The 246,458-nt window shown below is 50.4% G+C and overlaps 10 protein-coding genes and 1 long non-coding RNA gene across 22 annotated transcripts; 6 read left to right on the forward strand and 5 right to left on the reverse strand.

Moving 5' to 3' along the window:
• Positions 1 to 1,047: 1,047 nt before the first annotated feature.
• On the reverse strand, positions 1,048 to 12,243 carry MYBPHL (myosin binding protein H like). The gene is made up of 9 exons (XM_036015017.1): positions 11,274 to 12,243; positions 6,217 to 6,305; positions 5,501 to 5,696; positions 5,132 to 5,271; positions 4,829 to 4,988; positions 4,593 to 4,729; positions 3,395 to 3,581; positions 2,253 to 2,299; positions 1,048 to 1,135 (listed from the first exon to the last, which is right to left on the reverse strand). Exons 1-8 carry the CDS (start codon positions 11,416 to 11,418, stop codon positions 2,289 to 2,291), a joined length of 1,065 nt encoding a protein of 354 aa, XP_035870910.1. The 5' UTR covers positions 11,419 to 12,243; the 3' UTR covers positions 1,048 to 1,135; positions 2,253 to 2,288.
• Positions 12,244 to 14,017: 1,774 nt separating this feature from the next.
• SORT1 (sortilin 1) lies at positions 14,018 to 73,441 on the reverse strand. Of its 4 annotated transcripts, none has more exons than XM_036015018.1 (21): positions 73,071 to 73,441; positions 53,960 to 54,019; positions 52,453 to 52,526; positions 45,063 to 45,165; positions 44,382 to 44,546; positions 41,434 to 41,507; positions 38,794 to 38,843; positions 37,770 to 37,897; positions 35,033 to 35,177; positions 34,039 to 34,194; positions 32,316 to 32,422; positions 29,567 to 29,669; positions 28,862 to 29,030; positions 28,087 to 28,277; positions 26,057 to 26,246; positions 22,272 to 22,388; positions 21,561 to 21,669; positions 20,662 to 20,760; positions 20,013 to 20,119; positions 18,756 to 18,879; positions 14,018 to 18,543 (listed from the first exon to the last, which is right to left on the reverse strand). In XM_036015018.1, exons 1-21 carry the CDS (start codon positions 73,377 to 73,379, stop codon positions 18,529 to 18,531), a joined length of 2,595 nt encoding a protein of 864 aa, XP_035870911.1. In that variant the 5' UTR covers positions 73,380 to 73,441; the 3' UTR covers positions 14,018 to 18,528. The 4 variants fall into 4 exon arrangements, with proteins under 4 accessions (XP_035870911.1, XP_028358887.1, XP_035870912.1 ...); XM_028503086.2 differs by having other exon boundaries at positions 37,770 to 37,900; positions 73,071 to 73,440; XM_036015019.1 differs by lacking the exon at positions 20,662 to 20,760 and having other exon boundaries at positions 73,071 to 73,440.
• LOC118498079 lies at positions 54,046 to 65,844 on the forward strand. The gene is made up of 2 exons (XR_004900606.1): positions 54,046 to 55,444; positions 64,371 to 65,844. It is a non-coding gene; the product is annotated as an uncharacterized LOC118498079 (long non-coding RNA).
• A 3,545-nt stretch (positions 73,442 to 76,986) lies between the features above and the next one.
• PSMA5 (proteasome 20S subunit alpha 5) lies at positions 76,987 to 93,711 on the reverse strand. The gene is made up of 9 exons (XM_028503139.2): positions 93,556 to 93,711; positions 89,591 to 89,657; positions 86,039 to 86,165; positions 83,795 to 83,862; positions 82,540 to 82,647; positions 82,331 to 82,389; positions 81,655 to 81,757; positions 80,548 to 80,634; positions 76,987 to 77,239 (listed from the first exon to the last, which is right to left on the reverse strand). The coding sequence occupies exons 1-9, from the start codon at positions 93,582 to 93,584 to the stop codon at positions 77,162 to 77,164; spliced, it is 726 nt and encodes a 241-aa protein (XP_028358940.1). The 5' UTR covers positions 93,585 to 93,711; the 3' UTR covers positions 76,987 to 77,161.
• A 17,269-nt stretch (positions 93,712 to 110,980) lies between these two features.
• On the forward strand, positions 110,981 to 122,785 carry SYPL2 (synaptophysin like 2). The gene is made up of 6 exons (XM_028503090.2): positions 110,981 to 111,121; positions 111,246 to 111,320; positions 118,678 to 118,802; positions 119,689 to 119,890; positions 120,746 to 120,937; positions 122,216 to 122,785. The coding sequence occupies exons 1-6, from the start codon at positions 111,068 to 111,070 to the stop codon at positions 122,369 to 122,371; spliced, it is 804 nt and encodes a 267-aa protein (XP_028358891.1). The 5' UTR covers positions 110,981 to 111,067; the 3' UTR covers positions 122,372 to 122,785.
• Positions 122,786 to 126,543: 3,758 nt separating this feature from the next.
• On the forward strand, positions 126,544 to 135,692 carry ATXN7L2 (ataxin 7 like 2). Of its 5 annotated transcripts, XM_036015515.1 has the most exons (13): positions 126,546 to 126,722; positions 127,418 to 127,484; positions 128,625 to 128,690; positions 129,051 to 129,155; positions 129,541 to 129,751; positions 130,045 to 130,331; positions 130,932 to 131,014; positions 131,366 to 131,631; positions 132,483 to 132,681; positions 132,829 to 132,950; positions 133,437 to 134,232; positions 134,561 to 134,625; positions 135,251 to 135,687. In XM_036015515.1, the coding sequence occupies exons 1-12, from the start codon at positions 126,660 to 126,662 to the stop codon at positions 134,615 to 134,617; spliced, it is 2,322 nt and encodes a 773-aa protein (XP_035871408.1). In that variant the 5' UTR covers positions 126,546 to 126,659; the 3' UTR covers positions 134,618 to 134,625; positions 135,251 to 135,687. The 5 variants fall into 5 exon arrangements, with proteins under 5 accessions (XP_035871410.1, XP_035871409.1, XP_035871408.1 ...); XM_036015514.1 differs by having other exon boundaries at positions 134,561 to 135,691; XM_028503114.2 differs by lacking the exon at positions 134,561 to 134,625 and having other exon boundaries at positions 126,548 to 126,722; positions 135,251 to 135,685.
• Positions 135,693 to 136,221: 529 nt separating this feature from the next.
• LOC114488865 (cytochrome b561 domain-containing protein 1) lies at positions 136,222 to 142,041 on the forward strand. Of its 4 annotated transcripts, none has more exons than XM_028502749.2 (3): positions 136,222 to 136,881; positions 137,382 to 137,419; positions 137,985 to 142,041. In XM_028502749.2, exons 1-3 carry the CDS (start codon positions 136,734 to 136,736, stop codon positions 138,486 to 138,488), a joined length of 690 nt encoding a protein of 229 aa, XP_028358550.1. In that variant the 5' UTR covers positions 136,222 to 136,733; the 3' UTR covers positions 138,489 to 142,041. The 4 variants fall into 4 exon arrangements, with proteins under 4 accessions (XP_028358550.1, XP_028358551.1, XP_035871412.1 ...); XM_028502750.2 differs by having other exon boundaries at positions 136,632 to 136,748; XM_036015519.1 differs by lacking the exon at positions 136,222 to 136,881 and adding an exon at positions 136,963 to 136,981.
• A 3,307-nt stretch (positions 142,042 to 145,348) lies between these two features.
• AMIGO1 (adhesion molecule with Ig like domain 1) lies at positions 145,349 to 150,694 on the reverse strand. Its single transcript, XM_028503074.2, has 2 exons — positions 150,402 to 150,694; positions 145,349 to 149,943 (listed from the first exon to the last, which is right to left on the reverse strand). Exon 2 carries the CDS (start codon positions 149,875 to 149,877, stop codon positions 148,417 to 148,419), a length of 1,461 nt encoding a protein of 486 aa, XP_028358875.1. The 5' UTR covers positions 149,878 to 149,943; positions 150,402 to 150,694; the 3' UTR covers positions 145,349 to 148,416.
• A 20,987-nt stretch (positions 150,695 to 171,681) lies between these two features.
• On the forward strand, positions 171,682 to 178,704 carry GPR61 (G protein-coupled receptor 61). Its single transcript, XM_028503176.2, has 3 exons — positions 171,682 to 171,793; positions 174,686 to 176,915; positions 177,566 to 178,704. Exon 2 carries the CDS (start codon positions 175,314 to 175,316, stop codon positions 176,667 to 176,669), a length of 1,356 nt encoding a protein of 451 aa, XP_028358977.1. The 5' UTR covers positions 171,682 to 171,793; positions 174,686 to 175,313; the 3' UTR covers positions 176,670 to 176,915; positions 177,566 to 178,704.
• A 2,009-nt stretch (positions 178,705 to 180,713) lies between these two features.
• Positions 180,714 to 218,601, forward strand: GNAI3 (G protein subunit alpha i3). 2 transcript variants are annotated; one of them, XM_028502896.2, is made up of 9 exons: positions 180,714 to 180,971; positions 198,601 to 198,643; positions 198,758 to 198,899; positions 202,936 to 203,093; positions 204,976 to 205,104; positions 208,720 to 208,849; positions 209,220 to 209,373; positions 215,446 to 215,658; positions 215,744 to 218,601. In XM_028502896.2, the coding sequence occupies exons 1-8, from the start codon at positions 180,854 to 180,856 to the stop codon at positions 215,634 to 215,636; spliced, it is 1,065 nt and encodes a 354-aa protein (XP_028358697.1). In that variant the 5' UTR covers positions 180,714 to 180,853; the 3' UTR covers positions 215,637 to 215,658; positions 215,744 to 218,601. The 2 variants fall into 2 exon arrangements, with proteins under 2 accessions (XP_028358697.1, XP_035871696.1); XM_036015803.1 differs by having other exon boundaries at positions 180,722 to 180,971; positions 215,446 to 215,655; positions 215,742 to 216,161.
• A 5,995-nt stretch (positions 218,602 to 224,596) lies between these two features.
• Positions 224,597 to 232,858, reverse strand: GNAT2 (G protein subunit alpha transducin 2). The gene is made up of 8 exons (XM_028502811.2): positions 232,527 to 232,858; positions 230,861 to 230,903; positions 230,410 to 230,551; positions 229,785 to 229,942; positions 227,785 to 227,913; positions 227,414 to 227,543; positions 226,063 to 226,216; positions 224,597 to 225,517 (listed from the first exon to the last, which is right to left on the reverse strand). The coding sequence occupies exons 1-8, from the start codon at positions 232,642 to 232,644 to the stop codon at positions 225,327 to 225,329; spliced, it is 1,065 nt and encodes a 354-aa protein (XP_028358612.1). The 5' UTR covers positions 232,645 to 232,858; the 3' UTR covers positions 224,597 to 225,326.
• Between the last annotated feature and the right edge of the window lie 13,600 nt (positions 232,859 to 246,458).

Below are 246,458 nucleotides of genomic sequence, written 5' to 3' on the forward strand. Positions count from 1 at the left end.
TAAAATGAATGTTCACAGAGACGAAGCTCTTAGTTCAACGACTGCTGCATAGAAGGCTGTTTTAGTTATATACAGGGTGGGGCAAAAGTAGATTTATAGTTGTTTGTATAGAAAATAATACTGTAATCAATAAATAATACAAGAATAAACTGTTTCACATACTGGGACGGACTACAGGTAAAGAGTCCCACGTGACTGCATGTGTCTAGAGCCTTGGTCCTGTCTGTCAGCTAGGCTGCCTGGTTGTCCTGTATGTGGCCTCTCACAATTTAGTTAATCTATCCTGAGATTCTTTGCGTGGGAGCCATCTTGTAAAAACAACAGAAACTAGTAGACTTCTTCAAGTCTAGAACTGTCCCAGCATCACCTCTGCTACATTCTTTTGATCAAAGCAGTTCGCATAGTGAGCCCAGATTCATGGGTAGGAGAAACAGGTACCAACCTTTGATAGGAAGATCATGCCCATCCTAGGATGGAAAGAATCGTTGCCATTCAATATCTTTTGCAGATTGCATCACAGAATGCCTTTACTATTTATTATTTGTTATAAGAAGTAAATATATATTTACTATATATTATTTGTTGTTACATGAATAAAAACAAATGTAAGCAAGGACACCTCACCTTAATTCTTTCCCTAGGGCTTAATAAGAACATGCTGCAATTTCTTTAGTGGCTCCAAACTCGCAAGTCTTAGCGCTCTGTCTCTGATCAGCGATGTATGTGTTTGTGTGTCCCTCTGTCTGTGACCCTGTGATGGATGTGCATCCTATGGTTACCCAGCTTGTGCTGGAAAGCCCAGAGAGGAAGAGGCAAGCTAGCTTCAGGATCTCTTTCAGCCCCTGGTACTGCACAGAGTTCAGCTCAGTTCTGTCGTGAACTGTCTAGGGACAAGGACAGGATTAGAAAGCTCTTTGGGGGAGAAAGTGGATACGGGAAGAGAGAGAGGACTCTGAAGGTTCTGAGATTCTGTACAGTCTGGCTAAAGATTCCAGCTTTCCAAATGGTTTTCCAAGATGGAAAGGCACAAACAGATGGATACTTATAACCAAGGAGCCACACATTTATTTAGATCGGTCCAAACCAGATGCTGTGCTGGAGCTCCTTAAGAACACAATCTCACCAGTCAGGTTTCCTGGAGGACAGAAAAGGGATAGTTTGTTATGGCCTTAACAGCCAACAGCCAGAGCATGTCCAGGGTGCCGAGGCAACCCCGTGCTATGCATTCCCTGCTTATCCTGCTTCATTGCCGCGCACTGGCTGGGAACGAGGTGAAAGGACAGCTAACACAAGGAAGGCTAGCACTGCCCCAGCATGACACCGATAGAGACAGGAGACTGAGGGGTGGCCAGAGAACTGTCTCTGTGAGCCAGCTGGTGGAGGGTGCGCTCCTGAGAAGTCTGTACTTTCGGTGCATCCCTTGGGGGTTTCATTTGCTATCCATCAATGATGGGCTTAAATAAATGGCTTCTGAGTTTGGATTCATTCACAATTTTTATCAGAAGCTGCAAGTCAGAGGAGATATTGGGAACCTGTTCTCTAATTGTCTCATGAGTTTCTTTTTCACCTCACTTGTCAGTTTGACACACATTTCTCCTGCCAATGATTTACAATCCTAAGGCACTGTCCAATCCTAAACAATGACCTGACTTGCCCTTTGCCAGTAATGTGCTGCTTGGAACCACATACCCGCATGTTCGATTATTATTGACATGTCATAATGACATGTAGGGGAAGGGATCCATAAACTTCAAAGTGAAAAAGAGGCAATGAATCTGTTTCTCACCATGCTTATAATGCTGAGGTAGAAACACTCAATTGACAAGAGCATCTTCCGCTCTCCTTTTCCATGCTGCCACCACATGGTGGTGGTGACCCTCGTCTGGCCTCCACTCCTGACTATTCCTTTGACATCTTTTCTTACAGCATCCAACCACCTCCCTCCCACAGAACCCCCGACAGTTAGGCAGGTGCCATCACTCTTCTTCAGAGATCATACATTTCTACCATGAACTTGAGAGTATAGATAGAGGATGTGACAAAAGTAGACTTCATCCATGTAAATTTCCTCCACAGGGATGACAGTATTAGCTTACCCCAAAATAAATTAATTAATTAAACTAAAATTTAAAAAATAAAATAAAGTTGTCATCAAGGAGTGCAGGGTTGAAAGGCTCAGGAATACACATCTAAGTCCTAACAACGCTATCCATAAACATGAAATATTTGGACACCCTGTTTCTCTTTCTTACCTTCCTCAAGGGTTGCCCGTGTCCTCTTCGGGGGCCTCAAAGAGGAGCTGCAAGAATTCAGACATTTGTAAATGTTAATATCTCGGAAATCTCTGGAAAACCTTCTTTTGGTGCCCTGGGAAGGGATATGCTTCTCTGGTTTTGGGGGAGTCCATAGCGCTAATGAGGAGTCTTTGCATAGGGAAGGACCAGACATGTGAGTGCCCACTCTGTGCTGACTCATTTGACACACAGTTAAGAGCACCTGCTGTGTTTCAGAAACTGGGCTCAGTGCTGGGGGGACACAGGCGAATAAAACTGTCCCTGCCTTCACAGTGCTCATAGTTTAATGGGGAAAGAGATCAGCATTTTGATTATTATAAAAACAATGTGTTGAGTGTAGTTGTAGAGATCTGAATAAGGTGACAATAATGGATAAATAAACTTTAAAAGAGGTGGAGAGATGTGCAATATTTTCTATTACTAAACCAGAGGGGACAGTCCTTTGGTTTGTTTAAAAGCCCATTAAACAACCACAGCTTTCCTGGACTGAGTCAGAAGATTGTATTGGTTTAAAAAAAAAAAAAAAAGCAACCTGGCCCTGGCTGGTGTGGCTCAGTGTATTGAGCACCGACCTGCAAACCAAAGGGTTGCCTGTTCGATTCCCAGTCAAGGCACATGCCTGGGGTGCGGGCCAGGTCCCCAGTGTGGGGTGTGCAAGAGGCAACCACACATTGATGTTTCACTCCCTCTCACCCTTTCTCCCTCCCTTGCCCTCTTTAAAAATAAGTAAATAAATAAATCTTTTTAAAATAGCGATCCAGGTAAGGACAAGGATACTTGGGCTCTTTCCATGTGGATATAGTGTCAGCTCCTCAATTAACCAACACTGGAAATCTTGGGTAATCCATTCACCTCCCTGTATATCAGGTTTCTCTTTGCAAACTGGAAACAGCAACTCTTCTTATATTGTAGAATTATGATGGAGAGAAATGAGATAGTGGATAATAAAAATGGCTCCTTGAATGCATCCTAGTGTTGACAGTGATGAAAGGGCCTGAAGGGAGAAGCAAACTAAGCCCTTTCCATCTAGGCTTTGTCTTTGCCCCAGCTTTTCCACCTGTGCAGACAGGAGATGCCTGCACCGTGAGTTCTGCCCTTACCTATCACATCCACACGGCAGTCCACGGATGCCTCCCCCAGGGGGTTAACTGCCTTGCAGGTGTAGATGCCCCCATCAAAGGGGCCAGGCTTGCGGATTTCCAGTGAGCAGATCCCCAGTTGAGTGAGGGCTCTGTACTTGGGGTTGCCTTGGATATCCATCTTATTCTTCAGCCAGGTAATCTTTGGCTGGAAAATAAATATGAGGGTATGGCAAGGGGTGGTAAGAATCAGTTGTTCTTTCTGTGCTTAGTCTCCGGGACACTTTGCCTACAAGGCTTGGGAATACACTGGCCAGAGGAGCAGGAGGAGTAAGGTGCTTTAGAAACAGATGGTACACGGATCTAGAAGAGATGCCCGCCTTCTGGATAGCTCCCTGTCCCTTATATTTGGGAAGGGGTTCCCCCACCAGTACCCGCAGCCTCCATGCTCCTTCTCTTGGTCGAAAAGAGCATCTGAAACCTTGCCATGTTTGTCAGGTGCTCCTGACTAGAAGAAAGGGCTAACTTCTGCTCTGTCTTGCTCACACAGTGCTTTGATGGGTTGGGAGCACTGGCAGTCAGATTTGTCTCTTTCTTTTTTGGGTGTATATTATTGAATCACTCATCTTCTATTCCTACTGTTGGCTTGGGATTTACTCCTATCCCCTCTGGTTAGAAAGTAATTTTTAGAGTGTACTTACTGATATTCCCTTTCTGAGGTGTTATTGCCACATAGTCTGGCCCAGGACTAACACACAAAAGGTACTTTGCAAAGGCTTTTACCATGTGTGGAGTGAACTGGTTGTAAATAGACAGAGAGCCTTGCTCAGAGTTGTGGCCACAGGCTCAACTTCGGGCAGCTCATGTGTGCAAAGCCCCGATCAGATGAGACGTAGTGGGTGAGTAAGGTGAAACCAACAGGACTCCATCACCCCTGCTAGCGAGACAACTTTGAAGCTCATGGCCAATTGCTAGCGGGTCAGAGAGCGATATCTTTATACATTAGGAACAAACGCAAAAAGGAATACTGGGAACATTATCCATATCTGCCTGCCTTGGACTCCAAGTGCCCTGGCTGTTCCTACATAACCAGCTGTGGAAGAGGCAGGTGATGATGAAGGGAACAAACGTTTTGGTTAGAAAGCTCTTTGACATAGCTAAGGTTAGAGCAAGATCAGGAAGCAGTGCAGCACAGCCACCCAGAGAACTCCCCGCTCACCTTGGGACAGGCCCGGACACAGCAGAAGAGCTGGGTGTCATAGCCGGTGACTGTAGTGCAGTTTGCCAGAGGCTGGGTGAACTTTGGGGCTTCAGAGAAATCTCGCTGGGCAAACCCCTTGGTCTTGTAAACAGTAGCTAAGGTGACCAAGAAGGGCTCTGATGTAGTGCCTGAGATCCCCATCCTCCTTCGATTCTTTATCCTTAACTTCCCAGCTCAGGGCCTCCATAACTTACCTGCTTTCTGGATGTGGGCAAGGTCGGCAGTGATGGGGGCTGTCTCACTGAGCCCACACTGGTTCTCGGCAAAGACTCGAAATGCATAGGAGTTGCCGACAATGAGGTTGGAGATGATGCAGTTGGTACGGTGATAACGCTCCCGCACTGTGAACCACAGCTTTGGGGTCCCAAGAAGATGCCATGCATGAGACACCTGTTTTGTGAACTCAGTCCACCTTAGCCCACCACATGGAGCTATCAGAGCCCCATTCCAGTTGGTGTTACACTTCCCTCTCTTCCTCCCTCCCAGCTGGGCCTCACCCCAGATTTTGTGTCAGCCTTCTGCACCGTGTATCCCAGGAGTGCCGTGTTGCCTGTGTCTTGGGGAGGTGTCCACTCCAGAGTAGCGCTGGAGCCCCAAACGTCCACCAACTTGACACTCTGAGGAGGGCCCGGCCTTTCTGAAAGGGCCAAGCGTGGCAGTGGGCATGGAATAAGTCGCATGCATGGAAGTCACTTCAGGAGTGCCCCTGTCCCTTCTCTGCTCAGTACCCCGCCCTTCACCACCTCTGTGCAGCATACTCGGTGTGGAGGAGTCGCCCTGGCTTCCCAGCTCTCTCTGTTGACTCCTCTGCAGCCTGGAGAGGGAGCCCCTGAGGACCACCCCAGCTCCTACTCCCCACACCCTACCGATAACCAAGATGTCAATGGTGGCAGTGGCCTCCAGGCCGCCCAACTGCACACTGAGCTTGTAGCATCCTGAGTCAGCACGTTGGGCTTCTCGGATAAAGAGGATGGAGTCCCGCTCCCCATTCCGGACGCTCACACGGTTGGCATCCAAGGCACAGCCGTTATGTGTCCAGGAGGCTTGAGGTTTGGGTTTGCCCTGAGAAATGGGGATAAAGCAGTAAGCAGCCTCAAGAAGCCTCTTGACCCTCCACCCCAGTTCCACATGGTAACTTGACTCTCAGCTGCAATGGCTTGAGTTAGAGATTGGTGGATTCTCCCAGGGGACTTCTGTCTTTCAGCAACAGCCTAAGGATCATGGGAAAGGGGGATGCTTTTGAGCCTCACACTCTCTGAGAGTTTAGGTCATGGACATGCAGGGCTGCTGGGACTAACAATAGCTGCCCAAAAGCCCAAGAACTCTCCCAGCTGAGAGCTCCCAGACCTCTCCTGGATGAAGGGCATGAATTAGCCTTACCTCATCACATGGGGCCCTTCCCAGCCCACCCTCAAGAGTGCAGGTGGAAAGGCTGTTTAGCCTTAGACTTCTGGTGACATGGCTTCCTCCATTCAAAGCCAGGACAACTGCCTCACTACTAACAGGGCTCTTAGTATCTGTTCCCAAACCAAACCCTATCCTGGTCCCAGCCTTGGACCTAATGTGGGGCTGGTATGGTCACCTGGAATGGAACTAGTAGGTTCACAGTGTCTCCAACCTTCCGGATGTAGGTCTGCCTCAGGGCCCGAGGTAGCCAGATCTTAGGGAGCTCTGAGTGATGGAAAGGGAGAGAATGGGTGGTGAGCCTCCTGTGGTGGGAGGAGTGGTGCTCAGAGGGAGTGGGTGCTGCATTCAGCGGTGCTTCATGGCAAGCGTCCCAGGCATTGCTCAGCAAATTCAGTTCTCTTGTAGGGAATGGGAAGATTGCTCCTGTCATTTGTAGGGATGAAGGATCCAGAGAGTGTTCAAGTTTTGGCAGTAAGAGCACTGGAGTGTGAGCCTGATGCTTCTTTTAATTTATAATGTTCAACTGCTGATTTTCCATCCACTAAGATTTCTTTTTCTGTTTGTGCACAGCCCAGTCCAATCTGTGTGGTTTGTCTTTCTGCCCGTTTGCTACATTTATCTTCAACAATACTCCTTTTGTCAAGGTCACTTTCAATGTTAATCCTAACCTCCAAGTGTCAGCCCCGCCCCTTCCCTTCCACAGGCAAAGTCAACAACCTGGGCATACTAGGACAGCACTGACATCATTGCAGAGGTCGCTGACCTCTGGGTCCCTTTCTCTGCTTGGCCGCCCTGCTCAGCGCCTGCATAGTGTTCTTCTATTTTGTGGAGGATCACTTTGTATGAGCAGAATCTGGGAAAGATTGGGCCCACTGCTTACTTCCACTTTCTTCCAGGCCTGCTCCAGTGAGAAGAGAGATTAGATTATGTTTATTGGCTCCCAGGATCAAGACTGGAGATGCTCAGGAAGTTGCTGAGTGTGAGGTTTGGAGGATGACCAGGTATAATGTTCCTCCTTGGCCTGAGGCTGCCTTGGCCAAGAAAGTTCAGACCTCCCACCTGGGTTCCCTTGGAGGCCTGGCTAAAACCGACACCATTTTCCAGCCTCCTCGGGCCTCCTGGCTTCTCCTTTCTCAGGGAGATACAGTCTCCCGCTGCTCTTGTCCTCAGTGGAGTGTGACAGTGCCTCAGTTCGCGCCAACTCCCCAGCTCCCCCTAACAGCTCATTCCTACCAGCTGGAAAAGCTCCACCCCAGTGTACTTCCGTGTCAAGCAGCACAACTGCTTGGTACTGGATTCCAAACGTTTTGATAAAATCCTTTTCCCAGTAAATACATTCCTGAGCATTCACCCCAACGTATGTTTACTTATAAATTGAACTGTTTAAATATGTACAATGCGTAAATATTACATGCAGAATGCAAACTTTTGAATGGTGAAATTTAAAATAAAATAGAGGTCCTGCTTTGTTCTTTCTATGCCTCAATTTGTAACCATCGTTTACAGACCCAGAACTTCACGCCCATAGTCCTCTCCCCGCCCCATTACCATCTCGAGACCACTTGGTCTTTGTAAACGGACACCAACACAAATATTCAGCGCACGCTGTCCATTTTATTTGTCTAGTTTCCTTTTCTGCTGTGTGCCTTCTGTTTTCACCTGGGTTGTGCTATCTTAGACTGCACCTCCCCTTGCCCCAACAGAAGCAGGAGCAAAGGGATACGGGACCTCGAGTGCTCTGAGTGCCCATTCTGCCTGTGCTGCCCCGGGCCTGCCAGCCTCAGTGGGAACGCAACAGCCACAGAGCCCAGGCAACTGAATGGCCCTGCTCTGCTTGCCCTCTGTTTGACTTTGATGGTTTGGGAGGGGGCCGGGCATGAAGAACAGAAGAAGTGTTTGTATGATGTGTTCCTCTCTTGGGGCCATCTTGGCAAGCCACCAAGGAGTTGAGAACGGGCGGATATGACTTAAGGATTTTCTGAAAAAAGAGGGTGGCAGTTGAAAAGGAGGGTCAAAACCTCATCTTGTTGGGCTTGGTTCCCCACTGTTGGTTGAGGAAATCACCACTCACACGTGCTGGAGAGCGGGCTGGGGAGAAGCCAGCTCTGCTGCGCCTTGCTCTGCCTACAGAATATCCGTTATGAAGGGCCTTGACGAGCACCCAGCACAAGGATCAGCCCTGCAGGCAGAGGCTCACAGAGAAACAGATTTGCTGAGGGCGTCATGGCTGTTTGGAAAGTTGTGCTAGCACCAGCACTCCTGCCTCCCCGTCTAGGGGTGCGTGTCTGGGGGACACATTCTGTGAGCGTGGGGGATCTGCCTGCTCACTTGTCCTCCAGTGTCCTCCTGGGACTGGGCGCCACAGGCCGGGCTCTGACTGTGATCTAGCCCCTGGAGGGAGGTGGCAAAGAAAGGGCACCCTCGAGACTTGAAAAGGCTGGGGAGAGGAAAGGAGCCCAGGCTGCCATGCCAGGAAGATGTGCCAACTGAGCCCTGCCCCGCTTAGACTTCAGGAAGGGAACAGCTTCTATAGATTGGTGTGCGTTCGCACAGATATTTGTTCCCACTCGGCGTTTCTTTTGTTTCTTAGAAAAATGCCGTGGAAAATGTTAGCATAGTTTCACTTGAACTACAGAGAAAAATTAAAGAAGTAGGTTTATGTGACACATAAGCTAAGATGGGGGAGTTAGGAGGAGGATGAGCAGAATGGCCCTGAGATCCAGAGGGGATCCCAACAGGGCAGAGCGAGAAGACAGGCTGGCAGCTGGGGTGGTCTCCTCCTCCTCCGAGGTCTGCTGTGCCAGTTCTCTGCTTATAAGGGGGATTCCCTGACACAATGATGAATGACACGGGACAAACTTAAGTTACTAGAATGTTCCAACTTAGGATTAGTAGGCGAGGATATGACTTTCAGCAGGCCCCCAGGCCCTGGTGGGAGGGCAGAGGACAGGTCTGAGGCTAAAGCAGCTGACAAAGTGTGGGAGGTAGCAGAAGAGTGTTTGACAGCTCCAGGTGCCTGGGCAGCAGCAAGCCCTTCCCAGCGTAACCCAGGTCTTGTCTGCCCAGCAAACAAGAGCAATCTGAGCCCCTGCTGAGAATGTTAATAGGAGGGCTCACTGGAGGCATCTTTTTTTACACCTCCATAGTCCAGCGAGGTGTTAATTGTACTGACCTTGGGGAAGCATGGCCAGGAGGATATGAACCAAAGACTAGAGCCCAAAAGCAGAACCTAGGATTTCTAAGACCAGGTGTGAGACAGCTACAGTTTGGTTTTCTCCCTTCGCAGAGTCTCGGGGAAAAAGGCATTCTGAAAAGTCCTCTGAGAGTCCTTGGCTCTGAGCTGTGTCTGTCAGTGCTGTATTTTTTTCAGGATATTATCTGATTCTTTCTTAGAAATTAGTAGAGAAGACATCCTAAAGTCCAAAGGTCTTGCCTCATCTTCATTAGAAAATTCTTCCTAGTTCTAACCTAACTTCATTCTGTTCAAGTTTATGCCCATTTCCATACTCTTTGCTCATGGGAAGAATCGTTCATATCCTCTCACAATTTCCTTTCCCATGGTTAAAGAACTTTACCCAGCAGTTCCCTAAGGGTTGTGTAGGTCCAATTGATGTTATTAATTATGGCCTGGAGAGTGAAGGAACAAGATGGACACATTTGAAGAATGAAGGGGGTGTGTGTGTGTGTGTAAGACTATTACTATAAGTGTGTGTGTGAGCGAATGGTTACCAGAAGTGGGCTAATACATGAGGTGAACTAGGGCTTTGAAACACAACCAGAGATTCCCAGGGATCCAAAACTACCACTATTTCTTAGAGAAACATTAGCAGGTGCTTAGGATATGGACTTGGAGTGTGATGGGAAAAGAGTGTGGTGACCTCAGGGGCACCTTGCGAGAAGGACAAGAGTGTCATCTCCTTGAAGACCATGAAACTAAGGTCAGAAAAAACAAAAGGACATAGACACAGATAGGCAACACTTCTCTGAGGAGACTCGTCACCCTCCCCTGCAGCAGTCTTCCCCTCCTGCTGGAGGCTTCGACCCTGGCTCACTGTCGCTCTCTCCAGCACTGCTCCTCAGGATTCCTGGCGATTTCAACAGCCATGCTTCCAATCCCCCCGGGCCATGCATCATGCCTGCCACTCCTCCAGGAATTCTGTGCTCCCCCCTTCACCCTCGCTCCCTGGTCCTTCTCTAGATCAGTAACTGCAACCCCTCTATAACCTGAATTTCAAGCATCTACTCTCTCGTCACCTCTGTGACCAAGATGGCTAATTGCCCACCCAAATTTTCATGATCTCTTCCATAGTATCATCATCTCTGAGAAGGCGCTGCCCCTTGCAACAGCAAGACTAGTAAGACTAGTTCTTGCCAGTGATGTGTGAGGAAAAATGATGAGAATCACCCCTGAGCCAAGGCTTTTAAGAAATGAATTCTCTCTTTCTCCTTCCACCTCTGGTCAGCTGAGCCAGGCGGACTGCCCAGATGAGTGCCCTGGGGGACTGCCCAGGGGGACTGCCCAGATGAGTGGCACAGAGCTGTGGACTACTGAGGCTTCTGCCAGGGGCAGCCGGGGATAGGAACCAGGGACTGGAAGGGACATGCACCACCTCCTAGCTTGCAAATGCCGCTTTGCTGAGAGGCTCACAGAGACCACCACAGAGAGGAGGCCAAATGCTTCTCCCAGGAGGGCTCTGCTTTCATGGAACTCAGGTTCAGAGAGACGAGGGTTTCCCATGGGAGACAGTGGTGGTGTTGGGGTGGGCCCTGGGCCCAAGGCTATGCCCAGGGAGAGACAGAGTGTCATGGACTGTTCGCTACTTAGCCTCCCAGTTGCTGTAAGCTTTCCATGCCCCTCTTCTAATCTAGAAGATGGCCACTGTCTCACCCCTCATTCCCTTTGTGACCGGCATCAGTATAGCAGGTCCTCCTAGTCCCTGTGACAGACATTTAAAGGTAAAATATATAAACATAATTTTTAGTCATCGTAAAGTGCCACAAATAACATTCACTGAATTCTCAGCTGAAAACCCAGCAAGGACCCTTGAGTTGCAAGTAAGAACCCACCAAGGAAAGGGGTGGGAGCTCCAGTCAATGCTCCTCCATCCTAAGGCCCGATCCTGTGAAGCCATGCAGCTCTGCACAAACCTAAGGAGGTGCTTTCAGGGTGTCGGGATAGCCCCCCAGCTCCCACCGCTTGGTCTCCCCACCCTCCCCAACCCGCACAGTCACCTTCTAGAGGGGCCAGGAGCTGGGGAATGGGGCTGCTGGCCCCCTGTCGAGGTGAAGTCTGGGGCTCTTCAGCATCCGTTGGGCTGGCTTCTTTCACCTTCAGCATGGATCCCAAGGCCACCTCCTGCACTGTGGCTGCCTCCATGCTGGGCCACCCAAGGCAGGGCTCCAGCAGCAGATTTTCACTGTTGTTGCTGAGGGAGGGGCTGAGCACCTGCTCTTCAGCCTCTCCAGGGGTCCCTGCCACAGGGTTCTCTAATTGGGCTGGCCTCTCCCTACCCAGCTACTCTCAGCAGAAGGGCTGAGGCAGGGGCTGGGGAAAGTGAGGGGATCAGACAGCAGCCCAGAATAGCCACAGGAGGAGGGCCGAGGTGGCCCTGTTATCTTGGCAGTGAGATGACACCCCTCACAGCACTAGGGAAGAGGAGTGAGCTTGAACTTCAAACAGCTCCTCCTGCTCCCCCACACACAGACCATCCAAATGGGACCTCTGATTCCTGGACTCCAGCTCATCCAACAGGGTGTTTAGGTCCAAAGAAAGGGGCTCTAAGGTTAGCTTATGGCACACCTTAAACTGCTCTTTCTCTTCTGCTCCCACATTCAATGACTTGTAAGGTCTCGTCTACTTGACCTTTAAAGGTGTGCCCCCATTCTCTCCACCTCCCCCTGGTGACAGTGGAAGGTAGAGTCTGCACTCGGGACCAGACTACCATGGCTCACGTTGGCCCTGTCACCAAACCAGCTGTGTGACTTGCAACACATCACAGTCTGTCTTAGGTCTGTTTCCTCATCTGAAAAAGAGATGATAATGACCGTAGAGTTGTTATGAGGATTAAAAGAGGTAATCTGTGTAAAATGCTTAGCAGAATGTAGCCGACTAAGTGCCTGATAAATGTAAGCTATTTTTAGGGCAGGCCACTGGCTCCTTTGAAAGCTCTGTCGCCTATGAGATGAAGTACAAATAAAGTGAGAGGCAGCAGTGGGGCGGGAGGAGAGCTAGGGGCATAAGGTCAGAGGAGTTGAGTGTGACTTTTGGCTACACTGCTCACTCATGAGCTAGGTGACCCTGAGCAAATCACTCCTCCGAACCTTAGGTCTTTGGTCTATGAAACAAGGGATAACTAGGCAATGGTTGAAAATGAGGATAAAATGATAAACATGTTGAAAAGTGGCCAACCCACAGTAGGTGTTGGTTACTAAAGGTCCTGTTGATTTCCAGGTTTACCAAACCATCATCCCACATGTGCTGTACGCTCCCTCCAAATTATCTCGTTTCCTATCATACTCATCTCCAGAAGCCAATGTCCCCTGTATATGTACCTTTATATTTCTATAGAGGCTTTATTTTTAGAGCAGATTTAGGTTCATGGCAAAGTTGAGGGGAAACTACTGAGCTCGCATGTACCCCTCCCCACCTGGTTCTTTTCTTATGGAAAAAAGTGAATGTGGTTGAATGAATAGGCTCCTTACTCACTTTCCCCTTTAGCCCTCAATTGCTGGGCAGAGTCAATAGGATATCAGTAGTTCTTTTTTGGGGTGTGGCACAGAAGCCCTCTTTGCAACTTGTAGAGTGGCTCAGGGCCAGGACAAACTGTAGACACACTTTGGGCCCAGGAACCTGTTTATCAGGAGCTAGGACAGACAAAGAGGGAGACTCTGGAACTTGACCTCCGGGACTCATTGGTGAGAGGCTGCACCTGTACCACGCCAGGACTAGTGTGAAAGCCTCCCTGACCTATTTCTCTGGCCTGACACAGCCAAGGTCCTTACGAGTACAGACAGTCCCTGCACCACAGGACTCCAAACACCCCTTATACCCAGGCTGTCGGTCTTAGCCCTTTGTTGCAGTGAAGGTGTACAAGAGTCAAATAAAAACCATAGACTCCTAGGGTCTGCCCATTAGAACAGCCTAATTTAATAGGTGTGGGTGAGAACTGGGAATCTGCATTTTCAAAGGCAACCTAGTGATTCTGGTGTAGGAAGTCTAAGAACACTATGTTAGATAAATTCCTGAAAAAAAACCATTGTAGATCCTCTCCTGGGGGAGGAACTCTTCCACCAGACAGCGGGCTCCTCAAGAACAAGGTCTTTGCCTTGTCATTTTCAGACCATGCTTCAAAGCAAGTATTCCACAGAAATGCACCCCAGAATGGCAGACTGAGGAGCGAGCTCAGCCTTAAAGGCTCCGGGGCATCAGCAGGAACCTCTCCTAAAAGAAATGTTTTGGAAGAGAGGAAAGCTGCAGCTCTCTGGAGGTCCTTAAATGAAGTGGATCAGGAAGGACTATGAGGAAGGGCAGCGAGAGAAATATAAGAGGGGCGAATGGGAATATACCAAAGTTAAACTTCAGTGTTGTTATTTGTCAAACCTGCTGTAAGGAACATATAATTCAGGAGAGTAATTGTGTGTTGCTGTGTCTAGAGGAAGCATATAGCAACTGAACCCTGAGAAGGTATGTGGAGTAGGTCAGTTAGACTTTCTGGGGAAAGCTGGTCTTTCCCCAGAAGAAATACCCATGGGAAGTGGATCTTTATAAGCATAATGAGAAAGAAAAAAGTGTGTAGTTTCCCCCATAAATGATCTAATACTTTTCATACTATAAATGCATACTCCTGGCTCTTTAATTGGCTTATTTGCTGGTTTGGTATAATTGCTAAAGCTAGAAAACTGGAAAAGGTATCATATTAACAAACTGTAGCTTAGTCATTTCAGTAGGTCAGGTAACAAAGTCCCAGTCTGTTTTATTTCTAACCCAAATATTGCAAATATACAGAAAATTACCAGTACAAAGTTAAACACATCCAGATTTATTTACACAATGCTAAAGAAATTTGAGTTTTATTTCCATTTTGTGGAATTTTATTATGGGCGGTCTGGCTTTGTTGTGTAACTGACGTGGGTCATTGAGACTTGATTAACCCACCTCACATGCAATTTCCTGTCCCAAGGGAACAGAAACTGTTTTTCTTTTTAAGCGCACATGCAGTAATGATCTTAATACTGCTTTACACTTGAGTAGGAAGGTGGCTGTCCCACAGCTTGGGAAAGAGGAAGAGAAGGTGCAGAACAGGAAGAGACTACATGCTCAGAAAGGGAACAAGAGACAAGAGAGGGTTGAACAACAGGCACATGGGGACCCTGAGCATTTCTGTGCACGAGGATAAGGAGGGTATGAGCAAAACCCTCTTCCCTAGACATCCAAACACAGGAGGTGGGCAGAATCATCAGGAAACATTCGTCACCTGACCACAGACTGAGGGCATGCAGAGGATGAGAACTGCAGTAAAGATTTGGAACATATCAATAAATCATTAGCATGTACACTATACAGTTTATACATGTATATATGTACATATGTATAAAGGTACAGATTAGTTTATGTTATTCTCTATAAACAAGAACACTTAAGAATGTACTGGTATGAAAAAATGCATACAGCAAGTTGAAGACAATTTCAAATTAATGTTCTGATTCTTGTTATAATGTGACGTAACCAGGAAATCGGTATGCCCCTGCTATTTCAATTATCCTCCATGAGGGCATGGCCTGGGCTCTGCTAGGGCAGGCGGTGCTCCCAGGGCTGCCTGAGCTGGGCAGACAGTGGCAGGTGGAACGGAGAGCCTGGCACCTGCTGAGTGCCAGTGCTGAAAGTCTGGCCCTCCCTATCACTCCCATCACGTGGCAAATCTTAAACTTTGGTTTTGTTCAAAAGATATTTAAGTCCTGCTTATTCTCCTGCTTGAGGAAAGATAGTATAGCAAAGTTGAAAAACTGAGTTCCTATTTGAGCAGTTCCAAGTATCCTGGCTTCACGTGGGCTGAGGGGACTGTGCCGACATCGAGCAGGATGAGTGCTAGCCACTGCGTATCGGGGCAGGGCGCCTTAGAGCTCTCCCAAAAGGAAAGCGGGAATCTCTGCCTGGATGACTTGCCTGGAAAATAAGGAAATGACAAAACCCAGGCCATCCCTCCCACCTGGGGTGGGTGCGGACAACCTGGCACTCCTCTCCGTATCCCAGTGTCATGACAAAGGCCGTGGGAAAAGCAGCAGGAACTGGAGGCAGCCAGCGCATTACTAATCTGTCAGGGACGCAAGGCCAGCTTGGGCATGTAGAGGTCCAGAGGCAAAGGTAAGAGTGAGACACACACACACCTATTCAGAGGCAGATGGCAAATTCTAAGTTTCAGTTATAGCCAATCTGCTGACTCTGAGCCCAGCCTAAAACTGTCAAACACTCTAAACATTTTTATTCTTCTAAGTGTGTTTCCTTTCAATTAGGTGTATGTATCCCTGGTCTCTGGTCTCACTGAAAACCAAAAGCCCCACTCAGGTCTAAGACATCTGTCCATAAAGCAAGAAAGATGGCAAATTCTCCACCTGGATTCAAGAGCTCAGCCCACTACTTGGGACAGTCTGATATGTCCAACCTATCTTATGATGCTAAATTCTATTGTGGAAACCACCAGAAATCATCTCTTCTGTTGCTATCAAGCATGGGACTTTACACAATTATATGCTATGCTTTTCTTTCAAAGTTAATGCTCCTAACCTAACATCAGAAGGATAAGATCTTTATTCTTTAGACGCAGTCATGGATTTAGGCTGTTTTACTCACTGGCTGAAGGCATGCACTTGAGTGAGCACGTTGATGTAGAATGTTAACTAGCCGATAAAGGGAATGAGCCAGCCTTGTTAGCAGTCCTCAAACCAACTAAACCAGCTTGCCAGCCATGGATGGAAAACAAGGAGAATGGAGAAGGGACTCATCAGTGGAAAGTCCATTCCTGTACTCTTGAACTGTGACCCTTGATGAGGTGAGGGGCAGCTTTTAAACACACATTCAAAGTTATTACTTTTGTTTTTAGCCATGAAAAGCAGGAGAATAACATTTTTACCAAGGCAACGAGGGGCACTAAACACCGCTCAGAAAGAAATTCCACTGACTCCTGCCCCGCAGAACAGCTGGTCCGTAAGGAAGGAGCCTTATTCTAGGTACGCAGCACTGCACACACAGAATGTTCAAGTGTTCTGAAGGCAGCCAGCCGGCATCGCTCATGACACACAGGGACCCTGGCAGTTTACTCAACTTTTGTATTCCTTCTCAGTCCATCTCCTAAAAATAGGCTCACAACCCCTACTTTTAAGAAAAAAATTTCACAGGAATGTGGTGAGGCTCCAATGACATTATGCAAGTGAAACTGCTCTGAAAATTGCTAATTTCTATAGAAACCCCAGGTATCATCATAAATAAAGAGCCCTACTCTTATATGGTTAGAGAAGAATTATTAACTTTCCTTGATCTTAAAGACTGAGAATCACATCTCAGCACTTCTACCCCGGTGAGCACGTGCTGGGAGAGAAGCTGTTGGAGACGTGGGGCTTTCCTGGGCATCCAGTTCACTTTGGGCAGGAGGTGAGGGTGTCCGGGGCAAAGGTGACATTTCATCCTTTGTGAGCTGATTTATCTTTGGAATTATTTTAAATTTAAAAACCATGCAAAATGAATGAGCTTTTCCTAAAAGACAAGTGCTCTCTGGCACTAACAAAAATTCTCTTCACAAAATCTACCCTCCCTAACATTATTTTCTAACTGAAGCTCCCTGACTCATTTAATTTTACTGCAGTTTCCAAGTCTCTAGAATTCTCAGTCCACTCCCTCCCCCATTTCCCTGCTGCTGTTATTCCATTCTGGTGAGGAGAGAACTTAGCCATCTGCTCACGCATTCAGACAAAAGTTCATTTGGCACATTTACTTTTTATGGACTTTCTGGCCATAAAATGGACTAGCAGCAAAATGGCAGTTGCCCGAGAAATGTCCCAATCATAATTATTGGGAGACACAGTGGCCAGCATAGTAGGCATGCTAAGACCAAAGACATACTGTATTATATTCCTGTGTAGCAAATATTCAAGCTGTATAAAACTAATTATTGCAGCTTTCCATGACTCTATAGCCACCCAAAAATCCACCTCGCTACATTCTATAATTGATTTAATTTGAAAAAATGTCAAATGGAAAACTCCCTTAAATTTAAATCATGAACTTAATGTATCACACAAAACATCACCTACACTGGAAGTCTTTTCAGTTTGTTCAGCCAGAAGTTTCATGCCAATAAACTGCTTGGCAACCTGGGGAAAAGGGGTGAGGAAGAGAGCCTGGTAATAACATTCTGATATTTTTAAAAAGCCTATAAACTGAAGACATGTCTAGTCCTCGCTGCCTGTACAACAGCCACCTAAGAGGAAGCAGATAAGCAGCCATTCAAATGATTCACCAATGAGCCAACACAGCAGGTAACGGGCACATGGAAGACAGTGTTCAGTCCTCAGGGGCTGCACTGGGCATGCCACCATCAGTTCTAGCAGAGATCACTTGGCCCGGGCAGATATCCAGGGTAAACCTGAACCCTGTCCTTGAGCAAGTCCACTGGCACGCACACAAAGCATGGCTTGAAAGATCTCGGAAGAAGGAAGAATTTCTCCTTTAATAGGTGCTAAATCTAGTCAATTCTCTGCTGCTCCCTTCCTCCTGCCCCCAGTCGAAAATGTTGCCCTATAACTTTTCCTGATTTAGTGCTTTGGAAGCCCATGGTTAAGTTAGTTGCCAATGGGCAATTAACAAGGGTATTGCCTAATTAAACAGGAAAAAGAAAAATCACTGTGATCTATGGTCCCTGAAAAGAAAACAAGGTGGGGATCTGTGTGAGCTGGTGTGCAGCAGTCTTGGAGCAGGGCTGTCCCCAGATGCAGAAAGGCTACCCAGGTCGTGCCAGTCACCGCAGCCTTTGTGTTCATCTCTGCAGCTGCTTCGTGTCACCAGCAGAGCCTAGGGACGGCACCGAGTACTTTGTGGGAGTTGATGGAGCTGGCAGTGCCTTGGGGCAGGTGCCATGCAAAACATGCAGGAGTGGAGTTAGTGAGCCGTTCCCTTCAAATTCCATTTCATTTCCCTTAGAAAACAAAAACAAAACCAAAAAAGCCCATACTTTTAAAAAAGACAACTTGAAATAAGAAGTTAAAGATTTAAAAATTGCCCCCCCTTCTCAGAGCCAACTGTAAGTGTTTAGGGTTCCGCCCCCACCCCACTCCCTTGCATTTCTTTAGTGGAGGTCCTTCTGGCTTTGACAGAAGCAGCAGAAATGGAGCTGGGTCCCTTGCAATGGGAAATTTATTTCCCCAAGTCGGAGCCACAAGGAGTGTAAGAGGTACTGCGTTTCCATCATCCATGCTCGGTCCCAGCTCCTTTGAGGAGCTATTCCAGGAGGTCCTGAAAAAACATAGACCATATTATTGAAGAGACTAAAAAACTCCTATTTTGAAAGCAGTAACCTTGTTTCTGGCTGACCGAATCTTATAGTCATTAAGTTCCTGCTTCTAGCTTATTACATCATTTACCTCAGTCATATCTTGACCATGCACAGGAAAAGAATCACTCTTTTTTGTACTCCTCGACCACCCCCCAAAAAGAAATAGTCTCACCTCATCTGAGTCATCATGATAACCGCTTTTATTAGTGCGGGAGGCTGTGTCCAAAGCATCCACGCCATCCACACCATTGGCCTCGGCATGCTGCTGTAGCACAGAGTACCGATGCACCAGGAACCTATGTGCAGAAACCTCTGTTAACCCCAGGCTGGTGAGGAGGGGTGTATTTCTTACAGGACTGTGGATTTTTCCAGTTTTATACACTCACGGAAGGACTGGCACATACAGGAAGCACAGCTCATAGTTGGCATATGGAAAATATAAGATTTGAGAAGATTTGGGCCTGTTGTTTCAAGAATATCACTTCTTTTGCTAAGGGCAGGCTCAACCATTTGCCCTTGGCTGACTTTCTCGTTTGAATGCAGCACCTCTGTTGCAGACCGCCCTTCCTGGTTTCAGAAACTGTAACCCCTGGTGGCTAAGGCTGAGTAAAGGACCTTGGAACCATAAGCCACTTAGGAGACAAAGCTTATCTTCCTTGTCGGGGCACAGCCTCTGCCCCCCTTTCACCTCACCCTACTTGGCCCCAGGAGGGATGACTGGTTAGCCAATGGCAGGTAACATTCCTCAAAGGAGAGACGACCTAAGACAGGCATGGTTGCAAAGGGGCCCCTCAGGGAAGGACTTGGGGGGAGGGAAGGCTATAGAAAAAGGGAGTGATGGACCCTTGCCCCTAGGCTTTGACGTAGCCTGAGCCCTCATTCTGTCTACCAGAAGTCTCCTAATCTCTTGCCTGCCTTACTTCCCCTGCCTGATTTAAGCCTGAAACAATGCTGGAGGTAGGTGTGGCCCTGTGCTGGAAAGGGCAGGTTCCCTAGGGTAATCAAGCCTAAGAAAGAATGCATAAAGTCTTATGAAACCTACTTTGCTAATACCCTCAGTTTAAATGGTAAGGGTCCAAGCATGAAGTGAGTTTGTTCCCCAAAGTTTTATGGCCCTTTAACTATCTGACCCTGACTCAGAATAAGCCCTCAGAGTTCTCTGAATGTTATCTATTGTTTAATCATTTCTGCTGACAATGACTGATGAACTTTATGTATACACCCTGTACTCCTATACAAATTAAAGCCAATAAAAGTCTGTCAATGCAAGTGTCGGGGCATTTTCCCCTTAAGAGAGTGGCCATGCCGTCCCTTTCCCTCCACAGGACTTGGGTGGTTCATGTGAATTTGTCTCATCTCATCTGCAATGCTGTGGACACTGCTGGCCAGTGTCCACATCACATCTCTGATGGACTTCCATGTTCCTTACCTTCCCCCACAGACGTATTTCTTCACAATCAGCACTCCTGCCACGATTGTGATCAACATCAATCCCACAGTGGCCAGGATAATTGGGACAGAATTTGACTTGGATTTCTTGATAAATTAAAACACAAACAAAAAGTTACAGGCGTGTGTGTTCTAAGACTGAGTTCAAAGAAGCAGCCGATTCCCCTCATTCCTCTGAGTGATCTGCAGTCTCTAGGCATTTCATGATGCTACTCTTCCAACCCCCAAAATGAGCCATTTCAGGAGGATGAACCAGGAGAATGTCACAGCTGGCAGGGGGTCAGCAGAACTTCAGCCGCCTTGAAGCAGTCAGAATGGTACAAATGCAGTGGCTTCAATGTCAAAGTTACAATGGAAGCCTTAGCAACTTCTCAGATTGGATGGTAATTGTGACTGTTCCCCGCTACCACTGTTTATAAGTCTTAGAGCTTTTAAGGGTGGAGCAGGAAAGGGAGATGTTGGGAGCAGTGGGCTGAATGAACCTAGAACAGGGCCGTCAGCTGGCAAGAAGCCCTGCCAATGCTATTTCAGGCAGGCCATCATATGACACCAAGATTTATCTTTTTACTTAGTTTTTGATATGTTTTTACAAATAAGCCTTTCGATATCATTGTTTGAGTGTGACCTACCTGCTTCTGGGTGGGAGAGAGGGAGTGTGTGTTTTCAGTGTTTCCAAGAGGAGACGGAGCTGGATTCTGGGACAAGTTGTGTCCCTGTGGGCGGGAGTCCTGTGCAATCACACACACAAACACTCTGAGGACAGCCACCAGGAGTGCAGGGCAGGGGTGCAGAGGAGGAACTAGACCCCTCCTCTGGTACACAAGTACACACACCCATACATCTTCTCCCTCTGCCGCCTTCACCCTGCCCCTTGTCAGGCCCTCATCCCTCAGACGTTACAGAGGAGGGGACTACTGCAGGTTGTCCCTCTCTCGTTTCACAGCCTGGGAAACTTGGGCCCACAGTTTACTGCCCCAGGTCACACTGCTGGTCCAGTGCTTCTTTATTCAGGTTTCTTCTTTACCACGTCCCCAAATCCCAGTCAGTACTACAGACCTGTCAGGTCCTGCATAACTTGCTTCTAAATCAAAACCAGTCATTATTACCATAGTTCAGTTTTTCATTGTGAACACACTTGGTATGACTTGGCACAGAGATCCAGCCTACCCATGGTCCAGTACTCTTCTCTTCTGCACGTGCAAAACTCCAGCCCTTTACAGCCAAACTTCTTGAGTCTTTCCTAAATGACCCTAAGCCTCAGAAATTTCCTCAACACTATGCTTCTAAGACTTGGAACAACTTTACAAATACTATTTTTTCCCCAACAAAATAAGGTCTCAGTAGATGAACTTATCATAGGGTCATGTGACCCTTCCTTCATCCTGACAGTTTCCTGTGCAAAGGAAAGCCTGACAGGAGTCATCTGGCCACTTTGTGTTCAGTAATAAAATTCCTGATGGTGTAACTGACTATTCCTGGCAGAACACAAAACCCCACTTGGGCCTAAACCACATCTACTTTAACATACCTGCATTTCTGGATTCAAAAAGTTGCTTGTGCATTTCTTTTTCAAGTCTTTCACTTCACGAACTGGATTCACTCCGCCTTGGCATTTGTCTCCTGGAATTTTCCGGTACCTGAAAGGCAGAGAAAATTTAACAGAATACAGGAATGTATTACTGGATTCTTGCCTATTTCCTGAAAACAAGATTTGAAAAACTACAGAAAAGCTTCTTGTCCTTACGCCATCTTTCATGCATGCAGGGAGATCCACAGGGATGTTTGGGGTGCGTTGTTTTGTGTTTTCAGGCCCTGAACAGACCAAGCACCCCTGGCCTTGCGGCAGGGACATGCCTCCTTTCTGCCTCAAGAGACTGTGCCAAAGAACTGTGACTCAGGGAGCACACTGACTCATAGTTCAGAAATGGGAGGGGGCAGTATTTAGTAGGGGGAGGAGGCAATGAGGTTCTTCTGGAGCCGCTCTAATATGATGCTATTTAAATTTAAATAAATTAATTCAATTCTTTTGTCATACTTGTGTCAATAGCTACACAGGGCTTGTGGCTGCCATACTGGACACAGAAGATTATAGAACATTTCCATCATCACAAAAAGTTCTACTAGACAGTATTTTTCTAGAGTGCACTAGAACATTGCTCATATCTCTGTGTGGATAAAAGCAGCTTTTCACTCCAAACATGGGCGATTCACTTGTCAAAAAGGAGAAAAGCCATCTCACCCATTTGTTGTCAGGTGCTCTTCTTTGCCATACAGACAAAACTCTAGGTCATGGCCCTTCAGCTCTGGCTGTTCCACGCACTTGGAGTCGTTTTCTGGACGGAAGTAGCCAAAATCACTGCAAGAGTCATCAAATAAAGTATCTTTTAAAGTTGATGAAAGACAGGAAGGTTTTGAAGTGGGACAGTGGATGACTAATATTCCAGTCCTGGGTTGCCGGAAAGCAGCTCAGGAAAGCCTGTGGCATCTATAAAGAAGGTCCACTTAGGAGAACAGACATGGGAAGGGCTTAACTGGGGGGAAAGAGCTACGGATCTGGCCTGGTGGACTTAGGACTGGTAGTTGGGAGCACCAAGGCTGGGAGCCTCGCACAGATAGCTCATGCTCCAGGAAGCCTGCATGGGGTGGGGAACTCATGCAACTAAGATGGAGAAACTGTGTATCAGCCACAGATCTAAATTAGTACTTCTTTTATTTACCTCCAAATAACTCATTATTATGCTATTTGGAGGTATACCATGAGGTATTTGGAAGCCTTTCCTGCCTTCCCCATAGATGACCCCCTCAGCTTCTTAAATGGTCCTTGCCATCAATGTGAATGCCCTGTCCTGCCCTCCATTCTGTGCCATCTCTCCAAGGCACTACCCATCTGTTCTCCTTCCCATTGTCCCCAAGGAAAGAGCACTGCCTCCTCTCTGAGCGGACTCCCAGCACGGGCATTCTTGGCCCACCCTTCCTGATGCCCTGCGGCCCTGCTTCATTGACAGTGTAAGAGGGACCATCCCACTCACCCAGTGCCTTCTCCTTAGCCTTCGTGTGTCCTCTTCCTTTGCCCTACTCTGCCTTATTGGCCAAATTTCTTAAAAGACTACACTTTACTTGTTCTATTTTATCCATTTACTTTTAATTCTGTGCATTTTAGCTTCATCCCATCTGCATCCTTGACAATGAATGTCTGAGTCTCTTCCTACCCCAAGGGCTCACTAATCATCCAATCCAGTGAAGTCTTCTCTAACCTTTCACCTTGACCACCTGACACAGCTCCGCGCTCCTGCCCACCTCCACACCGCAAAACTGTACTTGTCCATTTCTCTGGTCACTGATGGCTCTTCTCTCTTCCTAATCCACAGATGTTTTCCAAGGTTCGAGGACTCATTTTTTTTTTTAATTTTGTATCTGCTCTCCCTTTGTGAACTTAACTGTTGTTGCAAGAAAAACGTTCAGGTTTTACTTTTCTTGAGCTCTAATCCTTGAGTTCCAAATACCTGCTGGACATCAGCATCTAAATCTGCTGGCAGAACCTCAAATAAATAAAACATTCCAAACACACCCTGTTCCGTCCTTCATGCCAGCCTTTCCTATCACTTCCTTACATTTGTCAATGACACTACCTTCCTTCCCTCATCTAAGTCGAAAGTTCAGCCTGAGCATCCTCATCTGGACCCTACCTTCTTCTCTATCGTGAATACAGTGACTTCCCCTCATAACCTATCTTACAGCATGCCCTTCCTGATCACACCCACACCCGTCTACTGGCTTTAATGACTTGCGTCTTCCCAGGTGCACAGGGTCAAATCCTACTACTCGTAGGGCTCAGCTCAAATGCCACCTCCCCAGCAAAGCCTTCTTTGACCCACCTCATTCACCTCTAGCTAGAATGATCTCTTCCTTCTCTAAACCCCTGAAGCACTTACTGCCTGCTGTTTCACAACATAATTATGTGCATCTTACCCGGAGAGTCCATAACAAACCTTCCATTCTCACTTTGCAAGTATTTCGTGAATATCTGGGGAATATATAGATATTGCTTGTACTTGAGGGTTTTTCTGACAAATATTTACAGAAGAGAGTAGGGGAAACAAAAGATGTAGAAGACACCACTCCTCCCAGAGCAGGGGGAAAACTTGTGGTAAAAATTTCAGGTATTCAATCCAAAACCCCATGCACAAAGTGCACATTCCTTAAGCACATGGGGTAGAGTATGGGCTCCGGAGCTCAACTGCCAGTTCCCATGCCAGCACTACCACTTTCTGGATGGGTGACTATGGACAAGTTAGTCATAACCTCTCTGCACTTTCACTTCCTCCTCCCTTTGTGAAATGGAAATGACAACAGTACCCATCTCACAGGGCTGCTGAGGCTCTGTATATACTGCTCAGGCCAGTGCCCAGTACAGTTAGTGCTCTGGAAATGCCAGTGGCTGTCACTGCTACAACATGATGATCAAATATGATATGCCCTCAAAAGTCTATAGAGTTTAGTGGTGTAAGCGAACACAGTGATTAAGACACAGTAAGCGCTGTGATAGGGTTCTGTGGGAGCCTAGATAAGGGAGAGCTGGGGAAGGCTTCAAAGAGGTGGTATCTGAACTCAGCACTAAAGGCTAAGGAGGAATCCACCAGGTTTGGGGATCAAAGAGGGAATGTGGAGAGATTTTCTAGGCAGGTGAAGTGGCATGTACAAGGGCTCGGAGCTCAGGAGAAGCACAGCATGTCTGGACAACAGGAGAAGCTCCGTAAGGAAGAGCCAGCCTACATGCAGTCGAGGATGGAGGCAGCCCTTAAGAGTTTTAGTGTCAACAGGCTCTGGCCCTGCGTAACAAACCAAAGTGATCGGAGGGGTATTCTCCCTCTGATCTGTGTGGAAAAAGAAAAGAGGACCCCTGGCCATCCCACAGCAGATATGAGCCACACAGGAGGGCTCACATGGGGTCAGACTCGGGTTTGCTCAGTCCCATGTTCTCTGTCACCTGTGGTTGGGGAGTATGACATGGGAGGACATGACTGCTCTCTGCCTGCCTTCTTTTCCAAACCTTTTACTTCCTGTCATTATGTTTTGCAGGTAATGAGTTCCATAAGATTACTCCATTACCTTGCTTAGGCTACTTAGGGGCTCCCTTGCCCTTGTATTATCAACTAAACCCATGCCAACCACGTAAGCCTGAATGGTCCTGTACTCTGGGAGTTCACCCTGATGGCTTCGAAACCTTGATGGAACATGGGGACCATAAATATATTGCTGTCACCTCCTGTTTCAGGCAAGAATCACACTCTCTCTGCCTTTAGTCTTGCGTATGACCCAAACCTGGTTCCTTCCCTGCTAACTCAGGCTGTCGGCTATTTGCTCCAGTCCAATGCCCTCTTAGCTCCTGTGCCACTTTCTTTGTTTTGTTTTTTTTTTTATAATTTTTTAAAAGATTTTATTTATTTATTTTTTTTTTAGAGAGGGAAGGGAGGGAGAGAGAGAGAGGCGGGGGGGAGAGAGAGAGAGACAGAGAGAGAGAGAGAGAGAGAGAGAGAGAGAGAGAGAGAGAAACATCAATGTGCGGTTGCTGGGGATCATGGCCTGCAACCCAGGAATGTACTCTGGCTGGGAATCGAACCTGGGACACTTTGGTTCCCAGCCCGTGCTCAATCCACTGAGCTACGCCAGCCAGGGCCTTTCTTTGGGGTTTTTATCCTATCACCACCTCTCTCTATTTTATAATTCTATTCCTCCTTATTTACCTCTCTCCTTCCTACCATTGCCAAGTCAGGATTTCTAGGGGATGCTGCTGGTTCTGCCCAGTAATTACTGTCCGGTGTGATAATATTATCTGTCCAATGATTAACAACTTTGGTGCCCTTTTTCTTTGCCTCAGTTTCCTGAATGAGAAGCAGCAGTTCTCCACTCTTGGGGAAGAAGGGAACTACAAGGGTTGAAACATTGTTCAGTCCTATAAGACAACCGTGTCTCACGGCCTCTGGCACGGGAAAGGGGCTGACAGGGAACTGAGGGTGCTGATACCAGAGGAAGTCTTCCAGGGAGCAGGGACAGATGGACGGCTGCTTGGTCACCACATAGTCCCGGCCATTCTGACAGATGGATGACTTGTGCAGCCGTAGGAACTGTTCTTTATAGCCTAAAATGCAGCCATCTCCAAAATCTCCAGGGTCTGTGGAGTGGGCCAGCCAAATGGTATAGTCCTTCTCTTCACCTAAAGGAAAGACAGGTTGTTCGGGAGACTGCATTGCACAGAACCCACCCACAGGAGGCCGCTGCCTGGCAGCAGGAAGAACAAGGAGAGGAAAAGTGGGGATTTCTGACTCGACCCATTGCTTCACTTTGGAAGTGCAAACCAAAGTTACATTAGTTGGAGCCTACCAGTGGCTAGCATTTCCTCATGCCAAAGGAGGATGATTTGCATCTCACCACTCATGTGAGTACTAGGAAAACCGTCATTTGTTTCAAGCCAGGAAGCGGGACAGAGGATCTCTAGGGCTCCTTCCAAACTGAGAGGCTGCTGACTTGCACGTCTTGTGCACCTGTGCGCTTGGCCGACAGGAGCTGCCTGAGGTCAGCAACCAGATGTGTTCCTTTAGGGCAGGACACCGATGAGCCAAACGCATGGGTCAGTTTGCTTCAAACAGAAGGGAAAACATTCTCTGTCCAGACTTTTAACTCTAGTCAACTGGGTGTCAATGACAACTGTTGGTGATGGTTAACCAGGCTTAGTATCATCCACTCCTGGAAAAATGACTCGAAGGCTATAGTCTAAAGACTGTGGATTAGGTTTTTATCCTTCAGGAAATGAAGACCAGCACAAAACCTGGTTGAGAGCTGGTGTTTACTGCATCTTTTTGTGACAGACTTTGGGGATTACTGCAGAGCTGCCTGCTGAAGGGAAAACTCGTAAGCCAGCTCCTTTCCAGCCTACTTAATGAATTTAGATAATGATGACTCTGCAGTATTAAATCATAGTTAAATAGTTTTTAGAAAAGTAAGATCCAAGTGACAGCTTCCTCCAGGAGTCACTGAATTAACATTCTGAGGAAATAGACCCATAATACAGTCTAATTAATAGGTCCAAAATTCAACCAGTGTCTTGACTCAAGTCTTTTTATCTTACGATGCCAACAAGTAACTACAGGCTACAGGTTACAGGGTAGTCACCTTTTCTCCAGTTTTTCCTTTCTCCTCCACATTTTTCAGTACAATGTCAGCATCTTTGGTACTGGGGCTAGGGTGTGCTTGTGATTCTTTAGAATACCCTGCAATTAACCTTTTAACTCCTTTTCTGAAGCCCTTCACTGGGCCTTTTGCATGTCTTCTAGTTCGAAGTCACAGAACTCTGAAGGTCCGTGTGGGCTCCATGCCTGCCCAGTAGCCTTTCTAGAGCCTTACCTGTGACCAGCGTTCAAGCCAAAACTCTTGGCATGAAAACTCTCCTTCAACATTTTAATAAGTGACACAATCAATTAGATGCCTTTGCAACACACTTTCCTCTAAAGTTTCCTCTTTATAGTTCTGCTGTAACCAGGGGTCAAAAACCCTGAAATGTTATAAAATAATTTTAGATAAACACAAGCATGCATTATCCTTATAAGCAGAAAAAGGTCTCAAAAAGTGTTCCAGAGATCTAACAGTGCAGAGCTGAACTGAAACTTACTTAAGGATGAGTGTAAGATATACACCAGATTTTGAAGACTTAGGAGAAAAAGAACATAAAATATTGCACTGATCAATTTTAATACTGCTTGCATGTTGAAATGATAATATTTTGGATATACTGAGTAATTATATTATTATAATTACTTTCACCTCTTTTACTTTTATAATGTTGCTGAAAGAATAACTTAAGTAACATTTGTGGCCCTCATTTCATTTCTCTTGGACAGTGCCTGTCCAAATTCCAAAGCCTGATTACTCACAGGGAACATCCTTCCATTCTCTTTCACATGCATGTTCTTCCAGTGAAAACAAATTCAACTGAATTGGTTATTTAGAAAAAATGGGCTTATAAGTTCCTGGTAGAAAAGGTCAAAGGAGATACTCACAGTTTCTTTCCAGAATATCTTTAAAATCGATGGTATAGGAAACCCACTGGCGAGTCAGGAAAGATTCTGTGAAACCCCAGATGCTGACATTCATGGACCTCGCTCCAGGTTCCGAAGCGAGGCCGGTAAAGTAGATGGGATCCTTGGTGAACGTGTAGGTTTGCCAGCACTGCCCCTCGTCTGTGGAGAACCTGAAACCGCCATCAGAGAAAGACCATGACAGAGGGTCACCATTTACAGGAACATCAGGAAACCACTCTGCTGTTAGGTCCCAAATCAGAGGAGAACCTTCATATTTAGGTGATGGCTTACTATTAAATCAGTTTTTAATGCCTGTGGTTAACAGGGTAGGAAAAGGGATTCATTCAGAGAGTGTGGGGGAAAAAATGCCTTTATAAAAATTCTTTCAAAGGAAAGAGAAAGTAGTGACCCATGTAAGAATGGGCTTCCACTTCAACATACAGAAATTATTTTACATGAACTTTTATTTAAGGAGTCATTTCCCATCCAGAACGCTCAAACGTTGCCATAATATTCTTGTGGAGACAAGGAAGAATATTTTTAAAAATGACACAAAGTGTTAAGTAGAGGGAGTCAGAAGAAGCAGCAAGCCATTTAATCTGAGTTGCTCTAACCCCTTTAAGAACTTTTCTACAGTTCTGCAGAATGCACAAATTTAAATCAGGGCCTGTAACTTCCCCCCCAGCAAACCCGGAAACACTTCCCACAGGTGCCCTCTAGCAGATAGTGTGGGGGCAGCTGAGCTCATGCATACTTAATCACATTGATAGGACGGTTGCTGTGCTCAATGGCCGCAATGATGCCTCCGGAGTCCAGGATGGTGTAGTAGTGGGGTCCTTCCAGCATCTTTGCCCAGGAGTAACCCCCGTCATCTGAGATGTACACATCTGGAACCATCACTGAGATGGCATCCCCCACACTACCTGCAACACAATCCACCGTCTCCTCAGCACAGATCAGCAAATAAACAGGGGACATAATGCGAAGAGGCTAGTTTTGAGTGAATTTACTCTGATTTTTTCCCATCATGCTTCTTATGATAGAAAAAAGGTTGCTGAAAATTTGGGATCAGTCTCCGATGGAGGTCCATGAAAAACCCAAAGTACTATTATCATGTAAGAAATTCTACAAAGGCCCTGGCTGGTGTGGCTCAGTGGATTGAGCACTGGCCTGTGAACCAAAGGGTCACCGGTTCAATTCCCAGTCAGGGCACGTGCCTGGGTTGTGGGCCAGGTTCCCCCATGTGGGGTGTGTGAGAGGCAACCAAACATTGATGTTTCTCTCCCTCTCTTTCTCCTTCCCTTCCCTTCTGTCTAAAAATAAATAAAATATTTTTTTAAAAAGGAAATTCTACTAAGGATGGGAAAAGCTATGGTGATTTTTTTTATAGCATGAATAAAGCCTGAGTTTCAGTGTGTCAGCCACTTCTTCCCGAGGAGGGGAGGGCAGGGCTACTTACCATGGGCGATGACTATGCCCACAGCATTGGGTTCTGAGAGGGGGGGCATTGGGACATTTAGTTTCTGGGAGATGCTGTAGGAAGCGTGAATATGGAGGCTGCACTGTGAAAAGAAACCAAAACTTAGATTAAAACCAAAGATGTAATTTTTTACTCATCTCCTAGAGCCTTCTAATAAACCTAACCCAGACCTCAGTGGGATACTCTTTTAAAAAAAGATTATGATAAATCACACACAGCATAAAAATTACCATCTTAACCATTTTTAAGTGAATAGTTCAGTAAAGTACATTCACACTGTTGTGTAACCATCACCACTATCCTTCTCTGGAACTTCTTCATCCATTAAGCAACGACTCTGTATCCATTAAGCAACGACTGCCTATTCCTCCCTCCCCTCAGCCGCTGGCAATCACCATTCTGCTTTCAGTCTCTGTGAATTTGACTATTGTAGGTACCTCGTATAAGTGGAACCACAGCGCATTTGTCTTTTTGTGACTGGCTTATTTCACTTAGCATAATGTCCTTAAGGTTCATCCACGTTGTAGCATGTGTTAGAATTTCCTGCCTTTTTAAGGCTGAATAATGTTCCATTGCATGTATAGACCACATTGTGCTTATCCATCTGTCCACAAACACCTAGATGGTATCTACCTTTTGTCTGTCAGGAGTAATGCTTCTAAGAACATGGGTGTGCAAATATCTCTTTGAGACCCTCTGTTCAACTCTTTTGGATATATACCCAGAGGTGGAATTGCTGGATCTGTGATAGTTCTATGTTTAATTTTTTGAGGAATCTCCATTCTGTTTTCTATAGTGGCTATATCACATTTCGTTCCCACCAACAGTGCACAAGGGTTTCAATTTCTCCACATACTTGCCATGCTTGTTATTTATTTATTTTTATAGTAACTGTCCTAATGGGTGTGAGGTGGTCTCTTGCTGTGGTCTGGATTTGCATTTCCCTAATAATTACTAATGTTAGTATCTTTTCATGTGCTTATGGCCATCTATATATTTTCTTTAGAGAAATGTCTGTTCAAGTTCTTTGCTCATTTTTAGTTTGGTCTATTTGATTTTTTGTTTTTGAGTTATAGAGTCGGGAGATTCTTGATTTTGAAATGCATTAGTATATTTGGGAACAATTATGCAATTACTTTCTCATGTGTAATCTTAGCTTGTTCTATTCCTGCATTACACCAAAGCCTCTGGTCAATATCTGAAGTATGATTCCACAAAAACCTGGCGAACACCTGGCATATTTCAGACGCTGTACAAGATGTGGTGTTGATCAGAAATAAGACCCAGTCCTATCTTTAAGAAATATTTCTCTGAAGCTATTTGAGGTATAAAGCAGAATGCAAGTTAGTGCTTTCAAAGGGGTTCAAATTAGTTAAAATGTTAATTTTATGTCATGTATATTTTACTGCAAAATAAGAGTTTCAAGCAAACTATGAATGATTAGTCCTGACTGAAGATGGATGGGCAGTGAGGGTGGTCGGGATTTCCATGAAGCTTAATGAATCGGGGTGGGGGAGACAGGCCCAGCTGCCCCAGGAACAATGCGAGCAAGGCCACAGAGGCAGGGGCACCTGTGGGGTGGTGACAGAGCAGCGGAGGATGACAACAAGGGGTATGTCAGTGACAAAACGGACTATGACATGGATAAAGCAGGAGAGAGCCTGATGGGAGGAGAGGATCTTTAAGTCACGGGATCAAAGACTTTATTATTCACAGGCGAAGGGAAGCCAGAAGTGCTGGGGAGGGAGAGGCACGGGGAGTGTGCGGGAAGCAAGACAAGCAAAGAGGCCATGGCACTGCCCAGGCTTCAGGTAAGGAGGGCAAGCACAGGGCAAGGGCATGGCAGGGGACGGGAAAAGGGAGAAGGGAGAGGGACTCTATTGCATTGATGAGTATGGGGAAGGGAGGGAGAGCGTTGGGGGTGTGGTAGATACAGTTAAGCTCACACTGTGTGAGGCTCTTAAACCAAGGCAGAAAACCCAGCCTGGAACAGCAGACTACACATTAGCCACAGTATTCAGAGGAGAGCTCAGAACGACCAACACTATCATTTTTGGAAGAAAACTCTCTTTGTGTTCCCCTAAGCACCTCTCAAAGTCTGAAAGAGCCAGACACAAAGCTTGTTTTACTTTTCTTTCTTTCTTGCCTGTCAAGACCTGTCACTCCTAGAATCTGGGATCTCCTGGAGCAACGCCTTTGTATTTCCTGTTCTCGGTCTTTCCTCAGAGGGTCAGTTCCTGCTGCCACAGGCACTGCCGGGCCACCACCCACCAGCTGTGTGGCGCCCAGGCAGAGGGGAAGACAAGGCCAAGTTCTCTTCTCTTGCTTCTGGCCAGCATGGCTTTGCACTGCTCATCAACGGCTGGTCTGTGGATTTTGTAGAATTCCTAATGTCTCATAGCTGCCACACTGACTCCTTACTAATCACTGGCCCATCTGTCCATTCTGTTCCCACTCAGCAGTTTCGTAAAACACAAACTGTTAGCCCTCAGTTTTGTTTTTCTTTGAAAGTCAAATAATCCACTTGTGGATTATTTGTGGCCTTTCCTCACAGTTCCTAGTTCCTACATTTTAAGTTATTTCATTACTCTCATTTCCAAACCACCCACCTTTACCTGTGGACCCTAATCAAGTATGAAACTTCACTATTCCAAAGCCAGGGACAATAAGAGCAGAACAGAGTGGCTGCTTTGCTCCAAATACATATGACATTTGGAATAAAACAAACCTCATTCTTATTTTTTGCTGTGGCATCACATTCACTGTTCTCAGGCTTCCTCAGGTGCTTCCACCTTCCTCCTTGGTCAAAAGTGATCATAGTCTGGATAGAATTATCTGGATGGGAAGAGAGAATGATTATTAAGCCTGATGCACCAGAAGCACCCTGCTAAGTTTGGTTTCTCATTGCAGAATTCTCTCCTCATTGAGACTCTGTAAGTCCATTATAACCCTGTAATAAGCTCATAATACCCAATATGATGGCTCAGTGTTGGTAACTCAGTAGCAACCTAAATACGATATTTGAAGAAGGCTTCCTACCTGAACAGGACCCAATGGATTCCAGACATCATCTAGACTGACATTCTTGAGAAAAGATACCTTTTATCTCCTTACCAACATGAACAGGCTGATGTCCCTTCTCCTTGCTTGTCCTTGCCTTGAAAGTAAGCTCCATGATGGAAAGGCATCTCAATGTTACTTGTCTTTACAGACAAGGCCATGATACTGCATTTCTTTTAGGCAATCTCAAGATTTGAATGTATGTACATAAGTCTGAATGAATAATTCCTGTTTTTTTGTTTCTCCACTACCCCATATCCTATCCTTCTTACATCTTTTCCTTTTTCTCCCCATGTCTCTTCCTTATTCTGTTTTCCATGATATAAACTGTTGCGGGTTTAAATTCAGAGATAATATGCTTTAAGTTTTCTAAGGAAAATTAGTAACCAAATCAAGACAAATTCACTTATTCCATAAATATTTTTGTGTGCCCACTATGTGAAAACTATTGTAAGCCTTTGGGAATATAACAGTGAACAAAACTAAAAAATAAAAACCTTCATGAAATATACATTCTAGTAGGGTGAGACAGACACACACCAGATGCTGTAAACAGGTAAATCATATAGAATATTAGAAAGGAAGTGCTATGGGAAAAGCTTGCACAGCTGGAGGGGGACTGACACTGTGCGTGTGAGTGGGGGAGGGCAGACTGAGACTGAAAACAGGACAGTCAAGGCAGGCCTCGTTCAGAAAGTAAACGTGAGCAAAGACTGGAAGGAGGAAGTGGTCAGCCTTGCAGATACCTGGGCAAACAGAACGGTGAGTGCAAATCGCTAAACCACAGGCGTGTGAGCCTGGTGGGTGTAAGGAGCGGTTGAGAGCTGGAGTGACTAGAGTAGAGTGAGCAAGGGAGAGGTGGGGGAGGAAAAGGGGAGGAGAGGTCGGGGAGGAAATAGGGGGCTGACATCACTTGACCTTGTAGACCACTGTGAGGTCTTTACAAAAATAGACACCCCCGCCTCCTATCAAAAAAATAAATACATAAATAAACAAAATTTTAAGAGTCTCTGTACTTTAATGTGTTTATTTGTGTAAGTGGACTGCAGAACCACTAGGCAGAGTAGCTCAGCTGCCTACAGCTATGTCCTTGACAAGGAGAAAAGCCAAAGGAGGTTCAAATTTGGGCTCATTCCCGTAGGTGGGAACCTCCCAATACGGAAGACTTATTTTATAAACTAAATAACACTGAACCCCCCCAAATACTTCTTGCTTTGCTCTTTCTTAGTTCTATTCACCATAACTTATTTAAAGCGGAGAGCCAGAATTTACACAGGTAGTGTGGCTGCTGGCCAGGTAAGCAATGTTACTGCGGGGACAGGACAGTCTGTCCCCTCACAAGCCTCAACTCCCAACATGTTAAGCTGAAGGACAGTTGAGCCAAGAGTCACCTTCAGAGAGTACACTTGTTATGTAGACCCCACGGAGGGAGGTCACGTTGGTGAAGTCCGTCTCGCCGCCTGTGGTAGTATAGAGATGTCGGTCCAAGGACTTGGAATAGACAATGCCTCGATCGTCTGAGGTAAAGATTGTGCCAAACCCGGTATCTAAAACAGGCAAACGGAAACACTGTCTTGGGAGGAAACAGGCAACAACAGTCTAACTGTACACATGACTGAATGCACATTAGCCAACTGTCTGTCTTCGTGATGCAGACACAGACTTGAGATTCAATCAAGGTTCAATGCTCAAGATCTTCACGTACCTCTTTAATTCTAGTACTCATCTTACTTACTGCCTGCAATGTGGTCGATGCTGAGTTTGTTGCATGAATTAAACAGATGCTGCAGAAAAGCTCTTACCAGATATATTTTGGTGGCAGAAGCACTGTATTTAGATTCATATCTTACATATCTCTAAATGTTTATACTCTGGAACAATGTTCTCAAACTATCTGTGATGAAGATCAACTTTAAATTTTCATTATGTCATAAACCAATGTTTTTGTAAAATATAAACTAATAACTACAGAAATGAAATACAAAATACAAAATGTATTTATCAACTCTTTTATAGTTAGATTCAACAGATATAAAGTTACTTTGTTAAATGGCTACTTTATGAGTGTCTAAATGCTTGCTCTCACTTCCTATACTTATTTGGTAACAGAGTGTACAAATCAGTACGGCCCTCTGAGCATTCTTTGAGCGGCACTGCTATAGAGCACTCGGATGCCTTGGGTATGCACACAAACCATACGATGGCAAAACAAGTGGCCTTTTTAACGCAGGTTACCTATTCTAAGACAGAATATTCAGTAGGACACTGATAAATTCCTAGGGGTAGGAGGAAAAATTGGCATGTAAGAAGAAAAGCTACTATAAAAGCAGGGCTTGAGGCTTAAATCTCTATGAATTTAAGAGTGGGCCACTACAGAGTTCTCACCTCCAGGCTCATCTACGTGCATGAACACCATGTCATCATTAGCTGCGAGAATAGAGTAGAATTGTTCTTGCCCCACGGAGGGGAGCTGGGCCATGCTCCACGTGTCCCCTTGATCAGTTGACACGTGAATCCTTCTTGTTGTATCCTGGAACAAATGCCAACATTTATCTTTTTAATTTTTGGCCAAAGCACCATATGGAGGGGTATAATAGGTACATTGAGTACAACTGTTATAAATGAAAGATCCCAGTACTATCAAGGCAATATCTAAGCTCCAGCAAAGTTCAAGTCAGTGGGACAACCCATTCTATCATAAGCAAGGCTATCTTAGCCTCCTCTTTGGCTTCATTATTCCGGTGTGGCCTGTAAGATATCCTCCCAACCTCTGACATTCCAATTTCTTTCAATAGAGCCAGGGGTATGATGGGACATTCATTTGCTTGGCTTTATAGCCATTCACATATGCTTGTCCAGATAATTCTTCAATGACTGTTGCATAAATGTTTGGCTGCTTTGAGATACTCCTAGCATAATCCAAAGAAGCAGATAACTAAGGGTCTAGAGGAAGGAAACCCATGCTTGGGAGATCACGAGGAAGTCAAGGTGTGTTGCATCTCTTTAAGGAAGGCTCTCTGAACAGCCATAATGAGGGGAGCATGCACAGGCTGGGAAGAAGCCAAGGAGTATCAGAAATTAATAAAAGGAGGATGAGCAGGCGTTGGTTATTAATAGGAGTCTATTAAGGATGCAATTATTATCTACTTTCTGATAAATAGTTTATAATAGCTACTAGACACAGTTAGCCAGGGCACGAGGCTGACTCGCAGGGCCTCCTTATAGTAAATACTCCTTAAAATTCAGTGACAAGTACATTTAATTTATTTTTCTAAAACTTTAACCTAGATGTTCACCTTGAATCTTACTCTCATTGTTATAGGTAGAAGTTAAGAGTTGAAAAGCACATAGCGGGATTTTAATTTTGTAGACAGTAGCAGGACAGTATAGGAGGCTACCTCTGAAATCAGACATTCTGATTTCCACCAGGGTTGCACCTCAGGGTGACCCTAGACAAGTGACTCAGTTTCCTCATACAGAAATAGAAGTAGCAGTGTTAGCTTATAGGGTTGTTGGGAGGATTATTACGAAATTGCTCGAGAGCATTAGTGTGGTTACTGTGCCTGCTTCCCCATCTCCAATTCTCTCTGAACCTACTCTAATCAGTCTTTTAACCTCAGTACTGCAATGAAACTGCTTCCTTCAAGCTCACTGACAACCTCCACTTCGCCAGCCCCAGTGGATAATTCTCAGCACTCACCGAACTCAACATCCCAGTTGGATTTAGCACAGCTGATCTCTTCATCCTTCTCAAAACACTTTTTTCACTTGGCTTTCATGATCTCACACTGTGTTGTTTCCCCTGCTTCACCGGTCCCCCTCCCTCCCAGTCGTCTTTGCTGGGTTCCCCATCTCTTTCCAGCCTCTCAGTGTCCGGTGCTTCAGGACATGCTCAGTCCTCCCATCTCTTCTCTACCCATTCAACTCCAGAAGGGATAAGCTTGGCTCTAAATACCATATAATTCTGGGACAGTCATATACCCACATACTTACTTGACATTTCCACTTACTAGATATCTACTAGGCATCTCATATCCACAACTGAATTCTTGATCTTCCTCCCCCGAACTTGCTTCTCCTACAGTCTTTGCCATCTCAGTAAACGGCACCACCATTCACCCAGTTGCTTGGGCCAAAAGACTCTACAGTTATCTTCAGTTCCTCTCATTCTCCCCCAATCCACATCTAATCCTACTGGCAATACATTTAAAAATATATCCACCATCTTCCCACTCCCTCATCCACCTCTCACACTACTCTAACAGCCTCCCAACTGCGCTTGCTGCCCCCCTTCCTGCCCTGCACACTCCTCTTTGTCCAAGACAAGCCAGATCATACTGTTCCTCTGCTCACAACCCGCTCACAGACTCCCAACACAGTGAGAATAACAGCCAAGGTCTTAATCACAACCTATAAAAGCCCTGTATAATCTGGCCGCTGACTCCCCTTCTTTACATTGGCCTTCTCTGTGTTCCAGCCACACTGCCCTTCTCACTTCTCTTTGATATTTCAAGCATGCTCCGGCCCGAGGTCTTTGCACTTACTGTTTCCTCAGCCTAGATGTCCATTACCTGCGCTCTGGCCCCAGTCAGGTCTCAGAGGGCAAGTCCAACCCACCCCACCGAAAACGGCCCTCTTCCCATTCCTGCCTCTTTCTGTTTCCTTACTCCGCTTTAGATTTTCTTGTAGCTTTAATCATTACTGGTGTTACATCATATTTAGTATCTATCTCCCTTACTTAACCATCAGCTCTGAGAACAGGACATTTTTCTGTTTTGTTCTATGCTAGGTACTCAATTAATGTTACCTATTTCTATTATGATTATTGGATAATGAACAAATGGATCACTTTTTTCAGATATCCATGTCGGAGTAAAACCCTAACGTGGGACATACGTATGCCAAAACAGACGCTAGAGTTCATGTGGTAATGACAGGATGAAGCACAGAATACCCACAAAGAGCCAATCAGCCTCTATTAAAAGGATCACCTCCAAATCTTACAATGATATTAAACATTGCAAAAAGGCAGGAAACACTGTTAGTACAAATAGTAAAAGGGATCTATGTGAGGCATATTTACAGAAATATTAGAACTCAAAGAGAAGAAGCAAACACTCACCTTATTAGCCATCACAGAGGCAAAAAGGAAACGTCCCCCAAGACCAAATGAATAGATTTTCACACCAATGGTTTTGAAGCTTTTCCCCAAGTCTGAAGTTCTCCATAATTCCAGCGCCCCGAGGTCAGCTTCTTAAACAAGACGAAATAGTAATTAAAATTTCACTTACTGGTAAGCCTTTTGTTCAAACAACTGTTTTAGAATTGTTCTTAATTTTATAGCTACAGGATTTTTAATCCTATGCATATTAACCAAGTGAGGACATAAACTGATGTGGTATTAGACATAGGGAATTCACATTTGGTGGTTTTTTTTTTACATTAGAGTTTGTTTTTGGGTTTCATTTTTTATACATGTGAGGTTTTACATTGGACAGAAAGATAACAGTTTACTTAATTCCAATAGAGTGTTGCAGAGAAACATCACAGCTACAGCGTCTTGTTTACTTGCTTCATGACATAATTTGAAAAGATCTTATTCTAAGTTGCTTGTTTGAGTTTTGGTTTTCTTGTTGATCATTCAACATCCCTACTTGAATTTAGCTCCATAGAGTAGGGCCTTGGGTCTCCTGTTCTCTTAGATAGTGTTTAGTATACTTCTGCTGGTGCTCAAATGAACGAACAAGTGAATCTGTTGAATGACCAAATGAAAAAGTATGCTTTCTGCTTTGAAACTGTGCCACTGACTGGAAAGCTAATGGCTTCCACGGACACAAACACAATCCATGCTCTTTTGCAGACACCACTATGCATTTCAACTTGTTATTGTTTGTAGCTCAATATTTACTTTATGTAAATACACTGCTGAAATCAAGTATAGTGTCTCTGTATAGCCTACTTTTTATTTGATCTAGGCATAGTACAGTAATTTGGTTGTACATTCAAGATTTTAAAAATCATCAACAGCTATTTTAACTATTAAAACTACAGAAGAATAGAAGAGTCTTTGATGTTTCTACCTCCTACAACCCAGAATACTCTACCATGAATGGACAGGACACTCCCTGGGACTAAAACATACTTACTGCAGGAGCCATTCACATAGGTAGTAAAGAAGATGGTGTTTCCTGATCCCCTACAATGAGGCAAAGACAAGGAAAAGACATGGTTCAAGACTAACGGACTATGTCAACCTTCGTCACAGAGCTCCAAGCAAGCCTAATCAGCCTCACCCACGTGTCCTCGCCCAAAGAGCCTGCTTGGACGCTGACGCTGCACACCGCTGCTTCTCTCACAGTCTCCGGCAGCGTCCCCAGCACAGCCTGGCCCCAGGCACCCGCCACAGTCCACTACACTCCTTGTGTCAGCTCTTCCAGCGGGTCAAGATGGGCTACTCAGTCTCCAAATGCTTCTTGCATTTGCTCACTGCCTCCTTCTTAAAATGCTTTTCTCTCATGGAACCAAATCTTACCCTCACAATCTTCAGGTTCCAGCTTAAAATCTAGCTCTTCCATAAAGCCTTCCCTGTCACTCCAACTAGAAGTCTTCCTTGCTGCAAACTTCTAGAGTAGTGGTTCTCAACCAGGGCAATTTTGTTCCCCAAGGGACATTTCTGGTTGTCACACTGGGGGAAGGGAAGTTGTTACTAGTATCTAGTGGAAAAAGGCCAGAAATGCTGCTAAACATCCTACAATGCACAGGACCCCCCACAAGAAAGCACAGTCTGGTCCAAAATGTCACTAGTGCTGAGGTGGAGAAACCCTGCTGGCGAGCACTGTACCATATCAGCCATTTGGCACTCCTTTGTCTCCCATGTAGGTATTTTAATCGGATAAGGTCTGCCCTCTCTCTTCTACACACTCTTGGGGTCTAAGTTTAGGGCTGGTACTAAGTTTTCTGCTTTGTTGTTTCCCCTCAGAACCTAGTTCAATGCTTTGCATGAGCTAAATAATTGAGTTCTTTCATCTCAAATAGACAACTGGGTCAGGGGTTGAATTATTTAAATTCTGACTTGGAAAGGAAAGCTCGATTCAGACCCTGATAGTACTTATAGGTTAGCACCAACAAAAAGGCTGGCTCTGAGCATGTCCCTTCAGAGCTTTGGGATGTCAGCTCCCACAAATCCAGTATCTAAAAGGTGAGTAAAGTTATCAGCAACCAGGCATCTTATTTTTAGACACTAATCAAAGAAACAAGTTACAAAAGTAAAAAATCTTGTAGAGAATATAAAATAAAATATTATTTAAAAGTAACTTTTTAGTTTTAAAGATGACTTTTCTATTTGTTTCTTTTCTTTTACTGAGGTATAATTGACAAATTAAATTGTAAGATATTTAAAGTGTACATTGTGGTGATACTTCCATAAAGATGGCTTTTAAAGATCAAAATTACTATAGTCTTACTTGACCAACACCTATATATTTTAGGTCCATCAGGAATGAAACAGTTTGTTAACTTAGCTACATTAAAAACTACTTCCTTCCTGAAAAGACCATGTAAGGTACAAACACATTTCATTAGGGCCCATAAAATGAAAGCAGACATGGCATGTGTACCAGAGTGGTGCTGTAAAACCTCATTTAACCAGCCTTTTCTAGAAAGGCCCACTTTACTTAAGCAACTTTTAAATAAATATTTTAGTTAGGTTTGGTAGTTGTATTTGGCAATGTCTATCGTACAGATTTCCCTGACTCCCTAAGTAGAGGACATTAAGTATTAAACTCTTCCTTGGGGTTATGGGTCAGATCGTGAACATCACCCATATGGAACTATAACACAGTGTTCCCGCTCAAGTGAGTTACTGAGGTGTGCGTGCACTCTTGATCTAGCACCAGGTATTCCATCCTGTTGTGTGCCCTCGGTTTCTGCCCACTCTGCCAGTTCTCCTGGCAGGTGCTTGATGTTAGCACCCACACACCCCACTTCTGGCACAATCTGCTATTTAGCTGGGAAACCGGAGTAACAAATTTGCTGAAATTAGTCAAAGAGAAAGAACAGAGAGGCTCTAAACAAGGGTCTGAGCCTACTCAGAATTTTGGAGGTATGAAGACTCTTAATTCAATTCTTGTTCAACCATCCTCAATTCCTCAAACAAATCTGTTCATAAATAGAATGAAAAAGACAAAGCCCAGAGAGGTTAAGCCACGGACTAGCCGCAGAGCTGGGTTAGAACACAGGTGACTGGACTCCCTAGTAAGAGCCCCTCCACTATATCTTTGAGCAGGCACCCAGTGGGGGGTGTCCCCCAAGAGAGCAAGTGTGTTTTGCTGCCTGGCCAGTGTGACCCTGGAGGTCTGGAAGCTCTTTGGGCTTTCTTCCTGATTCCTTGCTACATGACACCTAACAGAAATGGATCTTGAGATTAGGGAGTGTAAATCTAGGCACATAGAAGTATAAAAGTCCCCAAATCAAAGCTGTATTTTATGCTATTCCAACTAATATCACCATTTATGCAGAATAAACCTTTTGTAGGCAGCAGCTACTCAGTCACAAGCCTTGTTTTCTACTTTCTATTCTAATGTTTAGTGAGACTAAGTCTTCTTTCCTGGCAGAATTAGAAGCTCTTCCAAGTTAAGGTCTGTGTCATACCCCTGTCTCGTATCCCTTGTGGTACCCCGAAGAGGACTTAGTACATAGCAAGTGCTCACTATTTATTCATGTGACTTTTGGCAGTACCATCAGGAAAGGTTTAGGGCTCTGTGCAGATGGAGTCTTCAGTTACTCACCATTTGGCCAAGCATACTGCCTTGTGGATTTCTTCCCATTTTCCCCCAAAATTCTTGGACACCCACAGGCCATTCTGAAAGATTATAAATGACTTATTAAAATTCCAGCTTTATCCTGTGCAGCTGCTTGTATGACCTTTAATAATTCATATCTAATCATTCAGAACAGTAGACACACACTGAAGTTTCATCAGAGCTGCCTGAGCTCCAGAGACACACACATGGTTTACAGGGTCCCCCTCAGCGTCCTGGAAGTTCTGTGTAACAAATGCTTATGAAGTGCCTACTATGTGCCAGGCACTATACCAGATGTTACGCTGGGGATACAAAGATGAATAAGACACACTCTCTGCTCTCAAGGAGCTCGCAGCTAACAAGGGGCCCAGATAACAAGGTGTGATATACTGTGGTAGTGTTACGGGAACACAGTCTCTGGGTGAGAGTAGGGAAAAGAGGGACATTACATAAGAGAAGGTTGGTGAAGATGACAGTTGAACTAAGTCTTAAATGATGGGCAGTGTAACCAAAAGGAGGCAAATGGGGAGATGAGATGTTAGGACACAAAGATAGACCAATGCCCGCAAAGGCAGAGAGGTGATAAATACGGCTGTGTGTGCAGGAAACCCAAAGCCCTCAGATACTGCAGGAGCACACAATTCATGGTGAGGGAAGGGGCAGCTAATGCAGGGAGAGAGGGGAGATGGAATTCTTGGATGACAATGGGAAAGATGGATTGCAGAGGGTCCAAACTAGAAGCAGCAAAAGCAGTGAATAACTGCCCCATTTCATTCATTAAGAGTTAGTGAGGCTGTCCAGAATAGGTTCAGGAAGAATTTAGAAGTTAGGTTCAGCAGAACTGGACTTTTCCTACATGGCAGGATGGAATGTGTATGTGTAAGGCACAGCTGATCACTCTGGGATTCTGGCTGAGGGTTGAGAGGCACTGTGGAATCTTTAGCCAGTACAAGGATTAAGAGAAGAGTGTGTTTGTGAGAAGAGCAGAAGTAAGCTGGTTTAAGTTGAATCTGAGGTGCCTGTGGGACATCCAGCTAGAGATAGCCAGGGGGCAGCAAGGCCAGATCGGGTGCCCCAGGAGGAAGCCAGAACCAGAGCCAGGGACTGGAGAATCTTACACATGACAGTGGTGGTTAAAGTGCTATGAGTGTCAGAGACTGCTCAGAGTGCAATGGGCAGTAGTGATTTCAGGGTAGGCTGAAAGGGGTTGAGGGAAGAGACCAAGAAGGAATGGTTAGAAGATAGGAAAGAACTAAAGGGAACGGTGTCACTCCTTTAAGCCAAGCAAGCAGAGTTCCCAAAAGGAAGGAATGGCCAAAACTTTCAAATGTGGCAGAGACAGTAAGAGAAGGACTGACCGTGTCGGTTCCACGGAGCCCAGGTTCGGTGGAAGTGGGACAGAGATGTCCTTGTACAGCTGGAATTAAACGGAGGGTCTAGGCAGGATTTCCCTGCAGTGCTCCCCCGCCTACCGTTCTTTTTCTTTAAATTTTCCTCCTCTGGTGATGTTCACCTCCCAGCATTTCTAAGTTACCTAATTCTGTTTTTAAGTAGGAAAGGGTCTGATGTCACCTATTTCTACTTTAGTACACACTGGCCCACATCTTTTCCACCCTGATTATTTGTACTTCACACTTACCCTTAATTGGAAGAAATTTCAGGTATAAAAGCAGATCGTGCCCACTCTTCTGAAGATAGCCTCTTTTACTAATAACCTTAAGATACCTGGTAATGGTGAGGGGGTGGTCAAAGGATAGATGAATGGTTCTGTCCCTTCCTAAGAGGTCTCTCTGCTCCCTGAAGGGCTTGCAGCTTAAGCTGCTAAAAGTCAATTTCCAGGAATTCTTTCTTGAAGATCTGGAGCCTACCCAGCAGGCTAGTTTCTTTCCTCTGGCCTCCTCTGGCTAAGCTGAACTCTGACCTTCCTTAAGTCTTCAGCCTTACCTCTGCTCAAAGATCTGCCTACAGAGGCCCAGACCCAGGCCTGTCTTCCAGTGCCCTCCTCTTTCCCTTTGACACCCCTTTGCTCGGCCGGCCTTGTCCACATTTGATAATCCTGTTTCTGTCTGCAGAACAGTCATCGCAGCGATGCGCTCGAATTTTACTGGGCAAGCTCAGCTGGGGAGCTTGGTAAAAACACTAGCCACCTTGCAACCAAAAGTCACTGATCCACTACATCGAGAGCAGGCCGAGGAATCTGCATCTTACCCCAGCCTCCGGGGTTTCTATCTGATATTGTTGGTCAGTAGACCACACTCTAAGAAATAAGATGAGAGAGAGCCATATAAACATAAAGTGTAACTGATTATCATGGTCTAGCAACTCAGCCACTCTGGCCCTTAGCATCCACGATGAAGGAGACTGGTCCTCAGGAAAGGACAGCCGGGCACATGCCTCAGGGAACTGTGAGAAGGAGGGTGGAGGGACAAGGTTTCTGGGGAGAGTTACAGGAGTGTGGCAGGGGTGCAGGGATTTAAAACTGTGACTATTTACTACATGAGTGTCGAAGACAAATCTATATGCTTGATATACTATGCAGCGAACAAAAAAGAAAAATTATAAAGATGTGGTTTGGCCACAGGAAAGGAACAATAACAACGGGACTGTGGTGAGCTATGCTTGTCCCTTATAGAACAAGAATGGTTACATTAAACTGTTTTCTAGTTCATTTGTCCCATAACACATGTCCATTCAATTAAAAAAAAATGTAACAACAACTAGACATCATTCATATCTGGAAACAGATAGCACATGGAAATCGTGCCTGTTACCCAATAGAAAAAAAGCAAAAAATGCATACTTCATGACATAAGAAGTCACCAGAAAGCAATCCAATACTGTATAAAAGTATCACCTACAGGGTCCTTTTAACACGGTATATTCTGAGAGGATAAAAATGCAAAAAATAAGACAAGTTATTTAACTAGACTTACTTCGGTGCTGAGGGCTAAAAGATAATCAGAATTCTGAGGGCTATACATCATCTGAGTCAGAGGATGAAACGGGAGATTGGTCTGAATAAAGTTCTTCGCGAAGTCTGACGATCTGAAGATTCTTCCTCCGTGACTTCCTCCAGACACCTCTGCTGTTAAAATCACCTGATTTGAAGGAAGACAGTTCAGATTCAGGGTATGACACTATCAAAGCACAGGAAGTCTTAAACCACTTCCACGAGACATCAGTTAATAAAATTTTAGCTCCAAAAGTAAGAAAAAATATAAAAACGGATTAGTTGGTGTGCCCCACTCCTCAAGCATTAGTCTTAATCAAACAATATTATCCTGAATTGAGGTAATGCATCGTACCTATGAGTCTGAGCCTGGTCAGTCTGAGATCAGCCAGGTTCCCAAAGACTAAAATGTTTGTCTTAAGGAGTGCACCCTGTAATGCTAACCAGCTGCCACTCGAAGAGTTTGGGTGCGTATTGGACAGGGGCCAAAAAAGAACCCATGTGCTGAAGCCCATTCTTTTGTAATCAGTATTAAATTATGTTTAATTTAAAATACAATAACAGTAAATTAAATATGTGTATCATTGGATCATTCCAATGTTAATATCTGAGAGCCCACATGTGGTATCAAGCACAGCTCTACATATGCATGAATGAGTCTCACCTTTCCAGAGTTCTCAGGACCAATAGCCATGCCAAATTCAGTCCGAATGAAGGTGTTATTGATGAGATTTGTGATATCCTTAAAGTTCTTTCCATAGTCCTCACTGGGAGGAAGAAAAATAAAGATATTTAGAATGCAGTGGCCGTGAACACTGTTGGGTCCCTACCTGGCTTCCACCCCCTTCACTGACTTGACTGAGGCACTCACCCTCCCTGCCCGGTGGGTCACAAGTCTCAGGGAACCGGACTATCCCTAGCTCCAGTGGTGGACTTGGTAAGTCTGAAGGAAATCCACCCCCTTGCAACTGCCGGGGTCAGGAATGGGGGAGTGACCCCAACTGACCCCAACTGACAGCTCTTGGGTTGTTAGAGGTTTTCCTAGAAGTTCATTCCAACAGTATCTTTGAGAGGTATTCAAGTCCATGTTTAGATTTTGAAAAATACACGCACAAAAATCAGTAGCTATCTAACTCTGACGAGGTTAACACTATGTGCCAGTCTCTTAAAAAGTGATACAGGAAAAAAGTGGCACACAATGCTAAGTCTTAATATTCATTATATTTAAATGTCTATCAGTGAAGACCACTGTGTACTGTGAGTTAGTTGCCAGTAATAAATGTAATGTGCAGTGGTCTTCCTGGACAGAATATGACATAAAAGATGGTGCAATTTGGTAGCAGCCTCGACACATAATCACAGAAGCAGAGAACATGACAAATGCAAAGGACTGAAGGGAACATCTTGTCCAACTCCCTCCTTTCACAGATGAGGAGGTTCCAGGGAAGCAATTTATCAACCAGTTAATTAAGAGCAAAACTGAAACTATAATTCAGTTCTCTTAACTCTTAGCCCTAAACTACAGACAACTTTTCATTGTTTGTGAGTAGTTTTCCCCTTAAAAACTGTAGTCTTCTTTTATGCCAGGGCTTGTGGCCTGGCAGGAACAACCAGCTAAGAGAAAACTGGAGACACAGGAGGGAAGTATCCGGGAGTGTTTGTTTAGGTCCCTGACAGTCTGCTAAAGCAAATGACACATGACTTCGAGTTGTCTGAATGACTTCCCATGTAAGCAAGGACACACAGAAAATCCCTAGATAAATAAAAGGGGGATCAGGCACCATCCTGCATTGCCCCCCACCCCCTTTTGCCTTTGAAGTACAAGAAGAGTTCTTATCTTCTTGACATCAGGCCAGGAGATGTGCATAAACAATTCCCCACTCTACAAGTGCGCGTGCCTTCAGCAGCTCAGACAACCTTCAAAGGGGCTGGCAGCAGCTAGACTGCGGCCAGCTTACACATCACCCCTCCTTACGATATCTCCCAGAGAACCGCCACAAACCTGTTGACAAGTCTGCTGGCTTTTTAAGAACTTGGCACAACAAGCACATCCCTGTCCTTCAGAAAAAGCAAGCAACATGAGAGAAACAAAAAATCATCAGCCACAACACTCCAGCACTGTAGCCAGTTAAACAAATGGAGCATAATTCATCAACCTGCTGCCACTGAAGTGGGCATGTGCCGAGGCCACACTGGGCTCAGGGACAAAGGGGTGGGGGGCAAAAATAGGTTCACCGTGAGGAGTATGTGAAACACAGGCTTTATTCTTGTATCTACTTTTGCCCACCCCTGTGTTTTAATGTAACATGTTATTTAAAAGTAGTTTTATTTTCTATCATCATATATATCAGCATACATCATATATCCTGAAAAGGAAATCAATGAAACACCTTGAAAAATAAATTTACTTTTCAAAATCCAGATGATAATGGAGTAATAAGCAGCCGTTCAAATGAAAAGTTAACAAAACCCTGTGAAACCACTTCTTTTAGAAACAAGTCTTTTAAATAACAATTCTATATATCAACCCCAATATCTAATATCAAAAATAAATGATCATTTCTGTATATGTCTGTGGTATAAACATGCATAAGAATATGAGCATGTTAATAACTCAAGAAAGTAGTGGCAGAATACAAATATTTTTGGAATAGAGTCTAATACCCCCAAAGAACAAGAAAAATCTAGAAATTATTCAATGGAAAAAAAGAAGCAGTCATCACATGGACTTCTGGTAAGCTGAAGCACTCACAAGGGAGTTTTCCCAGAAGACTCACATATTGATACTCAACCCAAATGTGAATAGGCTAGAATGATGCCCTTGTTTTGGAGCACTTTGTATTTACTATATATAGGAACTCGTGACACCAGGCATTTGACCTGCAGACATTTATGAGAAGGAATAGTAAAAGAGTCCTACAATATCTCAGAGACTCTTACATATTACTTTTCTCAAAAAATTCAGTGAGTGCAGATATCCTTGTTCGGTTGGCTTTCAAGCCTTTAGTTCATTTTTGCCATGATTAAGTGGCTATGAACTGCAACATAAAAACAACAGGGATGACAACTAACTTTTAAAAAGAATTATAGTTCCATAGTTTTCCACTGGGAAAGCTTATACAGTTGATTCTCATTATTCCTGGACTCTGTATTTGTGAGTATGCCTACTCACTAAAATTTACTTGTAACCCCCAAATCAACACTGGTGGCACTTTCTCAGTCATCTGCATATGTGCAGAGGGTAGAGAAAAGTCTGAGTCACCCAGTGCGCATGTTCCCAGCTGAGGCCCAACAAGGGACACTCTGCCTTCTCACTTCAGCTCACTGTAAGTAAGCATCTTCTTCACAGTCTGTTTAGCACCTCACATTTTGCATTTTCTTGCCTTGTGTTGGTGGTCTTGCTGTTTAAAATGCCCCTCAAGCACAGTGCTGGAGTGCCCTTTAGAGCTCCCAAGAACAAGGCTTTGTGATGTGCCTCACGGAGAAAACCTGTGAGTTAGAGAAGCTTCTTTCAGACATGAGTTGCTTGTGAGCTCAATGTTAATGAATCAACAATATATACTAAATAAGGTAACTTTAATTAGAAACAAGTCTTGTATTGATTGGTTGAGGAAAATGAATGTTGTGATCAGAGGTTTACTACAAGAACCTATCCCAGAATCTCCCCTAGGAGCAATGGTTCAGTAGTCACTAATTCAGAATTCATGGGGGGTATGGAGAACGTAACTAGCACAAAGAATGACAATGGAAGGTATTGAGATTTCCAGTTAAAAGATCAGTAGGGAGAATGTAGCTTATTAAAATGTGCCAAAGGAATCACAGACCTGAAATCACTGACAGGCAAAATTTGAATTTATAGGTAAACTGAACTCCCAATTATACTTCAGTCTCTTTTTTTTACCCTAACTGTCTAAAGCAGTGAAAACTGAACCCAGCATATCATTAAAAAGGCTGTCACACAAGATGCCTTAGAGGAGCTGGTTTACTGTACTTTGCTTCAATATCTGTTGTATATTTTTAAGTTATCCTTTTTTTTAACCTCAAATAGCACACTAAAAAACTTACATCGACTATGGAATACACTTTGATTTAAAAATCTCAGAGATTCTCTTGTTAATTTCCAAAATTTGAACAAGTCTCATTAGGAAGTAAAAATCACAAATAAAATGGCCCAGTGGTTTTGTGGTAATCAGGCAGAGAATTCTGGTGTAGAATAATGCTTACACGAGCTTTACTAAGCTGATCTTACAGTGAAAAATTAGACTCGGGAGGCTAGAAAACAAAAAGGTACAAAACATCTTTCAGTTTCTAAAAATCAAGCTATCATTGTAACTATGGCTAGTTTATTTTCTTTTTTAACTTTGTATCTGCAAGTGAGAGCAAATGTACTTTATAATCTATTATACAAATTAATATTCCTTAACAGAGAATCAAAACTTTTACCATTCAAAAATGACTCCTTTAAATTGAAGATATTAACATATTATTCATTTTTACCTCACCAATAATGCCTAGGGACTTTATCATTTCCCAAACCTTTCAATTATTCTTTTTTACAACCTAAAGACCAAAGTTTACTAACTTGGCACAGGTAACAGAGACTACTTCCTTTTCCTCCTGTGAGCCTCGGAGCTGCACAGCTCGGGGCAGCTGGCATGTGATTAGCTGCCTTTATTTGAATCCCAAATAAACCTCTGACCTTGTAAGATTTAGTGGAGAGAAATAATCCAATAAATGGTATAATTATTAAAGTTGTAAAAACCAAGAGTCTTCAAAATGGATTCGACAGGCTTTTATTTTATTTCTCTCTTGGGCAACCTCAACATAGTCATTTCGATCACACTGCCCCCTCCCTTTCCCATTTCTGGAGGAAGATGTGCCTCTTTGGCTGGTGTGTTCAACAACACGAGTCACGTCAGGCCAGGCCAGGCCAGGCCAGGCCAGCCCAGATGGAGGGGCAACGAGGCACGTTTAGAGTTTCCACCTAAACTCTGCAGACTTTTCACTCCACAGCAGGGAGGAAATAATTCATATTCAAAATGACCTCAGTAAAAGCAAACAACAATCACAAAACTGCTGTGCACCAATGCAGAAAAAGCACTTTAGTTGTTAACCTGATGCTACACCAGACACAAATAGGACTGCTCTGTTCTAGTAAAGTGTATGTTAGGGGTTTCTCACAGACTAGACAGATACAGGATGAAAAGGGCTGAGTCAGACGGTGGTAGCCATTTAAAAACAGTGATACTGTTTGGGTTTTGTTTGGGACAGCCTTAACGTAAGCACAATATTGAAAAGCAAAAGGATGGGGAAAAGGTTGTGAAAACACATTTCACTGGCTGGAACCTGTCGGATCCAGTTCTAACCACACAAACAGCAATGTGGAGAATTCAGAAGGCAAGCAAAAAAGTGGCTGGAGCAACAAGTATAGAAGATATTTCAACCTGAAGAAGGAGCTTAGTAAATAGCCTTCAAAACACACAGGGGTCAACAGGAAAAGAGGTTTTCATTTCCTACTAGAAAATGAACTGGTCCTGGCCAGCTAGCTCAGTTGGTTAGTCTCATCCCAATACACCAAGGTTGCAGGTTCAATCCTCAGTCAGGGCACATATTGTACAAGAAGCTGCCAATGAATGCATAAATAAATGGAACAACAAAGCAATGTTTCTCTCTCTCAAATCAATAAAATTTTTAAAAACGAACTGGAAATTAGCATCCTCTAACACATATATGTGTGATATTTATCATAGCAGAGTTAGTAACAGTGAAAAATTAGCTGCAACCTAAACGTCCAAGAGAATAATGATTTAGTAAATTCCATCAATCTAACAAAAATGATGGGTTAGTAGCAGAGAAGGTATGAAAAATATCATGGTATGAGCAACAATCAGAATAAATATGGGTCGCAAGGCCAGGTGTCAGTGACACTTGCATGTTGGCAAGGCAGGGGTGTACATGCATCTCTAGAAACCATAGAGGCACCTGGAGGCAGACAATCACTTTTTGCCAACTGGCATAAAAGGCTTTCAATTCATTTTAACAACTGGCACAGCAGTGCTAGTACAGCCTGGCTACATGCCCTCGTTGGCTGCTGGTGGGGCAGCAGCCAACCCCACCAAGTTCTTATTCCATGCCAGGCTCTGCGAAGCATAACACACAACTGCTCTAAGGTGGCCATTGTTATCATCCTTCTTTTATAGAGGACAAAAAGACTCAAGGAGGTTAAATGACTTGCTCAAGTTCATTCTGCTTGCAAATTCTAGTACTGAGATTCAATCCCAGGCCTATTTGCCAACAAAACCAGGCAACTTTGCACCATACCATACTGCTTCCTGAAACTATGTAGTCATATTGAGGAAGAAAACCAAGATAATAAACCGTAAATAAATTAAGATTATATTTGATGGTAGGATGAAATTTTTCTTTCCTTTACAATTTCCAAATGTTTTATAATATACTGCTTTTATTATGAAAGATAAATTAAGAAAACTATTATAAGGACAATTTTTATGACAGAAACTTTTCTTAAACACTGGAGTTATAAAGTTACAATTTTTAATGCATTTTCCTCCCCAAATAGGATACTTTCCATCTGTCCAAAATGGTTCCATTACTATTCTAATTGAATAAACAAAATCAACTATAAGTTACAGCAATTTCTAGCACTAGGATTTTTTTTAAAAGATTTTATTTACTTTTAGAGAGAAGGGAGAGGACTGAGAAAGAGAGGGAGAGAAACATGTGAGAGATACACTGATCAGTTGCTTCTCACACGCTCCCAACTGGGGACCTGACCCACATCCCAAGCATATGCCCGGACTGGGAATCGAACCAGTGACCTTTTGATTTGCAGGCTGACACTCAAACCACTAAGCCACACAAGCCAGGGCTCTAGCATTAGGATTCTAGGATTCTATAACGCATTGGCAATCCTTATCAAACAAATAAGAACATTATCAGTCTAAAAATTATAGAGAAGACTAGGTACTCAATCATTCAGTTAGTACGAACTGCCTGCCTGCTCATTTGGCTTATGCCAGAGAACCCCAAGCTAGTCAAGAATGTTGGCTTCCTTGACTTCCTACAGTGATTTCAAGGTGGCGATTCCTTCTTAGCCTATGTTTAAGCCAACATCACTGTCAAAGGGCAGAGAACACTGGCTCCAGACTCAGGATTAGAGTCTGGAGCCAGATCACACCTGTTGGCAAAGGTGTCCTTCATCTCAGAGAGCCAACACAGAAGCATTCCCACCTGGGCCCCTGAGAAAGCACAATGGCTACTGGGAGATCCTTCGGCCCTGAGGGTGGTTTCTGTGTCATCTGCTGGGAAGCCATATATTTTTTAGGTCCCTGGGGGGGAAATGAGACAAGCACAAATGACTGAGAAGACAATCAGCAACTTCTGAGAGTTAGCTGATCTTGCATCTTACATTAAGGAAAAGAAGCTGTTATTTAACCAAGCTATACCCTTGAGAAGACAAATCTAAAATTTTGTAAATGTCCCAGGATGGGTTCCAAAACATACAATACTACCATCATCACCAGTGTGAACGCTACAAGGTACTTTGGCAGGTCTGACCTGAGAACCTCCTTCTAACCTGGAAATAATCTGTTTGAGGCTCAAAATGCTGGACAAGTAATTTACTTGGAAGGCACAGTGAGGACTGTAACTTTAGGGATACAAAAACCATTTGGTGCTTATAATAAACACTTATAGAGCTCAATAAAGACTATTGAACTCTACGCCACCTTCCCATAAATATCCCTTTAAATGAATAAATACACTCCCCTATAGATTCCCCATCTTCCTTTATCGTGTTGCCATTCAGTCATGTCAACCCAATCTTCTTGGAACTAAATTCTTTTTCCTACTTCTTCATCTTCTTAAGTAAATATTAGAAAGTGTGCTGAATGTGACAGTTTGGTGGAACTTTAAGATGGCTAGAAGATCTTTTAAATCAACTGTTAAGGCTCCATCGTGTCTAGAAAAGTGGAGAACTTACATTCACAATGTGTCACTCAGTCAATGCCCCAACCATATGTTATACATCTCACCTTCGATATAGCTTGGACTGTCCGAAAGTCATAATTACCAGTGGTACGTGGAAGGTAGTCAAGACCAGAATGATCTGGAGAGAGACAAAAGCACGCAGTCAAAAAGAAAGATAGTCCAATCACATGCTTGCCTGTGTGTGGTGGGATTAAATCAACTTCTGAAAGACTGGCAATAGCCCTGCTGTGCAGCAGCCTGTCCTGTCATACATCAGAAAACCAGGAAGTTACTGGCTTGTGATAATTCAAGGTCTCAACTCATTCGGTTGAGATGGTTCTATATTGCCTGCACTTGAAGCAGTGAGGCAGAGCTAATCAACTACACAGTATAACAAAGGAAGGACTTAACTGTTTCATACCATACTATCGTAAGGTACTCCCAGGCAAGGATCAGCTCTCTTGCCACGTACAGAGGCTAGCACAGTGTGGGCGCTCTAGTAAAGGTCACTGTGTCACATATATCCCTCCTTTTCTCCTTCTCCCTGCTCTTAGTTCTCCATGAGGTTAGTTTCTTAAATAATATTTTTAGATAAAAATGTGCATAAGTAAAAGATTCTGATAGATTAGTACAAGGAGGAGTTTAAAACAGCCATATAACAAGAAATCTTGGAGATACCAACTATCTTAAATGGATAAGTCATGGAAACTAGAGCACAACTCAAATTTTAGAGGAAACTGAGACATGCTTAAAGAAATTCAACCAGAAGTTTAGAAATTTACTACGATAATAAATTTATAACTTGCTTTTCAGAGCCAAATTCTATTTCTTTGGGCTCCTGACAGAGCCATTGTGTGCCTCAATGCTCTGATACAGACATTACTGGGATACCAGAGGGGATGAGCAGTAGCCTCGCCCTCGTTTAGATGGTGTAACAACAGAGCCAGCCAGCACCAAGCCCTGATTCAAGACCTGGGGCTGACACATCCTCAGTGTACCCTCCCCCTTGGGGATGGGCTACGTACTCAGAGAGGTTAAGGAGCTGACTGATGCTCCTTCCACTCCCCCAGTCCTGGCAGCACCTCCTTTGTGGCCGGCAGGGGAAGGGACAACAGCTGGAGCTGAACAGCTATAAGCCAACGGGCCCCACAGCCTTCCACGCTAACTAGGGGGAAGGACACGGGAAAAATGTAGTTTGGAGGCAAAATGCCAGCATGTACAATGTGCATTTTTGGCTTCTACACAGGGGTTTTCCCAAGTGTTGTGAGGCTCACTTCTCAGCATAGAGCACTCTTTTCCCTCTCTCTTCTTGTTGCTCATCTTGATGCCAGGCAGCCACCAAGGACTCAGGGTGTCTATCTTCCCGTTAGGGAAGAAAGTAGCCACAAAATGTTTCCCTGTTCTAAAGCAAAACTAAACCAACCCATTTCTTGAAAGTCTGTTCTGGAAACATGTATTTCTGTGACTGAGGCTGCAGACCATTTCAAAAAGTAACAGTATTTAGCGCTCAAACTCCCCCCAAATTGACATGTTCTTGCTGAGTTGAATTCACAGCCTCAGAATATTACTTACCCCAGTGCTATCTCCAACCCAAGACAAGGAGACTGAGCCACTGAGATCATCAAACACATGCTATAGGAAAAGAAAAAAGAAATTCATTTAGAAAGGGCATATTTCCTTCAACCTCTGACTTCCTTAAATAATTCAGAACACTAGTACTTTCAAAGTAATTAACTTCATCACTGTAAACGGATATGGAGTCCCAGAAAACAGTTTGGAGGATGGGACTTAACTACTTTACCTGAATCACAGATAACTCGGAAATTTTCTTCTCTCTCATACAAAGTAAGCCAAGCAGATGAGTTTTCTTCACTGTACCAGATGGGGAGATGGGACAATCTCATTGCTTTCTCCAAAAGAACCAAATATCAATATATAGAAAGTATTCTCAGGATGCTTTAAAACAGGGGATCACAGCCCACACTGATGGATATAACTGTAACTCAATCAGCATAATTTAAAATGTTCTAGGCAGCCATCACAGTAATAGCTGAATAGTTAATAACTAGATCCCTTTGCTTCCAGGCCAACTCACTCAAAAATGACAAGGGACAGAAGCGAGAGCAAATGCCCTTGTTTCACCTTGTATAACAGCAGCAGTAACGATGATGATGAGGATGATGATAACAGGACAACCTTAACAGAGCTGTGGTGACAGTGAGGAGACAGTGAACAAGAAAGCTAGTGACCTGGAGTCAAAATATGGTCAGCACACTGAAATGTAGTTTTAATAATCATTGTAGGTGCTTTTGGGTTTTGGTTTTCAAATACTTCTTCTATTTGTAAAATAATATACATCCGTTATAGAAAATGTAGACAATAATAGGGACATATAGTGAAGAAAATACAAGTCTTTCATAATCCTATCACAGAGAGATGTTCAAGGTTAACATTATATTTATAATCTTCTATTTGCTACTGTTTTTTAACTGATAAAGAAATAATTCCAAAAAGACCATAATGGCACTTGGTAAAAATTTCCGGCCATACAGAAATGTATATAGAGAACATGAAGATCCTTCCTCTTTGTCTGCCACATGCCCCACCATCCCAAGCCCCACTCCCCAGAGAGATCGACAGTTTAGTATATATTTCTACTAAATATTGACAATTATGCTTTTCTCTTATGAAGGATTATGTCCTCTTAAGATTTTTTAAATCTTAAGCATTCACTGCCTTTCCAACCACAAGCTGAGAAGCAGAGGATATAACTTTATACTTTTTGGTGTTTCCTGTGCCTACCACGATACTCTGCACACTCAATAAGCATTTGTTGAAAATGGTTATACATCCTTCCCAAGCCACAAACTCAGTCTCAAAATAGAACATGTCTATAAATGGTGGGTTGCCAGCCTCTGGGTCACTCAAGCCGCCAATCCCAGCAGAGACATCTGTAGAAACAGAACTCAAAACACTGTTTTGCTTATCTTCTAAGTTTCTTCTGTGGTCTTCCTGAATGGGCCTCTGCATTCACCTATGCAACTGCCCCTCTGGACTGTCAGTACTCCTGAGGCCAGCAGCACCTCTCATACAATCTCTGTAAATTGGACAATCAGTGCCACACAGAGGACTTGCTCACGAAATGTTAGTTAACTCTCCAACACTCGGGCAGAGCTTCTCACAGCCTCTGCAGGACAGAAAGGCTATTCACACACGCAAACTGGCCAAGCATCGCAAAAAGAAGGGCTGCTGGAGACATCTGGAACCAGAAGTTTAAAAACCGACACAGCAATGTTCTTATAAGACATTTTGCACAGAGCAAGACGGCGTGTTCTCTTGAGTAAGGGTAGTGTCTGAAAGTGCATCAATGAGCTCCTTGAAGAGAAGCACAAATATCCAGAGCTGCCACAAGCACCAGACAGACCGTGAGGGCTGACAGTCGCCTAAACATAGGCTATCTTTCCAAGGAAGGCTCTGGGCACAGCAGCTGGCTAGGATAAAAGGAAAAGTCCACCACCAGAATTCTGCTATCTGGATCAGGCTGCAGTACAGTCCGTCTTGAGCCCATCAGAACCCACACCTTTCGTTTTGAGACCCAGTGAATGCACAATGACATTACTCACGTTTTCCTACTGCCCAGCCACAGAAGGGGAAGATTATTAGACGTCACTAGCAACCCGCAGCTTCACCTCAACAACACAAAGAATAGCTGACCTCACCCATCATTCAAAGAGTTCCTCTGGGAGTGTAGCCCAGATTTATTAACTCTAATTGTGGTCTTCTGCTACCCTAACCTTCGCTCTCTTCCCTTCCCAACAGCCAATTAAATTTCACTTTTGAAAATACACAAACTCTTTGAAAAAAAACTCATCCATTTACATACAGCAAATGCAGCTAATTTTTTATATTTTGGTATTTAACATTCTTATACTGATGGAAGTAAAAGAAACAATGGAGTCAGACTTAACAACAGACCAAAGCTCAGGTGGGAAGAAAAAGTCATATGGAGAAGAGACGAATTCAGGAGAGCCGGGGCCAAGAGCATAGACACAATTCTCCCCCTTCACTGCGAGGGTTACGGATGCCCAGGGAAGGGTGAACAATCCAGGTCATGGTTAGGAGACAGAAGTCACAAGTGTCAGAAAAGGGCCATCAGTTCTAATGCTTAATCGTTCATCGTATTTGACATAATGTACCTGTCACTCTGCATTGTGGTGGCACCTTAGATATTTCAAAATATGAACTACTTTTATTTATAGCAATAAGAACATTGTCTGCCTCCCTGACTACACCTGAAGCCCATCTGGTGCAGGAACCAGCCTATTCGTGTTAGTGAAAATATGTAACGTAGCACATGAAAGGCAATAAATACTCTGCATTCTCTTGAAGTATTACCCTTGAAGCTCTGAAAGAGGGATAATAAAGTGAAAAGATAAGGCCAGACCCACTTACTTTCCTAGTAACAGAAATGAGTATAAAATATAATAAATCGGTTCTGAGAGGCCTCTGCTTCTCGCCAAGATAGAGCAACAGGGACCAGCTTGATCTTCCCACTGAAACAACTGAAAAAAAAAAAAATGCAAACTACATAAAACTATAGCTTTCAAGATGTTGGATTTCAGGCAACGAAGGGCAGTAATTCCTGAGAGACAGGAAACAAACGAAGGCCTACACCTGCCCTCGTCATTGCCCAAAGAGACGCTCCCGGGCCCAGCGCTGCTCCGGGGCCCAGCGCCGGGCAGGGGGACCCCTGCAGAGCCCAGGTGCCTCCTTCAGTCGAAGAGACGAAGCGGGTGGCCTGGCTAGGACACCTAGGCCACCATCAACTCTAGTTCCCAGCAACTCCATCCATAGAGTCCAAGTCGGCAGAGATGCCATGCGTCCCTCCCAGTGATCAGAGGCACTGGCCAGGAGCAGAGCAACGGAAGAGACATTCAGACACGGGACTGGGAAGAAGTAAAGGTCTGCACACAGGAGCGTACATAAGCACCAGCAAGACGGAGGTGGAAGGCAGTTGTTCAGCGAGAACAAACATGAAGACAGGCAAGGATTTTGAAAAATTTCAAAGGGTAATACAAATAAAATATGTTAATGTTGCCAACTAGTAAAGAGTATACAGTAAATGCTATTAAGTACTTGTTAAGTAAAAATTTCAAATCAGGATAAACAAAGTTAAGGTGAGAATCAAAGGAAAATAAAAACAGAAAAGGAAATATATGTGTGAAGAAAAGTACTCCTGCTGGGAATATGCAAAGAAAGCTGGGGCCACAGGATCGCTCACTCAAACAGGCATGGTTTCCATTGGTACCAGGAGTGTCCGATCTGTGGCCTGCGGGCCGCATGCAGCCGGGGATGGCTATGAATGCAGCCCAAGAGAAAATCATACATTTACTTAAAACCTTTTTTTTGCTTATCAGTTGTCATTAGTGTTTGTGTTTTTAATGTGTGGCCCAAGACAACTCTTCTTCTAGTGTGGCCCAGAGATGCCAAAAGGTTGGACACCCCTGGAGCTGAATATAATCAACCAGTAAGTTATGGTTCAGTTGTTCTAATCAAGGCAAAGTAAGATGAAATATGAGCAGAGGACAAAGCCTGTGAGTACAAAAACTGAAAGGCAGAATAATCTCTTTAAGAAGAGAAAACCCCAAACCTCCAACACAATACTACCAATGAATACTCTACAATATTAAAATATAGAACATACAAAAATATGATAAAATACTGAACACATAAAAACATTTAGGAGTCAAGTCCAGCCAACAGAAGGCAGAGTGAATGTCTACCTCAAGCACTATTAATACAAGATTATGTTATGAGTAGCTGTCTGTGTACATGACAACTGAAATGGAGAAGGTGGGGTTTGAAGCATGTTTTATTCCTGGGGAGCAAGAGCTGTGTTGCTCTAACGTAGTACTCATGAGAGGTAGATTATTTAGCATAAAAAGAACATGATTTGGCCACTATATATTGCCAAGTAGCCAGCCAAGTACATGGTCTAGAAGTGGGTCAAAATGAAGGGAAACCATGTAAATATGCTGTTTGTGTGATTAACAAGCCAAAAGCCAGTATCCAGAGGGGCCATATGGCAATTCAATTACTTAATCACATCCTAGGGTAGGAAGCTCAGAAACCAGGAAGTTTAAGACTAACTACGTAAAATGTCACTTGATCTATCAGGAGCAGATGAGCATAGAACCTGCCACATCTCGGGGCAGACTGATTAATCCCCTCGCACAGTTACTGGCACAGGAACAGACAAGCCAGAACAATGGAACAAAGTGAAGTCCAAGACTGAGTGAGGTCTCTTTTAGTGTATGATGGTGATTCTTAACCTTTTTCATCTCTTAGCACACATAAACTAATTTCTAAAATTCTGCAGCACACCAAAAAATATATTAATTTTTTTGTCAATCTGACCCCCCCAAAATTTGGTGTAATTTTGATTCATTTACACCAGAAGGCTGCTGTTGTGTTGACAGCTGTCATTTCTTTATAGACCATCTAAGGGAAAAGAGATCAGTGCCCCTGACTAAACGTCAGGCACTGCATGTTCCAAACACTGGAGGCGTACCAGTGTGCCGCAGCACACCAGCTGAAAACCGCTGGTGTGTGATAAAGCTAGCATTGCAAATCAGTGGTGAGAGAGTTGGGAAACACTGCCATTGGGGGGGCGGGGGAGCTGATTCTTAACTCCCTTCTCACCCTGGTTCCCAAATAAATTCCACTTTGGACAAAGATTTAAAAAGTTAAATCATAAAAATCCTAGAAATACGTGTGAAGATTTTTCTAATCTTAGAAAGAGAAGGCCAGTTAAAAAAAAAATACAAAAACCAGAACCCATAATGCACATAATAAAGGGATTACTTTGACTATATAAAAAAAATTAATGGCAAAATACCAAAGAGAAAGTGGGAAAAATAGCAAAAATTATTTGCAACACAACAAAGGGTTAATTTAGAGTGTTTTCAAATCAACAAGAAAAAAAAACAAAACCCTCAAAAGAAAATAGGGAGTGACACAAACTAGCAATTCACAAAAGGACATAGAAATGGCCAATAACATGTGAAAAGCTATTTAATCTCATAATCAAAAGAAAATCAAAGAAAAATAATGTGATGATATTTTCCACCTTTTGGGAAAGTGTGATAAAACGTAGCAATCTGTCCAGTGAGGGGCAGCAACCTGCGTACACTGTGGGTGAGAACGTATAAACTGCTACAGCTTTTCTGGCGAGCTATTTGGTGATGTGAATCAGAATTGAAAATGCCCATACCACGTGACCCAGCAGTGCCACTCAGGAATGGACCCTAAAGGGATAATCACACGCCTCTGCAAAAGATATTATACACCTGGACGTTCACTGCAGCTAACAACTACCGAGCACTTCCACAGGCCATCTGCTGTCCTAAGCATCTCATGCACATCATCGGATAATCCACAGAGGGACCCCATGAGATATTACTATATCTGTGCACTCTAGATGAAGAATTGCAACTCTGTTAAATAAATTATGTTATGTAACAAAACATTACCAGATGCTTCTGAAAATCTTTTAGGTATTTATTGACATTAAAAGATATTCATAGCCTGCTGAGTAAAAGGTAGGTTACAGAATAACATGTAAAATCCTGTGTGTGCATGTTTATGCTAAAAAAGATACCTGGAAGGATGTTCTTCAAAATATTAACAGCAGCTCTAAGTGGCAGGATTTATGGTGAGGCTTTTTTCTATATTATAGTTTTTCTGTATTGACTGAATTATTCCCTACCCCACTTGCAGTTAGCAGGAATCATTTTTTAAAAATAAAACTATATAGTTTATTTTTACTTTGGAAAAAAAAGGATATATGGAAGGGTGGCATGAGAAGTACTCATAGACCGTGTCGGTTTGCTCTTCTGTCACTCTGGCTAAGGGATGTAACAGCAGGTTACAGGCTGGGGCAGAGAACCCCGCCCCTCTCAGCCACACAACATGGGGGTCTGGATTTACAGGGGACATCCTAATATCATTATTCACGGATACACTACCCTTTCCAGAGCCACATTCAGAGTCTTCTGTTCATCACCTGTTGAACAGTGACTGCCAGTGTCCCCAATGGTGGCCATTTAGTGCCCCCAGCAGGGGAGCTCTGGGCAGCAGGGAGTCACTGGCTGGCATTTATAACCAAACTGGTTTTTGGGGACTCATTACATTAGATGTAGGGGGACAGTTTGTACTGCCTCCTCTGAAATATGTCCACCTTGACAGCTACTGACTATAAGACTCATCCACGCATTTTCTGCCTCTCATTTTAAAGCCTGAGGGCCACACATTTTAGGGACCATGAACTAACACAGGTGGCCATTTCTGTGGTCACGTAGCTAGCCCCTAAAACCCAACATTCTTCATGGAAATGATTTTGTCTTCATATCTAATTAAACCAGAAGCCTAATTAAATTACTGTTACTATAGCTTGGAGAACTTGAAGTTGGTCCCAAGAGTCACTGTAGCTTGGAAAAAAACTCAGTAATGAGAAACTTCTGCCTATCTTTAGTTACACACCTGATCGAAAGTAAAATACTGGAAGAACTGCCAGGGGCACACGCGGGCGGGGTCGGTTTCACGCAGCAGACCCCAGTTTAAAAGGCACATGCAGCACAGCCAAAGAAACCATCAACAAAATGAAAAGGGAACCCAGTGAATGGGAGACCATACTGCCAAGGACACATCTGACAAGGGGTTAATTATCCAAAATATATAAAGAACGTCTACAACTCAACACCAAAAAATAATCCAATTAAAAAAAAAATGGGCAAAGGAACTAAGCAGGAACTTCTCCGAAGACAATACACAGATGGCCAATAGACGTAAGAGAAGATACTCAGTGTCAGTAATCATTGGAGAAATACAAATTAAAATCACACTGAGCTATCATCTCACGCCTCTCCTGTCAGAATGGCTATTATCAATAAATCAACAAACAACAAATGTTGGAGAGATTGTGGAGAAAAGGGATCCCTCGTGCACTGTTACTGGGTATGTGGACTGGTGCAGCCACTGTGGCAAACAGTATGGAGTTTCCTCAGAAAATTAAAAAAGGAACTGTCTTATGACCCAGTGATTCTGGGAATATACCCTAAAAAACCCAAAACACTAATTTGAAAGAATATACATACTCCTATGTTCATTGAAGCATTGTTTACAATAGCCAAGATATGGAAACAGCCCAAGTGCCCATCGGTGGATGAGTGGATATAAAGGCTGTGGTAAGCAACACAATGGAATACTACTTGACCGTAAAATAGAAGGAACTCTTACCTTTTACGATAGCATGGATGGACTTGGAGAATATTATGCTAAGTGAAATAAGCCAGTCATAGAAAGACAAATACCATATGATCTTGTTTGTATGTGGAATCTAATGAACAAAATAATGTAACAAACAAAATAGAAACAGAAGCACAGATACACAGAACAGACTGACAGCTGTCAGAGGGGTGGGGGTTTGGGGGCCTGAGTGAAAAAAGGTGAAGGATCATGGACATGGACAACAGTGTGGAGACTGTGGGGGCTGGGGTGTGAGGGGGATAAATGGTAATGGAAAAAATACAATAAAATGATTTAAAAAAAGAAAGGAGCTGAAGGGATTAAGCAAACGTAATGTATAAAACACATAGACACAGACAATAGTAAGGTGACTGCCAGCGGAAAGGGGGTGGGAGGGAGGTAGACGAGGGCCAAGCGGGATAAATGGGGACGGAAAGGGATTCGAGGTGATGTGCACACAGTGCAGTGTGCAGATGATGTTTTGCTGAGTGGCACACTTGAAACCTGTATGGCTTTGTTCACCAACGTCACCCCAAAAAACTCAGTAAAGAAAATAAAACCACATGCAGATGACCCAACCATCTTGCCATCAGGAACAAGCTCTCTGGCGAGTAAACAAGGGCGTGAATCCAGTGACAGCATCCTTCGCACACACTCCTGCTTTCAACAAACAAATGGGCAGGGTGCCTACCATGTGCTGGGCCCTACTTAGGCCCTGGGGAAACAGCAGTGATCATACATGTTCTGGGCTCATCGAGCTTTAAATATGCTTACGGAAGTCTAAAAATTAGGTTAAATGTGCTAGACATTTAATCTACACAAGACAGCCTGTCCCAGTGAAAATAAAGCTAGTTGTTATAACTACCAATAACTAACTAGCCAGTTAGTTAATTAAAGCCTGTGTAATAATTAATTGGTTGGGGAAGTAGGCACAAGTCATTCTCTCTCTTGGGAATCCATTTCCCCAGTAGTAAAACTGAATTACTGGAATAATAAAAATCAAATGAAATAACATCCAAAGGCAAGGCACTGGTGATCCCACAAAGAATGGGAATTTAAGATTTAGGCTCCCCAACCCAAACAGGGAGCACGGGGGGAGGGGGGACATAAGAGGGCCTGGGCGATGCTCTTGCAGGCAGAAGAAAGTCTTACCAGAATACCCTTCTGTTAAGTATGGCACTGCTAGGGCCATAAAAACATGAGCCAAAAATAAGATCACAAATGTTCCAGTTCTCAGGGAGACTATTCTTAGAAATGAAAAGGCTAAACATAAACTCTTATACAAGTTTTCAAACCTATTCAATTATTCAGACTTGTCTGCAAGGCAGGATGATACAGAGGCAAGAGCTGGGCTAGTAGTCCACCTGAATTTTTTTCTGGCTGTGCCTAAGGCCTTGTGAACTTGAGCAGCTCAACCTGACCTCGCCACCAAGGCAAGGGGAGGCTGGAATGACATTTCTAGTCACTGTAAGCTTTAAAATTCTATGACTTATCATCAACTTAACCTCTCAGTTTGCTTTTCCACTGCTCTGTCTTCATTAAAAGAAGAAAAGCAGGCAAGCAAACAAACAAACCCCAGCTCCCTGCTGGACAATACGCTAGTGTCAAAAGCAGAAGGCAGCTGCAACCTCCATCATCTGAGAAACCTCAGCAACCTGCACACCCACTGAGGGGCGGGAGGGAGACCTCTGATGCCACCACCCATGCATTAAGAATCTATGCACTTGACCTCTAAGAGAAACTTGCAAACCATCACCCTGAATCAATTTGTTAAGGTTGTTACAATTGCATAAATTTAGTAATCTGCTTTCTTAGCTTACAGAAACAGCTAATCAAATCTGGGGACAGCGTATATAGAGACAGGGGTAGCAACAAAAGGAACAGGATATTGCAAAGGGACCATATCATTTTTGCAACTACAACAACAACAAGTAAACTTCACCAAGAAGACAGTGGCATGAGGCTTATAAACCTGGGCTGCTGGAAATAGGAGAAAATAGCCCTACAGATCTCAAATGCCGTTGAGGGCATTAGTGCCATCAGTGTGAGAGGTGGTAGGTATCTCATAATGTAATCTTGATGATCAGGGTCATATGGTTGACTAAGAAGGCAGAGAAGTATTTTAGAGAAATTTCCATTAAAACAACAAAACCTTTGGCATTTAAAAGGGCAGGCTTAGTTTTTTAAACATTCACTTTCATAGAATAATTCATTCATTTTGAATCATGGCCAATAAATGAGCTAAATTGCAAAACTGTTAGCATTTAATCTATACATCTTAGTTCCATTTCAGAGAAAAGGAAGTGATGAAAGGCTGCACCCCAGTCGCCAGCTGACTGAACCACAAAGGCTCACTGCTCACCCACCTGGCTGGGGACTAACCCCTCACTCCCGCCACCGCCAGGCTGGCTTCTTCCAGATCTCTGGGCACACACCAGAGATCTCTAGCCCCAGACCATTGAACGTGCTGTTCTCTCTGCCTGGGATACTCCTACAGGCAAAAGTTCTATTCATCTTCAAGTAGCAGTTTAAATAATTTCTCAGCAAGGCCTTCCTAATGTCCCAGACTTTAAAAAAAAAAACCTCCCTCAATTATTCTCTTGTAGTTACTTTTTTTCTTCTTGGTATTTATCATATTGATAATTACATATTTGTGTAATGTCTATTTTCTCTCCAGGGATCTTGTCTGCTGTGTTCCACATCAGTTACCAGGACCAGAAGCCAGTACAATGCCCACCATGTGGTAGGTGCTCAGTAACCAAGTGTTGAATTAAAGACTAATAATAATAGTATTGAACCTTTCCTGGGCACTTATGATATGTAAGGCACCACCGCTACTTTAGAGATGAAGAAGCAGGCTCTGAGAGGCTGAGGAATTTGCCCCGAGTCGTACAGCTGGTAAGTAGCAGAGCAAAGATTAGACTCATGTCTGTCTGACCCCAGGCTGGGTACCCTTTCTCCTGCACTGTGTGAGGCGGGAGTGGGGAAGGACTCCTAGAACAAGCATGGTCTGTACCTTTAAGGAGTTTATAATGTGTGGAATAAACGTTTAGTAAATGAAAGTGAATACAAGACAGAATACCATAGTAAATGCTGGATTACATGGCATAGTTAAATGTTGTAGGAGAGAAGGGGAAAACAAACCAGCTAGAGGTTGTTTGGACAGGAGGAACGTCCTCAGAACAAAATGGAGAAGCAACCCAGCACCTGGTGAACAAAAGGGACTGGCGACCAGGTCCCAAGGCACCTGGAACGGAGGATTAACACAGGCCAGGAAGTGGTGAAATAATAAAGAGATGAGCACACAATAAAAATAATTGGGTTAACATTCTGGTGCTCTATGCTACTACCAAGCACAGTTCTTGAGATGTACCTACCACATCTCATTAATATTCCTTACAACTTCACAGAGGTCAGCGAGGGCAAAGCTAGCTGCGCACTCAGTTAATGAGTGAGGGCGGAATCAGCAAGGTGCTATTTCAGAGCTCTCAATGCAAAGCCACCATCACGAACTCCAATAAACTAAAGCTTAAAGAAGAAGAGAAATAGTTATTAACCTTATAAGTAGTCCTATTTTTTGTAATTGTTAAGTTCTTTAAAAGTACAAGTAAAATAACTTTACATACTTGAAACTATCATATCCAGAGGACCAGGTACCTGATGGTGTGGGAGTAGTGCTTTCTCCAGCTCCCAGAGCTTCAAGAAAGACACTCGGGTAGATCAGCTCTCCCCTTTACTGCACCCCCTTTTCTTAACCCTGAGTCAAAGACACAAGTAGTATGTAGCTCTTAATCCATATTTGGTTCCTATGAATGTCCGTAACAATTCTCTAGGAACATTATAACTGATAAAAAACTTTAAGCACATACACAAATTTCTGAGCATCTAACTGGTAATGCATAGGAAGCTTTATGGAGATCCCCGTTGCACGATACCCTCGGCAACAGATGAACACACACGACGTCCCACACTGTCTCATTTAATCTTCACACTGACCCCAGGAGACAGGTATTAGTATACCCATTTTATCAATGAAAAAACTAAGGTTCACTGGGATTAATCTCTCCATTGTCACCACCTATGTGTGAATGCAGCCCCGGTCTGAGACCATCTTCCCTCCTCACTACTGCCTCCAAGAACTATCATTGTATCAACAAGCTAAAATTTTAATGTAATCATGAAGATTAAAAAAAGAACACATACGTTTCCTACATTACTGCCAATCTTGACTCACCCTCATTCCTGCCACCCCCGCCCAAGCCTGTCACCCAACCCTGCCAAGTGATAAAACCAAATCCATTTATTCTCATCGGTGCCCTTTCGTGCACATGTTCCTCTGGAGCTGGTGTTTACCAGGGTGATCTGGCTGACGGTTGGGTCCCGCGGACGCAGTAACAGATCAGTAGGCTTATTAAGAAATGACATCAATTAAAGGTATGTGGTACTTCAAGGTTTTTGGAACGTTTCAACATTTCATGATAGTGCACCGTTTCACGTGATGGGGACCCGAGGCTCAGGAAGGCTGCTTGACTCTGCGGCAGGTACTATGACCTTTAAGGAGCAGAGGACTCACAAGTACGTGAGTTACACTGGGGGTCGGTAGTCCTGCCTCTCCCCGAAGCGAACGCACTGAGTTAAAACACACCTACGGCACCCTTCCCAGCAGAGGAGTGCCGTGTCGGGACCTGTGCTCTCCCCCCCAGCTCTTGGCACATAAGCAAGTCACTTAGCGTCATCGGTAAAAGAGATCTGACCAGCTAATAATCAGCCTATCAATCTATGATTCAAACTGTTGTGCACATTGTCAGCAAGAGTTCCAACTTACTCTTGCTCACGGATGTGCAGAAAAGAAAGTCTGTTGATGGGCTTCACTGTCTTATTGCTCCTTCAATAAAATCCAGGAGCCCAGGAGTGTTCCTGGGAACCCTTGGCACTTGGAGCATAAAAGATGGTCCACCCCGCCTCTCTCCTGCTGCCCTGTTGGACACACTCCTTCAGGACTACAGCGATGGTCACTCTGGAAAGAAACTCTCTTTGGCTTCCCCAGCTCCACCTTTGGTTTCTTTGGCTCTAGCCTCATGTCTGGCACTATCTGTTAAAACATTTTCCCCCGTAAGTCTTAATACCAAACTCCCCACCTGTACCCCCTTTTCTTTTCACCCCCCACAAACAGCTACCTTTTTATTTAACCTCTGTATATGTCTTCCTGAAGCCTTAGTCATACTCATCCACCACCTCTTCCCAACAGAAACTTTCCATCGACCTTGCCCGAGCATGTCTCGGGTTTCCTTCCCTGTATGCCTTTACCGATCTCCCTGAGAATCGCCTCCACCCATGGATCCTCCCTTTGCCCACGGCCCTCCCAGACCACCACACGGTAGTGGCCATGCCTTCTTCACAAAGTCTTCCAAACTCTCAGCGGGCAGTCCCGGACACCCGAATCCTTCGGGCGGCATCAGTGCGAGATCCTACGTTTCACTGTGCAAACCTGGACTCCACTGTATGTCGTTCACTGTATGTAGTTCAGTAGCTGCTTCAATGAATGACACCTACTTTATTTATTTATGTATTCATTTATTTTAATCCTCACCCAAGGATGTTTACTGATTTGAGAGAGAGAGAAAAAAAACATCAATTGGTTGCCTCCTGTATGGGGCCCTGACTGGGGATTGAACCTGCAACCTTCGGGTATGTGGGACACACTCTGACCAACTGAGCCACCTGGCTAGGGCAAATGATATCTACTTTAAATGAGTGAAAATGCTTTACATTTAACAAAAACATTTTGATAAAACTTCTCATTTGCCTCTCCAAATAATCCTAAAACTGCTTCTCTAGTTTAAAAAACAAAAGCAGTGAAGACCCACGATCACAAAGCTGTGAGGCAGCAGAGCTGGGACTCCCCCTGGTCTCTGAGATCGTCCCCTGTGGGTTCTGTGTACAATGTGTCTGTGGTGCAAGTCCTTTCGATAAACAGCGGGTGCCAGGTAAACATTTGATGTGAACTATCTTGTCAGGAAAGTACTAATATTAATTAAAACTTTCCTTCCCTGTTCAATTTCTCGTGGTCCTTCAAGGTCATCTTACTGTTGAACCAGACTTGGCTCAAGTACAATATTAGCACTTAGTTTTTTAGAACATACAGGAAGAACAAAGCTCTTAACAAAAGCAAATATAAGAGAGATAGTGCTCATAAGACCTAGAAGGAAAAGAATCTATATTTTCTTCTGGTGAAAATAAATCAAACCAGTGAATCACACATACATTCTAACTAGCACAGGGCTGAGCAAACCAATGGTAAGCTGACCCTCTACTTTCAAACACACAAGCAGCCAGGACCACACACACAAACACACACACACCCCATTTGGACAGAATACTTGTGGGAAAGGAGGGAAAAAAACAAATTTACTGCTATATATCTATTGGTTTGTTGTAGTGTTTTTTTGGACTATCCAAACTAGTAGCTTTGATTAGCATTAGATTTTTCAGCTGACAAGAAACAACAAAGAATTACCCTAAAAACAAAAGAGTCAAATGTCTTTCATAATGATACATATATAAAAAATACTCTTGCTATCTCTAAGAACACTCTTATTTCACTGAAGCAAGCTCTGGAGGTGGTAACAAATTACCCCCAGATGTGAAATCCAGGCTATGGTCAAGTTCAACTGGCAAGCAGGACAGCCCCAATTTGCTTCTAAATTTGGAATCAACCAATAAACATTTGTGATCAAAACCTCTGGCCTCCTCTTCTTTCTTATGAATCACAGAATTATTTTAGACATTTTAAATCTAGTCTAAAACTGCCCATGTTGTCGATGAAGAACTGAGGGCCAGATACTGAAATGCAAAACAGAAAATAAATTACATTCACAGAAAACTTTCTCAGCAAAACACCACAGGCTCTGAATTGAAGGTTTTGTTTTTACTATGGTTTCCTGAGGCTGGGGTTGAAGGTAGAGAGGGGAAAACAGCCCTAAACCAAACCAAACAAAACCAGCATTCACCCAACAACCTCCACAGGTCTGAAGGGTCTGTCGCCAAGCGTCTTTCAGCCCAGCTAGCTCCAAGCCACACAGCACTAACGCCACTTTGGTCGTGGCCACCGTTGTGACGACAATAAGAAACCTGCCTAGAACCGACTGAAACTGAGCAGCGTGTTCCTTAAGCCCCATTAGTCCTCACAACCACCACCTACATACAGATCCGTGAGGCCGGGGGCAGCAGAACAAGTTTTCACCAACTTTTTCTCAAAAAAGTGAAATATGCAATAGAAACACCAGTTACAAAGGAACAGAAAAGGAACTGAAAATTTCTAGAAATTTACAAATGCAGTATCTATTTCATAATATTTTTGGAGCCACTGTCACACAGCCCTTTGTGAGAAAAGCTGTATTTTTAATTACATGCCAAAGTTGATCATTTTAGTCTACCTTACTATTAGCTTCTAATCATATAAACCATCCAAGTGTCATCTCTCCGGCTGCTAAACTCAGTTCACTTTCTGTAAAGACAGAACTTGCAGGGTAGGGTGGGTAGGAGGGGAGGGAGAAGAGGAAACATTACCCTCTGGCTCTGACCACGACAGCTCAGTGTTAAGCACTGCCCTTTGTGTGAGGATCACCCAAGGGGAACGGGACACCTAGGGCAAAGCTGGGGGGCACAGTGTCTGCAGTCACCCACTGAGAATCCAAAGCTTGTTGGCAAGAGCTGACTGGAAACCGGCAGAGCAGAGAAGGAGCTGTAAATATAACCTCTGTGAACCTGACTTGAAAGATCAGATCAAAACGGCAGGATGGAGAGCCTAGTATTATTTTTATCATTACAAAAAGAAAAAAGGCATTAATGATTGGCCAGAAGAATAAGTCTTCTTCCAATTATTTCCACAGGCAGGAGAGTCAGTTTTCTAATAAAAAATCACTATGCACAGAACCAAATATTTGAGTCGGCAGAGAAGTCGCCCAATTGTTACATTGCTTTCCCTTTGAGCCATTTGTCCCATTTGGCTAGCTCTCACCCCAACCAAACCTCAGATGAAGACCAACCTTTGCCCAGATAAATATACTTCACCAAATCTGCTGATATTTCCAGCTGAAGTCCCCAGTGCATTTTAATATCCCGTCTGGTCAAAAGTCTGAGCACTCTACTGCCAAGGAGTAGGACCAACCAGGACCAAGAAAGAGATCCTACAGAATTCCTACTCCTTGACCCCAAAATAAATAAATGAAACAGGACTCAAGAAAAGATGAACTAGAGGGTGAGGCTAAGGGTGGGAGCACTGGGGAAGGTGATGTGAAGAAAGGCTGAACACTGGAATGAGTGAAGCAGTTAGAAAGTTCCGAGGAGCTACAGGCACTGACCTTCGGATTCCCAGGTGTGACAAAGACCCACAACAGGCCCAAGGGGCAGCCCCCTGAAGCCTCCTCTTTGCCCTGCCAGCCCCAGCAATCACAAACACATCCTTGTTGGACTGACACCCATTCCACAAGGCGCTCTGTGGAACTTGTTTATTTAAGAAGCCAGATGCTTTGATGTTGGAGTACAAGTTGGGAAATAATGACTGTAAAGAAGTAGTGACAGGAGCAGAGAGAGGACAGAGAATGAGCTACAGTTCCTGGCTTTATTAATCATAACTTTTAAAAGTCACAAGGACATTGTCAAATTCTCTGAACAGAGGAAATGAGAGGTAAGGAAATTATGTCAGCCACCAGTGTAACTCCAGCCAAGGCATTTCATCTGTTTCTTGAAGACAGTTTCATGCCTAATCTCAAAGGGGTGCTTACAGGAAAAATGTTTTGAAGCAATCCAACTTAGCAACCAACATTAATAAACTCTTCTACACTCGCTCAATTTCTCTCATGTACAAAGGTTTATGTGGCACCAACACTCCAAACACTTAAAGGAAAAAATCAGCTAAAAGTGTAGCATGACAACAGTTTAGGGTTAAAGGCAAAAGACAGGTTATTTATCGAGTGTAAGAAAAGAGCTTTTATAAATACACATGCACACTTGTTGGATTTCATGAGTGAAGAAGCCTCAGTTATATAGATCACTAGGGCACAGGTCTCCTAGAACCAGAGGAATAAAAAAGCAGCACATTTTAGTTCTACTTCTGCTTTCTTAAGAAGCTTAATTAAACACCAGTATATTCTCACAAGCCAAAAAAGCCACAGAAATGGGTCCAGGAGACTCGCTAAAACCTTCTGAAGCTTTTCATTCTCTGGCCTGAGTATCTTTTCTTTGGGTCTTGCCCCTCTGGAGGGTAGTCACATCCATTGAATTAATGGAGCTTGACACTAACAACAAGTTATAACAAGTAAAGAGAACCAAGAACTTCTAATTTTTCTTGGGAAGTGAATTCTGTCATCTTGAAAAACAACTCTGACACTTTCCCAGCTGTACAGAACTATTCAACATCTCTAATAAAACGTGGTTCTGGCATGCTAATATTTTTACTTTACTCTGTTTATAAAGGGCCCTAAAATACTACATCTCTTCAGTACAGTTCAGGGTGATTTATTATGACTGTTACAAATACAGAATTGAAAAGCAGAACAGACTACTACATGACAATTCCTGGTGAAGGAGGTGGAACTCGAAGAACCGCTTCGCTCGCCCACTGCAAGGTGAAGATCATTCACAGCGGCTCCACTTTTACCACACATGCACATTCCAATGGGGATGGGATCATTGAAGAAGAGACTGAATGATCAACAAATGCAAAAGTAGCCATTTAAAATTAAGGCAATTGGAAGGAGATTTTTTAAAAAGCTAAAAAAAAAAAAAAGCTACAGAAAAATCACTGGAAATAGTAGCTAAAAAAAAAATTAAAAGAAACAGATTTCTTCATATGCCAGACTTCAAAGAATAAGGTTCCAGATCTGCTGTTGATTTGGCCTAAGAACCCCCCAAGCCAGTTTTATCAACTTTTTGCTAGAGAAATCACAGCATTACCAATGACATCAATTCAAACTAACCAGAGAGGACCTGCAGTAAAGGAATGAATCCAAAAGTAGCAGCAGATCCTGTCAACCAGGAAGAGAAGAATCTGACATATGGGATAAGAATGCTGTGTCCAGCTGGCTCCGGGAAGGAAGTGGGCCCGTTATAAAGTACACATCTGTGTTGTAAAAGCAACTCCACTGCCAGGTGGGAGTCTACATGATTTGTCCCCCTTCATCAAACGGGTAGATTTTCCAGTATTCATTCCATCCTACCTGCACCCAACCTGTCCCACCGTCAGCACTAGCTTGGCCACCTTTCTGCAGCTGCTGCTTGGACTGCATTAAGCTGACTTATCCCTGACTACTTCCGCTTTCACTGAAACCGCCTTAGGTCCCCATTGGAGAATTCTGCACAGGTAACAAGTGTAGTCCAGGCAAAGGGAGACAGTTCAAGGGGAAACTGAGATTCGGCTGATATGAATGTGGCTATACAAAGACAAGTGCATTAACCACTCATTTCTGACCCCATGTGCACCTCTCTTTGCAAGAGAAAGGGATATGTAACAGAGAGAATATATCAAATAGAAAATACCTTATGCAAATGTGGGTAGCGACAATTAACTTATTTCTAGGGGGAAAAAATGAGGAAGATGCCCAAGTTGCAGTGGAACAAGGAGCCAGGGCATTCCTAACAATTGGCTTTGTCAATCCACTGGGGCGCAAGGGTTGATCTGCTTGTCTCTCTAGGGAGAGGACTGCCTCGATTTAAAAAGTTTTCCACCAGAACCTAGCTCAAAGCCGAAGTCTGCAACGTTTTTCTTAGCCGCTGGAAGCCTTGTTACAAGGCATACACTTCCTGGTCAGAGTCCAATGCCACCATAGAAGGTCAAATTGAAGGCGTTTTAAAGAGAGATGACATATATACTGTCGTCCCCTTTCCAAGCTTGTTCTTTTACCTGTGCAAACACACTCAGTAACCTAACAACTGCTGTGAGATTTCTGCACACCCCCTGCCCTCCTTGCAAGTACTGACTCAGAGGGCACACCTTGGCTTCTGCGCAGCCCAACTTCTGCAAGCACTTCAGAGATCACCATTCCTCCACCTTCCCGGGGAGGCACAGCGCTACTGGGTCCTGACTAATTTATACACACAGAAAACGACACTCAGGAGGTTTTGACAACTTGAAAAAAAAAAGAATGCCGTGAAAGGCTCAACCGGCCTCTCCTGTGACGAAACACAGCCGCGCGAGCCTCGGCGTCCCGGGGCCCCTCCCGGGCCGGACCCCACCCGCTCTCCCGCCGCAGCTTCGGGGCGGCGGCCCGGTGGGGTGCGAGCGGCGAGTAGCTGGGGTCCCCTCCGCGGAGACACCAGGCGTGGGTGGGGCGGCACCTCGCACTCCCGGTGGTGCTCAGGCCTGGCGCCCGCTCACCTGGTGCGTGTTGTTGACCAGCCTTGCGACGAAGTCCGGGACCCGGCCGCAGTCTTCGTCCTGGCCGGGCGCGCTGCGGCGCCAACGGCCGCGGAGAAAAGGGCCCCCGGGCGCGGCGGCGCGCAGCCCCCAGCTCACCCCGATGGGGCCGGCCCAGCGCGACAGCGGCGCAGCGGGCGGCGGCGGCGCGTCCAGCCGGTCCTGGCAGAACGCGGCCCGCGGCAGCAGCTGGAGAACGAAGAAGAGGAGAAGGCCGAGGCCGTGGGGCCAGCGCGAGACACAGTCCGCAGCTGCTCTGGGACGCTCCATCGCCACCGAATGCCGACGCCGCCGACACCTGCCGCCCGGCGCCCGCCCACCCCCGCCGGCGCCGCGCCACACCCCCGAGCCCGAGTGGCGCTCCTTGGATACGCGCAGCCGGGCCTCTCCGCCCCATAGGCCAGCCGCCTGTCCTTCTTCCCCGGCGCGCTCCTCATTGGCTCGCGTCGCCTCTGGCTTTCGGGGGTCTTGGATTCGGATGCCAAGATACGGGAATGATTGGCTGGAACACGGTAAAGACCGCTGAGGTCATCCCCGCCTCGCCCGCGTCTCTAGGGCCGGACTTCCAGAGTTGATAGGACCTTCCCCGCCACCCGCGGAACTCCTAACTCAGTGATGCTGCTCCCCTTGCGACTCCCTCGGGCACCCTCAAGTTGGGCTGGGTTAGTCGCCTCCTCTCCCCCAGAGACACCCCCAAAATTCTTTGGGTTGTGGCAGCTCCGGGAAAATCTCCCCAGGGAATCCCTGAGCTAGCTTAGCTGGAAAACGGGGCTTGGTCATGAACCGGTGCTTCAGGTTTTAAGCCCAGCGCACTGGGGCGCCCATTGTCTACTGAAGCAGCCGCCTTGCTGCCAGGAAGATGAATGCGAATTGTGTGGGCTAAAGCCTACGGAGAAGATAGAATCAGGGCGTTTGTGAGTCATGCAAGCTTTAAGTTCCTCCACCACGTACGGCCTCACTCACCTTCCTCTTCTGCAAGGAGTTAGGCGAAAGGTAGGGTTGCTTATTGGTTTTCCTGGAGGCAGAAAGTAGTTTAAGCATTAGGGGCAGGGCAGGTCCAAGTGGACAAGAAGATTGCCCAATGCCTACTTAAGACAGGATCATTTCAGATGCATATTTATTATTTCTGCCAAAGTGCAGTGTTCATTTGCATAAGGTTGGTTTTTCAGTGTTTGTCTCCAAAATTAGCACCCCGCCCACAAAAACGTAAAACAAAACCCTATGCTGTTCCCTGTACCGTAGGAACTGCACACATAACTTCTAGAACATGCAGCCCAGGTAAAAACCAGTTCCGGATCTTAACCTTAATTGATTCTGTCCCTTCAGAATGCTAGTTGTTTAGTACAAAAGGCAGCAAATACAAAGAAGCAAAGTATACAAAACGTTACCCCCAGATAAAGAAAATTACTAACTAATACTTTTAACTATAAACTGGAGGTAAACCCAAATGAAAATCTATTCATCATAGAGCAAAATGGTGCACTGCACCCACCCCAATGTTTACAGCAAAATCCTTCTAGTCACGTTAATTTGCAAACAAAATGACTTACAAATTTACACTCTCCCCCCAGAACATTCATAGTAAGACGAGAGAAATGGAAAACATTTCTGAGTGGCATCAGAGCAAGATGAGAAAATCCCTTTATCTTCCAGGTTCTCAGTTACTGAAATAACAAGGTAAATCTTGAAAGCTGGTGAACAATGTGTTCCTTTCCATCAACAACCATGTGTCAGATTATTTTTTAAAATACAGATTATTTTTTAATCTATGCCAACTATGGACATCACAAGACAGTCAGTTCCAGTAGCATGTGATTAGCTGGGGGGGAGAGGTGGGGCTATACAGGAATATTTCTTTGTTTAGTGACACAAAGATGAAAGGTCTATTGTCTTACAGTCTGAAAAGATTTAAAAAAACAACTCAACAGTGCCATCTCCTGGAGAAATTACTAAATACTCTTATACTTTTTAAGTCAATATTAAAACTGTTGCAATTATCTGTAAGGTTTCCTTTAGTTTTAGTTATCATCATATACCTACAGAATGCATTGTTCCTCCCTCAAACATTATCAGCTGCTGGGGACGTGGTACCTTGTATATGGCACCAAGAAAATGACTATTTTGAGATGCAGGCACTAAATACAAAAATGATACTGTCAGATCTCCTTTGTGAAACACTGCACATAAAATCTTACCCGACTCGCGGGACTAAAATTTGTAAACCTGTATTACTAAAAACCATTATTTTCCCCCAAACTTTGTAGCAGAAAGAGGAATAGAAAGCAGTCACATATCAGAAAACCATTCCTCTTTCCTAGTAAGATCATTTCTCTGGTTCTTTTAAAATTGGACCCAAGAAACCTTGTAGAAAATTTTAAAATTCTACAAAAAGAGAAAAAAAAAAACCCACCAAAGTTCTATCTCTTTCAAGAATGCTACAATCCTACTCTTTCAAGAATTCTGAACTTACAATTGTAGGAGGCATAAAGTTTACTGTTTCAGCAGTTGTCCGTGGTGCAAATACACTGTCCAGGCAGTGCGAGCTGAGGCGAAAAGACAAGCTAAGTGCTGTTCCCAGTGGTTTTCCCTAACATGTGATCACACTCACCTCTCTCTAAAGCAGCGTGTTGTGTCCATGTCCACACGAACCTACTGAGTTAAAGGGACCAGTGTTTATTGCCTTGTTTCTCTGCACTGGAAGCTTTGTGGACCCACAGGCCAGATCTAGTATTTTCATAGGTCTACCCCCAATGCCTAATGCACCACGTGGCATATGACCAACCTGTTAAGTTTGAATAAATGTAAGTTGAGACAGGATTTTTCAAAGGCATTTTCTATTAAGATTCGATAAAAGCTGAACATGAGTGAAACTAATCTGATGATCATTTTACATTTCATAACAGGGTTAACATCATTAGAATAGTCTCCTGAACATTGGTGACAATATACTCTAGCTCCCTTACTTTCCTTACATGTGTGTCTAGGGAAAAACTCATTTCTTCCAAATATTTTCCATCGTACGTTTCCAAATGTACATAAACACAAGTTGCTTTTTGCTGGAATACAGTATGAGTTTAATAGTGCAAGTTCATTTCAAATCTCAATGAGAATTCCCTATTACTGAGTAGGTATATAGGCTGCAAGGCACCTGGTGGTGTAAAATCAAGAGCTGATGATTTAAAACCAGAAAATCTGAGTTCAGTTCCCAACAGCTTAATTTTCTGTCTATAGTCACATAGCTTTGGATTCTTCATTTGTTAAGTATAATAATATCAACTTCATGTGGCCATTTCTGTGGCTCCAATAAATTGCTTCTTTAAATCTTAACCAATCTCATGACAGTGACCTAATGGGGGAAGTTCGTAGTGCATTCCAAGTATAACGTAAACTACTTCTGAATTATACCATTCTCTCTTCTTGATTTGTAATTGATTGCCAGTGAAGCCAAGATCAGGAATTCAATTCTTTTATAGCCCTTAACTTCATTATAAAGAAATCTCTTTCCCAGGTGTCTGTTAGGATACCAGAACCTGTACAACATTGTAGCTGGCTTACTCCACCCCACCAGTGTTTGTGGAGGAACTCAAAACATGTTATTTTGATGGTCAATTAGTAGCATCTCCTTCATATAAGGAAAGCAGCAAAAATACCTCTTTACTCAAGATTAACTACAGGACTAAAATGTGTTTACAGTGGTATCAGTATCTTAAACGACTGGGAAGAGCTGGTTTAGTTTTGAGTTCATTGCCAGCCACGGGGGAGCGCCACCGAGACCACCTCAGAACAGGTGTTCTGAAAGGTACGGATATGAACACCACTCTTGTTTTTGGCCCCTAACAGAAGCATTGCGAACAAAAGAATCATTAGAAGAGAATACTCTATTAACAAATATTTTAAGTTTTTCTTTATTTCAGAACTGCCTTTATGTACAGACATCATTAAAAAATGCACATACACTGGAGATTTTCCAAGGAATAGGAGCTGGAAATACAAGTTAAGGGCAATCAGGAGAACTGAAATGGTCCCAGAGAAGCTCTGAGGATCACACTTCCTTAAATGTCCTTGATAACCTCTTCAAGTTCTTCCTTTGTGAACATGTGGAAATTCTGGCCGGGCTGGACGGTGGCTAGCTGGAAAGAAAACAGCGAAGGGTTAATCAGCTGGGCTCAGTCCGCCTGCTGCTGGGAAAGAGAAGCTGCGTTAGCAATGATGCAGCTGGTCGGTAGGAACCAAGGGATCTGCTGTCCCAGGGATATCCTTTCCGGCAACAGCTTCTGAAAATAGTTCTGACTCCAAAATAAACATTCTTATTGACCAAATTTTCTATTTTGAGGTTAACCACACATCTTAGTTAACCAAATGCCTGGCGTCACTGTCACTTCATGAAGTTACTGCAACAGGGATCAAAAGCAGCAGCAAATTCCATGGGGTCAGTATGTTCTTCTGTTAGAGGTTCCTTTAGAAATATATTAAAAGCATATTTACACACTTGCAAGTTGAGCTTGTGTGTGACAGCAGGTGCCCTGGCCACTCTGTACCTCAATTTTCATAGGTAAAAGGGGATAATGACAGCACCTAATTCACTGAGTAATTATGACAATTAAATGTGGTACTATGTGTAAAGTGCTTAAGGACAGTGCCTAGAGTACAAGTGGCAGACACAAGGCCCACAGCCCGCCTCCACCTTGTTTTATCTCACCCAGCACCTTGTTTTTACTTGTTGGTAGCACTGACCTCCTTGACCCCAGTTAAGGAGTAGTTACATTTATACAGTCCTAAAATTACATTTGGCCCCTTGAAGGCAACCACGAGACCCCCGTGGGGGCCTGATGTGGCCCCCCAGTGAAAGTGAGTTTGAAACCTCTGGCCTAGAACATTATAATAAGCACCAAAAAACTGTTAACTATCATTAAGTATTATTTTCTTTAAAATTGTCCATATGGCAACTTAACAAAATTATTTTTTTAAGGACTGGCAATGAAAAAATTCTATGAACACTTGTCAGGAAATCAGTTTTGACAAAAGTTATCCATAATACGCAGGCTGAGAACCAAAGTGTCCCAGGTTCAATTCCCAGCCAGGGTACATGCCTAGGTTGCAGGCTATAACCCCCAGCAACCGCACATTGATGTTTCTCTCTCTTTCTCTCTCTCTATCTCCCTCCCTTCCCTCTCTAAAAATAAATAAATAAAATCTTAAAAAAAAAAAGTTATCCATAATAACCAGCAGTCCAGATTATAACCTATTTAAGCAATGCAAGATTAGGGTCAGAAGATGGTCAGTTTCAAATTTACTAAAACTACCAAGTTTTCCACCATCTCTGCTGACAACATAGTGCCTATTCTGGGGCAACACTGAGGAACAGGTGCCACTTCTCCTTTGCTCATAGAGCTGTTGAACTTCATTTGTTTTACGTGTTATTTCCTCACTCTTTTTTTTAACTTAAGATTAAACATACTAGGCCGTTTGTTAGTAATATTCATTACTGATATTTAACATAATTTGGAAACTTCCAGGATAAGCATAATCCAGTTCCATGTTTATTATTCCCTGCCTCATGTACACATAACATTGAGAAAAAGACTACAATCTTAAAACTCCTGAAGATCTGTTCTCTCAAAGCCTGCAGTCCCCACCAGATCCTCCTGAAAGATCTGATTATGTGAAATGTGAGAGTCCCAAATATATCTGCAAAATATGTGTTAAAACAATTCACTCCTGTCCATATAGACCATGAGTTCTATTCCAGGGACGTTAAAATACAGAAATGTTACTACTGCTCTCTAATGATGAAACACAGAAGGTCAATAAACCAGAGAAGAGTGAGGGCCCACAGAATTTCTTGTCAAATCACTCACGGCTCACAGGCTGGTCCTCCCTAATCATTACAGGGGCTAACAGACTAGCTGAACAGAACAGGCCCACAGGACCAGGCTGCAAACCAATATAGGATTCAACCAAGGGCTGCCATCAGGAAGATAGTCATCATGGCATGAGTAAACAGGTCCCCTCACATTTGCATAATGATACATTTATTTACATAATGAATGGGAAAGATTTTTCCTATTTATCTCACTTTACTTTTGAAAAAAACCTCTGTGAGACTTTTTCAATGTGTTTGTGATTCCAGCCTCAGCTAGGTTTTTTTTTTTTTAAAGATTTTATTTATTTATTTTGAGAGAGAAGGGGGAAGGGGAGAGGGAGGGAAACATCAATGTGTGGTTGCCTCTTGCACGCCCCCTACTGGGGACTTGGCCTGCAACCCAGGCATGTGCCCTGACTAGGAATTGATCCAGCAACTCTTTGGTTCACAGGCCCATGCTCAGACCACTGAGCCACAGCAGCCAGGGCACCAGCTAGTATTTCAATGTGGCCCAGCAATGCTTTTACTCATGCCTGTCCATCTGGCTTGTCCAAACACTTCCCATTCTCTTAATTTCACTGTTGCATCCACCCAGCACCCTCAGCAGATGATCTAATAACATATGGACCTCTCTGCCAATTCACCTCCGAACCTACCTTATCTTCACTCATTGCCGCCTCCTTTTCTCCCATCTGCTCTGAGCCTCCTAAGCAAGGGCACCTAGAGCCTGGTTCGTGCCTCTCCAGTGTCACCTCTTGCCAGCTCCCTAACTTCCATGTCACACCCTAGCGTTCACACAAAAGCCCTGAAGTTCCCGTATATGCATGCTTTTACTTCATGTCTTTGGGCCTTTGCACAAGGCTGTTCCCTCTTCCTGGAATAACCTTCCCGTCCTCTCTCTGGACATCACCTCTTTCAGCAAGCTTTCCCAAGGCCCCAGTGCACGCTCTGTGCTCTTGTGGCAGTGCACTCTTACTGCTGCTGGAGAAGTGTCACCCCAAGCTGTCGTTAGCGTTCGTCCCCTACACCACACAGTAAACAACCTGAATGGGACCTGGATTTTCTATGTCTGCATTCCTGGCATCTGTCGTGGCTCGTGGCATACAATGGGTGTTCAATACACATAATAGGAAAGAATTCTACTCTTAGGAACCAACTTGTTCATTGGTGCCATGCCTTCCCTCTTCTAGAACTTTCCCATCACTATTTAACCTCTGCTTTTATATCTTCTAACATTTTTCTATCAACTAGTTTCTTCTCAGTCCATACAGTATTTTCAAGTCTTTCCCCATTCTTAAAAATACAAAGTCCTTTCTTTAATGTCGCCTTCTGCTGCTGACATGTCTTGAGGAAGCAGCAGGCCCTTGTGTGGCCCATGTCCTCACCTCCCCTCCCCTCTTTCACTCACCGAACTCTGGCTTCTGCCATCACCACCTTACCAAAGTTCCCTATTCAAAAGACATCAATACCTTCTTAAGAACGGGCATACAAAAGCGTGATTTTTTTGCGATCCATTCAATCTTCAGTAACAGGAGCTAAGAAATTCGAATAAAAGCCAGTAAACCAGAAAAATACCTCTATGTTCGTTGCATTCAGCTTCTCTTCCATCACTTGTTTGAGGATGATGAGTGAAGACTTGATGGCTTCTTTCAGAGTCATCGACTGGAAACAGAGGGTGAGGAGAGCGGCCATTACTTGTACCCAACCTCTCCTCCCTTCAGAGATTCCCCCGCACCTCCCTGAAGAAGTGACTTAGCAACTATTAATAGAGCGTACATCTGAGTAAGTACAGCGCATTACAAGTACTAGAATTCCAGTAAATGATAAACAAGGAGAATACATTTATTCAGAGAAAAAAGTCTTATTTTAAAGCAGAACAAAGTTACCAGCTTTTAATGGTAAGTGGTCTCCGAAGAAGGGTAAAGGGCTATCCTCTTGATATCTTCTTTTAATTTAGAAGCAAGACAGTGTTGGTAATATCCTATGAGTAATAATTCCTAAATGATCTAAGAAGGTGGCCCAATGGCTTAGAAAATCGATTCCTTTTTGTTTTGTACTTCACTCCCCGAGACGTCAAGTCAGTACTGTTAGGGGCTGAGGCGAGCAGGGGTCTCTGGAGAACACACCTGAACGATGTGTGCGTCAGCCTTCAGCCACAGCGCGTTTCCCAGACCGGGCCTTCCTGCCCCACAAAGAGGAAGAGTGCCAAGGCCCACGCGTTCCCCGAGGCAGACTAGAAAGTGTAAGCTGCCGTGGAGAGCTGTGAAGATCAAGGATGAACAAGCTGTGGTATATCTATGCCACAGCGCTCCACAGCAATGAGGAGAAACTACTGCTGTGGGCAAAAACAGGAGTAGATCAAAACCAGTATGTCGAATGAAAAAGGCAGACGTGAGAATAGAAATAGTATGATTCCATTTATAAAAAGTGCAAGAATCGACAAAACTAATCGGTGGTGGTCCACGTGGCTGCAAGGGAGAGACATGGACCGGAGAGGAGACAAGCATCTCGGGGAGTGGGGGGAGCAGTCTCCACCTTGGGTGGTGCAGGCACAACTCTCAGAATCTGTCCATCTTATTGTTTGTAAGCTGTATCATGATTTTAAAACTAACGAAAGTGGGAATGTTTATCAGCACAGATGTAGTATAGGTATACATACCACAAGTGGGAACGCTTAATTACCTTGTGGTAAACTTCTTGTAAGGAGCTCTGGGCACCCTCTGAAGCGGAGCCAATTGCTCGAGCATCACACTGTACAAAGGTCCCAGAGGGGTCCATGTGGAACCTGTAAACCCCCCCAAAAGAAGAGGATTACAACGCTTAAGAGTGGTGGTATTTTAGGTGACAAACACCTCACTAAACACATAAATGCTTGGCCTATGGTCAGGAAACTCCACCAAAATATGGAGGCACAAATGCAAAGGATGTTCTATGCCTGGAGGAAGCTGATCTTTTAAAAAGTGTTTAAGCAAACTAAAAGCTTCCCCAGGAATTGAGAAGAGAGTTACAGTACAGTCTGTATGAACACGGCACTGGGGTGTGCCTGTCCCAAACACGTTTGCGGGCAGGGATCAGAGCAACGCTCCAACGCCAAGCTCTCAAACACATCCCCTGACTACGAGAACCAAGTTCCTCCTGCTTCTTCCCAGAATCAGCCCTGGTTCCACAGGGGAGTTCTTCAGAGGATCCCCAAATGTGACTTCATATAAACAACAAAGAACCGCTGAACTTCAGAGTTAGAAGCTCTTTGCCTTTTACAACACTAATCTCAGTTGATTTAAACTACCAGTTTCCAACCCAAACTAAAATAATTCTCCGAAAAAGGAAGCAGAAAAAAATAGAACAAAATGGTTCTTACAGCTGAGGTCCTTTCTCATCAACTCCTCCAAATAACAGTGCTACTCCAAAGGGACGAGACTAGAACCAAAAACAAGAGGCATTAAGATAACTGGCTTTGGGGTGGGGGGGGGGGGTGGCCGGAGAAGGCAGCTGGGAAAGCTAAGTTTAGAGGATAAACGACCTCGGTCCCACAGAACAGCCAGGAAACTCGACATAAGCCCCACTCACCATGGCACCTGGATCTGCATCTTCTTCTCCAAACTGCAGAGCCAGATTGGACACCGCCTGGGTCACACTCTCCACCGTCATCGTCTCATTGTAGGTGAACCAGTGGTTCTGGAAGAGGAGCCAAGCATGGTCTACCTTCCAAAGAGAAGGGCCTGCCAACAGCCCCACCAGCACACTGCACACGCCCCGGACCTTGAACTGTGCTTGGAAGCAAAGCCTCAAGTTCCAGGGTGACTTCCTTAACATTAAACTCGAATGCTCGGGGCTACATGGGAGGAGAAATGCTCCGAGATGGACTGTTACCAAAGGGCCCTAAGCAACGCTGGACCGGAGGGCTGCTCCCTCGAGAACAGTTACTGCCTCACAGCACCCAGTTCAGTCTTTTCACTACAGGAATGCGAAGAGCTGGGTGCCAGTTTCCCTCAAGATCCTACCTTACCTACCGTTCTGTTGGTATTCGAATTAAATGACTTATTCTCACATAAGTACTGACAGCAAATAAGTGCAAAAAATTTTACCCATCACACACACACACACACATATATATATTTTTTTACTAGTCTTGCTCTCCAGGCAGCAGGTGCTCAGTAAAAAAAAAAAAAAAAAAAAAATTCAAGCCCTGGCTGGCATAGCTCAGTGGATTGAGCCTGGGCTGTGAACCAAAGCATGGCAGGTTTGATTCCCAGTCAGGGCACATGACTGGGTTGCAGGCCATGACCCCAGCAACTGCACATTGATGTTTCTCTCTCTCTCTCTCTCTCTCCCCCTCCCTTCCCTCTCTAAAAATAAATAAAATCTTAAAAAAAATTTTTCAAAAAAAATTCAGTACTCCTGACCAGCATTTGTCAACTGGTACCTGTCATTCCTCACCGCAGGAGAGCTGTTGTCTGTAAGCCCAGCAGCCAAGGCGGCTGGGGGGAGGATGTCCTTCAGCTCTGTTTACCTCCCGCTATGTGCTCCCACAGAAAGTCAGGGAACAGAGCACGCTTGCGTATAGAAGGCAGATCAAAAAGGAGCAAGAGACTGTCAGCGCTATTTACGAGGGCTTCCTTAAAGCTGCCATGGTTGGGTGGCTAGCCTCCAAGCCTTCAAAACTTGTAACTAATTGTTGTAACTAGTTGTAACTAGTGATTCTACCCAAATCACTCCCAGAAGCTCCGCACAGATAACCTGTAATGCAGCCCACACAGCTGCAGCAGCACTAAACAAGGAACCCAAGCACCCTGGCAGAAAGGAGAGATGAGGCTAATCTTACCTGTGTCTCCACTCTGGCTTTATCAATTAGAGTCTTAGCATCAGCAATTAGCCCACTCATGGCACAACCTGTAATGTAAAAGTAACATATGACCCAGCAGCCCAATCCTTGTAGAACCCTTTCATCCACTCAGGAAATACTGAAATTCTGCAGTGGAACCAGGGTGCCATTCAGCAATCCCACACCAATATACCCCAGAGATCAGATGGGAAATTATCTGCACTGAACTCCAAGTATAATTTAGTACAAATGAATAAAAAACCATCTGCAATGACAAAGAAGTCCAGCTACTAAGACAGAAGAGAGAAACGGCTGATCAAACATGAATTTCCACATATTTCACCCTTTAGCATCCCTTTAGCACTCTTTGTAGGCCGTGACGTACCTGCAAACTAAGCAAACACCAACGCCCCAACAGGAGAAATAAGGAAAAAAATTACCCTCTTACTGTGAGTTTTGATGGAAGACCCCAGAATAAAATCAAAAGCCTTTTCATTTCCCTGACCAAACACAAACCAACTAACATATTAGTGGGCAAGTCTGCCTGATGGTCCAAGGTAGTAAATTTGTGGCTGTTCCTTTACACGCCGGGACTCGAACCCAAGTCTGCAGCCCACCTGTCACTGCCACGTCTTGGACCTACAAATCACACCAGATGACTCCCTCACTGTAGCCACTTGGACATACCACAGACTCGATTCCAGTTACTTCCCTTCTAGACTCTCTCTTCCTCCTTGGCCCCCACAACCAACCACATCCCAAATTCTGTCAAACTCCATCTGATTAACAAGGCTGTTGTTAGTCCTCACCTCTCCACTGTCTGGCCCCAGCCCTAGGTAAAGTCCTCATTTCTCTCTGTTTGGATTAAAAGCAATTTCTTACCCCGTCTCCCTACCTCCAGTCTTGGCCCCTTTCACTCTACCTTCAACATGGTTATCAGAATGCTCTTTCTAAAACCCAAATCTGTTATTACCTCAATGCTTAACACACTGCCCATCAACGCAAAAGGACCGAGTTTAGGCTCTTCCCTGGACTCCTTTCTCGCCACAGCCCGTCCACCTCTCGGTCCTATCAGACTGCTGTGCCAGCGTATTTTATATTTTACACAGCAAGGCTCTGCTCCTTTCCATTCCCTCTGATCAGACTGCTCTGCTGTTACAGCGAGACATTGTTCACTTGGTAAAACTTCCTTCCTCATCTTGTAGAATTCAACTCAGCGCAAGCATCACCTTTATGGAATCCTTTTCTGAAAGCCCCACTACCACGGGCCTCAGGCAAAACTAATTATTTCCTCCTCTGTACCCCAGCTGAGCACACGCAGCAGCCATTCTCAATATCGACGTCGCTGAATTGCACTTGTGTGCATGTCCACCTCCACGATTAGACTGTATGCTTCCAGGAGACAAGGATGATGTCTCATTCCTCCCTGTACCCCTGGGGACTAGCACAGTGTCTGGCACATAGTAGGCTCTCAATCTGTTGAATGAAGTAACACTGACCTACCTCCAAAAGACAGGTGACTTGACATAAAGTCGACACAATGTTCTAACATTAAAGGACTAAATCTCAGTTTCTATATCTATGAAAAGAGGGAATATTAAGCTCCCAGAGTTACCATGGCATTTGGTTCGGATGCCTTCAAGCAATTATTTTACCGATGTTTCGTAATTAGATGATCAGATAGGCTAAGAAAATCTGGACAGCCAACTAAAATGCCATGCAGCAAATAAGCAGAACTACTCACTACAAAGATGCTAAAGCTAAGGCAGGGAAATTATAACAGAGACAAAACAAAGGCGGGGGGAATAGGGGGAGACAGGGAGTAAAAAGATAGATCTGAAGATCTGAAGATCCTTAAGAACTACTCTTTTTCGGTGAACTCCTGTAGCTTCCCACACCACCCTCTGCTTCACCAGAACCCTCAGCTCCCAGTGGCCTCCTACTGGGCTAATGTTCTGCATCAGTGCAGACCCAGCCATCACAGGGAGCTAGCCTTTGACTCAACCTTTACACGTTTCAACAATCACCACACTTACAGAGTCCAAACCTGAGGGAGAAGGGAACTTCAGGAAGTAAACGAGCCCTGCAGCTGCTTCCTACGTCTCTCTTACGCACGCTGGCCTACTGTCTGGAAATCGACAGCCAACAGGGGCTAAGACGTTCAACCCAAGAACCTCCCTTGGAACATCAAAGACTAGTTAGCCCAGGCCTGATCCTACAGAGCAGCTTCTCCCGACTCCTCACCTATGTGAGCATCGATCTCTACAATCTTCTCAATGCTGCTTGGCTCCATGAGTGGGGAGGTAATCCTCTTCTCCACAGCGAGGCACACCCCCTCCGACGTCTGGATTCCAATGGCTGTAGAACCAAGCTGAAGAGAAACATGTTATGGTTATCACGTGCAGGTCAAAGGACAGTCACACACACTCCCAGGAACTTTTCTGTGTGTCTTCACAAGACAGACGCCCCAATCAGCCACAGCCAGCACACGGAGAGAATACGGAGCACCCTGCTCCTGTTGATGGCAAGAGCACTGATTTACAGAATTTTGAAGTTCAATAAGATCTCAAAAGTATCTGAAAACAATCAACTTTAATGCTAATGTTTTGGAGAGGGGCAGATTCTGAAGTTCTAAACATACTGGGCAAGGAAATAATAAAACTCTAGTTTTTTCTAGACCTGGTTTCTTTTCACTTCTGCTATCTTATCTGTTCCGAAAGGTGATATTCCTCAAATCTATGTAGCTCCAGAAAAATAACTTACTTAAAAAAAAAAAAAGGAAAGCCCTGGCTGGTGTGGCTCAGTGGAGTGAGCGCCAGCCTGTGAACCAGAGGGTCACTGGTTCGATTCCCAGTCAGGGCACATGCCTGGGCTGTGGGCCAGGTCCCTGGTGGGGGGCATGCCAGAGGCAACCACACATTGATATTTCTCTCCCTCTCTTTCTCCCTCCCTTTCCCTCTATAAAAATAAATAAATAAAATCTTTTAAAAAAATAAAAAATAAGAGAAAAGAAAAACCATCAACAAGGTAAGAATACTAAGTTTTTGAGGTCACTAGCAGTCCACAATGTGGCTTAATTTTATCTCCCCATCCCCATCACCTACCGCTCTGTCTCAGTTTCCTTGTCTGCAAAATGAGGATAACAATAATAATGCTTACACCCAGAAGCATTTTAATACAATACATTTAATGTATTTAATCAATACATTAAAATGGTTAAAATGATGCCTAGTACATAATAAATGAGCAACAAATGTTAGTTATTCTAGTTTGCATAGCTTACTTCTACCACCTCCTACTCAGTCTCCTGTCTTTAATTTCTCTCTCCCAATGTATCTTTCATGTTATGGCCTGACAGACCCAACAAAAGGCTACTTTCATTACACTACTTCTCTGAAGAACTAGTATCTCCCTATATTGCTTGTAACACCAAATCCAAATAAGCTTCCCAAGTTCTCAAAACCTAATTCCCCTTTTCTCTTCCAACCTTAGTACTCATTATTCCCCAACAAAATCCCTCAGGCACAGCCCAACCCATCTTCCCATGCTGTATTTTCTGCTGCCCTTGCCCCTCTGCTCACGCCGCCTCCCCGCCTGTCCAAGCCCACCCATCATTCATAAAGCCTTCCAAGACCCTGTGCTCTCGCCTCTGAGTTACCACCATCTTAGTTAGCTCTACAAAGCAATGGCTGCCACTGTGAGGACCAGACTCTTGAAGCCTGTTACTGCCAAGGATTCCAAAGAATTCCATGCATCATATGCATAACAACATGTCAGCATGAGATAGGCTCTACAATACATCAAAATCAAGATAATGTTGTTTTGTACGCTTGCATTTATGCCCAGGTATTTCTAGATTACAATTTTGCCTAAACACTACCCGCTTCCCCTTGGTGCAGCCCGGGGAGAAGGAGAAGGGAAAAGAAGGAACATATGAACTCTCTGTAGCGTTTCTTTAATAAAACTCATTAGAAGAGCAGCCAACGTCCAGATGCTCAGTGTAATACAGTAATTCTGACACGGACACAGACTTTCACTCCGGCCCCTAGAAACCGACTCTGAAGGCATCCCCCCCACCTCTGCTGGCTACATCTCACCCATGCCATCCGTACAGTACGTCCAAGGGGTCATTTCTACTGTCAGCCATTTTTAGTCATCTCTCCAGCTGCTTTCATACTACTGAATCCTTACCGCTATCAAATCGCTTTCTCATTGGTCACTCATAAGTTGCCAGGGCAACAGCCAGATTATGTAAACACCAAAGAGCCTGAATTTTCACAAAGGTTAAATTGCATCCATTAAGAGCCACATCACTATCTAGGGCTAGGGAGATCAGATACCACCTCATTATCTCTAAGCAATCTAGAAATTACTAGCAGTAAGAGGCTTAAAGGAGAACCCCAAAACTGAGCACTACTCTTGGCTCGCATACATGGGAGGAACTTAGCTGGGGCTCAAAATGAATGCCACAGCTTGGAATTCTGGTAGCCTCTTCATAGTAATGTATGGTTTCTTTCTTTCCTTTTTTTTTTTTTAAGATTTTATTTATTTATTTTTAGAGAGGGAAGGGAGGGAGAAAGAGAGAGAGAAACATCAATGTGTGGTTGCTGGGGCCCGTGGCCTGCAACCCAGGCATGTGCCCTGACTGGGAATCAAACCTGCGACACTTTGGTTCGCAGCCCACACTCAATCCACTGAGCTACGCCAGCCAGGGCTGTAATGTATGGTTTCAATACAGGGCAAAGATGACCGGAAGTAAAAACAGGCACTCAAAGCTGGCCCATCAATTTCCGGCCCACTATCTATCACAGCGCTTCCTCCTTCACTTCTATGTCCCCAGCCAATCGAAATCTCTTTTCCTCCTTTCCGGATTCTCTTGCAACTGTTTCTGCCCATGCACTCTTTCCAGAAGAGGTAGCTTAGAAAGAAACACAACAGCTCTCTTCAGTCATCTGAGGAGCTGTCCCTTGGAAGAGGTTTAAACATCGTGTGTGGTTCAAGAGGAGAACTAGAACCAAATAAAGGACACTTCAGGAAGTTTGACTTTTGATTCAATACAAGGATAAACTTCTAAATCATTATGAACTATTTCCACACAGGATGATTTACATAACGAGAAAACACTCTGTCACCGGAACTATACAAATAGAGGCTGTCTGGGGATGTAGCGCAGACTGAGGCACAGGGAGACAGGCTGGACTGGGTTGGTGATTCTCAGCTCTCGCTGGACATCAGCGTCATCCCTGGGGGAGTTCTCAAAAATACCGGCGCCTGGGCCTTACCCTAGACGACCTAAGCCAGAGTTCAGATCACCCGTTACCCAACAAATATAGTTCCTACATGAGAGCTTTAGCCTACTTTCTAGTTTTTTTAAATACTCATTTTGAACTATTCGATTCTGTTACTAAATTACAGAACACATCTCTTAATCAAATACAAATTCACAACCTCACTAAGAATACCGGCGAGCAGTTGAAGGGTTTGTTAAAAATATCTCCCAGGTACTAACTCTGAACTTCTGTACCCCGCCCCCTTTATAGTCAAGAAGATTATGAACACATCCAATCCACTGAGACAAAGCCACTTATATAATTATGAAGCAGTTATCGATTCAAAAAGTTTTAAAACAGACTTTAGGAATGGGACTGAAATTGCTACTAAAATGGCTAATAGTGGTTGGTTAAAGGGAGGTAAAGAACAGTTTCTAAAGGATAGAGAAAACACTTTTACTCTGGTCCACCAGCAAAGCTTTCAGTTGTCATGAAATTTCAAAAACTACGCCACTTGATACTATACCTTGATAGCCTCAATGGCATATTCCACTTGGAACAATCTTCCTTCAGGAGAAAACGTATTTACACCCCTATAATAAAAAAAAAGGTATAAAAAATTGTCAGAAAAAACAAGCATAGAGACACTGACCTCAAGTTCCTAGACGCCCAGCTGGAACGGCCCCAGGATGTGTGTCATTCCACACCCACCACAACCTGCAGCTTGTGTGTGTGTGTGTGTGTGTGTGTGTGTGTGTGTCCATTACTGCTTTTCAAGGGATGGAAGCGGTGCAGGGAACACTTCTGCACCACTCCCAGAAAGTCTCAAACTGACCCAAAGAGAAGAGGTGACTTTCTGCCTCAATGCCGAATCAATCTGGAATTCCTTTGGTAAATTCATGCCCCCAAACTATCAGGCAATTCCCAAGAAAACGTGCATTTATCCTTATCATCTTTCCATTGCATTTGATGTTAATATCTTACTTTTTAGTAAAAGTCAGTCACAGGTTTGCTCTACTTATTTTCATGAATTAGTACTGTTACCTGAACAACAGATCGAGATCTGTGCAATCCCTACAGCCTAAGCCAGTTCATTCACTCAGTATATATTTATACCAACTACCTGGCAGACTGCTTTTCTCTCTGAACACCTCCCCACCCCTCCTCACGCCAGCCTGTTGGGAATTCCCGTGGAGAAGAAGCACCAATAACGGTCTTAGCTAGAAAAACTTTCAGCACACAATGGATACTTAAAAAATACTGGAACAAATGAATGGAAACAGTTATGATTCTTGGTTTGTGGAGTCTGGATTTTGAGAGATATAATACGATATAGCATAACGTTTTCAAATTTGTTTTATCAAAAACTCTTCTTTTGCCCTGGCTGACGTAGCTCAGTGGATTGAGTGCGGGCTGCGAACCAAAGTGTCGCAGGTTCGATTCCCAGTCAGGGCACATGTCTGGGTTGCAGGCCATGACCCCCAGCAACTGCACATTGATGTTTCTCTCTCTCTCTCTTTCTCCTTCCCTTCCCTCTCTAAAACAAATAAAGAAAATCTTTGAAAAAAATTCACCAATTCTGATAAGATTTAAAAAAAAACAAAACTCTTCTTTTAAAAGAGTTGTATATAAATCCCCAAAATACAAAACAAATAATACAAGTTGACATTTACTACATAACTACTATACGTCTGGTACTATTATAAACCTTTAAATGATTTAACTCAATCCTCTAAACAATCCTACGAAGTAGTATTCTAAGGTAGATACTATTTTCCAGATGAGGAAGTTAACGGACTAGGAGGCAAGTGCTTTGCCCAAAGGCACGCAGCATGTGAGAGGCTGAGCTGGAATTCGAGTTTAAGCAACAGGACTACAGAGCCCAAGCTTCAACTGTTCCACCAGACCACCCGCGGGAGTCACCGGGGCTAAATCAGGGGTGAAAGGAGGGTCCCGCCACCCTGGCCACCCGTGGGCCCCAGAGGTAGCATCCCTGAGGGCATTTAAAAGGAAGTTTAGGACTCTAAGGAAGATTTTTTTTTTTAAATCACTGGAGAAAAGTCCAAAGACAGAAGACCTGGGATTAAGTTCTAGTTCTGCCACTTACTCGCTTTAACTCCTTCAAATGGAAAAACAAAAAAACAGACCCCATCCTGCCTCTGCCACGAGACCATCAGTACTGAACTGCACAGAGCGAGCAGGAACGTTGTCAAGTGTGCAGTACTCCTCCAGTGCAGGATTTTCACTCCAGTTCAGGAACTTCATCCCAGTGACGCATTACTATGTCCTCCGTAACACGGGGTTCTGCTCTTGGCCCTCTTAAACTTGACTGTTTCCAGAGTTACTTCATCTATGCCAAGTACCACCTCCTACTTCCAAACCACTATCACCAACCTGACCTCTCTTCCCGTGTTCATCTGGATGCCCCCTGAGCACCTCCTTGGGTGTCCCCGCAACACCGAACATTCGACATTCTCCAGTCTGAAGTCTCTCTTCAAATCCAGCCGTTCTCGCAAAATCACCTCCTCCTGACATTCCCATTTCAGTTTTATTTTAAAACGCCTCCCATCTCCCTGTTCCCCAAGCCAGAAATTCTGAATATGCTAATCCATTCCTCCCTATCTTCTCCCATATTAACCATATGCCAAGTCATATCAATGTACATCAAATTCCTCCTACACGGTCACTCAACACTCTCTTCCATTCTCAATGCCCTCATTACCTTGCACCCGACTAGTGCAATAGCCTTCTAACTGGGATTGACTCACTTTTCCCCCTAAGCCAGTCCATTAATCTCTGTAACAATTATGACTGTGTAACTCCTTAAAACAAAAGCTACGACACCCAGTTACCTATAGAATAAGACCCACACTCCTTAGCTTCATGGTGAAAACCACTCAATATCTAGGACCATCCTATTTTTCTCTATCTCCCACTATTCCCACACATTATCATGTGCCAGACAGACTGGAATTTCCCAAATATGCACTGTGCTTTCTGATGCTCTTGTTCGTACATTCTACAATCTCTGCCTCAAAACTCCTGACTTATCCATATTTGTCCATATTGGTCAAAACCTTGCTTTCTCAAGACTCAGTTTAAATATCAACTCCTTTGTGAAGTTTTCCATGACCCCCTAACACTGAATGTAATTCATCAAAACTCCCAGTGTTGGATTTCTCTAATGACATGAATGTAAATCTGATTCATCCTGTAGTTACTTTTTTCAACAGTTCGACAGTCTCCTGTATGGGGCAAGGATCTTGATTTTATTCGCTGCTCTACGGCCAGCAACTAGAACAGCGCCTTACACACAGCACATGCTCAAGTACAATACATCAGCTAAAATTTAAATGAAAAAGGACTGTACTCTAGGACCTTCCCGGGAAGACACAAGAAATGAGTGACACAAAGCAAAATAAAGATGTTAAGTAAAACCTCAATGCTCTCGAAGTTAAACACTGACTAAGTCACTTCACAGGACAGTAGGAAGAGCTGTCAGTTTTAAAATTTCACATACTACGTGTATGAGTCAGTAGAAGCATGAAGTTGTAGTTTCAGGCGACAGAACTTCTGAGAAAGTGTATGAGTACCTGGCAAGAAAGGCAGCTTCTCCAGCCACCTAGGACAAAGAAAACATCTGCCTTTCTTGGGGGGGGGGCGGGGAGGCTGTTTAAACTTAACTGATCAAAACAGAAACTGAAAGTAAAAATGTCTGTAGCATATGTGCAATTTCATACTGCTTAATATTTCCAGGCCCTGAGAAGCATTTTTAAAGTAAATATAATAGTCTCAATTTTGATATAGAACAGATCTGGCTTGCCTTCACTTCTTTAAAAAGTCAGAGAAGCCTAGGGCTAGTGGAATCGGCACTATGAGAAAACCAGTGTAAATACCAGTTCCTATAAAGTCAGATTCCAGACACTGTATCTGGGCACCGCCGAGATTGCCTTCGCGCTTTTGCGGAAACCGTACGTCCCAGCATGCCCTACTACATCTCCAAGGAAAGGCTGCTCTATGCCCACCACTAAGAAATGGAAAACGAGGTTCTTTTCCTACAAGAAAAGGGGAGTTGACAGTATCAAACTCACTAAATATTCTCTAGTTGCTTTTTCTTCCAGGCAGCACGTTTACAGTTTTTATAAAGGTGGCAAGAAAAGATGAACGGGGTAGGGGGGGTGACCTCTGGCCTCCTCCGGGTTAAAGGTCGGAGAACCGCCCCTCAGCCTGCTTCCCCCAAGCACAAAGCAGGGCTTCTCGCTTCCGCACCGAGCTAGGACCCAGCAGTGACTCAGCGGTAGGACAAGGACGGCCGATAGGCACAAGTATACCCTGGGGAATCACAGCGGGCGGTTGGGTGGGCAAGAGATCCCCAAGCTAGACTAGCCCGGGTTCCTGGAGCGCCCCATGACACGGCAGAACCCAGGCCAAAGCTGGGCCCCTGGCCTGCCCACCCATGACCCCAACCCCATTTTCGCTTGCCGGACATACCTGTCGTACTCAGACCGGGTGAGGAACATGGCGAGGGCAGGAGAAGGCGGCAGCGATTACGCGCGGATTTTGAGAGCCAACACGAGTGCACCGGCACGCAACTCCCCACACGGCCACAGAACCCAGGCCCCACTCCCAACCGCGCGTGCGCCCGCGACCCCTACAGCCCGCCCTCCTGTGCCTGCCTCGTATTGGTTGTACATAGTTCCCGCTGAAATGATTGGGCCAAGGAGCTTCCCTGCTAGGTTTTGGTTGGTCCGGGGAGGGCGGGACTCGGGTCGTATTTCCGCTTTGAAGCGCAAGTGGTTGCTAGGAGCGCTCGAAACGGCGGGCGTGCCGTGCAAGATGTTTTAGGGAAAGTGTGAGAGTTGGGCACCCTGAATCCTGAGTTGATGGATTCCTCGCCTGCTCCTGTAATCCTCGCCAGAGCACATTGGCCCCATTTTCTCCAAATTCTTCACCCGTCCTTTGATTTCCCGCTTCTGCGGCCTTCCGCGAGGTGCTGGGTGAAGGGGGCTGCAGGACTGGACGTGGGCAGTGATGGGGTGCACCGTGAGCGCGTCATTTCGGTTCAGCCTCCTCTACCGTGGCTGTTGAGAAAAGTAGTGGGTTGTAGTCTGTCCCGAAGTCTTCAGGTTTCCTTGTGGTGAAGGTAATTTTACCAGCATTTCCTGACCTCTGTCTACGCGCCCCTACCCCCACCCCTGCCCGCGCAGGTTTTAGACCAGGTGTCTCAGCTCCGGAGCCAGAATTCAGATTGTTCACTGCTTTTTCTGTTATTCGTGAAGAAGTGGCTGACGGTGCCTTTTTTTAATGCTGCTCTCTTCCCTTCCCTTCCCTAAGGGTAGGAGAGCAACTTCACAGCTTCGTAGAAAGACCGTAAATGAATTTGTTCAAAAAGATAATCAGCTAAGAAGTCATTTAATGGGCGATATAACTGAAAGGGAAATGCCAGGGGTCCATTTCCGGTTAATATACCATTGATCAGGACTTTAACCTCTCCACGCTTGAATCGCTCACGTAAAGTTCATACTTGGCCCTAGATTAGGTTTCTAAATGACCAAGGCGTTTCAATGGTTGGGGAAATTTAGAAATACACCTTTTGGGTGTAGATATCTATTTTTCCCCATCATTTATTCCCTGCCTTCATGAATTCAATAGGAATTTCATTTTGTGGTCCCTAGCCTATCAGAGAGGTTTGACACGTTAATAAAACAGGAGCAATTCCAGGTAGCACAGGTCAGGGAGGTTAGAATTCTGAGAGTGTCCTTTATGTTTCTGGTCAGCTAATCTGACCTATCGGAAAACGTTAGTTCCTGATAATAGGACAAGCTCTCTGCTTGCTCTTTCGAAGAGGGGGTGGAGGGATTATTGTTTAATGGGGCCAAAATCTCAGTATGGGAATGATGAAAAAGTTCTGGAGGTGGATTGTGGTGGTGGTTGCACAACAGTGCTAACATACTTAATGCCACTGAACTGTGCACCTAAAAACGGTTAAAATGGTAAGTAGTATGTGTATTTTACTGCAATAAAAATCAATAAGGGAAAGTAATTGACATGTGAGTTCTTTGAGGACCACTGCTGTGTCTTACTCAGCCTAGCACCTGGTGTATAGTGGGCATATTTGTTGAGTAAATAAACATTTATTGATTGCTATAAACATACTAGCCACTTAGAGATTAATATATGTGTCACTTGAAGAATTAGAGTAAGTAGAAAATTCAGTATTTCAAATTGCCACTCTGAAAAATTGCTATAAAACTACTTTCTTTTTTTAAATTTTTTTGTAGTTTTGTATATTTTGTAAAATGGAAGTTTATTGGTTATAATCTCTTTAGGTAAAATACTGAGAGACGAGGACTGCTTCTTGAAGAAATGCAGATCGTTTGGACATTAATGAAAGTTCTGTAGTCTTCTACAGAAAGAGAGCTCTCAGATATTTTGGTCCTTCTTTGCATGTTTTTGTCACAAAAAGGAAATGGATCCCCTAATTGAAAGCTGCCAAAATCACTTAGAGATGAATCACAAAGATCTAAACTATATTACAATAAAACGTGAAACTTTACCATCTATTGATTAGAAGCCTCTCTATTCTACTGCAAATAAATGAAATAGTTTCTATCTAGCTCAGTGAATATTGGAAATATTCAAAATTGTTAGCAAATATCATATATGCTCACTGTGCGTCAGATGGCAGAAAATATGGGGAGAATTTTATAAGTGATTTCAAATCCATCTAATCTATGCCCCTTTGCTCTGCCTAAATATTGTGCCCCCTAAGTCCAACCATCCACATTCATCTCTAGCAGCCACAATTTGTTATTTACATAAAAAGATACTTTAGTTTTGTCTGCTATACCTTGTGTGTGACTTTTGTACTTTACATTTTGTAAGAATATTTTAAATAAGCAAAAATTTTAGCCAAGGTTATTGAGAGGTTTAACTAGCCTGGATTCTTGCAAGCCCCTCAAAAAATGTGTTGAAGTTCTAACCCCCCAGTACCTCAAAATATGACCTTCTTTGGAAATAGGGTGGTTGTGAGTGTAGTCAGGGTGGCATCACATTGGAGTAAGGTGGGCCCCTATGTCAATATAACTGGAGTCCTTACAAGCAGACACCGTGTGAAGACAGAGATACACAGAGACAATGCCATATAAAGATGAAAACAGATCAGGTTGATGCCAGAGATTGCCACCAGACCAGCAGAAGCTAGGGAAGAAGGATGGAACCGGTTTTTCTTCACAGCCCTCAGAAGGAACTAACCCTGCTCATGCCTCGACTTGTAGCCCCCAGAACTGTGAGACAGTATCTGTTGTTTAAATCACCAGATTTGTGGTACCTTGTTCGGGCAGCCTGAGAAACTCATAGGGGCACATAAATGGAGGGCCACAGTGGCAGAGGTGGAGGCTATGTATGGGCCCAAAGGCATGGACCCCAACTTTTCAAGGCTGATCTAGCTACTGATGCCTAAACGTCCCAACCTTTCAGCAACAGAGACAAATGCTGAGTGTGCAGCACAGCACTGTTACGGAGACCAACTGGCTGTCGGTAGCCAGTTGACTACATTGGGTTCTTTCTACCCCCAGATCTTCACCCAGTGTTACTATCTTGGGACTTACGAAATGCCTAGAATGCTGCATAACATAGCATTCGACCAGGCACCTGCTTCATGGTAAAAGCAGTGTGGGAGTGGGAGTGGCGCCATGACCATGGCATCCACTAGCCATATCACACCATCTGGAAAAAGCCAACCTCATAGAGAGCTAGAGCCACTTTCTAAAGGCACAGATGAAGTGCCTGTCAGAGGCAACAATGAAAAAGTTGGATGCTGTTATTGAGAATGCGTCATTCTCGTTAAAAATCAGGGCTGTGTGACCTCAGGAGGAAAAATACATGAGTCCACTTACCAAGGAGTGGATGCAGGAAAAACTCCACTTACCTTACTACCAGTGAGGATTTTGTGCTCCCTATACCCGCAAATCTGGGATCTCTAGGGCCAGAGGTACTGTTCCCCAAAGGGATCCCACCCCTGCTAAGAGACACGGCAAGCATCCCATTGAAGTAGAAGCTATGACTGCTGCTGGGACACTTCGGACTCATTTCAGGGGCCAGTAGGCAAAAAGATGAGTCACCATCATGACAAGGATAATTGACCCTGATCAGCAGAAAGTAGCGCTGCTTTTTACAGAATCCATGTGGTCCACTTGGGCATCTCCTGATATCCGCTTGCCCTGCTGTAAATGCGAGTACCTGCAGCAACCCTAGCCTAAGAACATGACAGTTACCAGAAGCTGAGACCCCTCATGAATAAAGGTTGAGATCACACCACCACCTGCTAAGGTGGTAACTGAGGGTGAGGGATTCAGAGTGGATACTGGACAAAGGAGAGGAGGAATATCAGTTGTGGCCTCCAGACCAACTGCTGTAGTTCCTTCCTCTTAACCTTCCTCATGTAAATTTCTCTTCAGGAAGAAAGGCCCTTGGGAACCACACAAGGCTTCTCCCCAAACCTGCATGAAGAAGTAGGCAAAGGGGTGAACTGTGGTGGTTCTGAAAATGGGCCATTGGACTTCCTGCTGTGCAAAGCATAGTTGCTGATGTCCCAGCTACTGACCTGGGTCCACTAAAGTATTCACAACTGAGGCCACGCTTCCCACTGCCTGTGCCTAGCTAATGACCGAGCATGGTGGTGTAATAATGCAGCCGTATTCCTTCAAGACTTGGGGCTCCTTTAGTGGACCAGTGTGGCAAGAGGACTAACTACCCACAGGATTCAGAGCTCAGGGAAATTTAGAAAAGAAACAGTAAATTTATGCAATGAAAGTAAAAGAAAGGAAATAGATAAAACCAGAAATCAATTAAATGAAAAGTAGATATACAAGAGAGAAAATTTACAAAGCCAAAACTACTAATCTCCAAAAAGATTCAAAAAATTGATCAACTCCTAGCAAGGCTAATAAAGAAGGAATGTAGGAAAATACATTACCAATATCAGTAATAAAAAAGGGAACATCACTACAGGTCCAATAGACATGAAAATTATAAGAGGTTATTATAAACAACATTGTAACAATACATTTGACAATTCAGATGAAACGGAAAATTTTACTGAAAAGGAAACTTACCGATACTGAAACAATAACAGGAAATTCTGTATTTTATATTTTAAAGGAATCAAATTCATTATTTAAAATCTTCCTAAAAAGAAAGCTCCAGATGGCTTTGATAGTGAATTCTTTCCAACATGTATACTTTTTTTTTAGAAAGGCATAAAAGGCATATTCACACTTTCTGATGCTTATATATTACACACTCTATTTGTGGATTACCAACGTCTCCCTACTGCATGCATCATTCATTTAGCACCTACTATGCATTATGTTAAGAGTTGTAGATAAAAAGATGAATAGCCCTGGCTGGGCAATCAGCTGTACACCAAAAGGTCGCAGGTTCAATCCCCACTCAGGGCACATACCTAAGTTGTGGGTTCAATCCCCAGTTGGTCAGGGCACATGCTGCAGGCAACTGATTGATAATTCATTCTCTCTCTCTTTCTCTCTTCCTTCCTCTAGCTCTAAAAAAATTAATAAACATATCCTTGGGTGAGGCTTTTAAAAAAATTTTTTTAAAGATGAATAGTTTTTGGCAGAAAGAGCTTTCAGATTGGTGGAAGAAGCAGACATAATGTAAATGCAGTGGAATAAGAGCTAATAAAGATTTGTATAAAGTCCTATGAGAGATAGGTTTGAATGTAGGAAAAGGAAGGCTTCCCGGGTGTGTGAGGTGCAGCTAGGTGCATATGCTATGTGCAGAAAAATAACTGGATAATAGAAGACATTCCTTCTCAGTCTTCCGTACTGAAATCTTCTGCCATGTTCTCTTGAAATTTATGATACCTCAGCATTTCGTCCTTGGCTTCTGATTTTCATTCTCCCCAAACAATTTCATCCACCCCACATTTGTCCTTTTCATTTATGTTAACCATTCCAGAATCTGCCCACCTCTCTCTTGAGCTCTTGGCCTAAATAATCAAATTGCTAGAGAACTCACAAAGGAGGGAGAGCTTGAGGAAGTATCTCTAACAACTGGAGATTGAGTTCACTCACATGGCCAATAATCCCATCAACCATAACTACCTAATGAGATCCCGGTAAAATCTCTGACCGCTGAGACTCAGAGGAGTCCCTGGTTGGCGAACACAGTGGGCTGAGAAGGTCGCATGCCCTGACCCACAGGGAGAAGCCATGGAATCCCTATCCAAGACCCTCCCAGATCCCACTCTGTTTATCTCTTCATTTAACTGGCCCTGATTTGTATCATTTAAAACTGTAATGGGAGGACTTCTGGTCAGGATGGAGGCATAGGTAGACACTTTTCACCTCCTCGTGCAAAAGTAATTCCAACTAAATCTCACCCAAACAGATAACACCCAAAACTGCTAGAAAATTGGACTGTATGGAAGTCCAACAACCAGGGATTTAAAGAAGCCACAATTCATCCAGATGAGTAGGAGGGGTGGAGATGCGGAGACAGGTGGAGAGTCAAGGTGTGGCGTGGAGAGGCAGCAGTGGCAGTGGAACGGGCACGAGTGGTCCCACATTCACGTGTGGTAGATACAAATCAGGAGGGACACCTTGGGAGTGAGTGACCCCAGCTCCAGGCCAGACCACAAAGCCCAGGGTTCCAATGTCGGGAAGATAAATCCCCATAACTTCTGGCTATAAAAACCAGTCAGGTTTGGGGTGGTGGAAGAAACTGCTGGGTTTTTAGGAAACTCTGTTTAAAGAGCCTGCACAGTCCTAAAAAGTTTGCAAACCCACCCACTCTGAGATTCAACACCAGGGCAACAGCTGGAGGGCACCAGTCACATATGGGGAGTGAGTGAAGTGACTATAAGTGGTGCGAGTGCCAGGCAAACCTACAGAAGTGAGACAGTGGCACAGTCCCCTCTCCAAGCCCACACCCCACACAGAGCCACAGGGATGGTTGCCCCACCCTGGCAATTACCTAAGGCTCTGCCCCACACCATTTACAGGTGCCCTTTCAACAATAGGCCATGCTACTAAGACGAAGAGTCAAAGCAGCTCTACCTAATACACAGAAACAAACACAGGAAGGCTGCCAAATTGAGGAGACAAAGAAATGTGGTCCAAACAAAAGAAGAGAACAAAACTCCAGAAAAAAGTTAAACAGACATAGCCAACCTATCAGATGCAGAGTTCAGAACACTGGTGATAAGGATGATTAGAGATCTCATTGAGTGCAGCACACACATAAGGGAAGAAATGAAGGTTACGTTAAGTGAAATAAGAAAAATCCACAGGAAATCAACAGTGAAGGGAAGGAAGCTGGGATTCAAATCAATGATTTGGAGCCTAAGGAAGAAATAAATATTCAACTAGAACAGAAAAAAAGAAACAAGAATTAAAACAAACAAACAAGGTTAATATAAGAAGACTCTGGGACATCTCCAAATGTGCCAACATCCAGAATCATAGGGATGCCAGAAAAAGAGGAAGAGCATGAAATTGAAAACTTATTTGAAAAAATAATGAAACAAAACTTCTCTAATTTGGTAAAGGAAATAGATATATAAGTCCAGGAAGCATAGAGAGTCCCAAACAAGTTGGACCCAAGGAGGAACACACCAAGACACATCATCATTAAAATGTCAAAGGTTAAGTACCAAGAGAGATCTTAAAAGCAGCAAGAGAAAAGCAGAAAGTTACCTTCAAAGGAATACCCATAAGACTATCAGCTGATTTCTCAAAAGAAACTTTGCAGGCAAGGAGGGACTGGCAAGAAGTATTCAAAAAGATGAAAATCAAGGACCTACAATCTAAATTACTCTATCCAGCAAAGCTATTATTTAGAATGGAAGGGCAGATAAAGTATTTCCCAGACAAGGCAAAGCTAAAGGAGTTCATCATCACCAGCCATTATTTTTTATAAGTTTTTAAAAAATATTTTATTTATTTATTTTTAGAGAGGGAAGGAAGGGAGATAGAGAGAGAGAGAGAAACATCAATGTGCGGTTGCTGGGGGTCATGGCCTGCAACCCAGGCATGTGCCCTGACTGGGAATTGAACCTGTGACACTTTGGTTCACAGCCCGCACTCAATCCACTGAGCTACACCAGCCAGGGCATCACCAGCCATTATTACATGAAATGCTAAAGGGACTTATTTAGGAAAAAGAAGAAGATAAAACTAAGAACATTAAAAAGGCAACAAAGATACAACTATGAACAACTGAATCTAAGAGCAAACAAACAAACTAAGCAAATAGCCAGAATGGGAACAGAGTCATAGGTATGGAGATCATTTGGAGGGTTATCAGTTGGGAGGGGGAAGGGAGAGAATGGGAGAAAAGATACAGGGATTAAGAAGCAAAATGGTAGGTACAAAATAGACAGGGAAATGTTAAGAATAGTATAGATCATGGAGAAGCTAAAGAACTTATATGCATGACCCATGGACATAAATTAAGGGGGCAGGGGGGACATTGCTGGAGAGAAGGGGTATACCAGGCAGAAGGGGGCAAAGGGAGAAAATTTGGGACAACTGTAATAACCTAATCAATAAAATATACATAAAAAACTGTGATGGTAAGTGTAGCATTGTTTTCTAGTTCTGTGAGTCATTCTTGTTAATTATTGAACCCAAGGGGATCATGGGAATCCCTGAATTTTCATCAGTTGGTCAGAAGTGTGAATGGCCTGGGGGCCCTTAAATTATGGCTGCTGCCCGCAATAAGGGCAGTCTTGCTAAGGACCCTGCCCTTTAACTCTGTGGAGATTGACACTAAATGCAGGTGGTTAGTATCAGAACTATACTGCCATTGAGGTTGTCATGAGAATAACAGGTAACAGAGAGTTCTACTCAAATTAACTTTAAAAAGTAAAGGGAATTTGCACTGGCTGGTGTGGCTCAGTGGATTGAGCACCAGCCTGTGAACCACAGGGTCACCAGTTTGATTCCCAGTCAGGACATATGCCTGGGTTGCGGGCCAGTTCCCCAGTATGGGGTACATGAGAGGCAACCATACATGGATGTTTCTGTCCCTCTCTTTCTCTCTCCCTTCCCCTCTCTCTAAAAATAAATAAATAAATAAAATCTTTAAAAATAAAAAAGCGAAGGGAATTTATTGGTACACATTACCAAAAAGTCCACTAGTGCAGTTTCAGGCATGGCTTGATCCAGCAACTCAACTAATGTGACCAGGAACTGGCTTTTCTCTTTCAATTTTTCTTGGGACTGGCTTCATTCTTAGCAAACTCTCTTCCTGGTGCAAGATGGCTGCTAGTAGTTCCCAAGATTATGTGCTTGTGGATGTACATCCAATAAAAGAGAGAGAGAAGTATTGATTCTTATTCATTCAAGTGGGTGTCCAAGAATTGAATATGATTGCCCTGAATTGGGGTCCTATGCCTGTCCCTGAATGAATTACCATGACCAGAGGTATTGCCGTAAGTCAATCAGAGCCTATCTCGAAAACCAGAAGTGAGATTTACCTTACCCAAACCGTGTGGCCACGAATGGCTTGCCTCCAGCAAAATCTGAGTTCTGTTGCTGGAAGAATGGGGAAATGAGCACTGTGGAAACAACCAGTAATGAAACAGCGTTCAGTTGGCAGGATCGAATTGACTCCTCATTTTGACAATTAGCTGCATTCTGGAAAGCAGTCCCAGATTCCTGTAGTTCTTAACTGCTACACCTGAGTTATTCTGTCTGTACTCCATGTGGCTTAAGTGTCCTGGGAGGTTCTTTTTGATACCCAATGATTTGCTGGTGTGATTCTGAATGAGAGAAATGCAGCTTGTCAGCTTATGGCACAATCCGTCTTCTCCAGAGATCATTTATGGGACAATTTAATTACTCAGAAAATAAAATCTGAAGAAATGACCACACTTAAAGAGCTGACAGAGGAAAATGATTCTTCAAAAGACAGTCTCTATGCTCTCGGCTCTGCAGAACCACTCAAAACTGCCTAAATAGCTTCACAAAGTGTATGTACCTGGGTTCATGGACTTTGGGGGAAACTTTCTTGGATCCTCATTTAGGGCCCATTTGCCATAATTCTAGATGCAGTTCTAACAGGTTTGGTTGTCTGATGGAGCGAACGCCCGTCATCTCTGCTTGTTCGCTGTGTCTTTCTGTAGGCAAAAGCTCCCAGGTTTTCCTTCAGGGACACGAGTTCTCTCTCAGTTTTGTGTTTCTGGTAGGACTGGTGCCACCCACAAGGTCCAAGACCTGGCCAACTAGTCCCTCGGCCACACTGATCCGTTCTGAATTGGGAATGTGGCCCAATCTGGGCCATGGAAGACCTTACCCAGAACTCTGCCTGCAACTCTCCTGGGGTTCCTAGGTGGTCCCGGGGAAGGCGAGGCTGGTGTGGGCTGGGGGGGGGGGGGGGGGGGGGAGAATACAGCTAGAAAGAGAAACTGATGCAGAGGAGAGCGGAGCAGAGAGGGAGAGAAAGAGCCCAGTTCTGATGTTATCATTCGGGCCCCTAGAACCAGTTATGACTAAAACTCTTGGACCTTTCAGTTACAGGAAGTGATAAATTACCTTTTTTTGTGTAAGCCTGTTTGAGTCGGGCAACGACTGCACTGAAAGAGTCCTAACTAATTCATCTGGTTTTCTGATCAAGCAAATTAGAAGCAACAAAAGAAGAGGGATTTTGCTTGGAGGCATGTGAGTTAGTCTCACTGATTCTTCTAAGTGCTGTAAATTCTGACCACGTAAGGAAGTAAACGCTAGGATTTTGGTATTTGGTGCTGATACCAAAGGAAGGTAAAGGAAAACTATAAAATCTCTCTCTCTCCCTCCCCCCCCCCCCCTCTCTCTCTCTCTCTCTGCCTCAAGAACACACACACATTTTAAGAAAAGGGGTAGGGCCTCATCACGACACCGTATCTTACAATACAGGGCAATGTTTGATAGCCCTGATGACACTCCCTACCTTATAAATGCCCTCCTTGGTCTATCCCACTTTAAACTGTCTTTGATTCCTCTTTCAGTGAGTAGTTACAATACTAGAGCAAAATTATATTATCAATGTTTCTGTTTCAATTTCCTACAAAGCCAAAATATTGAATTTTATTTTTCACATGTTCAGAATTTATAAAGTTTTTTTTAAATTAATAAAGAAGCTAAATATATAACTTAACACATTTTAAAACAAATATTACAAGCACCTTAGAAAGTGTCCCTCTGGCCCTCACAGGCTCTGCATCCTCCTGCAACTTCACTCCTTTCCCCCACCCCCACCCCTACTTACGCCTCTGATGGGACTGGTCCGGAAGAGCTGCAAGACGGTCCTGCCCAGTCAAGCTCCTCACGGAGTTTTCAGGACTGCTGCCTCGGAGTGAAAGTGATTTCTCTCCTGTGAGCCTGAGAGACACGAGAGACACGGCCCTGGCTGGGTCTGACTCCTCCCCATCCCCCTATGGGAGATTTCCTACTTCAAAGGCTCCTCCTGCGGAGTGTAGCTGAGTGTAGTGGAGGGTGGAGGAGTTTGCAAGAGGCAGGAGCTGCTGGAGCGGGGTGGTGAAGAGGGGATGGGAGGGCTCGTGGTGCTAGTGATGGGGGGGGGGGGGGGGCAGGACAAGGAAGCACGGTTTGAAGACAGCTAAATGAAGCTGCTGCCCAGTGTCTAAGATAACGAACGGTCTTACACCTGAGTTTCAGTGCTTGAAAACAGAAGGGTAGCCCTGGCTGGTGTGCTCAGTGGGTTGATTGCCATCCAGTGACCTGAAAGGTCACCGGTTCAACTCCCACTGGTTCGATTCCAGGTCAGGGCACATGCCTGGGTTGGGGGCCAGGCCCCCGGTTGGTTGGGGCATGTGAGAGGTGACCGACAGAGGTTATCTCTCACGCTGATGTTTCTCCTCTTTCTCCCTCCCTTCTCCTCTCTCTCAGGATAAATGAATAAAATCTTTTTAAAAAGTAGGGTGTAGGGGAACGCTGGGCCACAGAAATAGTGATGCCGTCATGACCCCTCTTCCCCGACCCGCAGTCAGAGTAGCCTCTACATCTCGTTAGTTCAGAGACCTGTCCTTCGGCCCAGAGATTCTGCTTTCTGAAACATTCTCCGCCCAAACCTCGGAAGGCCCTGGTTCAGTTGTAGGAAGGAAAGCCGTAGGCGCACATCACTGGTACACACGGCTGCCAGAGTCCCGTTCCTAAGGCGCAGCCCGGATCAGGGAGTCACTGGTACTTACTGCACGTTTGCTGCGTGCCAGGCGGCGGGCTCTACGCACATCATCTTCTTTAACCTGCGCAACAGCCCTTTGTAGTAGGTGCTATCATTAACCCCATCCTGGAGGTAAGAAAATCTTAGAAAATCTAAGTCTCTCGAAGAGGAAGCATAGCTCTGGAAGGGCGGAACGGGGTGTGGAACTCAGATCTGCCGGACTGTGGGCTGGGATCCTCGACCAACCGCTGCTCTGTATTAGCTCCTCTGCTCAGATCTGGGAGGGGCAATAGAAATGCCCGAGGGCTTAGCACTCGGGGCCCTAGCCCCCGGCTGCCATTCTAACTGTGTTTTCTACTACTTCCCTTCATACATCTGATTTTTCGGGGCAAATAGAAGTATTAGCTAATCGTCAATACCTCTCACTAGTTCACACTTCTCTGCCTTAGTTTATGTAAGAATACGCTCTCTGTGTCACTAGTTGCAGAAAAAAAAAAATAGAAACCTTTAAAGCACTGCTGCACACAATGTCACGATTTTCATTTTTCATTGCCGTGGCAGCCATTGATTTTTACCCTCATATGTATGTTTCTCTTAAACTTTTCTTCTGAAGCATGTGTGAAGATTAAGTGGTTTTTAAGTGCATTAGGCCTTTACAAATTGCTTATAAATCCCAGTCCAACAGAATTGGGATTCCAGAGAGTAGAAGCCATTTTATCAAAAGTTCAAGAAGTCTTTAGTATCTCCCAATATTATCTAAAACAAATGAACACAAATCCATTAGGATAGAAATTTGGTAAGTGGTTAATTTCCTTTAGTAGGGAGCCTCTACTCCTAACAGGCAGACTTGTCTTAAAATGGAATATCTGCTATGAAGTAACTTTATGGGTTAAAAAATGCTGAGGGTGCCCTGGCTGGTGTGGCTTAGTGGGTTGAGCGCAGGCCTGCAAACCAAAGTGTTACCAGTTCGATTCCCAGTCAGGGCACATCCCTGGGTTGCAGGCCAGGTCCCCAGTAGCGAGTGCATGAGTGGCAACCACACATTGATGTTTCTCTTCCTTTCTTTCTTCCTCCCGTCTTCTATCTAAAAAAATAAACTTGCTCTGACTGGGAATTGAACCTGTGACACTTCGCTTTGCAGGCTGGCACTCAATCCACTGAGCCACAGCAACCAGGGCAGAGATGACCTTTTACATACAATATCAAAGGCATGACCTACAGGAGAAAAATAATTGATAAATTGGACTTCATTCAAATTAAAAATTTCTGAATGAGAAGACAAGCCAAAGACTGGGAGAAAATGTTTGCAAATCACATATCCAGAAAGGAGTTGCATTCAGAATATGTAAAGAATTCTCAGAACTCAATTGTAAGAAACAAACAACCCAATTTAAAAATGGGCAAAAGACTTGAACAGGCACTTCACCAAAGAAGATACCCAGGCGGTACACAAGCTCATTGAAAGATGTTCTACATAATTAGCTATTAGGGAAATACTAATTAAAACCACAGTAAAATCTAAAGTAAGGACCTACAACCAAGATTGCTCTATCCAGCAAAGCAATCATTTAGAATCGAAGGGCAGATAAAGAGCTTCCCAGACAAGAAAAAGCTACAGGAGGTCATCACCATTAAACCAGTATTACATGAAATGTCAAAGGCTCTTCTTTAAGAAGAAGAAAAAAAAGACAAAAAATATGAACAAGAAAATGACAATAAGTACATATCTATCAACAATGTAAAAAGCAAAACAAACAAGTAGAACAGAAGCAGACTCACAGGTACAGAGAACAGGCTGACGGTTGCTAGAAGGGAAGCGGCGGGGGGGACTGGGTGAAAAAGGTGAAGGAATAAGGTGGTCACAGGACAGTCACGGAGATGTACAGTGTGGCTCCGGGGATATAGTCAGCAGTATTCTAATAACTGTGTATGATGTCAGATGGGTACGAGATTTATACATAATGTTTCATCGCTGGGGTGTACACCTCAAACTAATATAATATTATATGTCATCTGTAATTGAAAAACAAAAACTGGTATAAAAAACCCATAGTGAGACACCTTTTAGAACACCAGAAACAAAACAACAATGAAGAAAACTAATGCCAAGTGCTGGAGAAGACGCAAAACAACATTGTTGGTGGAAAAGCTACACTTGAAAACTGTTTGGTAGTTTCACATCAAATTAAATACACATGTATTTACTCATAACCTAGAAATTCCTCTTCTAGGCATTTGCCCTAGAAATAAATGCATATGTTCACTCAAAAACCTGTACAAGAATGTTTATAGTGGCTCCATTCATAACAGCAAAAGGAAAAAAACAACCTAAATGTGCTTTGGCAGGTGGCTAGATAAACTGTGATGGATCAGACTTCATAATATGATGGACTGCTACTCAGCAACGAAAAGGAACAAACTGCTAAGTGCAGCAGCATGGACGAACCCCAAAATCATTATGCCAAGTGAAAGAAGTCAGCTGCAAAAGAGTAGGTAGCGTATAATTCCACTTATTTGCAATTCTAAAAAAGGCAAAACTAATTTATAGCGACAGCAGGTCAATGGCTGTCTGCAGACTGGCAGGTGGGAGCTCTTAGGAATGATTGGGAAGCACTGCATCCTGATTGTGGGGTTGGTGACATTTATCAAGGCTCAAAGTTGAAATGTTCTCATCTGCCCTGGCTGGTGTAGCTCAGTGGATTGAGCACGGGCTGCCAACCAAGGGGTCACCGGTTCGATTCCCAGTCAAGGCACATGCCTGGGTTTTGGGCCAGGTCCCCAGTAGGGGACATGTGAAAGGCAACCACACATTGAGGTTCCACTCCCTCTCTTTAAAAAAAAAAAGAAAGAAAGAAATGTTCTCGTCTTATGACACAGCCAGCTCACTTTTAAGTATAGAGTGATGTTTTCAAACTGCTGATGGAGACCCAGTGTTCATGAGTGATTAAATCCACCTAGTGTCTGCTTAGAAGGGAATTTACCCTGTAACTAATGAAGCTTAAGCTTCAGAACCCCTCGCTCACAACACTTCTTCTAAGGCCTGGTTACCAATTTAGTATTCTTTTTCTAAAGGAGGACCCCAGATTCTATAAATGTTAGGCCACACAAAACCCGGATGGGCCTCTGAATGGCCAGAATTTTTTTTAAAGATTTTATTTATTTATTTTTAGAGAGGGAAGGGAGGGAGTGGGGGAGGGAGAGAGATAGAGAGATAGAGAGAGAGAGAGAGAGAGAGAGAGAGAGGGAGAGGGAGAGAGAGAAACATCAATGTGTGGTTGCTGGGGGTCATGGCCTGCAACCCAGGCAATGTGCCCTGACTGGGAATCGAACCTGCGACACTTTGGTTCACAGCCCGTGCTCAATCCACTGAGCTACTCCAGCCAGGGCTGAATGGCCAGAATTTTTTAAAAAAATGAAATGGAGTAGAAAATATGAGAATGTTTTGTGAAACTTTTGTTTCCGTTTATACAGAGGTGGGCAAAAGGAGGGTTACAGGTGTAATACAAATAAATAATCCAATAATCGGTAATAATACAAGAGTTAAATTCTGTTTCTCACTGCTCACAACTGTAAATCTACTTTTGCCCACTCCATATAATGAGCCATAAAAATGTCTTCCTTACCAGGGTTTGCGTTTAAGGAAAGAAAAAGGAAAAGAAATTTGGAAAATCGGTGCCGCATAGCAGCCTATGCGCATGCGCACCGGAGGAGGCATGCCCCTTCAGGGAACCGCTGTGTGCAAGGGGAAATGTTCGGGAAAGCCTGCATGTTCATCAGTACGAGCATTAGTAAGTACACTATGGGTCGTGTACACTGTGGAAGGCCATGGAGCTAAAGTAACTGAACTAAGGGTATGCGCGTCAGGCTAGATAGCTCTCATAAACGCAACATTAACTTAAAAAGGAAGTTAAAGAAGGTTACCTACAGCATAGCATTTAGATCAAGTTCAAAACAATGAGTAAAACAGCACTATGCCTGGTGAATTTCTATTTTTATTGTTTCTAGGTGTAGTTATACACATGTATATAGTAAAAGCATTAAAATACACATGTGGCTGATAAAAAACAAATTCAGGAGAGGGTGGTAGTTGCTTCTGGGGAGGACGAAGAGGGGGAGAAGGATACGAAGGACTTTAATTTTATATGCAATTTTTGTTTCACTTAGAAAGAATGGATTTGAGACAAGGCAGAGTGTTAATGAGGCTGATGGGTGGGTGTGTGGATTTTTGCTCTATTGTTCTGGCTCTTTTTTGATGGTGTGAACGTTGCACAAACACATTGCCGTAGACACGGGTGATAAGCACTATTTCCTATTTCTGTAGTGTGGGCATTTACGCTTAATCTTCGCGATGACCTTCCGCAGTAAGTAAGACAGAAATCACTCCCCCTATTCCATGGAAAGGAACCTAAAACTGCAGAACGTTTTACTAAAACACTGGACTGGGGACTCGCTTGTTCCTTCCTGAGCCGACATTCGCCTGGCAATCTGGAGCAGTGTCCTTCAAGTCCCGGCGAGTGGATCCCAGCCACCCCCTGCCACCCCAGCCTCGGGAGGCACTTCCTCAGTGCGGGAATGAGTTGATCAATAAGAGCTAAAGGTTTGTTCAGAAAACGGTCCTCCCGAAGCCCCAGCGGACACCTCCAAGAACGGCCGTGAGCAGGTGGGCAGGAGGCGCGGGCGGCTCTCTCCTCCCCGCACCGCCCACGGGCTCATTCGATGACCTTGGACAGATCACTTAACCTGTCACTGCGGACATTCACCATCCGGTCGCCGGAACGTGTAAAAGCGTTGACCCCTCGCGGGGGCTCCCATCGAGCGCGGTGTCTGCGAGTTCGGGGCCCGGCGCAGGGCGGCCGCGACGCAACGGCGTCACCTTCTCAGCGCGCGTTACCTCCTCCGAGACCCCAGTCCCCAGGCTGGACTTTGACTCCCGTTTAAGTCGTGAAGGCGACTTTAAAGGAGACGGAGTTTGTGCTTTTAAAAGATTAACAACTTCTAAATCGTGATATACGAAAGCCTTCTGTTGTTAAAAAAAAAAAAAAAAAAAAAAAAGATTGCAGCAACGCTCACCTGCACAGAATAAAAAACGAGCTGTTTCTGTTCTAGCGCCCCTCCGGTCTGTGCGAGCTGTCCCAGAGTGTGGGAGCGAGCGGTTTGCTGTGAGCCGTGAGGTGGGGAACCTCAGAGATTTAGATTTCAGCGCTGATAACGCCCCGTGAAAGTCCTTTCCGTTCTGAGCGTTGCGCGGGGGAAGAAGGGGAACACAGCTCCAAATCCAGGGAGATCGGGGAAGATGAGCTGGGACCCGCTGCGCCCCAGGGCTCCAGGTTCGTCCGACTTTGGCAGCGGGTCGGAGCGGCCGAGTGTGTCTCCCTTGGGTCTGACCCTGGAGGTCTGTGGCCAAGAACTCGAGCCCCCGCGGGGCCGAACTCCCCGCAGAGGCCACAGGTCCCTTTAAGGAGCCCTGCGGGCTGAGAAAGGGGCGCGGGGGGCGGGAGGAGGGTTCCGCAGCGCGCGCCACGTGACCAGGAGGCCAAGTTCGCTGGCGAGTTTGACAGAAGTTTGAATCGGACTCGGGGGCTTTCTGCAGCCGCAGGGCCAGCGCGGCGGCCGCGACCTCGGCGAGTGCCAGCCCCAGCGGCCCCGCGACCCTCCCACCCCGCCCGGACCGCGGGCCACCGCCGGCCGCTTGCGCTCCGCCGCTGCTCGCGTCCCCCGCCGCGGGCCAGCAGCCCCCCGCCCGACCGCCGCCCCCCGCAGCCTCCGGGCGTGGGAGTGGAGCCCCCGCGCCGCGGCCCAGCCCCGCTGCGCCAGCATGTCCTCGACGGAGAGCCCGAGTCGCCCAGCGGACAAGTCGCCGCGCCAGCAGGTACACCCCGCGCGCCCCTCTGCACCTGGATGTCGGGACTTTTGTTCCTCCCCATCTGGGGGGTGCGGGGAGATTGCCCGGGGAACCCCACCGCCCTGACCCCTGGCCCTCCCCGCCTCCGCAGGTGGACCGCCTGCTCGTGGGGCTGCGCTGGCGGCGGCTGGAGGAGCCGCTGGGTTTCATCAAAGTTCTCCAGTGGGTGAGTCGCTGCCCTGGCCGCCGGCTATTTCGGGAGCCTGGACTGTGACGCTGACCCGAAGCAATGTGGCCAGAGTGGGGGGGGGGGGAGCAGGGAGGTCCCGCGGCCGGCAGCCCGCAGAAGGGTGGGGGGCGGCGACAGGTGGGCGGGGGAGGGGCGGGCGGGGGTTGTGTCTGCAGCTCTCGGCCGCAGGAGGGTGGGAAGCGAGGCACGCCGAGTCCGGGATTCGGTCCTTCTATGTGCAAGGAGCCTTTGCCCGAGGCGCTCACATTTCACCCGGGCGAGAGGTCCCGGGTGTAACCTTTCCAGAACTCTGATCCTGCACATACCACTCCTCCGAGGCGGGAGGGGGAGGACGCCGGGGAGATGAGGAGCGCGCGGAGGGCGGAGAAGGGAAGGAGGCAGGGCTGGAAACCATCCCGCACCCAAACCCACCAGGCCCTGGCTGACCCTGCAGGTGCACGGCGTGGGGCGGGGGCTGGGCGGGAAGGGCCCCAGCGGCCAGTTTCCCTGTTGAGGTCACTGGGGTAATCTGGTTCCTGTAACTGAGTGAAGTGGTGGATGAATGAATGCATGAATGAATGAATGAATGAATGAAGTTCATGGCTCCAGGAATAAATAAAAGGAAAAATAGGACAGAGTAAAAATCACAGTGTGGCCAGAATGTGGCTTGTAGAATAATGTGGACTATTTTGCTGGGGAGCCAGGGACCTGGGTTCCACGCTGGGGCCTGCCTTCTTTGGCCATGTGACCTTGGGCGAGTCACTTCTCTGGACTTCAGTTTCCAACATCAGTAAAATGTCGGTCAGAACCGCCCCAGGGCCCCCTTCTGCTCCGAAAGCGCTGGCATGCTGAAACAGCACCCTCCGTTAGCCTGAGCCTGTGACCTTGAAGAAACCACCTGCCCAGGGCCTCAGTTTCCCCTGCGATGGTCCAGGGGAAATACAATCCCCCTGCTTCACCGGCCCTTGGGGACGTTGGCCGCCCACTGTCCTTCCCGGTGCCCGAGGCCTCCTGGGTGTGCGCGGGGAATGCGGACAGGTGCAGCCACTCTCAGGCCGGGAAGCCTTGGGAGCATTTAGTGTACCCTCACAGAGGAGATTTGGGTTAGGCTCTCCGCACACCAACTGGTGTGTGAATAACGTATTAATGTGCTTTCAGCACAGAATTCGGCTAGAGAGCGCGTTACCCTTCATACCGAGGAGGATTGAGTTCTAAAGGGTTTTTAACTCCCTGGAGACAGGAGTTCGCCCCGCGTCACCCATTCCTAAGTCATCGTCTGGATGAGAGTCAGGGAACCTGGGGTTCGGGGGTGATGGTGCATCTGGGGTTATCCCTGGGCGTCTGAGACGCCGCCTGGGGCTGCGGGCCAGCCTGGGGAGCTTCCAAGAGCAAACTCTGGGGCCCATTCGGGACTTTCCACTCCCCCTGCCGCTGCCCCAAGAGCAGCTGGACAGACTGCTGACTGAGGTCTTTTGCCCACTCCCATTCTCCTGTGCTGGCCCCACCGCCCGAGCACCGGAGGGGGCCATACAAGGAGGCTCTTAAGGCTCCATGGGACTGCCCTCCAGAACCAGGGAGCCATTATGAGCAATCCGAAGGAGCAGAGCTTGAAATGTAAGAGTAGCATTTTATCATTAAACTAGACAAATGGATCTAGGGGACATTTGAGAAAGGCTGTCAAGGGACGAAGGTCACAGTGAGGTCACTGGACCATGGAATCATCTTCCAAGGCAGGGATTCTGCAAAGCTCCCTTCTCCAACAATTCTATCCTTTCCCAGCGCCTCTCCCACCCCTGCCCCCAGTCCTGGCACTGTTTCTGTACAGGCTGCGTGAAGCAATGACTAGGAGAACAACCCGGTCTCCTCCCAGATCCAGCCCTGGTCCCGAAGCGCTGACCCATCTTGGTGACCCTTTTACAGTCCCTAACCATTGAGAGAGAGAAGATGCCTTTCTCTCATGATGCTAAGTCCCAGGCCCAGGGCTGGCCTTTGAACTCAGTGTTCACTCAAAGGACGGCACCGTGAGGCGACTTGATTTGCCTTGACGGCCACCCTCAGAGCACGAGTGTCCCTCGTCCTGAGTCCCTGCAGACCAGCTAGCGTACACGTGCCTGGGACCCAGCACCAGAAGTGGCCATGAAAGTGTCCTTTGGGACTTCACTCCTTTCCTGCGTGGAGGGATCAATTGCTCCTGACTAGAAAAGGGAAAAAAAAAACCCACAGACCCACAAATTGAAAACTTTCATGGTCATTATTACCAAGAGCAAAGGCTTTACTGTACCTAAAGGTGAGAAGGAAGGAACGTTGTTCTATCAGTCAGGAGTTTGGCTTGGCATGACTTTAAAATTTAAAAAATGAACTAATCTCTCCTCAATTCCAATTCTGGTCTCGCTAAGTTGATACTAAGCTAGTGAAATAACATGGGCATAGACCAGTTGTTGGAGAATGAGGGGGTTTTTGTGTGTTTTTTAAGAAAAAATTTTTAAAAGGTTCACTTTTTTAAAAAATCCTCACCCAAGGACATGTCTATTTATGAGAGAGAGAAAGAGAGAGAGAGAGAGAGAGAGGGAGAAGGCGAGAGAGGGGAATTGAACCCACAACGTTGGTATACAGGATGATGCTCCAACCAACGAACGGAGCCACTCAGCCAGGGAAAAAGAGGCAGACTTTGAGGTTGGATGGGCCTTGATTTAATTCCAGTCTCCTCTGCTTTTGAGCCGTGGAGCCCACAGTAAGTGCTGAGACTTTACGGGCCTCAGTCTCTTGCCTGTGAGTGAGGGTAAGGTCTCTGTGGGCCCCCTGGGAGGACTGCAGGAGGCGGTATCTGCAAAGCGCCCAAGCATCCAGGAAGACCATGGCGAGCCCATCAGTCTAGGGCTCATTCCATAAGCATTGGTTCCCTTCCCTCCGGTTCCTGAACCGTCCCTGTCCCCTCCCTTTGCCCCTCATGCAGACTGTCAGCTAGACTTGTCCTTTGGTGAGATTATTCAAATGTCACTGCCAAAGTCTCACTTCAAGGGCAAGGTACAAAAGAATCTCCTGGATTACTGAGTCACTGTTCCCATAAGAAGTCATATTATCATTAACTGGGCATGCCTCAGATCCACCATTCACCTTTGAGGTGCCAAAGTCACTTATTCAGCTCTGGGGTCTCTCATCAAAATCAGCTATTTCAGTAAGTGTGGGGAGCCCTGACCAGTGTGGCTCAGTGGGTTGGGTGTCATCCCAAACACTGAAAGGTTGCTGGTTCAATTCTAGGTCAGGGCACATGCCTAGGTTTTGAGCCAGGTCCCTGGTTGGAGACGTGCAGGAGGCAACCGATCCATGTTTCTCTTGTACATCAATGTTTCTCTCCTTCTCTTTCTCCCCCTCTTCCCCTCTCTCTAATAATACATTTTAAAAATCTTTAAAAAAATGAGTGTGGGGAAAGTGGAAGCAGCCCCCCGGAGTCCCTGAAACCGATGAAATGAGGGTGGGAGGAGGACTGGGGGGGGAGGGGAACTTGTCTTCCTTGTCAGAACACCGACGTTGAGGGGGGTGCTCGTGTTCTCAGGACCCACACGGGACTCTCCCCAGCCAGCAGGTCAGCACCGATGTGCAGCTCCATCCTTACATGGGCGGGCGAGATCATTCTGGCATCCTTCCGAAAGAGATGCAGAGGCAGGAAGAGGAGGGGGTGGCGGGCGGTGTCTGGCCATCGCTGTCCCCAGCAATGCAGGGCCAACCGGAGGAAGGCCGGTCGGCACCAGAACTCCAGAGGTCCACCCCCTTGTCCATCTCTCCTTGGTTCCTGCTCTTTGTGACCAGATGGCTCAACTCCGAGCCTCGTGCTTGGTGATGGGGGGGGGGGTTCAGTCCTCTCCCGCTCTCCCCTGTGGTTCCGTGACCTGGTGCAGTGGAGAAGAAAGAAAACACGTGCGGAAAGGTGGAAGGGGTGTCTCTGCTCCTGCTCCCCAGGTCGGAGTGACACCCTCCTGCCATGCAATCCCCCCTGCCTATGGGAGACAGATTTTTTCCAGCCTTTGTAGCTCTGCGACGCAGGGTTTTTGTTTGCCTGTTTGAACATGACACTCTCCTTTCTCGCTGTAAATAGGCAGCGTCTTATTGTGAAGACAACTTGCAAACAGGCAGCATCTTATTCATCTTTATGTCTCGGGCACCTGGCACAAAGTAGATGCTCAGTGACTCTTTGTCAATAAATGAATGAACGCAGCAGAGAGAGCACTGGACGCGGGTCAGGATATGCAAATTCTAAGCCCGGCTCTCGCATTGATTGAATGTGACCTTGGGAAAGTCACTTAATCTTCTGGGACTTCAGTGTCCACCTCCAAGAAACGAGACTGTGGCGCTCAATAATCTCCGAGATCCTTTCTGCTCCATGGCTCTCTGTGGACCCGTGAGAGCCTCCTCCGAGTTGTCCCGTCCTCCACTCACACAGCAAAGCGCCTGCCACACAGCTGACTGCGGCGTCAGACTGAATCTTGCATTATGCTTAATAATGGGTTGCTTAAGGGGGTTAGAGATTCCTGACTTTCAAAGAATCAGAACAGGAGAAAATACAGTTCAGACGAAACTCATTATGAGTATATGTGCCCATAAAAAAATCATAATGCAGGGTTCAGGGTGGTCACAACCTCCAGGTGGCCACCTAGACATGGCAGAACTCTCGGTGACCATGGAAGAGTTCTATAATGCATCATCCACTATGGCACATGCTAGTCCCGTGTGGCTAGTGAGCATTTGAAATGTGGCTAATGTGCCTGAGCAAGTGAATGTTAAATTGCATTTAATTTTCATGTATATTTCCATAGGGCTAGTGGCCATTCTTGTGGACTACGAGCTCCGTGAAGACAGAGATTTTTATGCTCTTTTGTTCACTGCTAAGCATTAGTGGCTGGAGCAATTCCTGGCACATAGTAGATGCTCAATAAATATCATCCTTCCAAAGATGCCAGGAGCGTCTGTCCAGGGAACGTGGGTGAAGCGAAGCTTTCAGAACGGCCCATTCCATTGCCCCCAGTTAGGAGTACCCACATTCTCAAGGAACCTATACGGGGCCTTTCACTGGCTAACCGCCTACGGGTAAAAATACATCCAGCCATGCGGCCCCTCCTAGAACGTAACGCCCTAATTGTGTCTGGTTGGCCATCAGAAGCCAAGAGGAATCAGAGAACCACAGAGCGGACAAAAGACTAGAGACAGCCCCTGAGACAAGGCCCACTGTGACCCCAGTGAGGCGACTCGGAGTGTGCAAAAGGCGATGGCACCGAGGTGCTGGGTGGCGTCCCCACAGCTCTGTCGGGACGATGAGCACCACCAGGCTCCAAGCACCCTCCGTAGTGTCAGGCGGGTGAGGAAGTTCCTCCGGCATGGGAGACAGGTCACACCATCTCCTTCTCTGCGTGTTTTAAAAAACGGAGACAATTCTCACTTGTCTGGACTAAACCTCCTAGAAAGAGAGAGGTGCCCATTATGACCTTTAAAGGGGGTCAGTGGCTCCATCACGGACAGGATGTGCCAGGCCAGGTGGTGCAGGGCGGGGCCATGGCACTGGGCATCAGCCTGGGATGGGCTCGGCTGCTGGCAAGCACGGCCAAGAGCACCCTGACGGCCTTCCCCTCAGCAAGTGAGGGGCTGTGGCCTTGAAAGGCCCCCATGTGACCTCCCCAAACCCCTCATTTTACAGGTGAGGACACGGAGACTCGGAGAGCAGAGCGAGTCACCCAGCTAATTGGGTGACAAGGCCAGGTTTCTAGACTCCTAGTCCGGGTCTCTTCTCACTGCATGACACGAGCAGGCGTGAGCCAAATAGTGTGCGCATCCCTGGCTCCACCTCCGGCTGCAGGATGGGGGCACGGGTCAGCTGTCTTCTAGGTGCTCAATGTCCAAGACACCAAGTCCCGGAGACACACGGAACACGGACAGTGCACAGAGCCCGAGCCCGGCCCCACGAGAATGGCTGCATCGCGAGCAAGTCCGGGAACCAGGGCCTGAGCCGAGACATGGGAGAAGAAGAGAGTCCAATGTCTTACCTCCCTTTCTAACCCGAGCTTGTCTCCCCAGAAGCAAACTCGAAAATCATAGGCTGAGGGCATTTCATTTCACTCGAGACGGGAGGTTTAGTAGAAGGAGAGAGGAAGACAATTCATGTGACCTGAAACGCCTCCCTTAGCTCTCCCAGAGAAATGGCAGCTCCAGCAGATCACAAAAGGAGCAAGCAGCCCCGGGGGAGAGTGGAGGCTGGCGAGGCAAGCGGAGGGTGCTGCTGCCTGGGCTGCAGCCGGGCCCTGGGCACCGGCCCAGCCGGCTCTGCTGGGGGAGGAGCCATCGGAAGGCAGTGCCGCAGGAGGGCAGCAGGGGCCCTGCTCTCCTGGCCCCTCTGAAGGCTTGGCAGAGGGTGTCCCCTTCGGCTCCGTCCCCTCCACTGGGGCAGGCAGCCACAGGAAATCAGCTACAAGGTAATGACAGGATCCAATGGTGGCATCGAAAGAGACACGGGGAGGACTCCAAGTGTGCCCGATCCAGGCTGGTGCAGGGGAATCTATTGCCAGGGTGCCTCTCCCTTGGGGAGGAAATTCAAGGCCAGCTTTGAGCTAGAAGGTTCCGAAAGCCTAAGTCACTCCGTGCTAGTCATCATCTTAAGGAGGCTCCCTGTGGCCCCCAGGGCCACATCCAGACACCAGTCAAAGTCGGCCTTATCCATGTGGCCACCCGGTCCCATGCCCTGTACAGTGACCCCAGGTCCCCAAGGCTGGACGACCGAGGGGAGCCCCGGGGTCTCTGCCCTGGAGGGACTTGATTCAAGAGACCCCGACACCACCCCCACCCCTGTGCTCATCTGTACTACTGAGAGTCAGAGGGTAGTTGTGAGGGGTCCCACCTTGGCCAGGTGAGGCCTCTGACTCTCAAAGTGTAACCGGAAAAGACACCGGTGTTCGGGCTGCCTGTCAGTACCAAATCCAATAAGCAATGACAGTGATTGAATCTTTTATAGGCACTTTATTCAGATGGCCGGTGATCCGAGATGGGTTCATACCCTAACAAACCATCTCACTCTTTCTTTCCCAGCCAGATCTTTTATAAGGGGGTTGGGGGAGGGCAAACAAGGTGTCAGCGAAAGCCTTTGAAATTCAACAGTTGCCTCCAAGGGGGAAGGGTAGTGGCTTGCTTCTTCCTGGTACAGAGGTCTCCAAGAGGTCATCTGCTTACTCTTAGGCGCCAAGATAGGCCTTATCTGTAGTTACTGAAACAAAAACTTAACATACACATTACTTGCTAGATTTATGACTATTTGCCTTAAGCTAAATTTTCCCAAGTCTTAAGCCCCTATCAAAAGGGCTTCGCTCTCCCTCAGCTCTTCGCCATTTTCGCCTTTGGGTGCTGCGGCTCCTACAGCGGGGAGACGGGAGCGATGGTTCACTGCAACAACGAGGCCAAGGACGTGAGCGCCATCATCGTCCTGTTCGGCTACCCCTTCAGGTGAGCAGCCGGGCCCCTCCAGCCTCGCTCCGAACCTGGGTCCTTCCTGCTCTGCAGGAGTTTCAGACTCTCTGACCAGAGGAAAATGTGAGGGAAGTCAGATAGACCCTTGTGGCAATAATGATGCAGTTAGCAGCAGGTGACAACAGCCTCACAGAAAGAACTCGTGCAGTTCGAAATGGAGGGTCATGGGAGTCTGGACACGCTGGGCAGGTCCCGCTGACCCTCATCGGCCTCCTCCTTGCCTAGGAGGTGAGGACCTTGTCAGTGCTTGGATCCCCGAGAGCTGAGGTGGGTGCTCACCAGGCACCATAGTACAAGGAGGTGCACCGTGCCCAGGAGTAGAAAACAGTCTTTTCTGGGAGCGGAGGGAGAGGGGACCCCAAGTGTTCAGAGGACAGTGGGGACAGGGCTCGCCTTTTCAGAAATTTCTAGCAGCCGCAGCCGAGTGAGGTGGTCTTTTTATACATTGGGAGGTTTGTTTTCCTCTCTGTTTTGTCCACAGTGGTCTCTCTGGGGCCTCAGGAGGGCATGGAGCCCCGGGGCCTGTGTATGTGGTGGGGCTGAGAGGAGCTTGGCTTCTGGGGGCTGGGCTACCAGGAATGGATGGGCTCTATATGTTGTGCTTGCAGCCTAAAGGGCCCTGGGGATACTTGGAGACCCTTGGTCACCAGACCTGGGCAGGCGGATGAGTGGGGGTGGGGGGGTGCCTGAGCGGGAGGCAGGGTTCGAGGGGTCTTCCCAGGGACGCTCCTGTCCTGGCTGTAAGGCCCACCCCCTCTGGCCCTGGAAGAGTAGGGGGTGGGTGCGAGAGCACAGGCTACCCCCACCCCCACCCCCACCCCCGCCAGGGCCGCCCCCAGCTCAGCAGCCCCCACCCCCGCAGGTTGAACCGGGTCCCGTACGAAATGCCCCTCTGTGACGACGACTCCACCTCCAAGACCATGCACCTCATGGGGGACTTCTCCGCCCCCGCCGAGTTCTTCGTGACCCTGGGCATCTTCTCCTTCTTCTACACCATGGCCGCGCTGGTGTTCTACCTGCGCTTCCACAGCCTCTACGCGGAGAACAAGCGCTTCCCGCTGGCGGTGAGTGGGCGCTAGCCGCAGCCGGCGGGGCGGGAGCCAGCGCGGTGGCGGCTTTCCCGGTCCCGCCGCCTGCCCGCCTGCCGGCTCTTGGCCGTGGTCCCCTTGGGAAACCGCGGACCCACAGCCCCTGCGGCCGGTGGGAGGCCCCAGCCTCAGGCCTCTGCTCCGCCAGCCTCCCACCGCCTGGCCTCCTCGGGGGACGGCAACAGCTTCGAGAGGCGGGCTCCCGGGCCAGCCCGCGTGGGTTCAAATCTCGGCGCTGTCCCTTACTGGCTGTGTGCTTTTGGAAAAGCTATTGACTCTCTCGAAACCGCCATTTCCTCAACTATAACGTGGGAATAAAATAGTACCTATTATTAACATTATTCCCCCTCCGCTTCCTCCCCATCCCGGGCGTGCGAGGTGGAGGGGTGTCCGCGGGGACCCCCTTTGCCTCCGGTTGTAGCCGAGAGGTGGTCGATCAAAGGAAAGGCTAGTTTGTCCAGGCACTACGCTGTGCACCCGAAACTGCTGTAGTCAACTGTAACCGGAAAATACGTTTAAAAAAAGAAAACTGTTTTCAAATTTTTTAAGGAAAGGCAGGGAGGGGAGTACGGGTAGTCCAGGCCACTTGGGTACTGGGGTGACACTGACCAGCAGATGCCCTGGCGCCTTGCTAGCTGACCTCGGCTGTGAGGGGGCTGTGAGGGCGTGGGCGGGGGCTCGCTGGGACGGGACGGCCCCCTGAGGCTCCAGCTGGAACCCGGAGAGGCGGCTGTCCGGGGCCCCCCAGGACCCCAGCGCAGTACAGCAAGAGGAAGAGAAGTGGGGGACCCTGGGGTGCGATTGTGTTTCCTGTCCCTCTGCTCCTCCCAGGACTTCTGCGTGACCGTCTCCTTCACCTTCTTCTGGCTGGTAGCTGCGGCTGCCTGGGGCAAGGGCCTGACCGACGTCAAGGGCGCCACGCGGCCGTCCAGCCTGACCGCCGCCATGCCCGTGTGCCACGGCGAGGACGCGGTGTGCAGCGCCGGGGCCACGCCCTCCATGGGGCTGGTCAACCTCTCCGTGGTGAGACCTGCGGCCACCAGAGGGTGTGGGGCAGGGAGGCGGTACTACCCCAGCTGCCCAGTTTTGTCCCAGCAGCAGGTTCTGAGGAGAACCGAGAGGGTGACCCCACGGCCGGTGTTCCCTACCCCCCAGAGCAGCGCCCCCCTCTGCCTGATGCTGGCTGCTGTCTCTGGGAAGTCATTTTGGGATAGGGGCCCCCCCGAGGGCCACGCAGCCTCCTGCCCCTTCCTCCTGCTGCACCCTGCCTTCCCATTTCCCTGCTCTTCTCCGCACCCCCACTCCCCCTGCCTTTTCGCCGTGTGTGGGAAGGCGGAGCCCAGGGCCGTGGCCGCGTGCAGATCCAGGCGGATCAGGAAGGGTCTCATTGTCACGGGGGCTCCGGGCTGGAGAAAGGCTGTGGGCAGCGGTGGGTCCAGCGCGTGTGCACATCCCAGCTGTCACGGTGTGGACACATTTTCATATCAGCCGGGAGATAACTGAGGCCTCGGGCTCCTCAAAGGTCCCCTGTCATGCCAGCCACCAACCCTACCCTGAAAATGGCCCGAACCTCCCCGAGGCCCAGCAACTGAAAGGTTCAATGTCTGGCACACCAGGGGGCCTCCTAGACCTCGCTGGAGCCCTGCCGATAGGTTTCACACCTCCCCCAACGTTTCATTGTAAAAACGTTCACACACGCAGCAGAATTTTACAATGAACACCCACGTACTCATCCCCTAGGCTGTGCCATGTCTATCCGCCTCTCCCCATCTGTCAATCCTTCTTATTTTTAATGCATTTCAGAGTTAATTGCAGGCATCAGTACCCTTCCCCCTAAATACTTCCTGCTGATAGGTTTTTAAATGTTTTGAATAAATATGTGAGTAGAACCCTGGCCGGGTCCCTCCCTGGCGGGGTCCCTGGCCCTGGGGAAGGAGCACCTTGGACAGCTCTGGCCACACCCACCCCGCAGAGGGCTCTGGGAACGCGGCCCCACCCCGGCACAGCGCCGCCACGGCCCTTGCTTCTTGCTGCGCTTTGCACGCGGCTCCACCTCGGGGGCCGGAGTCCCCCTGCGCCCATGCCTCAGCTCGGTGCGTCTGTGCACACAGTTAGACACTTCCATCAGAGGACTGCCTCCTCGTGGGCGATGGCTCTGAACTCTGTCTCAAAATCCAGCGTCCTGTCTTTCAGGTTTTGCAGCCCTCCGCCCGCTCCCCGTGTGCCCCCACCCCAGGTACTCCCCTCCCTGTTCCCACGAGGCCCCTTCCTCTTCTCACAAACTACCCGATGTCCTTGCAGCTCTTCGGCTTTATCAACTTCTTCCTGTGGGCCGGGAACTGTTGGTTTGTGTTCAAGGAGACCCCGTGGCACGGGCAGGCCCAGGCCCAGGCCCAGGCCCAGGCCGCCGCCGGCCAGGAGAGCGCGGCTGAGCAGGGAGCCGTGGAGAAGCAGTAAGCAGCCCTGGCCCGGCTGCTCCGGAACAGGACTGCACCTCTTAACCACCTCCGGCTTCCAGGACCGCCCCCTTCTTCCTCCCCCACCTCCCCTCCCCCACCATTCTGGCCTTGGAGCTTTGGGAAGTCCTCGTCAACGACGGATGGATGGGCAGGCAGCAGCTGTCGGAAACCTGGGCAGCCCTCCCAGTGGCTTCCTGTCCCTCTTCTTGCTGGAGCCCCGGATGGGATGGCAGGAACTCAGGGCTTCTTGCTCACTGCCTGGACCCGGGCATCTTACTCGGGGCGCAGGGTGCCTCCCAGCCCCTGCTGCTGTCGAGGGTTGGAGGCAGGAGACCGCAGCCCTGAGACTGGTTCCTAGCAGCCACTTCATCAGCCTGTCAATAAAAGTGGGGGGAGGGCAAACTGGCTGGCAGCCGTCTCCCTGGTCCCTTGCATGGAGGGCCCACCAGCGGGTTAGTGAGCCCCCTTCCATGGGCACCATGTAGGCCCTGTGCCGGCGCTGATCTCCAGAGAGTCCTGGCATGGTGTGCTTCCCACTCTCTCCTCCGGCCTCTGCTTGCCCACGGAGTCCACCATGCGTGAACTGGGAGGCTCACGAGCCCGGGAAACAGCCTTCAGAGGGCCCCGAGGAGGCCTTAAACTTGGCGGGGAGCAGATACATTACCACTGCATTGAAGTTCAAGAAACCAAAGGCAGGAAGCTTGCAGGGGAGTGGGCTTCTTCTGTTCCCTCAGTCCTCCCCCCCCCCCCCGACCCCCAGGCTGGGGCACTTCCCACCAGCACTCAAAACTCATGCCGCCAGCCGTAAACTCCTTACCTCCTCCCTGGCCTCCTTCCTAGGCTTGGTCTCGCAGGGGTCTTGGAGCATCCCCATCTCAGACCTCCCCCAACCTCTCTGTCCATCTCCGTCCACACTTTCCCCCAGCCCCTTGGGTCTGAGGCATTTGAGATCCTTCTCCAAGTCTAGCTAGGCCTTCCTTTCATTCCTGGGGGCCAGAAAGGGCCTTGGGAAGGGCCCAAAGGACCATCATGAGGCTAAGTTGCCCCAGAGCCCTAGGACATGGATGGATGGGCCCGTTTCTTTCTCATTCTCTGCCCGCCCCTACGACTCCTTCTCTGGCCCCCCTTTCACACTTCCCCTTCTCACCTTTACGAAAGGACATGCCTGTCCCTTTGCCTGCCATTCCCCCTGCTGCCTCATCTCTCCCAGGCTCTTTCCCCCACCTGTCCGGGGAAGGCCGGTGCTCTTGGTGCTTCTTCACGTCGGGACCCAGTTCTGTGTGTCTTTGTTGTGTCTCCTCTTTCTGGTCCCTCCTTCAGTCCCTCCCTGGACCCCAGGGCCTAGGACTCAGTGCGGACTACCCAGCCCCTACCCAGCCCGCCTCTGCCATAGGGTTGCCCAGGGCGGGTGGAGAAGGTTGGATCCAGCCATCTTCCAGCAGGGTGCCAGCCCCTCCTCAGGACTGAGTCAACCCCTCCCACCCCCTTGCCTCCCTAAATGTCATTCGCAGGAACGTGTGTCCGGGGCACCCAGGAGTCAGGACCTTGGCCTTTGGGCCAGTCGTTTCTTCTTCGGGTCAGAGTCCCCCTGCCTGACAGGGGGAGTGAGAGGTTCACATCCTCATGTGCTCCAGAGTCCTTCGGTGCAAGATTTAGGTGTTTCTTCTTCTTCTTCTTCTTTTGATTTGGGGGGAGGGATTTGAGGAGGGAAGAGAGGAGTTGGGGATGAGAGTGTTTCTAAGTCTGAAACTCTCTCTGTCCTGAGCTGTCCCCATGGTTACTCACATACAAGGGGGGACAGTTTTGCCTCCAGAGATACAGAGAACAAAGGGGTGACTTCATTTTTCTTCAAGCCGGCCCCTGTAGGGGCCTGTGAGCAACTTCTACTGGAACTTTGTTTGGATTCTGTGTACGTATTTATACTTTATTTGCAATGTGGTGGATAAAGTGTTCTCATTTAGGGGCCGACGTTAGCAGCCGGCCCATCACTGGGGAAGGGGAGCGGGGGTCTGCCCTCCTGCCGAGGACACCTAGCCCCAGACTTTCCCTGGAGCAGAGAAGGCTCTTTCTCCTTCAGAGGCTGGCTTGTTCTCAGCCAGAAGAGCCTGGATGTAGGCAATGGCCTCTCTCTCCCTGAGAGGAAAGGCTACTTCAGTTCATTACCCCCAGAGGGCGGGGCGAGGCCAAGTGCCCAAGGACAGGGCTGTCCTCATAGGATTCAGGCTGGGCTGGCAGCACCACTTTGCCTAGTGGGGACAGAGGTAGAAGAACGTGTCTGGTTTCTCCAGCTGCTGCAGGAGGCCCACAGGCAGGGCCCTTTGCCCTAGTAAACTCTGACGCCCCCTCCCCCCCACCGGGTTGCCTACTTAGGACCTTTCCTGAACATGAGTTCCCTCCACCATCACGGTCACAGGTCTCCTCCCTCCGGGACCGCAGATCAGGGGTGGGGGGAGAATGCTGCATGTCGTTTCTGGTGCTTGTTATCACACGTTGGAATAAACAGTGCTTCCAGCATTCGCCATGAAGGAGCCAAGACTGGAGCCCCTCTGGGGGTCTTTTTCCTCTTCCTCCCCTCGTTTAAGTTCTTGGATGAACATCTGCGTTTCCACCGAAAGATCATTCGACCCCTCTCGACTCCGCACCCCAAGCAGCAAAGTCCGAAGGCTGAGCAGTTGTTCCCGGCTGGCCCCAGTCCGGTAACATCGCTTTTGGTGACATCAATTAGTCTAAAGTAAGGGAGACTCGTTAGCAAATTTAGAGCAAACTCAAAAGGTGAGAGAGAGAGCGGCTCCCACAAAGCTGTTTACATTCGTTCTCCTGCCATCTGTGACCCGGACAGGCTTCCTGTCCTTCCCGAGGGGGCCATGTGCTCACCCGCGTAGCTGTAAAGGTTCTTGCTGAACAAACTTGCACCTCTCTCCCCCCTTCTGACCGTCACGTGGTATGTTTACATTCCCTAGAAAAACACGCCTGGGCACAACATGACATTCAATGTCACCAGGTCCCTGGATCCCCTAGGTTCTCAGGTCAAGAATCCCTGTCCTCAGAGATCATCCTCGAAGGGGAAGGGAGAAGAAATCCGAGGTTTTGTAAGCACAGACTTGGATCGGTTTGCCCCCGACTGGGTTCCTCCTCGGGTGCAGGAATGAGTATGAGGTGACATGTGAGGGGCTGAGGAGGGAAAAGAGGACTAGGATTTCTCTTCTGATGTGATGGGGAGGAGTGGGCTTTTGTCTCTCGATCGTGTGAGGGTGGGAAGAAATGTTATCAGCTGAGAAGAGGAAAGAGGTGGATGATTAAGGTGTTTTCCAGGCCTTAGCAAGGAAAATGACAGATCTGATGAGAAATCTCCCCGTGCCGAAGCTCTGGTAGCACCCCTTGGAGCAGAGAAAATATTCATTAGGAAAAGAAGCCAAAGTGATGGATGGAGTCTGGGTCCAGCCGGGGTTTGGGAAGAGGCAGAACAGGGGATCGATCGCAGTGCTCAGGAGGAGAGAGACGATCAGCAGAGATGCTGCAAACCCAGTTCCGGGGCTGGCCCTGGCTCGCAGATAGCCTTGTGTCATCCTGACAGGTGTCTCGCTCAGCTCAGCTAGGTCCTCCCAAACACGGACAACGCCACTCCAACCCTGTGCTTGCTCTTCATCAGGGCAGCGTGGGGTTCCCGCAGAGGAGGCACAACACGGGAGGCGAGGACCCTCCCCCATTCCAACCCCTGTGTCCTTCAATAGATCCTACAGACTCCCTCCCCTTGCCCTTCTGATTCACCGCGCCCACCTCCTCGCACCTACCCTATTCCATCTCCGGGGGACCAAAGTCGCTCCGTAGCCGCCAGCCCTGCAAGGGGCGCCAGCCGGTTGGCGGAGGCACGACTCAGAGGGGCTGGGGCGGCGAACTTGATAGAGTGGGCTGGGAGCAGAAAGAATGTGTGCACAAGGGTTAGGAGAGGGAGTTCTGGGGCTTTGGTCTCTTTTTCCCCCCCGCAATTGTGCATTTCGGAGGGGCTCTCACTGTAAGATCGGTAGGCAACAGCACCTCCTCCAAGACTACATTTCCCAGAAGGCTATGAGGGAGGGAGGGTGAGGGACAAGAGACCTGTGCTGCGCTTGTGCAAAGGGTGAGCTGGAAAGGTGGGAGGGAGAGGCGAGGCGTGCCCGCGGCGGGGCTGGGGGAGGGGGCCGCGCGGCGGCGGCGCCGGGGCGGGCGCGCGTCCGCGGCGGTGATGGCGGTGCGTGAACGCGCGGCGGCAGCAATGGCCGCTCTGGAGCGGCGGCTGCCGAGTCTCGATGACTTCGCGGGACAGAGCTGGAGCTCGTGGGTGGAACGGGCCGACCTACCCGCGGCCGATGGTGAGTGAAGCTCCCCTAGAGTCCGGGGACCCCATCACTGTCTCCCCTCCCCCACTCCGGGTCCCCTCCAGCAGAGGGGAGCTGCCGACAGGAGCCGCCGTCCGGCTCCCCGGCCCCCCAAACAAAGGACCCGCCGGGTCCTAGTGCCCGCCCGCTCCCCTCCTTCGCGCCTCCGGGTCCTAGCGCCGGCTCACCGCCCGCAGCCCACCCTACCCACCTCTGCCTCTGCCGGTGCCCAATACCTGTCCCCACATGTACTTGCTTTTATCTTCCTCTTTGCTTGCTGTCTTCCAGCTTCCGCCCCTCCTAAACCTGCCTCGGGCTTTCCCCATCCGCCACAGTCCTCTCCACGTGTTTCCCACGCACCCCACTTCTGTGCCCTCCTCCCAGCCCCCCTTGTTCCTTCGCCTTATGCCCCACACCTTCTGCTCCTTTTCGGCTTTTGCCTGCTGGCTGCGGTGCTGCTGGACCCCAGCCTCCTCCGCGTTAGTTCGTCGGTCTGTCCTTCCATCCATCCTCCCTTCCTGCCTTCCTTCTGTCCATCATCCATACCTCCAACCCACCGTCCTTTCCCGGGCCTCTTGCCCTGCCTCTTGGCTCTCTCCCCTGAACCCCACCTTCTCCAGGCCCCCCGAGTGCCTTTGGTGATCAGGCTGACAGCCCCCTTCTCCTGATCTTTGTCTCCTGGGCCCCAGGGGGCACCTGGCCTCGTCGTGGCCTTTGGGTTGACAGCAAGCATCACGCCCCTGAAGAAGTTTGCAAGTAAGAAGAGGTGGAGGAGGAGGACGGCTCCCTGCGGTCTCTTGATGACACTTGTTCTCCTCTGAGACATCCGACTCCCAGCTCGGTTCTGTCCATCACTGCGTTTTAACTGACTTGAGATGGGAGCTGCCCCTTGTCTCTTGCATGCCAAACCCACCACTCCTCCCGTCTGGAGATTATATAAGACTGTCAGCAGTCTTCTCAGCCCAGAAAGGGGCAAATCTGTTAGTGGGCAGCTGAAGCAGATCTAAGTGGGAGCCCAGGCCACCCCATGCTGGGTGGGCAAGGATGGGGCCATTGTCAGGGTCTGGGTGCATTGAGAACCGGAAATGGAATCAGACGGGTTTGGTGACTCAGAATTGATTTTTTTTCCAAGGGACAGGGAGGGGGCATAGAGGAGGGAGGGGAGGGGAGTAAGGTAGGGGGATGGGGAAGGAGCTGTTTTGCACAGCTGTGGTGTTTTGGTCATCCACCGAGACACTGAGAGGAACAAGGGCAACCCTTGCCCAAAACCCCCCTAAAGAGCGCAGGGGCTTGTATCACTGACCAAGGGGACTTTGAAGATGCCAGAGAGCCCCAACCCCTCAGTTTCTCTGCTCTGTGGCTGTCATACCAATGTAGGACCCGAGAAGCTGGGTATAACTTTGACAATGCCGCGGTAACCCAGGTGGAGCAAAATTGAGTTCATGGGGATGCGGACTTGGGAGAGGTTCCGTCTGGGATACCGCTGAGTAGCAGAAGGGACCCATGTGAGGAATCTCAAGAAGGGACTCTGGGATCTCTAGTAAAATATGTTAAGAACTGTTTCCCATTTGACTGAGGAAGCAGGCCAGAAAAGCTGTTTACCTGCCATCATTCAACTAGCCGGCAGTGGAACCCTGAACCTCACCTTGGCATCAGGGGTCTGTGAGAAAGGTGACCGGATCCCTCCCAATGGGACTAGCTCCTTCCAGAGGCAACAGATGGAGGAAGAAGGGCCCTGGAGAAGGATTCACTGAACACTCTCCGAGTGGTCCTGAGCATCAGGAGCTCGGGGAGTGTGGGCTTCCTACTGCCTGGCTGCGGACTGCAGGCGCTGGTGGGTGGGAGACGGGCCTTCTGGGCAGGGGGTGCCCCTCCTGAGCCGCCTCTCTCCTCCAGGGGCCGAGCTGGAGGAGACTAACAAAAGCACGAAGAAGCTGGATGCCATGACCCTCATTAAAGAAGGTGAGCGTCGGTACCCACCAGGGCTGGGGCCAGGGCAGTCCGGACCCCTTCCACTCTGCCACCACATCCCAGGAGGTGGCCGCTTGACCGGACAGGTCTGAATCCATTCATTCGCCTGGCTGCTGTGACCTGTTGTAGAAGACCCTAATCGCAGGGAGTTGATGCCCACTCACCTGAAAGCCCCAGTTTTCAGGGACTGGTCAGGTTGAACTCTGGAAGTTGGGCGCCTCCAAGCATAAAGCCTGTCACGTCAGCAGGGAAGGGAAGCGGTCCCCTCCGTGGCGGGGTGGGAGTGCTGGCCGATCTCCCAGCGGGACCCTGGGGCGCCCAGCCCCAGTGATCAGGGCTTCTTCATTGCAGACATGTCCATCTTCGGGCACTGCCCTGCCCATGACGACTTCTACTTGGTTGTATGTAACCACTGCAGCCAAGTGGTGAAGCCTCAAGCTTTCCAGAAGCACTGCGGTGAGGGGAGCCCTAAGGAGGAGACGGAGGGGGCAGGGGGCGGCGGAGCTCGGAACTTGGCCATCTGGGAGGTCAAGTGTGTGATGAAGGAAGGCCTGGGGGATAGGAAAGTCCTGGGGGTGGATGGTGGTTTCGGAGAATTGTGGCAGGTTGGGGTGACCGTGTGAGCACACTTCCAGCAGTTCTGGTGGAGTGGAGGAGCTAAGAGGCTCAGGAAGCTGGGTCCTAGAATTCTGAGTCTTGAAAGCTCAGATTCCGAGGGGAAGGAGGCACATTTGAAATCTCCACCAGATTCTCTGTGGTGAGTCTGCGCACAGGGTTAGCTGGTTGGGAAGGAGGCAGTTGGTCACTCACCTGGATTACTCTCTCCACCTCCTGGTGACAGAAAGAAGACACGGGCCCCTCAGCAAGCTTTACGCCCGGGCCCCACCCCCACCTCCAGCCCCTGCCAGCTCTCAGAAATGCCATGTAGTGAATGGGCAGGGCCCAGCTTGTAGGGCCCCAGGTTCCACCAAAACCTCCTCCAGGGAGAAGGGCCAGGGGTCCCGGAGCCGTGGCCACCAACCTCCTGAGAAGACCCAGAAGGACAACCTCTGGTAAGGAGAGGCTGGAGACTCCCGAGAGCGGCCCTGACCCCGGCCCAGGGAGGGGTTGACAGGTGGAGGCAGCCAAGGGGCGATGGGCGCTGCCCACAGCAGGAGGCGGCCAGCTCCCTCTGCAGCCCCCTTCCGTGCACCCCAGGGAGTACGGGGTCCCCGTCCCCCACGTTCTGCACTCCTGCTGGAGCCCGCCCAAGCTCCACGGCTGGGAAGGAGATGGCCCTGGGCTACAGCCCAGGCCCCAGGCCCCGCCTCCCTGCCCCCAGTCCACGCCCTCTCTCCATGTGTAGCCTTTTCGTGCCTGTGGTGAATCTGGAGAAGATGTCCAGTCTCCCGAAGCCCGATGGACACGGAATCAGGGTGGCCCCGCCCTCTGCTTTCCTCAGCCAGCCAGGCAGCCTCGCCAAGGACGCCCCTGGAAAACCCCCCGTGGCGCCCCCTTCTAAAGAACTTCCTGGCAGAGAGAACATCAAGACAACCCCCAGCGAGGGCCCCAGTCACCGGGCCGAAGGCAGCCCCCCTGAGAAGGAGCCTGGTGGGGCCAGGCTGCCCCCCAAAACCCACCGGAAGATGGCTCGTGAGTAGCTGTGGTCTTGGGGGTCAGGAAGGTAGAGTGGGGACTCTTCACTCTGTCCCCGCACCTGATGCAGAGGAGGGCAGGAAGGAGGGGGCCTGGCCGTCACTGTTTGCCAGGGTACAGGAGCCCCAGGTCACCCCTTGACGTGGACACTTTTGGCCTGCCTGCTCTCTGGGGACTCCGGCCTAGGTCTCCTGATCAAGGCTGGGGGAGCCTGTGCCCAAGCAGGTGAAATCGGCCCTCCTCACCTGGGCCGGTGACCTGCATCTTCTCTCACCAACGCCCGGGGCACGAGCCCCTCCCCCAGCTGGTTTCCCTGGCCTCCTGGATGCCTGGGGCTGCGTCTGTGTTTTGATATGTGCTGCCCTGTTTTGGGCTTGGAGCCCCCAGAAGGAGGGCCTGGGCTGGGAATGGGGACAGGGATGGTTCTTGTGCCCAGCAAAGAGCCGCTGATGCCCAGAGACGTTTCTCCGGAAGGGGGGGCCTGCAGCCTCAGACTGGGGGGGGGCGGGGTGGGGTGGGGGGCGGCCCTTCCCCTCAGGCCCAGCTCTCCTTCCCTGGAAATGGCCTGGGGGCTCACGGGGACCACTTTCCCGATAGGGAAGGAGTGCGACCTCAACAGGCAGTGTGGGGTGATAAACCCAGAGACCAAGAAGATCTGCACCCGCCTTCTGACGTGCAAGGTAACCCCTCCCCCACCGCACAGCGACGGGGGACAGCACGGACATGGGCCCTGGGCCGGGAGAGGAACTGAGATGGTCTCCACCATCTAGCTCCAGGGGTGGGGTGAAGCCCGGACCAGGGGAGGGGAGGCTGCCCACAGGGGCCCAGGGTGGGGGCAGTAGGCAGGGCGTCCCGGCGTCCCAAAGGAGGGTTCTGGCCTGCGGGGGAGTGAAACGAAGACACGCAGACACACCCGCAAACACACTCACACCCCCTCTCTCTCCGCTTGCCCAGGCCAGAGCACACCGCTGCCCCTCACCCCTGCTCAGCTCACACCCCCCTCCCCACCCCTCCATCCTGCTGTGTTCCAGATCCACTCGGTGCACCAGCGCCGGGAGGTCCAGGGCCGGGCTAAGGACTTCGACGTGCTCGTGGCAGAGCTGAAGGCCAACTCCCGTAAAGGGGAGTCCCCCAAGGAGAAGAGCCCAGGGCGCAAGGAGCCAGCCCTTGAGCGCCCCACCCAGGAGCCCCTCTCCTCAGCCCCTGGGGCGGCAGCAGCGGCGGCAGCGGCGGCCGCTCCCAGCAGCACCTTCTCTGCTCGTGCCAAGCAGACCTACTCATACTGTGCACTGCCCAGGTACGTCCAGGGTCCAGCCCCGTCTCGCTCGGGGGCACTTGGCCCCCTGCCATCAGGGACCCCTGGAGACAGGCCCAGGAAGTGCACTGTGAGATGCTGTTCACTCTACCCAGAGAGTCGGGGGAGACCTGGGGCCCCAGTGGGGGCGGAAGTAGGTGACTCCCTGCTTCTAACGGAGCACGCCACGGTGCCCCGGCCTCTGTAGTGTGCCAGTCCCAACACCCAGGGTGAAGGCGTTTTCCCAGCTGCTCCAGACAGGCCGAAACTCGGAACTGGGGAGCCAAAAGGGTCAGGGAGCCCAAAGGCTCAGGGTCCTGGGCGAGGCGTCCTATTGTGTATTGATTCACTGGCCCCTTCGGGTGCAGAGGCTGCACCAGTCCCTGGTCCCTGGGGAGAGCCCGCCTTGCCGGAGGAGACTCACACGCATCTCTGCCGGTCACTCAAGGGGCAGACCTGAGGCACGGGCTCGGCTGCCGGGCAGGCTCACGGGGATATTCGATGCCAGAAGGGGGTTGAGAGGCGTGACTGGGCGGACCAGAGTTGGTGCAGTTAAATTCAGAAGACTTCCTGGAGGAGGCGAATGTGGAGCAGACTGCCCGCCCCCCCCCCCCAACGGCAGGGCCTGGGCAGTGCAGGGGCTGCAGAGCGACTCCCTGGGGAGCTGTGGCCCCTGATCTTTCTGGTTCTTACACCGTGAGCTCCGCTGTTCCCTCCCTTCCTGTCCTCCCTTCCTCTTTGTCTGCTGGCCCAGCAGGGCGTCTGCTGGCTTTTTGAGCCTGGCGGTGCAGGGACAGCCCCACCCTGGCCCACTCCCCGTCACACCGCCCTCACATCCCCTTTGGCCCTTCCAGGTCCCGGGCCTCCTCTGAGAGTGAGTTGGATGATGCAGGCCCCTGTGGTGGTGATGGGGACCCAGGCCTGTTCCCCTTCCCCCTGCCCCGGGGTGGGGCCCAGGCCTCCAGCGAGGAGAGTGAGGAGGAGGGGACATCTGATGACCTCCACCTCCCCCCTGACTGCCATTATGCGTCCCGGCCCCCCAGGCCACAGGCGGTAAGGACCTGGGGAGGTGGGGACCCGGGGTGGGGGAGCGGCCCAGCCCTCCCTCCCTCCCCGCCACATGGTGGGGTCAGATCCTGCGTGTGGGTGCCCTCCCTGTATCTCAGGCCCTCCGACCATGTACCTCCCTTCTGTCTCCAGTTCTGCACCTTCGGGAGCCGGCTGGTGAGTCCAGGGTGCTACGTGTTCAGCCGCCGGCTGGACCGGTTCTGCTCGGCGCTGAGCTCCATGCTGGAGAGGCACCTCAGCTCCCACATGTGGAAGTGAGTCTCTCGGGCGCAGAGCTTCCCTCCCCAGGCCCCAGGCGTACTCGGGCCTCAGAAGCCCCAGTGCTTCACACATACCCATAGATGTGGCTTGGCTGCTTGCCAGCAAGACCCCTGCCAGAAGGAAGAGGAGGTGGGGAAACTTGGCGGCCCGGTGCCAGGCTAAGGCCGGGCAGGATTGGTGGTCTGGGAGCGACTCCCCGCTCTTATCCATCACCTCCAGTACCTTTTGGGTGACTGGCAGTAGGGGATGTCCAGACATTTAAAAGGAGATTATTAAATGGGTCTCTATGCTAGTTCATTCCTGCTAGCAGTCTCTCCCTGTACCTTCTCCTAATGCTCACTTCCAGTGTCTCCCAGCAGATGGCAGCACTGCCGGGGCTCTGGGCCGTTTCTAGGTGGGGCAGAGTCACTGGTGCGCGCGTTGGTGGAGAGGCTCTCTTGTTTGTTTGACATAACAGCGACGCCCTCTTTTTGCTGCAGGAAGATCCCACCGGCCGCTGAGCCTCCGTCCCACCTTGCCAGCTCCCCGCTCTCTGCTCCCCTGAGCCCTCCCTCTACGGGCAGCTGCCCTCGCCTTCCAGGCCCACCCCCCAGACCTGCCTGCCCAGCCTCTGTGCCCCCCACCAAGGACAGCCTTGTCCCCAGCTACCCCGCGGGCTCCCCCAGTGTGGCGGCTGCCTGCAGCCAGGCAGAGTGTACGGGCGGGAGCCAGGCCATCACCTCTCCTCTGCCCGCCAACACGCCCTCCCCGTCCTTCAGCAAGCTCCCGCCTTCGAAGGCCAGCAAGTCGGCCAAAGGCAAGGCTGGGGCCGAGGTGGAGGCCCCCTCCCGCAAGCGGAAGCTATCACCTGGCCCTGCTGGTTTCAAACGGACCTGCATCTTGGAGCCCACGGGAAAAGGCAAGCCCTCTGGCTGCCGGGGCCTCTCTGCCAAGACGAAAACGGCTCTGGGCATGGGGCTTAATGGGACAGTTGGGCCCCGAGTGAAGCGGGCAGGGCCCCTGGACTGCCGGGGCTCCCCTCATCAGCCTCCCACAGCGGTCAAGGCTGCTCAGCTGGACAGCCGGGGAGCGGCTGGACACCCAGCCAAGGCCCTGCCAACCAACTGCCTCTCGGAGGAGGAGGTAGCCAAGAAGCGGAAAAACCTGGCCACGTACTGCCGGCCGGTGAAGGCCAAGCACTGCCCGGCCAGCGCCCCAGCCGACGGGGCCTGCCCCGTGCGCCGCAAGAAGCCGGGTCCGGCCCTGGCCTTTGAGGAGAAGTGTTCTGCACTGAAGGTACCCGCCCAGCTCCCCAGAGAGAGCGGGCAGACAAGGGTCAGGATGGCCGAGGGTGGGGTGTCCTCTGGGAAGCCGACACAGGCAGGGTGCTGAGTCAACGTTTGTGCAGAGAGGGGAGAAGGGGGAGGCTGAGAGAGTTCCTGGGCCATCTTTAGGGAGAGGGGTTCAGCTCTTCGCAAGGTGACACGGGCTTTTGCTTGTCGGGCCTTCTGCTCTCTCCAGCCCTCCCCCTTGGTGGGGGGGAGATACTGCTTCTGCTGCCCCTCCCCCACCTTTGCTCTAATCAAAGGGCCACTTTCTGAATTGGCTGTGGCCCTCACTCCAGGAACTGGAGCTACCTCTGTCCCCTGAAGGAAAGGAAGTTGGACTTCATGAACTCTGAGAAGAAAGGTTTGGGCCGTGGGGTTGAGCGAGGGTCCCTGAGCTGTGGCCTGGCATGCTGTGCAGCAGGGCGGGGGGGCCGGTCTTGCTCATTGGCTTTGCCCCTGGGCATCGGGGCATGGAAGGGCAGGGACCCACCTCAAGGCGCACAAATGCGTGCATGCCCACCTTGCACAGGTCCCCACTTCCAGGTGTGTGGGTGCCAGGCAAGTTCTCCAGGGTTTCTGGTGAAGCCAGCAGCCAGATTTGGGGGCCTCTGTTGATGTCAGCCTGGAGCAGTAGGCTAGGCACTATCTGTGAGGTCTCAGCCCAGAGGCTGTTACTGGGGGGTGGGCAGGGGGGATGCACCCCTGGATCAGGCCTGGGCCAGAGACCTACCTGCACCTCTGGCGCCCATAGGAGAGCAGCGGGCGTGACCGCTGCCTGGGACCTGAGCGTGAGTGTGCACACATGTGCATGAGTGCTCACCAGGCTGCCCCTGCGGGGCCGGCTTTCATCTGCCCCCTTGCTCAGCTTTGCTCACCAGGCTGGCAGGGTGAAATCAAGCCTCAGCTCTTGGGGTCCACACAGGTCACTAGGGAGGCGGACTGGCCCCCCAGCCTGACCCTGTCTCTTGCCTCTTGTCTTCCTGCAGTCAAAAGCCCATTAACGAGAAAGTGCCTGCCCACTTCGATGGAGCCGCCAGCACCTCCTCCCCTCCAGATCCAGGCCCCAGGCTGCTGCCGCTTTTTATAACTTTATATTATTTTTTTAAGAAAAAATCTTTAAAATACCTCAAGACTGTCTCCCTGTTCTGTTGCTGCTAAGGAAATATAAAAACAGAAACATAGAAAAAGAAGGAAGGAAGGAAGGAAGGAAAAACATGTAACAAAATGAGTGTCCTTACTGTCCCCAACCATACCCCAGGAGATGGAGATGATAGGCAGCCTGACTCCAGGTCCCTTTCTTTGTCCCTTGAAACACTGTGGAAATGGCTGGTATTTGCATAACTGGAGAGTCGTTTTTCCAGACAGAGTGATGAGGCATGGCTGTTGGTGAGCAGTGCTTCCCCAGCATCTTGACTCCAGAGCAGACTCCAGTCCCTGTGGGAAGGGAGCTTCACCGGGAGGGAGCCTTGCCCCTGGTTCTGTTCTTGGATGTTTGCCCAGAGGGTCTGTGGGAGTCAGCCTGTGGCCCTTTTATGGTCTCTCGGCAACCCCGGGCCTCCATCACAGCTCTGAATTGTTGCTTCGTTTCTTCAGCTGCTCCTGCCGCTTCTCCACCACCGCAGGGAATTGAATTGAGTTGGTAACTATTCTCAGAATGTCCCTGCCTGTTTTGGTCTGTCCCTTCCCTGGCCTGAGGGTTTGCCATGAAGGAAGGGGTATAGCCTCTCCTCACTAGGCCTCCTTGAGCTGAACCACACCGTTTTTGGAGTCAGGAAGGGTCTGATCCCTTTCAGAGCTCCCTGGGTGTGGAGGCTCTGCTCCCTTCGGATCAATCGCCTGGCTCCCCAGGGCTGAGCAGATGGTGTGGAGGCAGCAGGGGCTGGGAGTGCCCTCGTTCTTCCGTTTATCGCACTGGGGACAACTGTGCAGACAGAGGATCAGTCTGTTGGTCTTCAAACCTGATTCACTTAGTCGCAGCACTGGTTTTTCCCTTGTCCTTTCCTTTTCATCTCCTTGCTTTAAGTCAAGGAGGAGGAGTCTTCTTCCCTTGGAAAGGGATGGTAGGAGAGAATGGGCAGCCAAGGAAATCCAGTGTCCTGGAAAACTGCTGAAAACACGGGTTCCACAGCCTTGGTTCAGTGTAGCAAGTTTGTGACTTGGGGTTTGGGTGAAATCAGTTGCCATAAATGTGATTTCTACAGGCTGCATGACACACAAACCCTTGTAGAAAAGATACTATGAGGTTGGCTTAGGAAACACAATGGGCCAGGAGCTGTCCAGTGCCCCACGTCTTCGGGGCTCTCCCGGGCAACCCGCCCCCCCCCAACCCCCAGAGGGCGCTGTGGGCACAGCCGCCGCACCGCCGGGCGCCCGGGGGCGGAGCCTGTCCCGCCGCCGAGGCTCCCGGGCGATCGCAAACCCGGAAGACGCGCTCTGGCAGCCGGGCGTGAGCGCCGGCCGGGTCAGGCCATGCAGACCCTGGAGGTGGGTCTGGTTCCCGCTCCAGCGAGGGAGCCCAGACTGACCCGCTGGCTGCGGAGAGGCAGTGTTATCTTGGCGCACCTGGTAGCTTTGGGCTTCACCATCTTTCTGACTTTGCTGTCCCGGCCGGGAACCAGTGAGTGTGCAAGGCAGGGCGGGGCCAGGGAAGGGGGCGGAGCCGAGGTGCTGGAGGGGCAGCGCTGGGGAGCGCCGGGAGACTTGGAGTGGGGGCCCTGGTAGGGGAGTGGCGGACCGTTGATGGGTAGTAAGGGTGTGGTGGGGCGGGGCTCTGGGTGCTGAGGAGGCGAGGCCGACGACCAAACTGAAGTCACTAGTTCACTCTGAGCAAAGCCCCTCGTGGAGGATGGAGGATACAGGGAGGGAGGCCGAGGTCCCCCCTGGGACTGGGCTACCAGCTGCGCGGTGCCCAGTGGCGAACCCAGGCCGAGCTGCTGTGGGTTTCTCCTCGTGGTCGCTTACCGTGGAGCCCCTTGGCTGCTCCCCTTTGCCCTGAGGGATAGGGCCGGGGATGGCACACTGACCTGTCCCCTGCCCCTAGATTCTTTGGGCTCCAGCCAGCCTCAGGGGCAGAAACAATGGCGCCCAGGCCGTCAGTCTGTTCTCTTTGATCCTTAGGTCTTTTCTCCTGGCACCCTGTATTCATGGCCTTGGCGGTGAGTTTGGGCTTCTTTATGCAGCTGATTTGTTTGGCTATGTCCCCAGGGAAGCACCCAGGCTTCGGAGGGCTCAGCCTTGCTAAGGCTCATAGAAGTGGGGGAGGTAGGCAGGGCTCCAACTTTCCCAACAACCTTGGAGATTGAGAAACACAGAGGGCTGGACTGTGTCAGGTAGTTGATGGGGGTGGGAGGGCATGGTCCGTATTTCTCCACTAGGACCTGAATGGAGGAAGTGGAAGGGGTGGTGTTCAGTCGCTCCTCCCCCAAAGTTCAGGAGCAAGCTTTCAACATTTGCTGATGCCATTGGCCAAGAAATGGGAGACCTCACCTGGGCTGGGGGGAGGGGCACACAGACTTGGCTGTCAGCTGGAGTGACAGAGACTTTCCCTCAAGTGGCGGTTCCCATCTGTGCCCAGCAACATGGACCCGTGAGAGAGGAGGTCCTGGTGGGAGTTCTTCAGCCCCCCCTTTGCCCTCCGTGTTGTGAGGATGTCCGAGGGCACCTCCTCCTCAGGCCTCCCAGGCGGGCCCCAGGCTCACTGGCCCTCTCCTGTGTTCACAGTTCTGCTTGTGCATGGCCGAGGCCATCCTGCTCTTCTCGCCCGAGCACTCCCTGTTCTTCTTCTGCTCCCGAAAGGCCCGGATCGGACTCCACTGGGTGGGGCAGACCCTAGCCATCCTCTGTGCCGCCCTGGGCCTGGGCTTCATCATCGCCAGCAAGACGCGCAGTGAGCTGCCCCACCTGGTGTCCTGGCACAGCTGGGTAGGGGTTCTGACGCTGCTGGCCACGGGGGGCCAGGCACTGTACGGGCTCTGCCTCCTCTTTCCCCGGGCGGCCGGGGTCTCGAGGGTGGCTCGCCTCAAGCTCTACCATCTGACCTGTGGACTGGTGGTTTACCTGATGGCTACGGTGACGGTGCTCCTGGCCATGTACTCGGTGTGGTTCCAGGCCCAGATCAAGGGTGGGTCCTGGTACCTGTGCCTGGCCCTGCCCCTCTACCCGGCGCTGGTGATCATGCACCAGATCTCCAGCTCCTACCTGCCAAGGAAGAAAATGGAGATGTGAGTCCCTCCGAACTCTGAGTCTAGATGGTGCGCTTGCCTTGGACGTCAGTGGTTCCTTTGGTGACCTTCAAGGGCTCCACTTCCGAAGGGGTAGGGTCTCTGTGCTTCGCCGGGCCGAGGGGGTGCGGAAGCGCCCTGCCGACGGAGGACTCAGGGGCCCGAAGCGGGGAAGTGGACTGAGTGCAGGTGGGGCGCTTGATCCCGAAGCCTCCACGCCGATGGGGCCCAGAAGGGTTGGGTGCTGGTGGCGACGGTGGTGGTGTGGTTGTTTCTCGGTTGCTTGCCTGATGGAGAGTGGGTTCCTGTCACTTATGAATGGCAGCGGTGGCACTTTGGGTGACTTTTAAGAAAGCGGCATGGGGTAGCGGACAGAGCCCCTGGGTCTTGGTTACGGGTTTTGGGCCTCGTAGGCTCTATCGTGCGACCTCAGGCAGGTCACGTGTCTCAGGACCTCAGTGTCTTCGTCTGTGTGATGGGTGTTTCCCAATGAGCACCAACAGTCAGCGTGTCGGCTGATGTCACAGGACACTCCTCCGGCTCCGGACCGCGGGCTGGGCGGCTCAGAAGGCTCGGGAGTAATCCTTACTTTCCCGGCCCCTTCCCACTCCGGCCTGCCAGGAGCCTGTGTTGGTCTGGCCCCAGACCAGGGCATAAGGGGCCCCGCACTGAGGAGAACAGTAAGGGAGGGGCCCGGGTGAGGCTCCCTGGACTCTCAGGCAGTAAAGGCACTGAAATCACTTTAAAGCTTTGGGTGAGCGGAAGGGTGCTGGCTCACCCGGGGCGCTGGCTCCTGGCTGGGCTGCCCGGCCCGGCTGCGGTCTTCCTCAGCCCACCTCAGCTCCCCCGACATCCACGCTGAGCGGCACGACAGTCCTGGGCAGCACACGTTTTGCCTTCCTGGGCTCCGGCTCCTGCCTGAGCACACACACAGCTTCGTGGAGCTGTTAGAACGGGAGAAGAGCCCAGCTGGCTGGCAGGGCTCTTCTGACCTGGGGAAGATCTCCCTCCCTTCCTTGTCACCTAAGCTTTCCTCTTGGGTTGCCACTCTTCAGCCCAGCAGGAGGGGCTGAGTTTGGTGCCAGCTGGGCCCTCTTCCCTGCAGAGACCTCCCCTCGTTCCAAACCGAAGCAGCTCCCCAGACAGCCCTCTGCGATGAGGGCCGGATGCCAGGCAGGTTCACTGCTCCGGCTCAGCTGGGGAGACGGGACCCCGCAGGTCTGGAGGGCTGAAGGTGGCCGAACCAGGAGAACTGGTATCGAGGCAGGAGGTGGCAGCTCACGGGCCTCTGGAGGCTGGGGCTCCAGCTCCCAGGACCAGCGGGAAGAGTTCCTAAGTGGCAGCATTTTGGATGTCCAGGTCCTTGGAACATTCCAGATGTCCTCCCTGAGTGGCTCAGAGGCAAGATGTTGGTAGGGTTCCACAGTGCAGGCAGGAGACTCTACAAGGACAGAGGTGCCCCCCTGGGTGCACTCACTGGGCTCCTCCTGGATCAGGTGGCATCTCCCAGGAGCTCTTTTGACCCTGAGCGTAGGGAGAGGGCCCTGCTGTGGAGGTGGTGATTAACTCTTTCATTGTCCCCGTCCCCGTCCCCCCCAAACTACCAGTGTGGTCTGAGCTTGGGGGAGAGGGTTACTGGGGCTGATGGAGCAGTCTCATCCCGGCAGGCACTTTGATCAGGGACCCCATGTCCTCTTCCCCCAGGCACAGCGGGTGCGGGGAGCCTTACCCCGTCTGCAGTCTGCAGCCGGGAGAGGGCGGGGCAGCCGGCGCCTGCCTGAGGTATTGCCTCCTCCCAGGTGGTTGGGGGGCTGGTGGGCGGCGGGCAGGCGGGCTGACAGCCAGCAGTTTGCGTGGGCTGTGCCAGCTGATGTCTGTCCCCAGCCCTGGGAGGAAGGGGGAAGTCATTTGTATTCTGCAGGAGGAAGGGGCCCAGCTGTCCCGTCTCCGACCAGGAGGCTGGGAGGGCAGAGGAGGGCGCCGGCGGCCTGTGTAGCCAGTCTGATTGCAGTACAGGGAGCGGGTCCACAGGAGGGGCCCTTCTTCCTTGCAGGCCAGATAGTGGGGGGACTCCCTTCCCCTCCCCTCTGCATTTCTCCCTCCTTCACCACCTGCCCTCACATCCTGGGGCGGCAGCTGGACGGCCATTAGCCCTCCCTGCCAGGGCCCTCGTGCTCCAGCTGGGATGTGGTGGCTGCCGGCTGCACGGGCCTCCTCCCCTCGCTGTCTCCCCCGCCTCCCGCACCTCCCCGTCTGGGCAGCTCAGGGGTGAGGCGGAGGCCTCTGGAGAGAAGCAAATGGCTGCCCTTTGGCCCTTGTCCCCTGACTAAGGAAAGCTGCTAGTCGTCAGCCTGTTTTGCCTTTTTTTTTAAAAAAGCCAGGGTGCTCAAGTAAAAAAAAAAAAAAAGCATGTTATTTGCACAAATTTGCATATCAGGCTAAGTCCTGCTTCCAAATATGATTATATTCAAACTCAACCTTGAGGACATGAGAAATGGAGAAGGTTTTTGTATCCAGATCCGGATGGTAATAGGATTACTGTTCTGGGTTCAGATGCCCCCAGCCCCCACCTTTTCCAGGACCACCACTACCCTTGAGCCCCACATTGAGGGGGGGCGGGGGTGGGGGTGGGAGGCTGTTGAATGGCAGGTGCCCGAGTCTGGAGAAGTCTTCCAGCCGCACCCTCTGGGCTCCTAGTGCATCAGAGCGAGGCTGGAAGGTCGTGCCGGCCTGGGCCTCCTCTGTCCCCGCCCTCTTGCAGGGTGGACTACCCCACCCCGCTCTCTGACACTGGCCTGCCCCCCCTTTCTCATGGTCCCCACCCTGCCACCCCCGTCTGTGCACGGCTGCCCTGGGTCTTGTTTTTAAACCTCACTGTGGGCGATCCAGGCATCCTCCCGGAGCCAGCTGGCTGGCGTGCCCAGGTCTGTTCAGAGTTAATAATAATCATTAGCTGAGCAGAGCTGGCTGCCCGTGCAGCTCCAGACCTCCACGCACTGGCAGGCTGAGTCAGCCAGCCCGCGCCTTCCCCTTCCCGGGCTGCCGAGTGTCGCCCAATGCGGGGCACTGTGGGGGGCAGGAGGGGTCAGGAGGCTCACCTCCCAGCCCTGGCTCGAGGCTTCCTCCCCCGGGAGTGGGCCGCCGGCGCCCCTCACTTGAGCGACCAAGGCGTTTTCGCCTGATGAAGGGCAAAGGTCGAGGCGTAGGGAGCACAGTGTGCGCCCCGCTGACACTGGCAGTTAGGGGCAGTGCCGGCTGTTGATCCTGACCCTCTGGTCCTCCTGCCCTTCCTTCTGTTTACCTGACCTCCAGGGAACACTCCCTCCTGGTCCTGACCCCTGACCTCAGCCTTTCTGGTGGCCCCCGCAGGCTTTGGGAGTCTGACTTGGGAACGGGCAAACCTGGCGTCAGGGTTCACTCCCGCGTGGTGTGGCCCTGAGCTAGTCACTCACCTGGAGACCCACCTCCCAGGGAGGTTGTGAGGGTGAGGGTGAGGGGCACGCATGGGAGCCGCCGACACTTGGGGAAGCTCAGAGCATTAAACACATGCAAACAGGTGGCATTTCTGTGTGCTGGTCCTTCTTCTCCCCGCCCGGCTCAGGCTCTGCTGCTCTGAGAGGGGCCGGAAGCAGTGCCGGGTGGTGACACTCAGGGGCCCGGGTCTCGGAGGGGCCGTGACACTGGCCGCCATCAGAGAACATGGACACACGTCTTCCTTCTCCACGCGAGGCCAGCCCCCGCCACTCCTGCCGGGAACGCCGCCCCGCCTGTGGCTCTCAGAAGCTCGCCCGAAGTGCCGCCTGCCTAGTCATGGCGCTGACAGCAGACCTGGGAGTCAGCTGTCTCCTGGGTCCAGCCTGGAGTTCCTGGGGCTGGCTGGTCTCTCTCCTGCCCACTTCGGCTTTTCGGGGGCGGGGGGAGCAGACAAGCCAGAGTGGGAGCAGGGAGCAAGAGTCATGGACACAGCACCGCCTCCCACCGACCCTCCCACCCCAGGCCAGGTGGAGCACTGCCCACCTCGGGCCCTCTCGCCAGGTGCTGGAGACACAGCTGCGAGGTGCGGCCCAGCTGTGCCCAGGTTTCCCTTTCCTTGTTCCGGAGTCCTGCAGAAGGGTCACAGGGCCCTCCTCTTCAAAGCACTGCATTGGAATTAAACACACACACACACACACACACACACACACTTCACCCCAGAAAGCAGTTCTGTTTAAAGTTTAAGTTCGGGGAAGGATACTTTCCATTCCACGGGTCTGAGAGCAGCCAGCAGCCGGCCTGGAGTGGACACAGAGGCAGGAATGGCAGCCACACACAGGCCTGCGGGCTCGCTTGTTCATCCGAGTTGTTTTTTCTGCCCCGGGACCCCGGAATGGAGCAGCAGTGCGGTGCTGCAGGGGTCACCTCGTGCTCTCCCCAGCCCAGCTGACAGGCGGCGCGGGGGGGCGCCCTGGGCCGCCCCAGGGGTGGACTGCAGCTGCCAAACATTCACCTCTGTAAGACGACCTTCCCCTGCCCAGCCACCTGGAGGCGGGGCCAGTCACCACCACGCTGGGGGTGAGAGTCGCAGTTTTCAGTCCATTTGCGGTCGTCAGAACTTCCCAGGTGACTTTTTAAACCGCCGTTGAAAGCAGATCAAGTGGCACTTCAGGCTGTTCTCTGGGACCAGAGGATTCAGCCCTTTGTCTCTCTGAGCACTCGTGAGGGCCCCAGGACCCCCCTCTGAGGCAGACTCCCGGGTGTATCACGGTGCTCCCTAAGGATGCCCAGGGCTGGGCGAGGCCCGTCTGCTCATACCCGCAGCACAAGCCAGGCCCGGCCAGTGAGGGAGCGGGGGTCAGGTGGGAGAAAAGCAGCACCAAGTGAGGCCCAGAGACGATGCTCCACGACCTGCGTGCATGTCTGTGCGCCCCCACACACGAGTGGGAGCCATGTATCCTCCCACCCCCACTCCGGGCTCACTGACTCGGACCTTCCCCAGGCCGGCGCTGCAGCGCACCTGGAACTGCCCCTGCGGGGCTCCGGGTCCCAGCTCTCCGACCCTGGGTCCTCTCTGGCACGGGTCCACGTCCTCTGGTTCTGGGACGGTAACCATATAGACCAGGGAGCCCCAGGGCGGGTCTAAGTGTCTTTATCACCGATATTTCCCACCCGGCCGTGGACCAGCCTGATGGAGGGGGCTGGACGTGGTGGCTGTGTCCGCCTGCCGCTCTCAGTCCCCGGAGAGGGTGCGCCCGGCAGGCTTGCCGGCTCACCGCAGCCAGGCCGGAAAGCCCAATGTCCCGCCGCACAGGACGGAGCCCTTTCTGCAGCGTGGGCGGGGACAGTGAGGCTTTGCCCGCGGTTTCCTGGGAGACCGGGTGAGCCCCGGGAGAACTACAACTGCAGCAAGGACTTGAGAGATCAGAGGAAGGGAGGCGAGGCTGTCACGTTAGCCTCACCCTCTCCCCTGGGGTGCCACTCAGGAGGAGCTAGGGAAAGTGCTGCGAGACATGGCGGGCAGAGCTGCGCCTCTTGGCCAGAAGCTAGTGGCTGGGGAGGAGGGAGGACATGCAGCCGGGGACTTCCTTAGGATGACAGAGAAAGCAGAATCAAAACTTTGCAGGCTCAGAGACAGGGCTGGGCACAGGCCAGGAGAGGGTGGAGGACCCCAGTCGTCTGCCCTAGACCTGCGCGCTGCCAACTTCATCCTCGTGGCGGAACTCAGCCACAGCAAAGATGGCTCCGAAGAGAGGAAAAATACTTACACTACTTAAACATGCAGTCCGGGGCGGGGCTGGGGCGGTTAGCACCAACACCGGTCCTTGCGGGGGCCGCCCAGGTCGATGTCCCCACCCCCGTCCCACACAGAGGAGCGCTGCCCTCTGGTCAGACTTTATCAGTGGGAGAAATTAGATCATTATTCAAATTTAGCTTTTCTTTTTTCCTTACACCATTTCCCCTTCCCTTATGGAGTCTACCGTGACAGTCCCCTTCCCGAAGCAGCAAGAGAGAAGACAAAGAATGTGCACGTTCAGAGGTCAGGAGAATCCAGTCCGGTTTCTGGGGGGCTGCGTCTGCACCAGCAGAGTGGGGGAAGCCTTTCTCTGTTCTGTGCCGCACCACACGCGCACTAACCGCCAGGGGTTATCAACCTGCCCGTCGGGTGAACAGGCTTGGACAGCCTAGAAGGTCACCATTCACGATGTGGAAGTATACGGGTAATAAAATGTGAAAGCGAGCTGCCCTCCACCACTTCTTTGAGCCCAGCCCAGGCATTTTCCCATAGTTCCCTTCGTAGGCGTGTTCCAGACTCCGAACGGAACTCGGCGGGAGGCGCGCCTCCTCCCCGGGGCGCGGGCGGCCTTCGCTGTCTGCAGGCTCCCGCCCGCAGCACTCAACTCTCGCGCTCGGGCGCTGCTCGCATCCCCTCCGAGGACTCGTCCAAACTCTGGTCTGCGGGCCCCCACCAGCCGCTGCCTGGCTCGGCGTGGTCTGTGAGCTGGTGAGAGTTTTTACACTTCCAGTGGTTGAGGCAACTCAAAAGACGTGTTAAAATTATATGAACTCCAGATCTCGGTGTCCATAAATAAAGTCTGGACCGGAGCCACCCTCCTTCATTGAGCTCCCGTGGTGACTTCCTGCTGCCGCAGGCACAGCCGAGGGGCTGTCACGGAGACGGTGGCCCACAGAGCCCAACATACTGTCCCTCTCTGTCCAGAAGAAGTTTGCTGACCCCTGGCCTGTCTCAATGCCTGGATGTGGGTGTGTGGGTGTTTGGGTGCCTTTCTAGCAGCACTTAAAGATTTTCTCCCTCCATAGGCTGCACCCTCTGCGGTGCAGCGAACCCCGCCCACAGGCTGAAAAGAGAAACAAACCAGCCACACACTGTGCCAGAACAAGAGACTCAAGCCAGGTTTAATGGTGGTCGTCTAGTTTTCAGAGCCCACAGGCTCCAGGATTCGCCAGCCGGGGTCTGCACGGGGAGGGACGGGCCCCGGGCACGGGGGAGCCAGCCTGCTCCGCCAGCAGGGCCACAAGGGAGTGCAGAGGTAAGATCACACGGAACACGGGCCCCTCGGCTCTGTCGTCCCCAAGCTGGGGTGCGCCTTCTCCTGGCCCCTTCCCAGGAGCCCCATAAATGCAGGCCAAGGAAAAGGTCACAAACAATCACGTAGACTGTTGAGCCCTGTCATCTTGTCTCCAGGGACACCTGCTTCCCGGGACACATGTCTGGTTCATGGGTGTGGGGAGGGGGAGCGGCGGGGGTGGCTGCTCAGCTTGTTCTTAGAGCCACACTGGCCGGTTTCCTACACGGGGTTCTAGGGAGCCCCCGTGTGCCGAGTGCTTGGTGCCCCAGGAGAAAGCGCCCTTTGGGTTTCATCCACTGAAACCACGGAAGAGGCTGGTTCATTCAGCCTTCATGTCGCAGGGGCCGAGCCAGTGGACAGAGCAAAGGACTGACAGCCTCAGGGCCTTTTCCTGTTCCCCAGCTTGGGCACGAGAGGGAGAAAAGGGCCCTCCTCGTCCTCAGGCCTCAGCTGGACCGCCCCAGCCGGCCGGCTCCATTTGACACTCCAACTTGCAGAGCCCTGGATGGCTCCTCGAGGGGACACTCCAGCACGGAGGCGAGATGTCCCCGGGCTCCCTGTGAAGGGAGCAGGGAGTCCCCGTTTCCCCCCACCCACTGGCCTCTGGAACTTAACCAGACGACTTCTCCCTCCTGCCCCAGTCCTACCGGGCAGTTCACAGAGGAAGAGCCGCTGACAGCTGCCGGGTCCCCCGCCAGCTCCTCTGGGTCCTTCCTCGACCTAGCTGCACGTTTACGTCTCGTCTACTGTCTTTAACCCAAGGAAGGCTTCCTAGGGTCTGAAGAACTGTCTAGCTCCTCCTCACCCATCTCCCGAGGTCGTCAACGTGTGGTTCTCCTAACTCCAGGCCTTGCGGAGAACTCCTGTGAGCCGTGGAGACGTGGGTGAAACTTCCGAGACCTCAGAATGAATTCAAAGGACAAGAGTTTATTTGGGGCGCCTGGCGTGATCACTGTCTCCTACAGGGAGAGAAAATGTGCGCATCACGTCGTGCACACAGGTGGAGACCTTCTGAAATGCACCTCAGGGGGACTGAGGGGTCACTGTCCTGGTGGGGGCCAAGGTGCCGAGGGCATGCATACCTAGAAGCGTGCACACCTATGAGCATGCAGGTACTTGAGGGAAATGCTGCACCTCTCCACAAAACCGGGTACTGAGAAAGGATGGACAGCAGCCTTGACCTCCAGGAGCAGGTGGGGAAGAAGCTCTGGTCCCCTTCCCTGCGGAGGGAGTCAGGCCCTCCTAGTGGCCGCTCTTGCTGCCCACGGGGAAACGACACCCGTTGGGACCTAAGGAGCAGGTCAGAACACCAGGATACCTGGAGAACTCCCGCTGGACAGGGAGCCTGGTGGGCGGGAGGGAACAGAGCCAAAACGACCCACATCAGAGAACCTTCCCCCGCTCTGCCTTGCTCGTGCCCGTGATGAGGCTCAGACCAGCCGTCCCAGGGCTTACACCCCCCAGTCAGAGCGAGAGGTTCCAGCGGGTGGCCGCCTCTGGGCCCTAAGTGTTCTGTAACCCTGGGTGGGGCGGGGCATCAGCCTGTTTGGAAGTTCCTCTGGCACAGACCTCTGGCTAACAGCGCTGCGGGGGGCAGAGCTGCCCTTCTGAAGGTTCGGTGCCACTCGCTGTCCCTGTTACAAGACTGCCTGGAACCTTGTAAGACACAGAACTTGAAGCCACACTCCAAACTGTGGCGCTGGACAGAGACCACGCAGTTCCAACCCCTCAGGTGACCGCATCCCGTGCTTTGGCTTGGTAGCAGGGGTGAGAGATACCTCCGTGAGGAGCAAGGAAGCTTTGCCAGCACAGAGGAGACACCGACCTCTGCGTCCCCAAGCCTCGTCTAGCCTGGCCGGGGCCAGACCTTCCAGGACTGCCCCCCACGGAGCAGCAGCCGGGGAAAGCTCAGGACCCCACCTGAACTTGACAAGGAGGCTGAAGGAAGAGATGGCAAACCCAGAGAGTCAGGTGGGGCCTGCCAGGTGCTACCTAAGCGAGGCCGATGCACCCTCCTTGTGCTTGTGTGAAGCGGCCCCCACCCCAGCCTGACACCCAGGTGCGGGCACCAAATCCTACCCCAGTTTCCCCAACCGGGAACCGAGCCAGAGTGCAGGTCACCCCTCTCCTCGGGGTTCATGCCTTGCCTGCGCCTCAGGCCCCTCCTCGCCTCCGGCCCCAGGACAGAGCACCCACACCACACCTCACACGGCTGCCCTCTCCGACGGGCGGCGGGCCGGGCACCTCGGGAAGCATAGAGGCATCCGGAAATCTCGCAGCAGCCCAGGGCAGGGCTATTGCTGAGGGCTATTGCTGAGACCTCAGGAGGTCTCAGCCTTTCTTCCTGACTCATTTTCCCAGAGGCTCCCATTTCCTCACTGTGCAGTGTGACCTCCCCGCCAGGAGGTCCCCCTGGAAGCCCCCCAACCCGCCCAACATCACAGGTGTGTGTGTGTGTGTGTGGGAGGGGGCAGAAATAGAAAAAAAGGGATTTCCCCCCCAAATGACTTTCTCTTAAGGATCTAGGGATGATCTTGAAAAAGTTTAGGGACTCTGCTCTTGCCCCCACCCCTTCCTCATTCGCACGCAGCTGGGACTCACCCCCACCCCTCCACCTCGCTGACAGACAAGCGCAGGGGCTTGGGGCAGGGGTGCAGCATCTGCCTGGGGAGTGACACGCCCCTGTTTGAAACTCGCGGCAGCCACACCCCGGCTGGGGTCTCACTTTCTTTTGTGCCCGTGACCAGTTCTCTCGAGGTCCGGGGGAAGCCACTCCCTGGGGCAGCCAGCCCTCTCCTCCATCCCCTCCAGTCCTTCAGGGGTGTGTCACCTCTCCTGGGGCAGAACATCCCCACCCACCCGCCCTGCTCACACCACAATGGGCGTGTCAGAGAACACCGAGCTGACCGACTCCGGATCCGACATCCTCCGCTGGCCCTTGCCCGCCGCCTCAGGCACTGGCAGGGTGTTGCCTGGCTTGAGCTTGCCATTTTGGCCCTGCCCGGGCCCAGCAGGTTCCAGGAAGGCCACCCGCCGGTCAAAACCATCATCCTTGTCCCCACCGGCCATGGGATCGTGGTTGGGCGTGGTACTCAGCATGGACGAGCTGAGGCTGTCTCCTTGGTGGCTGGAAGGCTTCTCGACACCCCGGCACCAGCAGCGACAGGGGGTGAGGTACAGGTATATGAGGACCAGGACCACGCTGAGGATGCAGCCCACGAGGGTGGTGTAGGCCGTGTTGAGGGTGTCGTGGTGTCCGTACGAGGTGAAATTGTACACCTTCAGCTCCACCGACAGGGTCTCATTGAAAGCCTCCCCCGAGGCGTAGCAGGTGTACACACCCCCGTCCTCCACCTGCACGCGCCGGAAGTGCAGGCTGCCGTTCTCGAACACCGTCACCGTGCTGTTGGCCACGGCGTCCAGCACCCGCTCGTTGCTGGGCGTCAGCCACACCTTCGTCATGCCCTGCTGCCGGGTGTCACAATGGATGGTCACGGCGTCGCCCAGGTGGGCCACCGAGGCGTGCTCCTTGTACTCGCTGCAGTTGAGACTGAAGACGCTGTGCAGCTTCTTGGCGCTCACGCAGTGCAGGTCCTCCTGGAAGTCCACGACGGGGCTCAGCTGCCGGTGCTGCCAGTGCGAGAAGAGCTGGTAGAGCTCACAGGAGCAGTGCAGGGGGTTGTTGTGCAGGTACAGCCCGTTCTTGACCCACGCGGGCAGCTTCTGCAGGTCGGACAGCGGCAGCATCTTCAGCTTGTTGGAGGAGAGGTCCAGCAGCGTCAGCTTGGGGAGCCTGACCAGCTCCAGCGGGAAGCGGGAGATCTGGTTCTGGCTCAGGTAGAGTTTCTGCAGCTGGGCCACGTCTTCGAAGGCCGAGCGGTCCACGGCCATGATGTGGTTGTTGTAAAGCAGCAGTACCTCCAGGAACTGCAGCTCGCTGAACAGGGACTCGTCCAGTGTCCGCAGCTGGTTGGAGGACAGGTCCAGGTATCTCAGGTTGGGCACCGGGGAAAAGGCCTCCAAGGAGATGAAGTTCAGGTGGTTGTGGCTCAGCAGCAGGGAGTGCAGGTGGGGCAGGCGCGTGGGGGTCCACTCGGCCCGCAGGCGGCTCAGGTTGTTGTGGCTGAGGTCTAACAGGGCTGTGTAGCTGGGCAAGGCGTGGGGCACGTGGGGCAGCTGCTGCTTGGAGCAGCTGAGGATGTTGCTGGCGCACAGGCAGGCGGTGGGACAGCTAACCAGGGCCCGGCCAGCTCTGGCCACCTCGCAGAGGAGCAGGAACCAGGACAGCAGCGGGAGCCACGGGCCTCGCAGGTCGCGCGGGGGTTGCATAGTGTCACTGGGGAGGGCGAGGAAGGCCACCAGGAAGATCTGGGAGCAAGGTCACCCAGGCATGTTCTGGTGGGGTAAAGAAGGGTCACGTTACTGCAGGCTTGAGAGAGAGAAGATGGGTTTATGGGAACCAGGACTAACAGAGGGAAGGACCGGCTCTCCCTCTTCCTTTCACCTTCCTACTCACCACCCCCCAAACCGCCCCCCCCCACGCCGCGCGCCCCACGCGCCGACAGCGGGCACTGTGCAGGCAGTGGGCTCAAATGCTGGGACAGAGGAGGAGGTGGACCCAGGGCCTGTTGGGCTGGGGTCACCGGAGTGCACGACGGGGACAGGCCCGGGGTGTCAGACATTGTTGGTTTCACAGAGGTTGCCTGGGCCGGTTTGGAGGCGGGGTCTGCAGGGCCTTTGGGAGGCGATGAGGGAAGGTCAACAGGGGGCCGGCAGCGTCGGGACGCCCCAGCGGGGTTGAGGGTCCCCGGGCCTGTCGGGACGGGCCTCCCCAGGGACTGCTGGCACTGCACCTGCTCGGCGAGGACGTGTCTCAGCCCATGGCGGGTCCGGGCGCTCGGTCGCGGCCTCCCCAGGCGGCGCCTCACCGGCTGGCCTGTCGCGGCGTCCGCCTTACGCAGGGGCCCGCGCGCAGCAACATCGCCTCCTGCGGACTCGCCGGGCTCCGCTGCGCCCCTTCCCGGGCCCCACCGCCTGTGCCGCTGCGCTCGCGGGAGCCCACCGACCACGGCCGCCGCCTCCGGGTCCGCGGGTCCGGCGCGCGGAGCTGTGCGGGGAGCAGAAGGCGCCGCGATCCGAGCACAGGGAGCGGCGTGGGGGCAGCGAGCACCGCGCGTGCCCGGCGCCGCCGCCGGAGCCTCGGGGCGCGTGCGCGCGCGGGGGCGGGGCGCACGTGCGTGTGTTTGTGTCGGAGCCGGACGGGTGGCCGCGCGCAGGCCAGTCGCTCTCGGAACGTATCGGGGACCGGGATCTACCGGGTGACGTAAACTGTCAGGAAGGGCACTCTGGCCCCTTCACTCCTCTATTACTTCCTTCACCTCCCTCCACCCCCTTCCTTCCTTCCCTCGCTCCCCTCTGACGCCCGGAAAGGCTTTCAGGAAAAGTAGCTCTAACTGGATTCGCTGCAGCTGACTCCTGGGCAAGGAGTGTCTCACGTCTTTTAATTTTACAAATTAAAGAAATCTAGCGCAATGTTGGCGGGAAGTTCATTAGGTTCCCTTTCCCCTCTCTCCAGGGCTACGAAGTCTCCAAAATTTGGAAAAAGGTCTGGGGGAAGGGCCCCCCACCCCCGCCAGCCTTGATGCATGCATCCCACCACCGTTGGGGCATCAGTGAAGGGTGCAGCTCCACAGCCTGCAAGTCACATAGATGGGCAGGGGTGGGGGGTACGGAGGGGTACAGGGAAGTCTCGGGTGCATGCGCAGACCGCAGGATCCCACTCCTCAGACACCCCATTCAGCAATTCCCGCTCCACTCCTGACACACACGCACGCACGCAGGGGCTGCGTACAAACCTGGGTCAGGCCTCCATTCCTGGAAACTTCAAAACCCTCCCCAGTCCCGGGATCATTCGTCCCTTGGGCCTCTGCTTCTGGAACGACATTCCAGTGTGGCTTCTCTGTCACAGAATCCTCAAGGTGAAGGGCTGGGGGTCTTCTCTAGGGCGGCCCTTGAAACACCAAGAAGCTGCTCACAGTATGTGTTCTTGGGGGCTAGGGACTGGGCAAGGGCCATGTAAGAAGAGCCTAGCCTCTAGGGGTGCCCAACCTCTCGGCGTCTCTGCGCCACCCTGGAAGAAGAGTTGTCTTGGGCCACACGTTAAATACATGTGACATGTAATCACACACACACAAAAATCTCATAATGTTTTAAGTAAATGTACGATTTTGTGTTGTGCTGCATTCATAGCCATCCCGGGCTGCAGGTGGCCCATGGGCTGCTGGTTGGACACCCCCAGGCCCTAGACCGTGTTTAAAACTTTAGCTCTTGGGATGGTAGGCACTGAAGAAGAAATCACCTTTTTATTCTTTCTAGTCTCTTACAACAGCAAGAGCAAGGCTGAAATGAATGTCTCCATACATTAGCCTGCTAAGAGTTTTTAAAAGAATTTATATCTGTCCTATGTTTTATCATGAACTTAAGTGAACGTCGTATCTCTTCAAGGGGTATCCACATGAAAACCTTACACAGAGCAGGAAAAGGTCTTTGTCCTGTTCATTCCAGGCATCTGTATTAAGGTAGGGAGGGGCTCAGGGAGTGGGAAATACTAAAATGACCTTGTGTGCATTCTCTGTGGCTGCATAACAGATCACCCCAAAACTCGGTGGTTTCATACAACGATACACATTCATCGTCTTTCACAGACAGTTTCTGCGGGTCTGAGATTCAGCAGCGCTTTGGCAGGCAGTCTGGGCTTGGGGGTCTCTTAGGCAGTTGCGCTCATATGTAGGAGGGAGCTGCGGTTATCGGAGGGCTTGGCTGGGGCGGGAGAGCGAGCTTCCTGGAGGCCCCGGTCCCTGACTCAGGTGTGTGGCTGCCTGTTGGCAGGAAGCCTGGGCTCCTTCTCATCCGGTCTCTCCGCAGGGCTGCTTAAGTGGCCCTTGGCTGGGTGGCTCAGCTGGTGAGAGCATCGTCACGACCCGCCAGGGTCGCACATTTGATCCCAGCCAGGGCACACCCAAGAATCCACCGGTGAATTCATAAATAAGGGGAACAGCACACCCATGGCCTCTGTCCCCCACCCCGGGAAGGAGAGTACACAGGAGTGCATACCAGGAGGGGAGGATCACTGGGGCTGCCTGTCATCTCTGACATCACATCTATTGTTTAATTCTGAAAACTTTCAACCATACCCAAAAGCAGAGAAAAGAATACAACGAGCTCACGTAGAACCATCATCCCCAGTCAGTCGTCATGGAAATTCCATCATTTTAGTGTGTAACGCATCTGTGAGAGAGACACGCCCTTCCCACCTCACCCCCGGCCCCCTGACTTCCCCGAGATGCAGTGTCCAGCCTCTGTCTTTGTTCCCTTTCCCCTCTCCGCCGTGTCGAAGGGGTGGAGGAGCAACAGACCCCAAGAAAGAAGAGGACCCCTGAGGCTGGACCCCAGCCTCACGTGTGGGTGCCTGTGGTTTGGAGTGGTCGCCATGGATACTGTCCTCAGTCAATCCTTTTCTTCCTTCCAGCTCGTTCGGAAGTTTTCAAGTTTTCAAGTGCAAACAGGTCACCTGAGGGCTCTGAATCAGCAGCTGCAGGGCGGGGCCTGAGACCCGGCATTTCTAACAAGCTCGGCACAGGGTGATGGAGACACTGCGGATTGGTCCACCGGCCACGCTTTGCACAGCCAGGGGGTCTCGAGCTGCGCTGCCCAGGTTGGTGGCCACTAGCTCCCTGTGGCTATTTAAATGCATCAGAATTAAATAACATTTATCAATCACTTCTTCAGTTTCCCTAGCCTCGTTTCAGACGTTCAATAGCCACATGTGACTAGCTTTCTAGTGACATAATCATGGAAAGTTCCGTCTGACGGCGGTGTGTAGAAAACTGACTCACGATAACTTTCCCACAGCTGCCTTCGAGACCAGAACCACCATGTATTAATCCACAGCGGAAGGAGAACCTCATCAGGGTAAACAGTAACCGGTTATTTATTGTGGGCATTTATTTCCTCTTGCTGGAATAGATCAGCCCAGCCTTCCTAAATGCCATGCGGAAGGCCATTTGGTTAGCTCGGCATCTGAGCAAAAGAGGCTGGCTGTGTCTACCAGGTTATGAGGCTGGGTGAATTGCTTTGCTCAATCTCAGAAGTATTTTTTTTTTCTCAGTAGCCAGTGCTGGGCAACACGGTCAGCACTGAAGAGTGGAGGAAGACACCCTAAGAAGAAGCTACCCTCTGACTCCTCTTTAAAGGCTCCAGGTGGCTGGGCGCCTTCTGGAGCACAATGCAGACCAACCTGCTGGGCACACCGAGGTGTCCATTTCTTTCCCGCCGTGTTTATGTCCTTATGGAACTTTTTATCTACTATTTTGTCTGCTATGCGTCCACTTCCTCGTTGGACTCCGAGCTTCTTGAGAGCAGTGACTCGCCCTCATTCTGGCTCTTAACAGGCATTCCAACTATGTTTGTTGAGTTAACTAATTGCATTAAGTTAGCATATTTACCATATGTTAATCACAATGCCTGGTGTAGGAGGAAGGGTGGCACCTAGGGCTCGGGCTGGGCAGAGTCACAGCTGCACACTGGCGGTGTGACTGTGGGTATTTCACCAAATGCACAAATATGCTGCCAGGTCTCATTCTGTTAAACGGCAACAAGACCAGCACCTGAGCTGCACAGGATTATTTGGGGGAACAAAGGAGCTAACAGTCAGGAACGTGCTTTATCACGTACAAGGACAACCTCTTAGTTTTCGTGTTCCCACTGGCGTCCGGAGAGCGGGCCTTGATATCCGAGTGCGCACAGGTGACTTTGCACAATCGTCACCGTGTTCCCGAGTTCTGGGGTGCTGCCCGTTGGGAAGATCCATTCAATGTAAATTTATTTACAAATGTTAAATATAACTTGAATTTTTTAAAACATTTAAAATACTTAGAAACATTCTTGCATTTTGTGGAGAACCCCCGTGGCATTATGAACATAATTCAGCACAGCTTTTGCAGTCCTCGGGGTACCTCCTAAAAGTGGGGGCTCCAACAGGAAGCCATTTCTGGGATGGGCCGCCGTGAAGAGGTATTTATCGCCCAAAGCGCTGACGTTCCAGCCCTGACCGCTGGGCGGAGCCCTTCCTGTAGCAGCGTCGTTTTTGGTTTGTCCCCGGAGGTGCACAGCCTGGAAGGTTCCGGCTGCCATTCCCCTTCCCCATCTTCCTAAACTGTCACTCATGTCACCGACCTTCTTCACATTCGACCGGCCCTTTGGCACGCTCACCCTTTAGTCACCCTCCAGGAGGCAAGTCCTTCCTCTTCGGAGACACCTGACCTCTGACGCCCTGTCGGCTACTTCTCGCCCTTTGTGCCTCAGCCCCGCGCGCTGGAGCTGCTGCGGGGGGCACACGGTGCGGGTGTTACCTGGGGCAGGAGCCGGGTCGCTGCAGGTGGGGGGCTGCCGTGGTGTCCCGGGCTCTCCAGCCTGGTCCCGAGACTCGGAAGGCACCTTGTTTCTCCCACAGCTCACGTTCACGGTGGGGGCGTTCTGCCTCCACGGAGGCGATCATTCCTGGTGGCTAAATCACGAGCACTTTCTCGACTTTCGACACCCACGTGTGGTCATCTCAGAACAGCGCTGCCCTGAGTCATTGGAGAGTCGCGCCTTTGAAATGCTGCCGGCAAATAAATTCACGGTTCACAGTTTTCCTTCAGCCTTCCGGGGTGGGGACCCACCGCCGCCAGCCTGCGGCCCACCAGACAGCCCGGGGGCGGGGCGGGGGGGGGGGAAGGCTTCCGTTCCAAGGCTGCGGAGTGACTGTGACTCCCGGGAGCCCCTGCAGCCTGGGCCTGCGTCCCCAGGACGTCCTCTAGAGCCAGCTCAGTGTGTCCTCCGTAAGTCCGACAGTAGTTTCTCTCCCTGTGCGTGCAGCCCTCTCCTCTGAAGGCTTTACACCTAAGATGAGACCCTAACTAATGTGAGACTTCTCAGCCAATTCATATCCTGTGAACCCTTGACGAGCTCGAATTCTGTTTGGAAAGTTCATATTCCTGTTCAGGAGGCCAGTTCTTTTAGGATGGGGGAAGGATTCTAGTTAAACCAAATGCTAAGATCACAGTTAAGGATTTGTTCCCCTGATCTAAGGCCCTTTGATGAACCCTTGGAGTCCTTACCTGTTCATTGACGTCTGAAGTTTCTGCTCTTAGTTGATTCTCAGGCTAATGGTAACATTCTTGAGGCTGGCCTGGCCCTTCCCATGATGACCTAGGGTTAGATTGCCAGTGCGGGAAGGGACCTTAGCAGTCAAGTGCACAAGCTGGTTCCCGGCAGAGCTGAGCTAACCTGGAGAGGGGGTGTAGCTCGTGATTAAGTGCGTAGTCTCTGGAGTCAGGCTAGTTGGGATCAAATCCTGGTTGTGCCCTGGCTGGTGTGGTTCAGTGGATTGAGCACCAGCCTGCGAACCGAAAGGTCACCAGATCGATTCCCAGTCAGGGCACAGGCCTGGGTTGCGGGCCAGGTCCCCAGTTAGCGGTGTGTGAGAGGTGACCGATTGGTGTTTCTCCCTCACATCAGTGTTTCTCTCCCTCTCTTTCTCCCTCCCTCCCCACTCTCTAAAAATAAATAAATAAAAGCTTTAAAAAGCCCTGATCGCGCCACTCCCTTGGTGACTTGAATCAGTTCCTTTACCTGTAAAACGTGCATAATAAGAACACCTGTGCCATGAAGACGTAAAAGTGTCTCAGACACCTGTGCCTGAGAACTTCCCCCTTCCCTGCAGAAAGGCACTATGTGGATTCCATTCGACTGAACATCTACCCTCTGCCTGTTCAGGGGCCTCTGCAGGCGGGATGCCCTTTGTGACCCAACGGAAAGGGCACTCACTGGACCGAGTGTCAAGAACGCTGGATTCTGGCTCCCCGCCCCCCACCGTCATCAACCAGCTAAACGACTGTGGATGATGAGTCACTCTCGGCTGTGCTTTACTCACATACACAATGGAAGCTCGGATGCCCGCCCTATTAAAAGCATAAGACCCGGAGCCCCAACCCCCTGAGTCAGAATTTTCACAGGAGGAGTCTGAGGTGTTGTGGCCATCAGGTAGGGCTCACCTGTGTGGGCCTCAGCCCGCCCGCCTGAGGCTCTCAAAGGGGCTTGTCTCAAAAGGGGGTGTCGAGGCTCCCCCCAGGCTGGCTTAGAACCCCTGGAAATGGGAGCTTGGGCATCTGCACTGCAGGGGAGGACCGCCATTGCAGCCTGACATTGGAGGACCGCCGTTACGGGGTCTCCTGAGGATTCAACGGGAATGTGCGTGAATGTAAGAGACGGCTTAGCAATGAGGGCATTTTCCTTTGGGTGGAATTCATAATAACCACTTCTGCAGGGCCGCCGCCGCCGCCGCCCAGAGGTTTATTGTAGTTGGGGAGTTGCGTTGTTAGCGGAGCCACTGTGGGCTCCATGCTTCCAGGACTAGGAGAATCGAAACTGCGGTTTAAAAGGGCAGGAAGAGGCTTGCCTCCTCAAAGTTATCCACCTTATGCAGGTAAAACTAGGGTGTTTACTGCCCCCCAAAAGAGGCTTGAGTCAAGTTGCTACCATCCAGGACAGAGCACCCTTCAGAGCAAAATTCCTCTGCAGCCCTTCCCTTCAGCCTCCCGTGGGCCCCACCCAAAGACGGTAACTTCAGAATCAAACCCCGTTCATCATCCGTGGTTGGGGCAGCAGAGTTAGTTTTGCTCAGGGTACCTGGTGACAGCTCAGGAAGGGCGTTCATTAGGAAATAACAAGGAGAGATGCCCAAGAGTAAGCGTCCTGAGGCCTCCTGGTCGGTCTGGGACACATCTTCACGAGCACCAGGGAGTAAGCACGTGAAGCGGACTCTAAAGGGGGTAACACAGCCTCCTCGGAGGACCTGATGCGTCCCCTCCCCATGAGCGCCGGGCTGCACACACGCACCGTTTCACACACACCTCCCGGGGGCCGGAGCTCGTAAGGCTTCTCCTGGAGTCTGAGATCAGGGGCCTCTGTTCTGCCGGGCTCCTGCAGGGGAGAAGCTCCTACTGGGTAGAGAAGTAGAAGCAGCCTCCCATCCCACGCACGGCAGCATCTCCTGACATTTGAACTGCCCAGTCTTGGCTCTCTCTCATCTCGGCGCAACGAGCTCACCGTCACAGGAAGCATTCGGCCACATGCCGGATGCCCCTTCAGTGGTTTGTTCCTGCATTCTATCACCGCCCCCCCCCCCCCGCCCATTCACATGGAACAAGAACTTCCGTGAATGTTTAGGAGTGACATATAAAGACAGGCACATAGGAAACTGCCTCTGTTCTCAGGTGCCATGGTTTGGTGACAGAAACCGACACACAGATGGCCACAATGCATGGTGACAGGTGACATAAGGGCCCATGTGTAAAGGCCTTAGGAGGCTGGAGAAGAAACGAGAAGAGAAGGGAAGGAGAGAGAGAAGAGAAGAGGAGAACCCTTGTGGAGGAGTCCTATGTTGGGCTAGAGGTTGACCAGATGCCCCTTAAGGCCTCTTCCAGCTTTGTTATCCTGTGCAGTGTGGAGGCTCGGGAGGGCTTTGGCCACGCCACTCCGAACGGAGGAACAATCCGTGCCACAACACCCAATGTTCTCACTATGCAAACACGCTCCAGGACAAATCCTCCCGCTGCCCTCACGCCCTGACTTCCAGCCAAGTGGCAGCCTCTTCGTTTCTTGTCTATAGAAATTCTGGAACGGCTGCTCATCTTAAAGTGCTCTCTCTCTTGCGCAGCTATCAAGGCACAGACCTGAGCCCTTCCCAGGGACTGCTGTGTGAGCCAAGCATCCTCTGTTCACTACTCAGGCCGGAGAGGCGGGGCCCGCCAGGAGGGATGCTGGCGAGGGTGGGGAAGGGGCACACCTGGGGCCCCCTCTCAGACCTAGAGCCCCTCCCGTGCTGGTCCCGACGACCCTGAGGTCTGGAAGCACTTCCTCCCCTCCCGCTCCCCTCTTTTCTGCTCCTGCTTCCACAGCCAGCACGCCGCCCTCTCTCCCGCCCACCAAGGTCACCCACCACTCCGCAGGCTTTGATAAATGTCATCTTTTTGTGAAAGTCGCCTTGGAAAAAGGCAATTTGACTGCAGTGAGGCAGAACAGGGCGCTGAACAGCAGCTGCCCTTTGTGGACCCGAGTCCCACCCCGAGAACAAAGCGAAGAGGAGTGTGGAACCGCCCGGGGCTCCGGTGATCCTGCCACCGCTCCCCAGGGATCTGTGCGCACCACAGGAGCCCCCAGCGCCTCGGTCCTGCGGTCGGCCGGCCCCTTCCTCCCTCTTTCCCTCTCCCAGCCCTTTGTCTTCTGCTGCTTGTTTCCTGGCTGGTAGCTAAAGGTCCCCGAGAACCCCCACAGCTCTGGGGGCGGGAGCCCTCTCCACGGTGGGCTGCTGATTAGTGCAGGGAATAAATAACAGCAGGCTAATTATCTCCTGATTGCGGCTTGCCTCCCTAACAAGGCCGGGCTGGAGTGGGGATGCTGCAGCTGATCCTGTTCCAGGCCTGATCTGGGTTTGGGGAAATTTCCGCGCCTCTCCCGTCTGGAGACACTTCCTCACGGAGGTGTGCTCACTCCCGCTTCACCTTGGAATTCGGAGACTCGCCCCAGACAGACTGTTTGTGTCGGAGCCTAGCCGGTGATGGGAGCGGGCTTCTTGAAGAAGCAGGGAGAGGCTTTCATGGAGGCTTGGGGGTTGGCCAAGGTCACGGAGAGATGGGTCCTGGGAGACCACACTCTCCAGCACTCAGCATCCTAATTACCTCTGCCACTCTCGCTTCTTGAGCGGAGTGGTTCCCATCAGACTCACAAGCGGAGGAGAAAAGTGCAGAGCACCGGTATCAGATTCGACGGCTCGGGGTTCTCGTGCTGCCTCCGTGACCGCCTCCGTGACCTTGGTCATGCTCCTCAATCACCCTGGCCCTCGATTCCCTCTCTATGAAACGAGCGTCAGGCATTTCTCCATGAAATGAAGGTTAGGCAAACCGTGGGCTTCGAGTCTGCAGGAATCCTGACGAAAACTCAGAACCTGAATCTCTCATTGGGGAACAACAGCCAAGCCCAAGTTCAGGGGCAAAGTAACTGGACTCGACTCTTCGAAAATACCAAGACCACAAAAGACACGGAAAGATGGGTAGACTGTTCCAGATAGAAGGAGACTAGAAAGACGACACAGCTGAATGCCGCCCGTGGCCCTAGGCCTGTCAGCCATGTCACCGGGATAATCAGTAACATGCGAAGGGGGTGTCTGGATGAGACAGGATTTTGGGTCAAAGCCACCCTCTGCACTGCGATGTTGTACGGCGGGGGAGTGAGAGAGTGCCCCCGTTTTTAGGAAGTACACGGTGGGGTGTTAAGAGCGAAGGGGGCATCGTCCCTGAATGGGTCGGAAACTCTGCATGGACGTACGTATGGGGGAGGCAGCGAGGGGACCCCCAAAGAGGCAAGTGTGTTTAAAAGTGGCCCCCAAAACATGCCGAGGAATTCGGCAAGAAGTAGACAGGAGTTCTTTGTACCCTTCTTGCAACTTTTCTGTAAACTTGAAATCACTGCAAAATAAAAAGTTTAAAAAGATCACGGAATGTACAGCACACAGGACATCCGGGCCTTTGGACTGAGGGGGGAGGTGCGTGGCGAGAGCTGGCAGTTACCGAGAGGCGCGAAGCAGGAAAGGGTCCCAGACAGCTGACGGGGTTGGGGAGAAATGACCCAGATTGGGTCTCGACCTTGGCACCTGCCAGTGGCCTGATCTGGCAGAAGTCCCTTCCCCTCTCTGAGCCTCTGATAATACAACGCGTGTCAAGAGAGCGCCATGAGGCTTAAGTAATAATGCGTGTGACAGCTCTCTGTAAGTCATAGAACATGACCCTGAATATACATTGTTGGTGGTGTCTTCTTCCTGCCGGAAAACGACAGTTAATGAATGTAAAACCCTCTCTTCGGGCCTGGCCTTCTTTCAGGTCTTTATCCAGCTGCCACCGCGGCGCTGTTACTCTCAGAGAGGTTATCCCCGTTGTGGACTGAGAGGTGACGGGGACCCGCACGCAGGAAGGGGGAGAGTGGATGGCAAAGCCACCGGCGATAGCCACGGGGCTATCTGTGTGTCTGTGTCCGTGTGTGCACACGTGTGTGCATACACACGCATCCTGGAAGCCTCGCTGTTAGGCGCCTCGTCTGTGAGCAGAGAGAAAGGCCCCGCGGGACGAATAGATGACGTCATACACCCCACCGCCACGTGCTGGCGGAGCCCAGGTAGCCCCTTCTGGAAGGAAAGCCCCTGGGCCTCTGTCACTCCTGGCACAAGTACGTGTGTGCACGGTGCTGTGACACAAACCGTCCTCTGGCAACTTAGGCGTCAGAGTCCTGACGCCACACGGTGCAGACGAGCCGAGGGTCGGCAGGGCGGGGTGGTGAGAACCCTCCCGGCTCCTCCGCGCGCTTTCCGGAGCCTCTCGCCGCCTTCGCCCCACACGAGCCTTAAGGCCACAGCATCTGAACAGCCTTGCGGTCGGAGAGACCAGGACTCGCCCCAGCCACAGGGCTAGCAAATGACACTGCGGGGGCCTCAAGCCAGGACAGGGACAACACTCCGCGGGCAAAAGGTTCGCCATTGGCACGGCTCTCATCCCTTTCCTGCCTGGAGGGGCGCTGCTTCCTGCGCCCTTGGCCTCTCCGAGCTCCTCTGCCACAGGGGTCTTCCCCGCCGGCGCCCTCCACAAGCACCCTGTCTGGGCTTTCTCTCCTGGCTACCCCCTTTCCCCTCCCATTCCGCCTGGAACCACAGGGGTTCAGCGTCTTAGCCCCTGCTGCTCGCGGCTATTCTGGAGCCAAGAGAGGAAAATGAGGGTGATGCTGCCCTACCAATGGCCCCGGGAAGCTGGCCGCAGGAAATCAATTACGTGCCTCTCTGATTCCCAGGCCAGCTGCTGCGTGTGGACATTCCTCTCTTCGCAGTGCCAGCGAAAGGAACAACACTTAACTCCTTCTAATTGCCCCATTGCTGTGCGTGCAGCCAGAGGAAGTTCCGGCCACACCGGGCCCCCACCAGCTCCCTCTGCCCTAAGCGCCTCTCACACCCAGACAGACAGATGGGCTCATAGCAGAGCTGCCTGGTTTCGGATCCATCCCCTTGGGAAGCAGCTTCTCCTGACCTGATGCAGGCTCACTACTGGGAGAAGGGCGACCCTGGGCTCCTGGCTGGGCAGCTCAGTTGGTTAGAGCATTGTCCTGAGGCGCCAAGGTTCTGGGTTCGATGCCCAGTCAGGGCACAGACCAGAATCAACCAATGAATGCATAACTAATTGGAACAACAAAAATCTCTCTCTCTCTCTCAAATCAACCAATAATATTACGGTGTGACCAGTGTGCATGCTGCCTGGCCCAGGTCCTCTCTCTGTTCTGGCAACCCTGAGAAAGACGGCACACTCCGGGCTTGTTCGGGATTGGGGTGTTAGGTTTCTTGGGGTCTGCCGGATGGGTCAAGGGTGAGCCACTGGACCTCAGTCAGTGGCTTTTGAACTTAGGGCCCAGTCCCTGTGGCAGAACAGAACTGATACTGACCACCCGGGAGCTGGCAGACCTGGTTGCCCACACGCCTCCAGCAGCGGGGTGTCCGTGGGCCAATCCCATCTCCTCCTGGGGACAGTTTCCTCATGTGCGACGTGAGGGGTCAGCTCTGAGGCCCCTCTGGCCTCCGTGGGCTTCTGGGGGTGTCGCTCTGCCGGCTCACCAGGCTGGCGTCCGGCCCGGAAGGAGGTCAGGTTTGGGGAGTTAGGCCTTTGGGCTCCTGTGCTCTGGTCTCTGCTGATTCTGGAAGCAGAGACCACTGTGCCCAGCCTGGCCTGTGCTCAGCAGGGTAGGTGGTGCTGGGGAGGGGTGGGGGCAGGATGGAGGGGAGCCCCGCAGACCCCACAGTGCTACTGGGGAGCCAAGCCTGCACCAGGGGCCTGAAGCCCTGTGCCCAAGAGAGCATGGACTGTATTAGCACTCAGTGAGGGACAGAGAGAATTAAAACGAAGCACTTGACCTTGACGGGCAGGCAGCCCTGGGAATTAGAACTTGCTTTCTCCCTCTGCAAAATGGGGGGCATGGCTCGGGGTGCCCAGGAGGTCTCCTCCAGCCTTGATGCCTCCGACTCTGTGAGTGAAGAGCCAGTCCTCTCCGTAATGCCCTGGCAGCGGGCTCCCTGGGAGAGGAGCGGATAGCTTCTCCCGCGCCGCCGGCTGACCTGCTTCCTGGGCCAGGGAAGGCAGAAATGGCGTGGGAAGTACCATCTCTTCCCTTCCTCCTCCCCCAGCAGCCATGCCCCAGGGGTCAGAGCATCCCCTACCACCTCCCCACCCACAGGAAACCAAACCCAGCCGAGCCCAGGGACGCAGAGCGGCGGGCCCCAGGCCAGCAGAGCCAGCTGCCTTGCGTGTCGTCTTGCTGCGGGGTGGGGAGGAGCTGGACTTTTACGGTCTCATCTGAGACCAGTGCCGGTAACCTGAACCTCTTTGCTGTCCTTGTCATTCCCAGAGAGACAGAAGACTCCAGGGGGGCCTGGCCCAGTCGGGGTCAGCCCGTATGCCAGGAGTCAGGGTCTGGCTGCCCAGGCTCCAGGCTGGAAGGAGCTGAGCTTTCGTGTGTGAACCCCGAGGGGGTCGGTGCAGGGCAGCCCGGGGGAGAAGCACAGCCCACGGTGCCAGAGCCGCCAAGCCGCCTCCCCCCAGACAGACGGGCGTGGATCCTGTGCACGCCCCTCCCTCGCTCCACTTCACAGCGCAGCTAATGGCCTGGAAAAAACTGGCCAGCTGTTCCTCAGCTGTGACAACGAGCTCAGGGCCGATCGATGCCCCTTCCGGTCTCTAATGAGGCCTGGGAGCTGGCTGGGCTGAGCGCGCGTCCTGTTTCCTCAGGGCACTGCTTCCACTCAGTCCCCAGCTGCTGTCTGCTGGCAGCCACCTGGGCCCAGGCATCTGTGCCCGGGAGGAGGGGCAGGGCCACAGGGCGGCCCCGGGGAGCCTTCTGAGGCAGGGGCTCTGTCTCTGGCAGCAGAAGCGGGGGCTCCATAACCATCTCACATGGGGGTGGGCAGGCTGGTGGGAAGCACCTGGCCTGCATGGGAAGCTCTGCACCCCCAGCTTGCTGCTGCACCCCTCTCTCTGCCTGGGTCTATCATTCTGTGCCATGGCCCCCAGTCCCGACCCTCTAACCCCCTGCCCCCGAGGCCCTGCCCAGGACCCTCCCCCTCACCAGACCTGGATGGCCCAGCCCCAGGCTGCAGGAAAGAGGCTGGTAGCAAGTCTGGCTCCCAGCCCAGCCTCCCTCTGCTATTTATACCCTCGGTCCAGGAGGGATGGATCAGGTTCTCCCTGTACTCGCTGCAGAGGAGGAAGCGAGGGTGGCGAGAGAGATGGGAAGGGAAAGGGTACACTAAGGCAGAGAGACAGTGGGGCGGGGAAGCAGGGCCCAGGGGGCTAGGAGGCTGCGACCCCCCGGAGGGCTCTGAGAACAGGATAGGTGAGCGGGTGAGAAAGAGCAAAGGAGGGAGGAGACAGAAAAAGTGAGAATCAGGGCCACCCAAGAAGAAAGAGGAGATGGGAGACAAGGGCCAGGGCACACCCTGTGCCGGGTGGGGTCAGGCCCTGGGTGCCTGACCAGATGCCCGTCAGGGAAGCTGAGGTGCCGGCAGACGGTGCTCAGGGCCTGGTGTGAAATTACAGGAGTTGGGAGAGAGTGCCTGGGGTGGAAGGGCACCGGAGGGCAGCCCGTGGGGAGGGGAGAGGGGCGTGGTGGAGTCCCTCGCCGCCTGGAAGGCAGGACAGGGATGCTGGCTCTGCTTGCGGGGGGTGAGGGTGTGGGCAGGGAGCTGGAAGTGGCAACCGGGCAAAGGGGGCAGCAGAAGAGCCGGGGGCCGTTGGGGCTCTGGAGAGGAAAGGCCTGAGGGAGGGGATCTGGGCTTTTTGCAGCCTCTGATTTAGGGCGGCCCAGCCTGGCCCTGTGGCTTTTTGGGGAGCCTGGGCCTGGAGGAGACATTCTGCCACCAGCCTCCCTCCTCTCCTCCTACCATTCATGAAGTCGCACACAGGCCGATCAGATGGAGCCCCTAGGAGGGGTCTTTCTGGGGTCACATCTCCTTCACCCTCTAGTTGTGCAGCCCGGGGCCAGTCACTTCCCCTCTCTGGGCCTGTTCCCCTGGAATGTACATATCTGACCTCCTATGACCCTTGCAGCTCTGTTATTCTGGTTCCATTTCGAGGTTCAGAAGTGGAGGGTGATGCCCAGTGGGGATTTGTACATGACACCCCCCTTCCCTTCCCTGCCCTAGCCCTGAGCACTAGGAATGGCCCCACGGAGGTCCTGGACCAGAGAAGCTGACAGGTCCAAAACCTCCCAGCCCTGAGGGCCCCTTGCCCGTGCTCAGGCTGGATTTCGTCCTGACTGTGACTCCCAGAGGAACGACCTGGTTTGTGGAGAGCCGGGTGCCCACTGCTGCTTCCTGCACTCACGCCCCCTCCCCATACCCTGGCCTGAATCTCTCAAGCCGGCAGGTTCCCGGAGAAAGGAGCCACTCCAGCAGCTGCTGACTCAGGCTCAAAATCAAGGCTGCAGAGGACCTTAGAGAGGGTCTGCAGACCAAGGCCAAGGCCAAGTCCGTCTTTGAAGCTGGGTCTGCGAGAAGCTGGGAGAAGCGCCCCAGGTGCCCTGCTCACTTAGATGGGTGTGGCCTCTGAACTCGGCTCAGCCCTCGCCCGCCTGTCTCTTCATCACCACCTCCTAGGGGCAGGACTGATTTTCTCCTGGGAGCCTTGACACCCTTGCCTGGCCTTCCCAGCAGAGACTGTGGGAGGTCAAAAGGTGAAACGTTGAGGCCCAGGGGGCAGCAAGTCCCCCAGGAGGGACAACACCTGGGGGGTTGGAAGGGAGAAGGATCTCCCCGAGACTGCAGTTGACTCTCTGCAGCTCTTTGGCCAACACTGCCCTCTTGTGGCCGGTGGCTGTCAGAGCAACCTATGGGCCCCGAAATGGAGCGGATGGTTGGTTCCTCTTTCTCGCCCTGGCCCTCACCATCCAGGGACTCGGGCCCCAGGGCAGGACTTGTTTAGACCCTCCAGGGCTGTCCTTCCAGGCTCTGTGAGAGACCAAGCCTTCATTCACCATTCCCCAACACAGTCCTCAGGTTCATGGGCAAGGGCTCCCCAGCCTCCTCGGGACCACTCACAAGCCACATCATCCTTGAGGGGCCCTGGATCTGGGGATCTGGCTCTCCCTGAGACACAAGGGACATGAGAGTTGAATGGGAGGGGTCCCGTTTTTAGGTGGGTCAGGAGTGCAGGGAGAGGACTTGGGGGGGAAGGAGAATATCTGGGAAGGGGGCCACCAGGCCCAGATCCCTGTGCCTGGCGGTGTCCAGGCTGCAGAAGGAGGGGCCAGGCTGCCCCATGGCTCAGTGGGGCAGGCAGGGCTGAGGTCACTTTGGGGGGACTGTCCCAGAGACGTAGAACAGGGGTCCTCCTGAGAGTCAGAGAGTGGGTGCTGCTGGTTGGGAAGCCCAGCCCCGCTTTGCTCACAGGCCAGAGCGAGGACCCGGCAGGAGCTGGTGTCCCGTGTGCAGCTGGGCTGTCCAGGGTGCTGTGTCCAGCAGGTGGGGCTGGCCACTTCCTACGACACCATGAACTCACAGAGCAGAACTTCCAGGCCCTTGGATCACTGCCCTGCCTTGTCCTGTCTCCACAACATGGACGTGCAGACCACTCTGGGGGGCTTGAACCGGTGCTCTGAGGGCCCCCCCCAGAGGCCCTCCTCTGAGGGCCCTTCCTGGGAAGTGCAAGTAGCCTTCGGTCCCTACGCCCCTTCATCACCGGCCTCCCCTTTCCTCGGAGTCCCTCTGACGTGTGTTCAAGGGCCTGCCTCCTCGATGACCCACACGTTTCCCTCTCCTCCCTCGGGGCCTGAAGGACACGGAAAACGCCCAGCCTCAGGCTGACCCCCTCACTCTGGAACTGGGGGGTTCAGTAAGGACTTGTCAGCTGACTCCCCAAAAGACAGGGGGGGCACATCGGTGGCCCTGCATTTCCCTGCTCGAAACGCTTCACTGGGCTGACCCTTCAGTCTGGCTTCCCCGGCCTTCCACAGCCCAGCCGGTCTGCCCCTCTGTTCTCGAGTCTTCCCTGCACCCAGGTTATTTTTCAGCCAAACTCGGCAGCTCACAGTGCCCTGATATTCTGTGCACTTGCCCGTCTCCCTGTGTTTGCGAGGCCTGCTCCTTCCATCTAGACTACTCCTTCAAACCCCCACCTAAAACCGTACCCTTCCTTGAAGACCCAGGATGCTTCCTTCCTTCATGAAGCCTTCCCAGATTTGCCGATGGAGTGGGTTCACTTCTTCCTTTGACTCTCCACAGCACTCTGACCCTCCTTAGAAGACCATAACCCACTCTGTCTCCATTCTAGATTGTAAGCACCGAAAGGGCAAGGTTTGTATTTGTTTCATCTATGTATCCCTCTCTCTCATTCCCTATACAGAGCTTTGCATGTAGTAGCTGCTCAATAAACATATCTCGACCCGACTGACCCGCAGCCTGCAGTGCGGGCTGCTGGGTGCTGCAGGGGTGGGAAGGGGTGTTCCGCAGCTGCAGGAGACTGGAGGAGTGTGCTCAGAAGCAGACGGCAAGGACCTGCTCGGGGAGGTGCGCAGGTAGTCTGACTCGGTCTCCTCAGAACCTTCCCAGAAGGTGGAGCATTTTGCTGAGGAGAGCAGGCAGCTGGGAGGGCCTGGGAGAGGTGGGGGGTCAAAGAAGCACACCAGGCACTGGGGGATGACAGGTTTGGACTGCTGGGGGACTTCAGTGCCAGGTGTGACGGACCCTGACTGTCTGCATCCCTAGTGAAAGGCAAAAGGGTGTAGGAATCCGGAGGCTTGGACCCTGGTCACATCTCCTTCACCCTCCAGCTGTGCAGCCCGGGGCCAGTCACTTCCCCTCTCTGGGCCTGTTCCCCTGGAATGTACATACCTGACCTCCTATGACCCGTGCAGCTCTGCCATTCTGACTCCATTTCGAGGTTCAGAAGTGGAGGGGTGATGCCCAGTGGGGATTTGTACACGACACCCCCCTGCCCTGCCCCAGCCCTGAGCACTGGGAACGGCCCCCCGGAGGTCCTGGACCAGAGAAGGTGACAGGTCCGAAGCCGAGAAAGAGCCGCGTGGCCTGAGTAAGCTGGGGTCTGGCTCAGAGAACGAGGAGGGGGTGGCAGAGGGAGCAGCACCTCCAGTTCGGAGCAGGCAAAACGCCCAGTTTTCAGGCTCCAGGGGAGGGCTTTTGGGGACCCTTTTTCTTTCACTGTGCTTCCTTGTCCTATTCCTTGTCCCATCCCCAGACTCAGTCCATACAGCTCTGGGATTGGGTCCCAGCTGCTCAGCTGTGTGGCTCTGAGAAAGTCACTTAACCTCTCTGAACCTCAGTTTCCACATCTGTAAATGGAGTTACTGAAACGAACTCAGAAGACTGTCATAAAACCACTCGTGTGAAAGTGCCGGGTACCATGCTTACTGCTGGGATCTCCCTTCTCCATCAGAAGGAGGACAGTTGGGACAGATGCCTGGCAAGCCACAGGGCAAATGGTCCACGGTGCACTGGGGGCGGGGCGGGGCGTTCAGCAGGGCAGGCGATGGGGGAGGTCGGATGGGAAGATGGACAGAGGGTATTGTCCAAGCAGCTCCTGACCGCCAGTGAGGAAGGGCCACTCCGCCCCGCCTGCAGACCCATCCATCCACTGCGGGGTTCTCAAGGACTCCCGAGCTGTCTGGGCATCTTCTCTGGGGGTCCTGCACCGAGCCCCAGCTGGTGGACAGGGGCCGGCAGCCTGGGGAGGGCTCCTTGGCCTCAGCGGGCCGGGCCTGCGGCTGCACAGTGGGTGTCCCTGCCGCTCTTCTGAGCCTGGTTCATCCGAGGCCCCCAGTTTCTAATCTGGGTGGGAAGGGTTTATTTTTGGGTCCCTGTAACCTAGCAATGGGCTCACATGACCAGTGGCAGCTGCAGGCTGAATATACCGTTGGATCCGGGCTCCTGGCAGGGGGTGCCGGCCAGACTGTGGGGGAATAAAGGGAAAGGAAAGGCGCTCACCTCTGCTTTCCTCCTCTCCCCCCTCAGTCCCTTAGCCTGCCCCCCCTCAGATGGTGGGCAGCAAGGTGGGGGCCTGGGGAGCAGGCTCAGGGGCCCTGGACAGCTGGGCGCAGGGCTGCGTGGGGGAGATCCCAGCTGTGAGCCCGCTGTCCATGGGGGAGTGTTGGGGTCCATGAAGGTGGAGGTGGGTGCAGGGTGGACCAGATGTTGGGGTCCTGGGGGGCGAGGCCCGGCTGGGGAGTAAGGGCTTGAACAGACAGTCTACGATGTGGGATCCCGGGGGCACCCCTGGTCGCTGCTGGAATCCCAGCATCCAGCGTCCTCCCTCTCGTCGCTGTTAAATTGTTAATATTCCTGGGAGAGAGCGCGCAGCAAGCTGCGCGGTGCGCACGGGGGCATCTGCCTCTTTCCCGAGAGCAGGTTCCGACAGAGGCGGAGAGCAGAGGAGGGGGGCGGGGCCGCGGGGAGGGGGCCGTGGGCACCGGGAGAGCGTTCGGCACAGAGTTACTGAATACATGGGTGTGTGAGCGAACGGCGAGCTGGGTCCACTTCACGGTCTCATCTGAGGGGACAGGAAAGAGTGGGGTACTGCGGGTGGGGACAGAGGTGCTGGTGGGCAGGGGTGGGCAGGGTGTGGAGAAATCAGCTCTCAGCACCAAGGGCTCCAGCACCGACCGAGGAGGGGGCGCCACTGCCCAGGACCTGTAGGGGGAGCCCGCTCCCGGGAATGAATCCCAGGCCTCGGATCTCTGACGGGGTGCAGGGCAGCACCCCTGGTTCCCCGCCTTGGTCTCTCCCACCTCCTCCCTTGTGCTACGCGCTGAAAGGAAGTAAAAGGAAGGACCGGCAGGGTGGGGCGGGGGCATGTGATATCCACGGCTATCCGAACCCCGACTGAGATCATTTAATGAGATACAGCAGAAGAAGTGCCTCCCCAGATGGGGTCCTCCATAACTGGTATCGTCACCATCATCATCACCTTCATCATCTTCATCATTATCGTAATCACCAGCATGGGCATCACCTGCCCCCCAGGCCAGGATGCACAGTTTTTCCTCCCTGAACCCCCACTCGGGTAGGGGCCTGGGGACCCGGAGACTGGCCACCAGGGTGACCACTCGCTCCGCCAGGGCTGTGTTTGTATTTCGGGCTCCCAATGCCTATGAGATTAGGTGGGGAATAAAGGCTTCTGCCCATTTTATAGATAGAAAAACCAAGGCGCAAATGGCCAGCCCACAGGCCAGACCTTACCACCAACCAATAGAGGAGAGCTCGATTAGAATAGAGCGGAGGTTTTGTGCCCAACCCGCCCGGTGCTCCTCCTCTAATCCTGTCCTGAGGGGCCTGAGTCCACTCTCGTTCTCTGGGGCCCTTGGAAGGGGCGTGTCCATCTGGGCGGGGCCCCTGCAGGGCGGCTGGTGCTGGTCAGAGGGTCTGATTGACAGCAAGACGATCCTGCCACCAACAGGGCAGCACAGGATGGGAGGGGAACCCCTTCGCTGTCTACAGGGTTTAATCTGACCTTTTGATTTGACCTCCCTGTGCTCGGTACAGCCAGCTTTGTCGGGGGCTGTCCCCCGGGATACAGCGGCCAGGTCAGCGCAGCCCAGAGACTCCTGTCGGCCCCCAGAGCGGCCGTGGGCACACGGGGGAGGAGCAGCTGCTCTGGCTTCAGGCAGACCCACCCGGGGTCACGTTCTGGCCCTGGCACTCGTCGCCGTGTGACCTGGGGGAGGTCACGTACGCTGGGGCACCTGTCTCCTCACCTGGAAAAGGAGGCGAGTGGTGGCTGGCTCCCAGCACTGGTGTGAGGGTTGAGGGCAGCGTGGAAAGGGCTCGAGAAAGGGCAGCCGGGGGTCGAGGAGCTGGCTGCGTGGGCCTGGGGTGGACGCGGGCTCTGCTGTTGGCCCAGGGCCTGGGGCAGCCACCTCGCCCCATCTGGAGTTCCCTGAGCATCGCTCCCATGGCCCTTGGGTTGGGCCTGGTAAGTAGTCCCAGCGTTCCCTTTCTTCCGTTCTGGAGACAGAAGGGTTCCCGGGTGGGCACGTCTCAGGGCTCAGCCGAGGGTGGCTTTGGGAAGCCTCTCCCCTCCCTACAGGGCCTCAGAAGCATGGACGCCTTGGCCGTGGGGTGCCTCTCGGCTCTGCGATGTCAGGCTCCTGTCCTGGGGGTCAGCCCTGAGCCTCGGGGTGTGGGCTGTTTTCTTCGTGGCCAGTGGGAGGCCATGTCCCTTCCTCTCCTCTCCCCTCCCAGCGCTCATCACAGAACCCTCCGACCCTGCCCAGCCCGGCGACCACCGGGGGCTTCCCGAGAACCTCCCTCTGCCTTCAGGGAGCGGGGGTGTTGGATCCCCCCCTCACTCCCATCAACTCTCACAGCTCCCCACAGAGCACACACACAGGCTAAGAAAACAACAATAGTGTGCTTCTGAGGGGCAAGGGCAGGGCTCGGACAGGGCCTTTAGCGACCTTCGAACCTGACCACCACTCTGAAACCTGCCCTCCATACGCATGCGCTGGCACCCAAGGGAGCCAGACCTGGGCCTGCCCCTGGAGCCTTGGCCCCTGCCAGGCCGGCCCAGGCTCTGTCTGCACTGACTGGCTTGCTACAAAGCACCTTGGTTCTGAGGTCGCCCGGAACCATGCAAACCCAGAGCTGTCAGGAGCGTCAGGGATCAGCTATCCTGTGTGCCTTTGAACGGGTAAGAAGCGCAGGCCAGACACAGGAAGTGACTTGCCCAAGGTCACAAAACAAGAAAACGCCAGCGCTGGGCCTTAGACCTGGGCTGTCTGATGCCAGCGCTCGTTTTCTTCATCTGGGTGACTGGGAGGGTCTCCCCTGCCTTCCATCATGTGGCCCCACTTGGCTGCCTGAGGAAGGTGGGAAGGGCAGGGCCTGCTCTGGGTGCCTCGCCTGGGGGGCCTGCAGAGGTGAGGTGGGGGGGCCTGCAGTGGCTCTGAGGGGCTGGGTGGGAAGTGGGAGGCCGTTAGGACCCAGAAGCTCTCCGAGCATCCCGCTCTGCCGGCTGCCTCTCGTGCTTGCTGCAGTGGCTTCAGCAGCCTCAGAGAAGAAGCATCAGCCGGGAGGAGCTATCACATGGGGACCTGGAGCTGCTCGGCAAAGGTAGGAGTTGCCGACTAGGCCAGGAACAGGGGCTCGTGCTGGGGCCGGGGCTGGGGGCTGAGGTGCCCTCCGAAAGGGCGGTGTCCTGGGGACCAGCCCACCCTACCTCATGCCAGGGACGGCTCCCAGGTGTCCCGAAGGCAGCCTTGGGGTGTGGGCATCTCCGAAGCCTAGGGATGGGGGGTTGATCTGCCAACGGGAGTACCCACGTTCCGCAGGCAGGCAGGGTTCTCTGTCTATCTCGTTCCCTGTCAGAGCGATGGGTCCCCCGCCTCCTGGGAATGGGTCCCTGGGCATCCAGGCCGATGGGCCACTGTGTGTCCTGGGCGGGGGCCACTGCTGGGGAGAAGCGTTGCAGAGCCCGGAACCCTCCCCGGGCTTAGGAGGGGCAGGCGCCTGTCTGACGGAAGGCTGGGCTGGGGCCCGGGGACGGCAGCTCTGTGACCGGGAGACAGGTGCATGGGAAGCCTATGGGAGCCTCCGTGGCCTTGGGCTGGGCACTGACGTGCATCCTGCCCCCAGAGATGAGGGCGTCTGTAACTTGACCGTGTCCCTGCCGGAGGCCCAGACCCCGGCCCAGGGGTGGCGAAACCTCCTCCAGGTACTCAGAGGTCTTGAGGTGAGGGTAGGGGGGCGGGTGGGAAGAAAGCAGCGGACCAGAGCGTCTGAGAAGGCGTGATGATGTGAGCTGGGGGAGGCCTGAGGCCCCGGGGCCTCCCTCGGACACCAAGCCGGGCTGGAGGGTGAGGGCGTGCCAGGGGCAGGCCTGCCAGTGCAGGGGCTGGGGGAGAAACTGGGATCCTGGAACTGAGGAGTCAGCGTGGAGACCGTGGCGAGACGGAGGGAGCCGTGGAGAAGAGAAATGTCTGAGGCTTTCCCATCTGCGGCCGTCACAGCTGCCCAGCACCTGCCTGCCTGCCCCCTCCGGGTGGCAGCCCTGTCTCGGCCTGGGACCCTGCCCGCCCTGCCGGCAGACTCTCCGTGTCCCCGCAGACCCGATGGGCCTCGGCTCCTTGGGCCCCCAGGGCCTCTCCCAGGGCCAGGGGCCCGCGAAGGCAGGACACGGACGGGGAGGGGCAAGGGTGCCTCTCCTGGCGTCCCTGTTGGCACCCCCCCCCCACCCCGGGGAAGACTGTCTTAGGAGAAGCTGCGGCCCCCACTTCAGGGACATCTCACCGCCGTCCCTGCAGCCTCGGGGTCTGTGGGGCCATTTTGGCTGTGTGATGAGCTTCCCGCCATCCCTGGGGAGCGGCCTGTCTCCGGGCAGTGGTCCGAAGTTAGGGCCGCCTCCCCCGGGAGCCCAGGCCGCCCTTCCCGGGAGGGAAGCCGGCCCGCAGCCGGCTGGCGGAGTGTTCTCGGAGCGAGCGCCGGTGGGCGGCGGCGGCTCCACGGGCGCATCGAGTTTGACTCAGTCCACCGCCTGGCCCCGAGCGCCCACTGCCGCGCTGGAAGCTACATTAGGGCGAGGTTGGCGGTGAGGCCCCCGAGCTAGGGTGATTTTGGCTGTGACTGCCGAGGGGGGCTGGGACCCCTCTGCCCCACGTGGTCCTCTTTACTGCAGTCAGAGAAATGGTGGGTTTTCAAACCGAGCGAGCCCCCATGTCAGACACCCTGGAGCCCAGGAGCTCACCGGGTCCTCGAATGTTATGGTAGGTGGGAATCTTGGAGGTGATCCAGCGCACCCCTCCCTTTTCACAGATGAGGAAACCGGGACCCTGGTGACTTGGCTATAGAAAGTCCATCCAAGGCAGCACGTCCCCAGCTTGCCTCTCAGTTGCACACCTTAGCGCCGTGTGCTGAGGGGCTCTGGATGGCAGGAATGGTACCTGGAGATGAACTAAATTGAAAATTACATCGGGCAACTCGTTTCCACTGTAAGCAAACTCAGCGTGGGTAACGAGGCCCAGGAAACAGATCTGACCTGTCATTGGATCCGGAGCCCGGAGGGACGCTGACACCCCAGACTCCCCCCCCCCCCCCCCCCAGTTTCTCCCCGTCTCCTCCCCGCTTCACGCTCACCCACATTCATGATCACGGGCGTCTGCCCACTCTCACGCCCACCCCGCTGTGCACGCATGCCTGCTCCTCCTCCCTGTTCCGTGGTGTGGGAATTGTCCCAGAACAAGGGGGCTTTGGGCCAGGGGTCTTCTGGTGGTCACCTCCAGTGACCAGAGATCTGTGGCCCTGGGTGGGGTGGGGGGGAGAGGTTAGGAACGGCTCCCCTCCCACCTGCAGGGACACAGGACCCTGGAGAAGTTAGTGAGTGGGTGGACAAGGGCAGCTTTCTAGTGACTTCTGCCCGTCCAGCTTGGGCAGCAGTGGAGGCTGCAGCTGGGATGCTTTGTTTGGCTGTCCCTTCTCAACACCGCCCCCCCCCCCAAGTGTCAGCTCTTTGTCTCGAGGGCGGAGTCGTCAGAGCAGACCGAAGCACAGTCTGTCCCCTCCTGAAGGGACCTCTTCCCAGTGGTGGCCCCAGAGCAGCGAGAGACACTTTCAGAGATGGTTCAACAACTACTCACTGAATGTCGAGAACACATCCCAGCCGCTGTCTGGGGCACCCCTGAACTCGGCAAGGCACGTGGGCTGCCGTGCCGGCCCTGGAGCCGGGCTGCCTGGGGGGGTACCCCAACATCGCGTCTTACTAGCCCTGTGACCTTTGGTAAATTACTCACCCCCTCTAGGCCTCCGTTTCAGCGAATGCGAAACGGGAATAAGAATCACACCCGCCTGTCAGGGTTGCGTGCGCACTGAAATGAGTTAGTGCGCAGAGTGCTTAGAACAGGGCCTGGCGCGGCATCATGTCGCTGCTTATGATTCGTGTTCTTGTTCGTGAGTCTCCCAGGATCCCGGGAACACGGTTGTGAAGCAGGTATCATTCCCTCCATTTTGCAGATGCCTGTATGAGGACACCGGAGTTCCGAAGGGTCCCCCAGTGAGAGTGCGTAGCCCCAGCCCTGGGACTGACTGGAAGCCAGGCCTCGCGCTCTTCCTCAACAGCGCCCCCCTCCGGGGGAGACAAGAAGTCAGGAAATTCACACCAAAACTTTCCAACGGGGGCCTCGTCTGGAGCTCAGCTGGATGGACCCTGGGAGAGGAGAGCAGAGGATTCAGACGCGCTGAGCCACCGCCCTCCAAAGGGGCGACGGGTGGGGCCCTGGAGGAGAGGACGCGGTGAGGAAGGAGCCCGAGGCCAGCGGGCAGGTGGGGTGGGGAGCGTCCGAGGCTCCTACGTCTCTCGCCACGTCTGTCTCCGACGTCGCCACGGTCACCAGGGCCCACCCCGAGCCACCTCCCCTCAGAGAGATGCGCTCCTGAGCCCTCGGTTTCCGGCCGGGCGCTGCGGACCAGCGACCCAGCCTCCAAGGCTGCCCACAAGAGCCCGCCCGTGGGACTCCGGCGGGAGGCGCCCGCCCCCCAGCACCGGGAAGCCTGGGCCTGGGCTGGCCACCCCAGGATCACCGGACTAGGATGGGGGATGGGCCTGTGACGGGAGGTGCCCTGGGCGTCCTCTTCCGGCCCCATGGAGTCCTCGCCCGTCCCCCAGCCGTCAGGGAACTCTTCCGCGCTGGGGAGGGCCCCTCACACCCCCGGCCCGTCCACTGCCAGTGGGGTCCCCGAGGCGGAGCTGCGGGACGTGGCTTCGGAATCCGTGGCCCTCTTCTTCATGCTCCTGCTGGACCTGACCGCCGTGGCCGGCAACGCCGCCGTGATGGCCGTCATCGCCAAGACACCCGCGCTCCGGAAATTTGTCTTTGTCTTCCACCTCTGCCTGGTGGACCTGCTGGCCGCCCTGACCCTCATGCCCCTGGCCATGCTCTCCAGCTCCGCCCTCTTTGACCATGACCTCTTTGGAGAGGTCGCCTGCCGCCTCTACTTGTTCCTGAGCGTCTGCTTCGTCAGCCTGGCCATTCTCTCGGTGTCCGCCATCAACGTGGAGCGCTATTACTACGTGGTCCACCCCATGCGCTACGAGGTGCGCATGACGCTGGGGCTGGTGACCTCCGTGCTGGTGGGCGTGTGGGTGAAGGCCTTGGCCGTGGCTTCCGTGCCCGTGCTGGGAAGGGTCTCCCGGGAGGAGGGAGCTCCCAGCATGCCCCCAGGTTGCTCACTCCAATGGAGCCGCAGTGCCTACTGCCAGCTTTTCGTGGTGGTCTTTGCCGTCCTCTACTTCCTGTTGCCCCTGCTCCTCATCCTGGTGGTCTACTGCAGCATGTTCCGCGTGGCCCGCGTGGCTGCCATGCAGCACGGGCCGCTGCCCACGTGGATGGAGACGCCCCGGCAGCGCTCCGAGTCTCTCAGCAGCCGCTCCACCATGGTCACCAGCTCGGGGGCCCACCAGACCACCCCGCACCGGACGTTTGGGGGCGGGAAGGCGGCCGTGGTCCTCCTGGCCGTGGGGGGACAGTTCCTGCTCTGTTGGTTGCCCTACTTTTCTTTCCACCTCTACGTGGCCCTGAGCGCTCAGCCCATCTCGACCAGGCAGGTGGAGAACGTGGTGACGTGGATCGGCTACTTCTGCTTCACCTCCAACCCTTTCTTCTACGGCTGCCTCAATAGGCAGATCCGGGGGGAGCTCAGCAAGCAGTTTGTCTGCTTCTTCAAGCAGGCCCCGGAGGAGGAGCTGAGGCTGCCCAGCCGGGAGGGCTCCATCGAGGAGAACTTCCTGCAGTTCCTTCAGGGGACTGGCTGTTCCACCGAGTCCTGGGCTTCCCGGCCCCTCCCCAGCCCCAAGCAGGAGCCGGCCGCCGTGGACTTCCGAATCCCGGGCCAGATAGCGGAGGAGACCTCGGAGCTGCTGGAGCAGCAGCTCACCAGCGACATCATCACGTCCGACAGCTACCTCCGTCCTGCCCCCTCACCCCGACCCGAGTCGTGACGGGCTGCTGGACGCCCGGAGGGAGCGGGGCTGGGGGCCAGTCAGCACCGCACGGAGCACCTTGTGGGCCGCCTTTCCCCAGCGAGCCGGGGCTGGGGCTGGGGTCTGTGCACACTTAGAGCTTTCTGGGTCAGGAACAGAGCCAACAGGATGGACATGTGGCCAGAGCCTTGGACATGGCTGTGACCCTTGACTCCTGGGGGAGGGAGCCTGGCGAGATGGTGACGAGAGGAAAGGGTCACGAAGGTGAGAAGATCGATGTCTCTGAACCAGGGAACTTCCCACGCCCCTGGAGGCAGGGGACTCCCTAGCATAGGGGTCGGAGGGTATAGGGCCGCAGGCCGGGCTTGGCGTTACTCTGGGGACCCTTCAGGATATTTGGTTTTCAGTGTCACTGTCCAGGGCAGTGTCTTCTTGTCTCCTTGTTTGGTTTAAAAAGAACTCTTACAGCCAAGTGTTTCGATTTGAGTAAAATAGAGCTTTTTCTAGTTTGAGACCTGCGGTTTCCTTAAAGTGAGAGGACCAGCCGGAGATGGTCCTTCCTGAGTCTGGCCAGAAGCAACGGGAATAGCACGCGGGGTGCACAGAGGAGGAGACGGGAAAGGGGGCTGCAGCCGCTGCTCCCCCCTCCAGGGACAGCCCTTCCGCTGTGTTGCTCTGCCTCTGGCCCGCGCACGCGCACACGGGCCATCCGGTGGCCTGGGGGTTCTCTCAGCAGAGGCCAGAATGAGACAGGGGGGCTCTTTCTCTTTGCCTTTTAGGATGAAGAAGTGGAAAGATTGGGGGTTGGATGGCGGAGGGTGGGTGTCAGCATTTGAAGTGCTAGGGTGGCTGGAGGCAGAGAGGCCGGGCAATTGCTCTCACCAACCACACTGTAAATCTTTTTTGTTTTCTAGGGCCGGCCTCCCCGATTTCTCTCACGGCGGTGACCCACCTCCAGCCCCCCAGACAACCCGGTGCAGAGACTAAGGTTGGGAACGGGTCGGGAGGGGTTTCCATGGTCCATTGAACAAACTAACGCCTCCCTACTCCCAGGCATCACTCTCAAAATTAGCTTCAGTGACAAAAAGACTTAAATCTCTCTCCTACCTGCAGCCCTGGGGTGGAGACGGGCCACAGGAGTGGGGCTCAGCGCCCACCGATCGACGCTGGAGGGACTGTGTTGGGTGGTGTCGGGGGCGATGTTTTCAAGGGAGGGGGGGACTGCACCTTGGACGGCGTGTCCACCCGGGACTACTCGTCCATCCAGCTCCCTCAGCTGAGGCGGGTAGCAGTGCAAGGTTGAGGCAGAACCGAGAGGGTGGCACACTCTGCATTTGAACAAATCCCTGGCTCACTGAGCATCAGAGGGGAGGATGGCCTGCTGGGAGTGGGACAGTTTCCCCTTGGAACAGCCAATAAATAATTTTTATTATAAAAGTGATATCGATACCAACATCGACTCCTTCAGTTCAATTCAGTGCACCAGTCGAATACCCGATATTCTCAGGGCCCCACGTGGAGGACGGGCAGCCACTGTCTGCAAGGAGTTCATGGTCTGATCTGACCCAGGACCTTGTATTTTTGCAGAGCAGTTACACGCGGGAAAGCAATAGAGAGAGCAGTGTGAAAAATACACCACAGAGGACGTTCCTGGTTCTAATTTCTGAGAGCTCCGTCTGTTGCAGCCATGGAGGTTTCCTGCAGATCGTGGGAAATGTGCGGGTTGTAAAAGAAACTCCAGATGAAAAAAAAAAAAAAGTTATTCAGTGAAACTGCTCTCCCCCTTTTAGATCCAGGAAAATTTCCAGGTTTTTGTCTTCCTGCCACTAGACTCACTCTAGTAAGGGGCAGCACCTATTACATTGAGGAAATTCCTTAGATACTGTATACACCCAGGGCAGTCTTCTGTGATTGCCAAACATGTTCTCCCCTCGCTTCCCTTTTAAGATAAAATAACGGTGGAATTTCATTCATAGATAGGGGAAAAAAACTTCCAAACGCCACCGATCTGCCTGTAGTCCCCAAGCATTGCCGGTAGGTGGCAGTGCGAGTCCAGTGGAAATAGGAAAGGCACCCGTTCGGGGTGGGGGTGGGGAGGGGGAGGCGTTCAGTGTTGGCAGCCATTTTGTTCATTTATTTTGCCTTTTCCTTTGCCTTTGCCTTAGAACCCTTCCTAGACATCAAAGAGGAAACTTTAAGCACAAGGGTGACTCTAATTCAGGCTGAAATTTCCTGGCACTGGGAGCTCACTGGCATTTATTACCGAATTGGACATAGGCTGGTTCATTTGCCATGCATTTTTCCCTGAGTGGATCATGTAGGAAATACACATTTCTCTTCTATTCATGCTAAGAACTTTCCCAACAGTCCTGCCGTGATCGGCGTCCAGCCGTTTTCTAGTCACCAGGATCGGTTGGTCGAGTTCGATTCGTAGTCCTTGGCTGTGAAAGTTGTTCCTTTCTGAAGAGTCGGCAGGTTGAGACGACCGCGGGTCGGCTACTCTCTCCCGCCCCCTGGTGTCGGGGTGACTCTCGATCCTGCAGGAAAACCGTCTGCCGCGGGCGGCGTGATGCGTGATAGGACGGGGGTGGATCTGGGGCTCAGACAGAGCTACCGACTCAGTATGTAAACTTGGGGAAAATGTTCATTTCTCTGAGCCCGTTTCCTCGTCCGTAAAAAACCGGGGTGACATTACCTGCCTCGCCAGGTGCTCGTGAAAGCACCTAGCCATACCTGGCAAATAGGCACTCAATAAATATTGGTTTCCTTTCCTTTTTTCTTGCCCCCCCCCCCCGTAACTATTGCTTATGGGAAAGCAGTCCTTCTTATTCTGACAGCCACTGAGGAATGAACGGGAGGAGTCTTTTTAAACGTTGAAAAACTGGTATTAAGTCGTGGGGGTTGCGGCCGTTTAAGGTGGCTCTTTACGAAACCTTCCTAATTGTGGAACCATTGCCATACAGACCTTTCTGTTGGAAGCTTATACTGTATTCTATCAGGGAAATCATTTTTAATCACAGGGAAAGGTCTTGGGGGCCGCAAGAGTTCCCCTCCCTGGACTGTACGGTGACGAGGATCTGCGGGGCTATTAGGAGGAAACGTAATGTAGAGTCAACTCCACAGTGGTCTCCAGGATTATGAATCAAAAAGGCTATCAGTCTCAGGCTTTCCTGGGGGGGGGGGGTACTAATTTTCAAGTGATACTAGAACTGAAAGGCAAATTTGAGTAGAACTTCTCTTTTTGTGTGGAACCGCAACAGGAAATTTTAGGAGATTCATAGGTTGCACTGGTTTGTTTTGGGGGTTGACTCATCTTGATGGAAGTCCTAAGCCCCGAACACAGAACGACCCGTGAGCGCTAAAACTGGCTTCTAGTGGGAAAGGCAGCACGGAAATTTTATGTTGGAACTACACGCTTACCTTTCAGGTAGTATCTGCCAGCAATTTCAAGTGGCCCTTGGCCAACAACATAGCAACGGGGCAACTGTCAAGCCCACAGAAATTTGCGCGTCACGGCGCAAGGACCAGCGACGGGGTCAGCGATGGCAGAAAGGGATCGCTAATGTCCTAGCCACGGTGGGTCTTACAGACCACAGATGTGAAGCGTGGCCGGGACCCAGGCTCTGGTTTGTTGCCATGCCATGGACATAGCTCAGTAGACCCCGGCAAGTAATGCGTCCTACACTTGGGCGGGGACCCCGGGTTTCGCCCGTGTGAAAGTCCCAACAGAAATTCCCGTGCCGTTTGTGCGCTTTTATTGGGAATCCCCGCACCAACCCTCATCCAAAGGCGGGCTGCGCGACTCTGGGAGGGCGCCAAGAACGGACGAAGCCAGTCCCCGGTTTTTCTACATTTATCCAAATAACAGCCCCAAACATGAAATAGGGCCAGTGCCGAACAGTCCTAATGCGAGCTCCTGAGTAGCACCTGAATAGTCCGCAAACCCCCGCCAGGACACACTGTCCCCCTCCCCGTACTTCCGCTTCCGGATGCACCCTCACTCCCCCAACTAGAAAAGTTCCAGCGGTGGAGGCCGCGGGGCGTTGCCGGAAGTGTCGCAAACGCCGGATATCCGGCTTCTCCGGGCGCTCCAGGACCTGAGAGGGCCGCCGCCCAGCAGTAGACGTCGTCTCCGCCAGCCGTCCCGCAGTCCCCGCGGTGTTTGAGTGAGCCCGGGCCCGGTCGCTTCTCCCGCCGCCGCCATGGGCTGCACGTTGAGCGCCGAAGACAAGGCGGCGGTGGAGCGGAGTAAGATGATCGACCGCAACTTGCGCGAGGACGGGGAGAAAGCGGCTAAAGAAGTGAAGCTGCTGCTCCTCGGTGAGGGCCTGGGGGCGGGGCTGCGGGCCCCTTCGGGAGGGCCTAGGCACTTGGGGGTCTTGGGCGGGGGGGTCGGCCGGGGCTGGCGGAAAGGATCCCCGGAGGGGTGGAGGGCGTGACGGGCTTGGGGTGGGGAGGCTCCGGAGGACGTGCTGAGGGGGTGGGGTTTTCAGGTTGTAGGAATTAGGCTGGAGAGGGTGTGACTCCGTGCCGGAATTTGCTTTTAGCGCAGAGAGTTTGGGAGTGTGGGGAAATAGGACATTGAGACGGTGTTAGGTATATGGGGAAAGCTCACAAAAGAAGGGAAGGATATTAGGGAAGGCTTTGCAAGGGGTTGGAGTGTGTTGGTAGCCAGGAGGCTGGGGTAGGTAGAGTGTGCAGGGTTTGTCCTAGGGCTTTTGCGAGACTGGAGCATGGTGATGCTTTAGGACGGGGTAGAGCTGGGTGGCGTGAGTGATTGATATAAACACGGGGGTTGGGCCAGAGTAGTCACAGAAGGGTCCGGTCGTTTGTTGGAGAGTGGGCATGTTGAACTGTTGGGAAGGTGGCAGAACGCTGGCTTGTCCAGAAACGTGAAGGGGTGTGGTGGAGCTCAGGGGAAGGAAGAGAGCTTGCTTATTCAGGCTGTCTATCCTTTTCCACCTCCTTCTGTCGTTTTTATTTTCTTAAGGTTTTTATAACCCCGCCCCTTGTTTTTGTAAAGGGGAGATGGTGTGACCCGAGGAAGTTTAAGGACTGTCTTGTTTGAGGTTTGTGGCAAAAGGCGTAGTGCACAATACATTACACGTTGGTCGTTGCTGAACAGCTGTTGGGGGTGATGCGCGGTGGGAATGGAGGTATCTTAGGCTCAAGTGCGGAGCTGGGGGCACTTACTGTAAAGACCGGGGCAGAAGTCTGGCCCTGGTGACCTGGCTTGTCTTTTCAGTCTCTGCAAACTGAAAACACCTGCTTCTGGAATTACTGTTTCTTTTAACCCACGTTTGATTTAACTGGCTTTTAAGTACAGTCAGATGTATTTTACTCAGCGTGATTAGTTTTAAGATGTTTGAGAGGTTGGCTTCCAGAGGTGCAGTAAGTCTGTGAAGTACCCTAGCATCAGCTTACCAGTAAATCAAGCCCCATTTTTTTCACTATACACATTTTCCAGGGATCTGTTGGAGAAAAATACCTATGAATAATGGTTTCTGTAAGCAGAACTCTCCTTTTTGAAACAATCAATTATTGGGGAAAAGTTGCTTTAGGAGAGGTGCTCTACTGTAACCTAATTTTGTAACTTCAGGATGTCCTGGGTGCCCATGCTACTCTCTGGGTCCTTTTTTTTTTTTTTTTTTTTAAATATATAGAGAGGGGGAGGGAGGGAGAGAGGGAGAGAGAAACAAGAGTGTATGGTTGCCTTTCTCCAGCCCCTCACTGGGGACGTGGCCCACACCCCAGGCATGTGGTCTGACTGGGAATGGAAGTGGCAACCCTTTGGTTCGAAGGCTGGCACCAGCCAGGCCCATGCTACTGTTTCCATATTAACCTGTTTGGGTTTGTAGATTGCAGAAGCCAGGGTAGCAGCTCTTAGATGTAGGGGGAAAGTTACACATTAGAGCTGGAGCCTTCAGTTTGAATACCTAGTCTTTCAGAAAGCATGAATTCAAGTTGTAGTTCTAGACAGCCGCTCTCTACATAACCAGCATCACTTGTGAATGAGCATCGTCCCTGCACATAGTAGGTGCTCTTTACTGTTCATGTTGGACATGGCTCTGTGGAGCCTTTCAGGTGTTTCATACAAACCGCTCCTCAAGGCATGAGCATTGTCTGTGTTGATGGATTGTCTCTGAAATGTGCCGCCTCTTCTGTGGGTGCTTTGATTCCCCCGTTGCCCATCGGAGATGCCCTCAGGACGCGAGCCTGTGTGATACAGATGTGAACTTGGGGGGGTTTCTTCCAAGCGGCAGGGCTTGGCAGAGGCTGAACGTGAGCAATCAGAATTTGTCTAAGTGTCTGCAGAAATCTTTACTCAGGACCTTATAAATAGTGCATTTAATTAAAAACAAAATGAAGCACATGATGACTTGGGGAACTTCAAAAGCAGTAAGTAAAAATCCAAGTACTAAAGCATTTCCTTTAAATTTTTTATCAGTTTTATTGACTTAAGTCAGACTAAAAAAATATTCTTGAGTAAGTTTAATCAACAAATTCAAATAGGTTACAGATACGAATGCTCTCGCTTGAGCCGTATCATAACGCATACATGAAGTTCAGGTTTTCTTCTTTGCTATTTCTCTAAGCAGCATGCACCCATCATAGTATACAAAGAGTTTTCTTTTTGCTGTAGAGCACCTCCTTTGATGTACATGTAAGTTATTTTTACTTTGTCGCTGTGAAGCTACAGAACACAGTCTAAGTTGAGATTTGTTTACTTGCCCTTGTCTCTCTGGGCACATAATAGATGTTCACTAAATATCACTGTATTTTCTTCTTTGCAGGGATGTAGTTCAGCGTAGTGATGAACAGCACAGCCTCTGACATCAGACTGCTTCAAATTCCAGTTCCCATTTACCGCCTGTATCTTTAGGAAGGTTATTTATGCAGTTTCTCTCTGCCTCGGTTTTCTCCTTTTTGAAGTGGGGAGAATAGGGGTACTTCATGGGATTGCTGTGAGGGTTAAATATGACAGTAATGTGAAGTAGAACACAGCTGTTGTTGTTGTTATTGTATCAAACACATGTTGTAGATCACAGGTTCTGTGGAATTGGATTGAGAAACTAATGGGGCCGAGTTAGTTCAGGAAGACTTCAGTGTTACAAACCTTTGATTACCTGTGGTTTGAATTTCCTTTAGATCTGTTATTGGGAGGATCTTGATATGCCAGTTTAGTGTTCAATCATGATAGAAAGTCAAAATTATATTTTGCAAAGTCTCCTAACCAGGGTGCAGTGCATAGGATGGCATACAAGTGTGCTATTTGCAATTTTTTTGAATAGTTGAAATTTTAAATCATTTTCATAATTTTTCATTACAACAGCTGATATTTTTCTTATGATTCCCTCTGTAAACTTTCTGGATTTCATATTGAAATATTTCATTTGGAAGATTTGTACCAATTAATACTTAATATCATCTGTACTATTCTGCTTTATTTTCCATGTCATGATTTTATAATATATAGAAAATATATGTCGTTTTTCACCAAGCCATCCAGCTTATCAGGCCTCACAAATACCATCATTTTCAGTGTGTGCCGTGATGGGGTGCGGTTGGGAAGCACTGGTGTGATACACAAGAGCACGGCTTCTGGAATCATGTGAAACCCAATTCAATTCCTGTCTCCGTTCATCGACTGAGAGACCCAGAGCATGTAACCTAACCATATGAGGCTTAATTTTCACATGTGGAAAGTGGGAATGATGATGCCTGTTTCATAGTATGAAATGAGATGACACATATAAAATGCTTAGTTTAGTAAATGGTGACTTCTGTGATCATGATGTTGGGAAGCTTATTTTAGCAACTTTTTTCAACGTGTTTAAAACAGTTTTGAAATTTGAATAGTGTTTCAGGCAGATATTTGATTATTTTTCAAATATTAGCATACCCTTTTTACATATCTTCAAGGAATTTTAAGAAATACCAATCTTTTGCAGTAATGGAATTAAATATCACCACTTAGTTTTGCAAGTTATCACATGATCTATTTCTGTGCTATCTCCAGATTTCCATTTCTTGATAGTTGCCCTTAGCAGATCTTGAGAAAACATTATTCAAAGTGAGACCAAAGCTCTGTCCCTAGGATTTTGCCAGCAGTGGCATGGCAAAAACTAGGTTGCATGCGGAGAATTGGAATCATCTCATTCATTTAAACCTTGTACTATATACAATCAGTGATTCACATTTAAATATCTGCATATCACTGGCTGAACATGCTTATTGGAAATAAGGCAGTCCTGCGATAAATCCCGTATGAAGTTACGTCCTCAGAGGGTGGCATTCTTGACCACACTCGCCTTGATCTGGCGCAAGATCCACAGACAGTTGTTAAGTTTCTCTCTAACAACTTGCATCTTGCGGCTGCATCTTGCGTCTGCGGGGGCGGGGGACTGGAAGAACTCCTTACTCCCTGTGTCCCCTTTAAATGCGTTTGTCATCCTGCAGTCTGACAGTGTGGCCCCCCTCAGGAACTGTAAGACTGTGATCTTCCCGAGTGGGCTGCCTCCGTCGTGACGACGTGGGGAGCAGGGTGCTTCTAGTCGTACGGACTAGATTCCTTTATGGCATGTGGAACCTTTACATCAGGGCTGCATCTGCGTTTCTTTAAAAATAACTTTTCACCTATTCAACTTAGTTGCCCTGTTCCAGAAAAGTCTTTTAGTGTTGTGGCAGGTGTGTGCAGTGAAAGCGGTTCCTCTCTGAGTTCTGGAAGGCGCTGAAACCTGAAGACCTGCGCTTTCTCTGAGCTGCCTCGTCCCGAGTTTCTAGGAAAGGAAAAGGGAAGTGGACGGGTCTTGGCAGGTGCTCACTCTACCTTCCCCAACCCTCTTTTTCCTTTCTGGTTTTCCCCACACCATTCAGCAGCAGCAGCAGCAGCAGCCTGGGGGTTGTGTGCCCCTTAGGGCTTCAGAAGATACACGGCCTTTTAAAACTCATGAGCCGAATTTGTGGTGTGTGCATTTTTCTGGGGAAAGGAGTCCTAGATTTCATTAGGCTCTTCCTCTGCAACACTACCTACCGTCCACTCTTTAAGGCCCTCATTTGGACCAGGAAAGTCAGTGGCTGTGCAGAAATGGGATGTTCAAAATGCAAAAGAAAAAACCTAGACACTGTCAAGAGTCTTCAGTTCCTCTTTTAGAGGACAGTTTTTCCTCCAGGTGGCCCGTCTTTCTCCCACTTCCCCAGTGAATCAATGAACTGCTGGCTGCCACTCGCCTCAGGCCAGTAGGTCCTGTGTAGAACTTACCTGCCCACGTCTCTCCCCCACACCCACCCGGCAGGTGGGTCTTCCCGTGCTGGCGTCATCCTCAAAATCATCTGGGTGAAAAGGGAGCTCGTTTTTTAACTCTTCTCTTGCTCTCATCCGTATAGTCAGGCAATTGCCAAGTCCTGTGACTCAGTGTTACCAGATTTTTGGAGTTCATAGACTGTTAAAATAAATTCTTTGTTGTTGTTGACTGACTTAGGATTCTAACATTTTCTTTTTCTTAGTAAATGCGTTTTTTAAATATCCCCAAGTACCATCTGTTAGTATTACTATTTAGCTCTCTTCCTCTGTGAAACCTTTTCGGTGCTCTGAATTGGCTGCGATCTGTCCCTCTCTTTGAAACCTCATAGTATTTTTTATGCCTCTTGGTCTGTCCGCCTTATATTACGGTTATCTGTGTACTTGGCTGCCCCTGGCGACATGGTCCTTGAGGGCTGGGAGAACTGGGCGTTTCTCGCCTTCACACCTGCTGCGGGCCCTCGTGTAACGTGAAGACTTTTTTCCTGTGAGGAACAGAAACTCATTCATACTTGTTCCGGTCAAGGAGGAGTTTGTTGAAAGGACACAGTGGGCAACTAATAGGCATCAGACATCCAAGGACAGATCAGATCAGAGGTGAAGGAGAGCCAGGCCTCACGGGCGTGGACCGTGATGCGCGCCCCTGTCCCCATTCCTCCTAGAGCAGGATGGTGTCTTGCTCCGCTTTGCTGGTAAGTCACCTCTTCGGCTTTCTCTGCTCACTTACCACTTCTTTGCCTCCACCCCCCCTCCTCCAGTTTTCAGCTTTGGCTCACTCTGACACCTCTGGCTCACACCCTGCCTGACCTGGTAGTTCAAGTGCTTCTTGTCTTCTGACTCAGGTTCCCGGGGTGCCCATTCCAGGTTCCTGGGAAGGATATCACATTGGCCCAGCTGGGTCAGGTGTCCGCCACTATCTTGTCAGCTGTGGTGGGAACGTGGCAGGGTTGATGGGGTGTTATAAGTTCCGTAAGGCTGATTCTCTCAAGGACTGGATGGGTCAAATTCTCTATTAAAAAGGCATGCATAAAAAGTTAAAGATTAATAGATGATAACCCTACCATCTAGTAGATACTCATTAAATATTAGTTGAACTTAATGGAATGAGATGGAAATATTGAAGAACTAAACATATTTCTGTTTTAGTTTTTTATTAATTCACAAGAACATGCCTGCTAATTCTCAATATTAAGTTGTCATTTTGTATGGTTGGGAGATGTAATTAAATTCAATTTGAGGAAGGGTGCAGGATTTTAAACTTCCATTATCAACACATCCAACTCAAAATAGTTAATGTCACCTGAATTTAATTACTTTCAACTTTAATTTAGGAATTAATTTTTAATGCATATAATCAGCACAGCGCCTGTGCTTCATCGTCCTGCTTGTTCCTGGCTGTTTTTCCCCCTACTATTTTTATGAGCACCGGAACACTGTCCAGGGCTAATAGGGAAGAGGTAAGACAGACTTCTGTTCCTTGTTAATAATCTTGCTCAGAGGGTTTTTTTTAGGGAGTGGGTGAAAACATTGGCCAAGCAGGTTGCTCATAGACTCACGCTGCTGTGCTCTGTCTTCCTAGGTTTAGTTCATTTAATTAGGGGTTGGGGCTCGTCGGGAAGTGGGAAGGAGAGATGCTTTAAATACTCCGGAGCTAAAATGTTAGCCATAGAAACAAAAAGCAGAAATGTGGGTCTTGTAAGAAATGTCTAGAGCAGTGGGCACTAAATTTGCTCAGATTACTGAAGTACGTTTCATTTTTTCAACAGAATACAGCAGGCTACCACTAATAAAATCCATCCCTTTGGTCTGGTAACTCAGTTCATAAATAGGCGGTACCAAAGAGCAAAGAGCCTGAAAATCGGGAGATCAGCCCTAATCTCCCAGCTTCATTTTCGTTGTCCTGCCTAATGAGGTCTGCTCTCAGGGGTCCTTGGTGGAATTAGCATCATCAATCAGATGGACTATTATGAAGAGGGCTGTTTTTGCATTGTTAGTGCTCTTATTCTTGCGTTTGATTGAACTTAGTTCAACATAATAAAGCTGTTCAGGAAGATAATTAAACACTCAGGTTAAAAGCCTAAAAGACATAAATTATATAAAATGCCTATGTTGTAAATGTTCAAGAGAGTATAAAGAAAAGAAATTGCTCTAGTATTTGATTTCAACCTCCAGTTTTTTTAACTTAGTTTTTGGTTTATTTCTTTTTCATTGTTTAGTAAGTTAGAGTTATCTTTAAGCCTTTATCTATCCAGGCTATCCCGTTACCTTCTTAGCAATCATCTGTATCATTTCTGTAATTCAAGCTGCTTGAACTAAATAACATTGTGTTAGGATCATTGTTTAATTGTTCTAGTTTTGATACAATGCTCAATGTAAATGAAATATCCTGTTTTCCATGTTTTGATACTAAGTTGTAACAGCAGTGAATATGTCTGATACAAACTATGCAATGAAGGATACCAAAAAGACCAAATTTGTTTGACTTGGACCTGAAAAATGACCTATTGATCTTACAGACAAATTTCAGGAGAATATAGATTTTAGATGTGAATTTCCTCTGATTTCCCACTTAGACTCAGAGGAGACCTAAGAGATTAAGAGACTGTTAAGGATTAGCTGAGATAGTGAGTTCATTGTTTGCTGCCAGGGACCTCTTTTTGTTACCAGGTCCGCTCAAAGGAGCTCATGTTTTTAATGTTCACACAAGTCTTAGTGTTTTAATGTTAGCATTTCACATCTCAGAACTGCTTAACTTAGAAGTAGATAGCGTCCTACATAGAGTCAGGCATGTTTCACCAAGATCAAAACGTACACTCTGTTTGTACATTCAAGTTGTGCCTGTATCTCTCCTCTCCTTTGTTCCTGTGGCCTGAGGGTGACAGCCCTTGTCACGCTGGTGGTGCAGGGACCTTGGAAATCAGACTCCTTTCAAGGCAGCAAGGTGGCTTGGTTCTTGTTGTCTTGTAATCAGTCTTCCTGTAATGGTTGGGTTTTAAAATTAAAATAGTTTTCCATTCAATTCTAAAAACTTCTTATGGTAATGTTACACTGTATGTGGCTTTCTGTTTTAGTCATGTGTTGATATCCCTAGTTTTGTTTTGTTTTTTTCTTATTAGATGGATAGTGTTATATGGAAGTGGATTTTGCCTAGGACCTTAGAAATTACATTTTACAAATTACTGTAAGTTACAGAGGGCTTGTTCTAGAGTTCGTACTTTTAACAGCGCATGTCCCTCTCTGTTTCCTGAAGGCGGAAGGTGGGAATCATTAACTTCAAAACGGGGCTCTGGGGTGCTGGTGTGATTACTGCCGTGGTTCACGTAGTGTGGTTCCAATGTCGGTGATGGGACCGTGCGGCCTTGACCTCTGTGGGGGCCACTTCGGTGCTGAGCTGTGTATTGCAGGAAATAACGCACTGAACTACTTCGGTTTAATGATGGAAATCTTTTTCACCATTTTGCAGCATTAATAAATCCTCACATATTTTAGTTCGTTTCAGGTTGTTAAAAAATAATTTCCTTTCTTCCTCTACTTCTAAGGAAAGAAGTATATTTGTTATTCTTTATTTTTGCTATTATGGCTGTAATTGAAATGTACACCCATGTCCTCACCGGTATCTGTAGTTCTTTTATGTTTCGGGACTACTTTAAAAAGGTTTTTAAATAAACTTTATTTTGGAATAATGTTAGACTTATAGAAAAGCCACAAAGGTAGCACAGAGTTCCTGTATGCGCTTCACCTGGTTTCTTTTCATGTTGACATCTCACATAGCAACGGTCCGTTTGTCAACACTGAACTTCACACTTTATTGGGATTTCAACAGTTTTCCCACCAATGTTCTTTTCCTGCTCCAGGATCCGGTTCAGGACCCTGCACTGCATTTAGTCAAGGCCACTCTCAGTTGAGCTTTTTGGCTTTCAGTGTCGCACTGTTCAAAGGAGGCTCGCTTGTTAAGCTACTTATGATTAAGTTCTCTGATCATCTTATACCTGCACAGGTACTTTCCTCGCCTGCAGATAAAAAATAACTGAGGAATAGAACTCTTAAGCAATTTGAGCTGTGGGGACACACAAGTAAACAGTGATAATATACATGGAATGTGGTTACAGAAGGAGGAGCCCAGCTCTGGCAGGAGGAGGAGAAAGACACATCAGCAAAGTCCTCCCAGCGGAGGCGACACTGGAGACGGGCCCTGAAGAATAAATAGGAACTCTCAGGGCAGAGAGTGGAGAGGAGAGCGTCCAGACAGAAGGATGGTAGTGTGTGCAAAGGCTCAGGAATGCCAGTGAGCAAGTAGACTTGCTTAGGAGGGAGGCTGGCATCAGAGTGGGGAAGATGGGCCGGAAAGGTGTGCAGGGGACCAGAGGAATGTTAGTCTGAGTGTTTCACATTCCCGTCTCACCAGACAGTCGTGAGGCAGGGCCAGTAGGAAACTTCGTACCTTTGCTGACGTGGTTTTCAGTGACATCCTGTGGACTTAGCGTGTGATTTCGTGTCAGTGTGAAAATGGCTTTGTATTGATCTGCCTTCAAAGCAGTGGAAGGAGACTGGGTGGCCAGGAGCCAGGGTGGGAGCCCCGAGGCAGCCAGGGCCCGCCGCCGCCCCCCGCCCCCCCCCCCCCCCCCCCCCCCCGTGCTCTCTTTAGAGGCCGCCAGAGTGAGGAGGAAACCCCACTTGCCCCTTTCACTTGGCCAGGTGCGCAAAGAGAGCAGCTGATCTTCAGCAGCGCTCAGGTTACCTTGTCCACATTCTCAAGTGATAGCGATCGTTCGGAGGAGAGCTGCTCCGCCGGCCACTCCCCGCCCCCAATCAGGCTGACCTCTTCCTCCGGTGGTCTGTGGGTGCTGGACTGGCTGTCAGCGTCCTGCTTTACAGTTTGGGGGGTGGGGGGGGGGGCGATCCCGTAAGCCATTGCCCACCCAGTTAACGAAGGAGAGATCGCTCCAGAAGGTAGATATTCTGAAATTCTGTCTCATATATTGATGGAGTTTTATTAAAAATTTCTTAGATGCACTTGAAGCCTTTTTGGTGATTCCTTCCTAGACAAACCTTTTCAGGGAAGAGACCATTTTTTCTGTGCCACTTGCAACTCACTGCCATCTTTTACCCTTAGGATACTCATTCACTTATTCATTTCCTGAAGAGACATTCGGTGAGAACTCACTGTGCTTCCTGCACTCTTTTCAGTGCTGGGGTACGGGGTGGAGGACAGACTCCCAGCAGTGTCTCAGAAGTGGGTGGTGGGTGCAAGGAGCTGGGACAAGCCTAGAGTGAGGTTTACAGGGGAAGAGGGAGACTAGGACGAGGCTCATGAGCGAGTCCGAATTATCGTCGGGTATGGTTGTGGGGTGAGAGGCGAGGGCACAGCCAGGAGTGGGTGTGGGGCTGAGGGCAGATAGCAGAGGAATGGAAGTCTTCTGTTTCTGTTAACTGCCCACGTTGAAAATTCCACCCATTGCAGCTGGCATTTGCAAAATGGGATTGGGTAACCACTGACTCTCATGGAAACGCAGGCCATTCATCCTGCCCTCGGTGACGATGCGCCTGCCTGCCCTAGATTGTGGTCTAGATGGGGGTGAGGGGGCGGACACACAAAAAGAAGGCACTGCTTCGTGCTTTCAAAGAGTGTGCTCGCGAGGGTACAACTGCCGGAGTTCTAAACAAGTACAACACAAGTAATCACAGCAGTTCGACCACATACGGTGTGCTGGTGTCGGGCCCCAGCCTGCAGGGTCAGGTTGGGCCTGGTCAGAGTGCCCTTGAGCGAGAAGTACCAACTGCACCCGTGTGGGAAGGTTTTCAGGTGGCACCAAAAAGAGTTACATTGCCCTTTTAATCAAAACCAGGAAAACCAAGTAGCAGCTTATGAAAAATGAGGAGTCAGTTTATAAGCTGGGAAGACAGTCAAATAATAGTTTTTTAGAGTAACCAGAGCTGGCTTAGAGATAAAATACGGTGAGTGACTGGGAAGGACAGTGTGGAACTCAGTTTTGGAAACCACCCTCAGGGACAGCGGCTGGAAGGCCGTGAAAAATCCGGCTGGCCGGGGGAGGGGGCGGTGATGCTCAGGGGGAGGGGAGGGGCCTCTGCACGGACCGAAGTGCGGACCCAGTCGGGGTTCGGGGGATGTTCGTTTCTGTGCAGAGGCTGGGCATGCGTAGAGGGCCAGTGGGCTGGGTGGAAAAAAGTCATTCTGGTATTTTGGGCTGAAGAAATTGGCTAACTTCACATGAAAAATGGTTTCTAGCTTTGCCCCAGAGACCATAAATTCCTGAGCTTATCTGTGCTTGAAGCCTCTGCCTGACACGTCCCGAAGACGTCTGTGGAAGGGGTGGGATTGAGTTTTTATGCTCCGGGACATCTTTCTCATCTGTGATTCTGCTAACCTTTTTTTTTTTTATTATTGAATTAGGAAGTGACCTGTTTTTGTATTAATAATGGCACCTTGAAAAGCATTTTGACTGAAATGTCATTTTCACCCTAATCTGAATTTTTACTCTGGTAGCTGCTTACGCCTGTCAGCGGGAGGGAGTCCGCTGGAGTGTGGTCCTGTGGTTGGAGCCAGCGTGGGCTGCGCTCCCCTGATCTTCAGTGGTGGGCGCCGACTTCTCTGTAAACGAGCAGCAGCCTAACCCGGACACTCCGCCAGCCCGGGGTTGTGTGATCACAGAGCCGAGCATGACGAGAGCAGGCGTGCCCTCAGACAGCCCTCGTGTCCTTGTGGCTGCGCTGATTCTTTCTAGTCCTTGTCCCTTCTTGACCAGAGCACTTGATTGGAGGACATTCGAGTTGCCGAGTTGTGGCTGTATTGGGAATGGCTGGGTTAATAGGAGGGTGTGAATCCGTGGTTTGGTTTCAAGCCTGTGTGTGTCCGAATTAGAGAATCGGTCTGCCCTTGGCCGGACAGTATTTGTAGTCATAGTGTTAGAGGGCAGCCGGGGAGCACCTTTGGCCAGAGCCCTTGCCATTTCCTACAGGAGGAGACAGGCCTTGTGACCCAGGGTGACCAAGGTCCCACAGTTAGTCACGGCAGAGTTTAGGCTAAAGTCTACTCTTCCACAGAGTTTATGATGACATGGCATCACTTACTAAAAGGAAAAAAACCCTTTTTAAGTGCCTTAGTTGTACATGAAAGGTGAGGATACATTAGAAGGAAAAGTCAAACTTATTTGCTGGCCGAGTTTTCTGCCTGCTGCGGGACAGAAGTGTCACCTGTTTTAGTTGCATATCCCCAGGTGTCTGATCATGGGGGCCTGGAGAGAGGCCGGGAGAGGGCAGGGGGCGCCCACAAACTGTACCCTGTCAGGACTTCACTGTGCAGAGCTCCAGCCAGGGGGGAAACGCTCCAGTTACAACCCCGGGCTTTTAGAAGCCCCAAGATTTCTCCACAGGAACAAGTGTCTAAAAGGAAGAGGAGATGCTTCAGGTGCCACTGGAGTCACTCTCCACTGACACACGAGGCCGTGGTACAGGAGGCGGCTCGAGGAGAAGCCGGAGACGTGCAGATGGGAGAGAAGCGGGGGAGAGGAGGCGGGAGGCGGGCGTGTCTGGAGTTGAAAGTATATTTAAGGAAGAGAGTTTTTTTGTTCCTCAGGGTGGGGCGGAGAAGATGACTCATGCTTTGACGCAGTTTGCTGTAGTTTTGAGGTTGTAAGCTGCTGTCGAAGACTGTGAATCCACATTCCTTCTAGGTCTGATAGTTGGGAACCAGCTGCTCCTGGGATTTTGGGTCACCTGGGTACTCCCGTATCAAGGAGCTTTCACTAAATAACATTCTCTGGGCCCTAACATCACCTGGCAGTATTCGGACGGTGAAAACAGCATTACTAGTAGCTGGTTAGTGTTGTTGGATACCTACTGCGTGTCGGATGCTGTTCTCGCCGTCTGCAGGTGGACCCCGGAGGCGCAGAAGTGTCAAGGAGCAGAGTGTGCTCGCGCACCTTCCGTGGACCGGCTTTGAGCTTTGGTCACAGTGAAGGAGAACATAAGAAAAGGCACCAGGTGACGCTGGTTTTGAGGAGCAGCCATTGCTCAGGATTAATTTTTAAAACCAGCCTGTGTGCGAGCTGAACGTCTTTACTTATGTGGTGGTGACTCATTCAGGTTAGCGACCCACTGGCCTTTTGAAAACATCTTACAGAGAAGTCACCACCACCTCTCATCTCCCTCCCCCAGAATGCAGCGTGTGTCGTGGGGAGAGATGGGGGGCAGCACGCGTAGTCTGGCGCCTGCTCTCAGCGAGCGCCTTAGCAGCCAGCACACCTTCGAGCGTGCTGAGGCAGACACAGCGGCTCCGGAATACAGCTGTTCTCTCTGACGGTGTCGGTCACCGTGCCAGCCTGCCGCCCTACCGTACACGCGCTTCTTGTTCTGTTGGATGGCTTCTAAGACGGTTTTCGAAATTAGTTCCACCCCTTTATTCTCTGAAGATTGCCTTGCTTCTTGAATTGGGAGCAAGACTGTCTAACTTAGCTGCTTCTGCCCTTTTTCTCTCAAATATCTCTGCAGCTTTACCGCGTATCCTCTCTTCCTGTCGATGCCGGACGACCTTGAGCTGTATGTGGTTTTACGGATAAATCTTCTAAGTCAAACTGACCTGTTCCCTCCTGTCTCTCTTGAACCTGTCGGACTCCCCTCGCTCACACACCTGCCCTTCCCAGGCCCACCTCTGTCTGCGAGCCGCCCTCGGTCTGCTCTCCGAGCCCCAGGTTCTGTCTCTGTCCGTGTGTCGGTCCCACTCTCTGTGTCCTTATGGCCACTGGCCTGGTAGACCGACGAGGGGCAGATGAGTCTCCCCTGACACTTGTGGTGAATTCTGAGGGATGCAGGTAAACAACACAGGTAAAAGGAGACGTTCCAGGTGCCACACACACAGGGAGGGAAGGAGGTGAGGCGTGGGGAGCCGTGGGGAACCCGAGAGTGATGTGTTAGTGGAGGGACTTGCTCCCGGAGCTGCAGCGCTCAGAGGACTGGGGTAAAAATGAAGCGTTCAGACCTGATGAGGACGGGGTGTCGAAAATGTTAGGGTTTGGAAGTGACGAGGAGGGAAGGGCGGCGGCGAGAAGTGCAGCGGCGGCGGCGGCATGCGGTAGGTGCGGCGTCGGGGTCAGACGTGTGAGCAGCAGAAAGGATTAATTTGAGAAACGCACAAGGGGAGGGGAGATTGTGTTACAGCATCACGTAAGGGGAGAAGAGCGAGAGGGTTCCAGGTGACTCTTAGATTTCGTGCTCGCAAGAAAGGGGAGGGAGGTGGCGGCTTTTCACGGCGGTCTGGGAGCCGAGTGGGTCCAGCACCGTTGGTATAAAATGATTCCGTCTTCGCTCGTGTGAAATGCCGGGCGCACCACCGAAGCAAACCCTGCTCGGTGCTGCGGTCAGGAAGGGGCGCCTTCTCTGAGAGACGGGACTGGGTGTCCAATAAAAGCTTGGGTGAAGAAGTGTGTGAACATACAGTGCCGTAATGAAGGGGAAGGGCAGACTGACATGTGATCAGGGAGCTTTGGGAAGACAGGGTAGAGCAACGTGTTTGCATATGTGTTTTTTAATCAGCATCTTCATAGGGTAGAACTTAATGAGGTGGATGGAAATGGACTCTGAGATTGAGCTATTGATTGTTTCATTCAAAATAATCCAACATAAGTGGTAGGAAGGCTGTTTTTAATAATGAATGGTGCAGATTACTACATTAATCTCTACTTTTCCTCGTTAATTTAGTTGCCATTGCTAACATGGAATAATTTAGTAATTCCATTTTAAACTATTTAAAATACAAGTGGTATACTTTTGTATTTTCTTCCCTAGAGTCAAAGTTGCATCATTAGGGGGTTTGGATGGTTGGTTGGTTTTGGTTTTAGATCTGCATGGGGGAAATCTCTTCTCGCCAACAGTGTCATCAGCAAGTTCTCTGCGCTGTTTTAGTGCGAGCCCTGGTTCTTGGTTAGTGCTGAGAACAGAGATAAAGTCATAGGGAAGTGTCCCTTCTGAATCTGTAAAAATGTAGACGTCTATAGATGTCTAGAATTTTTAAGTTATTTGATCTTTATTTTAACATTTTTGGTCGATAGAATTGAGAAATATTTAGTAAAGAATCATGCATACTAAGCATTTAGTCATTTATCTGTTCATCCATGTTCATTTGCAGGCCGGTTTATGTGAGGCCCAGTTTTAGGCCCTGGGAGTACAGGGCTGCATAGACCTTCATGGAGCTTATATTTTAGTGGAGGAGACGGTAAATGAACAAATCTGTAATACGAACAAGTGACAAGTGCTTGGGGAAAATATAACAGTGAGGGGAGAGAGGGTGACGGGGTGGGGTTTTAGGTCGATTAGTCAGGGAGGGCTGTTCTGGAGGAAAAAGAACATTCTGTAAAAACTGGCTCCAGGCAGAGGGAATAGTGCAGCAGGGACCATGAGTCAGGCTCAGGCTCACCGAGAACCAGTTTGGTGCGTTGGAGGAGGAGCAGGAGAGCTGGTCTGACGGGCGGAGAGAGCAAACGGGGAGGGACCGGGAGTCCAGGGTGAAGAGGCGGGCAGGCTGCGGAGTGCGGTGTGATGTGATCGGAGGCCGCGGGAGAACTGGGGAGGATTGGGGGGTGGAGCAGCGACAGGATCTGATTTACGTTTTACAGACTTCAAGCACTGGCACATTTAGGAAGGTTTTGCAGCAATAGCCTGTGGTTTCCATTGTGCTTATGGTGACCCATGTGGTGTGAGAAGAAATGTTAGAACCATATATTTATTTATTTAAAAAAGTGAACGGTGCTGATATTTAACATACACATTGGTACTGGCGTGCACATTTCATCTGTTCATTAGTTACTGGGACCCCGAGGCAAGGTGGAGCAGGAGGGGGAGCGGTCACTCAGTGGTGAGTGTTTTAAGTTTGAGAGGTCCAGCACAAGTCTAAGGAGGTAGGCATGTGTCCGCCCCATGCTTTAGCTGTCTGAGGCCAGGATCAGAGGTCCGCATGTGGAAGTCACCAGTGCAGGGGCAGAGTGCAGCAGCTCTAGAGCCAGACTGTGTGCATGCAGGTTTGTGGCTCTGCCACTTACCATGATTGTGGGCAAGTTAACTCGACATCCTCAGCTTTATTTGTCTCATCTGTAAACTGGGGATGATAATAACTACCGCACAGGGTCAGTGTTGAGGATTAATTGGATTAATGCAGACAAAGTGTTTATAACAGGGTCTGGCATTTGGTAGTCACTAGGTGTTAACTAGCATTATCAGTTTGTGAATGGTGTTTAAAACCAGGAGACTAGATGGGGTGACCTAGAGAATGAATGGACATTGAGAAAAGGGCTGAGGAAGTCATACAGCCTTTAGAATTCAGAGCCAGAAGGGGGGAGACCGAGAAATAGGGGTAGGGCTCCAACCAGGAGAACGCGGCTCTAGGAGCCTCCAGTGAAGGAGGTGTGTCAGGGGGAGAAGTCATCACCTCGGACAGACTCTGTGAGAGATTGAGAAAGAGGAGGGCTGAGGCTTGACCATTGGCTTTGTGAAGATGGAAACTGTTGGAGACCTTGAAAGGGGTTTCAGCTGAGTGGCTGGGTGTGAACACCTGCCTGGGGCCGGTTGCGTAGAAAGTCGGAGGCGCAGAATTGGGGGACATGAGTGTAGAGGACTCGGGGTTTGCTGTAGAGAGGAGGAGATGGTGGAGTGGTAGCTGGAGGAAGGAGTGCGGGGTCAGGGAAGGCGGGAGTGGGGGGTGCATGAGCTGGCTGGGAGATGGAGGACAGCACAGCGAGTGTGTACACTGATGAGAGTGACCAGTGGGAAGAGAAAACGCGATGCTGTCTGCGTGACGGAGGGTGAGTGTAGCAGCCAAGATCTTGCGTGGGTAAAACCAGGTGGATGGACGAGGGCGTGGTTGAAGACGTCAGTCTTAGACGTTGGCAGAGACACTTCATCCATTGATGAAGGCAGAGAATGTTCTCGGAGGTACAGATGGAATGAATGGTGGGCTTGGTTATGGGAAAATGAAGAGGTTTTTTTTAAATGCTTTAATTTTTCCAATAACAGAGCAGGGTCATCAGCCTATAGTCGGAAGTGGGGAAGGGCCTGTTAAGTTTGAGAGGGGCGGTGGTGTGAAACGGGCACCTGGGAAGGTGGGGGAAGGAACTGGCTGCGGTGAGGCAGGTGAACTGTCGAGGAGTGGTCCTTACGTGGTCTGGCCGGCCGCGGAGGGGCCTGTGGGGTGGGGTGGGGCGTGTAGCGTGCACAGGTGCTGGGGACAGTGCCTCCTCTGCCCCAGTGTTGAACTCTTGAGTCCCATGGCTGAGAGCATTGTTCTGGGGACAGTCTCAGGCCCGTGAGCAATGGCAGAGAAATTAAAACGAATAGGCCAAAAATAAATCCCTTCATTTTTGCCTGTGTTCACTGTGCGTGTCCTGTTTCATGTGGAGGATGCGTTCCTAGACGTGAGTACGGTGGGTTCTCACCTGGAGAATGCCTGCTTGATCCACGCGGCGTGTAGAGGCCCGGCACACTGCCAGTGAAGCGTGCTTGGTTGCCGACAGGCAGAACGCCTCACCAGAGTCTTCCCAGGACCTGTGGTCTCCATTCATCTGCAATTATCACTCACGTTGGTGTCAAGCTTTTCTGTTTGATTACAGACGGATTCAAAGTCTGCTTTTCTTCTCCTTTCAGGTGCTGGAGAATCTGGCAAAAGCACCATTGTGAAACAGATGAAGTAAGTTGAAACACGGCCTTTTGTAAGGCTGCGTTTCCTCCTTCTGCGTGCAAGTCCGTAGTCTCTTTCATTTCAGGCCCACGGTAACGATCTGTGGTTTTCTTCTCTTCAAAGAATCATTCACGAGGACGGCTACTCGGAGGAGGAATGTAAACAGTATAAGGTCGTTGTCTACAGCAACACCATACAGTCCATCATTGCCATCATCAGAGCCATGGGGCGGCTGAAGATTGACTTTGGGGAAGCTGCCAGAGCAGTGAGTGTTTCTCATTTCCTCTTCGCTTGCTCTCTTTAGTACATGCAGTTAAGCAAAATTCGCTTCCTGTTTTAGGGAAATGAATGTAAGCAACAGGGTGAAATGTAGCAAAGTGCCCTGTGCTCATTTGAGAAGCGCTGGCAAAGAAGAGTCTAGGAAATGGGTTCTGTGGACATGCGGAGGTTTCTGCGGTCGCTGTCCCTTCCTCGCCCCCTCTGCAGCACTGCTGTCTTCACTTGTCGTAGCACAGGGCAGTGAGTGGACGTGACCTGAAAGCGGTTGCCGTGATCCGTAGCCCTGCTTCCGGAGGTGTGGGGATTGAAGGCACATATCGGTCTCCCAGAATATGCTTGGGAAGGACGTGAACCCCAAGTCTGAATTTTAGGGGCAACTCTCAGGTGCTCAGGAATACTGGGTCTCTGCACTACATTGTACTGGGCCTGTAGAATTGGATTCTGCCATGTCCTGGTGTCATTCTTTTTCTTTTTTAATTTTTTATTTCATTTAGTCCCTTTCCACCCTCCTCCCCCCAGCAGTCACCACACTGTTGTCAGTGTGCATGAGTCCTTTTTCCTTTTTCCTCGTATAATCCTTGTGCACGGCAGACAGTCCGAAGTCGTGTGGATTAGTTATAATGTACTTAGTGGGCCCTGAAGGTCTAGTTTGTAAGCCAGGATGTTGGACACAGTGGGGAGAGGGCCACATGAAGACAGTGGATCTCATACGTCATCGTCAGCTGAATTCCAAGAGAAGGCTGAGAATGTATAGTAGGATGTTCTAGAACTAGCGGAGTCATCAGCCGTGTTCAGAGTGTCATACCTGGTTGCTATGACAACAAAAGGAAGTGACTTGGGAGGCTACCTGAGAAGGCAGAGCCTGTGTCTGTGTCTGTGAAGGAGCTTAGGGACTCTTCTCAGCGACTCCCAACTCATCGAACGCAACTTAGCATCGATAAACAAGTGGGGGGATTGTTGAAGGGAAAGATAGTGCAAGGGTGGGCGTAATTGGGCGGGCTGGATGCGGATGCCTTAGAAGTGGCTGAGGGAAGAGAGGAGCTCGAGGAGGGGCTGTGAAGTGACGGGGAGAAGACGGCAAAGGGGGAGGGAAGGGGGTGGGTGTGGCGCAGCTCCTGCGTTTTTGTGAAAAGGTACGGCATCACAGAAATTAGAGACTTTATTTGTCTAAGCCTCCGAGCAGGGAAAATGTGAAAGCTGAAGTTTATTTTTGCCGTCTTTCTGTTTCTTCTCTCGCCTTCTGCTTTCCTTTTCTTCTCTTCCTGCTAGCTCTCTCCCGTGTTTATCGTCTCTCTCCCCTTTCTTGTCTCTTCCCATCACCTAACCTCTCTGTTGTACAGGATGGGGCAAATGTAGGTTTATAGTTGTAAGTGCATGAAACAGTTTATTCTTGTATTGTTATTTGCTAATTATGTATTGCTTTCCATGAGAACAACTGTAAACTCACTTTAGCCCCACCCTGTATTTGCTGTGCCTGCCAATTGGTCAGTAATAAGTGTATTTATTCTCTTCATTGGATTTTTCTCCATCTCAGTTACTTACTTCTTTTAGTTTCTTTTTTATTTTCACCCCTTGTTCTTCATATCTCTCGATCATCCCTCCTTTCATTCTTTCCATTATCAATGCGGTTGTTACTAATCTCTGGGTCTTGGCACTCCCTTCTCACCGGATGCAGGTGACAGTTCCTGTCTTAGTCTGTTCGTGCTGCAGTAACACAGCACCATAGACTCCATAGCGCATTTTCAACAGGAACTTCTCACACTCTGGAGGCTGGCAGTCCAAGGTCAGGGCGCCAGCATGGTTGGACGAGGGCCCTCTCCCGGGTTGCAGACATCTGGGCTATGTTCACGGGGTAGAAGGGGAAGGCAGCTCTCCGGGATCTCTGTTATAAAGGCAGGAATCTCATCCAGGGGCTCCATCTTCATGCCCTAAGCACCACCCCCCAAGGCCCCACCTCCTAACACCATCCCATTGGGTAACTAGGATTCCAACATAAGAATTTGGGGTGGGGTGGGGAGCTGGACATATAGACCACATGACCCCTTCTCCTTTCGTTTCTTTAGTTTATCAAATTTGTCATCTTTGGGTCTTAACGCTTCTGTGTCACCAGATACAGTTGACATTATTAACTCCTCTCAGGCGTCCTGAATCATCTAGTTTTCTAGCATCTACCCATACTAATCTGTGAGTCTATACATCGTTTTCTGACATTTCTCTTTTTTATACGTGAGAATTTATGTCTCCTCTCTTATCCTTCTCTAGCTGTTTATGGTTGGTCAGAGGGTGCGTGGGAAGGCATAGAGCTGGGGTGGGGCAGGCTGCTTGTTCGTGTCTGCTGAGGGTGAAGGCCCGTGTGAGGTTCACTGCACCGAGGGGCCTCTTTGCAGACCCTTGAGGAGTGCCGCGGGGAAGCAGGGTTGGCTGGTGGGAGAGCCAAAGCGGTAAGGAGAAAGGGCTTCCTCCGAAAACAGAGTCTACAGAGTATAGTCAAGACAAGAAAATTAGGTAGCAGTAGCACGCTCTCTATTTTAAAATTTCTAAAATTGGAATCATAGAATTATATTAAAAAGTGATGCTTATTGAGGTTTTTGAATACTTGCATGAGTATAGGTCAGATTTTAGAAAGTCTTCAAATGGTAAATAACGCGGTATACCGTGTTCATAGAAGGGCTTGCTCGCTGTTGAGTGTTTGTCGGTTTATGTCATTTTTCAGTTTTTCTCAGTCATTCATTCCTTTATATTAAATTTTTGTCTTTGGAAAGAGAGGAAGGGAATGCAGGTGTTAGGGAAAGTTCCTTAGACAGGGTTGAGCCTAAAAAAGTGCAGCCAAGGGTGCAGGCAAGGGCGGGAGGAAGGTTACTTGGCAGACACCCTCGAGGCCGAAGACCCCGAGTTTGGCGGAAGCACTTGGAGCGCGCTCAGGTTGGCTCTGTTCCGCTTGGCTTGGCTTATGTAGATGCACGGGTCTTAGGGTTTTGTGGTTGGGATTGCACCTGCCGCTGAAATGCTTTCTGCTGCTGCTTTGTCTGGCGGGCTGCTCGTGACAGACACAGCTGAGGGGTGTCTTCACCCTTTACTTTTTCTTGATCCCGAACATGCTTTTTTTTTTTTTAGTATCTGCATTTGCGTAGTCATTTGGAAATCTCCTGAGGCAGAGCAGTATTAGATTTGAATGGGGAGTCATCCCCTGAGACTGGGGTTCCTTTTTCTACCAGCTGACGTTTAGGGCTGAGAGGAGCAAAGCAACACAGGCCCAGTTCTCCCCATCCCCGTCCCCGTCCCCCGTGCGGCCCTTTCTCCCCGTCCCGTGTGCCAGGCGTGCGAGCACGTACGGAGCCAGGTCTGTGGTTCTCGACGTCCCAGTCAGACTCTCCTTGGGACTTTCTTTTCCTCATGCTGCCTTCCCCCCCATCTTATTTAGAGGGTTGTTATTTCTCCAGGGAAAGTCTAGAGACTGAACTTTCCCTGAGGGATTTGTCCCCCCACCCCCGCTCCTACACTTCTAAAACGCCGCAGTCTTCCACTTCTTCCCATTCCCCTGTCTGACCCGAAGGGGAGAGAAGAGAACACTTTCCTTAAGCTTGCCTCACTGCCTTTGACATGGGTAGACTTCGCCTCTCACGTGCTAGTCTTTTTGTTCTGTTTTTATTGGAGGCTTCCTTGAGCAGAATGCAAATGAGTTACGTGTGTCTGTCTCCCAGGCCAGTTTTTTCCATCAAAATTTATGAGTAGCCAGGGTGGAGGTGTGTAGGCCAGTCAGAGGGATCTTGGCGGGAGATGGTGGTGTGTGGAGAGGGGCTGGGGGTCAAGTCCTTCCTCGGCCCAGCTCTGCACTTCTGACGGCGGCGGACGTGGGTTGAGACTTCATGTGCATTCCCTCAGACTGCCCTGCCAGCCACGGCCTCTCTAATGCCTTGGTTAACATACTGTAACATACGGTGCTGTGCGTGTGGGTGCATGTGTGTTAAAGAGACTCTTGTTGAGTCTTTAAGAAACAGAATCCTCTGTCTCTCTCTCTTAAGGATGATGCCCGACAGCTGTTTGTCTTAGCTGGCAGTGCCGAAGAGGGGGTCATGACCCCCGAACTCGCAGGTGTGATTAAACGGCTGTGGCGAGACGGCGGGGTGCAGGCTTGCTTCTGCAGATCCAGGGAATATCAGCTCAATGATTCTGCCTCATAGTAAGTAATTTCTCTCTACGAAACCATAGCAGACTAATCTGGTGACTCTAGAGAAAGTTCATTGCGCATCCTTAAGGAAACACTCAAGCGACAGACGCTCTTCGAAGTCTGTTGACTCCTCAAAGATTAATTCAGTTTAGTTATAGAGCTCTTGGTCATTTTCTGTGACTTGGAGAAAACCATTTCCTCTTAGGGTGTAAATGGGAGTCTCGGCCCAGTGGAAGTAACTGTGTGGTGGTTTAAATCAGCAAGTGAAACTGGCCAGGCATCTCTTGACGTGGGGGGCCTGGTTCCCTTCCGGCTTGTAAGTTCCTCTGCATCGGGCCTCTGCACCGACTGCCGGCTAAGGGGGGAATTCAGAGTTGAAGCATCCCTTTTTTCCACCCAGCTCTCTGTGGCGGGGTTGCACTGTGCATCTCTGGGAAATCTTTGGCCAGATCACAGCAGCAGACTTCATGTAGAAGGAGAATGTTGAGTCTCAGGACGAACTTGAAGCATCTGTTTGTCAAGGAAATTCTCTTAAGTGTTATGTAGTTTTAGAAAACTTGTAATTAATACTTCCGTTAAGCTATAGCATGCCATCCTAGTTTGCTGCTTTTACAACGTGTTTGTTTATAATACTTATATTCAGAATGTCAGGGGGTTTTTTAACATGCATTTTGGGGGCTTGGTGAGCTCTTGTTAGTTGTGTTCATTTCTTTCCTAGATGAAGACACTTCCAAATATAAGGTATTTTCTCCAGTATTATATTTTCCTACTTTTCCCATCATTCTAGCTTAAATTGTTATAAGAAGAAATTAAGTGATACTTGAAAAACTTACTTATTCTTTAAGAGAAAATTTGCTTTAGAAGCAATTCAGGATTCTTGCCCATCTTATAATAATTTTTTTAATTGCATGTAATTGGTAGCTTAAATAATTCTCCCAGTAATCATCAGAGCTACATTGTAATTGTTTTTTTATCATGTATTTAGTAAGCTCTGAATATTCCCACTACACCTGAAGACTGTAATTATAAAGTTATTTTCCCTAGTTGTGGATCTAAACAACCTGACTGATTCCTTATTAATGATTCACTTACAGTGGTGCCACCAGTTCTTCACTGGTCAGGCCAAAAAATCTTGAGAAACCCCAAAATCGTGAAGATTTAGTTTAGTTTTGAGTCAGTCCGTTCATTATTTCCCTGACAAACTAAATTGCTTTGAAGGTATTTACAGGTGGTTTTTGGCTTAAATTTTTAAAAAACCACAACTTTTAGTTCTATAAATTAAAACAGGAGATACTAAACTTTTTTTCTGTATTTTTATTATTGACACTATGCAGATGTCTCCCTTCCTCCCTCCTCCCAGGCGCTCTCCCCTTCTGGCCATCGCCACGCTGTTGTCGGGGCCGGGGGGGGGTGTATGCGTATCTGTGTTTTGGCTCATTCCTTCTAGAAGTACTCGTTGAGCATAGCTCTCTTTTTAGTATTAGTAATTCAGACACCGTTCTCTAACGTCCTGCCACGTGTTTAAACATACAGATGACCCATTCACTTTAAATGTCAGGGGTCTGTTGCTTGGCTTTTTGTACTGTACAGTGCACAATTGAATTGGTATTAAATTTCAGGAATTTTAAGAAGATTAATGTATTTCCATATTTTTTATTTTTTTAAACTTACCTTTCCATATTTTTAATCAACCTTCACAGTTTAATTGTGGTAGAATTAAAACCACTTCTGCGGAGTGAACACAGAACCCACTTGAACTGTCCTGTTCCAGGTTCGCGTGCTCCTACTTTCTCTGGGGTGCCGAAGACCTCGTTCTGTTCTGCCACTTCAGTTCAGGGTCTGCCTTTGGCAAGGAGCTCGCTTAGCCCGTTGACTTGCTGTGTGTTTTGTTTAGTTACCTCAATGACTTGGACAGAATATCCCAAACCAACTACATTCCGACCCAACAAGATGTCCTGCGGACAAGAGTGAAGACCACGGGCATCGTGGAAACGCACTTCACCTTCAAGGACCTGTACTTCAAGTGAGTCGCTAGCCTTCCGACTGGGTGTGCCAAACACAGATTCCTCCTCGTTAGTTCGTATCTCTGAATCGGGGTGAAATTTCTCTGGGCAGGACTTCTTGGTTCAGAAACTTGCCGTATTCATCAGTCAGTATTTGAATGCTTTAACTGGGCGGGGGGGGGCAAGCCCTTCTTCTTTCCCCAAATAGTGTCGATATTTCTGTCCATTCGGAGGAGCTGAACTCAAAATTAATTGTACCTCAGGTGTCAGTAAAAGTAATCCTGTGGTTACCAGTGTACTTCATTTTTAGTTTGGGGGTTTTTTAGCTGCTTTTTTTGTTGCAACCACAGAAACAGGTATTGAGTGTTGTTTAGAATGGTAACAACAGTACTAGAAGGACAGAAAGCCAGTTAAGTGGCTTTGTCCTGCCATTTGGCATTAAAATAGCACTGCTTTTCTCACTGCTGTCCGTCCCTTCTTACTGAGTGCATACCCCTGTAATTTTCATGGAGTGGAGCTCATGCAGTCCTGACTCTTGGCCGGATCTGTGCTCAGCACCCTGCAAAACTGAGTTCTCAGTACGGTGCAGAAGGGAAAGATGGAGTAGTAGTAGTACCCGGGGTAGAGGCGTTGGGGAGGTATGATACAAACAGGTGGTTTTAGAGGAAATGCTAGTGTTTCAGTAGCAAAGGTTTTCTCATCAGCGTTAGTAATTCTAAAATGGACTCCAGCTTGTCTCTGTGATAATAGTCTTTTGTATATGTTAAAGCTATCTTTGGTTCCTGTTTTCTGCCTTTGGGACCTTTGAGATTAGAAGCAGACTTTTCCCCTTCAACATGTGATGTTCTTTTTAGCTACCTCCTTACGCTTGTGTCCAGAACGTGGTGTGAGCGTTGTTGCACACATGTAACTTTTAGCTCAGCTCTCAGTTTTCTTTTCTCTGAAAAAAAATTGATTCAGAGAATTTGTGAGATCCACGCAGAGTTTAGGTATTACTAGATGCCAGCTGAGGTCTTGAAATCTTCATACACCTAACCAGACCGAAACCTGGTGCAGGAAACAGCAGTCCAGCCGAGTATTTGTGGGCCAGAGGAGCTGCTTCTCTTGAGTGCTGCTGGGTTTGTGTACCAAGAGTGGCAGGGGCCGCTTGGATTATCGCCCACAAAACCATAAGAATGAGTTGTCCCTTTGTGTATTATTAAGATTAGTAATCCATGTGTAATCAAAGTTGCCACCTTTATTTAGCGTGGGAAACGTTCTTGTTGACGTTGTCATAGATCAGTCTCTCATTAGGGGAGTCCTGCTGGTCGTCTGAGGGCAGGACTCACAGCCAGGTAGAATGAAGGTGCTGCCCCCACTTTATCGCTGGCATGACGATGCTGCGTTACGAAGTGCTGTCATTTCCTCCTTGTCCTCCTCTCTGGGCAGGACCGCTGTCCACTTATTCAGACGTGAACTGAGCACCCACTCTGTGCAAGGCATTGCGTAATTGCTGACTTGCCTCTCAGTTGTGTGGTGTGTTTATAAAATGTTAATCTGTTAGTGAATGATACTGTAAATGTTAGTATGTGCTAGAAGCCCACCTAGGGAACTTCACACTGTTCGACCAGTTTTATGACCTTTTCAGAGGAAAGCTGAGATTATTGGTGTACCACAGTGTGTCTCCTCTCGAAAGACGTCCATGGTGAAATATACGATGCTAGCTTTCCTAAAACCTGTGGTGTGACCCTGTGTTAGGGCCAGATTGTGATTGCGTCATTATAGGTGTCGAGACCAAAGGTTGAAAAACAGCACAAGATCAATCAGAAGAAAAAGTTGGGTCATGAAGCGATAAGATGACTCGGGGACAACTGTAATAGCATAAACAATTTAGTAAATAAACACGTGGCTGAAAAAAGAAAGAATGATAAGATGACTTTTCTCTTCAAACACACATTCAGAAAATATTCAACTACTTCTTAACTTCTCTTGGTCTCTGCCGGGGGGCGGAGTCTCTGAAAATAGACCCTCAGTCACTGTAGATCTGATACAGTGAACTTGCTTGGCAAGGTTTTTAACCTTTAAACATTTTGTCACCTGGTATCAAACATATATCTTAGGAATGTCTGACCATTTGAATGCATACCTTCTCATATCCTAGTACCAGCTAAGACAGAGCTGTGCAGGTACACCCTGGTTGGGTAGCTCAGTCGGTCGGAACATTGTCCCGATATACCAAGGCTGCAGGTTCGATCCCTGGTCAGGGCACATATGAGAGTCAACCACTGAATGCATAAATAAGTGGAACAGCAAATTGATGTTTCTCTCGCTCTCCTTTCTTCTCTCTCTAAACAAAGAAAACATGCATATATCAGTAGATAGAGCTGTGTGGGTGCTTCCTGTGATATAGGAGCTAGAGGAGGAGACTGTTGACAGAAGTTCACCAGTGACTCAGGGTACCAAGTAAGCCCCCAGGAGGGAGCAGTGGACTGACACTGACCGGGACGGGACGTGCAGTGTGCGGACGCTCCAGGCTTTGTTATTGTTAATTAGGGCTTGAGAGACATTGGTTAAGGTTTCCTTTTAGAAGTTGGGTTCTTAAGAGTCCTACTATAAAGTACAATTTGCTTTTTTCCATAACTAATCTCAAAAATACTTTCTTCTGTATTTTTTTCCCATTTTTAAAAATATATTTTATTTATTTATTTTTAGAAAGAGAGGAAGGGAAGGAGAAAGAGAGGGAGACAAACATCAATGTGTGGTTGCCTCTCACATGGCCCCCACTGGCCCACAACCCAGGCATGTGTCCCGACTGGGAATTGAACCAGCGACCCTTTGGTTCACAGCCCGCACTCAATCCACTGAGCTACACCAGCCAGGGCTGTTTTCTTCTTTAAGGAAAACATATCTCAATTATACCTCAATTTTTAAAAAAAAAAAAGTTTAACAAGTAAGAAAAATAAGGTGGGACTCAGTAGGGAGAGGTTACTGAAGAGAATGCAGGTTGGGGATTTACAGTTTGCCACGCTCTCTCGTAACTGAAGAGGTGAACCACTGGAGAGGGGCTGCAGCGTGGCAGACAGGAGCGTGGGTGTCGGAGTCCGTGCCGGTTCAGACCCCCAGCCCCTGTCGGTGCCGAGCCCTTGGGCACGTTGTTTAACGTGGCAGTGCCTGCACTTCTCCATCTGTACCCCAGGGGTGCTTCCCTGGGCGTTTGGAGGGTGAAGTCAACGTAAGATGTTGAGGGTGGTGCCTGACTTCATGGTAAACACGCAGTAAATGTCAGCTACTGTTATTAGCTTCAGTTGTGTTATTCAGCTCCTCATTCTTCCTGTCTTTTTTCCTTTCCTTCCTTTAACCCATTCCAGTGCTTTTTCTGCTGGCTTGGTATCTGATACAAAGTGTGATTAGAGAGGAGGCTAAACTATTTCTCTAAAATGAGGATTTTGATTATTCCAAAGTTTTATTTTCTCATGTTCTGTTTTAACCACAAATAATTATTTTGATTACATTTTATCTGCTTCTTTGTTTGTCTTTCTGTTACAAATGGGGTTTGGAATATGCAATAGTGGGGAATTCCCTAACCATTTCAAGTTAGAGAGAGAGGCGTGTGTGTGATCTTGCTGAATTTGTGCTTTTTCCCCTCCCTTACTCAGGATGTTTGATGTTGGTGGCCAAAGGTCAGAACGAAAAAAGTGGATCCACTGTTTTGAGGGAGTGACAGCAATTATCTTCTGTGTGGCCCTCAGCGATTATGACCTCGTTCTGGCTGAGGATGAGGAGATGGTATGTCGGAGCTGCTGGTAAAAAGCCTGTCTGGTGCGCTCAGGACATGGGGAATAATTCGTAGGAAAACTTTGTGCATCCACGTGCTCTTTGAATCCAACTTAATATCCTTGATTGTTTTCCTTGTCGTGAGTTTAGAGTCTGAGAATACTCATTCATGCCCTGTTAGCTCTTGAAAGGCATGGCAGCACATGGAGCACGTGGGCAGGGCCCAGTCCTCTCGTCAGCTGGTCTCCCTTCCCACCCCCGGCCCCCACGAGCTAGAGCAGGAGGACTGGCCCCGTCCCCCCAGTGCCGTCTGTTTGGTCGGGAACAGCTAATCCGCCTTCACTTTTTGTTGCTGACCTGTCATCCTTTATTTCTTTTTTAGAACCGAATGCATGAAAGCATGAAACTGTTTGACAGCATTTGTAACAACAAATGGTTTACAGACACTTCAATCATCCTCTTCCTCAACAAGAAAGATCTTTTTGAAGAAAAAATAAAGAGGAGCCCATTGACTATCTGCTACCCAGAGTACACGGGTAAGAGGTCACGGCGGGTGTTGGCGGGGGTGCCCGTCTTGGGTCGGCACCTCGGGGACATTCCCGCAGCCGCCGTCCATTTCATTTCGTTTTGTTGTCCTCCTGGGGAGTGTTCTCTGTACTGGTAGCAACGTAAGTGTGTGATGAAGTCTAATGTGCTATTCCAGACATAAACGACTTTACTAGTTCGCTTTATTTTTCTGTCCTCATTTTTGGAGGAATACGGAGAAAGTAAAAATCAAAATTTGGTATAAACACACTTAAGAAAAGACAAGGACAAGGTGCAGTCACTGTACTCGAGAAACTGACGTTAGTCGTAGAAAGAGACACGCAGAGAATTCCATTGTAGTCTGGATGGCCATTCACAGAAGAACAGAAGCAGGGGTTGCCTCTCTGGGGTCAGTATGGTTCTTCTCTAGAGCAAGTGGCCCTTGGGGTGAGACAGTAAGAGGATGAATGCGAAAGCACCAAGCAGATGGGGACAGACATTTTAGGAAGAGGGAGTAGCACGCATGAAAATGTGGAGGTGCCTCGGTTGAGGCGTGGGTAGACCTGCTTTGCCTGCTTGCGCAACCACGGAGAGAATCAACAACTATATCTCAAAAGAAATAACAACCAGAACTGTCAGAAAATCAACCTGTGTGGAAGTCTGACAACCAAGGATTTAAAGAAGCCACACTCACCCAGACGGGTGTGAGGGTCAGAGTTGCAGGGACAGGAGTGGAGACGCGGTGTGGCCCAGAGAGGGAGTGGCAGTGTGGGCAGTCTCACACTCACACATGACGAGTAAATCTCGGGAGGGATATCTTGGGAGCGAGCAATCCAAGCCCCAGACCAGACCACACAGCCCAGGGTTCCAGCGCCAGGAAGACAGATGCCCCATAACTTCTGGCTGTAGAAACCAATGGGGGTTGGGGCGGTGCCAGAAACTGCCAGATTTCAGGAGAGTCCATTTAAAGGGCCCACACAGACTTAGAACATAGCAAACCCACCCACTATGGAATTCACCAGGGCAACAGCTGGAAAGATGCCAGCCGCATACAGGAGTGGGTGAAGTGACTGGAACAGGGCGAGTGCCGGGCAAACCTCCAGAAGCCGGGCAATGGCACCGTCCCCTCTGTGAGTCCTACGCAGCAGCGCAGCAGGTTGCCCCGCCCTGGCGGTTACCTAAGGCCCTGCCCTACATAATTCACAGGTGCCTTTTCTGAAACTGGGGGTCAGAGCAGCTCTGCCTCACACGCAGAAACACCCAGTGGGAGACTGCTGAACTAGGGAGACAGAGAAATACCGCCCAGATGAAAGAACAGAACAAAACCCCAGGAAAAGAACTAAACAAAACAGAGACAACCAACCCATCAGATGCAGAGTTCAAAACACAGGCGATCAGGATGCTCAAAGAACTCACTGAGTAGGGCAAAAACAGAAGGGAAGAAATGAAGGGTACACTAAGTGGAATAAAGAAAAATCTACAGGCAAGGGACCAACAGTGGCGAGGATGAAGCTGAGAATCAAATCAATGATTTGGAACAAAAGGAAGGAAAAAAACATTCAATCAGAAGAGCAGGAAGACAAAAGAATTAAAAAACAAAACAAAACCAGGATATGCTTAGGAACCTCTGGGACAACTTGAAATGTCCCAACAACCAAATCTTAGGGGTTCAGAAGGAGAAAAGGAAGAGATAGAAACTGAAAACTTACTTGAAAAAGTAATGAAAGAAAACTTCCCTAATTTGGTGAAGAAAATAGACATAGCAGTCCAGGAAGTACAGAAAATCCCAAGCAAGTTGGACCTCAAGGGGACCACACCAAGACACATGATAATTAAAATGCCAAAGGTTAAAGATAAAGAGAAAGCCCTGGCCGGTGTGGCTCAGTGGGCTGAGTGCCGGCCTGGGAACCAAGGGGCCGCCGGTTCGATTCCCAGTCAGGGCACGAGCTGGGTTGCAGGCCAGGTCCCTAGTTGGGGGCGTGTGAGAGACAACCACGCATGGATGTTTCTCTCCCTCTTTCTCTCTCCTTTCCCCTCTCTCTAAAGATAAATAAAATCTTTAAAGCAAACTTAAAAAAATACCTAGGAATGAAATTTTTTAAAAAGATGAAGAGAGAACCTTAAAAGCAACAGGAGAGAAGTGGAGTTACCTACAAAGGAGTTCTCATAAGACGATCAGCTGATTTCTCAAAAGACACTTTGCAGGCAAGAAGGGACTCGCACAAAGTATTCAAAGTGATGAACAGCAAGGACCTACATCCAATATTACTCTCTCCAGCAAAGCTATCATTTAGAATGGAAGGGCAGATAAAGAGCTTCCCAGACAAGGTAAAGCTAAAGGAGTTCATTATCACTGAGCCATTATTACATGAAATGTTCAAGGGACTTATTTAAGAAAAAGAAGATGAAAACTCTGAACATTAAAAAGACAACAAATTTACAACTATCAAAAAGTGAATCTAAAAAAAAACACACAACAAACTAAGCAAACAACCAGAACAGGAACAGAATCATAGGTATGGAGATCATTTAGAGGGTTATCAGCTGGGAAGGGGGGGAATGGGGGAAAGGATACAGGGAATAAGCATAACTGGTAGGTGCAAAATAGACGGGAGGTTAAGAGTAGTGTGGGAAATGGAGGAGCCTAAGAACTTAAATGCCCGACCCATGAACTAAGGGACAGGGATTGCTGGAGAGAAAGAGGGTACCGAGCAGAGGGGAGGAAATTGGGACAACCGTAATAATATAATTAATAAAATACACTTTCAAGAAAATGAAAATATGGAGGTAAAAGGTGACATGATTTGTTCTGGAGCCTAGCAGGAACTTGGCGTAGCCGGAACTTTAAGTGGGGAAGGACCGGTTGGAGAGATGTTCGGGGACGCTCACGGAAGGCCTCGTTTCTCTAGCTGGGACAGTAGGGAGCTCTGGGAGGATTTTAATTGGGGGAGATGATGTCATAGAAACTGCTTCAAAAAGATTATGCAGGCAATGGCAAAAAAGATAGTAGGGGAGTTGAATTAGGACTCTGGATGCAAACAAAAACTTTTGGTGAAGATACAGGTATGTGTCATAGAAGCTATGGCAAGAATGCAGAATGCAGACATGTCTTAATGCAGCTAGAACTAGGAGTTAGAAACTGGCAGGACCCCTGGAAACACTTCTTTCCCTCCTCCTTTTTCTCCTCTTCCTGTGTCTTCCTTATCCTCCCTCTCCTTACCAACTTTTTCTACTGCTCGGTTTATATGATAGAAGACGGTCCTGCCACAGTTCCTGTGTCTCCTCCATTTAAAAGACGAAGCTAGACTGGGGTCAGTTGGCCCCAGGTCCAGATTCCTAGGAGAGACGTGACCGCCAGGGCTGCAGCGCTGTGACCTTTATTCACTGCGCAGACACCGAATGCCGTCTGTGAGGAGGCCAGGATACGGGTGGGGAGGAGTCACAGGCACTCCCAGGGGTTCTGTCCTTTTCTCTCTTTTTTTAAAGATTTTATTTATTTATTTTTAGACAGAGGGGAAGGGAGAGAGAGGAACATCAGTGTGTGACGGCCTCTTGTGTGGCCCGCACTGGGGGACCTGCCTGCAACCCAGGCATGTGCCCTGACTGGGAATTGAAGCAGCGTTCCCTTTGGTTCATTGGCCGGCACTCAGTCCACTGAGCCGCACCAGCCAGGGTCCAAGAGTTCTGTCTTGAATGGGTGCTGGTGCTGTGCTGTGAATCGTATTTAGGAATGTAGATACTGGAGTGTCTGTGGAACATCTAGATAGAGCTATCTGATAGACAGCTGTACACGTGGCCTTGGAGCTTGCAGGTTTAAGGCATGTTGATTGGAGATGCAATATGGAAATGAGAACAATGACTTGGGGTAATGATACAGAATGAGGAGAGAGGAGGACCGTGGAGGGAATGAGACTGAAAGCCAGCCTCTGTCGGCAGGAGAGAAAGAAGGGTTGACAGAGGTCGAGAGAGAAGAGCCAGGAGAGCCAAAGTGTCAGAAACTAAGAGGAGAGTTTAAGAAGCGAGGGCTGGCCACCAGTGCTGTATACAGGGAAAGAGAGAAAGATACACAGTGGAAAGTGGCCTCTGGGCTTGGCCAATACTGAGAGCAGTTTCAGCGGAGTGAATGAGTGCGGGGCCAGATGAATGTTTATAGGCTTAGAGGTAAGAACCTGTAGCAAAAGAAAAGTTACAGAAGGTGGATGTGATTGGTGGAGCGAGAATTGTAAGCGGTGGGGAGAGGAGGAGTCACGAGCCCAGCTCTGATGAGGGGAACAGAGCGGCATGCCCAGGTAGTGGGATGGTGTTCGGCCGTGAAAAGGAGCCTCTCTTCCTCTCTGTGTACTGACGGGTGCTGCGGCTTGGGTGAACCCCGTCAGCATCATGCTGAGTGGAAGAAGCCAAACACAAAACACCACATTTGTGTGATTCCTTTTATATGATGCATCCAAAATAGGCAGATCCGTAGAGATGGAGAGCAGATTGATTGGCTGGCGGTTATCAGGACTTTGAGGGGTGGGGGAATGAATGGGGAGCCATAACTTAAGGGACACCTTTCCGGGGTGGTGAACAAATTTTGGAACTAGGGAGCTGGTTGTTGTGTAACATTGTGAATACAGGACATGCCACTTTAGGTATGTTACGTTAATTTTACCTCAACTTTTAAAAAAAGAGTCTAGACAGAACAACTGAATTTTGAACCAGAAGAAAGACATCTCTAAGACCAAAGGTACAAAAATGAGTACAGATAGCCGTAGCTTGTAAAGCAAGGTGTCGAGCTAAAAGGTTAGAATTCTAGTCTAAGCCCCGTGGAAGTTGGAAATGTGGTCATCGTTCCAAGTGAGCGGGCGTGAGCACTGGGTGGGTTTGTGTAGGGAGCAGGCAGGCTTTAGGGGGAGAGAGAAGTCTTTCCCAGGACAAGTGGAAGGGTTGACGCTAATGTTCCAGCCAGGACTCCTCACACAGAGCCGAGAGCCCTCGTTGCCGCATCGCATGCACACACGTGTGTGTGTGTGTGTGTGTGTACACATACATACTTCCAAGCCTTGTGTCCATTGACTTTATTCTGAAGGACTCTCACAGTCCTGATTTCCCAAGTAGCAATTGATGTTCCTACCAGACAGAATTGATTTTTCAGTCATCTGTCTCTTCAGTTACGGAAGTTCTGCAGATCTCAGGAAAACCATTTCAAGCAGCTACCAAGCTGCCTGCCTTCAGTTCTTTAAATATTCTGTTTAAATAAGACCTATTTCTGTCTTAAGTTTTTCTTTGTTATTTAGTTTTTGTACACTTAGTTACTGGGATTTGTTTTGTTTTGTTTTGTTGTTTTGTCTTTTTGTCATGTTTAATGTCACTGAAAGTAGCCTCTGGTTCACAGGAAGAACTGTGTTTTTGTTGCATTTCTCTGGAAATGCAGCCAGTTTCTCCGGCCCCTCCAAACAGATTTGCAGGTGGACAGGATGGTGCAGGGTGCAGGTGATAGAGGGTGTTCATTACAGGTGGGGTTTACTTTTGGTTCCCCCACCTTTAAAAAAAATAACAGCATTAGGGAGATACAATTCACATGCCATAAAATTTAGTACTTAAAGGTGTATAATTCAGGGAGGGCCCTTTCCCTTTGCATCTATTAGCTTACCTTTGGCTATTCAAATTATTGCCGTAAACCTCTGAGGCTAAGCCCTCTTAACAATAGAATGATTTTGAAAAGTGTGACTTAGTCACTCCAAGGAGCACAGGGTTTGTGACCTTTTAAACAATTGTGTTCTTCTAGAAACATATCCGCCTACTTCTCTGGTTTCCTTTTATACTTTCTAGATATTTGGCCAAAAAGCCGAAATTAAAGGGGAAAGAAATACTTAAAGTTTTGTTTTCCTGGATCTTTGTGTGTGATGATTTTGTTTCCTTTATAATGGTATGTGACTGCTCTCAGGAAAAAACCTAATAGCGGTTCTAGAAATACAGGAATCTGCTCATATTCAGAGTGGGGTCACACCCCCGCCCCCCATCAGTAAGTGGTGCTGGCCTGCCTTCGCCGAGTGCAGACAGCTGGGAGGATTTGAACTGAGGTCATTGGGTGTCTGCTGCAGGTTCCAACACGTACGAAGAAGCGGCTGCTTACATCCAGTGCCAGTTTGAAGATCTGAACAGGAGAAAAGATACCAAGGAGATCTACACCCACTTCACCTGTGCCACCGACACCAAGAACGTGCAGTTCGTGTTCGACGCCGTCACGGACGTCATCATTAAGAACAACCTGAAGGAGTGCGGCCTGTACTGAAGCGTGTGGAGGCGACGGAGAGGTACCACTCCTGGCGGCTCTGTTAGCGGCGCGGCGGTGGTGCGCCTCCGCGACCTCCTCTGATGGAGAACCTTCTTCTTTTCTAGTTGCCGCGGTGGGGAGCGCCGAGACCAGACTCCTCTTGCTGTCTCTCTGGGCAGCGGCGAGCACGACCGGGACCAGCGATGGTGGCAGCCTGCGGGATCTCAGCCCTCTTTAGCACAGCCTCTGTACTAGGGAACTCTCATTGACGTGAGATGCTAGAATCAGACATGGGAATTGGAGCAACTGTAAAGTATGGATCAAGACTCATTTGGATTCCGTAATCTCAAATGTTTAGTGCAGGTGTGAAATTGAGGTGCTGCATCCCAGAACTTCAATACGTAGCTTACTCTTTTTTATTTTTACTTCTTCACAGACCATCAGCAGCTCTTTAAAAAACAATTTTTCCCATAAATAACTTTACTAAATTTTATTTCTTTGTTTACAAAAGAATCTTTATTAAAACACACAGTCTTAACTATGCACATGATACGAGCAGATCTTCTTAAAAGCATTCCTCTCCGTAGGACCCGTTGTTTTTACTCTTGGTGTGGTTGGAATGGAATATTTCCATAATAATCTGATTCTTCAGTTATGGGGCTAGAATTACGGCTTTTTGGATGCAATTTATGTTACTATCCTGTTGAAAGTACCATTATGGTTTCTAAATGGTAATTACATTGGAAAGTTCTGTAATAAGATTCTAGCTCTCTCTCTTTTTTTTTTTTTAAGCTTAGGGTTGAAGGTTAACCTGATTTACCAAATTACTAGGTAAATACTTCTGTGGTATGATAAAGTCAACTTCTTGGATTCAGACACACCCAGGGCAGCTGCCAGCCAGAAATGCAAATTGCTAAATTTCAAACAGAACCAGTGACTTTGCTGCTACACCCCTGCTAAATCGACAGCTTTGATTCTTGCTCGTTTGTCTCGGTCACAGGGAGTTTTGTAAAAGATGCCCTTTGTTTCTCATCTTCCACGGCCCCTTCCTTTGTGGGCAACATCGGACGTGTATTAGCAGTGCATGCTTTTCCTTTGTAAATGTGGTGCCAAATCCCTGTTTGCCATTGTTTTTATTGTAGCAGTGTTAGTTATAGTAATCCTTAGTACCTCCTTTTGCTGAAACTATTGCATTTTGGGACCTTCTTCCCCTTTGTCGTGTGTACAGATTTTCATCTGTCATAGTTGGCAGCAGTATTAAAATGGTGAGTAAAGAGTCCAGGTCTGTCCCTGTTTGTAACTAGTCCTTTGTGGAAACATTTTCTTGTGTTTCTTTGTGCCCCTGCTGAGTGTGCTTTGGCCTTTGTCTGAGAGCGGGTTCAGGTGGAAAGGTCCCCCGAGGCGATAGTGATGCTGCTTCTCGGCCGGCCTGCGGCCTCAGGTCCTGTCTGTGTAGGTGATGTGCTCAGAACCGCTCTCCAGGCTCCTGGTCTGGCTGTGCGGAGCCCCGGTCACCCCAGCCCACGGCGTGGTCCGTGCGAGGCACGGCGCCTGTCGGTGCCCAGCGTGTGGTCGCGGGAGTCAGGCGAGGGGGTGCATGCGGGGCACTCCGCGTTCGCAGTTGGAGCAGTGCCTTCCGGGGTCCGGTCTTCCAGGGCTGGATTTGGTTTCATCTTGGACGTGACGTTCGAACGAAAAGAGAGGTGTGGTGGTCGTCGAATCTGGTTCAGAGAGTCAGCCGCAGGAGTGCAGTGCCTTTATTGGTAGTTTCTGTTTTGTTTTGTTTTGTTTTTTCTCTCTTACTCTTTTTGGAGAAGTATATGCAGATGGTGAACTGTGTTAGCTAACAAATTTTTCTTAGGGTTGGGGAAAACTGGATCTAAAAGAAAGAAAATGATCGGCTTCAACTGGCGACTGACTTAGGCCCACAATGTAAATAGGGTTGATAGTTCTTGTTTGTTCTGAGTTTGTCTTCTTACTGTGCTTTGTAAATAGAATCTCCCGGTTATGAGAACTGCTCCAGCATTGCCTTAACTGGAGTCTCTCCGTAGTCTGAACGAATGGGATGGTGCTGTCGATAACCCAGAATAGCAGATCATCAAAACATTCATGTTATTTTAAAAGGCATTTTGTCTTCTCATTTGAATACGTCTGTATGTTCATTTTTAGCCCTTCGTTAGTGAGAGATAGTAGTAGTTCTCCACTTCTTGGTCTCTGCAACAGTCACACTTGTTCTTTATTTACGTGAAGACCATCCCTTACCCACCACCCCACATCACTTACCTAAATGTCCATTCCTCGTGGACACAGGGCACCGTGTGAGTCAGTGGTTTTCAAACATGCCTTAAGTCAAAATCTCCCGATCCAACTCAGAGACTGACTCGTGGCCGGCGGGCTAGCAATCTGTAACTTTCAAAAGGTTATTCTGATCAGCAGCCTTGCTAATCACTATCACATTTTGAAATAAAAAAATTTTTCTTACAGCAGAGCTAGAATATGGGTGTGAGACGTCCTATCTACTAGGATGGAGAAAAAGGGTTGATCATTGTAATCAAAGAAACTGAAGGTTGCCCGGGGTCCTGTCTGTGAAGGATGCTGGAGGTTTGTGATGGGTGGTGGTTTAGAATTCAGGTGGCCAGGCTTTGGACCACCCAAGGAATCACCACACGTGAGAGAGAACATTAGATTTCAGTGAATGGCGGCCAGTCTGTAGAGCCCTGGCAGGAAGGCCCGCAGGCCGAGCCGCTGACGGCGTGTCTCCTCCAGCTGGCCACCCGGGCTTTCGGCCTCGTGACAGGGCTCGCCTCCTGGCGTGCACATTCCAGAAACTCCTGCGTTGTTCGTACGTGGATCTTGAGATGACCTTTTCCTCTTAGACTGTTAGATTTCTAAGTCTAGTTCAGTGTATCACTTCTTTATTTGCCCTGATGGATTGTTTTTTTCACAACGTGCTGCATTCTAAGAATAGATGGACCAAAATTTTAAAAACTGTTCTCTTGCCTTGTTCTTCTGTTTATTCTCCCATGTATTTGTTTTATTACATGCCAATTTTGGAGTATTTAAAAATAATTGCTGGTTCTCCTAATTCGTTGGCCCACCTTATTTCCATACCTGCTGGTCGCCGTTCTCTGATTTGTGGTCGTGACTTTCTTCGGACATTCTCGTCTGGCCTGACTGGTTTCCTCATCCGCCGCCACTTGCGTAGCGCAGTTCTGGGGTCTCCTGCTGCGGAGCCCCTTGCTCCAAGGCGCACGCCAGGTAAGGCTGGCTGCCTTCCAACCACACGCTGCCTTTGACTGATCCCCCCTTCCAGGCGGTTTCCCCTTTCCAGAAAGAGGAGTCCTCTCCGCTCACTCGTGTACAAACCGAGAACAGCACCGACGCCCGTCACTCACGTCACTCACGAAGTCGTTCCTGCGTGGTGCTGCCCGGAAGCCATCTCGGTTTCCCGGCCTGCCTGCCGGGTCGTGCTTGTGTTCTCCAGGCTTCACGGCGCGGGCGAGGGCTGTGGCCCCGGGCTGGCCGCAGCTCTCCTCGGAGCTTCGAGGCCGTCCGAGCACAAGAGCAAACCCACCGCTGCTTCGAGGCTTCACGCTGAAAGTCTTGCCCTGGCCGGCAGCTCAGCTGGCTAGAGTGTCACCCCTACGGTGCCGGTTTGATTTCCGGTCGGGGCATGGGCCACAGTCCGCCGAGGAGCTGGTGCATCAGTCAGTGGGACAGCAAATCACATGTTCTCTCTCTAAAAGTTCAGTTTGAAAAGGTTGGTCTTGCCGCCAACTATTGGAAAGTAAAAGAAAGATGTAAGAGGCCCGGAAAACTCATGCCCAGGATGGTCATGGTGTTTGTTACGTTACCTTTGTTTGGTTTTAAAACCCGCCCCCGCCCCCCCCCCCCCCCCCCCCCAGCTTCCCAGAGCCTTTTACGAGCACTTCCTTCCACTGAGGAGGGCGCACGTGGGGACAAGTCAGGGCCAGGGCCGGCATGTCTGATACGGGGTCGAGCCCAGGGCTAGTCTGACTCAGCCTTCGCGGGAATAGGTTGATAAGGAACGGTGTATAGGAGTAGCTACCCTAGAGATGCAGGATTAAGGTGTGTGCATTCCTTGGCTAAGCTACTACTGCATTAAGATGTCTGAGACCAGACTGGGAGCAAGCACTTTTAACTAAAAATGCCCCGGGTGGTTCCGATGCCTCCGGCCTGGGCCAGCACTGGGGACAGCTGAGCGCACCTGGTATTAAATACCAGCACAAGCCGAGCACAGGTAACAGCAGCATGCCCAGGGGACGGCTGAGTTATTTGTATTTGCCAACAACAAGCACCTTTTATACGTGGCTTACCGTGCCTTCCCCCAAAAACATTTAGCGTGAGGACTGTTTGGTCAGAGAACATTCCTACATTTTAGATACTTAGTTTTTATACAAAATTAAAACGAAACGGGCTTCTAAACATTGTATTTATTTCACTGCATTTATTTATGCAGTGGAAACTGAAAGACACTCACACCAAAGGAAAGATAAAAGCCCAGGATAGCACCACCTGTGTGTGTAAAAACACGAACATTTACCGTCGGTGGGAAAAGAGCAAAGCCTGCAGCCTGAGCCAGGGAGTGGAAGCCTTGGGGCGGGGGTGGGGGGGGGCGCTCGGGGAGCCGTGGGGGAGCGCGTGGCTGAGGCGGGTGCAGAAGGGTCTGTGGGCAGCACTAACGTCTCCTCCGCCTGGAGTCCGGGCGGGTCATCGAGCAGCAGACGTGGTCAGTGCTCAGCGGGGGCGCGCCGTCTCAGGGTGCGAGCCCTCGCTGTGCTCCGGGCTCTGAGAGCAGGGGTGTCCCGTTTTGCACAACCTGGTTTTTCTACCTCCCAACCCAGCGGTTTTCAACCCTTTTCATCTCATGGCACACACACACAAACTAATTATTAAAATTCTGAGGCATACCAAAAAATATTTTTTCCAGTCTGAAAAAAAAAAATAGCTATCATTTGGATTCATCCACACCCGAGGGCTGTTGTGTTGGCTGTCGTCGTTTTCTGATTCGACAGCCTAAGGGAAAACAGGTCCATGCCCTGGCTACACAGTCAGATATTGCGTGTTTTAAAAATTCTTGCAGCACAGCCATTGAAAAGCGCTGTCCTAACCCCTACCTCCCTCCCTCATGCACCCATGGTCCACGTGTGAGAAATTCCCAGTGGACAGACGGCAAGAAACTACCTGTTCTAACCGCGTTCTTGCTCGTGTGGGATAAGGGTCCCGAGACCTCGGAATCGTGGGAGGCTGGAGTGCTGTTTGGCGTGCTGGGTTCTGTTTTCCCTCTGCACCCGGCTGGCTGTGGAATCTTGCATCTTACCTCCCTGTTCTGTTGGCTGAGGGTTCCGTGCAGGTTCCGACTGTGAAGTTCCGTGGTTGTCATCGAACAGCAGTCACACAAGTGCTCTGGGAGTGCTCCCGGTTCTCAGGCCGACACCGCACGGCACGGAAGGCTCCAGGGCGGTTGGACCCGCAGATGCACCCCCGGGGCCGGCCGTCTGTCCCCGGCTCCGCTCCCCGCGCTCACTTTGAAGACCCGGAATGAACCGCAACTATATGTGGAGCAGGTGGAAGGTCTTCATTTTGCATTTAAGTCCAGTTTTTTATTTTCTGTTCATACTAGCACTTGTTCATGACCAGAAGGCAGAAGGGTCCCTTCTGCTGTTTGTCCCCACCGAAACGTCTGCACGCTTTGACCTCGCGGGACCCCCAGAGGCCCTGGCGCACTGGTGGTCCCCGCCCGACCCTGTGGTCCTGCTGGAATCCGAGCTCCGGGGGCTGTGCCGGGTCGAGAGGGCAGGGGTCGCTAGGGGCTCTCCCCCCTTCACCACCTCCTCCACCCGGCACATCCCCGAGTATAGACTGGGCTTCGCACGCTGTTACTGCTCACCGTGGGGATGGGGCTGCCCTGATTGGTCTGTTTGGGCTGCATGTGGGTGAATTGTGTTCACCAGAGCAGGACTCGTTACACATGCAAGTCTTTAACTTTGCCTTTAGGACTGAGCTTGTGTGCTGCTTTCACCCAGTCCTCCCCCACAGAAACGTACAGGCACATTCCAGCTGCCGTGTACGCTTTTCCCCCTGTTTTATTGTGGTCAGATATACAGAACATCAAACTTACCGTTGTAGTTATTGTAAAACAGCTCAGCGGTATTAGCTGCATTCACATTGTTGCACCCCAAGCACCCCCATCCGTGCCCGGAACTTCCCGCCTGCCCAGCCTGGAGCTCTGTCCCTGGAAACACCGACTCCCTCGCTGCCCAGCCCCTGGCAACTGTCGTTCCTCTTGTAAGTGGAACCCCAGGGTGTGTGTCCTTTTGTGTCAGTCACACTGTATTTTTGGGGGGGTAACAAATTTCAGCAGGTGTACATGTGCCGTGGAACCTGGTTTCCAACGGGTGTGCCGTCTCCAGTGCGGAATCCCTCAGAGCAGGGGGCGCGGGGGAGCTGCCCTCTAAGGACACGAACAGGAAGTGACACCTCCAACAAACAGAGCCGTTCTTACTTTTGTCATTTTATGCTGATTTCGCATTCCATTTGAGACTGCTTGGTATTTAGTTTGGAGATGATTATGTTAAATATCTCTGATTTAGAGATTGCACAATTAAATAACCAAGAATTTGGTTGGGAGTGGGAGGAGCTTGGGAGAATGAGAAGTCTGACTTCCCTGGACGGTGTGGACTAAGCCTGGTGGGTAGAAAAGGGTCGAGGGCTTTGCATTCAGAAGACGGTTTTGAAGTTCTCTCTGCTACCTCCGGCAGTGTGACCTTCCCAGACACTCCAGCTCCCCGGGCCTTAGTTCCTGATCTGCAAATTGCTAGTGAGGGGCCTAGAATGGTTAGGGTTGCAGTTGGTGAAAATAGGATTGAAAATTTCTTTCCGACCTACCTTATAACAAAAAAAAAAAAAAAAGAACTTCTGATCACTTACAAAAGTACTTAAAGCTAACAGTATAGTGTAAATGTAAAAGGAAGCAAAAGAAAGCAAAGACAGCAGAGTGAGTACGTGGCTAATTTTGGTTTTAAGCTTTCTAGCAGCTATTATATGCAAAGAGAACTCTTCATGCGCACTAGTCAAAAAGCCCATGAGACAAAAATAAACCAGTTGTGTGTACAGTACGAGTGTGCTCTGGGTGTAGTCTGGGGGCCACCTGGGGGCCTGCCCGTCAAGCTGGGGAGGGAATAATGCCCTTCGGGGAAACCTGTCCAGAGCATTCACCTTCGCACCCAGAGGCGAGCCCGTGTTGGCCCAGAGTTCCCGCGGTCATTTTGACGCCTTTCTGGGGTGCAGGGGGATTGAGGGCCAAGGCCCCAGAGTTTTATCCCACGTGGACTGGCCCGGAGAGTTCTGGTGGAGAGCATCGTCAGACGAGTAAACAGATCCCGAAGCAGCCGCAGACCACGGTTGCCCTGGGCACCGCTGCTTCCGCCTCCAGAGTGAGCTTGTGGGTGTTCGTGCAAGGTGGCTCGTGTGACTGCGTACAAACCAGCGAAAAGTTGGGACATCAACCAGAGAAAAGGGGGGCAGTTGAACTAGACTTTCATTCTGCTAGACGTTGTTCTTCCAGGAGGCCTGTCTCGCTGACCGTGTCCATGCCCGTGAACTTGGGGCAGGTTCTGCAGAAACACCAGTGATGGGAGGGGGGAGGGGTGCCTGGGATAGGCCTTCCTAGCCTGGCCCAGAAGGAATCCTGCCTGGAGTCGGAGATCAAGGGAAAGCTCATGAAAGCAGGAAGGAGCGCGGCGTGAGTGTGGGGAGGTGGGGCTTCCCTGTTTGAAGGTGGATGAAGCGGATGGATTGCGTTGGGGGCCTGTGTAGACAAGGCCGCAACTCTGGTGAGGATTCTGCCGGGTGCTTCAGAGCCGCCACCTGGAACTGCACCTGGTGTGCTGGCTTTCCGAGCGATTCCCAGTTTATTTCAGGCGTTCTTAAGTATTGAGAAGAGGCCCAGAGGTTTCATCAAACTGCCCAAGGACCCATAAAAAATAAAAAGGGTGTTCTCTCTCTCTCTTCCCCTCCTCCCCTCCCCCTTTCCCTGGAGCACCCCTCCCCCTTTCCCTGGAGCACCCCTCCCCTACATCTTCCTCCCTTTCATTCCCGCAAGGCACGCACCATTGCTCGCTCTCCAGAGTTCCCAGGGCCCTTGTTTTGCTTCTGTTGCTTGTTTCCTGAGCCCACACAGCCCAGCTGGCTCCCTTCTTCTACCTCTGGGACTTTCTAAAACTTTCCCTTGTGTTTGGGGTGTGGGGGTGGGGGGGGAAGACTCAGAAGTGAGTCCGAGTTGAAGCCAGCCGCTTGGAAAAGTCCCCGCACAGGCTCACGGATGCAAGACGTCTCACCCTGGCTTTTTCTGGGGCCGAAGTGTGTTCGTCGACAGTAGGCAGAGTCATTTCCCTGGATTCTCTGGTAATCCTCCCAAGTTGGTTTCTTTTCCAGGAGCCAGACTAGCAAATGAATCCAATTTTAACAGCCCCGAGTTTTTCCCTCGGTGTGCTCCAGGCTCATACGGCTCTCTGGTATCACTGGGGCTAGTGGCAGCCTAAGTGGGGAAGTGTGTTGCTGGCAAGGAGAGTGTTTTCATTTTAACTGACACATTCTTTTATAGACTGAAGCTGGATGCCAAGAGCCTTCCTCAGGAGCAGTTGTGAATGCTAAATCTGTACTCGGCTTCACCCCCTCCTGTGACGATGCATGCAAAGCTAGCTTCCTCTCCCCTCCAAGGAGTTAAAAGGGGGCAATTTACTTGGTTTGTTTGGGAAGATGTTGTTTTCAGCCAGGCCTCACAGGAGTCCCCCCTCAACCGCACAGGTTTTTACTGCCTGAAGCAAGATCAGCTGCCTGTTTTGTTGGGAAACATGCAGCAGTTGCAATGAGAATTTTAGGATTGCTCGCTTACTCCCAATTCTGTCAGGGAGAAGTCGCAGCTATAAAATCATTGTAGTACTCTTGAGTGCGAGTGTGTTGACACGCTCCCAGTTTACTCAGAAAGTGGCTTGTGTAGCTGAGAAACAGTTACTTAGAGCTAAAGGAAACTTTGTCTCGTTAGCAGCGTGGAGGAGGGAGGAGGGAGAGTCTATGCTTAGTAAAGATGATTGTTTTTAGGTACGTGCCTTGGACACTAACTTGCCTCTCCAGCCATCCAGATCTTAGGAACCCACCACTGACAGATCTCAGTGTTGCCTTAGCTTGATGGCTTGTTTTTCATGGTGTGGTTCTGTTGTTGTTTTCTGCTTTGCTTGGGGCAGTTCATCGGGAAACCCGGTGCTGCGTTTCCCAGACGGCAGCCGCCATGCAGGGTTTCTGTCCGAGACTAACCACACAGCCTTTCTGCACCCTCCCTTCTGTTACATTTGTGATGGTCAGAGTAACCCTGAGAGGCAGCAGAGCAGTGGACGGTCTTCGTTTTGGAGGGGAGGGACTCACGCTCAGACAAAGGACGTGTTTACACTTTCCAGTAAGGTGCAGAACCAGTGCTGGAACCCGGGTCTTCGGACTGCTGGCCTTGGGCTCTTTAAACTGCGCGGGCCGCCCTGCCACGAGCACAGGTGGGAGGGCCGTCCCGACCATGCCTGCCCCGTCTCCAGGGGAGGGTGCCCTCATCCCCGGGTCACGGCGCGTGGTGTCCCGCTGGAGAGCGCCTGGACCCCGGTCCCATCAGCACGGCGCACACTCGGGAAGCGGCGGCGGTCAGAAGAGCCCGCAGTCCTTGAGGTTCTCTTTGATGATGATGTCCGTGACCGCGTCGAACACGAACTTGACGTTCTGCGTGTCCGTGGCGCAGGTCATGTGGCTGTAGATCTCCTTGACGTCTTTTCGCATGTTGAGGTCGAGGAACTGACTCTTGATGTAACTCCCTGCATCTTCGTAAGAGTTGTTCCCTGGTTTCCGGAAAAGACAGTGAAGAAGCGGGGTGAATGGACACTCCTCAGCTGCTCACTTACTGTTCAGGCGGCGGACCGGGTCCCCAGGATGCCGTGTTAGCTGCGGCCGGGGGCCTGCTGGGCCGGAGAAGGGTCCCCTCCTGTGTCACCCTCCCACGTTCCTCCCTGGGGGGGAGCAGAGACACCGAGGGGAGCGGCGTCTGCGTCTCCGCCCCTGGCTGCTGGCAGCTACTGTTGGAATAGCAGGGGCCCCCCTGCGTCTTGACTCGGGCTCTGCTCCAGAGCCCTCGGGCCTCGGGCCTCGGGCTGGATGCCCACGGCTCTCAGCTGAGACGTCCAAACACCACTTGTCATCGCAGAGCTCCCGAGAGGAGGGAGTACTGAGGGGACGAGGGGTCACCAGCCTGGCAGAGCGGGGGTTCACTGAGCACTCCTTCCTCAGAGACCGTCCCCTTGCGTCTCCTGGGCCCGGGACACGAGGCCCCGGGCCGTCCTGACCGAGAACGCACCACCGCTGTCTCCCGCCCTCGGCACTCGCTTACCGCCGTACTCTGGAAAACAGATGCTGAGATGGACTTTCTTGATCTTTTCCTCAAAGAGGTCCTTCTTGTTGAGGAAGAGGACGATGGACGTGGCCGCGAAGAACCTGTGGTTGCAGATGCTGTTGAACAGGTGCAGCGACTCGTGCATGCGGTTCTGGGGAGAGCGAGCCGGCAGAGGGGCGTCAGGCCGGCCCGGGGGTGCCTGGCTGCCTGCCCCCGTGCGGAGGCTAGCGCCCCAGCTGTGAGGGCGAGACGGGGGAATGCGTCCCTCTCTCTAGTCCAGCCAGAGGACCCCGGCTTCTCGCCTTCCCGCCCTGGCCGTGGGGCTGGGGGAAAACCACCGAGTTCTCAGAGCCTGTCTCCCTATCTCACGGGGTCACCGTGCACAGTCAATGAGAGCACGTACGGAGAATGTCCCTGGCTGTGAAGGTCAAGGATGTTATTATGCAGGTCAGTGGCGGCCAGGGCACAGCTGAGGGTTTTGACCTCCATCAGTGCCCCTGACGTGGGGTTGGAGCTGGGCCCGGGTTAGCGTGTGCCGACCTGCGTCCCCAGGATGATTTCCAGAGGCTTCCGTGACAGAGCCCTGGGCCTCATTGTGTGCGGGAACGCAGTGGAGATCCTTTGACCCCGGTGCCCAGGGGTGAGGGCTGGGGGGCTTCCCAGGGCCACACACAAGCTCTCCCCACCCCCATGTCCTTCTCCGACCGATAGCCACCATGCGTGATGGGTAGAGGCCACCATGTGTCTGCAGAGGTTGCCCAGTGCCCCAGACACCGGCCTGGTCTCGGGGAGCGGGCCCGTGGAGTCCCGAGGCATGCGTGCTCTTAGCTACCTCCACCCTCGTCACCTGATAAGGACAAGCTAAGCTGTAGCCTTCTGTCATCGCTAGCACTCCCAGGAAGCCCTTGAAGACCTCGGGAGACCTCGGAGACTTGAAGCGGTCTTGGAAAATGAGGGGCCCTGTGAGACACTTGGCTGGAAGATACTTAGGGTGCTCACACGTGAACTTGAACTACTGAGGAGAAGGGAGAAGAACTGGAGCAAGGGGAGGGGGGGCGGGCCGGAGCTCTGTCTCCGCCCCGTCAGCGGCTGGGCCTCCGTTGGTGGAGCAGACGCCGGTGTGAGGTCAGCGCCGCCCCTGCCTTTGACCTCCGCGGTCTCAGACTCAGGAGGTGACCGTCTGGGCCGACACTTGTCCTGCAGAGCCCCTGTCTCCTAAACCTGCAGGCCCCGGTCTGTTAGGAGGTTGGTAGAGGGGCACTGCAGTGACCCGTCTCCCAGAGGGAGGGTCGTGGGGGCCGCCCAGGATGTCCGCCCAGGCTGCCCGGCGCCGCAGCGGCTGGCTCACCACTCCGTCGTCCTCCACCAGCACCATGTCGTAGGCGCTGAGGGCCGAGCAGAAGATGATGCAGGTGACCCCCTCGAAGCAGTGGATCCACTTCTTGCGCTCCGACCGCTGCCCTCCCACGTCAAACATCCTGCGGGGAGAAATGACCGTCCTCGCAGGTGTGGCCAGCGTATGACCACGTGCACCGGGTGTTTGCCCATGGGAGGCGGCTCCCGTGGGGCCAGCTGGCCGTGAGATGGGAGCCGTGTGTCCAGGGCGAGTAGGACGCGTGTTCGGACCGGGCCCCGGTGAAGGTCGGGAGGCACGCCCGCGCCCGCGCCCCCAGGGAACTGTGCGTGTGCCTGTGGTGCCTTCAGGGGCCTCGCGCTCACCTGAAGTTCAAGTCCTTGACGCAGAACTTGGTCTCCACGATGCCTGTGGTTTTGACTCTGGAGCGCAGCACATCTTGCTCACTGGGGAGGTAGCCGGGGGCCGTAATCCGGTCCAGTTGGTTCAGGTAGCTGAGAAAAGTCATGGGCATTGATGATCCTAGATTTTCCACAGCCAAGGCCAGGAAAGGTAAAGGACCTCCCCCATAGGCGCACAGCCTCACGTGACAGAACCAGGGCCAGAGTCCGTGCTGTTCAGCCTAAGGCTCTTCCCGGCAAACCCTCGTGTGTCCTTGCAGAGGGAGGTGTGGGGCGGGCTGAGGGCCGGGCCCCTCTGCCGCAGGGTCCTGCCCTTGTGAGTCGGGTCAGGTGACGTCCTCGCATTTCCCCTGGCTACGGGGTTTCCAGACCGAGATTCGGTGGTTGCGATGGGTGCCGGAAGTCCCACCCCAAAGTGGGAGTGGGCGAAGAGGGCCGGCAGGGACACGGGACAGCAACCACTGTGACGCGTGGACTGAGTGTACACCCTGAACCAGGTTGGGGAAAACTCCACACGATGGGGAGACGGGTATTTCATGACACTCGAGAATTATTTAATATTTAGGTGTCGTGATTATATAGTGCTTTCTTTCTTAAAAAGAGTCATTTTTAGAGACACGGTGACATTTTTAGGGTGAAGTCATAGGATATCTGGGATTTCCTTCAACGTAACCCAGTGGGGGGAGAAGATGAAATGCGAGTGGCCACGCGTCGGTAACGGTTGAAGCCAGGCGATTCGTTGTGCAATTCTACTTTTATAGGGTGCGACAGCTCCCATAAAAACGGGTTAGAGAAGAAGGGGGAGGAGGGCAGACGTGGAGAGGAGGCGCCGAGAGGGAGTGGGGAGGGGGTCGCACGAGCACCCCTTGGGTGCAGGCGCCTCTGAGTTTGCACACTCGGCTGCTCTCGGGAGCCTCGGCGCCGTGTCCCGCGTCACAGACGACGGGAGGGTTCAGAGGAGTTACACGGCTCGTTTGGGGGCGAGAGGCACCGTGGTGCACTGTGGGTAAAAATTAAAAAGAAACAACTGTGGACAAGCAGACCGGACTGCACATCCAGCCTGAACTCAAACCGGCCGCTTCTTTACGTGACTAGGAGCCTATCAGTCGTGCTCGAAGTGAATGAGCTGCTCTGAAGCCCCGTTTTCCTCTGTAGACAGGACTCCTGGAGGGTCCTGTCTGCCTCGAAAGCTTCTGCAGATGAAACGAGGTGGTGTGCCCAGCGCAGCCTCCGAGGGAGGGGCCTCCCGGGGACCGTCAGAGCACTGCGTCACCAGATCCGAGGACGGGACGAGGGCTGAGCCGGGGCGTGCCTTGGACTGCGGAGCTCATGCCCGTCTGTCCACGGAGCTTCGCTGTTCGAGGTCAGACTGACGGACGCACTCTGCGCCTCGTGGTTTTGGAACCAGCTTTGCACAGCTGCTTGCTCCCATCTCTGACCGGCTACCCTTGGTTAGCCTGGCGCTGTCTGTGCCCCACCACGCCCTGGCACCCGGGGGCACAGACGGAATGAGCGAAGGGACTGCCATCATTTCTGGTTAGTGGCCTACGTAGAGTCTGGGTTAGAAAGCTAGAAAAATCCGGCCCTCAGAGGGCCATGATGCACCGGGGCCTTCTGGACGAGGGGGCAGACTGTGGGGCCGGCCAGCCGGCCGTCCCAGCGGCCCTGGTTCTGAAGGGAGCGGTGACATGTGAGGCTTAGGGGCCAGCTGAGGGCTGCTGCACAGAGCTCCTCCGGCTTGAACTTGGGGCCTTCAGCTTCACGGGCCCATGGGAAGCGATACAGAGCGGCCCATGTCCCGACCTGAAGGAGGCGTCAGGCCCAACCCGCGGTAAAACCCTGCGGGAGCCCAACCAGCCGGGACCCGGGCCGCATTTGGTGCCCAGTCTCCAGCCCTCGGCCCAGAGTCTCTCCCGGAAGGCGGCCCCGCCTCCTCCCGCCCAGCCCAGCCCGGCCAGTCTCACTAGGAGGCCGAGTCGTTGAGCTGGTACTCCGCGGCTCTGTCCACGCAGGCTTGCACCCCGCCGTCCCGCCACAGCCTCCCGATGACCGCCACCAGCTCAGGGGGCATGGTGCCCTCCTCGACGGAGTCGGCCAGGTGGCTGAGCAGCCGCCCGTCCTCCTGCAAGGCAGAAAGCTGGCTGGGGGCGGGGCCGGGGTCCTGCAGCCAGGGGGGTGCTTGGCATTGCTCCCACAGCCCGGTGCGGGGACGGCGGCCGGCAAAGGTTCTGTCTCAGAAAGCACACTAATTTCTGAGAGGTGCTAGGTGGCGGTCTATCCGGTCCTGGGCTCCCCGCAGGGAGCAGAGGTCCTGGGGCCTTCCTCAGGTGTCCCCCACCTTCCATCCTCAGTCTGCAGGCACCCCACCACAGGACTCGCCCTCTGCTCAGGGACACTGGGGGCTTAGAGACCAGGCTGCCGGTGAAGCAGGCGAGATGGTGCAGAGGAACCCATCAGCGCTGGTGCACTCATTGGTTGATTTTGTATGTGCCCTGACCGGGGATTGAACCTGCAACCTTGGTGTGTCGGGACCACGCCCTGGTCCATTTCTTTCCACCCGCCCTTGACCACACACCGTTAAGCACGTACCGCACGGCTGGGCTCGGCGTAGTCGATGCCCAGCGCGGACATGGCCCGGACAACGGCCAGCACGGACTGCAGCACGTTGCCGTAGATGACGGACTTGTACTCCAGGCACTCCTCCGGAGAGTAGCCGTCCTGGTGGATGATCCTGCGGGAGTGCACACCCGCCCCTTAGCTGCCCGGGGCAGCCGGACCACAGGGGCCTCAGGGGCCGGGAGTCTGGGGTGGGGGGGGAGTGAAGGGTCATGAGCACCTGATCTGCTCCTGCTGCTGCCCTGAGGTGGAGAGTTGGAGGGGCGAGGGGTGTGCCCGTGAGGGGCACCAGGTCCTTTCCACCCTTTATGTCAGGGTTCCCCAGCCAGGAGCCCCCCCCCCCCCCCCCCCCCCCGGCCCCAGTGCCAGCACGGGCTCTGGGACTCCTGCAGCCCGCCCTGGCCCTTCCTGCGGGGCTACTCACTTCATCTGCTTGACGATGGTGCTCTTCCCCGACTCCCCGGCCCCTGCAGGGAGAGGGGCTCACGCTCCAGGTTTGCACCCACTCTCCCCACCCCTCGGGGAGGCGGCCCGTCCTCGCTGGCACCACATGAGGGACCGAGCAGGGGTGACGGGGGCCCTGCCTTGCCACTGGCCGTGAGCCCAGGCCCTTCGCTCTGGACTTGGAGCAGTTTCTCCCCTCTCACTGCCTGCATTTTGGGCTGGATGGTCCTTTGTGGCGGGGGCGGGGGGGGGGGGCATCCTGCCCAGTGGAGGGTGCTGAGCTGTGTTCCTGGGCCCTACCCCCCAGAAGTCGGCCGCGCTCCACGCTGACAGTCGAGACAGCCAGAGGTGCCTCCAGATGTGCCCGTGGCGGGGGGGGGGGGGCAGAGCCCACTGAGAACCACGGAGCAAACCGGCAGGGGTGGGGAGCTCCTCGAGCCCATTTCTCCCCTCGGCCCGGTTCACGCGGGAGCGTGGACGTGGAGCAGGAGTGGAGAGAGCTGGGTCTCTCCACCAAACCACTGGTTTTCCATCCTCATTCCGTCTCCTTCATTGACTAAAATGCCCTAATATCCTCCTCTTCACGGGCCGCTGTCCCTCCATCACCACCACCTACCCTCGGGCCCTCTCCCCTGGTCTGCACCGCCCCCCCCCCCCATGCCTTCACCCCTCCCCCCTCTCCCGAGCTGGGCCCTCTGAGCTGCTTATCCTGAACGTGGAAGCAAGCAGCTTAGGCTTAAAAGCTCTCTTAGTGGCCTAGTCTCCTCCCCCTCTGCGGCCTCCTGGCTCCCTGGAGTCTGGGTCCAGCTTAGAGAGGCGTGCCCCTGTAGTGTGTCCCTAGGGCCCGCGCCACACGTCGGCTGGGGGGGTGGGGGGGGGTGGGAGGGGCGGAGGACAGCTGGCGCCTGTCCCCAGGCTGCTCTGGGCAGGCACACCCCGCCCAGCCAGGCCGTCATCCAGATCCCTCTGCACGCCTAAGGGGTTCGAGTGTCCAACACGCGGTTTTTCTGACTGGCCACTGAGGTGCTGTGCTTTTTTCAGCCCGCCTCCCTGATCGGCTTAGGAGCTCATCAGGTGTAGGACACCACCCCCCCACCCCTGTCTGGTGGGGCTCTAGAGGCAGCTACCGGCCAGGGAGCCAGGAGCACGCTGCTCCGGCGGCAGACTCCCTTCCTCCCCCATCAGGAGGAACCAGCGTGCCGGGCAGGCGGCCTGTCCCTGGAGTACGTGACTCTGACGATCTAAGCTATACGATAGACCATCTGCGTCCACCCTCCTCTTCTGCGTCCCCGAAGCCCTTCTCTGGCTGCAGATTGGGTCCCGGTCTGAGGGCCCAGGGTTCCCGGCATTTGCCAAGCCGTGAGGCGTTGGCTCTGGTTCTGCTTGGAGCTGGGCGGGTCCATCCGTGCCCACGTGGTTCAAGGGCTAGCAGAACGGCGCCAGCGTAGCTTTGGCGTTCTGCATCTGGCCGGGGTGGCCGGGCTCAGCCCTAGAGCTCCTGACCCCCCCCCCCCCCCCCAGCGTGAGACTGAGTGGGTAGAGGAAACGAGGCCGGTCCTCCTGCCTCCCCACGGGCTGGGCGGAACCCGTCCCCATCCGGGATGCGGGATGGGCAGGAAGGAACAGGACCTGCCCATCCCGCTCACCCAGCAGCAGCAGCTTCACGGTCCTGGCTTCCTTGTCCGCATCCTCCTGCAGCTTCCTCTCCAGCTCCTTGGACCGCTTGGCCAGCTCCTTGTCCTCCGCGCTGATTCCACTCCCCATCTTCCTGCCGTCCCCTCCCAGGCCGCTTCCTCCGGGCCCTTCTGCTTCCCCCCTCGGGGGTTCCTACCTGTGAGAGGAAAGGAGGAGGAAAAGGAAATCGGGATTGGGCATCAGTGTCTCAGTCCCAAAAAGCCGGTCGCCAGGGGGCCGGGGGAAGGAGCAGGCTCTGGATCTTGCTCCCTCCCTGCCTTGGCCGGGACTCCTGCCCCAGCTGGAGACCTGCCGTGTCTGGGGACCACAGCCTTTGCATCCAGTGGTGTGACAGGCCAAGCCGATTAAGAGCTCACTGTGACAAAGGACAAAGACTCGAGTGCGTCTGCGACGGGGAAGTGAGCTGCTGTGTCTGACACAGGAAGACACGGGGTGGGCCCCGGGCCTCTGGAATGAGATGACGGCTGCCCCTGCTTTGGAGGGGCCGACCCCCTAAAAGTCTCCCTCCCAGACTCACTCGCTTCTCGGTGCCGGAGGTTCGAGGCGCAAGCACAGGAAGCTCCACTCGAGTCCTGATTCTAGGGTCTCGGTTTCAAGGTGTCCGAGCCCACTCCTCCACCCCAGCGGGCGGGCCTGGCCCGAGCGCTCGCTTGCGTGGGGCGCCGCCCTCGCGTGGGAAGATGAGCCGTGCTTCCCCAGCTCCTGCAGGAAGCTCGAAGCTCCTTCCTTCTGTTGGCTCATCTCTCCTACCAGCCTCAGTCAGCAGCCCTCACTTCACGTCGCACTTGCTTTCACCTGGGTCCTCAGGAAAGGTTCGGGGGAGGAAGAGAGAAGGAAAGGGGGTACATGGTGGGGAGAATGGGGCTGCTTCCCCCCCCTCCACGAAAGCCTCCTGAGGCTGCCCTTCCCTCGGTGAGTGAGCTTGGCTGGTCTTCGGGGTGTGAGGGTTGTACTGCCCCCGCAGCCAGCTGCGTCCCCGGGAGACCGGGCTCTGTCGCTGGCTTCTCAGCGGTTGGGGCAGCCCCCGCCTGGCCCTCCGTCTGGCCCTGAGGCTGGCCGCTCCTTCCCGCGGAGATGTGAGGACAGGGAGCCTCCTCTGAAGGAGATCCTTGAGGACTTTGCCACCCAAACGAGGTGCAAGGCCCAGCACAGGTCGCCCGGAGCTTGTCAGAACTTCGGAATCTCGGGCCTTAACCCAGGCCGGCTCCCTCCGGACCCGTGTCGTTAACGGCATCGTGGGCCACATCGAGGACCCGGAGGCGGGGAAGCGCTGCCCAGGGACCGCCCCAGGACCGGTTTCTCTTCCGGCCTGCCAACGTCAGGCATCACCTGGAAAGCGCGTGCACCTCCTCAGAACAGGTGCCACTGTGCTGGGAAGAGCATCTGGTTTCTGAGATGCTCACGTGCTCTCCATGTTCTCAGGAGGGTGTGTTTTAGAGTCTGTGAGTTCTGGCACCAGCGCTAATCCCGGAGCCTGAGCAACTGTATTTTAAACTAATCAAGGTGATGATCGTCATCTGACAGGTTTGAAAACCCTGGTCCAGAGCAGTTCTGTATACATTGGAATTCAGTTAAAGAGCTGTTTAAAAAGAAAAAGAAGAAGAGAAGAACATGCTGATTGAAGTGGTCTGGAATGCTGTCCAGGCAGGGAGATTTTTGAGTTTCCTGCAGTGATTCCAACGTGCCGCCCATGCAGGGAAGCACTGAGCTCAAAAGATTGTACTTTCTCTTTCCTCTTCCAGCTGGGGTCGTGCAGCAGCAGCCATAGGGGCTGAGAAAGGGTGCAGCCTAGGCCCCCCACCTGCCAGGAGCTGAGCCCCCCTGACCCCCCCCCCTCCTCCCCACCGCCTTGCAGCTGCGTATCTGGGGATCGCAGGGAGCCGCACTGGGCCCGGAGCCTGGCCTCCCTCCCAGGGCTTCCAGAGAAACAGGCAGCCGCTGGGGCGCCGTCCAGGGCAATCACGTTTTCTCCATCAAGACTGACCAGTGCTTGCTGACCTCAGAGAAAACAGCAGAGTGCTTTGGGAATCGGGACTGTCTTGGAATCTTGGCTAGCAGGTTTCAGTAATACCTGCCCCAACCTACCTGCAATATTAGTAGCTCACACCGAGGCCAGCACTGTGCTGCCTGCCGCCTGCACCGTTCACAGCGAGGGGCTGCCAGGAATCGTGCCGGACAATTTGTGGGGCTTGCGTCCCTTAATTCTCACAGTAACTTCAAGCTGAGTGCTCTTGTCCCCATAAATTCACAGGCCGGATAACCGAGAGTTGAGGGTTAAGTCACTTGTGCAAGGTCATCAAGCTGAGCAAAGAGACAGGCAAGTGCACGAGCTTAGTAACAGCAGCACTAGCCTTGGCAAAGGAGCCCCCGACTTGCCCGAGCTTGTTCCTCTGTGAGCTCACACCACTGCAAACCTCTGCAGCCGCCCAGCTTGCGGCCTCCCCTTTCCCATGACTGAGAGGAGCAAGGGAACTCCGGACCCTCAGCTGACCTCATCGCACAGGCACAGACTGGCTGCGCACGTGCACCACCCTGACGCCAGGGACCCGCCTCCCGGCTCCAGCTCCTGTGCCTCCCCTGGGGCACTTCTGCGTCATTGTGGCGCTGGGGTTCCGGGTCCTGGTGGAGTAGGTAACGCATGTAGGCGCCGTTCCCGTTTTACAGGTGAGCGGACAGAGAAGCACAGAAGGGAGGTCCTCCTGTTGTGAACGGCTTTGGGGTTCTTGGGTTCCCCAAGACAGAGACTGAGAGGAAGCCCCAGAGACATCTTCAGACAGACTTGAAGGAGAAAGGTTCTGCGCAAGCACAGGGGAAGCCACACGGAGGAAGGACCCGCTGGGCTGCGTCAGGGCCCGGCCCTGACTGGCCGCTTCTGTACTCAGGGGACACAGTGGGGCTGTGTGGACGGAGAGGGGGGCCTGCAGGAAAAGGTGGTCTTGGAAGTGTCCAGGGGGCAGAATTGAACCTGTCAGGGTGGGGTTACTTCCTCTTCCTTTCTGGTTGCTGGGCAACTGTCTCTGGGCTTGTGCCGTGGGGCAAGATGGTTGCTCATCACTGCCACCCCAGGAAGGTTGCAGCGGCCAAACCACGGTCAGCTGCATATGCGGAACAGTGGTTTAGACACTTTCTGGCCACCTGCTCTTAACTGGGCTCGTGGCCATCTGGTGTTTTTCCATTTCTGGCCCAAGGCCCTGTACTGTCTGATTCTGCCCCTACCAAAGAGATTTCACCCTCCTCATTCTAAAGGGATTAGGGCTAGAGGTCTCTTCTCTAACTTCTTCCTGCTGAACAAGAACATTGTCCCTACACTTGGGAGGAATAAGATCCTCTCTCTGTCTGACCCACAGAGCAGTAAGGGCCCAGGCCTTCCCTGTCTGGATGGGTGGGAAGTCCAGCCATGACCGCCAGCTTAACTCGGAGCTGCCGCAGTCTGGAAGGGGCAGGCTCTACGAGAAGGTCAAGGAGGCGAGGACCCAGTGACAGTAGGAGTGGAAGGGCCATCGGGGGCTCCACAAGGGGAAGGGACCAGACAAGCAAGGGCAGGTAGCCTTTCGTGGTTTCCCAGGTCTGATTTAGGTGGCCAGGGGGGTGTACTCCTTTTTATTTTTGAGCAAGATTTTGCATTTAGCTCCAGTTTGGAGTGACTGCTTGCTTGAGGCTCAACCCAATGAACTCGTGTTTTCAGAACACCGACCGCTTTATACTGGACAGTCCTCATCGTTGACACCACTTCGTCCAGCCCTGGAGTCCCCTCATCTTGTGGCGGCGGCCACGTTGTGTTCTGACTGAGCTCTGGGGTTCAGGGTGAACGCCTTTCAACCAGGCAGTCTGCTGTGAGGAGTTCTCTGAAGTTCACGTGCGGTCGTCTCGCTGCAGCCTGTGACTGCCAGTCTCGGGAAGACGCAGTGCTCACCCTCAGTCGTTCCAAAACGAAGGACAGGAGGAAAACTGGACATGCATTTGGAGAGCCGTGGGCAGCTCTTGGGGGAAACCAGGAGAATTCCACAGTTAGTCCAGTTTACAAGTGGGAAACCAAACCCAACCCCCAAAAGACAGTGAACAGCACTGGAATCGAATATTTACAAGGGAATATTATAGCTCCTATGATAACATAATTTTTTCTCTCCAGAATCACCCTCATTTTACCAAAGAGAGCCAAGTTAAGACTAATGCACTGTGCCCTGGCTGGTGTAGCTCAGTGGATTGAGCGCGGGCTGTGAACCAAAGCATCGCAGGTTCGATTCCCAGTCAGGGCACATGCCTGGGTTGCAGGCCATGGCCCCCAGCAACCGCACATTGATGTTTCTCTCTCTTTCTCTTTCTCCCTCCCTTCTCTCTCTAAAAATAAATAAAATCTTTTTGAAAATAGCTTAAAAAAGACATGCATTGCACAAGCCTAGTTTTAATGAATTCGGCCTGGTGTTTGCACAAGTACAATGAGAACAACAGTGACTCAGATAGACTCTTTTAAAACCTGCTTTGTTGAACTTTCCTAAGACACCTCCAGACTGAAGCTTAATTAGCCTCTCAGGGCTAAGAAGACGAGCCACCAGTTGCCATCAGCATTTTCTCATAATCCCTAAAAATTTGGGTGAATTCTCCAGGTTCTCAACACTCTTCAAATGTCCTTTTTTAAAAAAAAAAATTGATTGCTCTTATATCGTCAGAATGTCTTGATGCTCGTCCTTTGCCATCTCCCAGGAAACCAGCCTTGCGTCTCACCCGGGAAGATCTCTGTGAGCCGTGTGAGCGAGGTACCTGCCTGTTCTCAGCGGCTCTCATCAGCCTCCAAAGGCGATCCTAATCCCTTAGAGCAGCGGTGCCCGACCTTCCGGCGTCTCGGGGCCGCGCTGGAAGATGAGTTGTCTTGGGCCGCACATTAAATGCATTGTGACACGTGATCACAAAAAACCTCATAATGTTCTAAGTAAATTTACAGTTTTGTGTTGGGCTGCATTCACAGCCATCCTGAGCTTCATGTGGACCATGGGTTGGACACCCCTGCTGCAGAGCTTTCTGGTGAGATCTGGAGTCTATTGATCTCTTTTGTTTTTAAATTTTTATTTATTTTTAGAGAGGGGAAGGAGGGAGAAAAGAGAGGGAAGCATCTATGGGTTGCATGGCCCCAACTGGGGGACCTGGCCTGCAACCCAGGCACATGCCCCAACTGGGAATTGAACTGGCGACCTTTCCGTTTGCAGGTCGGCGCCCAACCTGCTGAGCCACACCAGCCAGGGCTGTGTTTGTCTCTTTTAAACATGGCATTCCAGTCAAAACCTCATCAGGAGTTTCCACTTGTGCCCTTTATAAAGAGAACAGATTTCTATAGAATTTATGTAGACGACCGTATTGCCATGAAAATAATGATATTCGTTCATTCAGAGTCTCCAAACTTCCAGAGGCATTAGGGCAGGGAGAAAAATGTAAGAGTTTGACTGTCGCTTACAAAGGTATGATTTACCGAACTGTTCTCAGTCATAGGTAATTTAAGAGAAAACAGGTTTCCTTATGTTGCAGAACACAAGGGGCCAAGGGGGGTGCCGAAGGCAATGTGCTATCACCAAAAGGAACCCCCCAGGTTCGTTACGTCCGCCACCTTATAGGAAAGACGTCTCTCAATGCCAGAGATTCATGGAAAGGAAAGGAAATATTTATTTAATGCTGTACAGACTTAAAGTAGTGACCTAATGTCTCCATCAAAATCCCCAAGTCCCTTAAAACACCCACAACACACACAGTCCTTCCTTCCCCCTTTGCCCAGTCTGGGGTACCGTATCTCAGGAAAAGAAATAGAAGTCTGAGGCTCAGGCAGCCCCTGGTTCTTCCCAGTAATCTGTGCTCAGCTTGTAGGCTTCCCTCGGTTCCCGGCACCATCAGCTGTGTCACTGGGATCTCTGCTAAAGCCGGGTGGTGGTTCCCGCTACTAATGCTTCGGGGGTCCCCACTCTGGCAAAGCCGCGTGGCTCTTCCTCCCAGGGCCTTGGGAGTCCCCACTCTGCTAAAGACCGAGTGATTCTCCCCACAATGGCTGCCATGTCTTGGTTTAAATCCCCGCACCAATCTTCCTCTGCAGCCCCATTTCTGACTCCGCCCACAATTGGCTACACTTGCCAGCACTCTTATATCCTTCCAGCTTTACTGGGCTACCATCGTGAGTCTGGGCAGGCATGGCCCCATGTCACAGAGCCAATCTTCTTCAAGCTCTCACACAGGTGCTGTAACTCAGGGGACCTGCCCCCCCCAGTTATATCTTGGTGGGGAAGTTACTTCCATCCCACTGGCTCAGAGCATGGCCACAGCTATTTAACATATCTATGTAACCAGTTAAAGGTTATAGATATGTTAAATGACCACACCAGAGGTTAGCTGCAAAGCTGTTGCTATGCAAGACAGCTCTCAATGGCCTTGCTCCATGTGTCCCTTCCCCCAAGCCACACCTGTGGGGGAAGGGGTGAGGACATCCTAATATTTTCTGGACATCCTGAGTTCTGGGCCTCATTCCAAATCCCTATTTGGGGCCCCCCTCTTGGCTGCAGCCTGTAATACTTATATCTGGAAAACAGATTAAAAATCAGCAATATTTCCAATGAAAAGTTATAAAATTATAATTCTCCTCAGTTCATTCAGTCCCACATAATTAATTCTTATTTATTCTGGTCACCTTCCAGCATTCTATGTATCTAATTATTCTTTTCTTTTTCTTTAAGATTTTATTTATTTATATTTAGAGAGAGGGGAAGGGAGGGAGAAAGAGAGGGCAAGAAACATTAATGTGTGGTTTTCTCTTTCATGCCCCCTCCTTGGGACCTGGCCCACAGCCCAGGCATGTGCCTGACTGGGAATCAAACCGGCAACTCTTTGGTTCACAGGCCGGCACTCAATCCACTGAGCCACACCAGCCAGGGCTAGTTATTCTATAGTGTTCTATAAATCCTCACCCGCTTAAAGGTATGACCCCAAAATTTCTAGAAACCTGTATTTCACAATAGGCCCGAGTCCTCTCCATGGATCTTTGTGGAGGAGATGAGACACATGTGCAAAAGCATCAGAGTCAACAATGACCGCAAATGACAAAACTTTAAATGACATGGTCATAGAGCTAATTATAATGCACCTGACAAAGAACTCTGCTTTTCTCTAACAACATTTTAAGACATCAAGAATTACAAATGAGCCCTGGCTGTTGTGGCTCAGTGGATTGAATACTAGCCTGCGAACCAAAAAGTCACTGGTTCAATTCCCATTCAGGGCACATGCCTGGGTTGCAGGCCAGGTCCCTGGTTGGGGCGGTGTGAGAGGCAACTGTTTCTCTCTCTTACAACGATGTTTCTCTCCCTCTCTGTCTCCTGTCTCCTTCCCTTCCCCTCTCTCTAAAAGTAAATAAATAAAATCTTAAAAAAAAAAGAATTATAAATGAATACTGTTTCAGGACTTTGTACACTGTTGGGCATTTTTACATAATCTCCAATATATAATACCCATTTAATAAGAAGAATATCTGTACACAAATACAGCACAACTATTTCCCTAGTTGGCAAAGCTTGCTGTGCAATTCGAGCACATCCAACGGGCCTAATTAGTTCAAAACCTCGCCCCCGCAGGGAGAGAAAACAAATCCTTTGTAGTGTTTCAGAGGCCCAGCTGAACAACCCAATGCTATTTCCAGGTTAAGAAAAAGTCTCTTTTTATTTACTTTTTAAAATACTCACCCAAGGATATGTTTATTGACTTTCAGAGAGGAAGGAAGAAAGAGAGAAACATTGACGTGAGAGAGAAACATCGGTAGGTTGCGTCCCCTTGCTCCCCGACTGGGAGTGGAGCCCGCAGCCCTTGGGTGTGCCGCGAGATTCTCCAGCCCACTGAGCCACCCGGCCAGGGCAAAGGAGCCGCCTTTTACATTTTAAACCCTGGGAAGTCTGTCAAACATACTGGCCCAAAAAGATCGTGTATCATTATGGAACAATACTAAACTATTCACTTACTCAAAGTGATAATAAAAAAGTACCAAACAAAAATACAGGTTAGCAAAACCTGAGTTCTCAGTATTGAGGAGATTGTTTGCTTAAGTAATCAAGAACCTGATTAAGATAAGAAAACTAGTTTAATAAAACATTGAATCTGTGCTTTCTGGGCAGAAATTTTTAAAAAATGTGCTCTTGTCTGGTTGCTGTGTCAGGCAGGAAATTTTTTTATAATTTTATATGGTAGAACAAATATGGGAAAACATTTTTCTTTTTAATAGACTGAAAGAGAACCAAACAACTTAAAATTTCTATTCTTAGGATTCCTTTTCTACAAACCTATGACTTTCTTAGTCCCTCTTGGTCTGTCTTCTGCATTCAGAATATGAATCAAGTAATAGCCTTAGTTTAGAACAAACCATGTTCTTTTAACTCCTTCAAAAATGTATTCCCTTAAAATCTTAAAAAAAAAAAAAATGTATTCCCATACCTATGCCCTCCATCACTAAAAACCTGGTTTCTTTTTAAGTTGTTTTTATTTATTTGTAGAGAGGGAGGAAGGGAGGGAGAAAAGAGAGGGAGAGAAATATTAATGTGTGATTTCCTCTCACACACCCCCAACCAGGGACCTGGCCCACAACCCAGGGATGTGCCCTGACTGGGAATCGAACCAGCGACCCTTTGGTTCACAGGCCAGCACTTAATCCACTGAGCCAGCCACACCAGCCAGGGACAGTTTCTTAATTAGAAATCTGAACTCTTAGGAAACTAAATTTCTAGTGATAAATAAAAGGTAAGCAATTAGTGTTCTTTAAATTGATACATTTATGAGCACAATTTAAAAAAATATGTTTCCTCATAGTACAGTTTTTTTTAATGTAACATAGGACATGTTTACGAATGGACCCAAATATATTTAGTTTCTCTATAATAAGCAGAAAGTAGATAAACCTATTTCAGTAATTAATGTTTCATTATTTTGTCTTATTTGGAAATGGTCTCGACATTCAATGAATATCCATCATTTACTTTAGCTAGTAAAACTTTAAATTTTCAAGTTACTAAAGAGATGTGTAAAACAATTTAATTTAAATATAATTATTGCTAAAGAGTTACCTTAAAAGAAACTTTTTATCCAATTTACATTTATTTAATCTACTTGTTTCTAATAATTAAGTTTAGATTACTTATGAAAATTTTATTGTATCAAGCTATTTTTCTTACTGACAATTTTGCAACAGAGATAACATGAACTTGTAAAATACTTGGGTTAGCCTGTTATTTATTTAAGATTATGCTCAGATGAGCCCTGGCTGGTGTAGCTCAGTGGATTGAGTGCAGGCTGCGAACCAAAGCATCGCAGGTTCCATTCCCAGTCAGGGCACATGCCTGGGTTGCAGGCCATGACCCCCAGCAACCGCACATTGATGTTTCTCTCTCTCTCTCCCTCCCTCTCTTCCCTCTCTAAAAATAAATAAATAAAATCTTTTAAAAAAAAAAGATTATGCTCAGATGACCAAAGCTTTGCATGCCATAGAATTTCTTTAAAGCCACTTTAAAATCGTAACCAATCATAGAATGTGTTCTCTTGTCTCTGAGCGGCCTGGGGTCCTCTCCTTCAAGGGGGCCCCTCAGGGGGACCTGGAGACAAACGCAGACAACAGAAGACGGAGAACGAGTGCACACAGTTCAGGTGGACCGCTCAGGATGCCGAGTTTCAGGTGGCCCACGCTGCTAGAGGAAGCTGGTGTCGCTATGCAGCCAGAGCCCGGGATGGTGCTTGCTGCCTTGGGTGTGGAGATGAGGCTGATGCGTGAGGGGAGGAGCCTCAGGTGCCACTTCACCCCAGTCTGAGCCTCTCAACGGGGGGGGGGGGGGGGGGGGGGGAACCACACGAAAGAGAGGGCTTTTTCTCCCTCTCAGGGGGCCGCAGTGAACACCTCACTTCATGGCGTAAACTCTGACCAGGAACCGAACCGGGGCCACAACGGTGAGAGCACCACTAGAACCCAGGGAGCTGGGGCACACTCTGACCTGGTGCCCCGTGGATTCCTCTCCGGCACCAACAAGGGCAGCCCCAGCAGGCACCTTTGCCAGCTGCTCTGCCCTGTCCCTTGCAAGCCCAGGAGTGGTGGGTGAAGGCCGCAGACCCCCGGGAATGGCTCAGGGGGCCACAGAGAGACAGCAGTGCCCTCTTCTACGGGACAGAAGGCTCTCACAGAGGAGTTTGCTATGGTCACTGGGAAGTGGAGTTCCCAAAAGTCAAATCATGTAAAACAAACAACATCAACAACCAACAGAGTTCACTTCTCACACATTCACACAGTCCCCCTCCCCCCGCCAAAACATCCAATGTTTCCAGATTCAATTTGCCAGCTCTAGATCAAATGCAAAACCAGTTTCAAATTAAAAGCAAAATTCTACAACCCAGTTGGGACACAGACTCAACAAATAACAGATAGAGTTCCAGTGTCAGTTACTCAGCTTTCTCCCTGTAAAATGAAAGCCCTGTGGCTCAGGGACACCTGGTCAGTGACACCGGTCAGCTGAGCGCCCCGCCAAGTCCACCCCTGGAACAGTCCAGGGGTCACCGACCTGCGGGCCGAGAGCCACTCAGGCCTCAGTCCCTTCATCGTCCCCACTTTCTGACCCCAGGACAGTCCTGGGGCCCGGCCACGCTGCAAAAAAAACAACACACCAATTTTTGATGTTTTTAGTTTCGAAGAGAGTAGGCCAGCAAACAGCCAGGGTGTCAGCGCATCAGTCTCCTCCAGTGGAACCAGACACTCAAAACAGGCACAGGACACACAGCGTCTGTGGCGGGACTCAAGCCCAAGTTTAGGGAACTCCTGCCACGAGCCTTTGACCCAGCCTCGGGACTCGAACCTGAGACACCCGGGCTGGGATGAGCACTCTCTCTGCCCGCCGGTGTGACTGCAGCAGGAGCCGAACCCACCTTCAGGCACACAAGGCCAAGAGGAAACAATGACATGAGAGAAAAAGACAGCTCGGCCAGGAAACGGAATCCATTTGGGCAGGTGGACAGGGCTGGAGACAGGCTCGCCAGTGGCGCTGCCGCCGTGACTTGTCTTCTCTGGGCTCCGTCCTGTTGCTGTAGGGACACAGGGGCTCCCATCTGAGCTGCCACGAAACGTTTGAGGTTCTTGAGCTCCCCGAGACAGAGGTCGAGAGGAAACGCCAGAGAAATGTGCAGGCAGAGTTTATCAAGCTGGAGCTCAAGCGCAAGGGAGGCAGCACGGAGGAGGGAAAGGTCCTCTGGACTAACTGGCTGGGGGGGCTGGTCCGGTGGCGGCTTTCCCAAGCTGGGACCGCGCAGCCTCCAGGGGGCTTGTGCGGAAAGGTGGGCTTGCGAGGGCTCCCAGGGGTGGATTTAACCCGCCAGGGTGAGGCTGCTCTTCCCTTGTGTAGGGTCGCTCGGCGCCTGTGCCACCAGGGCAAGATGGCAGTGTTGCTGGTTACTGCCACCCCAGGAAGGTCGTGTGGCGGCCAAACCCGGGTCACCCGCGCAGGCCTAACGGTGGCTTCGACACGTTCTGGCCACCTGGCCTTAACTTGGCTCCCCGGCCACCCGGTGTTTTTCCATTCCGGGGCCCAAACCCCTACACTGGCCCCATACTAGCAAACAGCATCGTCGGAGTGGGCTAGAACTCAGGTGTCCACAGCCCTCGCAACCAAATCCTTTTAAGTGAAAGAAGAATCAGCATTTCCCAACAAACTTGGTCCCGTTTCCTGACCCGAGGGGAGGTGTCAGGACCTGTCTTACACCCAGTGGCAGGGACGTGGGTGAAGCCTCGTCCCGGCTGGAGTGGGAGGGTGGGGCGGAGACGAAGAACGGGGTGGGGACCGGCCTTCAGGCCCCGAGAAAGAGGTGGGGGAAACTCTCGGAGAAACGGCAGAAGGACGGGAACGCCGCGCCAGTGCTGGAGTAGTCAGAGCTGCCTCCAAACCCGCCTCCCGCCCGGCAGGAAGGACAGCGGCTCGTGCAGCTCACTGTCGGGGGGACTGACTCTGTGGCCAGAACGGCTGTAGGATGAACGGGACACATACACGTGGGCGACAGGCGTTGTGACAGAGGAGAGAGCATGAGAGAAGGACAGCGTGGAGGCACGGGGCACAGCCGAGCTCAGAGGAGCCCAGGAGGCCTGGCGTGATGGGCGGGACCCCTGGGAAGGCCTGGGGTGGGGGGGAGGGCTGGGAGATTCGGACGGGAAAGGAAGACGGGGGCCAGCCCCTGAAGGGCCTTGGACGACCAAGTGTTTGGCCAAGACTCGTGGAAGACTTATAAACAAGTACAGATGGACACAGCTGCACGAAAAGCAGTTCTGGGTGACTGCAGGGTTGAAGGGGAGGGAAGGCTGCTGGGACAGGCTGAGAAACCAGAGTAGAACAGCTTGGTTCTGGAAGGATCTATGCATAGAATATGGTTTGAGAGAGTGTCCTGGCCAAGGATTTAACATTTTTTTTCCATCACCATTTATCCCTGCTACACCCTCTTCCACCCCCACCTCCCTCCCTCGGCCCCCCTCACTGCCCCCCAAGGATCTGTTTGATGCCGCAGGTGTTCTCTTTGGCGCCAAGCACCTGCCGAGAGTGGTCTGGCCTGGGCAGGAGGCTGACACCTCCAGTGAGCTCAGGCCAGAGCTCAGAGAAGCAGATGCTGGGAGCGTGAAGGACCATCAGTGGGCGCCTGGGGGCCAGGGAGGGCCATGTAAGGGACCACTGGTGAGTAGGCCCGGAGGGGAGGAGGCTGTGTGCGGAGCTGGGGGAGGGTCCCAGAGGCTCAAAGACAACACGGAGGCCCTCCGAGGCCATAGGAGATGACTCATCCTTCATTTCCCGAAGTCTGTTCGAGCAGACAATGGCACCCCGCCGGGCTTCCCACGGGTGCTGTGGAGGTGGGGAGACTGAGGCTTAGCTGTAATCAGGGTGGACTTCCCAGCAGAGACCATGCACCGAATCGCCTGGAAATGGGGAGGGTTGCAGGGCGAAGGGTGTGTTGCACGTGAGACTAGGAGAAGCGTGGAGAGGCCAGTGAACTGGTTTGCCTGGCTCAGACGGAGGGCAGGGAATGCACACTGCGGGCTGGTTAGGCAGGTAGGTGGGCAGGTCGGTCTGGATTAGGGGGGAGTCCTAAAGAGAGCTGGCCTGATGCGAGGTACCGCCCCCTAAAACTATGTCAGAATTTACATTTTGTCAGAGTGCAGCCGGCATTCTACATGGCTGCCTGGCGCCTGGTTTTTAGTTTTGAGGTTTGTTTTATTATCTCAACAGCCCAGCAGCCTTAAATTCCTGAGGGCTCCAACACCAATTTAGTCTGGGGTTACCACCCAGGAGAGTCTGTTGGGGGTGGTGTGTGGAGGCTAGGAAAGGTTTTTACAGACTTTGCTTTTCCACTCCCTCGATCATAAAAGTAATGAGTATGCACTGTAGACTATCTTAAAATGCAGGTAAGTATAAAGAAGAAAATAAACAGGAACCATAGTTCTGCCACTCCCAGGCAAGTATTTGTAAACATTTTGGTGTGTTTATTTCTCATGTATATATGTCACACAATCAGGCCCGTACTGTAGGTACAGATTTTCACATCCATTTTTCACCTCATTTTACATTGTAACCATTTCCTCCTCAGTAAGAAATTCTGCAGCCCTGGCCGGGCAGCTCTGTCGGTTAGAGCATTATCCTGATGCACCAAGGCTGTGGGTTTGACCCCCAGTCGGGGCACACGCAAGAATCCACCCATGAATGCATGAACAAGTGGAACAACAAAATTTGATATTTCTAACATGTGAAAAGTTTTTTCTTAAAAAAGAGAAATTCACCAAGAATGATTTTTTAATGGCTGTACTTCACGGCACGTAGGTGACATATTTCAACATTCCCTTCTTGTTGGACCTTTCTGTT

Source organism: Phyllostomus discolor, chromosome 14 (assembly GCF_004126475.2).
Source record: "Phyllostomus discolor isolate MPI-MPIP mPhyDis1 chromosome 14, mPhyDis1.pri.v3, whole genome shotgun sequence".
NCBI lineage: Eukaryota > Metazoa > Chordata > Mammalia > Chiroptera > Phyllostomidae > Phyllostomus > Phyllostomus discolor.

What these genes read in the sequence shown, in the direction of transcription:
- MYBPHL (XM_036015017.1), bottom strand. Translation starts at nt 11,418, where the DNA reads ATGGAGGCAGCCACAGTGCAGGAGGTGGCCTTGGGATCCATGCTGAAG. An exon ending in CATTGACATCTTGGTTATCG is followed by an intron (nt 5,272 to 5,500) that starts GTAGGGTGTGGG and finishes TGGCCCTTTCAG; the next exon opens with AAAGGCCGGGCCCTCCTCAG. An exon ending in GTGTCCGGGCCTGTCCCAAG is followed by an intron (nt 3,582 to 4,592) that starts GTGAGCGGGGAG and finishes TTTATTTTCCAG; the next exon opens with CCAAAGATTACCTGGCTGAA.
- SORT1 (XM_028503086.2), bottom strand. Translation starts at nt 73,379, where the DNA reads ATGGAGCGTCCCAGAGCAGCTGCGGACTGTGTCTCGCGCTGGCCCCAC. An exon ending in CCTCTGTGATGGCTAATAAG is followed by an intron (nt 35,178 to 37,769) that starts GTGAGTGTTTGC and finishes CATTTGTTCCAG; the next exon opens with GATACAACAAGAAGGATTCA. An exon ending in GAGCACCTGACAACAAATGG is followed by an intron (nt 21,670 to 22,271) that starts GTGAGATGGCTT and finishes TCTGCCTTTCAG; the next exon opens with GTACCGGAAAATTCCAGGAG.
- PSMA5 (XM_028503139.2), bottom strand. Translation starts at nt 93,584, where the DNA reads ATGTTCCTCACCCGGTCTGAGTACGACAG. An exon ending in GATGAGAAAGGACCTCAGCT is followed by an intron (nt 81,758 to 82,330) that starts GTAAGAACCATT and finishes GGGGGTTTACAG; the next exon opens with GTTCCACATGGACCCCTCTG. An exon ending in TACAAGAAGTTTACCACAAG is followed by an intron (nt 80,635 to 81,654) that starts GTAATTAAGCGT and finishes CTCTGTTTCCAG; the next exon opens with TCGATGACTCTGAAAGAAGC.
- SYPL2 (XM_028503090.2), top strand. Translation starts at nt 111,068, where the DNA reads ATGTCCTCGACGGAGAGCCCGAGTCGCCCAGCGGACAAGTCGCCGCGC. An exon ending in TCATCAAAGTTCTCCAGTGG is followed by an intron (nt 111,321 to 118,677) that starts GTGAGTCGCTGC and finishes GCTCTCCCTCAG; the next exon opens with CTCTTCGCCATTTTCGCCTT. An exon ending in CTGTTCGGCTACCCCTTCAG is followed by an intron (nt 118,803 to 119,688) that starts GTGAGCAGCCGG and finishes CCACCCCCGCAG; the next exon opens with GTTGAACCGGGTCCCGTACG.
- ATXN7L2 (XM_036015514.1), top strand. Translation starts at nt 126,660, where the DNA reads ATGACTTCGCGGGACAGAGCTGGAGCTCGTGGGTGGAACGGGCCGACC. An exon ending in CGACCTACCCGCGGCCGATG is followed by an intron (nt 126,723 to 127,417) that starts GTGAGTGAAGCT and finishes CCTGGGCCCCAG; the next exon opens with GGGGCACCTGGCCTCGTCGT. An exon ending in GCCCCTGAAGAAGTTTGCAA is followed by an intron (nt 127,485 to 128,624) that starts GTAAGAAGAGGT and finishes TCTCTCCTCCAG; the next exon opens with GGGCCGAGCTGGAGGAGACT.
- LOC114488865 (XM_028502749.2), top strand. Translation starts at nt 136,734, where the DNA reads ATGCAGACCCTGGAGGTGGGTCTGGTTCCCGCTCCAGCGAGGGAGCCC. An exon ending in GCTGTCCCGGCCGGGAACCA is followed by an intron (nt 136,882 to 137,381) that starts GTGAGTGTGCAA and finishes TTTGATCCTTAG; the next exon opens with GTCTTTTCTCCTGGCACCCT. An exon ending in CTGTATTCATGGCCTTGGCG is followed by an intron (nt 137,420 to 137,984) that starts GTGAGTTTGGGC and finishes CTGTGTTCACAG; the next exon opens with TTCTGCTTGTGCATGGCCGA.
- AMIGO1 (XM_028503074.2), bottom strand. Translation starts at nt 149,877, where the DNA reads ATGCAACCCCCGCGCGACCTGCGAGGCCCGTGGCTCCCGCTGCTGTCC.
- GPR61 (XM_028503176.2), top strand. Translation starts at nt 175,314, where the DNA reads ATGGAGTCCTCGCCCGTCCCCCAGCCGTCAGGGAACTCTTCCGCGCTG.
- GNAI3 (XM_028502896.2), top strand. Translation starts at nt 180,854, where the DNA reads ATGGGCTGCACGTTGAGCGCCGAAGACAAGGCGGCGGTGGAGCGGAGT. An exon ending in ACCATTGTGAAACAGATGAA is followed by an intron (nt 198,644 to 198,757) that starts GTAAGTTGAAAC and finishes TTCTCTTCAAAG; the next exon opens with AATCATTCACGAGGACGGCT. An exon ending in CTCAATGATTCTGCCTCATA is followed by an intron (nt 203,094 to 204,975) that starts GTAAGTAATTTC and finishes TGTTTTGTTTAG; the next exon opens with TTACCTCAATGACTTGGACA.
- GNAT2 (XM_028502811.2), bottom strand. Translation starts at nt 232,644, where the DNA reads ATGGGGAGTGGAATCAGCGCGGAGGACAAGGAGCTGGCCAAGCGGTCC. An exon ending in ACCATCGTCAAGCAGATGAA is followed by an intron (nt 230,552 to 230,860) that starts GTGAGTAGCCCC and finishes GCACTCCCGCAG; the next exon opens with GATCATCCACCAGGACGGCT. An exon ending in GTCAAGGACTTGAACTTCAG is followed by an intron (nt 227,544 to 227,784) that starts GTGAGCGCGAGG and finishes TTCTCCCCGCAG; the next exon opens with GATGTTTGACGTGGGAGGGC.